This window comes from Ptychodera flava, chromosome 3, assembly GCF_041260155.1.
Source record: "Ptychodera flava strain L36383 chromosome 3, AS_Pfla_20210202, whole genome shotgun sequence".
Lineage (NCBI taxonomy): Eukaryota > Metazoa > Hemichordata > Enteropneusta > Ptychoderidae > Ptychodera > Ptychodera flava.
In genome coordinates this window covers 3649227-3893019 of record NC_091930.1, presented here as the reverse complement: position 1 = coordinate 3893019, position 243793 = coordinate 3649227, and the positions used below count along the sequence as shown (strand labels likewise).

Genomic DNA, 243793 nt, shown 5'->3' with positions numbered 1-243793 from the left:
ACTGGGCAAACTGTAGATCCCAGTAATAAAATTGAACACTTTCGATAGCATAATATTAGGGTACTAAAAGTACTAACAAATAACTAAAACAAGAAGTGTATCTTAATGTAACTTGCTCATTTTACTAATTATATCTCAGGCTGTTAATATAATAAGTAAATTTAAAAAAATAATGTCATTTTTTATAATCGTCATATCGGGTTTATGCACATGAGGAGTCGTTCAATATAATTGTAAAATATATTTAGCAATATCGGTTAAAAAATTCCAATCTTAATTCAATATATTTTGTAACATTTCAAGCTTCAAGTATTATCACATGAACTGGCCCGATTCGCCGCCTTTGTGACATAGCCGCGGGACGGATAAAAAATCGGAATTACCCTGGTACTACGTCATCAAACAGAACATTTTTACTGCACTTAGCCATGACACTTTCGTGCATAGACCGATCTGTCGCGCGCATATCACGATCGATGGCGTGCTCTCATGACATTTTTACAAAAACGTAATGCGATAACTTCAGACATGGAAACATGGAAAGCATGTGGAAAACGAATTTTGAGTCGCGACTAACTTTGGGACTATCTATAGCGCTCCAGCTCCTGTCCAGTTGTCCGCCGGACGGCTCAATGTTGAACCTGGCGATAAACCCGAAAGCTACACCCAACTGAATAAATAAGTACCGTATGATATTCGGAAAGCGACATAGGAGGCAAAAAACCCCCATCAAATAATTCGACGAACAACGATAATATCCTTACATCACATAACTATTCCGTAAATTCTCGATCGGAATCGAACCTGCAGCGTAGCGCTGCAGGGAAGACATAAGCTGTGTGAGCTATAGCTTTGGTCTGAACTCTGCAGTTATCGATAGTGACTCGGACAACAGAACAGAGTTTCCGTCAAGCGACAAAATTTGGAGGTTTCTACGGGCGAGATATGTGTCACTGCAAACATCAAAGTTCGTAAGACATAAACATTGACGACCGGGATCGGGATTGACGAGTTGACACCGGCGGAGACCGGTGGTGACTGCCTATTTGGCCACACGTACTCAGTCTGGGTCACAGTGGGTAAGCTTACCATCGAACTGAAGTTTTCGGGCTTGCAAAGATTTTACGCTTGTGATATTTTGAAAGCTACGACACCTTCTAGAATACGAACTACTATTTCGATCTTGTTGTTGCCTCTCCCCCCCCCCTTCATAGATATATTCGAAAATTTTCTAAATAACTCTGGTTTTAGCACCTGCGGCTTGCAGGCGCCAGCAAACTTTGGCGTCTGGATAACGCGAGACAATGATTGACAAGTTCACGTGACCAATCCGTGTGTCTGATTCGTTAAGGTGGCATTCGGTGTATCAAATTGTTAACTTGATCGGATTTATAAATGAAAGTATCCAGGAAATATTTTGCACATCTCGAGAACGATGTGAGGTTTTACTCATGAAATTAAAGTTATTCCGGGAAAGAAATCCCAGATCGAGACAATATGTTTGCAATCCTCGACTATAATTTAGATCCGTCCACATCAAACGAACAGTAAGTGGACTGTTCATGTGATAAATATATAATACTATGGAATTTTTCTTGGTTGCGAGCCGAAGGTGAGAAGTACGTGCGGCTCTGCGAAAAAATACGAGCTATAAAACCTTTTACAATTAGCCCTGTTGCATAATGTAGATTACATTAAACTTTGAGTAGATCTTTTCTTGGACCTTTAGAATATTCAGGGTGAAGAAATAATTCATGTTCCAATTATCCTTAGGTTAAATTTATAACTATTTTTTAGTCCCGACGAAAACATGGAAGTGACATGGTGGACATATTGGACTCGTGCAAATGAGAAATATTTTTATTGCTGTAAGATATATGTGAATATATTGCCTTAATTAAAAAAGCTAAAATGATCATAAATAGTCATTACAATGTCAGCTTATCTCTTAAATTACTTAAGTTTGCATTTGGGTAAATTAGGTGTCTTGTGCACAACATCATTAAACTTTTAGTATGTCATTTCCTTGACCCTCCTAAAATGTACGATGAAGAAATAGTTACAATGCCTTTGGTTGTTCGAACAATATATATATAGTAATTTATTGGCCAAATGAAGGGAAAAGTGAAGTGGTCTGTGCAAATAAGGAATATTTCTAAGGCGATAAAATATTTAAAAATATTGCCTGGACAAAAAATAAGACACATATAGTACTTGAACCAACGTCACGTTATACTCAATTAATTATGCACAATTCTTTTATCAGTGAACGTTTTGCACCTATTACTTGTTTATATCGATACAAATTATGCACAGTTTCACCTCTTCGATTGTATTAGATGTTTAGTTTGTCATTCTAGGGCCTCTGTACAATACACTGTGAAAACATTCTCAATTGCTCTCAGTAAAGGATAAAAATAGTTATTCCGAAGGGAAATACAAAGAAAATCGAAGTGTTGTGGCGGCCATGTTGGATTTATGGAAATAAGGAATGTTTCTATGACGAAAAATATTTTCATCAACATTGCCTAAACCTAAAGCTATACAAATAAGCCAAAACCAGCATAACATATCATATTTAGCCAAATATTTGATGAAGAAATAACTATCAGTGACAATTTGGTACCCATAACCCCTTTTACATTTATGCCAATTAGGCAGTGTTTCATTTTCTAGATTTTACTATACTCTAAGTATGTCATTCTAGGACCTCCCTAAAATACACAGTGAAAAAATTGTCCCATTGCTCTCACTAGTAGCTTAAAAACAGTCATTAATTAAGAAAATACAAAGAAAAGTAAATGACGACAAAATAGTTTCATCAACATTGCCTGCAGCAAAAACAAAGGAAAAAACCAAAAACCTGCATAAAATATCATGTTTAATCGCATATTTTAAGTGAAAACCTTCTATCGGAGACAATTTTGTATCCATAAGCCCCCTTTACATTTATGCAAATTGGGCACTGTTGCACCCCTTAGATTTTATTACACTTTAAGTATATTTTATTTCTAGGACCTTTCCAAAATGCATGGCGAAGAAATAATTTCGGTTGCAATTAGTCCCAGGATGACTCGCTGTTTGGCTTAGATTGATAGCTTGTGAGCAAACAGTTTCATACACACATTTTTTTTCCAAAATATCTGTCAAATTATGCAAGTATAATGGTAAAACCAGGGTTTATCTATACCTTTACTGGACATGGAGTCGACACACTTTTAGCTCATGTATTCGCATATGTGAGTTCATGTTGAAGTGATGCTCGTATGTCTGTGTCTGGTGGTCCGATATCTTAAGAATGGCTCATCGGCTCAGAATCATATCTGTTAAAGAGATTGTTTGAGAATGGCAAGAATTGATAAGTTTTGGATGGATGTAGCTTGCAAATGTCATACCAATTTACAGAATTAATGATTTTAGAAAACAGACATTCATTGGAAACGGCTTCACAGAACTGAATGAGATTTGATGCAAATGTTGATCACATAATTATTTATGTGCCATGAAAGACATAAAAGGGTGACATGAAAATAGCCAATTTGCATATTCGATTAGCTTTCCTAACTGGGAATATGTCTGCATTGGACTTGCTCAAAATTAACGAAATTTGGTATGTTTATTGAAGATATTATGTTTCACATTACTGAAAGTCATTAAGCATTTTTACTTCAGCCAATTTCTAATTTGCATATTTTATGAATTTTCTAATTAAGGATATATACATCTGAATTGACTTGACCAAAGTTTGATGAAATTTGCTATATACATTGAAGATACTATGATATTCCTATAGCAATCTGAATCTTGAGCTCAAAAATTATGGAAATGATCATACTTAATTGTGTAAACAGTATTTGTATACAGAAGTGATTATAACATTTGGTGATTTTTCTCACTATTTTTGTTTTTAATGTCAGATAAGTTTCTTGTTCTACTAAGTTCAGATAAACGATGTTGAGGTTATCAACCTTATCAGCCTGTACATGTGTTGACTGCAGTGTTTATTTGTTGTTGTTGTGTTCATTCTTGTCTGGACAAGAACTTAAATGTTAACAATGACAGTACATTACCATACATAGACGCTGAGCTGATAAGTGAAAAAGTTGGTGTTTTCATATATTTGGGAGAGCAGGACAAGAACATGTAATTTATAAACAAAGCGAAAAAAATGAAAACAGATCACTGTCAATGGCATCATCCCAACTTGGTTAATGATTTAGAAACTGTTGAGGGAAGTAATGGTCTTATTGGAATGTATCATAAACAAATTAATGTGCATATGTATGACATAGGGAGTAATCCTTGTACCAAGTTTGAAAGAAACTGCTCTCTGAGAAATTTGTGTAAACAGACGCACACATGGACACGACAAAATCTAGAAGTCCCCTGGACTTTGTCAGTGGGTACTTAAAATCATGCAAAATTAAAGTTATTTGCACCTTAATTGTTCATGCTATACGAGTCTGCCTATCACTACCATCATTGTGAAAAATAATGCGAAAGAGCCACTGATGGGTGATGCATAAATCTACTACTTTTATTTATTGGAAATATACATATAAAAAATATGTAAAGTATGTAAATATACAAATCGAAATTGATTACAGCCATAGTCTTGAATATATAAGAGTACAGTACTTTTGTATTGCTGAAACTGAGCTATCAACCCATAACAAAGAAATTGTGCTATTATGTACTTCTGATCACAGTGATATGTTGAAATCTGTGAAGCGTTTGATACAATACCACGTTCTCCCACAGTCATATACAGACTGTTGTCATGGGTTATACATTATTTGAAAATCAGAAAAAAAAACCAGCCTTAGGTAAATTTTACAAGAATCATAAAAATAAAGGAATTCACAATTATCCAAATTATGTACAAAGAAGTGCTATCTTGGAATGTAATGTAGAACTTTGAAGTTGTGTAAGTTGTTAATATGCACACTTCACAACCATATACACAGTGGACGGAAATTAACCCGTTTTTTTTTTTTAAATGGAAGCAAGAGAAATAATCATTCCAGGAGAAATTTATACATATCATTTTAGAAGATATAAAACTCTGAAAAATATAATTACATTAAGTGAAAAAATAAAACTAAAAAAAAAGAGTTACAAATGGATTGTACAAATTTTATGTGGCAATAAGTAGCAATTGAAATAGACAGAGTGTTGAATGGATGGACTGTTTCATTGTATCTAGTGCAAATGTCACTTTCTAAAAATAGATTGTTACCATGGTAAAAAGTATTGCTGGACTTAAAGCACTGGAACTGTGAACATTGAGACATAATGTACTTGCTACGTCAATTAAACACCCATTGGGCATTACATCCTGTACAGTCCAGTGTATTTGCATATTATTATTCTGTATCATCTTGGTTGTTTTTTCACCACCATACATAATGTTCCATTGGAGAGAGGACGGAAAAATACAAATGCTGTGGCCAATACAGAACCAAACCATGAGAACATATGTACAGTAAAACCTGTCTAAAGTAAACTGTTCAGGGACTGAGAAAATTGTTCGGTTTGGAGAGGTGTTCGGTTTATAGAGGTCCTTTTAATATTGAGTTCTATTGGAATGGGACTTGGAAAAGGGTTCAGTTTAGACAGGTTTCAAGTTTAGACAGGGTTCAGCTTGGACAGGTTTCACTGTATATGCAACGCCCTGTAGATCATGAATAATGAATAATATAGTGCATATTTACAAGTCTGCTATATACAGGAATTTATGATGAGAATTTGACTTCTATCATTACAGTCTGAAGTCCTCATCCAAAGTGATGAACAATCTGATGAATATGGATTTGTGAAAGTGGACGTATGCTTGTTTGGTTTGACTCTGCAGATAACCAGCAGAGCTTAAGTTTGGTAATAAACCACTTGCAGTACCTTGAATTCATACAAACTTGTACTGAACGTGAAAAAATCGATTATGATTGAGTGCACTTGCAAAATTTAGCTTTAATTTCCAAATCCATCAAAAAATATAATACAGAGATCAATAAACTATATTCATAACAATCCAACCTCTTTAATTGAATTTTCTCTTGCAAATAGCGGAAAAACGTATTTATAAACCATTTCAAGTTATTCTCAAAAAACATGGACAGAAAATGTGAACATGACTGTACACTGAAAGGTGAACCAAATTAAACCTGTGCTCTGCTTGAATTCTGTAAATGTTGAGATGATTGGCGTGTCGCATCTCTTGGACGACGACAGGCATTGCTCTGCACACAAAAAATAACAATCTAGGAAATATTGCCAGTCAGGTATTTTTCACAGTATTCCACAGTGATAAGGTCAAGCCATAGAAGGTAAACAATATTGCTGCTTGTACTTATTTCAAAATGTGACATTATATTTTCAGATTACTTTTTGGGTCACTTAGCCATTCTCATGGTTTAATAGTCCTTAGCTATTCCATAACGCTTAACACTGGATTTATTTGACTAACAGAATGTATAGATCTGCTTGCGGTATCGTACTTTCAAAATCCCACAATCTATTTTTGAATCTACTTTTATATCATACAAAAAAATGAGAATATTTATTTCATACTTTGAAAAGAACTAAGATTTTACTATATACCTATTCACAAATCATGCACTATTGTTTTGTTCAAAATAAAATCCTAGTTAATGAATTTTTTAGTGTTGTATGACATATTGCTACTTCTTTAATAACTACCCTGTCTGATGAACTGTCATATCTATGTCAGCTCCCTACCGTTACTGAAATATTATTTTGCAGTCTGTCGTTCCTGTTCTTTCTTGATGATTTCTCCCTGCAGCTGAGAGATTGTCTTCATCAAATTGTCCTTCTTCATGGTCAAGTTTGTCAGCTGTGCGTTCAGCGAGTCGGTCTGCACCTCGGGCGTGGTCTCCGCTCGGGAGATGCCCTCGCTCACTGATTGGATGTCGGACAGCACTTTGGCCACCTGGGTGTTTAGGTTGTCCAGTTGAGACTCCATCTGGTTGATCTGCATGGTGAGTAGTTCCTTGGGGCTCTTCAGCCCTGAGGATCTTTTCTTGACAGGTGGTCTGTAACAAAGCCACAGAATGAATGAATCACGGGTCATTTATCGCCGTAAGAAAATACACCATGCATACATTAAGCAAATATAATGGATATTATTAGACCAGTTTATTAAGTCAAAGCTGTTTATGGTTGCAGGTTTGTTACTATATATGCAAAGTTTGTTACTAAACATAGCAAATTTCGTCAGTGTTCCATGTGTCGCTGTTGCTGAAGCTTGTGGCCTGAGCTGTTGATACTTCTTTTCTGGTGTTCATCGATACACTTGATGTCAGCTGTGAATTTATTCTTGTTATTATTGCATGTGTAATTTCAAAAACATCTTTCAAATTTTCTGACAAATATTTCTTTTTGCTTACTGATGAGAGAACAATGCAGTCATTTGCTAACAGCCCTAATTGCTCACCTCTTTGTTGGCCCTTCCTTTGGTTGTTCGCCTTTCAATTCACCGATTCGCCCTGCGACATAGTCACCTGACATCTTAGCGCCACCATGATTGGCCAGGAACTCCCTCAGCCTGGCATTGGTTGTCTGCTGCTGGAAGTCTGCAGTACGTTCACTGATGTTCTGTGATGGAAATTGAACAAATAAACATGCAATGAGAACTTGATGAACAGGAATATTATCAACTATGATCCCATAACAGCAAACTTGCATCTGTCCCTTTATTGCATGTAGCAAGTACAGGTAAAGGCAAGCATGCATGGTCAACTGTCCTTGTGAAGTATACGGAGTACATTAGCCATGGCATGGTGCCGTATTTGAAAGGGCCAGAGGCTGTAAGTTTAGATCATTTTTTTCACTATTTTTGTTTTGTATGTCAATTGCAAGTTCTTGTTCCAACTCCCAAGGCATGTTAAAACACAAACTATTTAGCTTTTGAACACAGACTGCAAGTACTTTTGTCGTTTGAATTCTTCTCCAAATCAGAATTCACTTGTCAATGATAGCAATGCAATCTACACATGTACAAGCTGAATTGACAAGCTGAATACTGTTAATCTCAAATGCTTTTGAGATAGGAACACGAAATTGTACTTGACATTAAAAACATGAATGTTGAAAAAATGTCATTGAAAGATACTGTAATGGCTCTTTAAAAGAAAGCTTGGGCCATTATATCAAAGAATAGGTTTAAAGGACTTAATGGTAACCCTTGGACAGGAATGGATACATTTGGAACTTTTTGCTGAAAAAAATGTATGATTTCGTAAACATCTCCACATCACCTAGCAGAGGAAAGGACATATCATTTCAAGAGCACCATCACTAAGATTACTTACTGAGGAGCCAAATTCTCCCTGTGAAGGTACCTGGACCTTGACATTGACCAACTCTCCAACCACGTTGGCCTTGTCGTCGGACGACTTGGTGTGCCCGAATGCTGTCTCCAGGGCAGTCTTGCTCGAGGTCAAAGGTAAACCAGTCAGGTGACTGGCGGCAGGAGTTGTGCGTGACCTTGAGAAGAACATATCCTGGCACACGATGTTCATCAACTGTAGCAAGAAAACAAAATCGACAATTGTTGAAACGAACATTCATGTTTACATCACTACATAGTTGTAATGTTAGTGACGCCAAATTTTGTTTACAATACAGAGAAGAAACATCTTTTTCAAAGAAATAAGAAATTTTTTGCTCAAAGTGATGGAGAAATGCTAATGTAGCCCAAGCTACATCATAGGAACAAATTTGAAAATGTTCTAAAGGCTCAAAGTATTGATGGAAAGTTGATCGGCACAGATCATTGACAAGTCAGAATGATTTGATGGATGAATGATGGTGTCAATAACTTTAGAAGGAAGTGTTGTTTGAAAGTGACACTGTGAAACAACAGCATCATTTTTGGATGAGCAGAGTGAAATTGTGCACCACATGCCTAAATGTTGTGTCTCTATATTCTTCTCCCAATAGGGTTAACACAGGGTTGGCCGCCATTTTGAATTTCAAATATCGGTAAATGTTAGTTAATTGGTTTAACTAGTAGCCAAACTTTGTATGCTGATACCTGATTTTTCTTCTTGAAAATTTCATTAATCAAAGTTAAAGCAAAAATTGAAGGCTTTCAACTTTTGAGGTGCATACCACCATAATCCCCTATCAAATTGAAATTGAGGGGGGAGGGGGTCAAATTGTCCTAAACATACCTTGAAGAATTCTCTGAGGAAAAGTGGGTTTCTATCATCTGTCAGATCACCGACTTTAATGTGCGCGATGCAGTGGAGGACTACCATGATAAACTCGCCGACAGACTCCAGCCTCTCTTGCCTGACGAACAGGATGTTCTGGGCGTGCTGATAGAAGAAAGAGTTCCTGAACATGTTCCTGTCGTAGTTGTTTGGAGGGAGATTGGATGCCAACAAAAGCGTGACTTCAGGGGTCCTCACGAGGTGTCGCAGCATGCGTAGAAGGAAGACGCCGAAGCGGTAGATGACGAACTGGCTTGGCGTGATGCCGTTGATGTCAAGTGGTGTCAACTCTCCGTGGCACATCCATTGCGCATCCTTGATGTCAAGGAATGGGTCATTTATGGAACCTGGGCAATGAAACAACATAAACAAACATATTTTGTTCACTGTTCATTACACACGCGTCATTGTGTTACATCCTTTATTTAACTAGGTATGATCTGAAAATCGTTGCGTGTTTCAGTAAATGCTGAAGCAATTTGTCAATTGGCAGATTTCTCATACACTATTGCCGAGAGTTTGTAACTTCATTATACTATTATGATCAATATAACGAGCAACATTCATCATGTAAATCTTCAATGGAAAATGTCAATACATATACAAATTAGTAATTAGCTGAAATGAAAACGTTAAACTGCCTTCCACTGCTGTCATATCATTGTATCACCACTTCATGTACAACACGCTGATAATGCAATCCTCAGTAGGGTTAACTAATTAAGTTGAACTTTGAGCTTTGCAGTCTGTGAATATGTGTTGATTGAAGTACTGGATTTTACAAAACGATACAATGTATATTTTTAGATAGACTAATGATCCTGTTGATGTTATCATGAGGATGAAAATGTGACCAAAAGGTGTAGTCTTGTACAAAGTAGCACAGTGTTGTCATTCCCTTTAGGCATTTAGGACTACACTGAAAACATCACACTGGCCATTGGAAATCCAACATGTTATAAACCAGTACCTTTTTTGTTAGCAACCATTGAATGAAAAGAAATGAAAAGGCTTGACCAATTGGTCAGTAGTTGAACATTTTGTCTACAGTGGTCCTCAAAGTGAAAATCTTCCATCATTTGATTCACAGACACTATTAAACAGGAACTTCCCCTATAAAAGCCGGATTATCGCAAATCTATGCAAAAATTAAAAAAAAGCCACGCTACTGATTGGACGTGCCGTGTTTGGTCCCAGGATCCATAATTTGCCATGTTTCAAGGCGTTCATTGTCATTGAATCTTGCGTATGATGTCTGTGAATGTATAGCGACTAAATTTGAGTCAAAAATGAAAAGAAAAAATGTTCCGCTTTTTGTCGGAGACCGCATGTATGTTTCGAAAGGTGTTCCTTGTATGACCATTTGACCCCTCTTGCATATGTCCCAAAAGTGCCCATCATGATTATTTAAATTTATCGTAAGCTCAAAGCGATGCTATGAGAATTCAAAAACTCCCGCCCAGTGTATGCAAATGGCTGCGTCATCAGTAATCCCCCTACTGTACACCCATGGTCATGTAATTTACCGTTTAACAACTGATCTGTCCCCAGAGACTATTATCAGATTCAAGTCCATACAATTCAATATTTATCTCATGACTAGATGAGTAAATTGGCAGTCAAAAGAAAACTCATTGGTCAAATTAATTAGCCTGGTTGTCTGTTTTCATTCAATGAAACTAGCATGCATGACTTGATGTCATCTGGTGGGACTCTCATTTGGGCACAAAACAGATGGAATCAGACAACGATCAAGTGTTTTCACTCATTTATCTAGCACACCACACCAACTGAGGTAGATGAACATTCATTCTCAAATGACAATGTTTGAGTTGCTATTGTTTGATTGGCAGGACTGAAGAATGGTGGGACCGAACTGAACAATTTAACAAATCAATGCATTTCTAGGGTGTCTTATTCAGAAGACTTAACGATGTTTGTACATAAACATTAGTTCAGTTTTTCAGATTCACATTTGGATTTGCATATGTTAATAGTATTCACTCATCTACTTTGCATGCCGATTTGTCGTGCTTTACAAATAAGCATTAGAACATCTCCTTCAAAAACCTTACAGTGACATACGATCCTATGACTCCACATCCAGAACGTTTCAGACATGCTGTTAAATTTGCATACACTAACAATGTTCATTCCCACATTTGCATAAATGAATACTAATTTCTTGCATTTCAAGCATTTCCAACACTGCTTTATGAGACCTACCATAGACGCCTGATCCTATGGCTCCATCTCCAGCGTTCCTCTTTAGCATTTCTTCCATCTCCACCAGCTGCTGATAGAGGGGCGAGTTCATCAGCCTTGTCATCCAGTCATCGCTGACGCCCCGTGGAACACCGCCCTCAAGACCATCTTTGCTCTCATCCTTCTTGTTCCAGAGTGCTGGATCATCGGGACGCAGGGAGTCATTGTTTGATCTGTTCAGGTCAGCAGCACCTGAAAGATGGCGGGGATACAGGCAATTTATCAATAAAGCTGTGACTTTAATACACACAATTAAAGCTCCATAAGCTGTATCTTTTGGCTATTCTTTCAGATCTTTTGTTTTGTGGTTTCCCTGCACTTTCTGCATTGAATCCTAAACTGTAATTCAATGCCAAGTATTTAGCATATCAACACCTATATGAGTATAATCTACGTTGTTATTGTTGAATATTGTATTGATGTCCGAAATAGAATTCATTTGTAAACAATAAACAATGATCACTACACACATACAAGCTGTGTTGACAAAAAGAATACTCAAAATTTCAGCACGACAAACGGATTAGGGTCAGACACGGTAGTTGATATACAGAAGCAGAATACTGAAAAACTTGCCACAAGTTACAGCTTATGTCCCTTTAAACTTGTCTTGGTTGTCAACCTTTTCAACCCATTTCTTCACCATGGTTTAGTCCAGACCCATTGTTATCAATGGAGAATGTTGACTAGTTTAGAGGGAACTGGTGTCTCCAGGTAATAGTTGTGATTTTCAAGCAATCTACTGACATGTTACATGATCGCGATAGTCTACAGTGCCAAACATTTCTGTCTTTGTGTGACTAGTATATCTGGATTTAACAGAAGATGAATCTTACAGGCTATGCAATAAATAACTTTATATTTACTTAGTTTGTGGCAATTTGTGGCAGTACGATTTTCCATTTCAATATAATTTACTGCCATTACAAAGTGCCACACCAGAATGTGGCAACATACAACCGCATTTAACCCTTTCACCCCCAGTTCCCTGTATACAGGTCCAACTTTACCATAGAAAACAATGGATTTGGGACAAACCATGGTGGTGAAAGGGTTAAGTTTACTCTTTTTCATTCTTGATTCCAAAAAAGAATGGTTCATAAAATTTCCTTCCAAAAGGTTAGAGCAAAGAATGGCCTTTTAGTTTTTGAGGCTAGTACTACCTCAATGCTGAATAGTGGTCGATGAGGATGTGGATGGTGGCCTTAAGCCAGCAAAACAAAACTGGCTACAAGCAAGGTCTTAGAAGAAAGGCAGCCATAATGTCAAATACTGAACTGTATGATGTTTATACGTACAAAAAATAATCTAAATCCCTGGTCAGTCACTCTGTGGAATAGCTGTTTTATTACTTCATGGCAGACAAGAGGTTATATATATATAATAACTAATAATTGCATCCGATATTAGTCATGAAAAAATGGAGGTGTCTACAATGGAGAGTGATTTCTGTCCCCCTGGGTTGGAATCACCAATAACACTATATTGCCCCAGTACAGGCAGAAAGCAGGATGTAAATTGGACGTGGGATGTAGGTACAAACAATTATGGAAAATGACTCTTCTACATTCAGGATATTATAAGACTAGTTTCTGTTCCATGGTTACTCATGGTTAAATTGTAAGCAGCAACAGACATCCTACCACACACGAACTGTTCAAACATGTACTTATAGGAGAAATATTAAGGTAGTACACACGCTAATTTTGTTGAATATTGAAATTTCCCTTTTTCCTTAGAGTTAACACAGAGATGGCGGCCATTTTGAATTTCACACATTGGTAAATTTAAGGTAACTTGTTTCTCTGGGACCAAAATTTTCAAAGATGATGTCTGATTTTTATTCTTGATTTTGAAAGAGAATGATTTAGATGTTCCTGAAGGATAAGGTCAGCAAAAATAAAGTCTTTCCCTTCCCAGATGCATACTTCTTTAGAGACTGTGCTTACTTTTAGCTTGAATGATGTTCAACTGATCAAGTTCTTGTCTGGAGGAGACCTCGTCAGCATTGCTGTGCGCCTGTTCTATCTTGGCAAGTTCTGCCCGCTGCTTCTTGTTGCGTCTGGCTCTGAGTTTCCTCATCGTTTCTGCATTCTGTTTGGCTTGCTCCTTCCTCTGGGCCTCGTCCCAAGCCTTCATGGCAGCCTCGTGGTCAGCCAGTATTTTCTGTGAGTGGGGATGTTATAGAAGTTTATAAATGGAAATATTGATGACATCACAACCCTTTATCTTGCAATTCTTGCAAAGAGAGAAACTGGCATATTTTCAGCTATCGATTCCAGTTGATAAACTAAGTTTTATGTTTCATCCTTGACAACAATTTCCATACACTCATTGCAACTTAAAATATACTGGCTTTCAAACACTTTTCCTGAAATTTTCAAGTTCAAAATACTATTTTCAAACTATCGTTATTGCACTGTATCATTTTTATACATCAGTTTTAGATATCAAGAATGACCAACTCATAATTTTCTAAAAGTCATGAGCCTCAAAAATTTCATTGTCATTTTGGAACTAAGTTTCATTTTCTGGCACATTTCAAAGACTTAATGCTTTAGAAATTCTAGGACTCAGTGTCAATACTTAAAATGTCACTTTTGTAGAGACAACTTCCTGTGACACAGTGCTATAAGCAGCATGTGAACAGCTTACGGTGTAAAAATCAGCATTATTATTACAGTAGTTACGACTTTTGACCAGTAAACCAAGGCTGAAATTACAACCCAGTGCAGATATTGTCTCGTCAGTGCAAGAACGTCGTAAGTGATATTTTGTCAAAAATCACTCTGACTTCTTCTGAAACTGATCCAAAATACTTTGTGACACTGACTTAAACGGGAAGTTACAGGACTGTGGGTGCACAATTGAGGGATTACTGATGGTGCAGCCATTTGCATACACTGGGCGGGAGTTTTTAAATTCTCACAGCATCGCTTTGACCTATATGATAAATTCGAATAATCATGATGGGCACTTTTGGGACATATGCAAAGAGGGGTCAAATGGTCGTACGGGGAACACATTTTGAAACATAATGCGTTCTCCGACAAAAAGCAGAACATTTTTCCAGTTTATTTCAACTCAAGTTTCGTCGCTATATATTCATAGATATCATATGCAAGATTCATTGACAATGAACACCTGAAATATGGCAAAATTATGTGACTCTGGGACCAAAATTCGTACATCCGATCATTAGCGTGGCTTTTTTACATGTGCACAGATTTACGATAATTCGGCTTTTATAGGGGAAGTTCCTGTTTAAATTCAAATGAAGTAAATTCATTGTGTAGAACAATTATTCAGTATTTATTAGAACACATTTAGCATTCAGATTTTGGTTTCCAGCATTAACAAATTAAATTTTTTTGGCGTACCTGCTAAATTCTTAGATTTACAGTTACGACCAATGACAGATATATTCCTGAATAGAAACTTAGAAAAGTGAAATTATACAATATTATGTTTGATGTACAGGGGGCAATAATTTACGACTTTGGTTTGTTAAGATCAAAATGAGGGGTAAAGGGCGGACAGTATGTGGGAAAAAATTATCATGACAGGTGCTACTTTCCTTAAACAGTACTTTTCAAAGTTACCTGTCCAGATTTCTACTTTCATTTCAAATTTCACAGCGTGAGAGCACCATGTATCATTTATGTAGCAGTGGTTTAGGGCTATAGCTGCTTGTAATGAGAGATGTCTATCCTTGGATTTCTTTTATTGGTGTATCTATAGTGGCTGTCTACAACTCTGTAGGCAAGCATGCTGATCGCTAACATGCAGGAAACACACTTTCAATACCCTAAGGAGTGCTTTTTTATACCAAAGGCAAAAACAAGTCAATTAGAGAACCTTCAAGTAGATCCTACACATGAATATGTCCCTGTTATATAAGTCATGTCATTAAAAAGACTGATAATGGTAGCAATTTAGGCCTTCTTAAAATTTGTTTTTCAGTTTCTGCGCATTCGTCATTTGTGTCTTATGGTGACATATTTCTTTATGCGATACACCCACTATTCTATGCATCTACATTCACACTAATTGCAAACCATTATTTCCATTGAATTGCAAGGTTCCACAACAAGCATTGGACCCCTATAAATATTGAATTTTTTGTTCACAGGTGAGCTTCCAGTAGTTATATATTTTCTGAAAGCTCAGATATTGGCAAATGCTCTAATTTGTATTTTATAATCATTGTTGCATAAGGATCATGTGATAGTCAAATTTAATAAATAAACTCAAAAAATCAGTTTTTTCTTCTCCCTGTGCAATTGCTGCAGTGTTTCTGGTCAAACCTAGTGCAATTTTCAAGAACTTTGTGTAAGTGCACATCAATTGGTACTGCTGCCAAGACAAGGACCCTATTCATACTTTGAAAACTGAGAAATGCAATTTCGAGTGTTAGGCACTGGCTGATAAGATAAAATTAGAACACCCATAAGGATTGTTAATTAAATAAAAACACGAGCCAGCAAGGGAAAGATCACAATCTGTTGCCCACCAAAGGGACTGTACTCATGACGGTAATATTGATGATGCCCGAGCTGAAGTTTTTCAACGCCTGCCATATAAGAATGAAAATATACCATGCAGAAAAAAATTGCTGCTTTTTAATACACTTACTTCTTTTTCAAATTAGATACTAAATTTTGTAAAGCACTATCAAGTTTTTAATCTATGTTAATTTCTATCATTAATATCAAAATTGAGGTTGTACACCCATATATGTATGTACCCTCTCCATCAGTCATCATCCATACTGAACAGCAGATTCTCTGCTTCTTTAAAGTATGTAATATGAGGAAGTTTTCACATTGTCTTTGAAAAGAAATATTGCACTCAAAAGTGTGTTGGTTTTGTGTTACACTACCTTTAATCCTCTAGTATTTATTTCTATGGTTTGTCTACACAGCCTGGTAGAAAGAGGATTAATATATTGCCTTAAGGGCAACACTGTATATGTTAGATACAAGGTAAATTATGAAGAAACCTCCAAATTATTTGAGAACGTCAACAAGAAAGCCTTTCAACAAAAATTATTTTTTAAGGAATAGAGCCATGCTCACTTTCAAAAGCACTTTCTCATCTCAACCTCGGGGCCTACCTATTTCTCACATGTCATGGTGAAATAACAGTAATTCATTGAGCAAGGGTGACAATCATTCTTCTAATAAATGTGAATCAGTCAATTTTTAAAGTAACACTTAGCTCATGAATAAAACAGTCCATTTTGAGGAATAATTGAAAAGCTGTAGACCAAATCTTTGCTCAACTATGCTCGGCATTCAAGCATTTCGCTTTATTAACCTTTTCTCCTAATTCTCCACATATCTTTTCATTAGGACAAGCACCTTACAATGTTGGACAGAAACTGTAGGTTAGCCTTCACGATGATACTGACTTCAATGCTTTAGTCTGCAATGCATGATTACAAGTCAATATCATCATCAATGTAGGAGTATTAGTCAAATTAAAAACATATTTGAGTGGGGCTGATGAATAGAAACAAAAGAACTTGCCAAAAAAACCGTGTTAGATGCCATTCATAACATCAAGTATATCTTTTGATACACTTTGTGTCTTTACCTTTTTCTTTGCCTCGTCGCTTTCCCCGGCAAGTTCTGCCTTGAGACGCTTCTCCCTCTCTTCCTTCTGTTGCTGACGCAGTTGTTCACGCTCGGCCTCACGCTCTTTCAATCGCTGTTCGTCCTTCTGTGCCTGTCTCTGAATATCGTCCTCCAGAGCCCTAAGCATGATTAACGATTTAACATAATTGAACTTACATAAACATGGCACGCTGAATTTAATTAGAACAAATTTTTATCATTTTTTTTGCATTACCCAGCAATACACCACACTAAGACAGTACACGACAAGATTTTGACCAATTCATTACATATATGTACTAGTGATAGCGAGTGAAGAATGGTGATCTATTGCATTGGCGAACATTTCAAGACTAAACGGGGACTTGCTTGTTAAATCTAATGTTTCAGAGTTTTCGAACTCGTTTTTGTTTTTCACCCCACCATCAAACAACCCAGAAGACAACTTGAGGTACCCTATCACAGATTACCAAATTGAGCATAAAAAAGTAAGTTTAAGAGTCTTGCTAGAGGCCACAACACCAATCATTGTGTCTCAAATTCACCATCCTCTGATAGTGAGTCTGCTCCAGGTTTCCAACTCACTACATCCTTTGATTGTAAGTCTGGTACTCTACCTAAGCATGTTATACCACAATACTCAAAAGCTACTGACTTGCAACTTAGAGACTACAATATGAGTGACAGATTTAAGTGACAGATTTAACTGAAAAAGTCTTCAAATCAAAAGTTCTTCAGCAGAAACTGTTCCTGATCCTAATTTATAAATGCCCACTCACAAACTCCAGCCATCTGCTTGTCAACTTTTAAGGTAGAACGCGTAAAGGGAGACTCAAAAGTTTCGCTAAAACTTTCCTCAATGAAACTTTCCACCATTCTCTTACCAAATCAAGAAAAAAAATCGGGGTCACCGTGAAAAATTTGGTACTAGAGAGACAAATTACCTGAGATTTCCCTATATTTGAGATTCAAAACGGTCACCAACCCTGTGTTAACTTTATGGGGAAAAATAAAATTTTTGATTTTTGAAAAACTAAGATGGTGAAAACTTTCTTAGACAGAGAGTTTTAAAATGCGCCCCACAAGCGGTATATCAGAACAGAATTGATTAAATTTTAAAGTCAGAATATCTGTCCCCGTGGCGCATTCTACCTTAACAAAATTTCAACAGAGTTGGTTGGCTGTCATCGATCTCAATATGAAAGAAAAAACTGATTTTCATCTTACTGAGTTCCTCTTGCATCTTTCTTCTCCTGTCTTCATCTTGTTTTCGTTTCTCTGCTTTGATTCTTTCCATCTGATCCTTCAGTTCTCTCATCTTGGTTTCTCGGAACCTTTGGCGTCTGCCGCAGCCTTGTTAGCCTCATCAGTGTACTTTTTGACCAGTTTCTGGATAAGTTAGCAAGTAAATAAATACATAAATACATAAATAAATAGATAAATAAACAACCATATGAATTCCATTTACACTCAAAATCATTCAAGCTGCAAAACTTAATTGGCCAAGGTGTTGTTTTAATCGAGGTGTATCAGCAATTTTACAACATCAACACAGCAGGGCTTGACATAGTCTTGTTTACATTTAATCAGCTACATGCTCTCAGTTACATAACACACCAGGGCCACTCCTAATTAAACCACCGAAAAAAATGTAGCTTTTTATGGGGGTTCTATTTTTCCTCCATACACTCTTCAGAGAAGTCTTATTTTTGATAACTTTTACCCCTCCTATTGAAAGTTGTTAAATATATCAAGGTGAAAATAACCAGATGAAGACAACAAAACATTTGGTGATACAAGGAAACATTGTTTTTTTAAAGTCAAATCTCTCATTTAAGCATTTTACCAGCGAGCAAATTAAAACATAAAACTCCAGCAGCATATGGACGTGAACACATCTGGCTTCAAGTGAGATAATTAAGCCTAAAGGTATTAAAATGATGGCACAGGAAATTGCCATGAAAAAAGCTGTGTTTCCTTTAGATCAAACACACGTAAGTACCTCTTCTGCAGGCGACATATCTCTCATGGCATCTGCCAGCTCTCTCAGCTGTTTCTCTTTCAAAGCCAGCCTCTCATGAGCGTGTTTCACATCCAGGCCGGGCAGAATGTCCTTCTCAGCCTGTTCAATCTTCTGTGCGGTTATCTTATCGAAGTCCGACAGTTGTTTCTGTATTTTGTAAAAATGAGGGTAGAGAGAAGGAAAAGGAATGATTATTTCGTGTTTTGGCGTCTAGTGAGGACAGTGTAGATGATTTTCTGATCCATATCCTTAAGGTGTGCTGAGTGGAACCTACAGAGTATGAGACTAAACCCTGCCAAAATCAAACGTGACTCGGCTTTGCATGGTCTGGGTGGCTACTCTGAAATAGTTACAAAGCTGTTCAAGAATCAAAGAGAAATCTGGTAATCTTACATAAGTTATGTGAGCTACATTCTTATGTATTTCAAATTTAAGCAATTAACACATTCTGTTCCAGAAGGAGCCAATCAGACGAGAGATTTACTAACTTTTGTAGCACCATAAAACCTACCAATGTTACCACATAAATATAAATTTGTACTAATTTATTTATTTTTTTCTATAAAAATAAATAGTAAATAAAATATCAACTATACATACATAAACCAGAACATGTGAAATTTACGGCATATTTTATTTTACATAGTCTTTCAGTTCCTTATACCGGGTATCTGTTGTTGACATGACGAAAGGTCACCTGCCACAGTGTCACAGTCATTACTTTAGTATAGGAACAGAAGTGTCAATTCAAATGATTTTTTTCATGACCTTGTGAAAGTCCAAATGTAATTTCCTGATGACTTGTAACCTCAAAGTTGTTTTGTTAGTTTTTATGGCTAATGAATTACGAGAAATACTTATTTAGGCACTTCCCATGATGTGCCAGATGGTTCATACTTTGAAAACACAATATAGACAATATAATGCAATGTACATACAATGTAGACACAATATAAACATAGTGTAGATACAATGTAGACATACCCCATTGTATTTATATTGTGTGTACATTGCATCTACCTTATACTTATTAAGTACCGGTACGATGTAGATACAATGAGGACACAATATAAATACAATGTGGATACAATGTAGACATGACATAAGCACAATGTACATACAATGTAGACACAATGTAAAAATATGATAAGGACACAATGCAGACATAATGTAAATATAACAGAATTCTTGACAGGGGTGGGGGAGAGGTTTGGGTTTGAGAGGCAGGCTGCCCCTCTGCATTTTGTCATTTCACTGGTGCATTTGCCAGCTGAAAGCACAGTTGTGGTAATTGTTGTACCACACTTAGATTGTATTAATCATCTACTAGTAACTTTCACTGTGAAACGAATCATTAACACTTCATAATTGTAACATTGTGTGAGTTTGTATGCAAATTCACTACCTTCCCATTTCTTTGAGCCAGGGCAAACCCTGTATAATGTGGACACAATCGAGACACCATCTAAATAAATGCTGTGCTTGTTATCAATACAGACTACAAAATCTGTCATTACATCAGCTGCATTTCACAATCACATTTTTGTTTTGTTTTTTCTGAGTTTGTCGATTTACCTTGTGTTGGCGAAGGAGGTCCTCTTTTCTGTCAGCTAACTCCTCTTCCGTCATATCACCTGGGTTGGTCACCAGGTCCATTATTTCCTGCTGTTGGGCGGCCAGGAGTTTCTCACGCTCCGTTTGTCTCTGGTCGGCCATCTTGGACCTGGCCTCCGCTATGGCCGCTGCTCTGTCACGTTTCATTTGCTCCTCCTGAAGTTGAAAAAAGTTTTCATCAAAAGTGCCCTGCACAACCCTGAGAATGATCGTTCAAACTATTGGGAAATGGTGGAAGTACAGTAGGGTGTTTTGAACTTAAATGTAAGGAGCCCTGCATAAATATGGGTAAAAATGTAATCTTATATTTTCATAACAACACAATTGTGAAAACTTCAGTCACTCATCAGGCTTCAAAATGAACCCAAACAAACAAACAGCAGACCAGGAAAGTTTTGTAAACTTTTAGAGTCAGAGAAACTGTCCCCAAGGTGCATTAACCCTTTCACCACCGTGGTTTGAACCAACCCCATTGTTTTCTATGTTAAAGTTGGTCCTCTAGAAAGTGAAATGGGGGTGGAAGGGTTAAACTGATGGGGATATGTTTCTATTCCATTATGGTCAAAGGGACATTAACCCATCCATAACCGTGGATCCACTACTCTACAGATACCTCAATAATTACATTTTAACTTGCCATTGTCTGTATTTTTAGGCTTTTCAAACAAAGAGGTAAGTGCCAGCCAGTGACTGTGATATAGTCAACAACAATTATGACTTTGTTTTCAACTTGCTGTTGTTTTCAACTGACTGGTGTACCCTAATGCGTGTTGAGTAGTCATTTTGGCCTCCTTAAGGAATAGTTTTGGGTGTTATTTCACACTTTTACTCCATTAATCAATACCGGGAAAGTTTATTCACAGTGCATATATATGGAAAATCATCCTTGAGTATACTTAATTTAGGAAGTTAAAATGAACACTCGGACCAATCATTAGGATAAGAGTTAATGTTGTTTGAAAAGTGGTCTCTTTTTTGACGAGGAATAGACAATTTAACCTTGTGAGGGAGGCCTGTGAAAATTTGAGAAAAACATGCATGCCTGGAAAATTGTTGAATGTACTAGAAATCAGCTGCTTTTGCAGAAAACGGCACAATTGCTGCAGAAAGTGGTGAAAGAAAATCGAGATCATAACTTGTTGTTTACGTAAAGAACCTTTCACCCAGTTATTTAGGGTACTGTACATGATGAATTAGATAATAGTCACATGGACCTAAATTCCCTCTTCTAATGCCAACTGGTCAATCTCTATCATGTGTTGTGTTTTCAAAATGTACCGGTATCAAGCTGCAAAAGTGGAAAAAAAATAGAAGCGATATCACATAAACTCTCTTATCACCTGAACAAGCTCTAAGTCAGTGCATGACATTGAATTTCAAAAAAAGAAATCTGTGAATTTTATAACAGATAAGATTTCTCTCCCTAGTCTTTATTTGCCATGATTGACAGCTTTACCTGATTGACAGTTTCTTTGAGATGTCTCTGTCTCAAGACTCTGTAGACCATCTGCTCTACGCTGCCTCCTCCTTCTTTAGCCTCCTCTTGGATTGCTCCTCGTTCTTTGCCCCTCATCTGCACAGACAAGGAGGAGGAAGAGGAAGAAAAAGGGCATTATTGACAGCTGGGAGAAAATTTTGCCATTTCGGTTTTTTTTTTGCAGTAAATTCACAAGTAGGCATTTTCACAAATATTGCCACCTGAAGATTGACACATTTTATAATGACCACTCATGGGAAAAATTGCTTGCGGGAACCAAATATGGGATGGTTACCCTGGCAACTATTCATGCATTCTGACCTTTTGTCACGATTAGAAAATACGATGAATAAAACCTTCATATGTGTCATGCCTGTCCCATCTTATTCTTAAGGCAGTTTCCATGCATTAAAACTTGCATGGGTTTACTAGTGCGAACCTACCTATGTATGTATTGTATGCATGCCGGCGTGCATGCATATATGTATGTATGTATGTATGTGTGTGAGCACGTATGGATGTATATATGGATGGATGGATGGATGATGTATGTGGGTATGTGTGTTTGTATAAGCATGTAATATATAAGCATATATATTCACAAAAAATATTTATAATGTGTATTTATACATTGTTCATTAGCATAAAAGAATGTTCATGTGATATTGCATGCAGATGTACATAGATTATTAAGTGTAAGAAACTTTTATAATTGTGCAAATGAACCCGGTTTACACAAGAATTGGCATTCAGTAAATGGTTCTTGTTAATGATCAATGTCTGCCAGTATTTTGTTTTATTTTAACCAATGGTTCAAGTCTACAAATACAGCTGTGACGATGCACACACCTGTTTTTCCAGAACCTGTTCTCTCTCCATCTGTTGCTTGGCCAATTCCCTGCCCATTTCAGCTTCCTGTTTGTCCTTGAGGCTGGCTATCTGCCTCTTCCTCCTCTCGGCTAGTCTGTCTTCCAATACTTTCTTCTGTCTCATCTTTTCCTGTTCCATATTGTCCGCAAGGCGTGCCATCTGATGAGTTTGAATTCACGGGGTGAATGGACGATAGAAACAGGAAATTAAAATTCTGAAAGCAATACTCATGTTTGTGTACTGACATAAGCAATTGTACAGTTTCTTTAATTTTCAATATTGCTGATTCAAAATGAAATATCACTTCTGTCATTAAGGTAGAATGCGCCTCGGGGAGAGATATTCAGGATCTCAAATTTCTACAATTCTTCTCTGATCTACCACTTGTGGGGGCTCACTTTAAAGCTCTTGGAGAAAGAAAAACTTTCAGCATTTTAGTTTTTTTGAAAATCCAGAAATTTTATTTGCTCCCACAGATTAACACAGGGGTGACGGCCATTTTGCATTTCAACTGTTGCAAAATATTGGGTATTTAAGTCTTTCACTTTCGAGACCCATACTACCTTAATATGCTAAAATCACTGGTTATACACAAGGTAAAAAGGAGGTTAGTTGTAACTCTTGATGATTGTTTCACTATTTTTCTTTTGTATGTCAACTGCATGCTCTCGTTCTACTCCCACACGCATGTTCTTGTAAACTACAATCTTTCAGTATTCTTGTTTTGGAGGTCAACTGCAAGTTCTTGTTCAAATCTCCAAAGCATGTTGAAATACCTATTATTTGGCAGGTCAACACATCGTCTGTGTGTGGAAAATCAAATTCACTGTTTAGATTTGAATTTTAGTCAGGTCCACAATTCACATGTTGACAACTGCAACGCAGTTTACACATGTACAGGCGGAGTTGACAAGCTGAATACTGTGTATCTCAACATGCTTTGGGGAGTAGAACAAGAAACTGTTGTCGACATTAAAACCAAAACAAGTAAGAAAAACAATTATCAAAAGTTAGCATCAATGACACTTTAATTCAACTTATCATGCAGATCATACCATCAAAATGACAAAGTAAATATTTTCCTAGCAGCGCCAATAGAATTGGTCCATATTATGTGTATCCCTATTTTCTTTATCAGCTCCTGCTCTTTTAAAATTATGACAGTCAAGTCAATAATGAAAGCAACAGATTTACTACTACTTCGTTATATGCTGAACCATCCACATGCCTTCAGATGGAGCTGAGAGAAACACAGCTTTTGCAGTTGAAACTTGCCACAGAAAAAAAACAATGTGCCAGACTAAAGTGTGGGATTGAAGGGTGTGATTGTTTATCACAACAGCTGCTCACCTCCAGTCTGTGCTGTTCCATCAACCTCTCATACTCCTCCTCACCCATCTGTTTTCTCTTCAACATCATCTCCTTCTGAAACTCTGCATCCCTCTGGGCTATCAGCCGCTTCTTCTCATCATCCATTTCCGAGTCGATCTCCTTGTTGGCTTTTTCCCCATCTGCTTCAATGTCTCTCTTGATTTTCTCTTCATCTTCAAGATGTTTTACCTCCAGCTCAGCTTGTCGATCAATTTGGTTCTCCTGCAAGGGGAACAATAATGATACTATTAAATGGGGGGTTGCCACTGGCTGTGGGTCAGAAAAATACTGTAAAGCTGTGAAACAGAGATTTTTATGGCACCAGTCACTCTAGGCCAAACTGGTAGCTTGTCACTGTTGATTGTTTCAATTTCAATGTAACTTTGCAGGGTCAGCAGGTTTCGTGTACCAATTGCAAATTTTTGTTCTCCTTCCCAAAGCACCTTAAAACACTCATTAGTTAGCCTGTCAACACGGCGTCTGTAATTTTAAATGCACTTTTATTTTTACATTTGAATTTTAATGCAAACCAGAATTCACTTGTCACTGATAAAATAAAGCTTTTTACACATGTACAGACTGAGTTGACAAGCTGAATACTGCGTATCTCAACATGCTTTGGGGAGAAGAACAACAAACTGTTGACATCAAGTATAAAACCAGTGAAAAAATCCTCGGAGTTCATGTTAGTAGCCTTTGTAAAACATGATATCCCAGCTGTCCCAACAGCTGGGATGTGAAAATCCCTATTATAAGTTAAGCAATGATCACTTTGCTTCTGTGGTCTGCAGCCTGATAAGCCAGACTGTTACACTTGACAATGACCGCTGAAGAGTCCATTGATCACGATCCGGCCATGATATGCAAAAATGAAATGTGTCCTTTCAAATACCTGCAGTATCTTGAGTTTATTCTTAATCTCTTCCGACTCTAGAGAGGCGTTGATGTCATCAATGGCCTTACCACCTTCCTCTCCGCCTGCCAAAGCCTAAATGATGACAAAAAAAACCCATAATTAACATATTGAGAATCCTACGTTAAATCAATATATATTTTGTTTTCGATGTCTGTTTTTATAGCGCAACCCCTTGAATGCCATCGGTAAAATTATGAAATCCACCAAAGACAATACAAAAACAAATTCTACATCCCCAAAATTTTCTGATCTTGAACGATTTCACTTCTCGGTACCTTAATACCATTTTGCCTAAGTACAAGTATCAGACAGTCAACCGTATTTTCAATGCGGTAGATTTCTACAGATGAAACATACAAGATTACAGATATGTAGGGAAAATTTTAGTTTATCGAGGAATTTCTGAACAGAAATGCCTAAAAAGATGAAGAGATGAATGAGTTTAGCTAGTTTCACAAACAAACAGAACTTGTTGCCATGACAGCAATTACATTGGTCTTAAAAGTATTTGTGACTCATAAACACGTTGGTGTGAGAGTTTGCAATGAGTGAGAAGTTGACTCTTTACCCACAATGCATTTTAATATCATGTAGTTTGGCCCCCTAGCACAAGACAAAAGCAATTTAAGGTAGCAAAAATGCAACATGGTGCTGCAAAGTCAAGTCTTGCAGGTAGTCAAGGGTTAAGTTGTTAATTTGGGTGCTGTATCATACTAAAATTTTAGTGGGACATTTTACATATATTTATAAATTTTTCTGTAATTTGTTTTAGAATTTTAGACTGAATGCACATCACATATCATTAGCTACAGCTTGATATCAAAATTTTGGCAAAAATCTGAAAAATCTTGACTGGCGTATATTTTCTCTAGGCGACAGAAAACTGGCTTTGGCACTCAAAAGAGTTAATCAGCTGATGGTTCAAATTGCACTTTATTTTAACATTAATATATCTGGAGTTGCCAAATACTCAAACAAGCTTACACAAACCTGGACTGTGACCTACAATGTGGTCTAGGATCGCTTATGCAAGCTGACCTTACCCACAACTTACACAACGTGAAAAAGTGCCAAAATCATGACACGATAGAATTCAGAGAGCATGGAAGTGACGAAGACTGTCACATATTTTTCATAGAATAGTGGGCAGAAGATAATACCTGCCACACAGAGTAGCGTATAAGGCGGGATACCAAAACATTGCACACAAATGCACTGATATAATAAATAGTTCAATAAGTGGTATCCTGATTGTATTCAAGTGACAGAGTTCGAATTTTTCATACAATCTGAATTGTATACATGAACAGAAATAAGATAAAAGTCTTCTTAATTTTGTGAAGTGATAGAACAAAGCTTAGGTATTTTTCAACTTTGACACGCATGAAGTCAAGAAAGAGCATTCTTTTTATTTTTCTTTTATGGGATTCAGTTCATTGAAGCGATGGCTTTTTCTGCAATGGAAGCGCTGTGGCATGGAAGGTTTCTCGTCTTGCCTCCACTTCAAGACTCCTTGAATTTGAGACCAAATCTCTCGTGGATATTGTCTGGTTTCTTTTAAGGTCAGTGCTGACACTACAACTGGTGAATCTCTTTCGTAAGTATTCAATGTTTTACTGCATTGAAGAGGGGGTGGGGATGGGAATGAGTGTACAGTTACAGACTGTCTCTTTAAGGTAGATTGCACCTCAGGGACGCATATTCAGACTCTCAAATTTTCAATTATTTTCTGATCCACCACTTCTGTGGGCTAATCTATTTCGAGGTCTCTGATTTAGTGAAGTTTTTCACCGTCTCATTATTGTGATTTTCAAAAAATTATTTTCCCCCATAGAGTTAGCACAGGCATGGCGGCCATTTTGAATTTTAAACATTGGTAAATCTTAGGTAATTTGTTTCCAAAATTTGCATAGAGACCCCTCATCTACATTCTCAATTTTGGAACAGAATAGTTGACAGTTTCCTTGAGGTGCATACTATCTTAAAATAGTGACAAAACACGCCTAGTGACGAAGACACTCACAAAAATTTTGCACACAGTGTGATAAGAGCTGACAGTTTCAAACCATGCATTACACAAAACGAAAAAATCACTAACACTACCAAGTTACTTCAAAAACTACAATCATGACCTACTGTAATCAGGCATATGAAGTGATCTCATTGTTTCAATGGATGGATAATTCCATTCACTTAGAAAAATAGGTGTGATTTGGTTTAAAGTATATCTCTAATAAATGGGCATGCAAGAAAAATAGGGGAAAGAACCATATGTATTTGAAAGCTTCCATTTAGTAAGAGAAAACATTGCTCAAATAACATTTTCCTTCAACTTGATAAAATAATTTCAATCTTTCTGCATTTCTTGATCAATTTTGAGATGTTTTGGGACTGACAGGCAGAATGTCCAAAGTAAAAGAAACATGATTTCAGGAGACAAAGCATCTTTTAAGAACATTCACTTTCAGATTTTTAGAACGATTTTCTGATCTACCCCTTGTGTGGGCTCATTTTGACCTTGCTGTGTAACAAAATTTTCTCTGACTCTTTTTTTGTAAAGATTGAAAATTTTACGTTTTTCTCGACGAGGGATGGTGGCCATTTTGTATTTCAAATGAGTGTTAGGCAGTTCATTTCTCACTTGGTGAACTTTGACCTCTACAGCACTGTCGAACATTCACTCCTGACATGAGCATAATCACTACTGCAGTTTATCTGCAGAAGAAATGCAGATCAAATTTTCTATGGATCTCAGAGTAGAAGTGGTGCAACTTTGTAGCACCATATTCCGTCAAAAACACGACAGCTTTCAAATAAATATAGGTTTTAATGCTAGACTACAGTGATGTCCACTGAATGTCACATGCAGAGGAGGGACACTAACTACAATACACGCATGCATTAAATATGAACAATAAGACACAACGATTTTTTTAAATGGACAAAAACACACAGATGAACATGAAAACACGACACATATTTGTATACATTGTGGGGATATGTTACCTTTGTTGTGACCTGCGGCAGGAAGCAAAGTAAATGCAAGACAATATTAAGCATATGTTTAAGCATATGAGTGACAAAAATCATAAATAAAAACGCAGCAATTTGAGAATGTTGCAACAGAAAAGCTGCCTAACAGTCTAAAATGTTTACTTCAAGATTCTCTGACAAGGGGGGATTTTCTCCGTTTTAAATAATTTTTTGGGGCTTTCGGTTCTGATTGAGGGTGACCATAATAAATTACACAAATTTGTTATGCAAATTAAGGTTTTTTACAGCATTAGCAAATTAAGATTACTGCTTGACCAAATGTCAAACAAAAAACAATCTCAAGTTTCTCTCTCTTTTCAATCTGTTCAATGTTTGATATATAAAAAGCCTACACAAATCATTCACACTTCATGATTCAAATGCAGTTTTGCAATGTGGAGGAAAACTCTGGCTTAAGCTCTAGTACAACTTTCCATTGACTGGAAGCTAGCTTTGTCTTTTTACTCTGGCTAGGCAGATAGTAAATCAATTATATGATGTAACATTATGGATAGAAATCATGGTGTTTGTCCAGATGAAGAAGAGGGCTACTGTAAAATCCTTTTCCAGGTATTGCTGTTCACAACACTGAGGGCGCTCTTGTGTTTCTGCTGTAAACCCAAGTGCAGTTGGCTTTGCCATGAAGTTTGGATAGTGGCATTTGGTTTTCAAAGCATGTCGGCAAAAACTATCAAGACGGGCAAGGCTACTTTAACTCTTTGCACCCTGACCCCCTGGTACTCTATGATGTCATCGGACATTTTTGTCCGAGCCGGGTTCAAAGGGTTAACACCTTTTACAGGTATTGCTGTCTTAGAGAACATGATTGCTTTTATGTTCGGCAAATTATCCTGTGTGTAGCCAGCTCTGCCATGAATTTCTGATAGCCAAGTTTCAATTAATAAGGAACCATGCCAAACACACACACAGCATACAGGTACAGTGTACTGTTGAACACACTTTTGGTCTGATAATTCACATAATGCAAATAGTTCAAAAGCTATATTGAAATCTCCATACTATGACGTAAAATTTTACAAATTTTGATGACAACAACCTACAAATTGAAAATTTTTCATTTTTGTGATGTTGAAAGATTTCCTAAGTTTTCTGACTTGACCATTGCCTTACCTGTTGTTTGCTGACGTGGTTCAATTCCTTGTGAACCGCATCTTCAACTTTGACCTCTTGGCGGAGGCGTTTCTTTGCGGCCAGTTTTGCCATCAGAGCGTTCTTCTGTTGGTCTTTCTGTGAGTCCAGCTTCAATTTCAGTTTCTCCTGGTTTGCCTCGTGCTCTGCCATGATTCTGTCTCTCTCTTCTCGACTCACATTTCCATCTTGCATCAGAGACTACAAAAATAAATAGTTTAATAATATAAGAGTAGAATTTGCCTTGGGGACAGATATTCCGACTCAAATTTTTACAATTAGTTTCTGATGTACCAGTTGTAGGGAGAGGCCTCATTACAGCTCTTGTAGTAAGAAAAACTTTTACTATCTTACTTTTTCAAAAACCAAAAAGTTATCTTTTCCCCCATGAAATTAAGATTGGAATGGCGGCGATTTTGAATTTGAAATGGCAGTCAATGTCAGGTACTTTATTTCTCATACAAAACTTTGCACGATGACCCTTGATTTTCATTCAGGTAAGGGTTCATTGAAGAAGATTTTAGCAAAACTTTAAGTCATTCACTTTCGAGGCACGTACTACCTTAAAATATTCGCAATAATTTACATACGTGGATTACGGCATCATTTTCAACTTACATTGAGGGCATCGATGTGAGACTTTCGCTGCTCTTCATTTGCGATGTCATCGAGCACGCTCAGTAGGGCCTGCTCTTCGCGTTTCCTGTCAGCATCCTCCTGAGCATCGGCAGCTGTTGTGCAATTTGAAAAAAAGTACAACAATAAGACATAGGGACTTCTGAAATGTTTTCAGCAAAGTAAACAGACATTGTGACGTCATCTTATAATCATCTACTCTTAGTAGCTTTTTGCATGATTTTCACACTTCTTTGGTGGGCCACGATGGTGAATACACCCCAATAGGCAAGACAAATTTTGAAACGGCTACTCTGGTTAATTTGAAACACTGTCGTACATTACTCTGCAGCAACAAAATACTTTGTTAAGCAATAAAGCACACCCAGTGTTGGTATACCACGAGATTTTGACCAGTTCACGACATATATACATTAGCAATAGCGAATGCATATATGAAGTGAACTGGTCAAAATTTAGTGGTATACCGTCGCTGGGTGTGCTTTATTGCTTAAATAACAGCCATTAGACTTTTATTTTGTCTCAAATGAACGGAAACAATCAAAACAAGATGAAAGTCAAACTCTCCTCCCCGACACTCACTAAAATCATACTTATTGGACTATTCTTATATACGTGCAAATGGACTATACCACTTAGATTGAAGGGATGGAAAGCAGGACAGGGATGGAAGATATTTGTGTCTGACCTTCTAAGTATTCCTTTTCTTCATCAGAGCCTGGTTTGACACCATCAGGTAATTTCTTATCTTTCTTCTTGGCTCTGCGTGCCTTCATTCTCTCCTTCATGTTATTTTTCAAGTCCTTGCTGCGTTTGCTTTGCTGTGAGTCAGAACATATCATGTTGTTGAATATCTCCGTTGACACAATATCTTTCCTCACTCTTTGTCTATTATACAAACTACAACTTTTTCACCAATTTCCCTCATTTATTTTTCCGTTTTGCACATCCTTGATAACAATCCTGTTTATTTTTATAATCTCTAGTTGACAGTGAGGCAACATGTCATCTGTCCTGTGAAAATAGACAGGGGATGTGTCTACAGGCATCTTGTGGTGGACTGACAGACAGACATAGATACATGGATACATAGATAGATACAGACATACAGACAGACAGACAGAATGATAGCTTGACACAAAGACAGACAGATAGACAAACCAGACACACTGATATACAAGCTGACTGACAAACTTAGTATTCCTCAGCTGTGATATATGCAAATAACTTAAAAAGTGATGCTATCATCAATTTCGCAAAGGAAACAATCTCAGAATATTTCAGTCAGTGAGAGAAGCAAACTACTAGTCTACATCACAGAATATCCATGACTTGTTTACCTGAGACACTGCCTCTATAGCCTCCGCAACCTTGGCCTTGTTTGCTGCATTCAGAGCTCTCATCCTGGCCTCCATGTCCGCATCCAGAACATCCCGCCTCTCCTCCGCATCAGCAGCCTGATAAACAGTAATGCAAAACAGAAATGTAATGTCACACAATTTTACTGTTCATGATAAAATGATGGTGCGATGTGTATCTATGTGAGTGTCCGCTCGTAAAGTTGCATATTTCTTGCTCTCCGTGAATACACTCCATGCGTAGTATGTTTCCTTTACAAGTTTCAATGCAGGTATCATTTCATGAATTCTCTCTAGCTCAAGACTTGGAATCATTTGTTTTGTACATTTTCGAAGGTCAATTACGGAACGGCTCATGACTACAACAGTATTCAAATTACTGTGTGATATCTGAAATTTAAATCATGTGTTGCGGTGTATATTTTGAAAAACATCAACTTCCTAGTCATTCCCTGTTAACCAGGAAGTTTGTCTGCCTAACATACATTTCTATGTTCTGCGTTCATACACAAAGTATATATCATCCTACATGACGGGTCACAATCAGATTGACCCTGCGACCTCTCACCTTTTGCATGTCTTCAGCATACTGGGACTGCAGCTCGGCGAGCAGCTTCTCCTGTGACTCGGCCAGTCTCCTGAGGTCACTGTCAAGTTCATCATCAGTTGGCTTTGTCATCTCAGGGACGTTGTCTTCAGTCAGCCCCTCTCTCTTGGCTTCAGCGACTTGTTGTCTGCGAAACAAAGTTGCAGATAAAATACATATAAATAGAGAATTATTTGTATAGATATACGGCAGTGTGCCCTCTAACAAAAGAAATTTCAGGAAACTTCTGAGTCAATTGAAAAATTTGTGAAATTTTCTTGAGTCACAATGTATAATTTCCTATTCAACTGAAAATGTTCTTGCGTCACACAGAATATTCATGAGTCATGGCGCGCCAAATAGGCTTAGAGGGCACACTGCTATACGGTATATACCCACACATATCTATTGAAATGTTGCGATAAAAGTCTAGACTAATATATAACTATTCACTAATCACTATTCACTAATCACGATAGTTACTGAAAGTAAATGAGATGCCACAGTGACCTTAACAACACTCCTCAAAAGTAGATGAAATGGGATAATCTAACTCATATTCCATGGTGACGTGGATCAGACCAATCATTGAATGGGTGTTTCAGAGTGCACGCAGCATTCACTGTTCTCACCTATGCAGATCCTCTTTACGTCTCTTGCGTCTGTCTCTCATCTGCTGCCGGAGTCTCGTCAGCTGTTCCTGTTTCTCCTTCTCCAGCTTCTCAGAGAGCCTTTGAACCTGGAACACGACATATACTTTTGATCAAACAGTCAGGAATTGAAAGATGCGGATCGATATGTTGTCTCACCGAGTGAAAAAACATATCATTCATTCATTCATTTGAGAAATAAAACATGAATTTCAGACTTTTCAGCTGTGATTAACCAACTGTAAACAGAAATCACATTTCTTTTTTGACAAATTCAACGGTGCTTACAGTGATTAAAGGGACAGTGGCTGTGACTAGATGGTTTTTTTCACTTGTTTTTAAACGTCAACTGACAATAGTTTATTGTTCTACTCCCCAGAGCATGTTGAGATACACAGTATTCAGCTTGTCAACTCAGCCTATGTATGTGTAGACTGCAGTGTTTTTGTGGATGAAAGAATTCTGGTCCAGACTGGAATTAAAATGCAAACAATAACAGTGTAGTCTACACATATACACACTGTGTTGTTGAGCTGAAAAGTAGATGTCTACATATGCTTTCGGAAGTAGATCAAGAATGTGCAATCGACAAATAGAAAAAAGGTGAATAAAATCATCCAAAGTTACAGTTGCTGGCCCTTTAAATGACGTCAGCGGCAATGATTATAATCGAGAATGCGCTACGCATTCTAGTTTCCTTGCAAAACCAATCTCTGCACAGATGTTGATTACTTGTTACATGCAATTTCAAGCTTGATAACAGATATTTACAGTGAACTAAAATACTATATAACCACTCAAAATGTCCCAGCAGTACCCTGTTTTGTTTTCCTTGTGACCAAAATTTTTGCTTGGATCTACTGCTCTTAATGAACTCTCTGAACTATCAATGAACTCTACAGCAACTCTGTGCGGAAGCCATTTCCAGTGCATGTCAAAATGTTATCTGAACACATCAGTTTAGCTAAACAAACGGAAATCACTGACTCAACACTGAGGGCAGCACACACCTGATCTGCATACTCGGCAATGATTCTGGCTCGTTCATCATCCGATTTGGCTCTGCTTAGTTTCTCTCTCAGTTCCTTCTGCATCTGTTTCAGTCCTTGCTCCTTTTTCTTCTCAGAATCCTGCAAAACATTCCAAAATTTGAATAGTTCAGAGGCTAAAACCATGGGTGAACATGGCCACTATCAGGGTGTGAGCTACAAATTTCACAACTCTTGAGATGCAATAGCTTGTACAGCAAATGGTATGCAGACTTTCAAGTGAGATGCAGTTTAGTAGAATTACTCTACCAAACATGCAGTAAACCATAACAGATTTCCCCAAAATTTTTCTGCATTAGTCTGCATTAATCATCAGTGAACTAGGGAGTCATCAGGGGGTCAATAGTCAGACAGTGCAAGCCGGAAGCCCCCCCAGGGCACCCATTTTGGTTCGTATCCAAGTTACTGTGTCTACATATCCTCTCACCTGAATGATGGCATTGATGTCTTTGATTTCATCATTTGATGTCTCATTTTCCAAGTTGACAATTTCAATGGTGTGTTTCTCAGCCAGGGTCTTGGCCAGTCTGGTTCTCTCGGCGTCTGTCATCATGGACCCTGGACCTTGCTGCACCTGAAGCTTACTCTTACCATCTGAGGGAAAAAGAATAGCCACACTTGATAAAGACAGGGTTTGGGGGTAGTGTGTGGACTTTCCTTGATTGAGATAGAATGAACACCAGGAAAGATATCCAAACTCTCCAATGTGTGGACATTGTACACCTGATTAAAAAGTACATTGACCAAAATAACTGGAATGAATTTTTTGATCATAAAAACAGGTGAAAAAAATCATGTGAATATGATCCATAGATAAAAAGTCATTATCATAAAATTCGCATACCTAAACAGTGCTTATGAATATACTTTGCATAAATGAATACTATTATATCAAATGTTCACAAATGTGTATGTTGGTTGACTCTCTTCATCTAAACGCCACTGCTTAATGAAATTGAACAAGTTCAAAATCTGAACCAAATTTTGAATTACACAGATAAGTTCACGTTGTCCGCACAAGTCGTTTTCAAATCATTTCTCTAATCTTTACATATACTCATAAGAAGACATAAAATCCTCTCTCCTATTAGAATCAAAGAGAATATTTCATGCATGGAATTTGAAGCCCTCTTTTGAAAGACAGTAATGATCGCTGACTCTGTACCTCTGAGTTTTCTGTCATCAGAGTCTGCTGAGCTCTGCAGCAGCGGTGACGTGACCTTGTCTCCGGATTTGGAGACATTCAGCAAGTTGATATCGCCACGCACGATATTGCGTCCCAGATCAGGAAAAGTCGCACCCTGGATATATAAAACAGAAGACAACAGAGATATAAGTCAGACATATTTGTATAGCAAAATTATAAGTTTTGAACAAAATATTATCATCTATTAGAATGGAGTAGACAGATGGGGGTTTTCAATGGTAGCAGATACACACAAATATGAACAGTGTCAAATACTTTGAACATCAAAGTCATATGCTACAAGGTCATGTGGTTGTGGTAATCTTCAAACACTAAATCATACATGCAAGATTTGCAATTACCCATCACTATAGTGTATGTGTGACAGTCAAACACAGACACTGCTTCCTGCATTTTCATCTCAAATCACTATCACGATTCAGATCTCTGCAAGATTTGATGAAAAAGCTCAAGTTGGGACACTGGCTTATTACATATTAATAACACAAATCTATCCATTTGCTTCTTAAAATCGTTCAGAGAACATTTCCTGTAGAAGAGAGTAGTTCAAAATGTTTGACATACCCCTCGGTTGATATTGATGTTGGTGTCTCCCTGACCCTCCCCACCCAACATGAGGGTGAAGTGAGCGCCCCTCTCCAGCATTGCCAGTAGCTGCTTCAGCAGGGGTATGATCTCCTTGTTGGAGGAGGCTGAGGGAATGTTGTCCTCTCCGTACACGCCCGGAATGGTGGCGTCGTAGTCGCCGGCAAGCATGGCTGCATTGGTCAGGACAACCTATGAGGCAAGGAAAAGGCATGATTGTAAATCTTGGATATGTTCAAATAGATTATACAGTGTGAGGTAATAATGCAATAATTATACTATAAAACATGTCTACTTAGCTAGCGTCCTTTTCTAGCAGATTCAGCTATGTCTGTCATTTCGCTTATTTAAGATGCCACAAACTTAAAACTTTTACTTTTATTTATAATGGTTAGAATGTATTTTAGATTAATTAAAGACCTCCTGATTACAATACAATTTTGGAAACGCTAAAAATGCATGCAGCTATTTCAAAACACTTTACAGTATGTTATAATTGCCAAGGTAAAATGTCATTATACCATTCAAGCTTTCCTCATTTTCAGATTTGAGAGAATTGAACATTTTACGAATGATTATATTCTGATTATTCATATGTAAACCAATGCAAACTGGAGTGAAAATGACCAGAAATAGCTGCACATTTGATACAAATTTCAAAACATTCCACATACTTTGCTGATAAATTATATACAATTTGTCATCAGTCTGCATGTTAATATTTTCTTGCAGAGCATTGTTCTTTCTTCCCTCACCTTCACCACACGCAATCATTTATCATCAATTTTCAGCCTCAGATGCACATTTCTCTAATCATGGTAAAATTACATCTTTTTATCAGCAATGTAAAGTACACAGATTCCTATCTATGTAAATGACTGAGATGTCTTTACCTTGGCTTCCAGTCCCAGCAGTTCACTTCTCTCTCTGGCGTATTCCAGAGCAGAGTGATCTTCATCGAGTTGTTCGGTCCTGGTCAAGAGTTGGTCTTGCAGCTCGGCCTGCAACCTGGCCTTGGTCTGTTTATATCTCTGAAGTACTGTGGCTTCCGCATCAGGGTTCATAGCATCCTGAAAATTATGGATTCATAGATGAGTGAGTGAGTCCGATAAAGAAGAACGGAGAATGTATATGTCAGGGCTAGAATCACGTAACTTGTTCTGATTCAGAAACACAATCGCACAACTTTTTCTTTTACAAAACACAAGACCAATTCTTGAAATAATGTGTGAACTAAGATAAAACACTGTTTAACTTTAAGAAAGGATTAAATTTTTGTGTATGCAACACTTAGACTCGGAATGTTTACCTGAAGTTCAGCCATTCTGTCCTTGAACTTGGTCTCCTCGGCCTGGAACTTGGTGAAGAATTTCTTGATGACATCCACAAACTTGGTGTGTGCCGTGTTGTGGTGGTTCTCACCGTCTCTTTCTGCCTGGTCACCTACGATGGGAATTTAAAATGCAGAGTGTTTCATGATATGACACCCCTTTACGAAATAATGGAATGATCTGAGTAAAGTTAGAACATTGCCTCTTGCAATTTGTAAAATTCAAATCTATTTATCATGGGGGAGTCAAATGATTTACTAAAAGGGTATTCCATTTTGTTCTATATCTGTGTCAAAGCTAGATGATACACCTTTAATATCACTTTTTACAAAATTTCCCAGAAGGGAATAATTTACAAGATTGACAATAGCTATCACATTTGATAATATTACCATTCACACCATTTAACTCACAGGGAAGGCAGCATACATACCTTGGGTGAGTATGGCCACCACATCAGGCGGCAGTATGGAAGCCAGCTCCTCCTCTGCATCAGATCTCCTCTTCACCTCCCTCTTGGCAGATTCAGAGATTCCTCTGCTCTCTTCAGAGATGGAATCCAGGGCTTCCTCCACCTGTCAATCAAAGTAGTGGACGTGAAACCTTTGACTGACATAACCAATGTTACCCCAGATAACAAAGATAATGGGAGCACACATAAAACCTTGGTTCAATTTATAGCAATCAACTTACATAGTAAGTTGGTGCCGGAACTTCTCTGACAGTGATTCAATATAGTGCTGGAATTTCTGACAGTTGGGGTTATCAAGGAATTAATGTCCAGTTTCATTTGCACCTTTTAAAAAATACTTTTTTAAGTATTACATCTGGCTACAACAATCAGTTACCTTTCGTCCAGTCATGGCTATTTCTCCTTGATACATTCAGTACAAGACCATATTATGCAAATACAACAACTCATTTTTTTGGTTTTGTTTTTTCAGCAATTTTATTGAGACGGTCAATGTTTTTGTTTTGTATCTCTTATGCCATGAGGAAAACTACCAAAAAGTTGAAATTTTGGTGCTAGAAATATCACATCTTTTATTCATGAGAGGTGTTGATATGGTGATGAATGCTACTTTGTATAAATGAGTAAAATAGGTTACGGCCTCTCCAATGGGTTCAAATAATGAAAATTTCACCTTATCACTGGTGACGTCTTGGATTTCATGCATGAGTTGGTACACAAGCAGCGATTCTCTGATCGTAAGATCTTGTTCACGTTGACGCTGACGTCTCCAGAAACTGCGACGTGCCACCAACTCATCTTCAAGCAAGGCAACCTGCAAGTGTGAATGAAAGTACAGATTTACCGAAATTTCAACAGATATCTTAGATCACACAGGCAAGAAGAGTTACGAAACATTTTTACCTTTTCATCCCCAATTCCCTTTCACCAGGTCCATGATCACCATTGAGAACAATTGGTTTGGGTCAAACCATCTCGGTGAAGAGGGTTAAATTTTTGGATACAAGCAGGCAAAGGTTTTGTGCTCATCCTTGACTGATCCCTTCATACCTACATCAGATTACTGTCATGGCAAAATCATTCTGTGCAACTTTTCCCCTGCATTCAGATCTTGCCTTCTGTTTCAGTTCAGTTACATTTTGTTGTAATCTGCTTTATGTCATTTCATGGATGTTACCAGTGAAGAATTTTCATTTTGCCACAGAAATTCATGAATTTGCATCACAATAAGGTGGTATGGGGGCTTTTATTCGCTTATAGAAATGCTGTGCTCAGCTATCACTTTCACTACATCCCAATATAATGTCCGCATGTCACGTGGCCTGTTCTATTACAATTAAGGGGAAGTCAGTCTGATTTTGAGGGAACCTTTCTGTACGCAATGTGCATTTAACAGCATCAATAAACAAAGCAGCTCGTTTTGTCCAATGCTATGATTAAATGGAATAAGCCAATATATGCATTCGAGAGTGTTCTGTTGTATAGTAGGCAGGTAGTTCAGCTATCCATAAAGCAAATACTTTTTGTCCCCTGCTATGATTCAATGGAATGAGCAAAGCTACTGTGTTTGAGAGCATTCTATTAAAATGTAGGTAGGTAAACTCACAGCTCCGAGGGGTGGCTTTCTCTTCTTGTGTCCACCTGATGCCAGTGTTACAGGCACCACTGTGTTGGTTTCAGGGTTGGTTCTGACACCACTGATTGGACTGAGATCACCGGTCACTGGGTCTACGGCCTGCTTGCCAATCATGATGGGGATCAGACCTGGTGGGGTAGTGGTGGGAGAGAATGTGGAGGGTGGAATAATTGAAGTAACATGAATTACTTATACTATGTAAGGTAATATTACAACTTGGGAATTGGAATAGCCAATTACAGTAAAACAGAAGAAAACAGAGTTGTTGGCATTTTCTGTGGGAACTTCTTCGCAAGCATTACGCCTCATAATTATCATCCTATGCCACATGTTTCTCATATACCAGTGTGCTACATAATTAGGATCTTCACACTGCAACAAATGTCCTAATCCTAGCATGTCGCCTTGTGAAATCACTGGGTTGTGTTCAGTGTTGACAAACACAAAGAAAACACGCTCTATAAGTCTAAAAGGTTTGTGTATCGTCTTGGTTGGGAAACGACCATTTCATAGTAAAAGTTCACCTTAATGCTCAAAATGTTGAAAATGAATATGCTTTAATCTTGTATTCTGTAACTGTCACTCAATTTCCAAGACTTACCATCTCCTTCCGGGTCTTCCATTGTTCCACCGAGAGGTTTGATCTCTCCAGTCTCCGTGTCTCTTTCTGCTCCAAGGATCGGCACCTGCTGGCCAGAGCCGCCGGGATCTGCCATGGTGGTACCGACCAGAATTGGCAACAGCTGACCAGTGGCAGAGAATTCATACATTCCTAAAATACGAAGAAATGTGAATAGTATTTAGTCTAGTTCAGTGCTACTTGATATAAATCTTAATGGCATTTTTTTTAATTCAAAGTATACAAAAGTTGATGATAAGTCAATGCACAAAACAGTGGTTATGTTTTTGTTCCCATCTTATATCCTCAACTTCTCCACAGAGACATCAAAATAGAGTTTTCTTTTTTGTGTAAGCATGTTGTATTGTACACAAAGTCATTCACAGAAAACTGAGTTCAGTTTTGAGGTCACAAACACCAAAACTTCAGACAGGTTCTAGACAAGGATCCATGAATACTGGTGGCGCTATTATGAAAGACTTTGAGCATAACTGATCCATTCATGGACACTGATGGCGCTATTGTGAGTACTACGGTTGAAAGACTTTGAGCATAACTGATCCATTCATGGACACTGATGGCGCTATTGTGAGTACTACGGTTGAAAGACTTTGAGCAGCACCAAGCCATTCATGAACACTGATGGCGCTATACTGGTTATATTCCACCTTACCGGCACATCCACCGGAGGCGGCCAAGATGGCTGATCTGTCTTCCCGTCTGGTCAGATCATGACTGTCTCTGATCAGTGATGCTTTGCATTTGTTCCTGGCTTTGATCAGTTCTTTCATTGCCGTCTCTAGCTGGCTCTGTTCATGTCTTGTTTTACTGCCCTCAGGTCCTGCAGAATGGAAAAACAGTTCAAACAATTATATTATGATTTACAAAAGTCCACACAGTCAAAGTCACGTAAAATTCAAGGACTTTCAATGATATTTCGAGATTCAAAATATAATTTTCCAATTATCATTTGACGAGAAATCAGTCTTACATATTCCAACCAATGCAATAAATGCAATGGTTTCGGAGTATATGCAGTGGATGGACAGCCAGACATACAGACATACATACTGATAGATGATAACCTGTCAGATAACCTGTGATTACCACATATAACCAAACGGGAGCTAATAAAAGTGTATTATTGTTGATTGGAAGTGTGGCTAGTATTTTCATCGGGTGTCTTTGTTCTTGTTCTTCATCGTAAAGTATAAATGTTATGAGATTTGAAGTACAAAAAAAAAGGAGAATTAATTGCACAAATGAGAGAAAAATTCCCCAAAGTAATTAATTTTTGTCACATACCCATGGTTGCTTCAAGGTAGTCCCTCATAGCATCAGCAACTCTGACTTCAACAGCCAGCACGCTGGCATCTAGCAGGGCTTGGTATCCACCGTGAGATGGCACAGCGTCGTCGTCCTCTATGCGACCACAGTGCGTGCGCACTTGCTTGCCGCTGAGCGGTTCGATGAAAGTGTCGCCGGGAATGATGGGGATGGGGGCTCCGTGGCCATGGCTACTCTCCGTCATCCCTCCCACAGGTACAATGTCACCTGTGAGCAATTTAAAGATTTGTAGAAAGATGACAAAATGAGTGATATCCAATTTCAATAGCCATCAACCATGCTTACTTTCAAATCATGATATTCTCAAATCAAGGAAAATTGGTGTTGCTCTTGACTAAAGTCAAAATTTCTTTGACAGCATTGGTAATGAATTGTGTTTAATAAAAAAATAAGAACTTACTCGTCCCTTCACCCCTGTTACAAAATGTAAAAGCCACAAGCATACATTGAAAGAAACTGGACTATACCATAGCATGATGGTGACAAGGGTAGGTTTTGAAAATTGCCAAAGCTAGGTGATTCCACAAAGATTTGATAACTGTCTTACCTGTTTCTGAGTCAAATGCAACTGCCAGTATCGGCACAGGTTGCTCAGTGTTAGGGTCTATCATAATTGAGCCGATCTCAATAGGCAGGGGTAGACCTGTCACAGGGTCTGTGTGGGTGCCTGCCACAGGGAATGTCATTCCTGTCTGTGGATGGATGGTGACAGCTGTGATGGGCACGTGGAGACCGCTCTGGGGGTCCGGTATCGGGGCGCCGAGTTTGAGATCGCTGCGGCGCTCCATCGGTGTGAGGCCAATGTCTACAGGTTGTTCTGTTTCCGGATCCAACGGATATGGAATATACGGAATGAGTGGTTCGTCTGACTTGATTGCTTCTCCTGTTGGTTGAAGATAATAATGGTCAGTAACCTCCTAACAAATGTTTGGATTCAACCAAGTTTGCCTTACCAGCAACGATTAATAGGCTATTCCATTTCAAACAGGTGTGGTTATTGCTGCAGTTCACTGTACACCATGCTCTCGATGTAAACCGTGATAAAATTGCAAACTTTTAGAAGACAGACACTTACTGATATAAAAAGCACAGCCTTTTTTGGAGAAGAAGTGAAATATTTGCTGTCACCTTTTTCAGAGAAGAAGTATTCTTGAACAGCACATGGATGTTGTATGGACTTTTGTGGCAAATGCCAATCAAAGTTGAATCTAGAATTTCTTATTTTTAAAGATTAATAGGTGAACAAATACATTTGTAAAGAAAAAAGAAATTACAAAATTCTTCAATTGGTGAAACTACTGATGTCTTTTATATGAGTGCTAATAATTTGAGTCTAACTAACCTGTGGCAGAGTCAGCCGTGAAGACCAGTCTAGAGGTCGTGGGGTCATATGCAACATTGCCCTCTATAGGTAGAACATGGCCAGTCTGTGGGTGCACAAAGTAGTTGGATGGCACTGGTTTGGATGAGCCGTCTGGGAGTAACATGCGAGCATCCTCAGTGGGTTGAATCAGACCAGTGATGTTATTCTGTCTGATCAAGTCAGTGTTGATTATGCTTCCATCAGGACCTGTTAGGGAAGAGGAGAAACAAAAATTCACATATTTAGTTGTGAAAATGAAATAGAAAGAATCACCAACAAATTTGTAACTTTCATTTCAGGAAGTCTCTGGCAAACAATGAGGCATACCATCAACCATATCTTCTTCTACGCTAATATTACCTAGGAAAACCTATTTCCATTAAAGATACCTTAAGGTTATACAATTCATTGTATCATGGATGAAGCTATTGAATCTGTTCACACCTAATTCCATGTAAACAGGTCCACACTCACCATCTACAACAATGGGATTGGGCCAAACCATTGTTGTGAATGGGTTCTAGATGCTGAGCCCTATTGGTTTCTGGAAATTTCTATTACTTGTGTGCACATAAATTTCAATGTTTTTAACTGATCCCTTTCACCACCATGGTTTGGCCCAAAGCCACTGATTTCATCTGTGAAAGTGGACCTGTCTACAGGAAATCAGGGGTGATCAGGTTTAATATAAGATGTTCAGAAGACAATAAACATCTTAAAGAACTAAGGTTTCACATTCTTTGAGTAATTTTATTATTTTCTGTATCTAAAAATTGTACCTCTGCAGTGATAAATTTGTCCACTATAGACTCTCATTGGAAAAGGATAACAGAAATAGACATAATTGGACAACCAGACCCTATCATCATTTGACCTGTTCACACCTTATTTCCTGTAAACAGGTCCTCACTCACCATTGATAACAATAGATTTGGGCCAAACCATTGAGATGAAAGGGTAAAACTCACCAAACAGTCTGTCAACAGTGACAGGTTCATCACTAGATCCAGACTTGGTCAACAAAGCCCCTGTGGCATGTCCCAGCACACCCCAGGCTCCAAGCCTCTGCGCCTCCGTCGTGACCTCCGCCGACATCCTCTGGATGTGAGCGCCGACTCGTCGCACGATGTGTCGCTGAACGCTGTCGTCGAATTCGTCTTCCTGTTTCAGTTCACCCTTGAGCAGCTTCTGGGTGTACTCGTCAAGAAGTCTCCTGGCTTCTCGCAAGGAAGACATGTACGCCACCTGTGATACAGTACAGTGAGTTTGTCAAGAATTTCTCACAAACAATGGATACATGTGCATGTCTGCTCATCCAAAGACTATCTGCATGTGACATCTATGATCATCACTGTACCTTACAACATGGTATCTATTAAAGCCCCATTCTTCCATCCCTTGTATTAGATCTCATTGACAATAACTATTCACACAGTATCAGCTGTCTGTTGTTTTCTTTTGAAAGTTTGATCAAGTTTATCAGTTTGCTTTGAGAAAAAGCTGATAAAGAACCCGTGCCTTTATGAACGCACTTCAGATCAACCTGAAAATTCATTGATGCTGCAATCTGAAGAGCAAATTATAATCTCCACAAGCTTACAAGCCCATCCACTTCTATCTTCCTCTCACACACTGCAAACAATAAGCTGCATATAATTTCCCTTCACACCAGCGAAATGAAATTCTGGCAGTCTTTATAAGTGTTTGTTTTCCACCCACCTGATGGTCTTCCCTGTATCTCTCATCCTCCAACATCAGTTGTCTCTGTCTTTTCAACACTGCCTCAAACCTGGTGCCAAGCTCCTTGCGTCTCTCCAGCTCTATATCCAGGGCTTCCCTCTTCCTCTCGTAGGCTGCCAGGTCTTCCGGCGTTGCCAGGCTGGATCTGCCCTTCAAATTCATCTTGGCGATCCACAGTCCCTTCAGGGACTCTGTCTGGTTGTTGATCTTCTGGTACAGAGCTTTGGCCTGGTGTCATAAAGATATATTTGTTTAAAGGCCAAATAGCTGTATCTTTTTGCATTATTTTTGTGATTTTACTTCCAAACTAAAACAAGTTCATGGGAATGTACTCATTGAGGGGTGTTTATACAGGTAGAATAAACTGTCCACTGGGACAACATGTGCAATTTTGAGCAAGATAAATAATAAACGTTTGCCCAAACATAAAATGGCGCCCTCATGCAAATAAAGCAAAAACACAGTACGCAGTGCATATATGCATTGGAATCTTCACAGAAACAACAGAGTAGTCCAATATAATGCATAGTGCTGAATGTTTTCCACTGGGACATCATATGCTATGTTTTCTTTGTAATATTACCAATTTTAAAAATGGCGGGAAATCAAAATAACGGTTAAAATTTAAATTTACTTGTCCAATTTTTCAGTGGTAAAAGACTATATCCTTTAAATTTGTAGAATTTAAAGAAAACCAGAGAAAAAAGAAAGCTTTTTTCAGGTCCACAAATTTCAAGAGTTACAGCTACAGTGGCTTTAAGTTGGTTGAGAGTATCAGGATAACAAATCCAAATTTTGTCACTGTCACATTCATCAACTTAACCCTTTCACCATTATGGTTTAACCCAAACTCATTGTTTTCAGAGGCAATTGTGGACCTGTTTACAGGGAATTAGGGGTGATCAGCTTATCATAATTACATCTAAGCATTTATTTGTACACTCTGATCCTGTCTACATTTTTCAGATATTTCCCGATATACTAATGGAAACCAGTTAATGGACTAGTCCGATATATGCATGGCTGTCAGAACACTTTTTTTGTAACGTTGCCTTCATTCCTTTATTTAATGTTTGACGAGAAACAAACTCACAAAAAGACATTTTTATTACTGTACCAGTACAACAGTTTTTCTTATTTCCTGTTGAGCAGTTTTTTTTTTCTGTCACTTTTCAGTGGTTTATTTCACATTTGATTTCAGATCATTTACAACACTGTGCACTATTAGATCATGCTGTGTTTTTCAGTTAAAAAAAATTGGTTATGGCGATCAACCTAAACATGTAATGTGACATGAGAGTAAGTAAGGCTTAGATTGAGACGACTGACAGAAGAATATTTCTGCACAGGAGCCAATAATGGCAGTTGTTGGCACTTCCTAACCCTACAGAGTCAATGGTCAATTTTTTTTTCCGTACCTCTTCCTTTTGTCTTCCAAGTTCACCGGTGACCTGTCTGGCTTGCCTGGCGAGGTGATCATAGAGTTCATGGCTACTGAAGGCCTCCAGGTCAAGCTGTCTGTCGTAATCCCAGAATTCATCATTCTTGACTTCATCAGCAGGCTCTGTGAACACAAAAATTAGAATGAATCTGTTTTGCCAGGGCATGCGTATGATTGATTGACTAAACTAATTGGAATAAATTTTCTCGAGAAGTGATATATATTCACATGATTACACAAAATGCACTTCGTTGACAACCTTGTTCTACTGCAAGAGATTTTCAGATGGTACAACCTCGCCACATGCTATATCAAAGATGGTGGCAGCAAAAAGTGCCAAAATTTAAAATGAAACTTTGAGTGAAAAATGATATACAGTGTGACATGTTCCACTCACCTATGCCAGCAGTTGGCACAACAGCGCCCCCAACGCCACCTGGTCCGCCACCACTTTCAATGGCTGCCATGTGTTCAGTGTTTCTGTGGTATTTCTTGATGTGGTGGACGGTGGATCCCTTGGAGGAGTAGTCGTCCAGGTTCTGTTTCTTGGAAACCACGCGATACTTGGGTCGGATGTACATGGCCTTGTCCCATCCGTATTTACGGAATAGTAGCTATAGCAGAAGTAGATACAAGGTATTTATGTAACAAACGCTACACTAGAGTTATCATTTTTCGCAAAGTAGAAAAGAAAACAATACATATCTGTGTATTTTCGTTCTGAAATGTTTTTCACAAAAAATATAAACTTCTATTTCAGGTAATTTAATTTATCAAGCACAACTTTCTGATATGACTGAAATTGAAGACAAGAAAAATAAATTCTTTGCTTACCAGGGCAATGACAAGTAGTATCATGATGAAGAGTGCCCCAGCCAGCATACTGGCTATCAGTACCCAGTCTGGTGTCAGTAGGATGTCTTGCTCTATGGAGATACCGTTCTGGATGATGTAGCGTGGCGTGGTCGGGAAGAAAGGTCCGTCTTCCGAACACTGGGCGCTCTCCGCCATCACACGCACGTACTGTAGAGCAAAAGTTTTCAAGATTGAAAAACTTGTCGTGGTTGGCTAGGGGTGGCATGGTATGCACTCAGTCTAATTATCACAAAATTTTCACACTTTACGGAAGATTGTATTGATACTTTGGCCGAATGTAGACGAACATTTTAAAACTGTGTAATTTAACATTGTTGAACAAAAGCATACATCTTTTAAATTAGCAGAATGTACGAGCGTGACTGTTTATTATCACAGAAATGAGAGTTTCTACTCAGTTTTTTATTTTTCATCAGAGAAATTTCACCAATTCCTACATGCTTTCATTATGACATGATCTGAACATTTTGGTTGTAAAAATATGATCGACTATGACCATCAAAACAAAACTAATATTTGGTATAGCCATTTTGTCTGTTTCAAAGTGCTAATATATATGAGCAGATAAGGGTGAAAGGTTTATACCACTGCAAGTGCAGGGTAGGTAAGCTGAATCATAACACAATCCGGCAGCGCTATTCAGACTTACCATCTTCCTGTCTTTGTTAGTACTCATATAGAAAGCATACACGCCTGGGTCTCGGAATTTATAGGAGAATAGTGTGGTCTCGGTGCCGATCAGGGCCTGTGCCTCTTGCAATTCACGGAAGCCACCATAGTCAAACTGATCATTGGTGTTGTAGAGGTTATCCCTAGATGTGGGCAAGAAAACACACCGACGTCACACCATGAATATTTGATGCAACTGTCATGACAAAGAATTACCCCACTGGTTAAGTGCTTAAGTTTTCAAGCCTGGCATATTTCTGTATTTTTTTGGTATATTTTCAGCAACATTCTGATGCGACTGGACAACTGATATGGACCTTGTCTAACAGCAGTACAACTTTCTACAGTAAACTTTATTTTAATGCTCTACTCGTGGCTTTGGACTATCTTTTTCTGGCCCAGCATACTGGACAAAAATACATAATAATACAACAAGTCTGACTGGTCCCCTATCTTGTGACCCAAGGAATGGAATTGTTTGCAGTAGGTAATTTATACCAATGCAAGGTCTGGAATAAGAATCAAAATTAGAAAATTTGAATTGTTAAAATCATAAACACAACATTTTGTTAAACATGTTCTGTCTTGAAGAGGATATAAACATACTGTGCCAACAATTTGAGTCCATTTATAATTTCTTTGACAAAAGGTAGATTCTTTTAAATTCAAAATTAAGATAGTCTGCCATTTTTTCTTTATTTGATTCCAATATATGGATATACTGTACACAAACGATGTTTACCAAAACAAGTGATCAAAACACAAGTACAACAATCATAATTTAACCTGTTCACCCTAATTCCTTGTGAACAGGTCCAAATTTACCATACATGACAAATGGTTTGGGAAAAACCATTGTGGTGAAAGGGTTGGAGAATAATGCCTCTTACCTGTCGTACACTGGGTAGTAATCGTTGCTGACACTGAAGAACATCAACTCTCCATACTTCAGACACACAGTAGGATTGTCAATACCCAAGTAGTTGGACCCTGGCAGGACCGAGTTGCCCATCAGACGTCTGGAGCGATGAGTCACATTCTGATACCGACCCACGGAGACGGACAGCAGCCTCCTGCTTGATGACGAGCTGGTGGAAACGCGAGAGATGTTGAGGGTTCCCTTCATGTTGTCCGTCAAGAGTGACAGTGTCTGGTCCATGTCGGGTTCATACACACCCAAGAATCCATTGGCTGTGAACACAATTTATTGTTTAAAATCTCTACATGCAGTGCACATGTGTGTCATAAAAAAGAAAAGAATGCTATGTTTCATGAAAGAGGGCAGCCTTCAGAGAAGGAAGCCATATTGGAATACAGTTATCTGGTTTTCTAAAAGCTTGAATCCAGTTTCTCCTTTGGTGCACTTTTATTCATTAAATTGTTTTGAAGAGAATAAATTAGCCTTTTCGAGGTGGAATAACAACATCACATCAGTCAATGAATGTTATGGCTCATTTTCTATACTTCACATAGTTGCCTGAAATACTTCATTTGAGTAACACTCAGACATCAATACATGTTTAAAGGTATTCAATTTTCAACTGTAACCTTCCACAAAACATTTCTTTATTTGAATTGCAGACTATGAAATTCAAACAAGTCTTGTCTTTAAAAACTTTCTCATTAAGTGTGATTTCACCTAATTTGCCAACCATAATGTGTTTCTTCAACAAATCCTCACAACAAAATTCAAATTATTCTTCGTTCTGGCAGAACGCACCTTGAGGACAGATATTAAGACTCTCAATTTTTTACAATATTCATCTGACCTACCATTTGTGGAGGGCTCATTTTGAAGCTTGTAGAGTAAATACATTTTTCACTTTGTGCAGTTTTGTGAAAATTGGGAATTTTAACTTTTCCCAATAGAAATAACACAGGGATGGGGGCCATTTTGAATTTGAAATATCATCAATTATTCGGTGATTTGCTTCTCTGGTACCAAAATTTGCATGGCGATCCCAAATTTCATTCTTGATTTTGAAAGAGAATAGTTGAAAGTTTGCTTGAGGTTAGTTTGCACAGAAATTTTAGTGGACTTTCATTTTCAAGGCACGAACTACCTTATACAACACCGAGCATAACCTCCTTTAGTCTTGATGTTGAGACTAGATTCTGTTCGTATGTAGCAATGTATGTACTGTATATAGAGTGGTTATAGTTGATATAACACATGAAGACTACAAAACACTTTGCAGTTACTTACAGCTCATTTCAACCATGTGTATTGGCTCAGAGCTACCGTCCAACGCCGAGCACGAATCACTCATAATTGAGTTCCTGGCATTGATAACTCTGGTCAGAGAACTGACTGGTATGTCAACTTGGTAGTTGTCAGAGTACCAGTTCAGCCGGACGACAGGTGGATCGGAGCAGATGAACTCGACGCTGTAGCGCTGGGCCAGCCGGCACTCCAAGTCACAGATCTCTTCCAGATCGTCCACTTTGCATTTGCACATTCCAAGCAACATGTCATAGCCAAGGTAGTCTTCTTGTGTCAAACAGCCCTGAATAAAGATGATAAGTTGAACATTAGTATGCCCGGCAAAATGTAAATTCTGTCAGTATCCTACAGTCAAAGTGCACAAATCTGATTGTAAATGCATTTTCAAAATCAATAAGTAGCCAATAGGCATAAGAATGGGTACGCTTTGTCTTTGGATAGAAGCATTGAAATATAATGAAAATGTTTGGTGTTCAATTTTGACCATATAGTAAAATCATTTCTTGTGTGTATGCAAGTCAAAGTGTGTTGACCCGGTTCCAGGTTTGTAAAAGCAATGTGTCTAGGAATGTCTGGGTAATGATTGTCAACATGGAAAAAAAAACAGAACAAAATGGCCATTTGGCTGCTGAATTGGATTGTACAAAAAATAGTATGACATGCATGTGTCTGTCATAGTGTGTTGTCCTTACTCCAAGCTTGAATCACATCGGTCAAGGTATGTAAAGGGAAACAAGATGGCTGTCTGTTGGCCATATTGGATTGTATCACAAAACCAATCAATATGCATATATACCACAGCATATTATCCTTGTACCATGTTAAAAAGAAATCTGCCAGGGTAAATTTGAGATATCTGCCTAGAAACACGGAACCAAATAAATTGGTCACCCGGACTTTGTCTGCTAGGACTAAAACAACCAATACCCTTGTCATTGTTGTGACAAGCAAAATGTTCGTGAAATCAAAAATTATGGTAGTTACTATAGTAATGATCTGAAGTCAATCTTTTTTGTGAATCATGAATATGCACTTGTCCTTCCAGCAAAATATGGTAGATATATGAAATAGCATAGATTGATACTTACATAGTGAGTACAGAAATTTTCCCACTCTGTCTGAGTGTAACACTGTCCATCCTGTGTTCTAGTAGTGCCTTCAAAGCAGATGTCGTATACATGCTTCACACAGTCCTGTTCTCGCCCTACCATGACTTCAAAGCCATGCGCACAGGGACACTGACGATCACTGGCCTAGAAATGAGCGTGGCAAAAAAATAGTTCACAATGCTTGTGATAAAGTTTTTACCTTGGACTGTAAAATAAGTTTGTATTGGTGGCAGCGGTGGGACTACGGTGCCCAGAGGTTACATCTTTGGTAAGGTTGGGTAGATGATGTCATTCTAGCACATGAAGGACAACAGCTGTTCTCAATCGTTTCAATCAAATTGTCAATTGATAAGAATGTACAGACGTGTTCTGCAGTTACAAAACTTAGCAATGAATCTGTTGAGAGCCAATACCCTCTATATGTGGGACTGACATGCAGACGAAGTATTGAATGACTGTCTATCTTTACACACATTCTGAAGAAACCAAGCCTGAGTGAAGGTATATGCATGTGAGTGAACATTTTAGTATGTCTGTGCACAATTCCAGTGAAGTTGGTTCACATAATGTAACATGTTCACCATAATTTCCCTGTGAATAGGTTTGCCAGCCCTGTTCAAAAAACACTGCAGTCCTATCAAAGTCTGTTGATAAAAAGGTTCTGCTCAAATCTACATTTCTCTTTTTTTGTTACCTGGAAATCTCGGCCAGATCCTATGCAGACACATGTTTCCTGTCCAGTGAATGGCTGGTTGGCTTCAGCTCCGCAGTGGAAGCACGCCTCCTGACCAATCAGATGATTGAAGTGGTCAACGCTGCAGGGCAGACAGTCTGTCAGGATGCCCTTTCTTTCTATGCTGTTGTATGAACCCTCTGGGCAAGCAGTTGGTTCATAGCTACCTTCTGGGCAGTAGTAGCCTGAAATGGGATGAGAATAGAAGAAAATCATTTGCAAATTTAGAAAAATCAAATCATTTACAAACCGGCGAAAAATGAGATAATATTTTGCGCATCGACAGGTTTACATCAACATAGATAGCAACTAATGAAGCGCTCACATGGTGACACTTTCCTAGGTCAGAACAAGGGAGAAAAGTTTCACATAACCACAGCAAGAACATGTTAGAAGACAGAAGAATTGGATACATGGAAAGAGATAGAATGAGACAAGACTGGTTGAAAAAGATAGAGTGAAAGATAAGGAAAGACATATACACATACAGGTAGACGGTGTGACAAATAAGAGACAAACACAATCTGATAGTGTAATATAAGGAGAATTTGAAATGGTGTTGATAATGGGTGTAGTTGAAGAACTCGGGGCCTAATTTTCCATATAAAAACAATTGATGTAACAGAGCTCTCCCATAGCTATGTGAAGCAACTGCCCCCACCTCTGTAACTTGTGCATTGTGGACCCAGTGTTGTGCAGTCACACCTGATACCATGCACAACACGCAAGGGGTGATAATTACTGGCTAACTAACCTCTTGGGCATGGATAGGAGTTTGTAAAGTTGACACCCCACAGTGTATCGTTCGTCATCGGTTCATCGGTAGTGGCCCCTTCCAGACAGACCACGCCCGGCTGGCAGATGGTGCAGCTTTGACGTTCTGGGTGGTCACCATAGTAACCAGGTGGACAGATCTTGCAGGTGTCTTCAAAGGTGTTTCTCAGAGAGCCATCTTTTTCTCTGTAACCTAGGGGGCACTTGATGGGCCTCATAGCACCTGTAATAAAAAATAATTGTTTGACATGGTGCATTCTGAAAAACTGACATCCTTCATTTGCAAAACTGAATCGATGCCTAACCTTCAAACAGGTATCATCAAGAGTTCCTAATATTCAAGCAAGTGACAATATCTGTAGATTACACAATGTGTGATGGCTGCTCACTTTTGTACACATTTAGCTTATGGTATTAAAATCCATACAATGTGTATTTCCAAAATCTGGTCATCACATTTGCTACAACAGATTGTCACAAATATCACTATATTAAATCTCTACGATAACAAGGAATTATAAGTATTTTGGTGTACTGATCTATTTGCTGTTAAATCAATCTGCAGAGAATAAAGACAAATCAGACAAAATCAGAAAAATTTTGAGAAAAAAATAGCTTACCAACGTTGGTTCCATTGCACCATTCTCCGGTACAGTAATGGCCGGCAGGACACGGTTGTGGGTAGCTTGAGTTCACCGGGCAGTAGAATCCACCGGGACACGACTCTTGCGTCATTGAACGGTTGCAGAAGTAACCTATGCAGGCACAAAGCAAGTATGTATTCAGAGCATTATTCAGTAACACTGACTTCTATGTGATAAATTTGCTCTATTGTGTAGAAATGTTTGCAAAGATGTTGGTCCAATGATGAGATTAACTGTTTGTTTTAATTGTGGTAGTGGTGGCAATCTTCAGCTGAATCTGTTCATATTAAGAAAACATAATGTATTTAATTTGTCCCCTGAAATTTCTTTTTTGACAAACCAATAGCACTCTTGAGAGGCTGTCTATTATTGGTTCGTCATTTTAACGTGTCCCCAGGCTCATTGTTAACAAGCCCACACTAACTGTTGATAACATTGGTTTGGCAAAAACCATTTCAGTAACGGGATGTACTTTCTTTGTTGAACCAATCTGCCAATTTATCTAACCGGTGAGCATATCTTGTAACTAATCACAATATATCTTCTGACATGCTGTGAACACCCTCATATTATTGTCATCTTGTTTACAACCCGATGCCATGACGGTAGTTTACCCCTTACCTGGTTGACAGTCTCTCTGCTCCCATGATCCCTCTGGACAGAATTGTCCTTCCAGGCATTCCCTTCCCACTACATTGGAGGTATCGTTTGGACAGTAGAAGCCAGCAGGGCACGGCCAGCACTCAGCAACATCTAAGACATTATGAAAACACATTACCTGAATCAAACTGACTAAACATTTCTGCAAAGTGCAATTGAGTTGAACTTGTTGGTTGCTATGTCAACAGATCATAAAGGCAATGAATTTTAACTCTGATTTTTTTTGCCTTAATCTATCCACCCATAAATAAATGAATTGAAAAAAGCATTGAATAGATGACATAAGCACTCAAAGATTTAAAAGAAACAGTGTTGTGATGGACTTTCTTTTGATGGTAAACTTATTGCATAAGATGCTGAAGAGAAATTCTAGCACTACATGACACTACTTTGGAAGATCTCTAATATAACTTACATTCGAAATTGACACAATGCAAGTACGCATTGACAAAATATGGGGGAAAGGGTCAAAGGTCAGAGTTAGAAACTTACCTCCTGCCTCCTGGGTGTCCCTGTAGGTACCAGCTGGACATGGCAATGGCTCTGGGGTAGCCTCTGGACAGTAGTGGGCAACTGGACATGGCCGTATAGTGTAATCTGACATACCTGTTGCAATTTTTTTTTCAGAATATATAACAAACATGAATATGAGATGAGATGTCTCTGTGACGATTTGTCCCAGGAAGAGATTTTGAGATTAGATAGATAAAAATACCTGCCAAGGAATGGTTACTTCAGGAAAAATAAACTACTATAATATTCATGTAAACCAAGTTATGGGACATGGATGAAATCAGTGATCCGTTGTATGAATTCTATATGAATTTCGCAGGAAGTTCGGAAAGAGTTCGGTTTAAAGTACACTTCACAGTATTTCTGGCTGATGTTTGAACAGTGTATAACATTCACCATAGACACAAGTTGTATTCCAGCGCATATATATGACATGCAAATAGTAAATTTTGCTCTTGAGGTCATGTGACTTTACCTGTCATGTTACAGACAAAGCCCCCAGGGCAGGGCTCACATGTCGACAGGTTGGTGGCACCCACTGAGTCGGACCATGTGTACAGGGGACAGGGCTGCATCGCTTCTCCAACCTGGCAGTAAAAACCTGTTGAGATATCAATCAAATAAAGTTCAGCGACACAGCTAATTGCTTTCAGTAACTTTGCTAATTGATCACAGTACGCACATATAATTAGAAAAGCATTCATACTTCTGAGTAGGTAGCACCGCTAAGTCTGTATGTGTGTGCGTGTTGTGCGTATGAAACGTGTATACGTATAATATGCTTTATCTCTCAGTATTTTTTGTTATGTATCTTGTATCTGGTATCTTACCAGTGAGTAAGTATAAATACTTGATATCTGTGGTACAGTCCACAAACCAGAGATACGAAATTGTTCAAGTGAACCAAGATACCACTACTGTAACATGGTCTATCCGTACACCTTCTTCTTCACACCTTTCTGTCTGTACAATTTGTGACAATCAGATTCACTGATTGCCTCAGTGGCCCTTAATGCAGACATCCCGTTTTACATACCTGGATCGCAAAGCTGTGGTACGACGATTCCAGGTGGGCAGTTGTAGCCGGCTGGACAGCCGTCACAGTCACTTTGACTTGTAGCGCCCCGCTTGTCTATCACCTCTCCCACTGGACACACAGACACATTAGTTGCACCTGAAAAAGGCCAGAAATTTGACATTTCAAAAAACTAAGAATGTCAAGATGTTCAGTAAAATATATCTAATCAAAAATCAACAAAACGTGTTGAATCCTTACAAACATTACTTACTCCTCTTTTGATTTTACAAAATTGCCAAAAACACTTGCTCTGCAGACATTTTGAGATTTGGTTTGGCAAAGTTAGAGGCACATAGCCCAGCAGAGTACTGGACAATGTGTACATCAGACGTACTATCTCAAAAGAAAGCCATAACAATGGTTTAGTTCATGAAAAATCTTCAAAGATTTTTCAGATTCAAAAGGCTCAAAACATTGAAATATTATATTTTTGGTTGTGATGTTCAAACAAAATCTTATATGTTATTTCATGTCTACCTGTTTTTGATTTTGACCTCTCATTTTGTGATGCATGTGATTTTCTTACTGTTTATGATACATTCAGCAATGTTAAAACCCACTATTGTTCCCAGAGACCTGATCCAATCATGAGGGGTGACTCCTAAACACCACACACACAATGACGAGTCACACCATGTCTCAGCGCAGTGAGCAGATCTTGGAGCGTTCCTAGATCTATTAACCTCGGTCTTCCGACTATTGTCACTCAAGTACAACTTAATATCTTTAAATTTTTTATCTACAAAAGTTTACACATTGCTGTTTTCACTGCAACAGCAATTCCAAATAAGATTGTCATGTGACTGAAATCACTGGGATCAAAGAACCAATTATTTGAAAGACAGAAACGTCAAGCAAACACTCTTTTTTTATGTTCTCACCTTCTAGACAGTAATATCCAAACGGACACAGCTCTCCCTTCAATGGTTCTGAGCCATCTGGTGTGGGTGTGTCGCTACCACTGTAACACAGGTATCCAGCATTGCAGGGACCATCCACACGGCCACTCAGACAGTATTTACCTGTATACAAATACAGTTACCAAATGAAAACACTGTGAGGATAAAAATATCAATTTCCTTTGAGTTTGAAACACTTGAAGCCTCTGAGTGCTGTAAACTTTCCCATCAAAATTTGTGTGCATTAGTTGTCAAATTTTTATCAATTTTCTTTAATTTTCCCATAATTTTGGGCAAAATGGCCATAACTTTTAATACACCTATATTTAATCAGAATTTTTGAGATAATCTTAAAAAATTGTCAGGAACTGAAAAAAAATTGTCTGCGTTATATTTTATGAAGGCAACGAAAATTGACTTTGGCACTCAAAGAGTTAAAATTATCTTGAGGGTAGGATGTGCCTCAAAGTGATTTGGACACTCAAACTTTCCAAATACTAAATTTGTGGTCTGTTGCTTGCTAACATCATTTTCAAGCCTGCTAAGTAAATGAATTTTTCATCGCTTACTGTCTTGTTTTTGTAATAGTTGGAAATTTAAATCATTTCAATTGAGATTTCAGAGGGTACAGCAGTCATATTTCAAATATCAGTAAATTTTAAATCATTTTTTTCAGATCAAAGCCATTCCAATAGTGGACCTGACCTTTCATGTAAATTATATGACAATTTAATGTGCTGCAATGTCTGGTAAGTAAATTCGGAGACACAACTGATTGTGGTATCAATTGTTTACTTTGCTATTGCACAGACAATATTTATCTGCTGTGCCAAGTTGCATCATGTTAGCATTCCATAGACCACTGAGGCGCAGGTTTCTATAGAAATAAAAAATCTTGGTTTACTCTACCTGCAGGACAGGGGCTGCACTGAGATGCCAGCTGCAGGTCGGTCACTGAATCTTCGGTGTACGTGCCGTTGGGACAGGGTGTGGGTTCGATAGATCCCTCGGGGCAGAAGGAGAAGGGTGGGCAAGGGTACGGCACGCTGGTGTTGTACATGCAGTATTTGCCGGCTGGACAATCGTCACAGTCTATCTCACCTTCGTTGGCTTGGTATGTACCTGAGAGAGTTGGCGATACAGTGAAAAAATCGATGGTCATCACAGCTGTCTGTATGTAATTAAATGAGCAACTGGACATGGCTAAACACATTGGACGAATATACATCTTTCGTCTTTGATGTTTGAGTTGAATACCATGGTAAACTAGGCATTTCATGCTTTGCAGAGAGCATCACAAGGATATAATTTTAAGTACCTGGATCACAGCCATAGGGTAAGCCCGTTTCCTCTGGGCAGAAGAACCCAACGGGACATGGGTAATCAGTCGGGTTGGGCACATCAATGGCGGCATCATCTGGGCAGTAGAACCTCTCGAAACATGGACCAGTGGGTTCATCCAAGCCCGTGCTGCCACAGTAGAAACCAGGCTCGCAGGGTCTGCAGTCGTTGACGGCAGCACCGTGGGTGTTACGGTTCAGAGTACCTCTGGGGCAAGCAGTTGCATTTGATGTACCTGCAATAAATCATGTTCAGTCGATATTTCATCTGTCATGCTATGTAGAGGTATATGTATGAATACATGCCAGAGCGATACCACTGCATCACAGGCAATACTATTTCAATGCAACAACAAGGGGAATACTTATCATAGTAAGACATTTGAAAAAGCTTTCTATTGGACGGTTAGAAAACATATTCAAAAGTTGGAGATCAGCGTGGTCAACATAAACTTTATGCTATGCTGTTGTGTCACTGACTTTGATAGACATCCAGATACTTTACAGCTGTCTAGGTAGTCACTTGTCTGCTTGACAAACAGATTTGCAAAATGACTGACATGGTAACTTTGATGTATCTTGGGCTTGGATTTTCTCTTTCCTGATATGAGCATATTGACCTCACTGTAACTTGAATGGGGTATGTTTATTGGTCAATTGTTATCAACAAAATCCGTAGCACCCAATTGTATGATCTCTTTCACAAATACGCATAAGAAACATCCATACTGTAAAAATTAGAAAATTTGCCTACCTTAGGACGTCAAATTATAAGTCTTTGAGGGAACGTAGTAGTAACTTACAGTAGCTATTCCTCTCACTTCTACCGCTTGAGGGCGTCCTTCCATAGTACTATAAAAAGCCTGAACAGGCTACCAGGTGTCATTACCTTTCAGAGCTGCTTGTGTAGGTTCCACATCACCAAAGCTGGTGCCCAGGTCATAAGCAATAAAGCTGACCCAATTAAGCAATTAAGCTAAATATTGCACAATAAAGTGCGGAATTTATGCAACAAAGTGCAAAAAATTGTGGTATGAAAACCAAAATCTCTAACAGCACAAAGGCAGGGACCAGTGGAACCTAGGAGAAACAACAGCATGTAAAAACAAGCCACAAAATCAGAATAAAAAAGTCAACTCACCACCAGATGGCATCGGGCTGGGTGGGAGGGAAGAACGTAGTAAGTTACTACTACGTTCCCTCAAAGACTTTAATTTGACGTCCTAAGGTAGGCAAATTTTCTAAGTCTTTCTCACTCACTCCGTAGTAACTTACAGTAGCTGATTGAGTAGCTGGATGCCTAGCGGTGAGTAGAACTGTCAGGATTTTGTGCAGCCCTGAGGATGAGGCGTCCAATTTCCGAGTTCTCAGTGTAACGCCGATAGAATCTTGTAAAAGTAGATTCTGAGGACCAGTCACCAAGCTGAAGTATCTGGGCAGTAGATGCTCCCTGTCGTAATGCTGCTGACGTTGCTGCTCCCCTGGTACTATGAGCAGTAAACTTACTTGTGTCAATGCCTGCACTGGCCAATGTAGTCTTAATCCATCTAGCAATAGTCTGGGAAGTAACTTCCCTATATGGCTGAACAAATGAAATGAACAACTTGGAAGGCCGGGTACTCCCCGTAGAAACAGCATAATCTCTGAACTTAGTAGTTCTCTTTATATACATCATAACATAATGTCTGACATCCAAAGACTTGTCACCAAAACTTGGGCATTTCACCACTCGTGAAGGCCTGGTAACAGACGATGTCTTAGTCAAATTAGGAATAATAAAAATACATTCTCTATCTGAAATATCACAGAATCTGAGGTCCAAATAACTCAGAGTTTGTCCTCTATCTGAAGAAGTTAAAGCGACCAACATACAAGTCTTCAATGTAAGTTGCTTCAAGCTGAGACCTTGTGCTGGGTGAAGAGTCTTCAAATAGTTCAAAACTGTAGATACACTCCAAATTGCTGGATATCGAGGCAAAGGAGGCCGCATGCGAAAAAATCCTCTGAATAAAGTTGTAACAAGAGGATGAGATCCAATGGGCTCATTATCAACATGTTCATGGACGGAAGAAATGGCAGACCTGTAACCATTTAGAGTACTATATGCGAGATTATGAGAATCAAATAAGTACGTAAGGAATTCCACTACCTGTGTTACAGAGCATGAAATGGGATTGGTATTCCGTTGATTACACCAGCTTGCAAAACGCTGCCATCTGCTGTCATACAACCTTGATGTTCTGATGCAAATTGCCTTAATGAGGATTTCAGTAGCTTGTTGCGAAAGTCCCTTACCTCTGTAATGTGCGCGGAGAGCTTCCAAACGGCTAGTGGAATCATATTGAACATGGGTGGATTCCCTGTGTGAGGATCCAGAAGCAAATCTCTGTGTTCTGGTAGAAGTACTGGGTAACTGCAGGTTAACTGTAGCAGTACTGGATACCAGGGTTTGGTTTTCCACACTGGTGCAACAAACAGAGTCCTTGCTTTGTCTTGTTGAATCTTCCTGAGACAACGCAATATCAGAACATGTGGAGGGAACATGTACAAATCTCTCTCTGTCCATGAGATAGTGAATGCGTCTATTGCAAAAGCCTTGGGATCTGGTTTCCATGCCACATAAAGGGGTAACTGAGCGGTATTTCGACTTGCAAATAAATCTATCTCTGGAGTATGGAAAACGCTGCAAATTTGCTGGAATATGTGATGGTCTATATGAAAGTCGTGCTGATCGCTGAAATTTCTGGATTGATGATCCGCCAAGGAATTTTGCGACCCCCGGAAGATGCTCTACTGTGAGGGTTATGTTGTGAGATTCGCAAAACTGCCATACCTGAAGAGCTACTGCACACAGATCTGGTGACTTCACCCCGCCCTGATGATTTAGATAAGCCACGGCTGCTGTGTTGTCTAGCTGCAATGTTATGGAGAGGTCTGATCTGTCCTGTACAAATGACTGAATGGCAAGGAAAGCTGCCTTTGTCTCTAGTACGTTGATGTGGAATGACTTCTCCTGAACAGTCCATCGACCCTGTGTTGACTGGTGTCCGCACACTGCCCCCCAACCACTGAGTGAGGCATCTGCCTGGATTTTCAAGTCTGGAGGTAGTGGATGGAGAGGCCGACTGTTGTGGAGGGGTGCCTGGTGAATCCACCAAAGTAGATCTGACCTTGATTCTGCTGACAGGATTATCTGAAATTCCCATGAATTTGAAGCTAGACTGTGAATTAACTGGTGTTGCAAATGTCTGTAATGGCATGCAGCGATGACCATAGAACCCCTTGCATTCTCTATTAGTCCCAACATTCTTGCTAATTGACGAAGAGACACTAACCTGTTGTCTAGGAGATGACCTGCATAGTCCCTGATTTTTTGCAGCTTGTCCTGAGGTAGGGAAACAGTCATTTCCACTGTGTTGTAAGTGCGGCCTAGATGTAACAGATTCTGAGTTGGGCTGAGATGAGACTTGCGGATGTTGGGTATGAAGCCAAGACGCTGAAGGAGATCTAGCAGGAAGTCTGTGCCTGTCTGACAATTGTCTCTGTGCTGAGCTGTGTTGAAGATATCGTCGATGAAACTGCTGCAGAGAATGCCCTGTGAGCGTGCATGTGCAATTGGAATTTTCATTACCTTGGTGAATATTCTTGGAGCGGATGTTAGACCGAACGGGAGACACACATACTGGTATCGCTGGTCTATCCACTGGAAACAAAGGTACTTGTGATGATCTGGATGGATAGGAATCATGAAGTATGCATCTGTTAAATCGATTGAAGTCATGAAATAATCCTGACCTAGGAGGTGCTCGATGACTGGATGGCTTTCCATTTTGAAAGATAACTTCTTGATGAACTTGTTCAGGTCCTTTAAGTCTATAATTACTCTGTAATCCCCTGACGGTTTGGGCACTGTGAATATTCTTGACACAAACTGATCCTGCTGTGGACTTACTGGCACAATGGCTCCCTTCTGCAAAAGTGAGTCTATCTCTTTCTGGATGATTAAATGCTGGGTATTGGAGGTAGGTGTGGTGATAGGCTGGTAAGTCTGAAATGGAGTTGACATTAACTGTAGCTGTAACCCTGAATGACGTTTCTGATCCAAGTGTTCTGAGTGTAATTGTCCCAAGCCTGAGTGAAATACTGTAGTCTGCCTGCAACTGGGATTGATGAACTTGCCAAGTCACTGCTTATCCTGTTTGGTAGAGGAGTTACCACCTCTGCCCTTTGCTGACTTAAATCCACCTTTTTGAAACCTCTTACCTCCTCTGGAACTGGAAGCCTGGGTATCGGATCGCTGGCTACCTGTAAAACTCTGCCTCCCCGAGTAGTAACGACCAGATCTGCTGGTATTTGAAAATGGCTGTCTGTCGGACTTATAACTGCTCTTGGAGACGACACGAAAAGCATTAACTGACTTCTTGGAATTATTTATGGCCTTAACCAAATTCCCACCAAAGAATCCCTGTGCGGAGGGCTTAGCATCCTGCAGCAACTCCTTATACTCGTCTCTAAAGAGTGGTTTCAACCTAGCTTGGCGAACTTCTGCCAGCAAATAACTAGCTGTGGTCATTAAATGTATGGCATCACCAAGAGCTTCACGGACTAAGGGTACGTGTTGACTGGGGTTGAAATCTGGAGAAATGGTGGTTTCTAAGGCCTGGAGAACAGGACGCACAGCCAAATTGAAAGCCTGGTGAACCTTGTAATATGGACGGTCGTGATTACGGTAAGTAGACTTACTTGACTTTATCAGGTTGCGGACCGATGACGGTAGCTCCTGTGCCCTGAAAAATGGCTCAAACTGGTCAGAAACAGAATACTTCTGCTGCAACTGCTGGATAACGGCTTGAGGTAATGGACGGTCTGCCCTTTTCATAAACCACTCAGCTGTTTCCGTTGTCATATTCCAACCTGGAACGCCCGTATGATAGTCAGGCACGTCAGCATACACAGACGGGGATTCGTCCTGGTCAGGCTCGTTCATAGTAGTAATAGTTATAGGTAGCGAAGACGGCACGTCAGAAATTTCGGAGGCATCTGAATCAAAATTATCGGAACTATCAGCCTCTATTTCAATAATACGCCTACGTTTGTGAGGAACTGGAGCATCCACTGTAGGAAACTTGCGGCTGGAGCCAGGTCTGACCGTAGGATGAGCCTGACACGTAGACGCACAAGATGGCGGCCCACTGACAGCAACGTGCGTTGAACCGGCTGCAACGCTATCACCTGGCTGATAGAATGGCAAAGGTGTGGCGAACATACCTTGCTGACCAAATATCTGCGCCACTTGGGTTGCAATCTGGCGAATTGAGTCTTGGCTCAAGCTAGACGACGGAGCACTTTCTCTATCGCATAACTGCGAGGTAGCACTAGCTTCAGTCGGTGTAGCAATACCGCCACTGCTATGCGTGCTATCCTCGTTGGCTAATGGCAAAGAGTCCCGTTTTTCTTCCGGCTGAGTAACAGGAGCGGGAGATTTACCGGGCTTCTTGCCTCTCTTCGACGACGATTTAGAGTCGGACATCGTGAAGGAACGACCGGTAACACTTGTGGAGATGTTACCGTTCAAGCGTGATGAAAGGTAATGACACCTGGTAGCCTGTTCAGGCTTTTTATAGTACTATGGAAGGACGCCCTCAAGCGGTAGAAGTGAGAGGAATAGCTACTGTAAGTTACTACGGAGTGAGTGAGAAAGACTTAGCAACATTTTAGCAATAGTGACCAGTTGGGCAGGGTCCATTCAAGCCATCATCTCCTGGTTCGTCTACTGCGGCACCACCTCCGCAGACATAACCAGCTTTACAGAGCCCAGTGGGCCAGGTGAGCCCTGGCATTTCACAATACATGCCAGCCAGACAAGGCTGGCAGGCAGAGGCTGTTGCAAGACCAGTCAGGTTGTTGAAAGACCCTGTTGGGTGTAAGAGTGTTACGACCATTGTCAGCAAATTGTATTGTGTCTTGTGATTGAACTATTCCTGGATAAAAACTTTAAAGATGTCCAGCACTGAACACTAACAATGAATATCCTTCGTTGAAAAAAAAAAACACTTCTGGTTTGCTGTACGTACACTTTCAGATTCAGTAGATACAATGAGGTATATTTGCACATTTCTAGGTAAACAATACATGTTTGAAACATGAAAATATCAACAATGATAAAAAAACTGAAGTGGCAACATCTGCAAACACATATTACTTGTAGCAAATGCAGGTATTTCTGTGTAGGAATACTTGTATAACAAAGTCATTTTAAAAAATTTGAAACAAGATGATCATATTTGAACACTTAATGAACAAGACATACGATGTTGCAGCACCCCAGTCACATCCGACTTAAGACACCTCACCTGGAAGACACGGTTCACCATTATCCGTAGTGTTTGCCATACAGTAGAATCCAGAGGGGCAGGGCACGGTAACGTTCATTCCCTTATTTGGACAAGTTGTTCCCGCTGGGCATTCGTCACACTCGCCCATACCGATTCTGGGTGCGTAGCTTCCCTTGTCGCACTGAATTTCAATGGATGTGCCGTTGGGGCAGTAGTTACCCTCCGGGCAGATGTAGCCCATGATGTTGTCGGTGGGATTGGGTACACTGGACCCACCAGTGCACACGTAGCCGGCATAGCAGGGTAGGGTGTTACCTGTGACGGGAGGAATAAGATAAGATGTGGTAGGTGTTACTTGACTGTGTTCTATTATCATGGACAATATCAAATTACAAAAGGATGTCGAAAAAAACAATGTAAATATCTCTATTTCTATGCATCCGGAAGGCTACTGACACCACACGTAAGAAATCAATAAAACACAGGTAAGAAATTTAAATTCAATCTGGTGTGTAAAAGTTGATAGCCTTTGAAGAAGAAAACCGGCTTTCTAGGAAAGAGGGAAAAAAATTACCAAATTACATCATGAGTAGAAATAATTATGTTAGTTGGTATTTGTTCTTTGTGCTGATACCAATAAATGGAACATCTTTTGAATTGCAAGATAGTGAAACACACAGTGTTTTATATATCACCCCAAACTTCTACTCCCACCATCCCCTACACTATAAATGATATTCTAACATGCACAAGAGTTGGGTCAACATGCTCAATGAATTAGCACTCTCATACCTGTCTGGGAGCTGTCTGGAGTGCAGTATCTACCCGGTGGGCAAGGCTTGCAGTCAGTGATGTTCTTGTTTCCCTCACCACTGGATATGGTACCTTCTGGACAGGGTATGGGTATGTAGCTGCCTTCAGGGCAGTAGTTACCAACAGGACATATTGTAGATGCCGGTGTGGGCGTGTCAACTCCACCTTCACAATAGTAGCTATCACAAGACAAAATTTGAATTAATTTCATTGAGCATCCACCTCAGGACAGATAATTACTTTCCCATAGGCCACCACAAGAGTTTTGTGCAAATTAGTCCCCACGGACACCGTCCGGGGGGACTTATAGGTTTGGTCATGTCCGTGCGTGCGTCCGTGCGTGCGTCCGTGCGTGCGTCCGTCCGTCCGTTCACGCAGATATCTCAGAGATGCCTGGAGCGATTTCATTCAAACTTGGTACAAGGATTACTCCTTATGTCATACAGATGCACGTCGATTTGTTTTGTGATACGATCCAATATGGCCGCCAGGCGGCCATTTTATTACGATTTTTTCATGTACAGAGCCATAACTCAGGCATGTTTCAACTTATTTTATTCAAAGTTGGTACAAGGACATTGACCAATGTCATAGATATGCACGTCAATTTTTTTTGTGATACGATCCAATATGGCCGCCATGCGGCCATTTTGTTACGATTTTTTCATGTACAGAGCCATAACTCAAGCATGTTTCAACAGATTTTATTCAAAGTTGGTACAAGGACATTGACCTATGTCATAGCTATGCACAACAATTTGTTTTGTGATACAATCCAAAATGGCCATTTTGTTACGATTTTTTCATGTACAGAACCATAACTCAGGCGTAACTCAACCGATTTTATTCAAACTTGGTACAAGGACATTGACCTATGTCATGCACATGCACATTGATTTGTTTTGTGATATGATCCAATATGACCGCCGTGTGACCATTTTATTACGAACCATAACTCAGACATGTATCAAGCGAATTTATTCAAAGTTGGTACAAGGAGATTGACCAATGTTATACATATGCACATTAATTTGTTTTGTGATACGATCCAATATGGCTGCTGTGCGGCCATTTTGTTATGATTTTTTCATGTACAAGCCATAACTCAGGCATATCTCAACGAATTTTAATCAAATTTGCTACAAGGACATTAACCTATGTCATACATATGCACATTTATTTGTTTTGTGATACGATCCAATATGGCCACCGTGTGGCCATTTTAGGGACGATTCAGAATTTACTTCCAGGGGGAGGGTGGAGGATTTTCTATTTTCTGGGTGATTTTTTTCCATGGCCCCCCCTAGTAAATTATAGAAAAAATCTATGGCCCCCCCCCCTCATCTTTCGTGTTTTTTTTCCATGGCCCCCCCTAATATATACACATGCATATACATTATAGACATATCCAGTCTAACAAGTTGCAGGAACTGTAGTGGACATTTAATCGATTATATAACAAATCATTTCAGGGTTATGTGACTATAAAAAAGAATGATTTGCAGGGACTGCAAGTGGCACACTTTTGGAAAGGGTAGCAATAAACATATCTGGTTGTAAATTTCTGAAGAAAAGTAAATTACTAAATATGAATACGTTTTTCGTTATGTCTCACTGATAAATATGATGCACACAAAGACAAGCAAAGATGTCAGTTAGAAATGGTGAACAGGAAATCAGAGGAGCAGATAATTGGCAAAGTGATATATATCTAGAAGTTTAATTGTACATCATTTGCAGATATCCAGATATTTCTGGAAAGTAAGATGTACATGTACATGCACAAGTTCAGCATACATTTTCATTTGATGATGCTGAATGCAGACTCACGGTGAAAGTTTTAAACATTAGGAATTAAAATTGGTGAAAGCCAACTTGTTTTTAATTTTCTCTTTTTTTCTAATTTGGTTGTCATAAAACCAAGTAGCTGCCATGGAAAGCAACAACGCTGAGGAATATTTTAGATCATTTCTTGAACAAAACACCTTATCAAAAACATGAATTCACATGTTATTCTGCTCATTCCATTAACAATCCAATGTTCATATTAAAATGCAGATAACCCTGTGTAAGTCAAAGTTCACATTTTGTCAGCAGTATTTTTCAAAATTGACAGAGCATTCATATTTCAAATTTTTTTAACAAACTTTAATCTTAAAATAGTCATGATGCGCATGTTTTCAGATGACATGAAACAATACATGTTAATTTGTTTTTTGCCTTTTCTGCCAGCCGCCACTGAGAAATCTTTGATTATACATATCAGAATGAATGGGACACAAAAGTATTAGCATCAATACACAATGTGTAAGCCTATCCATATTTCTCCTAGCCTCATACACACTGAGATCACTTCTTGGACTACAGCAAATTTCTTGTGTACACAATATTTCAACAATCCGACACCATAGCATTGATGCAGAGCCACATGATCTTCTGGATGCACATACAGGATTACTGGAAAATTAACCCTTTTGTAAATTTTTCACCATATATTTTTGACAGTAATACATAATATTTTTATTTTCAACATTAAAAACTATTCGCTGAAAAGCAACTTGAAGATGAGACGGCCATAAATTTATTTTCAAAAAAGTTTATAGTAGATGTAAGCACTGTAAAAAGTTATGTAGAACATTTAAAAAATTTAGAAAGGGTAAAATTGATGAGAATGAAACATAGAAAAAGGAGCAGAAAAGAAGAGAGGATAAAAAATACGAAGACTATGACTGGTTAAAGTTGCTCTTGAGTGGGAACCTTCAAATTTAAACGTAAAAGAATTAGATAAATACCTTGATAAACATAAATTACCAAAACAAAAAAAATTGAAAGCTGAAAAGTTCAAATTATAACCGCACATATACATGCACAACCTTCATTCAATTTAAGAAAACTGTCAGGGAAAGATGTAACAACTTATGTCACAGATGAGTCAGAGTCAGATAGCAGTGACTCTGAATTGGAAATCTCTGTCAATGGTTCTTCGGAAATTTTGATATTGGGAGGCAAAAGAAGCCAAGAAATCGAGTGATTTGCATACATTTGCACAAATTAACACTTCTTTATCATGCAACTTTACACTGCTTTACAAGCTACAAGGTAAACCCAACCTGATGACGCTGAATATTTGCTGTAATTTTAGCATTTGTTCAATGTTCATCTCTGTGTATCAGCATTTATTTGTTATTCTATCACTACATAGAACACCCAATGCTGTATTTAGCAACATACCAGTGTGAACATAAATGAGTTATGACCATTGTTATTGTTGATAAATGTATTCTAGCCTGGACTTGATTCGAGATCTCTTTTCAACAAAAACAACGCCGACTCGGACTGTTTACTGTATGGTTTGTGTTGACATGCTAAATACTGGACATTTCATGACGCTTCAGGGAGGAGAACAAGATACTGCAGTAGATGCATAAAACAAACCACTGTGAATATTACCGAATTTGGCAGCTAAAGGAGTTTAACTAAACACGTTGAGTTTATCTGTCACCCAGGTAGCATCTATGGTTCTCTTTTGTAGAGATCAGAAATTCTGGGCAAATATTGAATTGATGATTTTTTTCCTTGGCCCCCCCTAAAAGATTGTGGTATTTTTGTCTGGCCCCCCTAAATTTTCTTGGGAAAAATGGGTGGCCCCCCCCTGAAAATCCTCCACCCCCCCCTGGAAGTAAATTCTGAATCGTCCCTTATTATGATTTTTTTCATGTCCTGAACTACAACTCAGACATGTATCAAGCGAATTCATTCAAAAGTATTTTTATCACAGACCTAATGAAGAGGACTCTATCCTCTCTGAGGACCTGTAATCAAAGTACCCATTAACAAGTGGGGACTGTGTCATCAACGATGACTTGTTTTTACTATTTCAAATCATTCAGCGGCATAAATACCGTTGAAAAGAGTTAGATCAATGTGGGTTTGAGTACTGATAAAATTTGCATGTGGGCTAGTCCACTGAAATTTTGAGTTAGTGATGACATTGGCCACCACAATGCCACTTATTGCTAGGATTTTCATGGACCATATATTTTCATAGGCCTTATAACTCCCTATATTACCACAGAATAATACAGCCATCTTTCACTAGTCTGCATTGTGATTCAAGCAGAGAATAATATTTGCAGAAATTTCAAATCCAAGCTCAAACCAAACAAGCATTTACCGTATGCAGGTATCAAAGCTCAAAGGTCAGCAAATATTTTTCACCTGAAATATCTTGATGGGTACCAAACCCACAAGGGAATTACTTATCCTGTACGATCACTCAGCTGACAAGGATAACCCTATACTTACCCTGGATAGCATTCACCTTCCGGTTCAGCCAAACCTGGAGTCATGCAGTAGAACTTAGGTGGACAGTCCAAACACTCAGTATCGTCTTCCGCATTGGTTGTATTCAGGAACGTACCACTGGGACAGGGGTGTTCATTGGCCCTGGTTGTGCCAGCTGGACAGTAGTGACCTTCTGGGCAGGATGCGTTGAACAGCCCGGTGACCGGAGCCAGGGTGTTGTCACAGAAATATCCTGTGTTGTGAGATATATTGGTTAGGAAGACTGTCACAATCACTGCACAAAGAGCTTTGCTGAGTTGAATTACAGTGTTCAGTAAAGCTACACTGAAGTTCACTACAAGTTGATTGTCATGAAACATGCTCCTGCAAATCAAACTTGTTAACCATGTATATGTATTTCAGATGGCTTAAGTAGACACTTTTTGACCTGTACACACACTTGAATAGGAAATAACAGTTGATGGAAATAAATGCATGGGTATTACAGGAGTACACAATGGCCTTTTGCAACAGAAGGAGAGGGTTGTTTTTGATAAACTTTGAAAAACCATGTTACAGACACAAGGTTGTTTTAACATGGTGTAGGTAAAACTAGCCCATATTCAGAGTGGTTGTACAGAAATTCAGAAAATATTTGGACCAACAACTTTTCCTCCTTATTTAATTGCTTTGTTTGGTCTTAGGTAAACATATGTCACATGCTATCCCCTTTTATACATCAGAATCCTCATTAACAACAACTTAAACCTGCCACGCGTACCTGCAAGACACTGATCGCAGGATGACTGTCCCATCTCATCTTGGTAGAATCCACTGTCGCAGCGGGTCGGTGTGACTGACCCAGCGGTACACTTGTGACCTTTAGGACAGAGGTAATCCCCAGGTGTTGGGGTCACCTGACCTGGCGGGCAGTAGTAACCTGTGAACAGAACGGCAGAAAAGTTCAAAGTAAGTGCTAGGCTTAGGTATGCTCGACTCCTAAAATGTGAAACTTTTCTTGATACAGTGGTAATGCGAAAATGGTGATGACAATACACACTTGAGGTAAGGTTTTGATTCAAACATGTTTAACTTTAAATTGAACCAGACAAGAGTAAAGAGCATTCAGTGAACAAATAGTAAGCTAGTGAACTTCTAAACAAGTCAATGATCATCTAACTTTTCATGTCATCCTTCAAACAGTATGACCACTGTTGGAGCAATTACATTCTGTCCACTATATATAGTTTTCTTGTTGTCATTTATCCATAGTTTTATCAGGTGTAATGTACCGGGGTATGTTAACATAAGAACACAAACAATTATTGTTTTCATCTTGTATACTTAACTCACCCTTGAACATTCACATAAAATCACAAGTCAATTCATGATCAAACTACAAAACGTACATCACTCGTCACCTTTACCCATCTTGCGGAGACATTGCAGCCAAAACCAGAAATACTTCCAACGATTAAAAGAGAAATTACAAAAATTAAAGGCCACAATACGTTAGTTACCTTCAGAGCACTGTCCAGTGATTGCATCAGCTCCCACTTCATTACAGAAGCTTCCTCCATCACACGGCAGACAGTCATCAAACGCATCCTTCTTAGTGGTTGGGTTGTAAGTACCATTGCTACACGGTGTGGGTAGGTCACTTCCCAGTGGGCAGTAATGACCAACTGGGCAGTCCTCTTCATCTGCATCATCAGAACCTGTGGAGAGAAATGTACAAAACATTCTCTAATGATTCTAAGCATTCTTTTTCCATTAGGAAACTATTAAATCAGGTACCAGGTGCCTAAATTTTAGCTTTAAACCTTGGTGAAATCCTAACCATCCCTTTTCAAAAAGAAAGATCAAATCATGGTTCACTACCAAATATTTTGGCAAGGGAAAAATTTTCTTAACATGCAATAATATGTAATTCAAAATGGCCCCCAAAAGACATTGTATCTCTATGGGCAAAAATTAATTATTTTGTATGTAGCAAAACCATGAAAGTGAAAAGTAAGTAATTTTACCAAGTTTGAGAATGAGTAAGCACAAAAGTAAACTATCAAAGAACCATAATAGATAACAATCATACAAATATCCTTATAACTAGTACAATTTTCATTCACTTAACCTACCTGTCAATAACTACCACATGCAACATATTAGAACTTAATTAGTTTTCTCCATCAAGTGTTTAAAGCAAAAAGATCACCTACCTTCAATACAGTAGAAACCTGGGTCACAGGGTCCTGTGACGTTAGCCAAGCCATCGGAGCCGCAGTAATAGCCAGCAGTGCATGGTACCTGGGCTGGAGAAGCCTCAGGACAGAAGTTACTGGCTTGGCACTCTCCACCGTTTGCTGAAGGCTTTAAAAGGCGAAAAAAATGGTCAATTAACTGTGTTCATCTGTATGAGAACTGAACAAGGTGCTATGTGTCTTGGGGACAGATATTCAGACGCTCCAATTTCTATAAGTCTAATTTGATCTGTAGCTTGAGGGGGTCATTTTGGGTCATTTTAAAGCTCTTGCAGTAAGAAAAAAAAATTTAGTGTTATTTATGTCTAAAATTGAAAACTTAGTTTCTCTCATACAGTTAACCAATGGATGATGGCCATTTTGAATTTCAAAAATACTGGTAAATGTTAGGCAACTTGTTTCAGTCTAGTACTAAACTTTGCACGTTGACCCCCTGATTTTTATTCTTGATTTGCTAAGAGATCGGTTGAAACTTCCATTGAGGTAAGTTTTAGCAAAAGTTTGAAGTCTTTTCTTTTTGGAGGCACACACTACCGTAATGCACAACACTGCTACTCCTGAAAGGGAAGAGACATACTATTGGAACTAAACAGACTGACATTTACTTGGCTAACCCTCAATAGGTTGACACCAAATATTTTATCACCAACATATAGAGACTTACCGGGTTATCATAGGCACCGCCTGAGCAGTAGTAACCTTCATCACAGGGTCCAGTGGGTGCAGAATTGTTGAACCCTTCACAGTAGTAGCCCGGTGTGCAGGGAACACAGGCTGAGTCATTCTTTTGGGCGCTGTAACTGTTGAAGGTGCCCGGAGGGCAGGCATACGCGAATGGATCGGGCGTGTTTTGCATGCAGTAGAAACCTGGCGGGCACTCGTTGGGTTGGTAGTCAGTGGTGTTGGAGTAGCAGTAGTAGCCCTCCGGACAGTCCTTGCAGCTGGGTTGATTCTCAAGGTCATTGTAGTATCCCGGGTTGCAACCCAGTGGGTAGGCTGTTTCCCCTGGGCAATAGTGACCCCGTGGGCAGATATGCCCGAGTATTGGGTGCACCGTGTCCTCAGGGCACTGATCCTCATTGAGCATTGTTGGGTTGGGTTTGTCAGCTCCAGAGATGCAATACCAGCCAGCATCGCAGCTCCCTGAGGGCTCGGTCAGGTTCACCCCTTGGCAGAACTTGCCACCGTCGCACGGAGTGCAGTCTTCGGCCTTGGTGAGTTTGGTAGCTGCCCCATAGGTGCCTGCAGGACAGGACTGCCAGTCTAGACCAGTGCCATTTGGACAGAAGAAACCCTGTGGACAGGGTGTGTAGCTGGTAGATGCATCGCCCTCAACCACCAACTCTGGTATGCAGTAGTAGCCTATAAAACAATAATTGTGCTTGTTAACTATGCAGCCTCTTAACATGACATTTTCCCCCCACATTTGAACAGTTTTGTCAGCTTTAGTGAACAATGACGCGCAAACAAAGTCATTCTTTTAAAAGTAGTGTATTGTTGCTGCAGCGATGACTAACTTGTGTCTTTTTGCTGGTTTTACTAGGGCACACAAATCAAGGGCTTTCTTTAAAGAGACTATGGGAAGGTGTTGAAGCTATACTGGTTGGTATAATCCTATAGACTATCTTGGTACCTGTAATAATTCAAAGGGGAACGGGTGAATATAAAGTTTCCTTTTCAAAACTTGTTTTTGTTTATAGAATATCTTTTCTTTTACCAAGATGATGGCTTTTAACAGAATAGTAAAATGCCACCACTCTGGGAAACTTATTAATCTTAAATATTCATGTAATGTTCATGTAGTCCAGAAAGATAGCAGTTAACATGATTATTAACAAGAGGGTTATTAACTGCAGAAGGTGCAGCATTTTCATTGATATACACTACTTACCTTCAGGACAGGGCGTGCACTCTGCAGCGCCCTCATAGTTGGAGTATGTCCCAGGAAGACAGTCCTGTGGTGCAGCGCTGCCTTGAGGGCAGTGTTTACCTGCTGGGCATATGATGAACTTGGCTACATTAGCACTGCTGGGGCAATAGTAACCTGTTACAACAGGAATGAGAGAAGCAAGATCAGTCATGTACAATTCTGCAAAGGTATGGCACTTTGACAGAGGAAAAACTTTTTGTCTGTAATAAAAATGTTAAAATACTTCAATTGTGAAAGCTGTTTTAAAGTAGCTTTCAATAGTATAGCTGCACGTATTCCTGCTGTCCTTCTGTCGTGTTTGTCTCTGCTTTATTTATAATGCAAAAACAACAAAAACCACTGATAATTTCATATTAGCTTTAAAGCATATTAGCTTTAAAGCTAATATGCTTTAAAGCGTATTAGCTTTAAAGCTAATATGCTTTAAAGCATATTAGCTTTTAAAGCTACTGGTATATCATCCTTTTCTGACAACACAAGAAGGGATTGTGGTTATTTTGACAAGTTTTACATCAGTAAAATGGTTTAAAAGGTGTGGTAGATTTCAACAATTTTTCGTAAATTTCCATTGTTGTACATACATACCACAAACCAAATTATGCCAAAACTGTACATTTTCTGACATACAAGGGCAATACCTTGAACAGTAAACACATCCACATTTCATCAACCTCTTTCTCAATACTTCATACCTGGATCACATTCAGCTGTTGGCACAACATTGCCAAGCCCCTCACAGTAGTAGCCGGGGTTGCAGGGCAGGCACTGATCAACCGTCTCCAGGCCAGTGTCGTTGGAGAAGGTCCCGTTAGGGCATGGGCTGGGGTCAAAGGTGGCCCATTCACAGTAGTGGCCCTCGGGACAGATTGCATTGTCTGGGCGGGTAGAGCCTTCCACGCAATAGTAACCAGGTATGCATGGCCCACTCACAGCAGTCAATGCTACAGGTAGAAGATAGAAGACAATATCACATCATATGGATTATCAGTACATTGTGATTTTCTACATCCTCCCTTGTAAAATTCAATCACACATGACACTGCACATCTGTACTCAATCAGTAACCAAAATCAAAAGGATTTTCAAAACAGTGAATCTACTCTCTTTTGTCATCTCATGACTATCAACGTTTTCTATTTCAAACCGTGCATCTGATCAGTGCTATTTTGATTGTGTGAAAGCAGAAACATTTCTTTAGTTCCAATAAGGCTACAGTGATTCTGTTTCTACCGAACTTCCATTAGGCTATTTTGTCAGCTTAAATTTGAAAGACAAAGAACGATTCACTAGCAAAATGTGTCTCCTCCTCATTCCTAAATTGTAGTCTTTTCTACAAAAAGTGTATGTGTCTCCAGAGAGCTAACTATGCATGAGTGAAGACACAAAACAATACCATGTATATATACAAGAAACAGAGGCAAGAATACAGCTTAGATGTAACACAAACATTTCAAACCGATCCAAACACAACACATATGACAGAGTTTGGGCAAAAGGAACTGATGACAAACCTGTCTTATTGCAGAAGTAGCCGGCTGTACAATTGAGACACTCCTCTACCATCATGAGTCCATCGTCCGGACTGAACGTGCCTTCAGGGCATGCTATGGGCTTGTCTGTGCCTTCTAGACAGTAATAGCCAGCTGGGCATATATCAGCATCAGCACCTAGGTAATTACAGATGAGAAAGTTACATTGTGTATTTGTATCTTACCAAGAAACGAAAATAATTTCTACCCTGGCTGGATAGTGCAGCTGGTGGATAGAATTGATCCAAGGGTTAATCTGATACCTTGTTTAGCAATGGATTTCAATGCAACCATTGCTTTCTATGAGTTTGTGTGCATTGTATATATTAGTATGTATGTGTGTACGTATGTAGGAGCGTATGCTTTGTTGGACTCCAGATGTGTGGAGAGTTGGCAGTCAAAATTGCAATCTTGTCTCAGTTATTGAACCAGGGGATAAAATATAGGATGAGATGTAGCCATGTGCTATTGATTGCTGACTTCTTTGTTCGGTGAGTAGGAACGGTAAATTGTAAATATGAATCTAACCAAAAAACTACAAAATCTGCAACACGGTGTGTGCAAGTGATATCAGAGAGAGTGAAATTTGGCTTTAACCCTTTCACCACCATGGTTGTCCTAAATCCATTGTTTTCTATGGTAAAGTTGGACCTGTATACAGGGAACTGGGGATGAAAGGGTTAAATACACTAAATTACAATGAACATATATGACAGGCACTTGTCTGTGCAATTTACATCTCATGAATGTAAATTGTTACATGTTGACAGGTATTGGCTGTACCTTGGCTTGGTGTGGTGGTAGTTGCTCCAACTCTACAGAAGTAGCCAGCCGAGCAGGGTCCTGGTGGGGTGACCAACCCCTGGGAGTCGCAGGCCATGCCACCGGTACAAGGGGTGCAGTCGTCCTCATGGTCTATACCAGTCAGGTTGTTAAATGTACCAGTAGGGCACGGGTACGCCTCGGCGTATTCCGTGCCGTTGGGGCAGTAGAAACCCATCGGGCAGATGTAGGTGCCATACAAAACCACTGGACCATAAGTGGCATTGCAGTAGAAACCAGCGGGGCATTCCTTGCAGGTCCATTCTCCGGGCGTGTTCTGATACGTTCCGGACGGACAAGGCTCCGGAGTGCCTCTCCCTGTGATGCAGAAATGTCCCTCGGGGCAGGTGAAATTCCCCGGTGTAGCTGTGACTTGACCCTCAGGGCAGTAGAAGCCTTGTTGACAATCACCAACAGGGTCAGCCAGGCCCTCCTGAGGGCAGTATTTACCTAAGAAGTGAAATAAACGATAATATGTTTTTACTTTTTGTCCATACTTATTTCATTGTCTGATTGTTCATACTTGGTAATAGCTAGGTAGCAGAAAAGATCATCATACATAAACACATACGAGAAAAAGACAAACTGCACAAGCTGGAAACACCCTTACTATAGGAACGCTTCTTTGCAAAATCTATCCACTGCAAGATTTGTTGGATTCCAAATGCACAAGACAGGGGTGTCCACGAGGCAGCCTTACCTTCAGTACAGATCTTACAGTTGGAAGGCTGGCTGTTGCCCTCAGTGTCCAGGTAGTAACCCATCTGACAAGCCTGTGGGATTGAGGAACCCTGTGGGCAGTAGTGCCCTGTGGGGCAGATGTTACCGGTTATGTTGTCTGTCGGGCTGTCAACCGATGCGCCAAGTGTGCAGTAATAACCTGTAATGACCAAATGTGAGTGATAGAAGTTGAAAGGGAATATTTGTAAAGTGTGTTTGGAATTTCATTTGGCTGTAATATTTGCATTATATGGTTTTGGTATACATATCAGACTTTATATGGATTGGACGTATCCATCATTGATGTCAGACGCCGGTGAAATTGGAGATACATCATGTATGTACACCAAATTTGCTTCAGAACGAGAGTTCTCATCGATTAGATTGGACGACAACTGCTATGAAACAGTCATTATTGAATTTGAAATACTAGGTGACTGAAACAAAAACTTGTTTGTTTGTTCGTTCAAGACACTACTCCCAAGCAGGTCTTTTTTTAATCTTTGCAAAGGCTTATCGCCATGAGAAATACAAACATTTCAAAAATACAGAAATTCCTACAGTATATTATAATTCACTGCCACCATCCATCCAATAATACAATCCCCTTGTGTTCATCTAATGAGAATATACAATGCTAACCACAGTTAACCCTTTCACTACAATAGTTTGGCCCAAATCCAGTATTATCAATGGTGATTATGGACCTTTCCATAGGTGATTGGGGTGATCAGGCTAAACAGTTCTACTCTGGAATTGAAAGGACACGCTCTGTTCCACAGACCCATTATGTCCAAGAGATCACGTGATGGGGGCACAAACAAACCAACATCTCAAACGTGTACAGAAATACACATACTTCTGTGCGCGTTAGTGCACATGGTTTTGTTTGTACTGTGGGTCCATTTGAATTCCAGGTCTGACCCATTGCAATGTGTTCAACATTTCAGGTCACTAGCTATGGGTAGTTTTACTCTTATATGTTCCATATATAGACTGCAATGCATATCCCTTGATACTCACCCTGGTTGCACTGTGCAGTTGGAGCAGCCAGTCTGGCTGTGGGACAGTAATAGCCGGGGTCGCACGGTGTCGGATACACTGACATACCGGGGCAGTACTCCCCAGCTACACAGTTACCACCGATGGACGGGTCAGTCGGTCTGGGGCTGGATGCACCTTCTATGCAGTACCATCCCTCACTGGTGGTGAGAAACATAATTACATTGAGTTTTACATGAATGATCCAAATATTTATGCAACCATACCGTAGTTTTCAAATTATCAGCTTGTCGAAAAGTAAATACCACTGGCAAATCACTCTTGACAATTTTCTATAAATTTCCCTCCTTCCTATAACAAAGACACGATTTACCTTTATCTTCCGATGAAAACTGAAATTTGATAGTGAAGCAATGGAGTAAATGCGCATAAAAGAACAATCTTGCAGGTGTTTTGTGTAGAGGCTTCAGAGATTTTAAATTTGGTGTGACAATTAGATTCCCTTCCATGGGATTGATATTTTCACTTTCAACCCTTTCACCACCATGGTTTGGCCCAAACCAATTGTTACCATTGATGCTTGTGGACCTGTTCACAGGGCTTTAGGGGTGAACAGGTTAAACACAGCAAGTGATGTGTCAAGAATTTACGAGTATCATAGCTTTCAAAAGAAAAAAAACAGTGCAACAACTCATTCACAATTTGACAAGATTTGTTCATAGTTATAAAAAGCTGCAATTCCTAATGTAAGTGTTGACTATTTCCCTACCTGCAGTTTGCTGTCGGTAGTTCATTGCCGTCGCCTTGACAGTACATACCGCCTGTACACAGCACGCATGAACTGTCATTGGTCTGGCTCTCCAGGTGGTTGAAAGTACCCGCCGGACATGGGAATTCATCGGAGCGTCCGGTTCCCTCGGGACAGTAGTGGCCAACTGGACAAGGAGTGTCCAGATAGGTTGTTGCATTTGCCTCGCAGTAATGACCTGCAAGTGGATGATAGTTCAACAGTAAAATCCCTCAGAAATACAGACGTATATTAAATAAGTTTCAACAGACGTATATTAAATAAGTTACACCTTTCAGCAAAATTTGACCTTCCTCCATGTGTGATCTTTGAACTTTGACCTTTGGAAGACAACACACATGTGACCTTAGGAAGGGCATTCACTTGTCATAAAAGTTTTACTGTTACTTTTTACGATGAACAGATACTGACCTCACGACCATTGACATATAATCAACTTGTTTAACCCTTTGAGTGCTGTAATTGTTCCAACCAAAATTTTAGTGTAACCTTTTTTTCTAATTTTATCATTTATTCTGTAATTTTTGATAATTTTGGACCAAATGGACATCACATTTCACTGGCTAAAGTTTGTTATCAAAATTTTGACAAAAAATCTGAAAAATATCAACTGGAGTGTAAATTGACTTTTGCACTCATAAGGCTTAAAAGAGCTTGATCTTTCTCCTGTCTCAACTACTACAATTATTTGCATTGCTTTTTAAGTTTTTCAGGTAAAATTATGAATTACTCTGACAGAACACAGGTATTTTCTTCAGACAATGGTTGTGCTAAAATAAAACAAAAAGACTGGATGAGTCCATTACTGCTAGGGGTGACACTGACCTTTAGGACACACACTACAGTCACTGGAACCCTCTTGATCTTGGTACGTTCCAGGTGAGCAACCCAGAGGTAAGGTGGTACCCAGTGGGCACTTATACCCTCTTGGGCAGACACCACCAACACCTGTGAAAAGAATATTGATATTGTAGAATTTTTACAAATTCCCTCTGCCTTTGGCAGTATCGGCCAGTGACTATACTCATGTACTAGAGAGCTGAAAACATATAAGGATTATTTTGGTGTAATCTGTTGGTGTGGAGTCATATCACCATGCTTGATGTAAGGATCGAGAAAATGTTACTGACAAAATTCACGATGACAATCGGTTTTTGATCTAAATTACATGCAAACCAGAGACTCTGAAAAGCAAAATAAGCAGATTATTGATTTCATTGTAAGTTGGTATATGTCTTTGATTAGAGGTAACGGCAAGGTTCATCACTGTACCAAAATTGTTGTAGTTTTCTACTATTGTCAACATTTCATTTATATATCGCCTCCTTTTCAATTATATGCTGTGTCTTTTCCACTCACCAGTGTGTCCGCCAAGCAATGGACATGTGGCATTATAGGTTGAATTTGTGCCATCAGTGTTGGGGTTTGGTCTGTCTACGCCAGAGTCACACCAGTAACCTGGCGAGCACATCGCTGTCACATTGGTCTGTGCTTCCTGTGAGCAGTAGTAACCACCACTGCAATCTGTACACTGCGTGATCTGTGAAGACAGTATACACTGTGATTAATATACTGAGAAATATGCTATGCAAAGCAAAGGTTTTGATTATCGTACATGTGGAGATGTATGTCAGGGGTGAGAGTATCCCCATGTCAAGGCTCATGGGTTTATATGGGTAGTTTTTACCTCCACGCTGGTAGTATACTGCTGCTACTAGCCAAACAGACTGGTCATTTATTCAGCTGGTCACTGAAATGATGACTGTTGGGCTATGGAGGCTGGACTGGTGATCTTATTTGCCCAGTAACCCACAGACTATCAGATCTGAAAATGCTTTGCTTGCTCCCAGCATATCCTCTTCTATTCTTACTTTCATTTTTTTAACCTTCAAAAATCATTGAATTATAAGTTGTGTCATCCCATTTTCTGTCGTTTTGCTAAACTCTGAATTTGAAACAGAATGATAGAACCGCTGTATTCAGTGCAGAAAGTACAATCTACTGAAATTTGGTGATCAAAAGCTACATATTGAGTGCAACTATTACACACTGTCAGGCACGGTACACTCAAACTATTTTTGGTTATGAAGGTTTACAATTTATTTTCACAAAGTGACTTTATTTTGAGTAAAATATAATTATGGAACATAACCTGAGAGATAAGACAACCAGAGGTATTAACAAATCATTGCAAAATAATGTAATTGAATCAATTTGCAGTAACTTACCTTGAATAGAGTCTTTTGATCACTGAAGGTACCTGCCGGACATGGCTGCCAGTCCAGACCAGTACCCTGTGGACAGTAGTAGCCCTCGGGGCAGTCATCATAGCCAGCTTTGAGGTCTGGGTTACTCAGGGTTTCATTCTCTGGTAGACAGTAGTATCTGGTGAATGTATAGTAATTATAACCATTGGTGAAAACTTTCCAAATGATGAACTGTTCAAAGACAGCAAATCGACACGTTTATAATACGAAATGATAATGGAAATATGAAATCTGCATTTTATGAAAAAGAAAATGATCAACTTATTTTTTAAAACTTTTGTGACACCAGATTTAGAAATCACCATGAAATTTGTACCATACTTTCTTTTATTCATTTTTTTTTTATCTTTTGGATTGATTTCGTCAATAATATTTACCATAAGTAATCAATACATATCATGTGTATTTCACTAGCAACAATAATTGGTCAATATTTCCTCATTTGCATAATGCCGACTAGAAAGACACAAGCAGATTGCTTACCCAGGTGGGCAGATTTCGCACACGGATCGCCTGGTCCTGTTGGTGAAGCGACCACTGGCGCAGGCAAATGGTGCCGGGGAGCCCTCGGGACAGTGGAGACCAATTGGGCAGTCATACGGTGTTGGGTTGTTTGAACCTGTTGTTGGAGTTATCAAAAGGTAGGCATCAAAACTGGGTAACTAAACTTGATGATGTTATAGTAACAGAAAATAAAAATTATGATGAAACTTGCTCAACAGGACATCTCAATATCAATGCTTGATGGTTTTCTGCAAGCTAGTGTACAAGTTGTTTGATATGAGCTGTTATAGACAAGAGTTTCTCACTCTAGCTTAACCCTTTGACTGCTGTAATTTTTCCAACCAAAATTTTAATGCAACATTTTACCAATTTTTGTGAACTTTTCTGCAAGTTTACTCATAATTTTGGACCAAAGGGATATCAAATTTCATCTGCTACAGTTTTTTACCAAAATTTTGGCAAAAATCAGAAAAAAATTGACTGTGGTATATTTTGTAAATGTGACAAAAATAGACTTTGGTGCTAAAGGGGTTAATACCTCAAACATCATTATATGATTATTAAGCAATAAAAAAGCTGACTCTGCATGACTTAAATTGCATTATCCCCTAAATCAATAACAAAGCCCCCGAAAATTTTCAAGCAGATGAGAACTTTCCCTTCTTGTGAGAGAAACCTGGAGACAATACTTTCACATATCAGGGGGTGTCACCACTAATTTACTTCACCTGTTGGGCAGTAATATCCAGGGGTACACAGCCCCTCAGGCTCTGTGAGTCCCTCAGTCTGACAGTACCACCCCTCGTTGCAGAGTGTGCAGTCCCCGGCCGCCTCCAGTCTGGTGTTGTTGGAGAAGGTACCATTGGGGCAGTTGTAGGGCACCGAGGTCTGTAGAGGGCAGTATTTACCCGGAGGGCAGATGATCTGTTCTGAGCTGGTGGATGCCGCTGGGCAGTAGAAGCCTGCTGAACAGGGAGCTGTTGGCTCAATCAGGCCATCAGCATCACAGTAGAAACCTGAAAATAAAATAAAAATATTTTGATGATGTGTTCTTCCTCAGCCATGAACTTCAAAATGTTAGAGTAATATAAGTAATGACAGCAAAAGAGTTGTGCACTTTGGTTACATAATATTTGTAATACTGACTCTTAATAGGCAAATAGTGTTCACAATTTTGGAAGTTTAGAAACAAAACAGATACAAAATCATGTGACATGTCCTCCACCATGGTAAATTCACCAGCTTTATATTGTAACATTTATTTGTATGGTAGCTCCTTATTGATGTAGCGAAAAAAAAATTACAATTGTCGGTTATTAAATTTGCTAGGTCTGAAGTGCACATGAAGTATGCACTACGAATAATTGGCCATAGTTGGATTCACATACTGTAACATGATGGATTTGATGGTAGGATAGGGCATATTGGAAAATGAAGAAAGATGTACTCAACCCATAAATTATTTGATTAGAAATTTGAGTGACAGTGTGACATGAAAAATTTTGAAAAGAACAAATTTTTTTTTACCTGGAGTGCACGGTTCACACTCTGTTACATTGTGGAGACCTGTGTCGTTGCTGAATGTACCGGCTGGACACGTGATTGGCTCTGTGGTACCCTCCGGACAGTAATGACCGACGGGACATATGTTGGCATCGCCAAGCTGATCTGGAGCGGCGCCCTCAGCGCTGCGTCGGCAGTAGTAGCCAGGACTGCATGGGGTGATGGGATAGACCAGTCCTGGCTGACCACAATAGTACCCACCTGTGAATAAACAAGAACAATTCTTAGCTATTCTTGACCTATCAGATGGCAGTATTTGTGTCATAAATATAATAATGAGCATTACAAATATGACAAAACTCATAGCTTACCTAGACAAGGTGAGCATTCTTCCTCTGCAGTAAGCCCGGTGATGTTATTGAAGGTACCAATGGGACATGCATGCTCATTGTCAAATCTTGTTCCATTGGGACAGTAGTGTCCTGAAAGGGAAAACCGTATTAAAATCATTTACACCTAGAGCCAGAAGCTGAAGAACTGAAATAATGATTAAGGCTGAACGCGCCTAGGGGACAGATATTCGGACTCTCAAACGTTTTCAATACTTTTCTGATCTACCAATTGTAGGGGTTCGTTTTAAAGCTCTTGGCGTAAGAAAATTTTTCACCGGCTTAGTTTTTTGAAAATCAAAAAGTTTATTTTTTCCCTACAGAGTTAACACAGGGATGGCGACCATTTTGAATTTAAATATCGGTAAATCCTGGGTTACTTGTTTCTCTAGTACCAAAATTTGCACGGTGACCCCAGATTTTTCTTCTTGATTTTGAAGGAGAATGGTTGAAATATTCTATGAGGAAAGTTTCAGCAAAATTTAAGTCTTTCACTTTCGAGATGCATACTACCTTAGATCAGCTGCCAAAACAGACCAAACCAAATGAGTGAAACTATGTATGGTTTATGACTCAATACCATTTTGAACTGACCGGGCAGATGAGTAAGTGATACTATCTGGCAGAAAAAAGGTTAAAACTGGGAGACACTGAAGTAGTGGGAAAAGCAACACACAGATGTTCCGGTATCACATACCTGAAGGACAGACAAACGCTGTGTAGTTGACAACCGGAGTGGCAGAATTGTCACAGTAGAATCCGGCAGGACACTCCTTGCATTCCCACTGACCAATCTCATCCTGATACGTGCCAGAATTACACGGCTGCTTGTCCATGGATCCCTCAACACAGAAGTGTCCCACTGGACAGATGTAATCATTTGGTGTCGGCACAGTCTGGGCGGGTGGACAGTAGAAACCTACAACATACAAAAAATAGCATGTTGGGTCAAGTGATATCAAACATATACTTTTTCAAGAAAGAGAAACCCATTTGCCTAGCTGGGCAGCTGATATCATTGGGAATAAAGTGCCAGTGTGATCTGTTTGCCACTGTCATGGAATCAATCTGCGAACTGAAGATTATTGCATGATTTTCGAAAATCATCGAGGTCTATCCAGAACACATCTCAGGGAAGATAACTTCCAGTGTTTCAAAATCTGAGGACAGGGGCTGCTGACATTGCACTGCCATGAAGCCAGCAAAAATAAACCAATCGGAAAGAAACAGAACATACAATTTTAAAATAACATGCCGGGTGAGCAGCATACTTGGAAATCAAACTCACCTGGTGAGCAGAGTCCCTCAGGCTGGGCTAGTCCACTAGAGTTGCAGTATCTACCAGACAGACAGTCCAGGCAGTAGGTGACGTTCTTGGCCTTCTGGCTGGGTTGGTATGTACCCGGTGGGCAGGGTTCTTCATAGCTGCTACCCTCCACACAATAATGGCCTGGACTACATTTGTTACCTGCATGTGAAAAAAGGATGACTACCTGAGCAACTATGGCTAACAAGGATAATACTGACATGTTTCTCTTTCAAAAAAAAAGAAAAGTGTCCATAGTTTTGCATTTCATGTGGAAAGCGTGTAAATTACACACAAAATGTACATAGTTGAAAATGTCATTCTGATATTTTGTCTTTTTTAAAGAAGTCTGTCAGTAGAGATGTCTCACCTCCCATTCCAGTAGGTGTAGCTGTGGTGGAGCCATTGATACAGTAGTAGCCGGCTGAACAGTCTCCTCTAGGACTTGCCATACGATCCACATCACAGTACTGACCAGGGTCACACAGCAGTGGTGCAGAGGAACCTCGGGGACAGTATTCACCTGTAGAGTGAGTGAGAGAATGTGTTTAGTACCTAGCAGCAGGTGGCAGTTTGATTAAAGTGTTTATGCAATGCATTGAAGGCAAGATGGCAAGGCGTTGCAGTCTCTCTCTCTCTCTCTCTCTTTCTCTTTCTCTCTCTCTCTCTCTCTCTCTCTCTCTCTCTCTCTCTCTCTCTCTCTCTCATAGAGCTATGCAAGCACTCATTTTGTACTCGTAATCACCAACAATGATAGCATAAAAAAACAATTTGCATGGATAAACTTATGTGAAGAAATATTAAATCTCACACAGAGATCTCTTCAGTTTAATGGCAAGTTACTAGCTTTACTGAACTATGAAATTAAACATGGAATATACATTAAATTTTAAAATATCGACCATGTAAAGAATTGCTTACCAGCGATGCAATAGCCTCCATATGGTGCACTTGGATGCGTTTCATTGGCGCCACCGCTACAGAACCAGCCTTCATCACAGTAGTCTGTTGGATAGCTGTTACCCTGTCCTTCACAGTACATACCAGGTGTGCAATCCACGCACCAAGTATTATCATGTGCACCTGGTGAGCAAAAAATGGCATAATTCTAGATATTGCCTATGTTGTAAAATATTAGCTACATTACTGATCACACCATTTCATCTCAATACCAATCCACAAAGGACAGACTTTTCAGAGGAATGTAAAAAGCTTGCACCAAATTTCGTGGTGAAAAGGTTTTACCCTTTCACCACCATGGTTCAGCCCAAACCCATTATTGTCAATGGTGATTTTGGACCTGTTCAAAGGGAATAGGGGTAAACAGGTTAAACCTCCATTCAAAACTCTTAGTGTGGGTTTCATTGTACCACACATGACAATTTGATCATTCACAAATGACGATTTATTCCTTTCTATTCCAGAAATTTTCTACTATGATCATTCACAAATGACGATTTATTCCTTTCTATTCCAGAAATTTTCTACTATACAACAGCAACAACATGCATATGTTCATGTCTACATAAATGGCACTCTCCGACATCAGACATTTCCACTATCACTTTCAACCTCATACAAACAAATTCTTCTCAGTGTTGTCAATTGTCGGACACTTGAATAGCTTATCTTCTTGCATTTTATAGAATTTCTACAGGACTACTATGTAATGCAAACAATGCTGTCCTGTAAATCTTATATTTCACGACAGTTTCTATCAAGGAGACAATATAAGACAATAGTTCACCTGTGAGGTTGTTAAATGAGCCTTCTGGGCATGGGTACTGAATGTCATACTCCGTCTCCAGAGGGCAGTAGGAGCCTGATGGGCAGATGGTGTCAGCGTAGGTGGTGAAGTTACTCCCACAGTAGTACCCTTCTGGGCAGGACTTGCAGGTGTCCTGTCCCTCCTGGTCCTGGTAGGTGCCTGGTATACACCCATTGGGCCACTCTGAGCCACCTGGGCAGGAGTAGCCCGGCGGGCATATGCCACCTATTCCTGTGTGCTCACCTGTTGAAGAAGCAGATATAATCACATCAAATATATGTATCTGTGGAGATACCTTTCTTGTCTGTGATCAACATTTATCATATGGCCATGATATAACATGATATCTGGAATTTTATTCGCATTTTAGTCCTATTTAGAAATTGCATCAGAAATATTTACAACCTGTACTATGAATTGCACAGATGTTTGAACCATAATGATCAGCTTACCTTCTAGATCACACACACTTGCATTGGTGGGCGTCGGGTTGGGTTTGTTGACCTTTGACACGCAATAATACCCCGGGTCACACTCTGCAGTGGGTGCTGTCAGGTTGACGCCCTCACAGTAGAACCCTCCAGGGCAGTCGGTGCAGTCGCTCTCCATTTCGAGGCCACGCCGGGCACCAAAGGTACCCGCTGGGCACGCAGTCCAGTTGCGCCCGGTGCCCGCCGGGCAGTAGTGGCCCTGTGGGCACAGACGATGACCAGCCGACGAGTTGCCTGGACAAAAGGAATTGAAGGATATATTGAAGGATATTTCGTCAGTGACAGAAGGAAAACAAGGATGTCCAAACAGTAAAAACTCAGTAAATGTTTGATCGGATCAGAAATCAGAACATACGACATGCAATCACCTTGTGACGAAATCACAGTCAAAACAGCTCAGCCAAATCCAACAAATGTTTCACTTAGTCTCTTACAAAGGTATGTTTACTGAATTAAACTGAAAGACAAAGGACTGGGCCAGTATATATCACATTACCTTGGGACAACACAATTAACCCTTTGAGTGCTGTAATTTTTCCAACCTAAATTTTAGTGCAACATTTTTTTACAAATTTTTATGAGTTTTTCTGTCATTGTTTTGATAATTTTGGATCAAAGGGACATGACTTTTCATTGGCTACTGTTTTTTTATCAAAATTTCAGGAAATTGAAAACAAACTGTCCGGACCTGAAAAGAAATTATCTGCATGACATTTTATAACAGTGACAAAAATAGACTTTGGCACTCAAAAGGTTATGAGTACTACAGACAGTGGAATATAATCAGCAATAATTAATCTTGAACTTGAGGAGGTATATCGAATGTCTATAATTTGAAAATTCTGGTGAATATCGCTGCTGTTTACACCCCCCTCACCTTCAACAACTTCTTCAGGGACACAGTAGAACCCAGCAGGGCACTCCAGACATTCCGACATCTGTGTCAGGTTTGTGAATGTGCCTGGCTCACAGGGTTTCGGTAGAGGGCTCCCTTCTGGGCAGTGTAGACCTATGCTGCATGGGTACTCCTGCGGGTTGGCCACCTCTTGTCCCGGCGGGCAGTAGAATCCGGGATCGCAGAGTCCGGATGGTGCTGACAAACCTGTGTGGAAACGATGGAGCAAGAACGGAATGAGCACGTACAGTTATGGGATGACCTTGCGTAATGCTGCTGAATAAAAACCAAAGCACTAACAGGAAACAATCTGGAACAAGAGTTTAGTCTGGAAAAAGAATAGCAAAATGTACACGATTTCGACATGACATGTTCGTACACCTAGCCATTCTAATAATATGATGGTGAAACTATATTGTAGTGTTTACACATAGAAGACAGAGCAAGAGATACTGTTGCATTCGAACTTTGAACTTTGCAAGTTATAACTATGATGGCAGCACTTTTAATATTTGATACCTGTGCACTAGAAATGCACAAGAACTGCAATGTTATAGAATTTGACTGAAGATCATTTTTACGCTGTGGTTTGGAAAATCAGTAGTAGTACAGAATAAACATGGTCATTTTTCCACACCTGTCTCATTGCAGTAGGTCCCTTCATCACAGGGGTCGCACTGTGACACGTTGTATCTGTGCATTGTGCTGACGTAGGTGCCCCTGGGGCAGGGGGTGGGCCAGCCTGAACCCTCCGGACAGTAGTGACCGGTTGGACAGGACTCGTTGCGTGGATCCCAGGAACCGGCAACACAGTAATAGCTGCAGGGAACAAATAAAAAACAAAATAATGAAGAATGACAAAAATGCGCTGAATACTGTGTATCTAAATATGCTACATATTTCATTCTCATTTAAATTATCAGTTTGTTTCAGAGTCTGAGACCAAAAAAAAAAAAGCTCACTTGACAGAATCGTGTCACGTATGTTCAAAATAATTGCAACACCTCAGAGAAGTCTGTCATCATTTTGTAAACAGCAAGTACTTCAAAAAGCCTGATCAATTATTTTATGTAGTAATCACTCAACAAAGTTTAACATACTTCACTCTGATTGGCATTTTAGATACCCAGCTTGCAGATCAAACCGGCACAGGTTGGCTTTCAATCCCACCACTGTGCAGTTTTAAATGATTCCTAAACTGTGTTTGGGTGTTTGTATATTTTTAATATTTTGATGCATTGTAATTAAGCCATATTTTTAATTGCCCATATTTGGGGTTAATACAATTCTATTGAATTTCTGAATTGATTTCTGGGAAAAGAGCAAAAAGCTATTGCTGACATTGACAACAAGCAGTGTTCGCGGTGACTTTTTTCTCCTCGCGTACGGCATACGCATTAGTCTGCTAAAATTGCGTAATGGCTGGATTTGAGTGCGTAATTTCACTTCCGCACTCGATTGACGAAAAAAACTGACTGCAAAATACAATATGCCGTTGAACAAACCTACACTACATATTCGGATTGTACGATGTAACATTATTTTAATGAAAACAGTTTAACGAACAACTTGAACAGTGTTGAAACGTAACAGCGAAGGGTATACATGCGACCGTCAAAACACATCGGGCAACCCAAAAGTTAGAGTTATGGCAGCTTATCCAGACGGTTTGCAGACGTTTCGGCACCAAGTTGTTTCGGCCCAAGACGTTTCGGCTTCCAATGTCAGGCCCCAAGTCGTTTCGGCACCGCAACCCAAGACGTTTCGGCACCGCTGAAGGCTACCTGTGGGAACTAGTGCTGGAGCGTAATGTTACAAATCAAAGTACTAAAAAGTATAGTGTCAACTAACATTCATGTACATGCTTTAATCTTTGTGAGAACATGGGAAGAGACCGTAAGAAAAAACTTCATATCATTTTCAAATCTGTGACACAAGTTTATCGATATCAATAGCCGCCGAGACGGCAAAAGTTTGAAAGCGATGACGAAACAGCACGGCAAAATTCACACAAAATGCACATGAAGTATTGGTCAGAACGCAAAGGTCACGCTTACGAATATGACGGATCAGTCAATTACTAAATAGTTTGAAAAAAAATCGAAATACAGATGCCGAAACGTCTTGGGTTGCGGTGCCGAAGTGACTTGGGGCCGGAAATTGAGAGGCCGAAACGGCTTGGGCCGAAACGACTTGGTGCCTGAACGACCAGTTACCATCCAGACACTTCTGCAGTGTTCAAAATTTATCGGGATTCCGACGAGTTGTACCGATGAATCCTTTTTTTTCCGGGACTCGTAGAGCAAAGTTGAAAGAAAACAGATTTGTCTGCTTCGACGCCATGCTGCATGTGTGCTTGATCAAAATTTGGGAACAGCGAGACGCGATGATCGTGCACGGTTGGCATTTATTGTCGCAACATTTCTGTCAATCACTATCTTTCAGAAACTATCGCTCGCCTTAAAATTAGCAACGTACTTCATAGGCACAGCTGACATGATAACGTGCCTAACGTGTTAACGTGTGGACTGCGATGCCGATTTTTCAGACAACGCCCAGAGAATCCGAAACTTTCCACACAAAATGAGTGATTGACAGAAATGTGTTGCAACAAATTTCGTCTGGTTGTCGCCTAAGCTCAGTCGTGGGGAGTGCTTTCGGTGTTATCCTTTGCATATAGAAAACGCATAACGATGAAAAAAATGCGTAGAGAGTCAATTTCAATGCGTAAATACGCACGATTTTTGCGTAAACGCGAACTCTGAACAGTATTGTGAAGATAATCATCAAAAGCTATTAGCCCTTTATTTGTTGAAATCAGAGGTTAAAGTTTAGGTTTTGAATTTCCCCCTTTTCCACAACGTAACAATGACTTTGACATTACCCTTCAGTGCAGAGACCACTGGTGCCAATCATATGGATGTCAGCACAGTACTCCCCAGCTGGACAGGGTACACAGTCTGACTCCTTCTCCAGCCCAGTGATGTTACCATAGGTACCCTTAGGGCAGGGTTCTGGGTTGTCGGTACCCTCAAAGCAGTAGTAGCCCTCAGGGCATATGTTCGCATCCACACCTAGGGAAAGACAGAAAACCATGGGTCACATTGTCTGAAGTGCAGACACTTTCAACTGCTAAAGATGCCATTTTATGATTTGCCAGGAACAGTTGGTAATGATCTATTTAGATCAAATTTGTGACTGGAAAACTGAAAATATCATTGAAATTTTCATACTGTATGCCATACTACAATATTTTGAGATGTACACAGTGTGACAACAAAAGTGCTAAAATTCAAAATTTAGGTAATGTGCACCAGGAAAGTAAAAAACTTAAACTTTTACTCAAACTTTCCTCAGTGAAACTTTCAACCGTTCTCTTACCAAATTGAGAATAAAAATCAGGGGTCACTGTGCAAAGTCTGGTACTAGAGAAACAAAACACCTAACATTTACCAATACTTGAAATTCAAATGGCCGTCATCCCAGTGTTAACTCTCTGAGGAAAAATAAAACTTTTGAATTTCAAAAAAACTCAGCCAGTAAAATGTTTTCTTTCCCAAAAGCTTTAACATGAGCCCTCACAGGTGATAGATCAGAAAAGAATTGTGAAAGTTTGAGAGTCTGAATATTGAGGCACATTCTACCTTAAAAACAATCATTTGGACGATATTTACCTTGATTGGGTGTTGAGATGTTGGCGTACTGTCGACAGTAGTAACCAGGGCTACACAGATCAGTTGGTGTTACCATGCCAGGCAGAGGGCAGTAGTAACCACCAACACATGGTGTGCAGTCAGACTCTTCTCTTAGACCTGTAGACAACAAAAATAATGTTACCTTTGTGTTTGAAAGAAAAAACTTAGTAGAATAGTTCTGGAATTAACATGCTTGACTTAACTTTGGTTTCTGTTAATTGCTATTTACAATTAGAAAATGTCTGCATGTTTTGAGTTAGAATTCTGGAAATATCAGGTATAGTCTGCAATTTTTTTGTCAAACACAATTTATTTTGGGCCTTGTCTGCAGAGTGTCATACACGCACTAATCAGCATATTCAAAGTGTACAGTCTTGAAAGTAACTGTTTTGATCCGTTGCAGTCTCATTTGTTTGCTATAAAACTGCAGTTTAGTGTGTCAATTAGCTTCAGCAGCACGCTCGCTTTTCATAGAGAATATCCAACTACTACAAATAACAGTTACTACTGAAATGTTTTTTACTGAAATGAGGGCTCTTTTACATTATTAGAATTTCAGTTACTCTGTAAAATATAGAACTGCAAAAATCTACTAAAGCAATGCATGTACACTAATGTCCATATTATGGGATTACAAATATATGCATTGAATTTTCTTCATCTTGGCTATCACCCCAAAAAAACTTGTTAATGAGTAAAATAAAATGACTTACCAGTTAGATTATTGAATGTTCCGATTGGACAGGGGAACTCATTTGCATATCTTGTGCCATCTGGGCAGTAGCTTCCCATTGGGCACACTGTGGTGTCATTGTTCAAGATTACAATATCCATGGTGTTGTCACAGAAGTAACCAGAGGGACAGATCTTGCATTCACTCTGAGCTTCCTCGTCTTGGTAGGTGCCGTTCTCACAGCGGATTGGATCGTCAGAGCCGAGTGGACAGTAGTGGCCGATTGGACACCTGAAAGTAGATGTTTTAATAAATGTAAGATTCTGTTGTTGGCTGTCTATTGTCAGAGGTGAGCAAGATAATTTTGAGATCCACCAGCCCATGGAATAGTAGCCAAAATGATCACAATCCCATCCTCAGTTTTCACATGCCAGTCCAGTTAATATTTTCTTCACTGTCTGAATAATTCACTGGTTTAATGGTCTAGTTCAATCAAAACATTTCCAGCTCGATCGTAACAAAAACAACTACGAACCCTTGAAGGGCTCCTCAGCCCTGCTACAATGCAAGTGTAAAGAAGGACAACTTTGTACCAACAATGACTGTGAACTTGAGGCATAGCTGCATGCATTCACTTGTTGTGACTCGCCAGCCATGCATAGCTCAAGTTCTGCCTATTTTGGTCCGACTACACCATGATAAGGTAACAGATTTAAAACAAGACAGAGTGGTAACAGAGCTGTAAAAAGTTTCAAATCTAGTGGAATATTATTGTGTTTTTGTGCTTTCACGAGAGTTACAAACCTTCTTGTAGAAGTTTTGCCAACTTTGAAAATAACATGGCTTGTATGTTTCACAAGTGGTTATGATTTCTGAAGATTGACACTCATAATAACATCAAGATCTGCACACAAGTACAAGGGTCAAGAACAAAGTGACCAATCAAATGAAAGAGCTTACCTATAATCCACTGGTGCTGATTGGTTCTGGCCAGGTGGACAGTAGTAACCTGGGTCACAGGGGCCAATGGGAAGCTCTCTACCAACTCCCGGGCAGTATTGCCCTTCAGTGCAGGCAATACAATCTGACTCCTCATCATTCTGTATACTGTCCAAGTACAGTCCAGTATCGCATGGGATTTTGTCCGGACTGCCCACGGGACAGTAGTGACCCACTGGACACACCGCTCCAGTGACGTTGTCGTTTGGCGTGGAATCTGATGCTCCCAGTATACAATAGTATCCTAGCAATAGAATACAGAAATGAACATAATAGTTTCTACAATTCCAAAAACTCACAATAAAACACCTCGTTATTTCACAACTCCTTTATGTAGACCATAGTCTGACAATATCAAATACTTGACAGAACTCTGACTATCAAGTACATCTTTTATACAAGGCTTCTTTCAATGATGGGGAGTTTCCATTGTACAAATCTATTTCTATCAAGGTACAAGAACCAGTAAACTTGAACCTACAAGTAAATATGGTTGACATACGTGTATACCTTATAGTTTGTCTTTGCACCAAAGGAGATTTCAAAATTGTAACTATTGAGCAGTAACTTTCCAAAGGAACTGTACTTCTTTGTATATGTACTCCTTTGACAATCATAAGTTTTTATATTCTCCACACACAAACAAGACGTTTACAAAAACATCACAAAATTCATAAAAATCCTGACTAGCTGACAGGTCAACAAAGGTTTTCATTTCATAATTTGTTACTGTACCTGCAGAGCAGTTTCCAGTCGGTAAAGCTAGCCCAGCTGTCTGACAGTACTTGCCAGGGTCACATGGTACAGGGCTGCATGACCCTTGAGGGCAGTATTCACCCGGTTGACACTCGCCGCCAAATGAGACACTCTGTGCTGTGCTGGCATTACCACTGCAGAACCAACCTGGAGCAATGGAAAAATCAAATTGAAGTAAGTTTAACTGTAGAATTGCCACTACTAAAAGAATACATATCAAAAATTCCAGAGAATGCCCTGCAGCGACCCCAAAAAACACTGGTGAAACGTTTAAGAGAGCGCCCTCTTGGGCTCTTAAAGAAAGTGATCAAAAGTTCTAGTGAGTGCCCTCTAAGGCTTTCTGTGTATCTAACTTCTGAAAAGGCTGATGTGGCCTCTTGGCAAGGTGTGTGAATAATTTCAGAGAGAAGTTGGAATGTAGCAGAGAGGTTTCAGGTGAGCAGATAACCTGACTTGGAAGTTGAATCTCACAGAAAAATTCCCGTGTTTCCAATAAATAGGCAGAAAAAGTAGTAAATAACATTAACAACGGCAGTTGAAGTTTTGATGATAATGAAGTTAAAATCATATACTTATATATAGTTCAGTCTTTTCTGTCAATCTGTCACAGAATTATGAGCACACCCCTCAAGGAACAAGATATCCGTGTCCCTCTAGGAATTTTTATCATAAACAAGGACTCAACCATTCACTGATTAGGGAAGATACAGCTAAACACTAACCTGGGTCACACTCTCCAGTAGGCCAGTCCAAACCATCAATCTCACAGTACGTTCCACAGGGACATGACAGGCAGTCGTCTACCTCCCTTGCCATGGTCACGTTGTAGTAAGTACCAGCAGGGCATGGGTTTTCAAATTCAGCGCCAGTGCCTTCAGGACAATAGTGACCGGGAGGGCACGGCTTGTCTTCAAATACTACAGAACCTGTCATTTTATTCAACAGAAGAAAAAAAAATCACTATACACTTTTTCTCTGAGTGGGTGCTGGAGTTCTTTTCGGCTTCCTGCCTCTGAATGTAAATTATCTGCATAAACTTGACAGCTAGTCAGTAGAGCCAGTCTCAAAATCCGCAACAAAATGGAACTACCTAATGGCTACAGTGATAGGCAATTTGCAATAATCTGCATAATTTTTTAACCTCAAAAGACTTTTTAATTTGTGTGTTGAAGAACTGATTCACTTGAAGGGTTTGAATGAAACTAAGTAATGTATTTCTTACCCTCTGGACAAAAATACGCTGCTGGGCAGGCATAACACTGGCTGAGGCCGGTAGCATTGGCGTAGGTGCCAGCCCCACACAGCTGTGGTTGTACTGTCCCCTCCGGACAATAGTGCCCCTGCGGACAGATGCCACCTTTACCCGTCTGACCGAATGGTAGCACACAGGTGCCGTTGACCAGGGTGATGTTACTATCTGCATTGGGGGTGGCTCTGTCTACGCCAAATTCACAGTAGAAACCTATTGAGAGAAAGCACTGATTTTAAGTCTTGAAGCAAACAACAGCATTTTTGCCCTATTTCCTCTTTAAACCTGCTCATCCCCACTTCCCTGTACACAGGTCCACAATCACCACTGATAACAGTATGTTTGAGCCAAACCATTGTGGTGAAGGGGTTAAATAACCATACAGTACTAGCTACCAAAATAAGGTTGTGAACGAAAATTGCACAGGTGAATAAAGCTAATAAACACTTAACAGATGACTGGTTTATTGATCCAGTGTAATATTGTGCACTGACCAAAATTGATAATTGAATAAATCTGCCACAAGCTGATTTTATTTTTTGAATATACAATATATTTCAAATCATCAGCTCCACACACACAGACACCTATCAATGAATCAAGGTTTTTTTTTGTCAAGAAATGATGAACTCAAGAATTATTTCCAGGCATGGGACGTAATAACTTAGGAAGTATTGTTTAGCGTAGTATAGCAAATGATAAACTGACATCAGAAATGTAAGTATTAATCATTAAATCTCTTGGTGGCCTGGTAAGATAATAGTTCAATGAATTAGCTTGGAAATACCTATACTTTATGATCAAAATAAAAAAGCTCAAAATCATGAAAACAACCAACCAATCATCAATCTATTTCTTTACCTGGATCGCATTTGTCAGTAACAGCGACAGCGTTGAGTTCATCACAGTAATAGCCACCATCACAAGCCTTGCACTGGGATTCCATATAGAGCCCAGTCTCATTGCTGTAAGTACCACGGGGACAGGACTGCCAGTCCATACCGGTGCCGGCTGGGCAGTAGTGACCTTCTGGACATGGTCTGACCAGGTCACCGTCAACGCAGTACCTGTGGACGAGACCGTGGAAATTAGTTTGTTCCAGGCAGAGGTTGATTAGTATTCTCTGTTACTTTTACTCAGCAATACATCGCTGTAATACTTATATAACATTCACCATGGTTTTGATTTGAACTTCACGTAACACAAAACTTTTCTTTTGATGGACTGACTATATTTAACAAACTGGTTTTGAAAAATTCAAACATTAAGACATCACAGTGAAAATTAACAAAGAAAAAACAAAACCGCAGCAAATTTTAGATTATGGAAGGAAAAGCATATTGGAATCAAGGCGGTGAACGAAATCACAGTGTGCGAGGAAAATATTACTGAATCACAGTTCGCATACCGTTTCCTGCACAAAAATTGATAACCAGAATAAAGAATAGCTGTCTGTTTGATGTCTCTGGGCACATGTCTCTAAAATAATAGCATGGGCAAAAACGGCTAAATGACTCACCATCCCTCTATGCATGTGTAACACTCTGATGCATGGGTGTGGTTCATGAATGTCCCGTACGCACACGGCGTCGGTTCGGATGAATTCAGTGGACAGTAGTTGCCGATAGTGCACGGGTAGTCGTAGGGTCTGGAGGAGTTCTGGCCGGGTGGGCAGTAGTAGCCTGGCTCACAGGGCCCGGATGGTGCATCTAAACCTGAAAGATTCAGAGACAGAAAAAAGCTGACGTCAAAACTTCATCTTGTATAAACAGCAATATCGCATCATCAGTTTGTGGAACATATTGTTATCAGTCTGTGGTGTTTTCACAGGAATGAACGAGACAGTCAAATGCAAAATAGTTCCTGAATAATTCAGATATATCATTATTCTTTCTCAGGTAACAACGTTACCTTCATATCTGACTGCTACATTTAAGTTATTAAATACCCTCTTTATAAGAGGAAGTCAATTCAGCCCTTGAACTCTGACCCTGCAGTGACATATAACATCTTGCATAGATTACCCTTTCAATAGGGTTCATTAAGTAAACAAGTAGGCCACAGGGCATTGTATTTTCTTTTATAATACCGAAAACTTTTTGCGAACTTTGGCAAAGTTTTTCAGTATGTTTGATTAAAATGTTATTTTACGATAATTTTCAAATTTTCTTTTCTTACACATATTCACAACATACAAACCAAATTGAGTGGATAAGCTAAATTGATCATGTCTTCCCCTGGCTTGGTTGTGGCATGCATAAGTTTAGCTTGCCGGGGGAGTGGCAGGATCTATCCCTTACCTCTTTCCTCACAGTACATTCCTTCAGTGCATGGAGTACACTGGTCTGAGGAGTTCAGTCCCAGGTAGGGATTGAAGGTTCCTTCCGGACATGGTGTCGGCAGGTCTGACTGCAATGGGCAGTAGTCACCAGTAGTACAGATGACTTTGGTACGTGAGTCAGAGCCTTCAAGGCAATAGTAACCTGGACTGCAGGGACCTGTCATGGTACAATGGTAATGGTAAGAAATGGGGTAATATACATACGACCCTTTCCCCACCATAGTTCAGCTCAACCCCAACTGCAATTAGAGATGGTGGACCTGTTGACATGGAATTGGGGTGAACAGCTTAGACTAAGTATATTAGATTGTTTCACAAAGACTGGCCAATAACTATGCCCGCACAATCTTCATTTGTTACAAACAGGCTACAGAAAGATCCCCTGAGCAAAATGGTTTTCATCATGGACAATGGGCTTTTGTATTCCACATTGTGTGTCACTGTTTTTATGAGATCTGACCCATGGCAATAAAAACAATCAATGTCTAATATCCGTAAATTTCACAGTGGTTTGTTGCCATAGCACTAAACTTTGCAAGGTGACCCAAAATATTTATTCTTGATGTTGGAAGAGAATGGTTGAAAGTTCTACTAGGAAAGCTTGAGCTAGTTTTAAGTCTCTCAATTCACAAGCATGTACTACAACCGGTAGGTTTTACATCAACAACATGAACACTAACATTTTACGAATGATTTGCCATTAGCTTATACACAAGCTTCACAACACAATACTCACCTTCTACGGCCAGCAATCCATGACTCTCACAGTAGTAGCCAGCCAGACATGGCGTACAGCTGCTTGAGTTGTGAAGACCCTCTGTTGCACCGAAAGTACCCGGTGGACAGTCATAAGGCTCAGCTGTACCCTCAGGGCAGTAGGAACCTGTCACATGAACAGAGAAATGCTGTGAGAAATCATCATTGGTATATACTTTCTTTCATACAGAAACAGTGGGGTTTTTCATAAAGGTAGAACAAGCCATGTACAGGGACAGATATTTGAACTCTCCAAATTCCGACAATTCTTTTCTGATCTACCACTTGTGGGGGCTCATTTTAAAGCTCTTGAAGAATGAAAAAATTTCATCTTGATTTTTAAAAATTATAAATTCAATTTTTGTCCATAGAGATAACACAAGGATGGCAGCCATTTTGAATTTCACATATTGCAAAATGTTGGATAATTTGTTTCGCTAGTTCCATACTTTGCTTGATTGTTGATTTGGTAAGAGAAAGTCTTATTTGAAAAATTTTGAGCAAAAGTTTCAGTCATTTACTTTCATGGCACATACTACCTTAAGGTAGAATGTGTCTCAGGCACAGATATTCAGATTCTTAAGTATTTCAAATATTTTCCTAGTCTACTGCATATGCCTTGTGTGGACTAGCATATTTTTTTGGTGAAAACCCAAAAAATTACTTTTTTCTCCAAATACTTAACACAGGAATAGCAGTCAATATGAATTGTGAATGTCAGTAAATTTTTTGGCAATTTTTTTCTTTAATACCAAAATTTGTAAGGTGACCCAAGATTTCTATTCTGAATTTAAAAACGAGGATGTTTATAAGCTTCCTTGTGGAAAATTTGAGCAAAAGTTAATAAGTCTTTCAGGTTGAGGCATGTACAACCTAAATTTACACAAACACTTCTTTATGTGCAAAGGATGCGATGTATTCTATAGAACATTAGAGCACCATTTGTGTTTCATTTTTTGCCACTGTATTTCCGGCTTTGCAATTCACTCACCTTGTGGGCAGATATCGGCATCGTAGCCCAGATTTGGTGTCGATACATTGGCGTACTGCCGGCAGTAGAAACCAGCTGCACACAGCCCTGTAGGGTAGGTCAGGCCAACCTCCTCACAGTATTGACCACCTAAGAAAGGCAAAAAGAAGACATTTCATACATACTGAACTGTGAATAGAATTGCAAATGTGAAAACAACAGTACATTTTTTTCAAAAACATAGGGGGCTAAGTGACAAAATTTGACTGGCCAGCAACATCAAGATAAAGTTATCTGTGTTGAAGATCTTTAACGTTGAGAAACTGTCCTGATATCGACAGAGCAGAAAATAATATTTTTCAGTATGTTAGGGGGTTAGTGTACAGTTGATGTATTCTGATTGGTGCACATGGTGTTGCAATAACCTTATCTGCAAAGAGGTCCTCTAAGATATTGAATAATAGTACAGGAGGTCCTTTAGGACATTGAAAAATACTACAAAGTCAATTTCCTACCTGAACAGGGAGTGCAGTCAACAACTTGATCATAGCCTGTGTCATTACCATAGGTGCCCCTAGGACAGGGATACTGATCAGCTCTCTCAGTGCCTGGCAAACAGTAGTGACCAGCTGGACAGGTGATAGTGTCATTGATAACCACCACCCCTTGAGAGTTGTCGCAGTAGTATCCAGCCAGACATGTCTTGCAGGTCCACTGCCCAGCTTGGTCCTGGTAAGTGCCGCTCGGACAGAGGATGGGCTCTAATGCGTGTTCCGGACAATAGTGACCCACTGGACATTCATAGGGGTCATCTACGTTTTGACCTCTTGGACAGTAAAAACCTTGGCTGCAGTTACCTGCAAATATAATTTACAAAATACATGCAGTCAAACGGTCGTAGCCGTCACCCTTACAGAATTGTCAACTTTTATAGTTGTCAACTTGTGGCAGTGTTGTAGCATTTTCCATATTAAAGACCCTCTTCAGAACAGTTACCTCTCTTATGGGGTCAGAGGTCATGTGTCATTGCTCCACTTTGGTACAAAAACTTCTCCGTGAACAAGGGTTGACATATCTGATTCTGAATGACCTCTGTCAAAAATTGCTGGACAGCAAGCACAAGTCTTTTTTTTGACCGATTTTATATCTACATCACAAACTATTGTTCAAGAAATTAAATGCAGTTATTATGAATTTTCAAGAGATTTATGATATTGAAATTTTATTACTCCTGTTTTCTTTTCCTTTTGAGTCACCTTTCATTACACCATTTACACCAAACATAATGCCACACTGACTCTCTATAGAAAAGCCACTTTTCGCACGGAGATACTTTTTCCTGGTCCCTTGTGTAACCATTATAATACAAGTTTGACATTACTGCAATCCCAAAGTAAGATTTGTCTTTGTTTCTTTTAGCAAACTTATGTCTGTTTTTTTTTAACAAAAGAAAAACAAATATTTTTGGTGACATCAGACATTTTTGCAACATACCTGATGTTTGAGTCATATTGTAGTCACCACAATACTCTCCCAGACTGCACTGAATGCAGTCCGTAACGTTGGTATTCTTCTTACTGGCGCTGTATGTTCCAGGCTCACAGGGCGTAGGGTACGGTGAGCCCCGTTGGCAGAAGAACCCGGCCGGGCACTCATCGCCCATTACCCCATCACTGGGTGTCGGGGTGTCTGACATGAGGGTGCAGTAGAAGCCAGCTGCGCAGTCGTCAGTGGGCTCGGCCAGGCCTTCTGTCTGGCAGTATTGGCCTCCTGTACAGGGGATTGGTGCTCCTGAACCTGTGTGTGTAGCAGAACAAGATTATCAACGATGGAATTCCTTTACTGTGAAAATAAGTTTGTTCATTGGTAACTTACAAAAGTAGCAAGGACGTATCTACATTCCCCATATTCTTTGCATGTTGTAGATAGACGCAGTTTTTGTGATGATATGGATTACAGAATAAAGTAACATGAAAGGATTACCTCAAGTTCAATGGTACGGTGCACTAGCCTGTAAGTGTAAGTAATGAACCCTCGGAATCATAACCCCATTCTGACCTATCCCTAGGCCTGCAGAGGGGTTCACTTCAAAGGGTCCAAAGTGACTTGTCTAAAATGAATATGGACATTCAAGTTGCATATTTTCTTGACCTGGATTAATCCCACTACTACTTACAATGTTGTTAGCTTACTTAACCTGTACATCACCATGGTTTGACCCAAACCCTTATTATCAGGAGTTAGAGTGGACCTGTTTACAGGCAGTTAGGGGTGATCAGGTGAAATGTGTGTTATTTAATCTGGAAGGTTAAGTCACAGCACAACTGCATTGTTGACCTGTATACTGCTTCAGCTTTGTTGAAATCTGTTGCTTTTCAGTTGCACAGGTTGAACCCATATGCAGTCAAAATAGGGGTGGTGTGTGTGTGTGGGGGGGGGGGGGTTAGTGGGAGGGGTCAGAAATCAAGATCATGAGTTGACTACACAGACTGCTATGCTCACCTTCTGGGCAGTAGAACCCAGGTTGACATATTCCACCGTGCGTGGTGGTGTTGGAGCTGTCGGAGCCACCGGAGCAATACCAGCCAGCCATGCAGTCATCCGTGTAGTTGCTGTTTCCGTAACCCTGGCAGTATTTTCCCAGCGGACAGTCCTGGCAGTCGTCAAGTGTTCTGCCATTGAAGAGACCATTGAATGTTCCCGGTGGACACGGATACTCTGTGGAGTATCTTGTACCATTGGGGCAGTAGTATCCTGTGTAATTAAGATTTGAAAAATAGAACATTTCAGATTTTCAGAAGATGTCAATTAAAGCAATGAAGCACAATTGCAGATATCCCAAAGGATGGCGTTCTGAAGATCTACTGAAATGGGGTCTATTTTTACAAATGTACATGCACTTGTTTCACCAGCAAATTTGGTTAAATATTTTTACACACATTAGCCTGTAATACTCCATATTTTCAAAACTTGCAATCTATTTTTCTTGAGTCGATTTTACTTTGTAACTTTTTTCAAAGAGCTGTCTCTATTAGCCTCATCTGCCAATCAGCTGAATGTTTTTGTAGGCTAGTGTTGGTTGCAGGGTTTTCTCTCGACTGCGCGATTGCGTAAATTGCGCATTTTGAGCCTTTTTCTGCCCTTTAAAAGTTACTGACTGCGCGAAAATCGCGCACAAAACACAGCACGCTAATACGTCCGTATGATGGTGCTCCAAGCGCACAGTGTAGTGACCTGTAAATTTGCCGTTATTTCTATTCAGAGTGTTCCCCCGGAAAAGACAAAATATCGCTTGTTATTCAATTTGGTGGCGTGCATAAAGTGGAGTGTACGCATCGAAAAGAAAACACAGTAAAGGACATACAGTTGTAGTTGTGCTTCAGTCTTCATCGATACTAGTGCCATTTTATGTTCATGTTTTGATTGGATATGTTGTTTAGGCCTAATGTCATTAGTAAGCATTAAAAAAACTGCCCCCTCAAATGTTAAGCTTGCCCCCTAATTTTGATGAATGGGGTAGAAATTGCCCGCTTCGGTGAACATGCAGAGAAAACACTGGGGTTGAGGTCATTCATTGTAAGACTACAGGATAGCATATTGTAGACAACTCCATTACTGTCAACACAAATATGAACTTGGTGTTTCAATTGAATATTAAACCTCTTTCTACCAGGCTCCGTAGACAAACCATAGAAATAAATACACCTTAGGAGAAAGAGGATGTTATTCACAAATCTTCCACAGATATGGTGTGAGCATTTACCTGGTTGACATGGGTAGCTTGCAAACTCCGTAGCATTGGCCATGCAGTAGTAGCCAGCAGGGCAGGTCTCACACAGTGATCTTCCCACCACATCACTGTACGTACCGTCCTCACACGGTACAGGGTTAGCTGATCCTACAGGACAGTAGTGACCCAATGGACATATACCACCAACACCTGTCAACGAAAAATTATATTTGTCAAAAAATGTTGGTTGATGTAAACTGTCTGTGTTCATTTTCCTTTTGTGACGGTAAAAGACTTTTGCTACAACTTAATGTGTTTCAAACTTGTCTTTCTCATGTTTTCTTCTTCCCACTTGATTCTGTTGATACTGATATGGTAGCTTTGAACCATGACTGAGTCTATGATATTATGGTGTGTGACTCTTGAGTTTACATCAAGGTCTTAAACTTGCTTATTGGTTACCATTAAGTTACTTTTTTGCTGCAGCAACGTGAAAATAACAATTGTCCTCACTGAATGGAAAATACCCACCTCTTCATATTGTTGTCTTTACATATTTATATTTTACAAACATCAACGTCTCATAAGATTTTATCTAAAAATCAGGTAAGCCATCTTATATAACTTGGCTTCTGTCTCATTTGAGTACCACAATATATTATGTGTTTTGCTCACCCCTAAAGAAACTCTGTTCTGGACAAGCACATGATGCATCTACAACCGTTGCATTGTTTGCACTGGGATTGGGTCTGTCAACTCCAGATGTACAGTAAAATCCTGCAATGGGAAAAAAAGAATAGTGTTTACTTTCCTCACAACTTACTACTAAAGGAATGATGGGAAGTCATCTCGTTGAAATATTAATCACAGTGTTTTGTAAAGAAAAGAGTTAGGATGCTCGGGTTGAGGAAGAAGCAAAAAGATGAACTAAAACTTCTCTGAGACTTTTTGTAATCTTTCCATATCCTTTCATCCCTACAGGGTTAATCAGTGGCCATTTCTGTCATTTGAATCACAGACTGACCAATCAGGCCTCATTTCTGTCATTTGAATCACAGACTGACCAATCAGCCATCATTTCTTTCATTTAAATCAAAGACCATCAAATCATGTGTCATCTCAGTCATTAGAATCACAGAGACTGACCAATCAGCAATCATTTGAGTCAAAGACTGACCAATCACGGGTCATCTCTGTCCCACAAACTTACCTGCAGAACAGTTGCCAGTAGGTTCAGTGAGATGTACACTGTCACAGTACATGCCGCCATCACAGGCCTGACACTGGTTCTGTTCACTGAGACCTTCAACATTGCTGAAAGTACCTGCAGGGCAGGACTGCCAGTCCAAACCAGTGCCTGGAATTCAAAACAAAGTAGTTGTTTTACTGTTCTAAATGACATTACCTCTCTTAGACTTCAAACATAAGTGAGAGTTTTCTGTGACATAAACAGAGTTGATCATTCATAAGACTCACATCAGATTATGCTGATTAGCTGAATGTTTTAATTCTTTTTATGTTATTATTAAAACACACTACAGATTACAAAATGTATAGATGACTTTCTTCACTTACTTGACTTTACCTCCATTCTCATCACTTCTTTTTTCATGATTAAATTTCACCTATTTATTTCCTACCCCCCCTCTCTCTCTCTCTCTCTCTCTCTCTCTCTCTCTCTCTCTCTCTCTCTCTCTCTCTCTCTCTCACAGACACACACAAACAAGGATACACTCTCAAAAAGAAAAAAATACATACATTCCTATGCAACAGACAAGAACCAACAGACACACACCAGGATGACAAGAATCACTTTGACTGTATTATGTATTACCTGTCGGACAGTAGTATCCCGGTGGACAAGGCTGATAGGCCAGTGATGCGTTGTGAACCTCCACTGGAAGACAGTAATAACCCTCTGTACAGATCTCACACTCTGATGCCCCGGTGTAATTGGTAAGCGACCCGGCTCACAGGACTGAGAAACAATATGACACAATTATTTTACAGATTTTATGATCAAAGATGATGTGATCAGATGGGGAAAGAGCAAATTCACTGTGTCTTGCAGGTTATGATGAAGATGTGATCAGATGGGAGAAAGAGAGAATCACTGTGTCTTGCAGGTTATGATGATGATGAATGAAGACCTGACTGAAAGTCAAAATATTCAACAACTTAGCTTGGTTGCTGAGCTAATCTTTTTGAGATCAGCAAGCATGAGAATGGTAGTCAGAACACTAGCCCCTTACTGGCTGGGTTGGCATAGTGGGTTGTCAGCATTTTAATCTATCACTGACGTTTTACATTTTGTATGCCTGCTAATTTGTGTCAAAAAGTTTACTCTGAATTTTATAAAACTGGCACAGACAACCACTGCACAAAAGCATATTGTAGCTGTCTTGGGGAGTTGCTAAAATGGACAGAAACATAAAAATAAGCTTTTTGAAAAGTACATATTATTATATATTCCCTGAACCCCCAAAACCTTACACTTTATAATGAAGTTCTTGAACATACCACAAACTGAAAACATTTTCATTTGCTGTCTCCCCGGACCCATATGCATATTCACATTGTTTCTTTTTTACTCACCTTGTAGATTTCAGATCCATTTGGACAGACCATACCAATGGGGCAGATAAACTCCACAGGGTTTGGTACGCTGACATTTCCAGGGCAATAATATCCACCCCAGCACTGCTCAATAACTGCTGTCATGCCAGTAGTAGGGCAATAATATCCACCTGAGAGACATGAATAATTTATAAGTCAGTATACTGGTGTCATAACAGACTGTCCACTTCTCCTACAATTAACAGTTTCTCTCTGTGTCTGTCTATCTTGTCTTTCTGTCTCCATCTCTCTGTGTCTCTACTTTTCTCAAAAGGCATACACAGTCTGTCTCCATTTCTCTCTCTCTCTCTCTCTCTCTCTCTCTCTCTCTCTCTCTCTCTCTCTCTCTCTCTCAATTCCCTCCCTACCCTCACTTCCCATCTCACCTGGGCATCCTGTGCATTCAGACTCGGCAGTCAGTCCAGGCGTATTGGACCAGTAGCCAGCAGGGCAGTCTATTGGTAGATCAGTGCCCACTGGGCAATAATGACCTGGTGTGCACTGTTTAAACTGTGCTATGTCTGCCCCTGTGTCACAGTAATATCCTGCACATTCAAAAGAGAAAATATCAAAATCAGTCTTAAATTTTCCCAACATACTCCCTGAGTATCACAACAATGGTGATCACCAAAGGGCCACACAATACTTCCGGTATAGTAAATATGGGATACCATGTGCTATGCTCACATCATTGATGTTCCACGACAGGCTTGTGCCTGATTATTTCGGTTCAATTTTCACGACATGGTACACACTGTTGTGCCCTATAGATCCACTGAACACCTACACATAAAGCACTTATAAATACCAACATAAATAGTTATGAATTTCCAGTTTATGTCTGGCTTAGTGTCACGGCTAAACCGAGGCATAAAGAAAATCCCTGATGTTAAAGTAAACACAAGATAAATACCGGTATGTAGAAATGTTATTCAATAAAATTTATGTGGTGGATCTCAGTCCATTTTGGTAATTTCTGTTATATGTAATGACGCATTTATTGCTTTTGATTGGCCTATATTTTATCATGAGATCAGTTTCATGAATATTCATGACAATTACTTCATTGCCAAACAATGACTTCATCTCACCTGCATCGCACTGTGTGTCAGTGTAGTTCATTCCGTAGTGACCACAGTAGTACCCTGGGGTACAGTTCCTGCACTCATTCTCAGCGGTCAGTCTCATATCAGGGTTGAAGGTGCCCGGCGGGCACGGCTGAGGTGTGGCGGTACCCTCAGCACAGTAGTGACCGACTGGACATTCGTTGTTGTCCGAGCCAAAGTCCGGTGTGGAGGAATTGGAGCCAATGGTGCAGTAATATCCTGTTTATAGAGATAATACCATCATTACAAAATTTAGTTTTATTATTGACTTCCCTCATTTATCAGATCTTTCTGGTCAGAAAGGGGCAACTACAGCCAAGAGCAGCAAAGTTAAAGTATTCCAAAAATATCATTTTATATTACTATTCCTTCCCTTAATTAACTAATTCTAGTGGTGCCATTTATGCCATGTTATGGCTGTTCAGCGACTTTCTGTAAAGTGCTTGGACACTAGAAAGGCTGTGACTAACTGTATCTCAAACACAATGCGAAGATCGAAGACCACTAAGGAAACTTGAGGTAGAATGCACCTCGGGAACTGATATTGTGATGCTCAAATTTTTTTACGATCCTTTTCTGATCTACCACTTGTGGGGGCTCATTTTAAAGCTCTTCGAGTAAGAAAAGTTTTCACCATCATAGATTTTTGAACATTGAAATTTTAATTTTTTTCCCCGTAGACTAAATACAGGGATGGCGGCCATTTTGAATTTCAAATGTGTAAGGTAATTTGTTTCTCCAGCTCCAAACTTTGCACAATGACCCCTGATTTTTTGTTCAGGATTTGGTAAGAGTATAGTTGCAAGTTTTATTGAGGAAAATTTGAGCAAAAGCTTACAAGTCATTCACTGTCAAGGTCCATTCTACCTTAACATGAATGTCGATTGTTGTTTTGACTCCACGTTTTGAAACTGAAAACTAGCAACGTTTTCTGACGCAGATTTTGATTTGCAAGATTTGACACTAACCAGGCTGGCATGGTCCGGTGGGTTCGGACAGTCCTTCAGTCTCACAGTACATGCCTCCACTACACGGCTGACAGTCATCTGACTCTGTGCGGTGGGTCAGATTATTAAACGTTCCACGTTCACATGGGAATTCTACAGCATATTTTGTCTTCGATGGACAATAGAATCCTGCAAGGTAAAAAAATTGCAGATCGTTGAGCATTTTCTACTTCAAATTCATTAATTGGTTGTCATAGAAAAACCATGAGCAATGCCATTCTTCTCAGACCAGCTTTATCTGTGTAAACGTCAGATCAGCTAAGTTAAGAAAACTTAATGTAAGGATTTCCATGTCCTTCAAGTAATATTTTAACAGACAAGCTTGTTATGATCCTTGCAAAAATAAATGTTGCTAGCCAGGCAAAATTGTTTACTCCAGAGTATTGGTGAATATGGATATATGGATATATGTGTGAACTCATTTTGATGTCTCTGGAGTAAATGAAATTTCACAGTCTTTGTTTCTCCGAAAATCAAAAATTTAGTTGTTTCGCATAGATTTGACATAGGTATGGCAGCTGATTTATACATGCCATATGGGGCAAACTGTACATAACTTGTTTCTTAAGTACCAACTTTGCAGAGTGACCTATGATTTTTTATTTTCAAGAGAACCGTATCAATTTTCCTGAGCAAAATTTGAGCAGAAGTTAATATCTTTCATTTCTGAGGTAGGTACTTCTGCAACAGTGAAGGGACATATACCTTGGTAAAATACATTAGGTATTCTTGTTTGTACAAAGCAATCAAAAAAACATTTAGGAATTGCGCTCTTTGACTTTAAAATCAGCAGTTTTTTGTTTGACTCCGCTTCTAGAATTCAGGTACCATATTGTCAATCTGCCAGCAGAAAGCAAAGATATAGCTCGGTGACATCTTTACCTGTGGGACACCATGAGTTGTTGTAGAGCACAACGGGTTCCATGGTGTTGTCACAGAAGTAGCCCTCAGGACAGTCTTTACACTCCCACTGACCGATCTCATCCTGGTACTCGCCGGACGGACATCTCACTGGCTCCGGACTGCCTTCAGGACAGTAATGACCTGAAATGGTCGTTCAATTGAAAGGGAGTAAGAAATCAGAATTAGGTCAGAACCCACCACCATAGCTGTAGATAAGTTGGTATGTGTGTGTGCCTGCCACAGCATTAGACTGTAAGTACAGGTTGGACTGACATTTTGGAACAAAATTCAACGACAACAACAGTTATTTGAATCAATATAAATAATTGACATCATTGTTGTCTCCTTCTCACCGTCTGATAAAGAAACTACATTTTTCCAGTATGTTACATCACATACAGAGATCACATTTTACATTTTTTTTATCATAAATAAGAAGTCGATAAAGAAAATTTGCACATGCCTCATGCAGACTTCATTTTGTTTCTGTTATGAAAGCGCCCTCTAGTAGGATTAGAGAGCACAGTTCTGCTCTTACCCAGTGTGCAGTTGTACTCTGGTGGGGTAGCCACTGCCTGGCCACCAGGGCAGTAGTAACCAGCATCACAGTACGCAGTGGGCACAGCATTACCACCGCCAGCGCAGTACCATCCACCGATGCACGAGATGCAGTCGCCGACCTCATCGTTGCCAGTGCTGTTCAGGAACGTGCCAGCTGGGCACAGTGTGGGTGAGTCGCTCACGGCCGGGCAGTAGCTGCCCTCAGGACAAATGTCACCAGTGGCGTTGCCGTCGTTGGGGTTCGGGACCACTGCCTTTGAGAAGCAGTAGTAACCTAGAGGAAGTAAAGTCAAAAGGTCAAAGGTGAACAATGAAATCAATTCCTATGAAGGGCGAACACCTAGCCTTATTCTACTTTTGGAATATGACTATTAATATTTCATCTGTGCACATTTATAATAACACAGTGATTTGTGCTAGATACGCCACAATGCACCACCCAATCCATACATCAACTTCCTCCTTTCAAGGGCAGCCTCTAATGTCATAAAGAATTCACCACTTGAACTTGGCAAGTCATTTCATTTGAGCGATTCCACAAAGAATATGAGGTGTCATCTTTTTTGATAGAGCTTTAAGGCGTGATTGTTTTTCCTAATTTCTTTCCTAGGCCCTCTGAACTGTGCATTGAGTTTTACAAAGGCTTCTCTTAGAGTTATTGATCAAAGCGCCATTAGCTGTAACTTTTGATGTCAGTTTCTGTTATTTCTGTTTGTAAAGTACAATTTCTTGTTCTATAGACACAAATAATGTCACAGTGTATTGTGTTCAAATTGTCAACACAACGTTATGTGTATATTCAGTGCATATCGCTCACTACTGGAACTGGTTGTCACTTATCCAACCAGAGATACACTATATTATTGCAACAGTGCGTATAACATAGCTGTAGTAATAAAGTTTGACGAAATAGAGCCGCCGTCTCTGTCTCCATCACTTGACCTCGCAAGTACCTGCTCCACAAACACTTTTCATGCATTTTCTTGTCCAACATCATTGTTGACAATTGAACTCTAGTCCATACTAGAATTCATTTATCCACAGAAGAAAAAAAAAATGGATATTGCAGAACACTATGCATTGCATTTTCAAGACAAATACTTATGTCTTTCAACACATTTCAGGAAAGCAAAGAATAAAATGTACTTTTTTTTCTTCCACTGAGATAGTAAATTCCACAGATTCTTGATGGGATTCGAACTCACACCGTACAGAACCCAGTCACATAGCGAAGCCATCATAGTCAAAACCGCTCTGCTAAATATTATGTAACAGGTTGCTTTTAATTTCCGTGCAGTGCAAAATATTCAATTACTTGGCTTTTCACAGGCATTTGAACTTTACATACCGGGATCGCATTCACCGGAGACGTTACTCAGTCTGTCCACTGCACAGTAGTATCCACCAGTACAAGCAATGGGTAATGGCGACCCTTCAGGGCAGAAGTGGCCAGCTTTGCATTCGTCACCGCCGGTGCCAGACGGCATGCTTGTCGTAGAGCTGTCATCGCAGTAGTAGCCGCCCTCACAGGGCCCTGTTGGAGAGCTGAGACCACTACTGGCGCAGTACTGCCCTCCTGTATTGAACGGAATGGAAAAAAACAAAAGAAGTTTTTATTCCCGCCACTAGGGATTTCATTGAGACTGTACCGGTACAGTTCAAATTGGCCATGCCCTTGCCATTTCCCGCCATGGTGTGATTACAATAAAATAAATGTATCTAGGGTTTATTTACAGAATCAAGACCACAATTAAGGTAGGAATGTGCCAAATGGACAGATATTCAGTCTTTCAAACTTTTACAATTATTGTTTTGGTCTCTGATTTGCGTGGGCTCATTTTGAAGCTCTTGGAGTTTTAGTTGATGGAAAAGACAGACGTAATAAAACCACTACTCACCGAGGCAGGCAACGCAGTCACTGATGTTGCTCTTGCCGGTCACGTTGTTGAAAGTACCGGCGGGACAAGGGTACTGGTCTTCAAATTCTGTCCCCTCCGGACAGTAGTGACCGGACGGACAGGGTTTATCGCTGTAGGTGATGGTTCCATTGGGGCAATAGTAACCTGGGTACAGAAAGATAAAACCCTGATTTTAGAACAGGAATTGAAGAGTATTACCCAGAATTCCTCACTCAGTTTGACAAGAACAGCCACATTTTAAAATGAAACTCAAACCCTTATCCTGTCAAGTTCATATTTTACCATCAGGTCAAGTTGGTTTATTTCCTTGGCAGTATTCTCCCTAGTCATTAAAGCAAGAGGACAACAAAAGAATCTCATTAGCATAACAATCTTATCATCAGGAAAATTTCAAGGGCTTATGAGCAGCTTCTCAGAAGCTTTTCAGCTGACTCACAGTGTGTTTGCAAGGTTATATCTGATTGGTCAATTGTAACTATTCACAGCAAGTTAGGGAGTTTATTTGTACTATTCAACCAATTGAATAACAGCTTCCAAATCACTGCAAGTCAGCCCAAGCTTTTAGCTGATAGGTTGGCTGAATAAATTTATTTCCAAACAGCCAATCAGGACAACAGCTCAAGTCTTAGACTCCTTAGGTTGCTGCAAATAATGAGAGTCTACCAATCAGGTATGACCTTCAAAGCCACTGGCACTTTGCCAGGAGACAGCTGTATGTTGGTTAGTCCTGTACACCTTCAAATGAAATCAAAATCACTGGGAGATTCTTACCTGCTTCACATGGCAAGCATGATCCCATTCTGTCGTGCTGGGCGTAGGTTCCAGCCTGGCAGGGTGTTGGGAAGACGCTACCCTGTGGACAATAGTGTCCCTCGGGACACATACCACCATATCCCGTCTGCTGGTCATCAAAGTAGGGACAGGACTCATTGGTCTGAAGCGCTGATGAATTGTCTCCGTCAGGGTTTGCTCGGTCCATTCCATAAACACAGTAATATCCCGCATCACATTGAGCTGTAGGAAATAAGACAAATTCTATGTTACATCATGTGTAAACAGAGACTGAACAATGGGTGGATAGATTAGCGCAAGAAACAACTACCCCTATTAATACCTGTGCCTTTGACAATTAGTATCTGTCCCTTTGACAATAACTCTAGTAGGTACAGCCAAAAAATGACATGAACTAAACATAAAGACGCTGCAGAACTGAAAGTTCCTGAGAATAATTTGAAAATTATAGTGTGTTGATTAATTACAAAAGAACTTATTGGACATGATTTCATAATTTGATATTACATTTACTGAAAGTAAATCTACTTATAATGAATTGATTGTATCTATTGCTCTAATTCAATTTAATTAATTTAATGTTACATAAAATTCATTTGATTTGAATAACGTTCAAGTTAACAATGACTATGTTGATATTTTTACTAGTTCAAAAAACATTGGTTTCATTTGTAAGACTGGAAACTGATCACAAATAAAATAATTTTTTCTCCCTCAATTCTATGAAGTAACACACCTTTAGGGTTTGCCAGATGTTCTTCATCGCAATAATAGCCAGCTTCACAGGGTACACACTGACTGAGCATGTAGTTACCCTCTGCACTGCTATAGGTACCCCTGGGGCACGACTGGAGATCAATGCCCGTGCCCTGTGGGCAGTAGTACCCCCTAGGACAGATCTGCTTGATCCCCGCCTGAGGGCAGTAGTAACCGGCCGGGCACTCGTAGCACATGACAGCGTGGGTGTGGTTCACCTACAGGGAGAATGACAATGCCAACAGTTAGGTTTACAGGTACTACCCTATTATGTATTTGGTACTAACACGACAAAGTGTCTGAAGTCAGTTGCCATGTGAAAGAAAGTTTTAGAAGTTCTGTTGCTTTACTTGGCGATACCACATTTGCCATCATCCTGTAGTAGACGCTATGGGTGAGGAGTCTTGTAAAGTTACAAGTAATAAATTTTGAAGAATTTGTAGATAGGATGTCATATGGACTTTCAGTAAAAACCTACAGAGTTCCTTCATATCAGGTTCATAAATATTCATCACTGACAATGAATCATTAGCATAAACTACCGTATTCATACCGAAACAATAAATAAAATTTTCATAGATGAATGCTAAATACACCTCACATCTTGCAGTTAGAGAGTTCCATTATTTACAGACACGGGTTCAAGAAAACAAACATGAAATATAAATGTTTTATTGTAAACTTACTTCACTGTTGTTTCTGCATGGTATTGGATAGGCTACACCTTCTGGGCAGTAGTGGCCGATGGGGCAGTACGTGGTGCTGGGTTCTCTGTCTACTGTACCCGGTGGGCAGTAGTACCCTTCACCACAGTACCCAGTGGGTTCAACCAAGCCTTCAGTCTCGCAGTACATCCCGCCGGTGCACTGGTAGCAGCCGTTCTCGCCGCTGGGCCCGATCTTGTTCGTCTCGTTGCTGAAGGTTCCGGCCGGGCACGGTGTGGGGTCAAAGGTACCGTTGGTGCAGTAGTGACCCATTGGGCAGTCGATCTGGTCTGGTCGCTCCGACCCCTCGGGACAGTAGTATCCCTCGTAGCACTGACCGCTGGGATCAGTGAGGTTGAAGTCGCCGCAGTAGTAGCCTTTGGTACAGTTGAGGCAATCGCTCTCTTTTTCCAGCATGGTGTTGTATGAGAAGGTACCCATTGGGCACCGATTGGGTTCATCAGTACCTTCCCCGCAGTAGAACCCGGCCGGGCAGATATTGGCGTTATCGTCCTGATCGGGAGTCGCTTCCACAGCGTATCTCCTGCAGAAGTAGCCCGGAGAGCAAAGGTCAGAGTAGCTGGTCATGGCCTCCTCGGGACAGAAGTAGCCACCAGGGCAGGGGTTGCAGTCGTCAGATTCATTCAGTCCTGGGCGATCGCTGAATGTGCCCCTGGGGCACTTGAACTCGTAGGCGTAACGGGTGCCCTCTGGGCAGTAGTGCCCATTGGGGCAGGTGGAGTTCTGCCACAGCACCACAGGCTCCATGGTGTTGTCACAGAAGTAACCCTGGGGGCATGTCTTGCATGTGGCTTGGGTTATCTCATCCTGATATGTTCCGGAGTCGCAGCGTACTGGCTCTGTGCTGCCTTTGGGACAGTAATGACCTGATAAAAACAGATGTAAGAATAATTAACATTTGAATGTGTGGAAAATGAAAAGTAACTTCTACTGTGATAAAATGTAGAACAGGTGTTCTATACTAATGATATTAAATGTCATTTTCTTTTCATCTGCTGCACCTTGAGTGATATCACAGAATATAAATAATCCCCCGACTTTTAGAAACTTTCAACTACTGCTTGCTTTTGAAGGAATCTCACTACCAATGTGATCATACATGAATATGGCTCACCCATGCTGTTAGCACTGAATCAGAAATTTTTGAACTGGGGTTGGCATAGGGGGCTCTATGACATCACTTCCAAGAATTATGGCTCCCCAATCCTACTCAAGATTTTAATTATGTAGATTCAGTAATTGCCATATTAAATATTTGCTAGTAGATCACAGTTGGTAGAGATTATGTTGCAGAAAATGTTTTTGCAGAAATTACAGCCAATTGTTATGTAGATGAAACTGAACTGTTTGTAAAGAGAGTTGCTGTGCATATCTCAGAATGAAAGATGTGCTGTAATGCATTTTGCATTGACATTCAAGAATACAGAGCTTTTTTGCAGAAATATGAAGTTTGCACAAAATTTGTTGTTTCCTCCCTACGGCAAGCACCCCATGGATGACTTGAACATGAAAATCACCTAAAACTTTTGATATATTATATATAAGTCCTGCTAGAAGACTGCAAATAGCAAGAATACTATGATGTGTAAGTTGTCTTACCTTGTGGACACATGTAATCATTTGGATTAGACACAGCCTGTCCCTCTGGGCAGTAATAGCCTTCATCGCATTCATCAGTCACAAAGTTGTTACCGTAGCCTCACAGTAAAACCCTGCCGTACAGTTGAAGCAGTCGTTGATGTCCTATTACCTGTGGTGTTGCTGTATGTACCTGGTGGGCAGGCAACCCCGGCGGGGCTGCCGGATGGACAGTAGTGGCCAGATGGACAGATGTCACCTGTGAGGGGGTAGGAATACATCAACAGATATGGTATTTGATGTCAAGATTTTGATAGACGATGTGCTTGTGAAAAATCTGCAGAATGGCTTTTAAGAATTTTCAAATATCAGCGAAATATTCCTACCTTGCCAATTTCAAAACTGGTTATAAAATTGCTTAATTTTACATGGCAAATTCTCAAAGAACAAAACTTGAGAACTATCAAGATCATTTTGTGCCTTGCTTTCAATGACGCAAATTTGACAGTTTCTGAGTATATTTCAGTGGAATGACCATGAGAATACTTCCTCTGATAATCTTTCCTTTTTCAAGATGCATCACAAAAAGGTATTAGCGTTTATCAACTAGGGAGCCACTAACATATGCTTGATACTATTGACCAATGATAATGTGCCACCTGTCAAAGGACCCCTTAACTTTCTGGAGAAAGATCCCATGCATACCTGTAACGCCATCAGTTGGGTTGGCAACCACAGCTGTACTGATACAGTAGTATCCAGCGCTGCAGTTATCTGTCGGTTCCGACAACTGATTGCTTCCACAGTACATCCCTGGTGTGCAGTCCAAGGGCAGGGAACTTCCGGCGGGGCAATATTCCCCTGCCATGCACTGGCCGCCTTGTTCCGGATCGACAGGTTGAGCAAATTCGGATCCATTCTTACAGAACCAGCCGGGGTCACAGACATCTGTGGGCCAATCAAGACCCTGATTGCCACAATAGTACCTAAAGATGACACATTAGAAACAAAAATTCAGATACTGTTGTATAAGGTACCATACACCTCGGGCACAGAAACTCAGACTAAACTTTACAACTCTTTTCTGTTCTACGTTGGGGCTCATTTTTAAGCTCTTGGAGTAAGAATAATCTTTATCACCTTCGCTTTATGAAAATAAAAATTTATATTTTCAACACAGAGTTAACACAGGGATATGCCCATTTTGGATTTAAAATATCCGTAAACTTAAGGCACTTTGTTTCTCTAATACCAAAATTTGCAAGGCAACCCCCGACTTTTCTTCTTGATTTTGAAAGCGGTGGTTGAAAATTTCCTTGAGGAAAGTTTGAGCAAAAGTGTAAGTCTTTGAGCACAAATTCAGTAAGTCTCTCTTTCATTTTTGAGACTCATACTACTTTACAACACCAAAGTGCGTAATTTGCACCTGATTACTTGGCTTGCCGTACCAACCACTATCTCATACTCTCACAATCACTCTTTCCTTACCCTGATGCACATGCCAGACAGTCAGAGACTGAACTCCTCTCTGTCAGGTTGTTGAAGGTTCCCCTGGGGCAGGGGTCCTGATGTGGGGTCTGGGTCTGTTCACCACAGTAGTGGCCAGCAGGACAGGGCTCCGGGATGGTGGTGTTCTCAAAGCAATAGAAGCCGGCTGGACAGTTCATGCAAGTCACCTGACCTGTGAGGTTGGTGTACGTGCCTGGTAGACAGGGGTCGGTATTCAGAACCAGCAGGGCACTTGTATCCTGTTGAGAGTAATGTAAGTTAGATTGTGTTAACCCTTTGAGAGCTGTAATTTTCATGCCAAACTTTTACTCTAATATTTTAACAATTTCTATGAATTTTTTTGTATTTCTTTTGATATTTTTGGACCAAATAGGCATCACATTTCATTAGCCACAACTTTTTATCAAAATTTTGGCAAAAACTGAAAAAAGCTGGCTTGGGTATATTTTCTAAAGGCGACAAAATTACATTTAGCAAATCAAAGGCTTAAAACATATAGTACATTAGGAACAATTGCTTGCATCACTGACACAATACATCTACCCAGATAACACCCAATTGTTCCCCATTAACCTTGAAAATCACCCCTTGGGCTCAGATACTGAGCCCAGTATATCCATCCATACCAAAATCATTACATTTTTGCCAGACACTTACCCATTGGGCACTCTCCACCATAGCTTGGATCAGTGGGCTGGAAATCGGGCGATCCCCTGAGACAGAAATAGCCCGGAGCACACTCAGCTGTCACAGCAGTCAGGTTATAATCCATGCAGTAATACCCCGCTGTACACAGAGTGCAGTCAAGCTCTGCTTCCAGGTGAGTTGATGTACTGAAAGGACAAGCACACAAAATCAATCAATATCATCAAAATTCACATTTATAACTTATACAGAACAAGCAAATTAAGTTACCGTAAAACCCCTATCAATGAGACCACTCTTTTAATTCAACGACCTTTTTTTTCTTCTTTGAAACGTAATTTTATCCTTATCAATTCAACCACAAATGGAAATTGGGACTTCCTCAATCTCTATTAATTCAAGCAACCTATCATGACAAACTATTTTGAACTACACATATTTGATAACAATACAATGTACACCACAGAATGTCTTAGTTGGGACTTCAGGAAAGTCCCCTTTTTATATTTTAATCATCCTAGATGGTAAGCATATCACTTTTATACTTTTGTTGAATTCCTAATAATTCGATTATTTAAAAAAAAAACTTTTTTTCTTCTGGGCGAATTGATAGGGTTTTTACAGTACACTGATTTGGGAATATTCTTCATCATATCCTAGACAACAAACTGCGTGATTATTTTCAGATGGTTACACTTGACTCTATGCATGTAGTTTACAACAGCTCTGCACTGTTCTCAGTTAATACATTTCAAAGTTAGATATTTTGATAACCCTTTTTATCAACAAGCTGATTCCAGTAAACAATGGTTGTTCCTTGGTGAAAGTTACAGCTACAAATAATAGGAACCTTGTCAGAGATTTGACTGTAAGAACAATTTTTGGACACTATTTAATAAGTTAGCCACAACATATTATCAACACGTAGACTTTGGGCAGACTCACCTGAATGTCCCCGGTGGACAGGGTGTGGGGTCACCACTGCCCTCAGGGCAGTAGAAACCAGGTGGACATATACCCCAGTCATCACTCACATCTCCGAAAGGACCTGCCTGCTGTGCCCCTCGTTTTGACCAATAGCCAGCCTTTATCAGTCCTGTCCCGTTTAACAAGCCCTCTGTCTCGCAATACTCTCCCGGCAGACAGTCGCTGCATTCCTCTATATCCGTTAGCCCCTCGCGAGAGCCGTAAGTTCCGACGGGACACGCCTTTGGAACAGTCTCCCTCTCTCCATTTTTGCTTCCGATGCAATAGAAGCCCTGCGGACAGTGTATAGGGTCATTGTCCGGCTGACAGTAGAAACCCTCAGGACAATTCAGACACGCAGACATCCCTGTGGCGTTTGCGAAGGTTCCGACAGCACACACTCTTTCGTCGTACGATCCCTCCGGGCAGTATCTGCGGACTGAGCAGGGGGCTCCTGTGGTGTTGTCATGGGGGTTCGGTTGAGCAGCGCCTCCGAGACAGTAAAATCCAGGCCAGCACTGACCGATGGGCGCGTCTATACCCGTCTCGTTACAGAAGTACCCCGGATCACAATCAATGCATTCAGACTCATTCTTGCCTCCCAGGTAGTTGAGGTAAGTCCCCGTCGGGCACGGCACCATGTAGGTGGCACCCACGGGACAGTAGTGACCAAGTCCACAGATGTCTCCCCAGGTCAGGATGATCTGTCCGCCGGACGGGTCATCGTTGTACACTGGATTACTAAACTCAGCGTTCAAGTAGCAGATATGACCAGCATCACATTGACCGGTGGGTGCGGTTATGGCATTGTCGTTGCAGTAATATCCCGGCGGACAATCAGTGCAGTTATCACTGGAGATCATGTATTCAAACGGCTGGAAGGTACCCACTGGGCACGCCTGCGGCGTGAACGACCCTCCTCCACAGTACCACCCAGCAGGGCAGGCAGTCATGTTAGTCAACCCTTTCTCCGGGCAATAAAACCCGGGTTCACAAGTCAAACACTCACCGGCTCGATCATACGGCATGTAAGTGCCCAATTCACACGCAAAAGGCATGGCTGATCCAGAGGGCGAATAGTATCCAGGCTGAGTCAACGTCTGGTTGGGAGTCCTGGCGCCACCTGTGCAATAGTATCCCGGATTACAGGGACCCGTCGGCTCCGGAGTCCGCGCGTTACTGCAGTAGAAGCCCGGATCGCAGGCATAGCAGTCGTAATGGTTCACTGCTCCGGATGTGTTGCTGTACGTTCCCGGTGGGCACGGCTGACTCTCGTATGACCCCAGAGTGCAATAGCCACCGGCAGGGCAGATTTCACCAGTGACGCCGTCTGTCGGAGTCGATGTGTACGCGCCGCTGTAACAGATGTATCCCGGGTCACATGGGGCACGTGGTTTGAACAAACCCTGTGAGTCGCAGTAGTAGCCAGGATCACAGAGGGGGCAGTCTTCTATACTGGCAGCACCTGAACACAAAAAACACAAAGTAAAATGATCTGAGTTGCTTTTATGGGCGCATTAAGTGAACATCAGCTCTTGTACAGTGAGTGACAGACTGAAATGAACCCTACAGCCATTGCGTCAAAATAGTTTCTCTGGAAATATGTCTTTCCCTGAAAAGCAGTGTGGGACGTTAATCAGAGCTTTATATTGTAATACTGTGCCCGACACTTTGTGTATGCATCAATTATCTACAATCTGCCTCCTGCTCCATACTTCAGGCAGTAGAGAAATTGCAGCATGATAGAATGTGGAAGTTCCTGACTGTTTACTTGGAAGATACATTGGGCATATTTGTGGTGTTTGGTTCCAGCAGGATTGATTTCCAACTCTCCCAACTTAGCAAAGCTTAATTCTCCTGAACTGGAGAAAAGACGTAACTGCTCACCTGTTTGATTTCCGTAACGTCCAATCGGACAAGGCATGGGAGCAGATGATCCTTCCGGGCAGTAGAATGCACGAGGGCAGATGACAGGATCGGAAGTTCCCACTTCGCAGTAGTGGCCTGGGGTACATATCAGACAGTCTTCTAATACACCTGCACCTTGTGAGTCTCTGTACGTTGCTTCAGGACATGGAATCTGTGTGCAGAATAGATTAGTGTGAGAAATATAAGTAGATGAGTAAAATGTGTTGAATTGCTTTTCGTCAGTGATGATTGATATCTTAAAGATATACAGTCACCTTTAATCTAAATATGCCCATATATGGTCAAAGGGCCATTCCTTGGTATTCAAAATGCCTATGTGAGGGCGCTATTTAGAAAAAGCAGCCACCTGCTGAAAATCTGTGATTGGTTAGATTTTAACTGTGGAGGAAAATTATTTATAAAGTAAGGAATGTCAATCACACACTATCAGCAACAATGTGGCGACACAAGTTGTCTTAGTTTTTAAAAAATTTAAAATTTCATTTCCCCCCATAGACTTAACGCAGGGATGGATGCCATTTGGAATTTAACATATCAGTAATGTAAGGTTATTTGTTTTTCTAGTATATCAGTAATGTAAGGTTATTTGTTTTTCTAGTATATCAGTAATGTAAGGTTATTTTTTTCTAGTATATCAGTAATGTAAGGTTATTTGTTTTTCTAGTTCAAATTTTGCACGATGACCCCTGATTTTATTCTTGATCTGGTGAAAGAGTAGTTGAAAGTTTTAATGAGTAAAATTTGAGCAGAAGTAAAAGTCTTTCCCTACGTGATATAAAAAATACTGAAACAAGGCACATAGAGCAAGGACAAGTTCAACTACGCATATTTCATTACCTGTTCTGGACCATAGGATCCAATGAGTGGTGGATTTGAACCGTATGGATTGGTGATATTTGTTGGACAATAATAGCCAGCACTGCAATATCCATTCACTGTCTCCCGTTCTTCCAGACAGTATGCGCCAGCATCACACGGAAGACACTCCGTCACGGCACCTAGGCCAAGGCTTGGGTTATAGGTACCCACTGGACAGTTTAGTTCCTCCACAGTAGCTTTGGTGCAAGGAAAATATAATCAAGTTTAGACACATTTCACAACTGTGAAATATGTATTAATGCACTCGATATCAAAGTCTGGGGGTAAGTTCTCAAACTGCAGTATAAAAGTACATTTTGGATCTACGGGGGCTTAATTTGGCACTGCTTCTGACTTTTTTTGAAAACACATACTAATACCGGTAGGTATCTGTTCTTTTCCATCAGGAGTTATCTACAAACATGTATATTGGAAAGTATATTTTATACCACATTTACAAAACCTTTATTGCACAATGGTTATACATCACACAACTACATGTACAATAAAGCCAAGATGGTACAAACAACTTAATATACAGGGGGCAGTCGAATTAAAGGGAACACATCAGATGTATCAGGTATCATGTCTGAAAAATTATGTATGTTGCATGGAAATTGACTACATTTCCATTTATTCTATAAAATGCAGACAAAAATTTCATCGGTCTAGACCTAACTGTTGTGTATCAAACATTCAAGATAAGCCAATGACACAAAAATCCGGCAGAAATTAGTCTCAGACTTTTCTTCTTTCTCTTCATTGACATTACTCCAGCTTTTGAGTGAGCAGTTTTTTTCAAATGTGAATGACATACCTTCAGGGCAATAGTGCGCTTTTGTGCAGTCTGTTGCATCATTGACAGAGTGAAGTCCCGCCAGGCAGTACTTTCCGGCAGGGCACCTCTTGTTGGTCAGCATGTCCGTTTCAGATGTTGTGGTGTTGTCACAATAATGGCTGGCAAATATAAAATAATTGAAAAGTGTCAAGCAGCACTTGGAAAGCTTGAGAAAAGTATTACATGTGAATGAAAAAGTAGATTACTTACTGGAACTTAAAAAAAAAAGATTACAATAGGAACATTCAATTATTAGAAAGCTAAATAGGATTGCATCGATGCATAAGGAAATTTTCTTATAGCATGACAAGCAAACTTGAAAGAATGAAGTTTTCATCCAAGGAACAAAACTATCATCATGGGGATAATAGACATTATAAATTTTGGATTGAATTTTTTTTTTTGAAATGTTGGGTTTTATGCATTTATACTTCAGATATGGGACCAGAATATACGCAAGAGATCTACCTGTAAATTATTTTTATTTAAAATCTGTAGCTTTTTCTCCAGCTCAGAAAACTCACAAAGTGCAATGAACGAAGTACAGGTGACAGGAAGAAAAACTGAGGTACAGATTTTATCATTTTGTTCCCAATACTACAATATTACATACCCAATCTGGCAAGTCACACAATCATACTGGCCATCCTTGGAATAGCGGCCAGTTCCACATTCCACAGGGTCATAGGTCGCGTTGCCACAGTAGGAGCCACCGGGGCAAGGTAGGCAGTCAAACTGGTACCCGGCGGGTTCACCGATGACAACGCCGTTTGAATCTTCACCGTAGGGCATGTAGGTACCCGTTGGGCAATCAATGGGTGAGACAGACGCATACTCACAGAAATGACCTGTGTGGAATATATAAATAGTATGGATGAAAATTTATATTTCCTGAGCATTGAAAATGGAGAATGCACCGCTGGAAGTTTTCGGACAATCACAATAACCGGTCTATGATTGTGTTGGCTCATTTTGAAGAATTTGGAGTAATCAAAATCATTATCTTTATTTTCATGAAAATAGAAAATCTGTCCCCATTGAGATAACAAAAGTATAGCAACCATCTTCCATTTGAATGTTCAGTAAATATCAGGTAAACATTGGCTCTAGATTTCTTATTGGAAACTTGAAATGGTGACCTTTGAATAGAGCTGTTTGAGGTTACAAGTTGGTTAATTAAATATAGCTGCAGGTATCCAACATCAGACATTGCTGTTTGCAATTCAGACAAATTTCAAGCAGCAGTGTCCATGTCACGCATGAACAGTTATATTAAATAACAAATCAGCAACCAGGAACAGTACTATTCTACAGAGAAAATGACATAATTTTGCAAATCATTGTCATTTCCTAAATCTTGCTCATATTACTCAGCAACCGATACAGTTACTTGAAACAGGTCATTAGCCATGAACGAAGCAACGTTACAAACAAGACCAAAAAAAAGATGCGACTCCGTCACACAAGCCCTTACCAAGTGTGCAGTTTTTACACTGACTGGCGGCGCTGAGGCCCGTATGCGGGTTGTAGGTGCCATTGGGGCAGCCGTAACTGTTCGGCCACTTCGGTGCCAGCAGGGCAGTAATACGCCGGTGGGCAGATACCACTCACACTGGGCTGACCGCCTGGTTGAATAGACACAGTGAAAGTATTAGCAACACTGTAAACATTTGGAATGATAGAATCTCCTGAAATCAAAACACCATCGTTTTAAGATCAGTGAATTCAGATTCCACACACTGAAAAGTCAAGGACATCAAGGAATTTTTTCGACAAATTTTCAAGGACTTTTTCAGCTCTAAACTACCATTTTTCAAGATACCATTTTTACAATGTATCATTTTTACATATAATTTTACATTTTATTTCTATGATATCCCCATTGATCATCTGTCACTTTTGAAAAATTGTGGGTGGATAATCAATTTTCTGGGATTTTCCGGGGGGGCTTTAAAAATTCAAGGACTCTCCAGGAACTTATGGACCCTGTTTATATACATGTAGATATATATTCATTGGTCTTGATACACTAGCGAGTTATCACACGTAAATAAAGTTTATTGTACTTGGGCCTGTTATTTTTACTATTATCATAAAGGACATTTACATACCTAAACAGTAATAGCCTTCTGTACATGTTGTGCAATTTCCAACTTCGCTGTTGTCGGCATTCGGTGAAAACGTCCCCGGTGGACACGGATAGCGATCAGGGCTGGGAGTCATCGGCGGACAATAGTATCCAGGCTTGCATGGTCTTGGAGGGTTGGTTGTGTTACCTGGCATGAAAAACCAATAAGTCTCATTGGCAATGCTTCTCGGAATGGTCGTGTTTATAGTAATATATATCAATTCACAAGAGACTGATAATATTCACAATATGCTCAATAAATGCTGCTAAATCTCAACCACTTGCCTGAAAATGTCTGAGATGACACCATATAGAAAGCTGTGCCTATGACAAATCACAGGCGACTCACCTGTTGCCCATGTGCAGTAGTATCCCAGTGGACATGCAGAGCACTCATCAGCTGAGGTCAGGTCTGTTTCTCCAGTGTAGGTACCAGGTGGACACGGGTACTGATCATTGGTGATGGTGCCGTTAGGGCAGTAATAGCCTGTAATTGACAAAAATGAAGTGCTTTTCAATGCAGACATCTCTGTGGATTAGACTAGATAGGTTTTTGCTCTATTTATGTAATTTCATCATCACGATGTCTGTCAAGATGTAACATATATGGTAGAATGCAAATCAGGGACAGATATCTGGACTGTCAAGTTTTTTCAAATGCTTTTCTGTTGTCCTTTTTCTCATTTTACTACATGAGTATTATGTCATACATAAAATTAAAAAAATTCCCAGTTTCTATGTACTAGATACTGTAATAATATTCTCTATATCATGTAAAATTCAAGGACATTCAAAGACTTTCTTTTAGCAATTTTCAAGGTCTTTTAAGGTCATAAACACCATTTTCAAGATACCACTTTTACAAGATATCATTAAATTTTTTACAAGTCATTTTAAATATCATTTGTATGATATCACATCTGACCATCTAGTCGCCTTTGAAAATTGTAGCTGGATTATCAATTTTCCAGGACTATCCAAGACTCAATTTCATTTTAATGGACTTTTCCATGACTTTTCAGGAGGCTTTAAAAGTTATGGACTTTCACATACTTTCCAGGAGCATTCAGACCCTATAGATAGGTAATTCCATCACACAGGATCACACGCTTGTTTAACCAAACAACAATGTTGAGATTACAAACACTTACCTTCTGCACAGGGATGGGTGCTGTTGGACTGTCCAGACCAGGGACACGACCTTCCCGAATCACACAGCCGGCAGTTGTAGCTGTGACCGGTTCTGGGATCAGGGTTGTAAGTTCCTGGGTTGCAGGGCAGCGGTGAAAGCCTTGGTTCCACGGCACTGCCGTACGGACAGTAATGGCCCACGGGGCAGTCTGTGCATTGCTCTGGCACTACAAGAATGAAAACACACACACACATATGTTAGCAGCTAGAAATAAAACCCTTTGAGCGCCAAGGTCAATTTTTGTCGCTATCACAAAATGCATCCCCAGTCAATTTTTTTCAGATTTTTGCTAAAATTTTGATGAAAAACTGTAGCCCATGAAATGTGATGTCTGTCTGGTCCAAAATCATCCAAAAAAATTGCAGAAAAATTCATAAAAATTGGTAAAATGTTGCACTAGAATTTTGGTTGGAAAAATAACACTACTCAAAGAGTTAACACCATTGGAAAATGCTTTAAATCATTACTAGCAGAATCTCAGAACAAAATGAATTCAAGTAAAAAGTAAGATGGTTGATAACCTTTTGGAGGATCACAACAAAATTATAAATTTGTGGGGAACTTACAGTATATTAGCATTAGAACTAAATGCGGCATGTGTTTCTCTAGAAGCTAATAGTTCAGATTGTTTGAGAAGGTATACAGTTCATATGCAGATGTGATATTGGATATCAAACACCCATCAATTAATCAATGAGTGACTGCATTCCTGCATTCTGACAATAATAATGCAGTGTCTTCACTGAGTTACAATGTAATTTTCTAAACTTTGAAGCATCTTTGAAGATGTTGTATGGCAGCACGATTTTGTTTACCCACTCGATAAACTTATCATTGTCTTCACTGCCTAATTTGATGAATCTGGTAAAATGTTTTTACGAACTAATTTCCTAAACTTGCTAAGACAAGTTTTGACATCAATAGCTTGAAAATGCCACCATCATCATCATTATCAACTCTCACGTTTTCAGTACTTACTTGTCAGGTTACGTTCATTGCTGTATGTACCGACCGGGCAGGCATTCTGGAAACCAGTCTCTTGTCCCGCCGTGCAGTAGAAGCCGGCCGGACACAGCTCACCCTCGTAGTCGCTGCCCGATGGACAGTAGTGACCGGCTGGACACACTATACATGCCGACTGGGATGTGGAGTTCATGTTTGGATTGTAAGTACCACCTAGTCAAAAAAAATTGTATTGAAAAAAAAATTTGATGATCAGATCAGAGAAAGAGATGTGAGTATGGGTTGACCATGCTTCCTGCAGAGATTCTGAAATGTAGGTATACCTGTGACCATCACACTGGAATTTGACGAAGCAGACAGATCTAACTCTCTTTTCATGCTAATTTCAACTTCTTCTGATGACATTACACTGACAGACAGACACTGTGCCAACACTGATATCTGTAGACTTACCTGGGCATGGAAATCTTGTGGCATATGAAGTGCCTTTAGGGCAGTAGTGACCGGCAGGGCAGGGCTTGTCCTCGTACTGATACTCACCGGGTCCAAGACAGTAGAAACCTTTGTACAGGTAAAGAAAAAGAAACCAAAAAAATTGCAATAATTTCATCACTGTGAACTGACTCACTCACAAATGTGTGGTTAAGATATTGACTGTCTATGTTTGAATCTCTCTTCAATATCTAGAAGGGCTTCAGAAAAATTAACCCTTTCACCACCATGGTTTGGCCCACACCCATTGTCTTCAATGGCGAGTGTGGACCTGTTTACAAGGAATGGAGGATGCACAGGTCAACCACAGCTACAAAGTTTCAAGTCTGTTTAGTTTTCTCAAATTCCGTGCTAGAATACTAGTTAATTGTATGACAGAACACAATAAAATGATTTCGTGTAATCCTATATTAAGTTTTCTAGATTTGAGTCCATCACAAGACCCATGTTTCACTCAATGCATGAGTTATCTGTTACATTCTGTGAATGTGTGAACAGTCTGTGAGAGGGCGTACTCACTACAAGGTCACCGTACATAGGATGTACAGGCAAACTAAACACTGACTTACCGGCTGGACATTCCGTACAAGCTTCAGCCTGGTTCCGAGATCCATTCTTTGGGTTGTAGGTACCCGGTGGACATGGGTAGTAAGCCACTCCATCGCACCAACCACCCCACTCGCACAGACCCTCAGCGGGGCTGGGCGAGGTTGACGCCTCAGGACAGATGTACCCCGGATTACAGGGATCACACTTGACAGATCCCGGTGCGGACCATTTGCCTGGTGCACACTCCACCGGAACTGACGGATAAAATGAGAGTCAGTCAGCAGTTTGGAAAAATGTGCCAAGTATTCATCAGTGTGTGATGAGGTAAAAGGTCACATGATAAACCAGCACGTTTCATCATTCAGAGAAATGCAGGGTAATGGATCGTCACACCTGGTACATTTCAATGATTTCATTACAAGTACAGTGTACGTGCTGATGTTTAAGCATGTCAGAGGTCGTTGTATTGGTAAGTTACACACATTCAAATCCTCACACAAGAAGACATATGCTAACTTTAAATAATCACACCTACAACTTCATAAAGAAAGATCTTGGCACAGACATCATGGATTTACTGATGTGTTATTTTGAAAGTACATTATTGTCTGCATTGCTTGCAATAATTACGCTTAAACGTTCACAATACATAACAAAAGACACAGGTCCTCAAATTTTTCATTGAGTTGTGAATGTGTGAGATTGCATGACTAGACACAATCTTGTTTCTCACCTTCCTTGTCAGAGCATTCATATCCCGCTTCACACAGTGTACAGTTTGGTGAGGCTGGTCCGCTGTAGTATCCGGTCTCGCATGGTTTGGGACCCTGTGTGGTGGATGGACAGTAGTATCCAGGCAGGCAGTCCGTGCACTCTGTCTGTCTCCCGAAGGAGTAACTACCAGGTGAACACTCAATTCTGCAATGTAATGGAAGGTTGTCTTTTTAGCTGATATAAATACTAAGATGCTGCATACTGTCTTCAGAAAATTACAATGATTATCATCCATTATCTGCCTTAGACAATGATGAACGATGATCTTCATGATCATGATTATCATAATGATGATAATAACAATTAATATGATGATGATGATGATGATGATGATAATGGAAGATGTTTTTGTTGATGATGATGATGATGATTATAATTGTGATGATGATGACGATGATGATGATGATGACAACAACAAAGACTATAAGACGATGACGAGGAAAGCAAATTATAGAAGCGACAGTATGATAATGATGACGATGATGATGATGGTAATGACGATGATGAGGATAGTGATGACGATTAAAAAGATGACAATGGCACTGATTGTAATGATTGAGCAGATAAGCACTTAAACTGTAAGTTGTTACAAAACTCAATTTGACACCACAGTAGTGATCTCTACCGTCTGTGCTGAAATTGATAAACTTGAAGCAGGACCTGAAACCACCGTGACTAGACTCCAGAATGGGGACTGAAAAAGACCACCTGTACCAACAATTCTGTTTGGTTTAAAGATTCATTTACGGTAGTACTTACGCTTCGTCTGAGTCCTTGCGTGGGCATTCATAGCCTGCTGAACAGGCCAGGCATCTGGATTGGTTACCAGTAGAGTAATAGCCGTCCACACATTCTATCTGGTCATCGCGATTCGTATACGGACACATACTGCAAATATTTAAAGAGCATAAAGGGGTCAGATTCACAGTGTAGTAGCATATAGGGTTCTTCATGATATTATTTTGAAATGAACATCATGAGCACTGGAACACAGATAAGCATTATACTGAACATTCTGTGGCCCTTTTTAGCAACAAATATATCTACTTCTGGTCCACTACACCCTTGTTAAATCAAATTTAGCGATGTTTCTGATTGATCACAGAGTCAACATCCTGCAGTGAAGTGGACTGAAAGAACTTTTGAAATATGGTGTTGAATTCGAAATGAGATATTTCAGACATTATTCTAGCATTGGTCAACACATAATTAAAAGGACAAATAGCTATATTTTTTAATTATTTTTTTCACTATTTTGTTTTGTAAGTCAACTGTAATTTCTTGCTCTACTTCCCATAGAATGTTTGAAACCTACTATTTAGCTTGTCAACAAGTTTATACACATAGAATGCATGGTTTTTGTTTAAATTTGAATTCTAGTCCAGAACTAAATTCACTCATCAACAGACTGAGTTGACAAGATGAATACTGTGTATTTGCAACATGATTTGGGAGTTGTAGAAGACAAACTGTGGAAGAAATCATCCAAAGTTACAGCTAGTGGTCAGTTAATGCAAATTTATGCAACTTCCGTGATTCCAAGACGGTGAAACATCATCTAAGTTGGGAGAATGTGGGAAGACTTACTATCCTGGAGGGCATCCGGAACAACTGGTTTGCTGTCCGACGGAAAACGTCCCCGGTTGGCATTGGTCCTGGTAATTGCTGTCGGTGTAGGGACACGCATAACCTGCAGGGCAGCTTGTACATTCCGTACTCCTGGATGTGCTGTACTCGCCCGCTTCACAATCCCGGATGTCCAGGCCGTCTGCGTTCGGGCAGGCCTTCCCAGCAGGGCACGGCGTACAGGATGTTGCATTGACGTCGGAATATGTGCCTGGTTCACAGGCTATAACAGTGTCCGTGCTGTAAAAGCAACAATAGTGTCCTCTTAAGGTAGTAGGCACCTCGAAAGTGAAAGACTTGAACTTTTGCTCAAACTTTCCTTGAGAAATCTTTCAACCATTCAACCATAATAATTGGGGGTCACAGTGCAAATTTTGGTACTATGAAAACAAACGACTTAAGATTTACCAGTATTTAAAATTCAAAATGGCTGCCATCCCTGTATTAACTCCATGGAGAAAAATAAAATTTTCGAATTTCAAAATTTCTCACACCAAGAGATTGAACATGACCCCCATGAGTGGTACATCAAAAAAGAATCAGTAAAGTTTGAGAGTCCAAATTTGTGTCCCCAGGCGCATTCTACCTGAAAATGTTATGGTTGATGAAAAATTCGTATGAATTTTCAGATAGATATTCTACAAAAACCTAGCACGGTACTTGATCAACACACCAAATGACAGTGTGGTGTAAAAGGTTACACTGGTAAATTTTACTGGGGTTCCCCTTTTGAATCATACCGAAAAGTCAATCACTGTTGCTTCTCCTAAGCATTTAAAACAAGCTGACGAGTTCCCTTAGGAAAATCAATGCAAATAATAGGAGAACAGCCATGGTACCAGGGCTCTCATAGTATTTGCTTAGCTTCCCAAACCTCTGCAAAAACACTGATACAAACATACTTTAATTTGACATTGGACAAATATTGAATTTTTTATGAAATGGGGGCTACAGTTACAATGCTACTAAATATACACAGATAATGGTGAAAAGTAATCTTGTGAAAATACTTGGAACGATGACCACAGTAACAATGGCATTGAAAAATTACACATTGAAGCCCTATTAGCTGTATCTTTTACGCAATTTTCTAAATTGGATAGTTTGAAATTAATTACAATAACTTGTAAAAATGTTTACCAAAGAGTGACCGCAGAATGTTTTTCAAACACTGGTGACAAACATACGACCTAGAATTTAATACTTTCATATTTTTCATTTGCAAATCAAATATGGCTCTCATGAGGGAGCACATAAAAAAACTGTGAACAATCAAGTGGATTCTTGGCCCAGCATGGAAATAGAGACATACTAAAAACAATATGGCATATTTATGGGAACGCAAAACATCTCTCCAAAGATTGCATGGTATATTTTTGGAAAGTAAAATTCATAAAGATACAGCTAACTGCCTTTAATGTACTGATTCTCTGAGTGTATCACATTGTCTCTTTGCTTTGCATTTGTAAAAGTGAACCACATCAATTAAGAAATACCAAGCATTTCGGCTCCAGATGAAGAAGACACTTACGTGGTACTTGGACAGTAGTATCCAGGATCACAGTAGGTGCAGGTCAGATCACCCCCGGTGGCATACGTCCCCGGTCCGCAGGCTACCATGGTGGACCCGGTGCTACCAACGGGGCATGCAAACCCAGCGGGGCAGTCAGTGCATGATGTGGAACCAGCATCGCTGTACTGACCTGAAAAAGTATAGCACAACAATGCAGATTATACTGCTTTGTACTTGTAAGGATATTTCCAACTTTTCATTCATTTTTGAGGTCTTCCTGCATTAGGGTGAATATTGAACCTTAAAAAAAACATGACATGTTTGCCTGTAGTGTTTTGTGATTCAGTTAAACCAAATACCCAGTATTCAACCAGCGCTTGATTTGTTACAAAATGCAAAGCTTGTTACAAAGTTCACCAATGAATAGGATGATTTGAAACTCTCTGAGCTGATCAAACAGACTACCCCTACATCCTTGTAAACTTACCTGCAGTACATTCTGTTGGAGAGACTGTTGGGTCTGGGCACGCACTGCCAGCCTCGCACTGCTGACAGTTTTGATTCAATGGATCATCGTTGTAGTAACCAGTGTTACATTTGACTGGCAATGTGGTGGTAGAAGTACACTGATAACCTGCAATCAGGATAAAAGAACAAATGTTGAAAAATCTACATTAGACTGCAGAAGACTGCACCCAGACTCAGCAAATTAACAGATAAATACAATAATAGGGGGCCAATGGCTCTCTATGGACCCCCTCTGGAATCTTCATCGTTTTCACACATTAGACATTGGACCCTATGTTCTCTAGTTACGCTGAAGAATCACACTGATGTAGCTGTGTTAACCTTTCGAACCCTGACCTTTGACATTATGTGGATACTTAATCCAAGCAAGGTGAAAGACTGAGAAAGGTGTCCATTCATGAAGATCAACCTGTGAAACATGTCACCCCCCTTAGAATTAGTATCAATGTTGTCAAAACAATTTTCCTGGTTACACTAGATATGGCTCCAGTGTCATCAGAAGGACAATCATTTCACTTACAGACTGTATTTAACCAAAGTTTGGCAACTGTTTCCTTGCAGTGCAGTAAACTATGAAATCTGCCACTTGAGGGCGCTGTCCACATTTGCCTATGTTAAGACTCTTTTCAGACAAGTCTCCCAATTTTTTTCTTCGATATGTAAGAGGATGGCTGAAGGTATCATTGAGGAAACTTTTAGCAAAAGCTTACATTTTTCACTTTCGAGGCGCATAAGTACAAATTGATTTCAGAGAGATGCACAAAATATTTTGTTGAAAAAAATTGAAAAGATACCTGCAGGGCAGGGAGTACAGCTTGTAGCCAGGCTACGTGAGTAGTATCCACTGGTGCAAGCTGCAGATGTTGATGTAGTACATTCATATCCCGGGGCGCAGGGAGAACAGGACGTCGCTGTGGCTGTGTCGGCATAGTACCCTGACGGACACGCAGTCGGACCCGATGAGAAGGACGGACAGTAGTTGCCCACACCACAGTCAGCACATGTTGTATCTATTGAGAAAGACAAGGGGTATGAGCTCAAACATGCACAGACCAGAAACAAATTTCCAGCTAAATTTTGGAAGATTTTGGATTCAATTGATAGTGACACCAGCCTCTAAGTCTGACTTTTAAAAGGACTAGATGTTCAAGCAATGGTGTGCAGTGGAACACGTTCAAATCAGAGTATTACACAAGGCTTTCATGTATAATACGGGTACATGTATAGACACTGCTGGACAGCTACAATATTATCCAATAACGGTTGTGTCAAGTATTTTTAGTTTTAAACCCTTTTCCTGCCAGACAGTATCACTTTCCATCAGCCAAGTCTGTAAAAAAGCGGTATTGAGCCAAAACATGATGTATTTTCACCACTTGACTTGGTCTGTTATAGCATCTTTAGTCCAAAAACATCAAGTTTACAGTATTTATTTTTCAACAGCTTTCAAATGTACAGTATGTATTATGTTAAAATACACCATATGGAATATGCTGTGTTTCATTAATTTTAACCATCTTGACCTGGTGGTGAAATACTGACTTGCAGGAAAAGGGTTAATGTGTGAGAAGAAAAATACATCTTACTCTCTCTCTCTCTCTCTCTCTCTCTCTTCTCTCTCTCTCTCTCTCTCTTTCACTGACTTCAATGATAGGAAGTACGACAATTTTGATATCGGCAACAAGGTTGTATATGGAGTAGTTAGACAGTTGGAAGGGGTTGAACGGTTCTGTTACCCTTAAAAGTCCCACTTTTCACAATGGGTTCAGGCCAAACCATTATGGCAGCAGGGTCACACCCACTTCCCTCCTACCTCCAAATTTTGGAACAACCCTATTGCCTACCATGCAAACTTGGATCTCTAAACAGGGTTGGATGGGGAGATCAAGCGCAGAGATGTGAATTTTTCACAGACAAACGAGATTACCTCCATCAGCACTGTACTGTCCTGTAGCACACTGTGTTAGACTGGTTGTAGTGCATTCGTATCCAGCAGGGCATGAAGTGCAGTCTGTGGCGCCTCCAACCGAGTATGTACCTATCAATGAACAAACAAGATATAACGTCAGTTGTAGTTAACTTGCTAATCAACAACTAAACAAAAGTGTAATGCAATAAACAATACATTTTTCACAGTCTTTGCTACAATATCTGTGATGTTTGTTACCATATGTGGAGACTCTCTCTCTCTCTCTCTCTCTCTCTCCTCTCTCTCTCTCTCCTCTCTCTCTCTCTCTCTCTCTCTCTCTCTCTCTCTCTCTCCCCCCCCCCCCCCCCGGAAAGGGTTCAATAATATCCAATGGTGAACAGCAAATCTTTGCCAATCACTTTGCCAAAACTAGTGATTTTGAAACTATTATCATTATAACATGTCCTGGAATATTTATGTAATCATGAAAAGCAGCATATACAGCAAGGACTAGCCACCAAACTAAATAGTGCTTTGCTGGGGGCACTTGCTATATACCCTATCCCTTCACATAACCATATTAACACCCTAGGTAACAGATTATTAATGCTGCCTGTGACCTTCATGGCCTCTCTTCCTGAGGAATTTAAAAGAGACGATATTCCAAAGTAGACCCTCCATGAAACTGTTAGAGTGACAATCCTGAATCCCTAATTCTCCCATTAGTGGTTGTTGAAATTGACTGTTTATAAGATTTTTATGTTTTGTTCCCTTTGAAAGTAATGCACAGCCAGTAAATTTGCTCAGAGATATACTATGCAGCTGATAAAAAGCCTGCCCCTTTAACTCACCAGGACACTGGAACAATCCTCTATGGATGATGTGGTTGGGCATTTGTATCCAGCTGGGCAAGTAGTGCATGTGCCGTTCCCTAACAGTGCATATTCACCGCTGGCACAGTCCACCGGATCTTGTGTCGGATCGGAGCAGGCTTTCCCGGCGGGGCATGGAAGACATGTTGTGCGTGCTGGTTCCTCACTTATCTCAGCTGTTATTCAAAAGGGGTAAACATATTTTTATTGAGAGATAGAAATACTGAAAATGGCCTTATCAAACTCTTGCCTCCAATATACACACCTATAACCAGGCATTTACCAGAAACACAGGCCGGTATCAGCCCCTGGCACGGGTGTTTTGTTTGATTCAAAGTCCACACACTACCGTATGATACCTCAAGTGGCACTAGCGTGAAATTCTTTTGTTTTATTTTCCAGACTAGTTCTCAGTTCCAACATAGCTGTAGTGAGAATTATTTATCATAATGCTGGCTGTCACTTATTACATGCACTGTTTCTAGCTTTGCAATTCCTGTTTCTCTTTTAAAACATTTTTATTCAATTTTCACATAATCACATTCATCCTCTGAACTGGCTAGGAGAGTTTGTCCTTTTCAAATATGGAATCACTGTGAACAACAATCCTTGTGTGCTGTAGGTATCTTTACACCTTTAATTTGCCTCAGTGATACAAACAAGATCGTGAATTTCAACGATATTGTAGTTAGCTCTAAGGAAATGATACGTCATTAACCCTCTGAGTGCTGTAATTCTTCCCATTAAAATTTTAGTCCAACATTTTACCAATTTCTATGAATTTTTCTGTAATTTTTTCGATAATTTTGGACCATATGCACATAACTTTTCAATGACTACAATTTTTGACCAAAATTTTGGGGGAAAATCTGAAAAAATTCTCTAACTCTAAAAAGTTGCTGACTATGTTATATTCTGACAAGGCAACAAAAGTTGACTTTAGCACTCAAAGGGTTAATGATCTTGAATAAAGTCCATAACAGCAAACTAATTTGTTTCCTAAGGAAAAGCTTATTTCTGATATCTTCCTTTCAGTTTTATTCACTGCATACTAATTAACTGAGTCAACTGCTGGAAACTTGTCAATTAAATACTCATTGATTATGGCTTGTGTTCATTGAAACGAATTGCTTACTATTGGCACATCTTGTGCAGTTGGTGGAACCAGCCGGGGAGACGTATCCCTTGGTGCACTGGACGGGTGATGAGCTGGGGTCAGGACAGGCGTATCCCTGGCCACAGATACTGCACTGCTCAGCACCTGATGAACTGTGATATGGGAGACAAGCACAGACAACACGTATGAAAGACACATCATGATAGTGAAGATCTTTACATAATTACAGCTAAACAGTGTGGCAGAGAAACACACAAAAAATAATTTCATGAGTTGGATCCTGCTTTGTTGAAAACTTTCTCATCAGGGAAACCTCTAAACAAAGGATAGAATTCAAGTTCAAAGTTGAAAGTTCAAAGGTGAGTAGAATCTCACTTGTCAATTATGGAAAACCCTCTTCATTTTGGGAACTCTCAACATTCGATAAAATATTGCGCACTTCATACACAAACATCATGATGATTAAAAATTACCAAAATCAACGTTTCACAAATTTTTCTCCTAAATACAATCATTTTTATCTGCTAGACAATATTTTACACACTAAATGAAACTTTTGAAACTTTCAATAGAAAATAAAAGCTAGCAGCTACTCTCATCTCCTTAAAGAAATTCAATGTTAGGGATGGAAAAAACATAGTTTCCGTGACATTTCAGGCTTTTCTCATTGGCTAGGACACTTATTTCACTGTAAGGACACTGGTAGCAGGATAAAAATCACTCTTTCACCTGATTTTTCAATCAATAAGTTACTTTATTTACTCGAAACATGGAATAAACGTAAAATGAAATTACCTATAAGTACCAGCAGCACATCTACTACAGCCCATAACGCCAGCAGCGCTGTAGTATCCTGCAGGACAGGTCGTTTCACTGGCGCCGTTGGGACACTCGCTGCCAGCCGGGCACTCCGTACATGATATTTGAGCTGCAAAATAGACGGGGAAATAAAGTTTTAACTTATTGTATTTCAACACCTTTGAAAGTCAATTTCAATATTGACTTGCAAAATAAAATTTGTGGAAAAATAAAAAATTACGGCTGCTGGCTGTGTAACTTTTTCTTACTGGTCAGTTTTTCTTTCTTTTTTTTCAACATCATGGTAAATTATCAAATTTTTACTGAGTTGTTAGGCTGCCATGTTGCTGGGAAAGTGTACAACATGATTACAAAGACAAAACTCACCCTCTGCATTCGTATAGTAACCATCCTCACAAACTACCGGCTCCAACATGCCGTTGTACGGGCACTTGTAGCCAGCCGGGCATGCAGTGCAGGCCGCACTGCCATTGTTGGCAAAATATCCCTGACCGCACTCTGTGGGTGAGGAGAGGCCAGCTATGGGACACATAAAGCCGCCTGGACAAAGAGTACACGATTCTGACCCTGCTGAGCTGTAACTCCCTACTGAACAGTCCTGTGTGAAAATGAAAATTCAGAAATTTGTTGATGTACCAAGATAAATGCTGAAAGCTTTGCGAATATTTTAAATTCTTTAAACAAACAGCATGCAGTCTCCATAGAAGCCATAGGAACATTTTCTCAAAATTAAACATACATTCCTGGGTTTACATATTCAGGTATCTTCTTGACAGTTATGAGGCCATGTTATAACAACTGGTAATGATAAATTTACATTAATTCTTTCAAGATTGGGTGTTTTTTACTTGTCACACTAACAGATATTATTTTTACATCGTAATAATTGGATTCAAAAAAAATAGCCTGCCTTGTACCATGTAGATTCATCATCTTGTTCAGTATTTTGCATATCATTTGCATAAATTTATCACTTGGCCAATCACAGCATTCCTACCTGACAGTCATCCTCTTCTCCTGTGATGGTTGGTCATTGTACGTCCCTCCAGGACACGGGGCCATGGCTGTGTTTCCCCCGACACAACTGAAACACAAAAATTAAAATAGAAACATTTTTTAACTCTTACCGGTGAAACAACGGGACGCACTCAAACAGAACGTAAAATGCTTTGCTTTGCTGTCCCTCCAAACATGGGCACCCTAATTAAAGTTTGACAAGTTTTTTAGTTTCTGTTTCTCTTTTAAAGTATATCAGTGTTTTTTATGATCTTTAGACACTGATCACCCTTATAACAGCTCCTGACATCTTGGTATATGGACCCAGTCACTGGATTACACCTGTCATAAACTGGCAATAACTATGTTAGCCACTGCACTTTATTATGACTACACCTGCTAATGTTTACATAGTTTCAGTGCATATTTTGTCAAGGACTCGATGGTCAGATCATAGCATCTTTGAAATGCAGTGCCATGTTTATCAATATGAACTCCTTGTCACGATCCATTGTAAATATCACAAGCCAAAGCAATAAATTTTCAGTTTTTACAGCACCATACTTCATACCAGTGTACTGTACCGTTGATGTACACTACAAATTAACTGACATCTCTATGTACGTTGCCACATACCGGTACACATGTACTGTGTATGTTTATTCACTATTACCTAGATACACATGTACGGTGGCGTACAGGTACGTGTTTACAGGAACACAACCGTATAAGTGTACCAAGTAAACAAATAAACGTAAACAATGTATATAAGTGTGTATGATCAATCAAAGCTTGTGTATTTGTATTTATATACTGTACAGTGTCACATGCTGCATGTGTACAGTTTTTGAACACAGAGTTGGAGATCAACACGCACATACATATACATATACATGTATGTATACAAAAATCATACAAATACCACATACACATACACATACATGTACACCAGAATACTGTATAGTACAGGAAGTTACATGTAGGTTTGAAATTTTTTTATAATTCTTCTACATGCAGTTTAATGTTTCAGTTATTTTCCCACCTTCTGACACTATACATCATCAGAAGAGCCCTTGACAGTTTCAGACAATATGAACTTTGTCACCAAACAGACTTGCTATCAACTATAGTTATATCACACCTCTAGGTGAGTTAGAACCACAAACTGTCCAAGTGTACACATTCTCGGTGCAAAATGTCAAGGAACCGATGTTCTGACCCCTGTAGCATTTTAAAATGTTGCGTGATGTTTACTGACGAAACCTCCTTGAATACCAGACATGTGCCTTGCATGTAGTATTATATAAAATATCACATTCTACTACTTGAAATCACGTGATTCAGCAGTAAGTTGTGAAATTTTTAAAGTTCTGCATTTATATCAGTGTACCAACATTCATGTGTACTACTGTACTGGGTACATACAGTGGTTGTTTACATTAATATACATGTACACTGGCATGTACACTGTACAATTTATATTCACTACAAATCCGACACTCATGTACATTGTATGGTCGAGACAGGTGCGTGTTTATGAGTACAAAATGGTACCAAGTAAACAACTATATACAAACAATGTTTTTAAAATGCATGTATGGTAAATCCATGCCTGTGTACACTATATGTACTTGTTGTAGACACAGTACATGTACTAGCTTTGTATGTATGTATATTGGTCATGCATGCATAAACGATCATATTAACCCTTTGAATGCTCTAATCTTTCCCACCAAAATTTCAGTGCAGCCAATTTTTATGAATGTTTCTGTATTTGTTGTGATAATTTTGAACCAATGCACATCATACTTCATTGACTACTGTTTCTTATCAAAATTTGGGCAAAATCTGAAAAAAACTTTTGATTTGGTATATTTTGTAAAGGCGACAAAAATTGACTTTGGTGCTTAAAGGGTTAATACTGTACTGTGGATGTCCCAGCATACATAAACACGTGACCCTGACACCCCTACTTCCCAGTGTAGATGTCTTAATCTGCTATAAGGAAACAACAGGATGGGACAAACCTCTGTGGAGAGAGGGAGGGCAGGCACAGAGAAACATGAGTGTCAGGTATTGGCAACCCACACACTGATAGTAGTGAAACAGCTGCTTGCATTACCGTGTACTGTGCAGTATGCCCTCTCAGGGCTCGAAATTAGCGGTAGTCCCGCATCCACAGACTACCAACTTTTCCCTGGGGCTACCAAAATCCATGAAATGGTAGCCCACGCGGACTACCAAAGCCTGGGGCATGAAATTCAGTCCGTCACTTAGGGAAGAAGTGAATCCAGTTAGTTAGACGGACACAAAAAAGCAACTATGACTTTGTTATGCAAATTGCAAAGAGGACAGTACAGTGGAATTTTGCAACAAAGTTTTTTTTAACCTGAACTGATGTACTTGGTTGACAGGCACAAGAAATGATGGCCAATGGAAATGCATTTTCACTATATTTACATCATTATTTTTTCCTCCCCTGCACAGAAAGTCCATGCTCGATTTTTAGCCCTGCTGTTTTACAGTGTAATTGTCTTATAAACTGGGCTGAGCGAAAGTCGTTGTCATGTCGACTATCAAAATTTGTGTACAACTCTGAGTATGAAAGGGGTTGTCAATAGCTAACCAAACTTTTGAGTGTCACTGCTGTCCAATTCATACGGTATTACTGGTTTCCTTTGGGTATTAAAGGTGGGCAAGTATTCAAATCAAATGAACAGAAAATTCACTTCATTGGCAGAGTCTTGAAAAATCGGTCTTTTCTTGCCTGGTTATTAGGGAAATGCATGGGCTACCAGTCAATGTCACTGGGCTACCAACTTCAGAAAATGGTAGCCCAAGTGGACTACCGGGGAAAATAGTTAATTTCGAGCCCTGCCTCTTAGCCTATTTGGCGCGCCATGACTCATGAATATTCTCTGTGATGCAAGAAAATTCTCAGTTGAATAGGACATTATACATTGTGACTCCAGAAAACTTCACAAATTTTTCAATTGACTCAAAAGTTTCCTGAAAACAGTGAAATCTCTTTGGTTGTTGGGCACACTGGTACTGTGTATACCGGTATTTGTGTAGAAACACTGCAGCGAAATGAAACTTGAAACACCAAGCCTCTACTCTACTTAACAACAATGTAAAACTGTCTCAGCTTTGTCGAAATCGCAAACACAGCAAGGAAACTTAAATTTGCTATACTACGCATTAAGGGTATGATCAATTAGCAAGGATGTCAGACGAACAGTAAATACAGGTGTACAGCGATATGTATCAAAACCTGGCAGCTTGCAATCCATCATATCTTTTGTGAAGTGGAAAAAGATTAATAACAACCTTGACGCCAGCATATCAGGTCATGTCAAAGGTCATAGTTCAGCAGTAGTTTTCAGATGATAAAATCTGAGGAGGTTCAACTTTTGAATAGTCTGTGTTGTAAGAAAATGATGTAATTCATTGGCTTAGAGTTTTATGGCATTTCAGACTCCAGGAAATCCGGGTATAAATCATGAGACAATACATTTGCACAGCGATTTACTAGGTAGGCAACCAAGAATATGTTGTAGAAACCATGAGTTCATGGACCTGACTGATTTATCTCACAGCAGTGCTTATAAAAACTTGGTATGCATGAATATGCACATGTACCATGTACTGTTACTAGTACAACAACTTGAAAAATACCAAACATGTACACATGTACATTGAGTAACATTCTTGTAAAATGTTATTCCACCACAATTTGCAAAGTCTCTGGCTTCCTCCAGCAAGGTTCACCTCCACTATACCCCCTCCACCCCTGCTTCCTAGTCTTGTGGTCCAACAACACAGCATTGAAAACAACAGGGTGGGGTTGTACCACTGCGTGGCAAAGGGACTTGTGGTTGTCAGCCGCAACACAAACTCATGGGAATTTTTTTTAATTTTTAATATTTTTAATTTTTTAAAAATCATATGCCAGACAGTTGAAATGATACTCAAAAAACTCTTCCTCATTAATATTAATTAGACTCAGTGTCTACATACCCATATTCCGGTATTTTGTCATTTGAAGTTTACAGATAGCAATCTGAAATACGGTGACTGTATACATTTTATTTCTTTAGTGTACTACATGTACATTCACAATTTTTGCTAACTCTATCTCTGGTGTATTGTGGTGGACTGTGAGAAAACAAACACTTTCAAACATCTCCAGAGGGTTTTACTGGCACACACCTGGTCACACAGGAATGCGAGCACACTGAGGCATCTAAATTTGCCAGTTCAATGACACTCACCAAGTCCATAAGAGCAAATAAATAACATTCAACAAGCTTGGCAGAGCCCCTGAATTTAAACCCACCACATAGTTTCCTTTCCATCCCGCGGAGACCTTGGCAACGTGGAAAGAGACACTCAAATCGCAACAATAAACGGACTTCAAAAAGACGTTTTAGAGAATGTCAAACGCTTACCTCTCATCCATGACGCAGACAATAATCTAAATGTGGTTTTTTTCTCCAAACTGCTTTGGCGTTTATTGACAAAGGGTAATTTGAAATGTTTTGCGTTGTTGGACAGATCTCCCTTAGCTGCACAGATACAACCTGTTCAAGCGGCACCATTTCCATAAATGTGGCATTGACACACCCACCATCCCCCCAGCCCCCCCCCCCCAAAAATTTATAAATAAGCACTGTCCAATATTATGTTTATTCTGTAGCAGATAATAAGAGTTTGTGGTACGTGTTAGCCAGCTAACCTAAACAATTTCAAATAAGTGTCCGTTGATTTGATGATATTTTTTAAAATCAAATCTACTGTTAAAATTTCTCTCTGCAGCTTGCACATTATGCTACATTCGACAAAAATCGCTATCGACACTGCACTGACTGCCCCCAGTTCTGCAGCGATTCTCAGGAGAATTATTTGTATGATTCAGTCTACTGCCGACATTAGTTCATTCTCTGGTCAACCTATCAAGTACATGTATGTCCATCATACCGTCAATTCTCATTGAGGTAGTATGCACCTTGAAAGTGAAAGAAATAAAATTTCATTCAATCAGGTGAACTTTCTCTTTCAAAATCAAGAATTTTAAAATCAACAGTCACTGTGCAACTTCTGGCAATAGAAAAACAAAATTCACCTTGAATTTACTGATATTTGAAATTCAAAATGGCTTCTCAAGTTCTCTCCCTGTGGTACATGTAACTCCATGCCAGAGAATTAAAATTCTGATTTTCACACAATTTATATACTCTGTAAGCTTCAAAATGAATCCATAGAAAAAGTAGATCAGAAAACTATCTGAAAAACTTGACATTACAAATATCTGTCTCCCAGGCACATTCTACCTAAATCTACCCAGGTTCCTTCAAAAGAAAGACAGCTATGAGGATGAAATCAAGCATTTTAATAAATTTTGCAGCATTTATTAACAAACAACCCATTTTTAACACAAATAACAAAGTTCACAGTCAGTTTAAAACAGGAAAAAGAGGGATATGATAGCCAATTTCAAAGTCATTTCACTAAATTTCACCAATTGGCTGTTCCTGAAGATTCTTTGCAATTTGTGTATACAGTATCGGCACTGTGAGATACAATGAATCCTATCACATAGAATTCCCAAACATACCGGTACATGTACGACTTAACAAAACCTGAATGCACCTGTGGGTTTTTTTTCTGCTTGACAGAAAATAAACTCTCCATATTCTTGTAATAACAGCTGTAACACTGACAGATTTTCTTATCTATGAGGCGTTTTACTTAGACACTAAAAAAAATAATGCGAACACAATTCCCTACTTTCGTTTTGGAGAGCCACCTGTGAATAGAGGAACACAAAGAAAGTAAAGTAATTTCAGACAGCTTTTGTGTAGAATTGTTGACACGACGGTGTTGTGAGGATTGTCGCTGGTCCAAATCACAAAAGCCTTACACCAACGGAGTTTCTTTCCTAAACATTATTTTCACACATTTATTTGATGGCCTACAAAACAAATCTTATCACAATTCTTTAGATGTCTTAGCTACAGCAGGTGACTGGGTGCTGTAAGTTGTGATTTTATCTGGCAGAGAATTTCACAGAATTATCAAAGTTAACTTGTCGCGATCACAGCTTTCGTGTAGACTTGTTATACTGTACATGTTCACTTTTAACAGAACCACCCTTTCACTACTATGGTTTTGCCAAATCCTATTGAGCAATCAATGAAGGGTGTGGACCTGTCTACACAGAATTAGGGGTGAGCAGGTTGAAACCTTAAAGCAAGCAGCACATAGTTCAACGTGTATTAAACTGGCGAGCTTTTCCGGTGAACTGACATCATGGTTGCAAAAAAATTGATGGCTTTTTTCAGGACTTTTTTTTGAACTACTGGCTCAAGGAAGAAGAACACATCTTTATGATGCTGGGTGGAACTGCTGCAATGAAAATTCAAAAAACGCAAAAGCAGCATTCTCACCGATGAACTGAGAAAAAACGCAAATAACAAAAATCAACACACCCTGTATTCTTTTCCGCCGACTAATTTTCTAAAGAAGACCACAAGAAAGAAAAGATCCATTCTTGTTGACAGTAGGAACAGTTCTTTATATACACATGTGTGTGTGTTCCATTAACGAGGTAAACCTTTTGTGGCCAGTCAGTGATTTGGAACTTGAAAACAGCCGGCATTGTGCTATTGCTACTGGTTACCTACACAAACAACAACAGCGTAATAGCCCGTGATAACATTCAATGGGTTGGCCACAGTGCAATAAAGAGTAGTGCCCCTTTTGGTTTTGTAGTGTACTCTCTCACAGACACAGCTAATATTTCTAACAATAGGAGATGCTTTGTCATTAACTCTGTTCCTTAAATTTCTCCTTTTAAAATGTGTAATCCTTTTTCAGAAAGTCACAAACTTTTCACCTCAAAGCTGCAAATGTATGTCTTATTTTTTGTCTCTTTTTTAATTACATGTATTTTAACTTTTCTATTTATTCATTTTTACTTATTTATTTATTTATCTGTCAGTATTATTATTAATTTTGTTAATATTACTATTTATTTATTCATTCATAAATTTAACCCTTTTGAGTGCCTCAATTTCCCCCACCAAAATTATCGTTGCAACATTTCACCTTATTTCATATTTGTGAATTTTTCTGTAATTTTTTGACAATTTTGGACCAAATGAGCATCACATTTATTGGCTTCAGATTTTTATCAAAATGTTAGCAAAAATTCAAAAAAATTGACTAGTGTATATTTTGATACAGGTGAAAAAAATTTACTTTGGCGCTCAAAGGGTTAAACTTTTTCAATGATGTGTTGCTAATTCTATTGCCATGGGGTGGGGGGTGTTATTCCATGGTAAGAGCACCATCAATGACTTGTAATTCCAATAAAAATTTCTACATGACTAATTCTCCAAACTGAATTACACCAATAACTGACATCACCATTAATTTACATCCGAGTTTCTCATACTAAAATTCAGTAACGCCCAAGATAGCTTTGTAAATTGCAGATCCTAACAAATTTACATGTATATACAAGTAAGTAATACTTATTTATTTTATTTATTTATTTGTATTTTTTTTTTCATTTACCTATCAATCAACTTAACAAAGGAAAACGTTCAAGCAAAGTGTTAAGTGTTTCAATTTTGAAGGGCATACTACCTTAAATACAGAAATCGTTGTGGCAAACAATTTCTAACTTGACGCAAGGCAGTACGGTGGTGTTGCGCCTCAAAAGTGAAAGACTTAAACTTTTGCTCAAACCTTCCTCAGGAAATCTTTCAACCATTCTCTTTAAAAATCAAGAATTAAAATCAGAGGTCACTCAGCAAATTTGGGTACTAGAGAAACAAATAACTAAACATTTACCGACATTTCAAAATTCAAAATGGCCGCCATGCCTGTGACAACTCTTTGGAGAAAAATAAAATGTTCAATTTTCAAAAAAACTAGCATTAGTGAAAATTTTTCTTTCACCAAGAGCTTTAAAGTGAACCCTAAAGAGTGGTGGATCAGAAAGAATTGTAAAAGTTTTAGAGTGGGAATCCGAGACTTAATTATCATACACCTCAATTCTAATTTTAATTTCCTGTAGGAATAAAGCTTTCATGTCAGTGTAGCGAGTCTTAAGTTTATGAATGTCTTGATTTTCTCCCCGACACTACTTTCCTTCAGTGTAGACAAACATCAGGAATCTTGATGTGTCAGCCCCCGGCATTGAGAAAGTGGGTATTTGCACAATCACTTCGGGCTTTCCATGCTAAATTCACGGCAAACACATCGATCAAACAGGGCTAACTCAAATCTAATTACATTCGACCCCATTCGCCGTTCTGTTCTTTTCAAGTCTTGCCGTGATCGCTTCCTTGTTCCAATATTTGCCCCCGTTCTCCAATCTCTATCGATCTGCCAGAAGCGGCGTTTGACTGTTGGCGGACGCTGAGAGCACGTTCTGCTGACGAAGCCCATTTTGCTCTCTTAGAACTACAGTGTATCATGTTTGCCAACGAAATTTGAGCCGGCGAAATTACGCCTTTTCCTTGTACAAAGAGTTCTTTTTTCAAAAAAGGCAATTGAATGAATTTTGCATGAGCTTCCACAGTCTAATGAGTCAATCAATCTCCATTTGCGATCAGCTTGCATCATTCGACTGTAAAAAATCATTTGTGCTTTCACCTGTTGTACCAACTATTGACCAGATTATGAGAAAAGACCTTCTGAGTACATACGCCAGGCCTCTCCACGATTTTGGGGAGTAGGTCAAAACCCTGTTTTTTTAACCTATTCAAATGTTAGTAACTAGACAAAATGATACATTTTTCACAACAAAGTTATGCACATTATCCTTTGAGTCCCCCTTCCACCCCCATTTTCAAATGAATAGATCCACAACACCCCAATTTACAAATTAATAGATCCATCAGCCCAAAAAAGAAAATGAAAGCACTACACAAAATCCTGATATTTAAAAGTCAAAGGTGAAGACATTCCACAAAAATTTCAATATTACACTACCTGCATCAAAAGGGAGCTAAAATTTCTGCTCTACTGCACCACTGTACAGTGTACATGTACAGACATTACGGCTTAATGAATGCGACATTCATCAAGCTATAAATCACGATCGATGATTTTATTCAGGGCACTGAGATTTCATTAAAAATTCTGGATAATTGAATGGCAAGAAGGATTTCGAAATAACCTGATTATTTTAATTACTGGACACAAAAATGAATCTGACTGGATGAAACAAATGTCAAGTTTAAAATAAATTTTCTTTTGACAAGAAAATATGTTTCAATTTACTGCAAATAAAGTTTTTGATAAAACTCCAATATTTCGATATTTACAACATAATGAAAACATTCTGCATTATTATGTACCCTTTAAAATAGGGAAAAATGTCAAAAAAAATAGATTTTTTTTACTTTTAGTTGCAGGGCAAACTGCAAAATTTGTCTCCTCAGTATTTCATATCATTCCACACTCACAACAGCAAGCAATAAAATAAAGTATTCAATTTAACAGGCTACAACCACTTTTCATTGCAGTAATGAATTGTAGGAAGTGCACTGTAGCTAGCATTTGGCTATTTGATGAAGAAACTGAGTATAAACATAGCAAAGTCTGCCCTGCGGTTCAGTTAATCCTCAAGTAACATGACTTTCCAATGGCACTAAATGCACATTAAAGCTACTCTTTGCTGGTTTAAAGTAGGGCTATTTACACCACGAAAGGTCGCCTAAAATGCTCCAAAAGGTCAGGCCACACAAAAGCCTGCAGCAGCACTGTTTACCAGGATATGACTTGTTGCCGTGGCAACAGGGGAAGCCATGAGTCGCCAGAGAGTTCATTTCCTGAAAGTCATAAAAAGCTTTTAATTCCTTTCCAGAGAAAATAATTTCCAAGTAAAAGTTGAGATTTGGCATTTGCAACGACGGGACAGAATCCAGACATAATCCTGGTACTGTGAAATACTGATGATAATTGATAATTATTATTGAAAGCGGAAAAATGTGTCATAAACATATGAAACTTGCCTTCATACATTGTAACTATGTGTGCAGTAACGGTTGCTTTAAAATCATTTCAGTATTAATTGAGTTTGACAGATCAGAAAAAATTTGAAGGTTTCAGCTCTCTTTAACCTTTACGTCTTCAAAGTCGGTACTTTACATGTACATGTACCTTGCTACAAATATATCGTTCTTGAACCTTTCTGATTAAATAATATTATTATTCCCACACTGAAAACTACCATCAGCATTGTGTGTTCTCAGAAAAAACTCACATCTGGAAATTTAGCGCTAAACATCTGACTTCACGATGACATCAGAACATACTCCTGACATTTCCACTTGTACATGCTCAAGCTTACATGATTACGGTTGCTTCTACAAAGTTTAGAAATTCTGTCAGAAATATTATTAGATTACCAAGATCAAGATAGAGGTCAAAGGTCAAACACAATACCACCTAAATAATCTGTCTCAACAGCTTTGGCACCTGTTGGATGTTAACAAACTGGAATCTGTCGTTGATCAAACATGGTACAGAGATACGGATGAGACCCTTGTGGGAAGCCATTGTTATCAAAGAGAAACCAAAAGCCCTTTGTACAGATATGATGATCAAATAGAGTGATCATAGGAATTTGGAATTTGGAATTTTTGAAGTGCCTGTACAGACTTACAAGTGTTAAACACATAAAATACTAAAAAACCGAGTGGTCTTGGTTGGTTTAAACTTCAATGCATGGACCTCACCCTTCACCACAATGGTTTTGCCCCAAACCCATTGTGGTTGATGGTGGTCATGACAATTTTCTGGGAATTAGGGGTGAACAGGGTTGATTAATGAAACCACAGACGGTAGAAGAGTTTCACTTCTACTGTAAGGCACATGACGAAATTCGGTTTTGAATTTTACTTTTTCAATGTTCATGTTGTTTGAGGTACATGCATTGTGTTGTGATAAATTATTAACAACATCATATTTACGATATCAAAACAATGACGAAAAAAAAGTCAGTACAGACACAATGGCCACTTATTAGGATTTGAAATTCCATGTTTTAAAAAACGGCAGACTGGTTGGAACTTTAACTGGCTTTGATTTAAAAATACAGAAAGATTTCATAAAATTTTGGCTTTGTATTTGAAATTGTGAAAAAAGACTTGGAGATGAACGAGTATAAAGTATAAAACAGGGCAGGTTTGGGCACCTCAACTACCATAGAGTTTAATTCTCATACCTTATACAGTTTGAAATCTGATAATAGCAATAAAATTGACTCAAAAGGTACAACATGTTGTAATCGTGGGATCAGCAGATCTATTATCATGCAGCCTAGATTTTTCAATTGCCAAGAGACGACCAGTGTGGTATGATAGTTTGATCCCAGTAACCAAATAAGATTACTGGTTCCTGCAATATATCTTCCACAAAGCAAACACTTCTTTAGTAAGCTATGCTAAACACTGCTTACTGTGTGAAATACAGTGGGCTCTGAGAGTGAAGTGAGCAGAGAAAGGGCCAACCACACACACATGTACAGGCAAATCTGTTTGCAGGCTTTATTGTCTGAAGTGCTCAGCCTTAGAGAATACAATGTGAGAGCCCCTCTCACAGCCACCTTGTCAAACAGAAACCATAGCAAAAGTTCAAATATTATTTTGGGGAGAAAAATTGACAGAGTCCTGACCTCCTATGATGTATTTTTTGATATTACTGGCACAGAGCATGATGCACAAATATGCACTCTATAGGGCTGTTTGCAAATATCGTCATTACTTCATTAAAATGCAAAAACAAATATTTGTCCACAAAATTTACATCATATTTTTGGAAATAATGCATTCAAGAAAGATGAAAATGCAACTTACAAGGCGACCTGTAGGTGATGTTGCCATGAACACTAAACGACAACATATTAACGACCACTCAGAATATGCAACACTGACAAGATTTTGTTTGCATTTCAAAGCAGCAGTGTGCGATGTCATGTACGTGCAGCTATATTTAGTAACATAGCTGCGATCGCAGATGACCTTATCGCTAAAAAAGCCATAATTCATTGCATCATTTCGTTTCTTTCAATTCAAACTTTAATTTGTTCAACAGAATGTTCACCGTGGTTTTCCCTAGCAAAATAAAGCCTAAAGTATAACCTGTGTGCAGGGATCACTTTGGGGGCGCATAACGCGATATTTACGCTCAAAAATCAGAAAAATCGCATTCAGAAAAACCAATTGGGCAAAAAAGTCGCGCTGATAATTCAAATGGCGCGTACGTGATACCTTTACGCGATCTAAATTCATCGGTAATATTTGGCAGGTTTTCAGTACAGAACCACTCATTGTGTCGCCGTAGAGAGCGCTATAATTACGCTAGAAAAAGGCTGTTGCAGAGTTACCCGTTTCAACAGCGTCTGTGATTGGTTGCCAACAGGAAGTTTTGCGTTCATTGACAAATCATTGGAGTCGATACAGCAAGTGTTCATTGCTGATGTACAGTGTGTTGTCGTCGCTCAAAATGGCGCTTTCGAAGGAACATTCGTGTCCAGTACAGTGTGTCCAGTGCGAAGAAGAGAAGAAAAAAAACGAAAATGCACTATTCTGGACTACTGTACTTCCGTTACTCCCGCACTAGAAAGTATGGATTCGATCGCCTCCGATTACAACTACACTCAGTGTGACAGTTTTCGGACAGGGTAGTGAATTTCGCCCAAAGCCGTTTCATAAATGACGAGCACAACGAAATCTTATTATCATACCTTTCGAAACTTTATTGTGTTTATCCTCAAAATGTTAACACCGACAGAAGTGGCATTTAGGGGGTCAAAGTTGCCAAATTTTTGCCCCCATGTTGAGTGCATGTAATCGGACTGCTATCGCAGTAATCGGACGTCGTATTTTGAATGTGATAAGGGGCTAAATATTGATATTTTGAAACTTCGAACCCCGATTTTCAATTTCGATGAGTTTAGAAAACTATATGGAAATATTTCGTGATAATTAGTTACGTTTAATCCATGGACGACGCAACTATATTTCAACGTGTATAGCGCTTAGATATTGGACACGGGCTGTCCCTGTGTGTTCCGTTCGACACCTCGTATCGTACGGTGTGGCTAACTTCACCAAGTTTGTAGCGCCCGAAATAGCTTCTACAAAAAAAAAACCAAAACGGGACGGCAGCGTCACCTGACTTAATATGCTGTAGCATGACTTGTAAAACGCTATCAAAACTGAGCGAAGTGAGTATAACGAACAGAATGTCATGTTAATGTCTGAAAACTGAGGTCATCCAAAAACTCTCACTGAGTGTATTGTTATGCAAATTAACCAATATGCAGAAAATCAGGGAAAGTTAGGTCCGGTTCCCACAGACTTTGAAATTCTCCCACTGTTTTTTTTATGTGCGATTTTATCTCATGCCGTTCTTGAGCCAGGGTAATCCCTGTGTGTGAATTACAATACAGTACTGTAATTGGTTCAAATAACATCAATTAATAAACTCAGTAATTAGTACAAGTAATCAATTAGAGAAATAAACTAAATGCCTGGATCTGCCATCCTTCCATATCTTTTAAACACTTAAGGTAGTATGCGCCTAGAAAGTGAAAGAATTAAACTTTTGCTCAAACTTTCCTGAATGAAACTTTCAACCATTTTCTTACCAAATCAACAATAAAAATCGATGGGTCACAGTGCAAAGTTTGGAACTAGAGAAACAAATTACTCAACATTTTGCCAAATTTGAAATTCAAAATGGCCGCCATACATGTACCTGTGTTAACTCTATAGGGGAAATATTAAATTTTGGATTTTCGAAAACTAAGGTGTTAAAATGTGCTCCCACAAATGGTAGATCAGAAAAGAATTGTAGAAATTTGAGTGTCCGACTATCTGTCCCCAAGACATGTTCTAAATTAAGTGTCAATAAATAAATAAAGAAGTGAAGTTGATTTTTTGTCTGTGAAATGAGCAATAATTGTAGTACTGTATGTCACACGGAAGTTATCTGGATAAAAAGAGAAAATACAGGAAAACGTGCAGGACTACATGTACATGTAGAGAAATACTTTTTTTTACTTGGTCTAACCACAACAATTGAAAATATCTTATACTTACAACAAAACATTTACTTAATTACTTGGTATAAGGAAACTGTGCCTAGAAATGAATTATTTTGTGCTTGTACAAACATTCTCATAAAAATGTCATAAGGGATATATGCACAGGACATGAGGCAATCTTTTCAGGAACTGAGTATTGAAAGAACACTTCAGATTTGACGTGAAAGTCTGAACCGTCTACACAGTGACAATATGCAGAGCTACCTTAAAGTTATGTGTAAACACTTGACAGCACAAAAAATCAAACTTTTAAACCGTGTAAATATGGAGCCAAGTCTAGACTGTCTTTACATTTCACACCAGTGTTCTTATTCACACAAACAGGGATGTCATAGGCTTTCAAGACTTTCAACTTGGTTTTAATCAATATCTTGATCTCAAAAATACTTGTGAAACAGTTCTACAATACTTCCCCTTATCAACGCTATACCCAGCAAGCAAGATGGGACAGCTGCCAAGTTCAGAAATCTAAAGATACATATAGGACGTAGGACAGGTGCTCAGCGCAGTACAGTAAAACCTGTTTAAACCGAACCTTAAAGGGACTGAGAAAATTGTTCGGTTTGGAGAGGTGTTTGGTTTATAGAGGTCCTTTTACCATAGAGATCTATTGGAATGGCACTGGGAAAAGGGTTCAAAGTTCAGACAGGTTTCCAGTTTAGACAGGGTTCGGTTTAGACAGGTTTCACTGTATAATCATGAATGTTTGACACACTTCGCAAAGTGATAATGTACTGTGCATTAATACCGTTTAGCATCACAAAATACTTTGACAGAGTGTACATTATACATTAATGTACATTTTCAAAACACCTGTTTAGTTGAAAACCAGGGTTGTTTTGTGTGAAGCTGATTTTGGCTGTGTGGAAATAATTTGATGTGAACCATGAGTTTCAGCCCATAATTGGCTAAAAGGTTCTGAGACACTGCACATACACACCAACCTATTTCAGCAATTAACGGTGTTCTCGGGAATTTTCAAATCCTAACTTTGTGGTGGCGACAGTTAGAAAGAAAATATACTATTCTTTTGCCAATATACCCTTCCGAGTGGATCCTACTGATGATAGAGGGACCAAACTAAATTATAGCGATGGGAGATGTAAAAAAGATAGACAAAATGATGTACTCACTAATATCCAGCAGGACAGCCCACACAGGAGTCTGAACCAGAGTCATAATATTGTCCTGCAGTGCAACTTGACGAGCAATCCCCTGTAAACAAGACAGAAAATACAGAAATACTTTAAAAACAGAATAATTTGTGAATTTAAACCTTTCACCACCATGGTTTGTCCCAAATCCATTGTTTTCTATGGTAAAATTGGACCTGTACACAGGGAACTGGGGGTGAAAGGGTTAATTGACAGCACCAGCAGTTCAAGGAAAAAAATTTTAGTGTGATATTTATTGCCACTGGTACACATAAAACACTACTCAATTGCTTTGGTATCTAAATTATCAGCTGAATTCAAACTACACAAACATTTGCGTACATTAAGAATTTTAATTTCATTATTAAAATCAGAAGAAAATTCAGAAAATTTGGAATAAAAATTAACAGAAAATTTAACAAATCAACAAAATTTTTTTAAAAATATACATGTATAAAAATATGTTAAATTTTGTGATGTTTATTATCTGAACTGCAGTTGCTAAAAATAGAAAGTAAATTGCAATAAATTTTTTCCCAGAAATCAATGGTTGAAGCTTTTACTGTCTCTGATTACTGTATTTATTTAAATAATTAAAGAGCCTTTTTACTAATATCTACGTCACATAAATTATTTAATTGCAGGGAATAACATTATAATTTGGACTGTTTAAAGTTGTAAGGTTCTAACTTTAGTGGTATATTCATTTGATGTCATATGTCTTCTTTATTAATTGCAATATTCCTGTTGAACTCTGAAAATTACGATTAGATTTCTCTTGCTGAGCTTGCCGCTGCAGCCTGTAAGGGTGAAATGTCTAGTTTTGTTTTTAAGATACATGTTCACTGTACATGTACAGTAGTTCACACCTATTGAAAGACTTCAGTTTTATTGCAGTCTTCTATAGGGAAACTTTAACTAGTTTCCTTTCAAAATCAAGAATAAATATCAGGTTCACATTTTATAGCAAAATATTGTACTAGAGAAACATATGACCTAATACTAAGAGCCAATCGAAATTCAAAATGGCTGCTACCTTCCTGCATGTCAAGTCTGTGGGGAAAAATTATTGTTCACATAATTAAGCCGGTGATCACATGTGGAAGGCCAACAGATATTGTGAAAGTTAGAGAGAGTGAATATCTGTCCCTAAGGCACAATTCTACGTTCAAGGTAGAACGCGCCTCGGGATCAAATATTTCGACTTGTAAATTTTAATAATTCTTTTCTGATCTACCACTTGTGGGGATTCATTTTAAAAGCTCCTGGTTTTAAAAAACTTTTCACCATCTTAGTTTTTCCAAAGCTGACAATTATATTTTTCTCCATAGGGTTAACACAGGGATGGCAGCCATTTTGAATTTCAAATATCGATAAATCTTGGGTAATTTGTTGCTGTAGTACCAAAATTTGCATGGGGATTCCCGATATTTATTCTTGATTTTGAAAGAGAATGGTTGAAAAGAAAGTTTGAGCAAAAGTTTAAGTCTTTCACTTTTGAGGCGCATACAGAATTTCAGTTCTGACAAGTATTCATTTGTCAACAATAACATTGCACATTTTATATTCATACAATGCACAGTGTTAGCAAGGCTAAAATATTATGTTTCAACATTTGCTGACGAGTAGGAGCAAACCGTTTTCTTTTTTGAAATGAAAATTATCAAAAGTTACAAATTATTGTTGTTGTAGATCAGATAAATCCACTGTACTTGAATTGAAAGTAGACACGCATGCACTGAGAACAGTCTTTGTACATGTGTATGTATAATCAAAGTGTAGTGCATGACACATCCATACATGTAAAGGCAGAATAGGACGTGTTTCTGATCATTTGATTACAAAAGACAGCAAATTTAACTTCACAATTTCTTTTCCCTTGCAGTAATTTGAACATGAACAGTGTCAATACAGTACTGTGAAAACACACTGCTGAAAGTAAATACACAGTATTGCTTGGTTATCTAACATCATCAGATGATCAGATTTACATAGATGTACACGCACTTGATTTATTAAGTCATTGCTGTGACAGATTTCAAACAATATCATATTTTGTGACTACATTTAGTAAAATACCGTCAATGACGCTGTACCTTCTCTAATGTGTGGCCAGGTCAGGTAATGGTTGTTGGCATGGAGTTTTGGTAAATAGTTGATGATGTAGGGGTATGAGGTGAGATATGGACCCAAAGAACCCAAAAGATGATTAAATACATCAATCAAAAAAACTCTAAGCTACAGTATAAACTGCCTAAAGATAGTTCAGTGTTGAAAAAAGGTTAAATAATTCAGAAATAAGAATTAACAGTCCAAAATAGTAATGACGCACTTCCCTACTGACCTGAGTGCATGTGAAATACACAACCTGGCATCTGTAAATTAAATGTATACCAAGTGATCATTTTAAGTCACTTTTAACTGTTTTTAAGGGATATTCCAAAGAGTCCTGTGGAAATGATGAAAAACGCTTATCTGGTCTTGTGTTTGTAAAACCTCATGGCTGATAATTGTCATAGTATTCAAAAGAAATTGAAAGTGAAGAAATACTGTTTTTAATAGGCATATTTTCCTTGAAATACATGACCGTGTAAAGAATATATGCTAAAAGTGTTAAGAGTAAATTTCTTTTCAAAAAATAATTTAATCTGTGACCAAAGGATTTTATTGTTTGAGTTTACAAATTCAAACATTGCAATTTGTTGAATCATCTTGTGCAGTGCAAAATTTATAAAATGACTGAAAATCAAAAAAAATAGTGTCAATGACACTGTCCTCCCATTTTGCAGTGATACTAACTACTAGTACACACATGACATTCCATTCTTACAGGTTGACTGAGAAAATTCCATTGCAAGTCCAAATTAATCTTATACCCCAGCAATATGAAATGCTCCATCTCATAATGACTTTTACACGTTCTGACAGAAAACAACCCTAGGATCAAGACTATCATGTTTTACAGCAATCCAACAATACTTTGGGAGAAAATGATTTTTGACAAAAAATGGGAAAAAATTGCCCCTAAATACAAATATGAAAATTTCACCACAATTTGAACAAATCTGACAAAGGTCAACCCTAGGATCATACATACAAGTTTTCAAGGCAATGGGATGAGTGCTTTCAGAAAAGATTTTTTGACAAAAAATGGGAAAATCGCCAAAAAATGCAACTTTCAAAATTTCACCACATTTGAAGAAATGTAACTTAAGTCACCATAAAGAGCCTGCATACCAAGTTTCAACCAAATCTGGCCAGTGGTTACAAAGTTTTAGCAATTTGTAGGATTTTTCCTTTTTTCCCTTCATTTGCATATTTTTGACTTTGACATGTTTATTTCAACAAATTCACATCTCCACCCCTCGATGCACCTGTCCATCAAATACTAAGATGGTAGGTGCTGCGATTTAGGAGTTTTTAATGTTGACAGACATACATCCGCACATAATAACTAACATACATACATACATACATACAGGCAGACCATAGACCCTCCAAAAAACACGGGTCTATGGACAGACAGACAGACAGACAAACAGATAGACATGCATTCATGCATACATTTATTTTTACAGCTTTTAACTTCCAACAGCCGACCAACTTGTCAATATTAGCTTGATCAACTTGATACTACTGCTTATAATAATATAAATGAGAGTTAATTACATTCTAATTAAAGTAAACAAGACTATAAAAAAACAGCATATCTGTCAGGTTATAAAGAGTCTTCAGCTGGTTATCTTTATCAGTATTTCATCCTATTAACCAAGCACATTTTAACTTTCAAATTAACATTGCAAGTAAGTTCTGTTGAATAAGTTGAGCCTGTAGGTACTCAGAGAAAGCACACAGAAGAGACAAATGTTTGCAACCTAAGAAGTTCCAGGTCATCAAAAGCATTATAAGGAATCATGTAACACTTTCATTGCACTGTTTACACAGATTGCATAATTGCTATAAATAGCACATGAGGAATCTTACAGCCTAGCTTTACCATAAAAACCCTATCACTTTGACCACTCTTTTAATTGACCACTCTATTTTTTTCCTCAAAAAGTAATTTTATTTTATCCTTACCAAGTCAACCATAAATGGAAATTGGAACTTTGCTTTATCTCTATTTATTTGACCAACCTATCATGACAAACTATTATGAGCAATTTCTTTTAGATAACATACAGAGCACAATATATGACGGTTCAGAATATGTCAAAGTTGGGATTCAGGAAAGTTGCCTTTACATGTTTTAATCCTCCAAGATGGTAAGCATTTCACCATGAACTGTCAAAAAAGTTGAACATTCTAATAATTCTACACTAAAATTATTTTGGCTTTGTTGATATCCTTATTAATTCAATTATTTAAAATCATATTAATTATTTTTTTCTGGGTGAATTGATAGGGTTTATACAGTACAAGAGTTACATACAATGTAAGTCAAATTCAGTTAAAACATCAATTACCGTCTAACATTGCATCATTCCTATAAATAGCACCTCAGCCTGGAACAGCACAATCATAATCTGCTCATTCACACAGGCAGTACTTGACTTTGAATGAATGACCTACTACATTTCACCTATGTACCAAATTTGAAAGCATGACAAAAAGTACCACAAAATTTGCACATTTCAGCTTGAGTTCACAGAGTCATCTTCAGGTCACTCCTAGGAACCTGCACACCCAATTAGAAAGTAATGGCATACACAGTTTCAAAGAAGATTTTTAAACCAAAAATGGCAAAAATTGCCCAAAAATACAAATATGCTAATTGTGGCATAATTTTGATGAATTCTATTGAGTTTTCACAAGGTACCTGCACACCAAATTTTAAAGCGATCCAACCATTGGTTTAAGAGGAAAAGATTTTTACTAAACTGGCAAAAAAAGAAAGAAAAATTCATTAAAAATAGAAAGCATCAAATATTGACATCAAATCTATATGTTTAAATGAGTTGGGCCCAAGGTACCTAAAACCCAAATATGACAATGATCAGATGAGTAGTTCCTGAGTTATTGATTTTTGACCATTTTCGCTTTTTTTTCTACCTCATTAGCATATCTATGGGACTAAAAAGTTCATTTTAACAACGGCACATCTACATCATATATGGCATCACTACACCAAAAATCAGCTCAATACGTGCAGCGGTTTTTGAGTTTTTGCGTTGGACGGACAGACATCCATACATACATACATACATACATACATACATACATACATACATACATACATACAGACAGACATCTCACATACAGACTTTTTTCAACCATATAACCTCCCCATTGCCATATATGTATGGCAAATGGGAGCTAAAAATTGGCAGAATTACAGTCTTTGTGATGTAAAATCATGGGTTGACATCACGATAATTGTTAATCTGTTCGAAGTACTTTCTATAATTTAAAAAAGAAAAGTTCATGCAGAAACGGTAACATATATTGTCAGCAATGTAGTGTTAATTTTGACTTTACATCAAAATATGCCTTTGCTGGATACCAAATATGTAGGGCGAAATATTAAAATCAGCCATGTTCAGCAAAATCCACACAACAGCATTGATCCTTTTCTAATTTGATTTGATTTGCTTATGTTATCCTTGTATGACAGTCAGTACAATATGGAACTTGAACACAACACAGTGAATGAGTATGCTGTAAATGAAATGGTGTGGCTGCATCCACATACAGCAATAGGAGTGCCTTTGTCTCTCCCCCCTCATTTCCAACCTGTCCCATCCCTGAAAAAATAGTTTGGTCTTATATTTATAATGTTAATAATTTCTGTATTTGTTAAAATGTGCGCATCTCAAAACTTTTGATCATAAACATTTTCATTGTTTTTATAGCTGACCAGTCAGTTAACCTGTTTATTTTGAATATTTGCGCATTTTTTCTCAGTATTTGACATTTTCAGAATAGCTTCTTATTCAATTTGTCATTTTCTAAAAGTTAAAATGCTCCTTTGTGTGGTCAAGCTTTCCACAAGCATCAAATGTTGTACTTCATATAGGAAGGTCTGCCTCTAGAGGGCGGGCATCATGAATAGTGTTTGTTAGCTATTTCCTCCACATAAACTTCTGATTGTACTGTAAACACTGAACATGGCCGACGTCCGATTTTCCTGTCTAAAACGTTCACTCATTTTCGTTCATATGACTCTGAAACTCAAGGAAACGATTGGGAAGAAAGAGTTATCTTGAAATATTGAGGTACTCGCCGATATTTTGCAAAATTAAATGAGAAAAAATGCAAGGAAAATGCCGACAGGCTTACAGGCATATGATCATCTGCAGATTATGCAACAGGCCCATATCACGTGAGGCCATGAGGGGATATCCACGCAACTCAGTACCAAACACTAGCGCACACAGGGTGAGCAAACACAAAGTGAGTACCCCTAACGTCAGCTCAGTAGTCTGTAATAGATCGTAGTCAACTAAGAACCTTGGAGAAAGGCTTACATGTAACACTGTGGCTATGCCACCAAGTCCCTTATGATTTCGTCACAGCTCAAAATCGTTCTCCTACACCTCAACCTGAACCATGAACACCCCCACCAGTTTATGATATGACCCATCACAATGGCATAACGTCAACGGATCTTGACAGACGGAAGTATTGACAGACGGAAGTAGTTGACACCAGCATACTGATTTTCAACTCTAATACCTTCTCTGTCTATAAATAGACACGAGAAGGTAATTATATATTATCATCATTATTTATTATATTACAGTATATGGTGACTGTGCCACGGTTGGCAAATTGATTGATTGATTGATAACATTCAAGATATTTCATCAGGGGGCAATTACTTCCAAGTCTAGAATCTCTCTGACTTATTTGAAGTGTGCAGAACACTACTAACATAAACTGAGGCAGACAGATACTAGACATCTTTTAGGCTCAATGTTGGGGAGTGACCATATTTAGATGATATTTCTATAATTACAAGCTCTTGACACCAGTTCCTTATCGTTCCTACCCTCTGAATTTTCTAGAATATCTCTATGAACTTTATGAACTTATACAATTCACTGGTACACTGTTCAATGCGTTAACCCTTGAAAACCAAAATGTATAACTTTTACGTTACCATCATTGTGCCACAGGAAACAAAGATTATTCACATGGCAAATTTACATATTTATTATGTCTGTAATTATAATGTAATATCGTCCTATGAATGTTTGTTTGTTTGTTTCATTACTCTAATGCCTACATTTACAAAATGTATAATTTCCTTGTAAAATAAAGCAAATGTCATGACATTTAATTCTAGTTTTTGAATGCACTGAACCATTTATTATTAAAGCTATCAACCAAACTTTGATATCGTTGACCATCTTGATCAACCATACACCCTGGAGCGAGACCAGTCTATGATTGCTGTCCTGCTAAGACCATTTCAAGTCCACACAAAAAGGCTACCAGTACTCTAACAACATGCACTGGTGTCTATGGACCCTTTTTATTACAGGTCACGACACAGATTCAACAGAAGCTGGTCCAGCTGTACTTTACACTGAATAACATCCGTGTACGTGCCATAGCATGCCTTGATTTAAGTATGCAATGGGCATGTTCTGTTGCCATGGTGACTGACAACAACAACTGCATGACTGCGTGGTAGCCGAGCTGATTTGCAGCCTTAGTGTCTCTAGTCAAGGCAGTCTGTTATGTCAGACAACATGTTCAAACCAGCATCAACAATGACAGATATCACAGCAACATGTGAGTGGACCAAAGCACATGGTAAACAAACAAAATACACTCCACCGGTTAAAATACGATTTTCTATTCAGTGGTTCACGTAATTAAATTCTGTAACAGTCAGTTCACACGCCCTAGCTCTACTGCAGTGGCTAAGCATGGCCTACCCCGAAGGCAAGGTCTGGTTGTCACATAATGTGTTACGCCAGAAACTTCTCCCGTGGGAACCTTGTTGCAGAAATAACATGCCACGTCACAAAGCAGCGTAGCCTACACATCTTAGCCTAAGTTTTCTTTCCACAAATGACGGACAAAGAAAATTTACCATTTACTAACTGCAGACTTGAGTTCACAATACAGGCACGTATCGTGACTGGGCCCTGCACCCACACCATGCGCAAAATATCCATTCACTGAATCACACATGAGTAACACACACAATAAAGTGTACTTGGGGATGCTGAACTTTACGAAGTCACGCTACTTTGCTCTTGTTCACTGAAAAATACAAATTGTCTAAATATACCGGTACAAAAGATCCTGTACAGCCCTACTGGTACATACATGTATACATATACGGTATGTGAGATCCCTGTGCACAAAATCCTCTGCTAATCAAAGAAACACTGTTAAAATGTGTGTGCGTACCATGATTTTTCCAACAAAGAAAAGTTGATTTTTTTCCATTTTCTCTGTTAGAACATATATAGAAACATAAAGGAGATCTTGTGATATCACCATTGACATGACGTGAACGACTCAGATGTACCGGTCCATGATCTTCACTCCTCTCACATTCAATGTCAAATGAAGATCAAACTAATGTAAATATTTTTTTTTCAGTTCCCCCTCTTTTGTCATCATTCTTGCTTTGTTTTTTGTATTTTGTTTAGTTTTTCCTTTAGTCACCTTTGTTTTCTTTCTGTCTATTACTTTCGTTTTGTTTTGTTTTGTTTATGCACGTCAATTCAACGAAAAATACTAAAACTTGTGTTAAAATTATATCGTTCAATTACACAAAAATAGATTGTTGCTAACTCAGTGCCTGTAGGACACCAGTAATCTATTTTTTTAAATATCAAACAAATTTTTGTTACAACCAAGGGGATTAAAGGTCACATGTCTTTATTACAATATCGATCGCACTGGCTACACAAAATAAACACTTTATTATCAAATATGTAAAACAAATATTACACCTTGGAACTACCTTTATTTGCAAAAATGTCACATGTAAGATTATTTGTTTGCTAAAGCCTACATGTAGCTGTGATTTTTTTGACAACATCGTTTGAAATCAATCAGAGGCAACTCATGTAAACATGCTTACCAAAGTTCAAGTAGATCACTGGTAACTTAATTTTTTAAGGAATAATTTGACTCCAAGTGAAAATCACTGCCGCGAGTGGGTACTGAAAAATTGTGACTGAATTCATCACCAAGGATTTAAGTTTGTAACCCTTTCAGTTTCAAAGACAATAATGGGATGAGGGGAATCAAGACATCTCTGTACAGATTTAATTTTATATTTTATATTTTGCAGGGAGCAGGTTACGAAAAATACAGCTAGCACAGGGCTTTAACATTGAATAAGATTTTGGTGAAGCTCAAAGGGTCAAAGGTCGTGGGACGTTTCATACAACATTGATTAGGTAGACTATTACACAAATACAGAATATTCATCAAGTATGTTTGACAAACATTCCATTGTTATTAATACTGCCTATTTGCACACTCATGATATACACTGTTTTCAATATCAAATGTTTTTACTCTTAAGAAATAAGGTTTCAAACTGTTTGAGAAGAAACTTTTCTGCATAACATATATGTGTACAGTGTCTGTACATATAAACAATGAGACATTCGACTAAAGTAGGGTTGTTTTATATCCTTCAAATCCGGACTGAGAATGGTGAAATACAACATAATTTCAAATCAAAATTTATTGTGGTTTGTTCATATGGACAGACATGTAACATGGCAGCCATAGTATGTACGTGTAAAATGTCTCACATCAGTACGGGATTCTTGGTTCCCTCTTCTCCAATTAGGATTCCCCCCTCACATTCAAACTTTTCATCCCTATTTTAGAGTACAAAGGTCCAGCCTCACTTTCAAATACAATAGGTTTGGGCCAAACCATTGGCAGTAAAAGGGTTAAAATATAAAATTATGTCTGCATCAAAGCAAATAGTGCATCAATACTGTAATTCTGGCAGAAGAGAAAATTACATTTCAAGGCATTTTTTTTCTTTCTCAGTTCACTTTATTTCACATTTCAATTTTCTGAACCGGTAAAATTGTAATCAAAATATCGTTTGTACGCATATTACACCTTTTGTATCGGCTTATTCGTATGACGAGATCAAATCAGACATTTTGTGAGGGAGTTTGAATGCACACCTAAATAGCTCATAAATAGGACTTTTATCTGAGTCAATACTATTATTTTCACGTCTTTTCACTTAAGAGTCTTTCATATCCAACCGGCAAGAAAATGTGCAATTATCACCCTTGTGCATAGTTTATTCCTATTACATTTTCAAAAAGATGCATATTTTTAATACCTTCCCCATCAAAGCATCTATTTAATCTATTTTCCTCAATGAATACTGACAACAAGAATATATGCTTGTCAGGCAATATGTTTCAAATAAAAAGTACAGTTAGGGCAATTTGGATTAAAAATTTTTGGTGGGAAAATATTTGTGATCGTACGACAGCACTTTACCTTTGTGCAACCTGTTAATTTGCACTCTTACATGATACATGTTATTAATATTTCATTAACGTGTGCTACACCACAAATTTCATGACTTTTGCCATTAAATGTAATTGACAATTACCATTTTAATAACCATCAATTCCCTCTTTTATGATTGCTGTAAACATTAAGACATTCTTTCCCCTGTGTTAATGACTGCATACCCTGTTATCAATGAGATGTTGCATTGAGGCACTCAGACCTCAAAAACGAAAGTGGAAAACTTTTGCTCAAAAAGCATTAGATATAGCTTCTGGAAAGTATAAACTTATTCTCTTTCATAATCAACAATAAATATAAATGCAGTGACGACAAAAACTATTTATTATAATTGAAACCATACCCCATCAAGTTTTATAATCGCACATCAAAATCAGTAGTCCAGCCTTCAAATTTTTGTATCACAGAAACATTCCCAAGACCTGCATTTGAAATTCAAAATGGCCACCATTACCTTTGACAAATCAACCACGAAAACTTAAAATTTCTGGATTTTCACTGATAAAAGACAGCAAAACTTTGTTTACTCCACTGGCTTTTAAATAAGTACACGCACAACCTGCAGACTACTGACTACTGTTCCTGAGGAAAATTCTACCATATAACAGAGAAAATTTGAATAAAAGATCAACGTCTTCTCTTAACACAGCTGCATGCAACACACTATACAGTTATTCTGAGCACAGACTCAATTTCCTCTCTTCAATCAGGTCATCTTTCCAACTCCAATCGATTTCAAATCAGTGCTGTCTATAAAATAGAATAACAGCTACCAGTTAAAAGTGTTGATGCTCAGCTAAGTGAAACCCTACACGCAATTTCTCGTCTTCCTACGAACATGATACGCAGTCTCATCAAATTTGAGGAATGAATATTAAATTTTACAACTCTCCGATTAATAAAGATATCAGCTCATTTTGGGCGTTCACTTCACGATTGATTTTCTTCGGCTTGCTCTAAACAAACATAACTGTCACATTATTTAATGTTACAACCAGGATGCAACATAACATAACATTTTCCAATCCGGCTATTTAATTATTCATACTTCCTTGTAAGTGACCTTTAACCTTTTGTTCCTGAGGAAATTGGTGTGAGAATGATATTGCTTCTATTAATTAATGTATTGTCTGCATCTCTTACAAATTGATGGATGCTCTTGATCATCTTTTGATAGAATTAATTAAAATCTAATTAAAATTATTAATACCAAAGTCGTCAATGCCATAGAGAGGAAGGCAGCCAGACGTTTATCAATACTTTTATTTTCGTGTCCACATGATTCTCAAAATCAATGGAACACGTGTATATAATTTGAGAAATTTCCTTATCCAAAACTTTCCCTAGCTAAAACTCCACACAAACTCGAGACATTTATCAATGTATCAGGTCCCCATCCGTCTTTTACTCTAATATCCTTTATAAGATGGCCTTGTAAACACTTACAGTTACATAACAACTCCTATTACCTGGTGTGAATGTGATTGAAAACCATACACACATACAGTCATTGGAAATGGAAAAGGAATGGAAATGGAAAAGAAAAAACTGCAAGTCTAGAGTTAATCCTCATTACACCTAGCATAAACGAGCTGAGACGAGGCATTGTCAGGATTTTCCCAAAATCCTGACATTCCTTATATTTTTTTTGTAAAAGTTGCATGTATTTCACCAACTACATGTATTTCACATCTGCAAATTTTCCATATCAGAAATTATATACAAGTGTCAATGCAGGATAACATCCTCAATGAATTCTTAAAATTCACTGCCTTGAAAGAATTGAGAAACAAAGTAAATTGGAAAAGAGTACTTGCTATGTACAAGATATTTCATTGCATGGCGTATGGGAGCTAAAAAACAACACGTAAATGAAAAAAACCACTCAATATAAATGTTACTGCAATGGCCAGGATCCATTTTCTTCAAGCAGACAAATTCAACCAAAGACAATCTGAATTATAAGTTAACCATTTGATGAGTGCAATAAACCTCGGGTCAATTCTGTCAGTACAAAATCAAAATTTAAGACTACGATGTGGTCAACTCCATTACTACAAGTACAATGACGATGCAAAGAGCCCTTGTTTTATTCCCCAAAGAATGTTGAGACCTAGGTTGTGAATGTAGCTTATATATCATTTAGCGTTATTGTAGCGGATAGCACATAAATTTTGATACGAAAACAACAAATTAATGAAATTTAGAACGGCCACCACGTAGCGTGAACCATACCCTGTGTTCACGCGACAGTCAAAAATTAAATTACCAAATTTCACTGAAATGAGGCTTTAAAGCTCTATTTGCCAGCACTGGCTTTGAAATGAGGAGAAGCTAACAGCAGTTTTTTGAAATGAAAGAGAGTAACATAGTCTAGGACCTCTCGTTGGTTAGGGTGTATGAAACCTTTCAGTATAAGAGTTGTACATGTACCGTAACTGAAGAGGGATCGTAGTTTCCAAGGCACCATGTACATATACCTCATAGGGCAAAGAATTTCTGATGTAGCATGTATTACTGTACAAAGCAATCAGTTGCCATTTCAAAAGTACGCTGCGTCCTGTGATCATGGATCAACTCAATATTTGCAAGTAATTGGCCTGGCATGGCTACTCAATTTTCAATGTAAAAATGTGTCTATTTAATTTGTAAGGTATAATGCACCTCTAAGACAGATATTTGGACTCTCAAAGTTTTACTTTTCTTTGGGATCTACTACTCATGAAGGCTCTTGTAAACTTCTGCTGTGAGAACAATTCTCACTATCTTAGTTCTACAAATATCTTAAAACTATAGTTTTTCTATAGAGTTTACACAGGAGTTGTTACCAATGCTTTGAATTTCAAGTATTGGTAAATCTTGGGTATTGTGTTTCTCTGTGACAAAATTTGCACAAGGAGATCCATAATTTTTTTCCCTCTTTTAAAAAGAGAATGGCTGAAAGATTCCTGAAGGAAAGTTTGAGCAAAAGTTTCCATCTTTCACTTTCGAGGCGCATACTACCTCAATGCATTACAGCACCACCCCCAACCCCCCCCCAAACCGACAACTTTTCAAGGTTCAATATTTTGATGCATCAATTGGTTTCTCCAAGTGTTGCAATACACAGTATTGTAAACATAGTTTAGATCATAAACTACATTATCACATACATTTTTTAAATGATGGTTATTTTTTTGTTGACAAAATAAATTTTCCCCTACGGCCAATTCTCACACTATCAGCCCCTCTGTTGTAATCCGGGTTTAAAAAATTGTTTCCAGCATATAACTGGCCAAAAGTCTCTTGTCTTCTCAAGGCACCTATAACTGGCTGTGAGGACCATCATATTCATCCCTTGATCGACCAACAATCAGCTGAAGTTTGCTTCGTCAATATTCTCTGTTTTGATATATGTATATACGCCAACAGACTTAGAGCAAGTCTATTCAAAAATGTAAACTGGTGAAAACTCATTATTGTAAATATTATGTAAATCTTTTAATGAGTTAAATAGTGAAATATCGTGGTTTACCACAATTATATAAAAGTAAATAATATCACCTGTATTAAAAGAAAATAGCGTCAATGACACTGTAGCTCCCATCCTGGACTATTTAGTGTTTGTTCTCTGGTCAGATATTTGAACATGTGTGAAAGGGAGAAAGTGCATGAAGTGAAAATACTTAATGAAATGTACTGGAGACAGTGAAATATGTTTAATGTAATTATTCAGAATATAAAATGGAAAAAATACAGTATGAGATATATCGAATGCTGTGATACAACCATTAACTCAACAAGTCATTTACAATGACATAGTCCCCACTTGTAATAGGAGTATTAGTCTTGATGGGGCAGGAAAATATGGTCATTAAGAAGTATCACTGGAGTGTATATGTTGAGATCTATGGGCACATAGGTCTATGTCGTTGTTCCCAATTTGAAACACATGTGGCATGTCTAAGTTATGGTTCTAAATCGGGAAAAAAGATCAGACCTCTAGCAGTATTGGCCAGCCAAGAAATACATATGCGCATTATAAATGAGGTACAAGATGTGACATCTTAAGGTCTAATATCCTATCAAAATTGGAGGGTATAGAACTTGTGGTTACTGAAATATGCATATATATGTATATCAAGGTCAAAGGTCATCGAGTCACATGACATTTTGAAAAAAAAATTATATTGCTAATTAATCCCTATATGCCAAAAAATCAGATCTCTAGCTCTATTCGCTTGCCCAGAATTAGATTTGTACATAATTAATGAGGTAAAGCGTGTGTTGTCATAAGGTCTCCCATCCTACTAAATACAAAGGACATAACACTTATTTATTGACATAAACATATATTTTAGGTAAAAGGTCATCGAGGTCACATGACATTTGGTCAAATAATTTCTCTCCTATAGTTATCCCTATATACCAAAAATCAGACATCCAGCTCTATTGGCTCGCTCAGAATGAGATATGCGCATAATTATTAAGGTACAGTATGTGGCGTCATAAGGTTTCAAATCATACCAAACATGAAGGTGTAGCACTTGTGGTTACCGAGTTATGGAAAATATGTATATTTGAGGTCAAAGGTCACCGAGGTCACGTGACATTTTGTCAAAAAATTGTTTTGCTAAGTTATCCCTACATACCAAAAATCAGACATCCAGCTCTATTGGCTCGCTCAAAATTAGATATGCACATAATTAATTAGGTACAATATGTTGCGTCATAAGGTGTCCCATCATACCATACATGAAGGCTGTAGCACTTGTGGTTACTGAGTTATGGACAAATATGTATATTGAGATCAAAGGTCAACAAGGTCACATGACATTTTGTCAAAATATCCGAGATATATGCGTGAACGGATGGACTTACGGATGGACGAACAGACGGACATGACCCAATCTATAAGCTCACTGGACTTCATCTGTGGGGACTAAAAATTGTGTCACTGCATCCTTTTTGCAATATGAATACGATGAGAACTAAATTTTTATTTTTCATGGCCTTATACATGGGAGTCTATGGAGATCTGCCTTATACATGGGAGTCTATGGACGTGTAAACTAAAAATATGCAAATTTCACCACGATTTGCCCAAATTTGGGAAAGGTCACTCCTATGCACTTCCATACCAAGTTTCAAATCAATCGGACTTGTGGTTTCAGAGCAGGAGATTTTTTGACCAAAAATGGGAGAAAATAACAAAAAAATTCATGAAAAATAGCAAGTCCAAGATACTGACCCAAGATGTGCACAATCATTTCATGTCAGCCCAAAGTACTTACATGCTAATTTTTCATGTAATCTGCTCAGTGGTTATTGAGTTTTTTCAATTTTGACTGTTTTTACATTTTTTCACTTAATTTGCATATTTTTGGCAATGACAACTTCATTTGAACAAAATCTCATCTACAGCCCATCATCCATGTACACACCAAATATCAAGATGAAATGTACAGTGGTTTTGGAGTTTTTGATGTTGACGGACAGACATACAGACATACAGACATACAGACATACAGACGTACAGACATACAGACATACAGACATTTCCCTAGCCTATAAGAATAGCTTCCATTGCCATATACTAGTATACATATGGCTATGGGAGCTAAAACTGTTCATCCAAATGACCAGTACAGTATACGTATGTTAAAATTAACATGAGAGTTGAAAAAATCTTTGCGTCATAGTTATTGTTATATAGTCTTAAGCCTGTTCACTTTGGAATTTCACTTTATTTTACGACAGAGCAATTACATGTATGTAATTTCGATTGGATTCTGAAGAATTTTTATTCATGGGTGCATTTTACAAATGTATTTCCTTTGGTTACACAAAATTGTGAGTTAAACACACTCTAAAGAGTCACCATTCTGGAACAATTGCTGGGTTTTAAAGCTTTACATTTAATATCCTAGGATTTATCGGTTGATAAAAGCTGCTGTTTTACACACGCTATTACTACAGGTCTATTTTTCAAAACTAAGATTCCGCTTGCACTGTTTCAGCTGCACCATTGTGAATGCTCATAAATCAAACATAACTTGGAGATTTAGCAATCTATAACTCTTTTTTTTTGTTTCATATTTCATTTCATAGCATTTATTGCTTTTGTGAAAATTGATATTTGATCAATGACTAGAGAATAACACATTAATCAAATGTACCAGTGTATGCATATGAAATAAATAATTCCTAAAACATTCAATAGGGCACTTTTCCAATTGAAAATAATTTATTACCAATTAATTCTACAATTATTAAGTTTTTTTAATTAAGGTAGAACGCACCTTGGAGACAGATATTCGGACACTCAATCTTTACAATTCTCTTCTGATATACCACACGTGGGGATTCATTTTAAAGCTCATGGTGAAAGAAAATTTTTTACCGGCTTAGTTTTTCGAAATTTGAAAATTTTATTTTTCTCCATAGAGTTAACACAGGGATGGCGGCCATTTTGAATTTCTAATATCGTTATCTTATTTGTACCGAAATTTGCACGGTGACCCCCTATTTTTATTCTTGATTTTGAAAGAGAATGATTGAAAGATTCCTTGAGGAAAGTTAGGGCAAAAGTTAAGTCTTTCACTTTCGAGATACATACTACCGTAAAGTGGCACTCCCATCTGGTAACATTTTAAAAAATAATGCCAACGGTCGATATTTGACATGGCGATTACGCGCAGATTGCGAAATATCGATACCCAACATGGCATTTCTCTAGCGTTTTTTTTACTTCTCGAAGTTTTACGATCGTTTCTAATTGTGACCCGAAATCCCATAGCTTAGTTGACAATGGCCCCAGTGCCGAACGTTCGATATTCGGAAGCTGAATTTAGGTGGGCCACCGGAATTCAAACATTTACTTTTTTTGAGGACATGCTTTTATTGATATCTTGCGATCAACGCACAATCACCACATCAAATATCGACCGTTGGCATTAAAAACTGTGTTTTCAAAATGTTACCAAGTTGGAGTGCCACGTTAAATTCAAATTATTATACTCATATTTTGACATACATTAGCATATAACAGTCATTTATCTTTAAACATGAAATTTTCTTTTGCTCTCAATATTGGAACATGTGTGGATGTATGACCATCTCTATTATATATCCATGGTATCACATAAAATATTAGGTAAGTAACAAATAATTTTAGAATTGAGGCGAGTTCAGAAGTTTACATAGCTACCCTGTCATGTCACAAAACGTCCAATTTACTCTGTAAGTGTGAAGAGCAATGCATTTGTTTATAATTCAAATCCCCTTGTACATTTTTCTCGTCTGTTCAAAAAGTCTTAGACTTAGAGATTTTAGAATTCTAGGACCAGGGAGTAAACCACATAGATATGCTATACTGTACTTTGATAAAATAAGTGCCCCTTGCATGTGGAAACAGATTCGTTTCTAGCTCCATCCAAGTACTAACACACTAAGATGACCTCGCAGTTGAGCCATTCTGTATGGCAAGTAGTGAATACTGACTATTTTCCAAAAGTTGATGACAATCTCTTTATTAAAAACTTTCGTGTTGCACAATTGTTTACGCAACTTCAATTATTATCCAACTGCAAGTAGGGACCCTAAGTCAAGCCAGCCCTAGCTTTTGTTTTGTTTTAGTTTAAATAATAGTGACTTACAATATCAACGATCCCTTGTTTATCTCATATTTTTTTCCGTCGTATCTTTTCAAGATTGCGTATAACTAGCAGCGTTGTGTTAAAGTTACACGTGAGACGAAATTTCGCAAAAGTTCCCTTGGAAGTGTGTTGTTGTCCACTGACAATGAGAATTGCCCAGGTTCAATAACATGCACACCTCCATTTGTCTTCACACAGCGCGCAGCTCAATCAAGGTCGTGCATGTTTTGAAGGTATGGTGGACGAACGAAGAAACATCGCTTCCTAGACATACTGTGATGAACCTGGGTCGTTTCAGGGATCAGAAACGCTACCGAGTCTCGTAAACTTTGAATTCATTTCGGTAAAGAACTTAAGTGAGATCATGGTCACGAACTTCTGAGAAGCTACAGGTACTGTACAGATTGTGCAACACACGTCGGCCATTTTGAGTATTGACAGCCAGCTTGGCGAGATTACCACTGAGAAAGTGGTAAATCTTGACCAGTCACACTTAATACCTCAATATTATTTGGCAAAAATTACCTTGGACTAGACACACTGTCTATGTCGTGTAAATGAGTAGAAAATAAATATATTTGTAAATGGCGCATCTTTCTTGGATGAAGTTCTTCAAAACTTTCACAAGCGACGTATGAACGTTCACAAAGTTTCCCCCGCTTTACGTTGACTTCGGGGATTATATATCCTGATTGAACGGTCGTAGTTTCGCAAAATTGTAACAATTCCAATCAGAGCATGGTGGCTGAGTGTTCATCGACCAGCGATGACAGCTATGGACGGAAGAATCATTGAAAAACAGCGGCGAATCCCACAAGTTCTCGGACGTAGTCTTATCGATGGACGTTCACAAGTTTCACGCCAGCCAAAATCAACCTACTTAATTATTCATGAAGTGGCGCAGGTTGACTGAGTAAATTTACATAACAGAAGCGTGATAGCGTTGCCATGGCATTCCATTCAACAAACTCTGATTTTCATTCAAATTGAACATCCAGCGGTGTGTTCAACTAAACGACGACTGTTCTACACGACAGACTCGAGGCAGCTGATTAAGCAACTTCGTGTAACCGTTGTCAAACATGGCTTGCCTAGACAATTTACAACCGTGACTTATGTACGTGGGCAATTACATACTGTAATAGTGAAAGATTATTACATAGATCTACCCTTTCTCACAGTGGCTAAAACGACTCCCCAACTCAGTCATTCGATTTTCTATATTTAAAGAAAGCTCTTTAGAACTTCCACCCACACTTTCATTTGGAACACGATAATTTACAGTATTTGTATTGTATTTACAAAGAGTCACGCACAGAAATTCTTCGTTTTTCTACCGGGTACGGCCTGACAACTTCTGAGTGCTGACGTCAGTTGTATATTAGCATGACAAACAGGCCTATTGTTATCTTCCAACAAGGATGCGATAAGGAACAGTAATGACGTCATTTTGTTACATGTAGAGAAACAATAGGGTACCTGACGTATATACAACAGTTTGGCTGATATTCTTGTACCTGTGTTTTTTGCAACAGCATACACTGTCTTGTTGTGTAAGCTCCAACAAGCCGTAGCCGGATCCGGACATTTCAAGCTGCTGTGTGTGTGAGACAATCGCTTCAACGTCCACGGTGTGACAGACCGTAATTGAAAGCCTGTCAAAGCAAGGCTTTTCCAGGCTCTAACACGACCCAGCTGCAGAATCATAAAATCTTTTGCAATACCTGTATTACCCATTGATTACAAAGAGAAAAAACCCAAACAGGCTATGAAATTTATGGATGAGTTTAGGCAATCCCATTGGTCTATGCAGCATCGCATGCTTGTAGCCTAAATTTGCATTATCTCACCACACCAATCCCTGATTTCAAAAATTAGGGGTTATTCCTGATTAATTTGCTTCTATATTTCTCATATTAAGGGTGTCTTTTTTGTTGAAAAATCCTAGATATTAAAAGAGGTGTTTTGATATTTCGCGGAACAAGTTTTGGTACACCCTTTCCTGTGTGTTCCACCACAGGGAAAGATGCTTCACAAGACAACACCAATTTGAAGTCTAAATTTAAATAAATGTGCCGCATATTGCAATTACAATGTCATTATTGTTACCGTATCACGTCAGAGAGAGAGAGAGAGAGAGAGAGGAGAGAGGAGAGAGAGAGAGAGAGAGAGACTAACGTAAAGCGATTAATTTTTGCGACATTTTCCTTCTACCAGTCATAGACTATGTACCAGTAAACTTTTATTTACGTCATTGTACATGTTTGTAATTTGTCGTTTCTCATTTTTTGGGTTTTTGGGGGTTTTGTGTGTGTTTGTGTTATGCTATTCTTTTCGAATGTTTGCTTGTCCTGATGTTTTCATATACCGATATAAATGCCTGACTTTCAATTTAAAGATATCTGCATCCAATACAAACATACAATTAATGCAGCAGATGGGCCTTGCCTTGCTAAGAGGTAAGAAAGATTCAAAATTTTCTAATTTAAAAATTTTGTAGTCTTAATTTGAAGAAATTTGCCGCATTACCGTTTCTTACGTTTTTTTTCTCAGAGTTTGTTCCTCGGTACTTTAAATTTCAGTGTTACGTCACTGATCGGAGGATACGGTTTCTCCGACTGATTTCCCGCACAGTTCTATCGATCGTTTCATGACTTGCTGTGCAATGATGACGTCACTCATATTTGTGCCATCGTCAGAAATCATATAATTCCCGCTGCCAACGTCATCGTCAGAGATGAAATCGGAATGTAGTCGTATTGATTTCTATTTTGTTTCTGTCAATTCAACTCAAAATCCCTCTACTGCATGAACTACTTTGGGGATTATTTTCAACCGACGAGTATGGTTATAACCAGTCCGGGTCAGCTCCAAAATTGGAGACTCATTATGATAATGTATTCCGGCATTCAGCCAATCATCGACCAGATTACATCATAATAAAGTACAGGTCACGCTGGGTCACAAATTACCCACCAAGTGTGATCGGCAGTTTTGGGCCGCTTATTAAGCCCCTGTCTTGTGAATTGCGACGAATTTCGACAGTCAACATAATCCACGTGTTCTGCAGAAGGTGATGTCTAACAAGGAGTCCGATTAGTGAACAAATATTCGAAATATTGACGATTCATTTCTACTCCCAGTTTATCGATTTCGCTCAAGTACCGAGAATCATTTTGTGGATGTTCGTCATCTCTATTAGAAATACTGTTATAAAGGTTATTTGTGTAGGTACGCGTATAAAATTTTGCAAGAAAGAAGAGCAATGTCAGAGCTTTAAAACGATACCTGTTTTGTAGTTGTCAAACGCAGACTAAAAATGGTACGCGATTTTGAAAATGTGTTGACAGAGTGGCCACACGTACTGTTCCCCACACGGAGAATTTGTATCGCTGCCATCTCCGATACAAATGGGGTATTCTGAACGATCTGTGTAGGTACACGATTTATATTTCGCAGGACTTCAAGCCAGAGTCTAGGAATCACAGCGATATATGGGGTTTGGTTGTCTTAGCCAGAATAAAACTGGTACGCGATTTTGAAATTGTGTTTTGACAGAGTGGCCACACAACTGTTCGACATTATGACAGAATACGGCGCGGGAGTTCGAAACAGTATGGCGTACGTAACGAAGGACGCATGTGGAGGTTGCCAGGAAATACAATTTTTACTGATGGCGCGCTGGCCGCTGATTGGCTAATGAGAGGGGGAAAATATTATGGTATAGCGTCTCCAATTTTGGAGCTGACCCGGACTGACAACTGAATGGGGTAATTGGTGTCAGATAAGTTTTAATTTGTCAGATACTCGTCAGCAAAGCTAGTTTCTCGTTCGCCGAGGTAAACTTTTCTTCCTCAATAGGGGGCGCTGCCACGTTCACGAAGTGTTATATCTGCGCTGCAGCTGCCAAAATGACGGGCTTGTAAACAATAGAAATAATTACAAAAATTAGAGAAGCCGGTACAAATAGACAAGTGGAATTACAGACAGAAACGACATTAAGCCAAGAGTCAAATTTGTCCAAAATTTGACGGAGGACATTAATCTCATAGACAATTTAAAAAAACTTCTTTATTCAGTCATTGTAATTCAACAAGTTAAGAATACTCCCGGAATGATTTTAGTCAGAAGATATGACCTAATCACAGGCCTAATCACAGAATGTTTGGCCAAAACTTCTTAGGTGATGGGAAATGTCAAATTTGTAGACAAGATGAAAGCCTTGAACACATCTTATTTCATCGTCACTATGTCGGAGAAATTTGACAAAATGAAATGCTCATTTTATTAGAAAACAATTGAAATAAAAATGTGCAAAAATGTGTGAAACCAATCGTGTGCAATTATCTATGGCTTTACTTTCGCTGACGGAACAAAGTCATTTCTTTGAATGAGGGGACAGTAGCTGTAATAACTTGTCCTGGTTTTCATCTGGATGAGGAAAAACTGAAGGAACGAACTCATTTGTTTGATGGGACAGCAGCCGTGCGTTTTGATGATAGTAGCTTGCCGCTGGATGATAAACTGAAATAGTCAAAAAAGAAGTGCTTTCATTAGCTTCTAGTTATCGGTATAGGAGAAAAATGCATATCGTTCTTGGAATATTCATCTCAAGAACTTCGGACGAGAAAAAAGCAAAATAGAAAAAAATGGAACTCATCAAACATTGTTGTGAGATCCCAATCAGAAACACTGGGATCTCACAAGTTGTTGAAACCTTTACTTGGCATTTGAAAGTAGAGGGCGCTCTTCTGTGCGGTGCGTTTTCCAGACTGTATACTGCAAAGCATATTGCACTGAACCCGGCGGATCATGAAAATCTATCTACCCTTTGTGAGTTTTTCCTACACTGGAAGGTTCGAGCAAAATCCTCCTCCACCAACGGGGACAGCGGTTCGAATATTGAGCCAATGTCAAATTTAACTATTAGAATGTGCCTCGGGGAGATATATCCTGACCCTCAGACTATCACATTTCTTTTCTGGTCTACTACTCATGTTGGCACATTTTGAAGCTTTTGGGGTGTAAAAAGTGTCCACCGTCTTAGCTTATCAACCTGTCACAGTTCAGGAACAGGCCCGTACGGGATGTATAAGCAATCACAATGCTACTATACCGACAAACATACATGCAAACAAACACAGAAACAAACAAAAAACACATGGAATCCGCCATTGTTGAGATAAACATTCTGAAATTTTTACTACTTATGTGTGTCACCAATGGAATCACATTGTTAACCTATTGTAAAACTTGTTCAAATTTTAAAGTTGATAGCAAAGTAGTTGTTGGTTTTGAAATTTTAGCACCGAAATAATCATAAGCTATATATATATATATATATATATATATATATATATTATATATATATATATATATATATATATATATATATATATATATATATATATATATAATATATATATATATATATATATATATAGACGCGCGAGCGCACGCGCACGCACACACACACACACACACTCATACATACATACATACATACATACATACATACATATATACATACATACATAGATACATACGTAGATACATACATACATACATACATACATACATACATACATACATACATACATACATACATACATAACATACATACATACATGGAGATATCAGACTTTCTCTTGTAACACGCTTTGCATGTTGTACGTATACAGTCTGCATGAAATCTAATACGAAACCTACTTGGTGGCTGTATGTGCATTTTTACTTTCAACAGCTAAAACAAGAAGCATAGAGTAGGATTTGCAACATAAATTTAAACTGAGAAACTTTACATTTTGTCTCAAATAATCTTAAAACTTCCACAATGGATAGTAAATAATTGTTTCGTAACAATTATTTAACACTTTGTACTTTAACTTTTGAATGGAAAACAAGAGTGTTATTTCTGTGCACATTTTACACACATACCTATTTTAATTTGCATAATTATACTGTCCCGACTGTCTGGCACTGTCTGGGTCAGAGGTTAGTATATGTAGGTCACCGTCGTGGTCAAGTGGTCCATAAAACAGGAACATTCATCGGGGCCAGGGAGTCACCTAAAGTTGAAATAATTACCCGGTACCAGAAATCAAAAGAGACGACATAGGTAGAATCCACGGGCACTTGTGACCATTGGGACTGTAAGATCTACACTCTCTCTTTGTTTTTGAAAACAAACAAACATTTACACTTTCTTTTTTTTCAAATTGTACAACGCTGATTTTAAACTTATTCAGGAAAAAGTTCGAAACATGAAGTTACACGCGAAAGATATTTGGGCACGATACAAATTTTGTTTCTCTCTCTCTCTCTCTCTCTCTCTCTCTCTCTCTCTCTCTCTCTCTCTCTAAAAAGTACACGTCATTAGAAAAAAAAGTGTTTGGAATCAAAGAAACACTGCCCTGCAGTCTTTTCAACAAGTTTATTCCTGTGTTAAAGAGGATTATGGAAGTGTCATAGCCTTTTGCTTTACATGGAAATTGTAATCCGGTGAAGTTTACCCCCCAGAAAAAATATTCTTTTTTTTTTTTTTTTTTTTTGAAAAAGATAAATTTATTTCAACATAGTCACAAATAAAACAAATCTACATAACTGTGAATACATTAAAATTACAATGCGTCTTGTCTGAAGACAAAAAAACCCCAAATAATTAGCTGTTTAATTGCAAAGATCATCATATGAATGCATTCAGGATGCATTCTTCTCCTTCAAGTCTTACAAGGCTTGAAAACTTTGTGATAAAATACTCAGTTTTGTTCATCATCTTATAAGTGGAATATAATGTATTCATCCATGAGGAGAGATAACATTTCAATTGCATGACATAGGATTGAAGGGAAACTTTAATCCCATCAAGAGTAACTGAATTTCGAATATTCCAAACTGTATATTTTACAAAGGAAGTAATACAGTAAATAATGTCAGATGTTGCATTATTATCATTTTCGATTCCTGCAATTGCTAATCTTTTGATATTGATATTATTATCAAAGTTGTGTTTTCTGACAAAGAAACAAATACATTTCTGCCAGATTTCTTTAACATATTTACACTCAAATAAGATGTGTTCCAGTGTTTCTTCTTGGCCACAAATATGACATTTCCCATCACTTAAATTGAAAGTTTTGGCCAAGCTTCCTGTGACTAGGCCTCGATGGAAATCTTCCAATTTAAATCATTTACTGAATTGATGACAATTCCTGTTGAATTAAGACGGTTGAATAAAGTAGCTTTGTAGCTGTCAGTGAGACTTAGATTCTCAGCCCAAAAAATATTCTCTGTCAGCATTATTGGTCATAGCGCCCTCTTGCGATACGATGTCGAACTCGAATTCAGTTGAACTGGCCATTCAGTTGAAACATGGCGACCTGTGTTGAGGGTCGCTGTCCGCGCTCCCCATGAAATCCATGAAAACTGCGGATATTATACTCGCTTTGAAGAAATCAAGGCGTCGCTACATACAAGAAAGTCATTGGAATGCCCAGGTATGTTTTCGCACACACATCTCTGTGAAAACTTGTCAACTTTTCGGATAAGTTTTTGTCAACACGATGCAACGGGCTGTCTGTGTAGCAAACGATGTGAAATCTGCTGCCGGATTCATCTCAAAAAACATTAAAATGTACAAATTTTAAAATTTTTGTGGTAAACACCAACTATTTTAGCCACATTAGGAATTAATTGCAATGTTTGGTCCAAAATTGGCTGAAAATACCAAAATCTTTAAATTTTGCATCAAAAATTCAATATTTTCAGCCCATCCGTAGCATCGTGTTGTGTAAAACTAGTCTGGAAAGTTGTAGATTTTCACCAGAAATATACCTGCAGACTTGAAATGTTATATTGTCATGTCTGCTTCTATGTATGTTTCTGTACACTCATGCACACATCTGTGAAAGTCAACAAATTATTTTGACAAATATTTCACAAAATATTGCAACAGGCTGCTGTCAGAAAAATTTGAAAATATACAAAAAATATATTTTTCAAAACATTTTGATGAAATAGTGCGTTAAAGTGAAACGTTGATGTTTGATCCAAAATTACCAATAAATCATAGATCCAGGTTGGTCTGTGCGTAAATATGCAAATTACTGAAATGACAGCAAAACATTACACATTTACAGCCTGCTAGTTGCAATGAGTTGTGTAAAATTTGTCAGAAAATTTGTAGATTTTCACTAGAGATATCCCTGCAGAGTTGACATGATGTGGTGTCATGTCTGCTTATATGTACAGTAGTTTAACACAGCCATCCTGTGTTACAACTAATCTGTATGGATTATCCTTACACAGTGCAATGTAAATGGGATTCTCTAACTGACCTTGACCTTTATAGCTGAGAAATTCACCATCACAATTGAAGTGAACCACTCTATGCCCACTCCGATCACAAACATATATGCCATCTTGTTGGTGATCAAAACACAAACCATAAGGCCACTCTAAGTGTCCCTTGCCAATGTCTCTTATACTTTGCATCTGGTGATTCAAAACATGAACACATTTCCTGACATAATCTGATACAAAAATACATTTCTTATTCACAATCAGATCAAAGGGAACGACGTTGTCCTTCTTCAGTTCTTGCAATGTGTTTACCAGATTTATTATATTTTCTCACATATCCATTGTAGTCACCAATGAATATAAAACCATCAGGACTCAAGCAGATACCGTTTGGATCAATTCCTTCTTTGTGTCCAAAACAGTTTAAAATCTTGCTTTGTCCAGAACTCACCACAACTTGACCATTCCCTTGGTCACTCATAAAGTATTGGTCATTGTCTTCATCCACTGTGACAGTGTATGGTTTAAATGACTGGAATGCATGGAATTGTAAGATGAGATCACAGCAGAGTTTGATTGGATCAATAACCTGAACTCTATGATTCTACCAATCACATATAACCCATTGACCGTTCTTCTTGATGTATATTCCTCTGGCCTGATTAAATTGTCCTGGCATTGATCCAGACCCAAACACTTCAAGGACACTCCCCTTGACCGGATGGCCTAGGGAAAACAAAAACATAAACAAAGGTCAAAGGTCAAAATGCAAACTACAATTTCTATGAAGTCAAACATTTTCTGATCTCACAAATTTTGACTGAATGCAAACTTTCTTTGTTTACACAAACACATGGAACATTTAAAGGAACAACCTCCTTACATGTTAATATAACCAACATGTTTCCATGGCAACGTATTTCCATTTTATTTATGGAAATGTGATTTTCAGTCCATAAAGTAAGTTATTGTATCGCTGATTAGCTCATGTTTTACTGATAGAGTTGCCAGGTTGTAAATTGTTTGGTATTTTTGACCTCAATTACAGATACTTGTTGATGTAACTGACGTGTTTCCATGGCAACATATTTGCATTTTATGGATGGAAATGTGATTTTCAGTCCATAAGGTAAGTCATTGCATTTCTAATTAATTAGCTCATGTTTGATGGATAGAATTGCCAGGTTGTAAATATTTTGGTTGTATTTTGATGTCAATCAGAGATACATGTTGATGTAATTCACACGTTTCTATGGCAACATATTAACATTTTATCGGTGGAAATGTGATTTTCAGTCCATACGGTAAGTCATTGTATTGCTGACTAGCTCATGTTTTACTGACAAGACGGAAGGTTGTTAATTGTTTTGTGTTTTTACCTTGATGACAATTATAGATGCGTGTTGATGTAACTCACACGTTTCCATGGCAACGTATTTGCAGTTTATCAGTGGAAATGTGATTTTCAGTCCACAATGCAAGTAATTCTTATTGTATTGCTGAGTAGCTCATGTTTTACGGATAGAGTTGTCAGGTTGTCAATATTTTTGTGTTTTGACCTAAAACACAGATACATGCTAAAGTAACTCGCACATTTCCATGGCAACATATTCACATTTTACCAGTGGAAATGTGATTTTTAGTTCAAATGTAAGTTATGTATTGCAGTGATTAGCTCAGAGATAGAGTTGTCAGGTTGTACATTGAGTTGTGTTTTGATGTTGGTCAGAGATACATGTTGATGTAATTAACACATTTCCATGGCAACATATATGCATTTTATTGATGGAAATGTGATGTTCAGTTCAGAAGTTACAGATAGAATTGCCAAGTTACAAATTGTTTTGTTGTGTTTTGACCTCAATCACAGATATGTAGTGTCCTCTGTATCATTTTTTCCGTCCATGTTTTAATATCCCTACTTTTTTGTAATTATTTGCACATCTCTGGTATAATAGTTTGTGCACAGTATCCATTTCTCTTTTGCTGAGTGTCTTGAAGGTAAAAATACTTTGGGAATTCCTGCTGCGGTTTTGAATGTTTTCCAGTAAACATTTGTGTACATGCACTTGTTGATGGTGAAGACTACTGGAAAAAAAATAAGATTTTGTTGAACAATGTCAGTTTCCATGTCCAAGTTATCTAAAAATTTTGATTCAGTTTAATTTTGTAGTTTTTCTTTAAATTTGGACAATGATAAATTCTGTAATATTTATTTGTTTATTGTACCTTTAGGCCATAGCCAAATGATGTTTTGTTTCAACATGTACAAGCCCCTTGCCTTGAAGTGTGCAAAATATCTCATTCAAATGGTTTTTGTCCATGAATTTTGAAACATTACTGGACCAGTGTTTATATCTTTATTGTCTTGCAGTGGCCATGCAAAAGTTCATTTGCTCAGCATATTTGGTGTTTGTTGGTTCAAATATTGTCATGCTTGTAATTTTTATTGTCATTGATTACTCTGATACATTTTTTGATTCTTTCTTTTTTATGTTGGCCATACTAAATTATCTTGTTCTTTACCATTTTTTTGACTGAGACACACACTTATTAGTAAAAGCCTGTTGTTGTTGTTGTTGTTGTTGTTGTTGTTGTTGTTTTATTTTTGTTCAGTTCATTGTGTGTGCACTATTTCTTTGCCGATATTGGTTTTTAGCTCCCATATATGCATATGTATATATGCAAATGGGAGATATTCTTATAAGGTGGCAAATGGCGTCTGTGTGTATTGTATGTATGTATGTCTGTTAGTCCGTCTAGATCAAAAACTCCTAACCGCAACGGCTGCAGTCTTAGTAGTTGGGGTACAGGTGCACTTAGGGATGGAGATGTTGTTACGTGCAGAGAAAACGAACAAAAGGGTGAACTCAGCAGTTAACGTTTAAACAAAATTTATTACGAAAAAAACTAATTGCTAAGTCAGGGATAGAGTACAAGCTTTAAAAGTGTACAGACTACTTATCTCAGCTGGGACGGCAAAGCTCCAGTCTCAGAGTTGTAACAGTCAGTTGAATGAATGAACAGTCCTTGCAGGCTTGCAGCTGCACAAAGTCCACAGTATAAATCCAGCGTTGACAGTGAAGGTCTTGAAAAGTCTTGAGAATGACTACTGCTGGAGTTTATAGTAACACACAAGAGACACGATCCCAAAGTCTGACTGGAAGCTGAGCGCGTCCCTTTTATAAAGGCATATAAGAACAATCTAGAACTTTTATTGACATGCTAATTACAGTTCTAAAATTATCTCCCTTACACAACTAATCAACTTTCCAGAACATTCCAAACATGACTAATTGAATTCAAGGTTGTGAGGTCATCAAGGGCAGTGACCTTGAGAATGTTCTAGACTAATTGAACTCAGGTCATGATGAGTGTGGGGGAAATGACCTACATAACACACCCCCTCTTCAAAAAAGAAAATTTTTCAAAGAAAAATCTTTCTTTTACAAATGTAATCTTGAAAAGGATTTAAGTACTCAAATTTTGTTTTACTCTAAAGTAAAATTTCTTGAAAGTGAACAACAATAAACTCTAAATACGAGAGAGACAGTCTGCAATTAAATTGTCTCTGCCTTTGATATGTCTAATATTAAGATTAAACTCCTGTAACATTAAACTCCTCTTAGCAATCTCTGATTTTTGCTTTTAAATTTCTGCAGAAAAACAAGAGGGTTGTGATCAATATAAACCACTATTGGCTGATTTGAAGAAGTAACATAAACTTCAAAATGCTGTAAAGCTAATATCAAAGATAAACACTCTTTTTCAATTGTAGAGTAGTTTCTCTGAGATTTGCTAAATTTGCAAAATTTGTTAAAAATAGCAAACAAGATGATCTGTCCCATGACTATCCTCTTGCAATTTGGTATTGGAAAACTCGAAATGGCACTGAACTTGGCATAAAGTATGCATGGCAAAGTCCGGTTATTTTTATTGAGTTCGATAAAGTCATTGTTTGGCAAATACTTGGCTTCCTCCTGGAGATATTCCGCTTTCATAGGATTCAGTCTTTCTGGATGTTGTTCCACTGGATTACTGTCGCAGACATCTTCATTGTGATAGGTGATGTTTGTCCTCGTTGAAATATCTTGGAACAGGTGTTTATATTCATGAAGCAGTTCTTTCACCTGTTGTTGTTGTTCTCGCTGGAGGTGTGCCAACTTTGTAGACTCCAGCTTCTCCAGGATTTCTGAGTTCTGAAGCTTGACCGAGCCCAGCCTTGAGTTTAGAGTATTTTCACTCAAGTCAGTTTCAGTATCACTATCTTCATAATGGCTTGAACTGACTGCACTGACAGGCTGAGTTATAGTAGGATTATCCCTATCCAAATATGGCTTAAGCATATTTATGTGACATAGCTGTTTTTGTTTTCGCCTGTCAGGTGTTATTATGATGTAATTTAAATCACTCAATTTCTTATCGATTAGATATGGCCCAAAGTAACGAGCATGGAGTGGTTTGCCAGGAATTGGAAGTAGAACAAGAACTTTTTGACCTGGTTCAAACTTCCGTTTTGAGGTGTTTTATCGTATTTGGTTTTCATTGACTGCTGAGATGACTCAAGATTTTCTCTGGCTAATTCACATGCTTTAGAGAGTTTTGTACGAAAATCTGACACATATTGCAAAATATTCAGACAATCATCATCGTCTGATAGGATTTCTCTTTAACGAGCTTAAGTGGGCCACGGACTGTATGTCCAAATACAAGCTCAAATGGGCTAAAACGAAGAGACTCTTGAATTGACTCTCTAACAGCAAAGAGCAGAAAATGAATTCCTTCATCCCACTGCTTCTCTGTGTCAAAACAGTAGGTCCTAATCATGTTTTTCAAAGTTTGATGAAATCGCTCAAGAGCACCCTGACTTTCTGGATGATAGGCGGATGACCTATACTGTTTAATGCCTAGCTGATCCATTACTTGTTGAAAAATACCAGACATAAAGTTGGAGCCTTGATCGGATTGGACACATTTAGGGAGGCCAAATAAAGTGAAAAATTTGACTAAAGCTCTCACTATAGTCTTTGTCTTTATATTTCTCAGTGGTATGGCTTCTGGGAACCGAGTTGATGTACACATAATTGTCAGCATGTACTCATTTCCTGATCTTGTTTTTGGTAGGGGCCCAACACAGTCTATTAGTATCCTACTAAATGGTTCTTGAAATGCAGGAATTGGCTGTAAAGGGGCCTTTGGAATGGTCTGATTTGGCTTTCCTACCATTTGACATGTGTGACAGGTTTTACAGAAATGTGCTACATCCTGCCTGAGATTAGGCCAATAAAAGTGACTGAGAATTTTGTGATAAGTTTTCCTTACTCCCAAATGACCAGCCCAGGGGGTTTCATGGGCTAGGCGCAATATTTCAGCACGATAGGGCTTTGGAACAACAATTTGATGTTTTATAGCCCAATCGTCATCAACCAAAGACATCTGGAGGTCTCCATTTACGCATGAGAATACCAGATTTTGTATAATAGGAAACAGAGCTATCTGAAGTTTTACCTTCATCATCTACCCTGTCAAACAAAGACAAAATATCTGGGTCTTTGTGTTGTTCTGCAATGAGATTTGATCTAGAAAATGCTGACTTTGGTCAGCAGAAGTTTTACTGGAAGTTTCAAATCCACGAGGGATAACGGAATGATCCGTGTCAAACACCTGACTGAGAAAGGTGTCATTTAAGTCAACATCTGTGACATTATTTTGAGAGTATTTTGATTCTCGGAAGTTTTCTTTGACATGGCTCGAGTAATGGCACATGAAGGAAACAAATCGGGTATCTCTTGTTCAATTGGCTCTGGATCCTGATCTAAACTAGGATTATCAGTCACAAGTGGATTAGTAATGACCTTGTCCCCAGCAAGGTCGTTTCCAAGAAGAAGGTGAATCCCTTCAAAAGGCAAAAAAGGCCTAATACCTAAAGCCACAGGTCCAGAAACAAAGTCCGAAGACAAATAGACATTATGGAGAGGAACAGGAATGAAGTCATTGCAATCTACCCCCTTAATAAGAACTTTAGAACCTGAAAATGACTTTTCAGAAAATGGCAGGGTATCTGCCAACAAAAGAGACTGGGAAGCCCCGGTATCTCTTAAAATTTTGACAGGGGTAGCGGAAGAAAAATCACTAGAAAGTGATATAAAACCATCATGAATAAATGGTTCGAAAATACCCATAATGCTATCTTGAGAAGAATTGACCTTGACCTCATTAATTGGGGATAAGAGGGGTTTAACCTCAGAAAATGTGTTGCACACATTATTAGACTCTAATTGAGTTGATGAAGAAATAAAGCCGGTTGGCTTAGATCCACTTTGACCACTTTGACCTTCACGTTTTCTTTTCAATTTGAAACACTCTGACATTAAATGGCCGTCTTTCTTACAATAATTACAAGAAAGTGTACCAAACTGTTTGTCAGAAGGAGATTGAGACTTGGGATCTGATGATGTGGGAGTGTTACTTGAACTCTGTGAACTGTTGTCATTTGATTTTCTACTCTCCTTTGAAAAATTCTTGGATGAAAAGGAGGAGTTAAATTTACCTGCATTGTTTCTGTATGAAAAGGACTGGGATGGTTTGCTGAGAAATGAAGATTTGTGGGTCAATGAATAATCATCGGCCAAACGTGCAGCAACCTCCAATGTATCTGCCTTTTGTTCATTGATAAACGTCTTGATGTCACTCCGAATGCACCTCTTAAATTCTTCAATCAAACAAGCTGTCGTAATTTGTCATAATTCTGACTGACCTTTTCAGAAGAACACCAGCGATCAAACAGTTGTTTTTTGTTCGAGCAAATTCAACATAAGTTTGATCCTTCACCTTCTCACAATCCCTAAATTTCTGACGGTAAGCTTCAGGCACCAACTCATAGCCCTTGAGAATTAATTCCTTCACAGAATCATAATCTGAAGCCTGCTCTACTGACAACTGAATGTAAATTTCTCTGGCTTTACCCACCAAAGCACTCTGCAAAAGCATAGACCAGGACTCCTTAGGCCAATTCAGACTCTGAGCAATTTTCTCAAAATGAAGGAAATATTTATCAACATCCTTTCTTGGAAAGGGGGAACTAACCTGAAATGCTTAGTGATGTCAAACTTGTCTGAAGGGAAGAATTTTCCTGATTGTCCAAGCTCTAAACGTCTCATTTCTAACTGTAGTCGATGTTCTTCCAATTCTCTCTCCTTTTCTCTCTGTCTTTCTTCCATTTGTAATTCTTTGTCTTTCATTTGTAATTCTTTGTCTTTCATTTGTAATTTTTCCTGCCTTTCCCTTTCTTCCATTTGCAATTTTTCCTTTTCTAATTCCAATTTCTTAAGCTCCAAATCTGCCTGTATTTCTAATTCTAATTTTTTGAGTTCGAAGGAAGACTCAGGCTCATAATCTTTTAAGGCAGACTCCTCAAAATGGCCAGAATTAACTAAATGTTTTGCAATCTTGAACTGAATTTCTCGCTTGCGCATAGATCTTTTGACATCTACTTTAAGGAAATTTGCCAGTGCTATGAGGTTGTCTTTTCTGAGGGAATTAAATGTGTCCTGATCAAGGTCATCCATAAATTCGTCTGGCTTGAATTCCGCCATGATTGAATTTCGCTGAGTTCACAGTATACAGTAGTTTTGAAAAGGCTGTCAAAATGTTGTCAAACGGCTCAAAATATTCGTATCCCGGACAAGCCCCCAATTTGTTACGTGCAGAGAAAACGAACAAAAGGGTGAACTCAGCAGTTAACGTTTAAACAAAATTTATTACGAAAAAAAACTAATTGCTAAGTCAGGGATAGAGTACAAGCTTTAAAAGTGTACAGACTACTTATCTCAGCTGGGACGGCAAAGCTCCAGTCTCAGAGTTGTAACAGTCAGTTGAATGAATGAACAGTCCTTGCAGGCTTGCAGCTGCACAAAGTCCACAGTATAAATCCAGCGTTGACAGTGAAGGTCTTGAAAAGTCTTGAGAATGACTACTGCTGGAGTTTATAGTAACACACAAGAGACACGATCCCAAAGTCTGACTGGAAGCTGAGCGCGTCCCTTTTATAAAGGCATATAAGAACAATCTAGAACTTTTATTGACATGCTAATTACAGTTCTAAAATTATCTCCCTTACACAACTAATCAACTTTCCAGAACATTCCAAACATGACTAATTGAATTCAAGGTTGTGAGGTCATCAAGGGCAGTGACCTTGAGAATGTTCTAGACTAATTGAACTCAGGTCATGATGAGTGTGGGGGAAATGACCTACATAACAATGTGAATTTGTTCAAATGAACATGTCAGTGCCAAAAATATGCAAATGAGGGGGGAAAAAGAAAAATCATGCAAATGGCTAAAACTCAGTAAGCATTGGTCAGATTGGGTTGAAACTTAGTATGCAGATTGGTTTAGGTATCCTAAATTATGTGTGCACAAATTAGGGTAAAATTTGCATGTTTATGTTTTTAGGGTATTTTTTTCCATTTTAAGTCAAAAAATCAAAAATCATCTGATCGCTCTGAAAGTTAATATTCATGTTCCTCAGGATGACCTTAGTCAAGTTTGTACAAATTGTGTTGATATTATCATATTTGTAATTTTAGGGCAATTTTCCCAATTTTTGGTCAAAAATTTTTTTATCCAAAAAGCTCTGATCTGATAGCTTTGATATTTGGTTTACAGGTATCTTAGATTTATCACGATATAATGTATTGAAGTTAGGTTAAAACTGGCATTAGGGGACGTTTCCATCTAAAAAATAGTGCATATTCAATGCACATTCACCCCTTGAAATAGGGGTTTGAAGGGGTATGGAGCTCCTAATTAAAATTATTTGCCATCTCGTAAGCTGTTTGCAATATGTGATCAGAGATAGAGATTAAGTGGGTGTACAGGGAAGACATCTCTGCCTTACACACTTCACTCATACAATAATCGTTCGCCTTGAACTTCTTTGAACATTGTACCTAATTTTCACAGAATAGGACCTATAGTATAAATATACTACAAGCCATATGTTAGTTCAAATTAATAAAAGTAGGAACAAATTCCGATGTCCTGAAATGATAATACTGTTGTCAAGGTTTACACGAGACTGAGTTTGTGCCGCTTCGCTGTACAATACCATGCAATGGCATAAAGTATTACCGGCCAAGCTATTGGTATCTGAAGTTGTTGACTAAGCGTTATGTAATGTCTGATTATATCTGATATATCTACTTTAGATTGCATATTATCAGTGCAGAAAGAGCCCAAAAAAGTGCACAGTTTTTTAGATGCAAGCATCCCGTCATGGCATTTTTATCACAACTGGAAGTTGTGATATAGAGGTGGTTTCAACCGGTGTTTGATGTCGTCCATTTCCGTAAACGACAAAAAGTCAAAAACTGCTGAACAGACTGCGTTGATATTTGATACCGATACATAGACTGGTTCCAAGGTTCCAATTCGGAAAAATGGAGCCAAACGGAGCGCCGGTTAGATAGTTTTGGGAAATTTCTAACCCCCTTTTTATCTAATTGATTTTAGGGGTCTTTCATATATGTAGTTTTGGAATGTACACCAATCCTGCATTGTGGACTGTTTTATGAGTTGTTGAACAGAAATGAGGTTTTGATGAATGTTAGAAATATGCAGGATGGCTGATTCGAAGTATAAGAGATTTCTATGGTCTTTTGGGCATCAAAAGCATTAAAAAAACATATTTCATAGTTTAGATTCTCACTTTTGAGATGACCCTAGGCATTTGTTAAGTAAACATCCTTGAGTCAATATACAGACTTTGACATTCCAGAGATTAAGTATCCACAACCTCACATGTTACAGTCTTTCACTACAATGGTATGGCCCAAACCCATTGTTATCAATGGAGAGTGTGGACCTGTCTACAGGAAATTGGGGTGAACAGGTTAGACAATGACGTTACAAATTGTAGGTTAGTTATCAAGGTAGCACCAGCATAGAGTCCTGAGCATCTGTCCAGGTGTTCTCACAGTAAATTACAGGGAAAAAGTTATTTGAGAAGTTTCTCTCCTTTAAATAGAAGTATATTACAATTTAAACCATGGATAGATTGCTCTCAAATGATCTGAAACACAGTTATTGCCCATTAGCAACAAATCTATAGCAAGATTTATGTAAAGTTCATGAACTTACACAAGGTATTAGACAAAAGATGACCATGACTTTGCTACTTTTCAACATTTATTTCAATCAGATTTCCCCAGCTTAGTGTATAATTTTGTAATCTTAATTACTGTCAACTTAGCTTTACTAACTTATTCATACCTCATTTTCTTACACTACTGTTATACCTTATAACCACAAAATTTCAAGAGATGCATATATGATTGTCACTTAACAAACAATTTACAAATATGTCTTCTGCTTTTTCTCCATATACATATACATGTCTCTTTTCTCATAAAAATGAGCTTAAAATCGCAATGTGAAAAATAGTCTTTTAGCTATATGTTGCTTATTGACTTCGTGGTCTGTCTAATTCACAGTGAGTGTGGTTGTTGATAAATGCCGATATTACTAGGCGGTCATTATGTCCAAGCGCCATTGGCGGTATTTTTTAACATAATGACCATAGGTCATTATCACATCTGGAAGTTGTGATATAGGGTTAGCTTCAACCGGTGGTGGACAGTGTCCATTTTCCGTAAACGACAAAAAGTAAAAAAAACCGCTGAACAGACTGCATTGATATTTGGTAGAGATATTCAGACTAATTTCAAGGTTCCGATTCGGAAAATGGAGCCAAACAGAGCAGCGGTTAGATAGTTTTGGGAAATTTCTAACCCCCCTTTAACTAATTGATTTTAGGGGTCTTTCATATATGTAGTTATGGAATGTACACCAATCCTGCATTGTGGACTATTTAATGAGTTGTGGAACAGAAATGAGGTTTTGATGAATGTTACAAATATGCAGGATGGCTGATTCAAAGTATCAGAGATTTTCATGCGCTTTTGGTAATAAATTGATAAAAACAACATATTTAATGTTTTAGATTTCTCACTTTGTTATGACCCTTAACATTACAGACTTGATGACATAACTAGCTGCTGACCTGTTTACTGGCGCATTGATTTAAAGGCAAAGATCGTTTTATTTTGTAATAAGGACGTGTGATTTCGTAAAACATAGTCTATTAGCCTGGAAATGTGATTTTTGGGAATACTGCTTACCCCACTGACAAACAGTGTGGTTTGAAAATGGCTGGAATTTGCTACTTCGGGACTTTGTTTTCTGTGTGCATTTACTGACAAACTCCAAACCCGCAGCACCTACCCATTCAGTATTTCATGTACAGGTGTACCCAGAGATAGAGTAGTTTCACAATGTGCCAGTTGTGATCAAGTGCCATTGGCGCTATTTTTTTAGGGGCAATTATTGCCTTTTTTGGTCAAAAAATTTTTCTCCTAAAACTACTGATCTGGTAGTTTTGATATTTAGTGTACAGGTTCCTAGGGTTTATGTTAATAAGATATATTGAAATCAGCATGGAATCTGCTATTTTGTATTTTGGGGCAATTTTTGTCATTTTTGGTCAAAAAATTTGTTTCTCAAAATTTACCAGTCTGATTGCTTTGATAAAGTAAACGAGTTCCCAGGGTTTGAAATTAGGTTGAAATCTTGAATTTTGAATTTTTTGGGGCAACTTTACAAAACTGTCAATCTTACAGGGATACTCTCATTTTGTATTTTTAAGATTGTTTTCGGTAATTTTATACCTACTGGAACTGAGAGTATATAATGTGGTGATTTAGTAGCATTTGATATGGGAAACTGTATTTGGTGTTGAAATGAGGTAAAAAAATCATCAGAAAACATAGCTGAGGTGACTTTAGCAGGTTTGGTTTCAATATATTTCAAAATTTGTTCAATGTTTAAGAGTATCAAGGTTGTAAATATTTTGACACATTTCCTGTCATCTGCATGGTCATTGTATATCTCATGCAAAGATGGTCGATACAAAGGGGTGGACCATTTGATATCCTGGGGGGTTCCTGCCAGATTTGGAAAAAAAATCCAAACAATGTCAATAAAAAAATCAGCAAAGAGAAGATTTGACAAAAAGAAAAGGTGGGAGAGTGGGGAAAAAGAATAATGGATGGATAAAAAGATAATGTACCTCATCAATCTTCAGACACCCCCTCCCTTTATCAAATGGTCCACCCCGATGTATTTTTGCCGGCAATTAACCATGCAGTGTATATTAGTCAAGTTAGGTAAGGTGTGGAGCGGTCTCAGTCAGAAAAATGTAACAACTTAGCCGGCTATTGAACCACTCTTTTTTGGGAGTGGAGATTTAGCCGAGTGGTTCTCTTTGTGGCCTCTCCGCTAGGTGACTGATGCCGTATGTTGTGGGTTCGAACCCGATTGAAAACTTGCCGTATTTGAAAGGAATAGTCAAGTTCACCACAGTTAAATTTCTTAACTTTATCTCTTGTGTTATCATCCTTGTGTAATTGGTTAAGTTTATAAGTTGTTCCAGATGTGGATGCACCAGATGTTCTTGAAGAAAACAATGTTTACTTTTCCCTGTAGGATTTCTGAGTTAATGATTGTATGTTGAAATCTCCCCATGTATGTGATGTATGGGCAAAATGTAAACATTGGTATTTCAGTCTATGTCAAATACTGTAAATGAAAAATCAAGAACAGTTTGCTCTGTGCTTCTAAAAGATAACATATTTATCGATACATATACTGCCTTACAGATTGATTGTCTTAAAAATTATCACAGAAGTAGAAAAGGAAAAGAGACTAATCAAATTGCTATGACATATTTACCCTATTTCTATACTTAACTATTTTATCATTACACTCAGCTGTTTGTTATATCTTTATCACTTTCCATGGGCCAAGGCACACTTGATGGTCAATGTCATCACTCTGTGCCTGTCTGTGTATGTCAGTCTGTCTGTATGTATATCCATGTTTCATACAATTGTTGGCTTCTTTTGATAACTATGTGGGAGCGAACAGTGATATTGTCACTATTTTTCTTCTTCTCTCAAACAAACTCCACCGAGTCATTTTCTTATCTTGCTCTTTTGGCAGTTTTATCTTTTGAAATATATATGTTGAGCCAAAGTATTTTGTTTAAAATAACAATGGTACATTCAAGTACATTCAGAAACTTCAGCTTTTAAATTTAAGGTCAGCGCATTTTTACTCAAAAGGGATCCATAAATAGATGTTATCTTAAAATTGTAAAACTGACCATCAACTGGCTAAGATCAAAACATCTCTGAACATTGTATTGCAATCTATCTTATGCTACTCAGAGGTTTCTTTGACCTTATGTAGCACTCCTTATGAAAATATCCAAACACAGTCTTTAACCCTTTGCACCCTGACCCCCTTGTGACCTATGTCATATGAACTTTTTCTTCCAAGCTGGGTTCAAAGGGTTAACTTGGATCATTATCCTTACATGTCAGTCAACTAGCTGTATTGTCATCATGTTGGTACTAATAACTGTAATGTATGTCTCTTTCTGTCACCCATTGTGCTAGCTGTTGATGTGTTTACTGTACCTAGTTGTCTAGAGCTGCCTTTACAAACAACTTTGCCTTCTATATTCTAGCTCTTCTAGCTCTTCTTGCCCTTCACATATATTCTTAGATGCAGAATATTCAGCTGTATATATTGTGTAGTTATTGCACGTAACTTACAAATTTACACATAAGATGGATGGATCATGTTTTCACCTGGTTTGAGGATAAGTACTTGGTATTGCCTTTGGTTCTGTTCCATTTTGAACAGTAAAGGTATTTTGCAGGAAATTATTGACAGCTGCCAAATATGAATCATAGACATTACAACCTAAACTATAAAATCATCTTTTTTCTATCAATTTAACAATGTGGTCTATCACTTTTGTAGTACTGGATTGTTGGATTTTTCAAATTATTAAATTGTAAATTTACCATTAGTGTCTTGTGTTATTCAGAATTCTGCCAAAAGGTCTTATCCATAGTAAGAACTGTGGAGTAAGATAGTTTGAAAGAAATGCAATTGAAATCTCAGTTGAAATATTCATAAAGCCATATGTATAACTCTCTACATAAACGTTAATCCAAATTCTTTGCTTTCTGTTACATTGTACAATGTAGGTGAAGACGGCATTTGCAACCTGATTTTCTATGGACATAACAGTCAAATCATGGTGACTGACAGAGTAGGAGATGATGTAATGGACAAAGATCAGTGAAGTACCTTTGTCAGAATTACTGAAGATGAGAACACAGATGAAGACTGCAACTAAAGGTTATCAGAATTCCATTCTACAAAGGACCTCCTTCCTGGTAACAGCAGCCATGCTGAAGATGATGTCTAAATGGTTTCAACTAAGATTGGAATTCAACACCGTGTACATATTGTACACACAAACCAAACGGCCCTTTTCAGGGCCATCACATCCTCCAAAAAGAGAACTACCGTATACCATATATTTCTGTTATCATTGTGTTTCTGATTTAAACATTCATTTCTGTTTATCCATGGTATTGCTTCATACTTGTTTCTTGGATAAAACATGCCAGTCAGCTAACCTATACAGGTGAGCAGGTAGGTAGAAAGCTGTAAAACAAGTTGAAGACTGCTACAGAGGATCTTGGGACAGACAAACACAACTACTCAGTTGCTTTGAGTAAAATAAAATAAATTGTAATTGTGCTTTACAAAATACTTAAAACCTCTTTCATAGCTCCACCTTTACTCGGCAATGACACACTCTCTTGTTTTGATTTTGTAATGTAGCCCAGATCAGTCAACTGCCATGCGTAGTCAGTGAGGGACTGTTATCTGTTTGTTTGCAATTTGTTTTCCGATTTTACTGATTCTGAGCTATGCCACTGTGAAGCCATTGGTTCACACATCCAAACCCTAATGAATGGATTTGAAATAAATACGCCTGTCAGTCAAGATACTCTACACTTTTCTCTATACCGGTAGGTAACATTTTACACGGTGCAATCAATTGTACTCATGCATACATGATGGACACATTTTAGACCAAAGCAAGCAAAAGGATGTTATTACGTGTATTATATCATACCAGTATATTGATGGCTGCAAATGCAGCGATCTGATTGGTCGAGACGCGAAAAGAACCGTGGTATATTGGCGATATACCACAGCTGGCATACGCGCGAGCTCTCAGCTTGAGCAAAAATCCGTTTTTGACATTCCATGCCAGAATTTCAATATACTGTTATGATATAATAGCAATAAATCACAACCAGCAACAGTATACCACTCGATTTTGACCAGTTCACTTCATGTATGCACTCGCTGTAATGTCGTGAACTGGTCAAAATCTCGTGGTATACCGTCGCTGGGTGTGCTTTATTGCTTAAATATATATGAGGCTACATCAAGAATGCTTGATATCTATTACTAGAGTTTTCACACATTCATGCTATCGTCAGACATTATATATATATATATATATATATATATATATATATATAAACCCATGTATTCAGGCAATTATATATATATATATATATATATATATATATAATTGCCTGAATACATGGGTTTATGTGCCCGAGAGCAGCTAGGTGACAATTTGCCCGACGCAAGAAGGGCAAATTGTCTCCCGCTGCAAGGGCACATAAACCCATGTATTCAAGCAATAATATTTTTATTTCATGCCTCTTCACAGTCAATGCTATATGACATTTAGTTACATGCATGGCATTTTCAAACAATTTTACCATTATCAACCAGCATCAAGCAGATTTTAAGGAAAATCAAAATAGAAGTTCACGCATGGATATTTTACATCTAGCGTTAAGCGTCTACTTTGACGTTGAAAACGTCGAAGGGCTTCACTGGATTGGGTAACCATGGAAACCGGTCAGTACATCGTTCACCGGCCTTCTAACTCCCCGGATGTTCCTATTCAAATCACTGATTTGCTCTCACATCGAGGCATATATATATATATATATATATATATATATATATATATATATATATATATATATATATATATATATATATATATATATATATATATATATATATATATATATATATATATATATATATATATATATATATATATATATATATATATATATATATATACACACTTTTACTTTACATTCAGATACATAGATGATGTCAATTCTCTGAATATTTCCAGACTCAGTGACTATCTCCCTGTGATTTATTCATCTGTTCAAACAGATAGAACACAGCACATCCATCGCACTTGGCATCACTGACTTCTATCCCTCTATTACCAAGAAATTGCCAGCAGATGTGATCCAGCATGCACAAAAATTTACCAGCATCATAGACTAAGAGGTGAACATCATTATGCATTCAAGAAAGTCCATCCTGCAAGACAAAGAATCTGCAAGAAAGCTCCACTGGTGACATGTTTGATGTGACAATGGGGTTATTGATGGAGCAGAAATATGCGAACTGGTCAGATCATACAATCTCATCACTCATCCAAATACTTGCTGGGAATAATAGAATCTCACACCCCAAAGGACCTGGGATCAGATTTCTCATATGACCTGGGATATTTTGTCTCACACGAGCCGCAGGCGAGTGTGAGACAAAATATCCTCAACGAGTGTGAGAAATCTGATCCCAGGTCCTTGGTGTGTGAGATTCTTTTTTCTCACATGACCACAAAATGCGTTAAATTCATGTTGGACACGTAAAATATTATCAAAAATCGTGACAACTCTGTCGTCTGCCACTGTACTTTGACCTGCTTACTTTGTAGTTCTAGTCCATGTGATACTCGTCATGCCATTGGATAACATTTTAGGCGTGGAACAAAACAGACTGTTCATCATCCAATCAGAGCTCGTGTAATATTTACTGCAGAGTGTGGGACGGTTTCTGAGAGTGTGGGATCGAGTTTTCCAACACTGTCGATCCCGCACTCCCAGCGGCCAGGAATGTGAAAAAACCTATGTCAGCCTTTTCCAAGGTGACGGCCTCGCAGTTACAAACAGCAGATCACCAAGGCAGTGCGATAAAATGAAGAAAGAAATCATTTCCATTTTCCATTCATTTGACCTATGCATCACCATACAAGCAAACATGAAGGCCACAGATTTCCTTAAGGTAGTGATGTGCCTCGATGACAGATGGTTAGACTCAAATTTCTACAATTCTTTTCTGATTAACCACTTTTTGGGCTCATTTTAAAGCTTTTGAAGAAAGAAAAACTGCCACCGTCTTAGTTTTTCGAAAATCCAATATTTAATTTTTCCGCATAGAGTTAATACAGGAAGGTTGGCCATTTTGAATTTGAAATATCGCGAAATGTTGGGTGATTTGCTTCACTAGTTCCAACTTTGCACGGTGACAGAATGGTTGAAAGTTTCATTGAGGAAAATTTGAGCAAAAATTTAAAGCTTTCACTTTTCGAGGTGCGTACTACCTTAATGTAACACTCACCAACATTTTAACCTTACAAGTTACAGCAAAGCAAACACCAGCTGTCTAATCTACATAGATAAATGATCCAACCATCCACCACCCATCTTGAAACAAATACAAATCTCAGTCAACAAAAGGATATCCAGCATCTCGGACTGCAAAGGCCAACATTGTAAAAGGCCTTCCCTGAATACGATACAGCACTCAGGACGAGCGGACACCATAGCCAACCACTGACTGGCAACACCTTTAAAAGATCACAAGGCTGGCAGATAATTGGTGTAACCCATTAGTCCAGTCAATCTGCGAGATTTGTCATAAATAGACAACTGATCCCTGCATGAGAAGTGCCTTGTAACATCAATACCTTTAGAAAGCTCCATAATCACCAAAGATGCCACAATTGAATAAAGCAGTAAAAAAAAAACATTGGCAGAAGACTCCTAAACCTCATTAAATTCAACTTCCCCAAAGGACATCCATTACACAAGATCTTCAATAAAAACAATGTGAAAGTCAGCTACAGCTGTACAAGAAATATGGGCAGCATCATCAGAGCCCATAACAACCACCTCCTACACAACGACAACAACCAGCCATTAAGTCATGCAACCGACGCAAAAAAAGAAAATTGCCCATTATCCTGAAACTGCCTCACATCCTCAGTAGTGTATAAAGCCACCGTTACTACAAGCGATGATGCAAATCACTACATCGGACTTATGGACTCATCTTTTAAAACAAGATATACATACCACAAATACACTTTCAAAACATCAAAACACAGGAACAGCACGGAACTCTCAAAATACATATGGACCCTGAAGGACAACACCACAAAATACAACATCACATAGTCTATAATTGACAGAGCCCAGCCCTATACTCAACCAAAACAATACGCTGTAACGTCTGCATCACAAAGAAATTGCATATTATCTACTCAGAAAAGTCAAAACTCCTGAACAATTTTTACACTCAGAAATTATTTCTAAAATGTAGACACAGGAGCAAATTCCTTCTCATTGACGCTTGATTGTGCATGACAACAGCCCTATTTGCATACACACCTGACCCTATACGTAGCTACAGGCCTGATGTCTATATCACTCCTGATGATTGCACAGACTGTACAGTAACAACTTCAAGTTCCATTGCTAGCAATACTTCGTTACCCTCAGTGTGGAAACGCATTGAGCACTGTTCATTTTTTGACACCAAGCCACTGTTCATATATATATATATATATATATATATATATATATATATATATATATATATATATATATATATATATATATATATATATATATTAAACACCTATTGCCTGGTCATGAGGGCTATAGCACCCGTCTATTACCCCGAGGGGCCGTGTGTTACCAGAAACACATCGCTATTCCCCGAGGCCGTAGGCCGAGGGGTATAGCGATGTGTTTCTGGTAACACACGGCCACGAGGGGTAATAGACGAGCGCTATAGCCCGAATAAAGACCAGGCTATAGGTGTTTTATAACACACCACATGCTCATGTTGTGTTATCTAGTTTTTAATGTGTTTTGATATTTTGCACCGCAACAATCCATTGTGACAAGTTTACTGGGCGACGTACAGCGGTTTCAGTTGTACGTGGTACCACTTTCTTTCAAAAAATATTCTAAGCATACCTAGCGACATCCTTAGTTGCACTTTAATCTTTTCCATCGATGAGCTGTTCAAGTTCCTACGCTGTTGGAATGTTGGAAAATGTTGGAAAATCTGTTTTAGAGAATGTGTCGTCACCTATCCCGGACGCACATCACGTTCCAGTCACCCGCCATTGTTTCAAAGCTGCAGACGACACTACGGTCACGTGACCGGGCACTTTTCCAAATTTGGTCAGAACTATTTCCCTAGGGAAATAGCTTTTCAAAAAATACCCTCTGACGTCACTTTTGTCGATCTGGTGGGGACTAGACGTATCTATATTCACGTCACGTGACGTATTCTAGCGAATCGCGACATGATATGAGCATGTGGTGTGTTATAAATATATATATATATATATATATATATATATATATATATATATATATATATATATATATATATATATATATATATTATAGCCCAAACATGGGACTATGTGCCCGAGGGTAGGTGACCATTTGCCCGACGTAAGGAGGGCAAATGGTCTCCTGCCCCGAGGGTACATAGTCCCTTGTTTGGGCTATAATGTTTTTATTACATGCCTCTCTTACTCAGTTTGCACCAAAAATATTTACGTTTATTGGCAAATTATAGTCAAATGCTTTATTTTCATTTTAGACGAAAAACTGTTAAAAATAGAACGATTTTCATCATCGAATGGCGCATTGATATGTTTAACCTACTGTTATGCGGTTTATCAATATTTTTATGCGAAATTTTCCAAAAACCGGATTTTCTGTGCAAAACAGAAATTTCAATACTTTTTACATCCAAAAGTTTTCAAGTTGAAAATAGTTCTGGTTCACTTTCAGTCCGGTGATGACTATGCGGCTCGCGACGTCATCGACGAGTTACCATTGAATCCTATGGAGCGAGCGACGTTCGACATACGAGGCATATATATATATATATATATATATATATATATATATATATATATATATATATATATATATATATATATATATATATATATATATATATATATATATATATATATATATATATTATGTATGCTAATTCATGTGTTCGTGTGTTCGTGTTTAGGTGTGTGTATGTGTGTGTGTGTGTGTGGGTATGTGTGTGTTCTTATGATATGTGTATGCAATTGTGTGTGAGTATGGCAAGAGATACAAAAAGTGAGATTCATCAAGGGGAGGGCATTGCAAATTTGCAGTATGTGCAGATGAGGAACGCTACTAAAATCTTGGAATGCACGAGGCAATCTTCTCAACCCTTCCCTGGCCATTAAAAATGACAACTGCCTTTAACATGAAAGTTTGACATTTACACTTTTTGCTGAAGGAAGCTGTTTACTCATTTTTATACCTGGAACTCTTGGAAAGACCACTTTGTTGTCGTGTGATGATGAACATGGCCATAGAGGTACAGGCCATGATGACAAACTGAACACCAGACTTTCATAGGGCTGAGGGATATCAAAATTCGATATTTCAAATTCACATAAAACATCGCATGTACAATGAATAGACCCTATAAAACTTTCATTTCCAGGGGTTCTGTTCAGCCTGAGAGCTGAGTTGTGTAACTTTTCGCAGAACCTGGAAATACCTGCAGCAACATTGTATGCAAAACATTACAGCTCAGTAATAACAGAGCCCTGACAAGAAGCTGGCAAAATTGAATTGATAGCAAGTCAATTCAGTCTAGAACTAGCTGAAATGTACATGCTCAGATCTTGTGTAAATATCATTTATTCACTTTTTGTATTTTGGTACAACAAATCTCTTAGTCGCCAATGGCCGTTATAAGTCACGGTATTTTTTCAAGTCTCCAGTATCAGTTTAAGTGTATTTTGTAGCCTCTATCATTTTGCTTCAAAGTCTTTCAAATATGTACACATGCATGCATGTATGTATACATGCATACATATACATACATATACATACATACATACATACATACATACATACATACAGGAATAAAAACATGCATGCATTCATACAAACCTCCACACGTACATAGATGCATGCATGCATATGTACATACATATGTATGTACGTACATGCATGCATGCATGCGTGCGTGGGTGCATCATGCATGCATACATACATACATACATACATACATACATACATACATACATATACTCATACACACATATGCATGTATATGTATGGACATACGTATGTATGTACATGCATGCATGCGTGGGTCTATCATGCATGCATACATACACACACACACATACATACATACATACATACATACATACATACATACATACATACATACATACATACATACATACATACATACACACACATGTACATTGTTGCACATACATACCGGTACATACATACATACATACATACATACATACATACATACATACACACACACACACACACACACACACACACACACACACAATACATACATACATACATACATACATACATACATACATACATACATACATACATACATACATACATACATACATACATACATACATACATGCACTCATACACACATATGCATGCATATGTATGAACATACATATGACGTACATGCATGCATGCATGGTGTATCATGCATGCATACACACACACACACACACACCATACATGCATACACATACATACATACATACATACATACATACATACATACATACATACATACATACATACATACATACATACTGGTTTTCAGAGACTGGATATACCTGTAGCGACATTGTACACAAAACATGACAGCTGAGTGGCAAAATTGAATAGATAGCAAGTTAATTCAGTCTGGAACTGGCTGAAATGAACATGCTCAGATCTTGTGTAAATATCATTTATTAACTTTTTGTATTTTGGTACAACAAATGTGTTGGTTAGTCGCCTTTGGCCTGTTACTGTGAGTCTCACAAAAAAGCCCTTCCATTATATATTTTTTCAAGTCTCCCTTTCAGCTTCTCTGTTTTTTCAAGACCCCCATCTTTTAGCTTCAGAGTTTTGCGAAGAGGTATTCGTGAACACACGCCTAAAAATAATGTACTTGGTACCTATTGCATTCAAAAGTCTTGGATAAATGACAATATTTCAGTAGGCTCCCATGCACTTAAGTGGTATTTGAATCCGTATTTTACCATGCTCCTAGAGACCCACTAACTTCGTTTGCGATCACTTCATCAATCTCCGCACACCACTACGGTCAGCGATTTCTTAGAATTCAACCCTCATTTACATGAATCCGGAGCGCTCCCATAAAAGCTTTTCAGAAAACTATCTCCTACTTATCGACTGAAACTTGGTATTGGCTCATATTTTTATTAAAGTTATTTATATTTGTGACGTTGTCGTTAGATTTTTTGGTTAAACTGGAATCAAGGAGTCGTAGCCGGAAAATGAACATGTATTATAACGTACGTGACTACAAAAAAAACGCTGAAAAATAATGCGTGGTACGCACAAGTTTTGATGAATGATTGTGTAACAATTATTTGTGATTTAGTCTTATATATACAAGGTTCAGTTTTAACAGTTCCAGTGCGAGGGAATTTAGCAGGATTACATTCCCTGGACATGGTTCTGCTATCAAAGACCGTGAATATGAAGCAATAAAAATAAATGTAATTGATAAAAATGAAAATGGTCTTGAAAGGAATGATACACAAGACTGTTTACAAAACTTATGCATTTTTAGACACGTATCAGTTATAAAATTTATACATTTGTGGTATTTTGACAAGGCTTTTCTAATTAAGGGGTGGACCATTCTGTATTGGGCGAAGGATTGACTCAGGAACATTATTTTTTACTCCCTGCTTCACACAAAGAACTGTATTTCTTACTGTATAAATCCAGGCCTCTTTCATTCTTATTTCCCGTCGGAGAGAAATATCTTCGCGCGAATACGTATGCTGAATGCCAGAATTCTTTACTACAGCAAAATTACTGATGGAGGCAAATAAGAAGTCATCGACGTTTCAATCTATAAGAAAACCATTACCACTATGATTAAGTTTGTTCTAGGCAGTAGGCTAATTAAAACATGCGGCACAAGGATTTGAAAGACTGCAAATGCAAAGAGGTAGTTGAACACTGAAATGACACAATTAATCCAATTAGTGGATTTTTTGGTGTTTCCTTTCTGATGCAGAAATTTTGAATTTTACATGGTAAAATGGAGTTATCTTGTTGCCATTTTGAGTGTTTTAAACATAGTTTTCACGGAGACTCAAAATACATGACAGAAAATGATTTCCGAATCTGATGGAAAATTTACTTAATTCCAATCATTGCCATGTCAGCAGAGACAAGTGAATATCCAAATAGGTAAAATATATTTTTTCACAAAGAATGCAAAGAAATGCAATTTAATGCAAAAACAATCAAAGTGTAGCTCAGTATATGTAGCTCCCCTAAATGCTACAGAAGTGCTCGGTGTTTCTGTTTCAAAAGTTTATATGATACATTGGTTCAAATTCAGGGTATCGCTATTCATTTTCGAATGCAGCATCTATTTGAATATTAACAGGTGTTTCGGATAACATGCTGTGAAAGACAAAAATCATAAGTTATTATTTTAGGACATAAGTCTATTTGATCTATTTCTGTCAAATTCTAGTACCCTTGTCTAACCCTCGCTACATTGCATTGCAAATGTTTGGCGTAAAGTCGTTAGAAATTAGAAAAAAAGTAGTTCTAGGAATATTAAATATTGAGGTGACTGCGGAAACCCCTTTAATATGTACCACAAATACTTTGGTTCACAAGTTATGATAAGCCTAGCACATCATTGTAGTGAACAACAATGGACACAGGATATCCAATGCAGGCTATGTGAACAAGCTGAATTGAGTATTCAAGATATTTTAAAGAGTAGGGATTAGAAACTGCAGCAGATGCACAAAAATGAATGATGCTACTTAATGTTTCAGATTGAAACACTGGGTACACGTAAAACAACAGCAAAGGTGTCAGTTAAAATACTGGTCAACAAGGGCACTAATGAAATGTAGTCAATTCATATGTTATGACATTGTCATGAACAAAGGGTGCGCCGAAAATAGGGCACATCGACATTCGATGGATTTATAAAAAGTAACCTCTCGGATTCCCCCTCCCCATTCCAAGTCCCCCGCTCGGATATCAAATGGTCCACCCCTAACGAGTGTTGTTTCTCCTCATAAAAGCTATGCTTACCTTCAGTGACGCGTCCTAGCTCACCCTTCAACTTGTACAACGTCAACACTTCGTTGTCTTCACGCAATTCCACCTTCTTCTGACGGCTGTAGCTAGTGGTCCCTATCTTTAGCTGGATGAAGTCAGATTCCGTAGCATTCTCCATCTGCCAAATATGTGTTGTTTGAGCAGTGAAATCCCTGACAAGCGCATCCTTTTTGCTCTGGTATGCCCCGAGCCTTGCTTCTTGGACATAGACGTCTGTTGTTACTTTGCCATGTGTTTTGGTGAACGTTGTTTTGTAGTGATGCAATTCTTCGACACGGATGTCATCTCGACTGAACAATGTGGAGTGAGGGTGGCTGTCTTGTATTTGCATCCGTGACAGAACCAGATTTAGAGTGTCCACTGTATCGTTTTGTGCTGTACGGTGACGTGGAACAGCTCTCGGTTCAGTTGTTGCACCTATACTGTGACGACGACATGGCATTGTCACAGAACCTGCAGAAATTGAAAGATATTGTCAGTAAACGCGGGTATACCGGATAGTGTAATCTCAGTTTTAATACATAATAATCACATCTTTATTTCTTAAATTCAATTCCATTAAAGTAGCATGGTAAGGCTGCATTCACAAATAATGGTGAGGCGTTGGGGAGGAGCTGGAGTAATCGCGATTGAAATCTTAATTCAGACCCTCCTCAATATTCTTACCCATCTCTTTTCTTTAATATTGTACAATGTTCATATGTCAGATTTTAAAAATTCCTGATACTTTCCAGTTTCCTGGTCTTCCATATCATGTTTTACTCTCTTGATTTATCTTGTGTACAAGTATATTTCACTGTCATTGAGCGTCAATAACTGACCGACACTTCTGTTCAACTACATCAGAGTCAGAGCGATCTCTGTTACTGTCGGTATGCATTGACATTGGCACTGCAGGGGAGCTAGAGGAATTGTCTGATTAATTATTAATACTTCCAATCTTAATTATGAACTACCAAAGATGTGTACCGTCCGTTTGTATCATTTACAATTAAGATAAAACGCGCCTCGGGGACACAAATTTGGACTCTCAAACTTTTACAATTCTTTTCTGATATACCACTTGTTTGGGGTTCAATTTAAATCTCTTGGCGTAAGAAAACTTTTCACTGGCTTAGTTTTTCGAAATTCGAAAATTTTATTTTTCTCCATAGAGTTAACACAGTAATGGCGGCCATTTTGAATGTTAAATATCAGTAAATCTTGAGTTATTTGTTTTACCTAGTACCAAAACTTAGCAGGGTGAGCCCCTATTTTTACTCTTGATTTTGCAAGAGAATTGTTGAAATATTCTTTATGGAAAGTTTGAGCAAAGATTAAGTCTTTGACTTTCGAGGCGCGAAATACTTTAAATGACTTTCAGTCTTGCCTCTAGTGAGCACCCAATATATATTTAGCCTATATACAGGCTTAGTCGACAAACTGAATATTGTGTTTTTCAGTATGCTATAGGGAGACAGCGAGAAACTGTATTTGATATATTGCATAGAAATATTTAAAAACATATCAACAGTTGCAGCTGTTGCCCCGTTACTAGACCCATATGTTCGGTTTTTTACGAAAAATCATATACGTTAAGATTTTTTCGAGATAAAGGTAATGAAAAGTGATAAAATTGTTCTCGCTTTGTTTTTAGTCCCCACGGACACCGTCCGGGGGGGGGGACTTAAAGGTTTGGTCATGTCCGTGCGTCCGTCCGTGCGTCCGTGCGTCAGTTCACGCAGATATCTCAGTGATGCCTGGAGCGATTTCATTCAAACTTGGTACAAGGATTACTTCATATGTCATACATATGCACGTCGATTTGTTTTGTGATACGATCCAATATGGCCGCCGTGCGGCCATTTTATTACGATTTTTTCATGTACAGAGCCATAACTCAGACATGTTTCAACCGATTTTATTGAAAGTTGGTACAAGGACATTGACCTATGTCATACATATGCACGTCAATTTGTTTCACGACATGATCCAATATGGCTGCATGGCGGCCATTTTGTTACAATTTTTTCATGTACTGAGCCATAACTCAGGCATGTCTCAACCGATTTTATTCAAAGTTGGTACAAGGACATTGACCTATGTCATACATATGGACGTCAATTTGTTTCATGATATGATCTAATATGGCCGCATGGCAGCCATTTTGTTACAATTTTTTCATGTCCTTAGCCATAACTCAGGCCAGTCTCAACCGATTTTATTCAAACTTGGTACAAGGACATTGACCTATGTCATGCATATGCACATTGATTTATTTTACGATAAGATTGAATATGGCTGCATGGTTGCCATTTTGTTATATTTTTTTTTTCATATTGGGAGCCATAACTCTGGCAAGTCTCAACCGATTGTTTTCGAAGTTGGTACATGGACTTTGACTTATGTCATACATATGCATTTTGATTTTTTAGACAGTAAGATCAAATATGGCTGTGTGGCTGCCATTTTGTTACGATTTTTTCATGTACAGACCCATCGCTCAGACATATTTCAACCTTTATCATTCAAAGTTGGTACAAGGACATTGACCTATTTCATACATATGCACATCAATTTGTTTCACGGCATGTAGCAGTATCATGTCAATTACTTAAGTTTCGTAATTAGGCTGATGTGTCAAGAAATACTACACCAACTTTCATTTTATTAGTGTCATGTTAATTAATTTGTAATTACTTATGTAATGAACTTTTCTAATTAGAGTGATATATCTACAAATACTGAGTCAAATTTGATGACATTTGGTACAGATGTTGATCTTATAGTGTTGTAAATACTGCATCAAACTTATGAAATATGGTACCAGTGATAATCTGTTAAGTGTAAGGATTGTATGCAAAATTGTTTGGCAACATCCTGTCAATTAATTACTAATAGACTCATTTAATGACCTTTTGTAATTAGGATGGCGGGCTACATTTGTTTTATGTTTTCACGACCGTGGAACTCATTCTTGGCCATTGAGCCCCAAATTTTCTAATCTCCCCTGAATTCCTCCGGTGCCTCCCTCGCTGTTTTGTGAACGCAGCCAGGAGGTCGTAGTCTGCTGGGAGGGAGCCTGTCCCCTGGAATTTTCCAGCTGTCAAATTTTAAATACCAAAATCCTAGCTAAGCTAGTTGGTTCTGCATCCCCGAGCAACTTGGTAAGGTTAAAGCCCTAACAGTCATCCAAGTCGAAACCATGTTAATTTTATAACGTAATGTATGATTATACAGCAGCCGGATTTTCAAAACATTAAACTTGCCTCTTTATTAATGCCCAATGCCAGTGTATTAGCGTGATTGTTGGTTTATAATAATTATGGTGACAGCTTGCGTGTACCATATATCTTTGTCAGCAGAAATAAACTTCACAGTACTGTTACAAGTAGGACCGTCATAAACACAAAAAGACACGATTAAACTCTTTTGACAGTCAAAAAGAAGATATGGAAGAATTTGATCCATCGCGATAAATTTTCACCCGAATTTATTTACGAGGAACAGAAAAATGCTATGTAGGTTAACCACCTGAGATCAGTGGCAGTTCCCTCTTACAGAGTAAATACTCCTGTACTGGAATGTAGATATCAAGGGTTAGGTAGTGAGCTTGAATCTTGCTGAGTAGTGTTGGTGTGATGATTGTAGAATGGATGGTTTTGTCTAGTCGTCCACTGGTATATTCACTCCACAGGGCTTCAAGTGCTTCTAATGATCCACATTTCGTCACATACCGAAGACAACCCTTTTCTACTTTTTGGACATCGAGGTCATCGTGAATACCATTCATCAGTTGACATATAAGTTCTTGTCGATGCTCTTGGTTAAACGCGCCTTCCACGTGAGACATATCATTTGTAGAGTTTCCATAGGAAGGGTCGATCCGCAAACTGACTGTAGCTGAACGAAAAACAGGCAATGCGATAGAAAATGGTGTCTCATTCTGTATAAAAATATCACAGACTGAATGCATACAAGAAGGAAGAAAACACGTAGGCGTACTTTCACTGTAGAAGTTCCCATAGTCTAAATAAATTATAAACTCGTGGGATACGGCTTCCATTTATATATTCACGCCAGCGACGTTTATACAAACTCAACTTGTACAATTTGATGATAAGGCAATGCTGTTACCAGTCATAGCTGTTAAAGATACTTACCGGAATCGCGTTGTTCATTGTCCGTGTGGGTGTCCCGTGACGTTTGAGAAGCTGATGAACCAATATCGATAAAAAGGATTATAGCATTTTGTTACAAAACGTTTAACTTTACGGAAGCAGGAATTTAAGACTTACAAATGTAACTAGCTTGCATTTAGGTACAGGGAAGTAATTTGAAAATAAAATGTTAGATTTTATTCACTTGATAATGATGAAGGAAAAGTTACCATTGTCATGGCATTGCCAGTGGATAAATGAGGTATGCATCTGGCGCAAAAATGATTAAATTGTTGATTGAGTTAAATGCACTAACGTGTCTTCTAATACATGTAAAAGGATTTTACAACCTTACCATAAGCCTGAGTAGAATCCCTATAGGAAGGCACAGTTGCCACTTGCTGTGTTCTTGAGAGTTGCACATGCACAGTGACTTCATCTACTAACATAGTGTTCATTTTATCGATTTCCTTCACGAGGTCTTCTTGCAGGATACACCTGACCTTCTTTGCTTGCTTCATGTACACAGGGTAGTTTTGGAGGATATTTACAATCCTTTCGCATAATTTTTGCGGACCACATCGCATATCTACGACCATATTATCTCGGTACAAGGGTAAGTATTTCCGAATGAACATGTCACATTCTGACATCGCAGGAACGATTACTGGTTTTCCGCTAGCCATGGCGGCGATTGTTAAACTGAACATATCGACTGACCGATGTGGCATTATAAAAATGTGTGAATAACGCAGTTCATGAATGTAGTCAGTTGACTTCAGTCGTTTAACGTATACATACAGGTTGGAGTGTGGATCTAAACGTGATCTGATTATTCTATCACTTGTTTTTTCTGTGCAGAGAATTGTCCATTTTGGAGGATCTTCAAATTTGTCTTCATACGATTTCGCCATTAGATTCATTGCTTGCTGCAGAACATTATTTGGAGAAAGTTCATCAATTACAGTCTTTTCAAACAATGACAGAATTGTAAAGTGTAGAATTGTGTCTCGCGATTGATCAACTTCTAGTAACGGTAGATCAAAATATCTTTCAAAAGGTTTTGGAATTAGCTGATAATGTTTTGATTGTAGATCACTATATCTGATTTTAAAGTGGTCAAATACTAAAGGTCCCATCGAAAGAATTATGTCGGCAGTGCGATTTTCAAGGTCAAGAAGTTCACAACGATTCTGAAATTTTCGTTCACTATAATCTAAAGTTTCTTTTGTGATGAAATCCGGACACCACACATTGACTACGCAGAATTAGAAACGGGAAATACCACGTTCCTTATATCACATGCAATTGAAGATGTTACCAATCCAAAACCGAAGATGAACTTTATATTTTGCAGCTTTTCTAAATGGGGATAGTAAGTTCTGTGTGCCTCAAGCCATGTTGGCGTTGGTTTTGTAGAACTGTAGTGTGGTTTTAGTTCTGGTAACAGAAGGCGTATGCCGAGACGTTTTGCTTCTCTTGTAGTGTATTTATCGGCTTCCAGGATGGTGCAATATATCCTGAATCCTGTCGATTTCAGCAGATAAATGAGCAAATACAAGGCAGCTGGAATACCTCCAAGAATCGGAAAACCCCATCTTTCGAGTACAATGAGAGTCGCGGGCGGCAATACTTGTTTTTCCTCCATTTTCTGTAAAGTTACAGTGATAAGGGATTAGCTCGTCAAGATCAATAATAGTACATACATGTTCAGCATTTGCTCTTGAATACATTACCCAGATATGATATGACAAATTCAAATCAAAGTACTATTATTTTCATTTTAATGAAGACCAAATATAAGCGTCATTGGGGTTTTTCTTTCACATACTAAACTTGCTTGGATGCTAAGGCATCCAATTACTATTCATTTCTATTCTCAGTGTGCCTCTGTCACAACGGTTAGAAAATAACATGCGATGAATCAACATCGTAACTTACCTGTGACTTTTGACAAGTTTCATCATCACTGTCACTGCTGTCACTGCTGCGCCGCCGTTTCCTCTTAGCATTTTGGTCAGCGAGATTTTGTTCACTTCGACGCGGAATATTTTCTGCCATTACGAGGATGCTGGTCTCTGGTTTATACGTATGGACCTTACTGTAATGTACAAGAATATATTCCTATTATCAGATTCTGGGTGTGCTACTTTGCATCCGATTATTATTGTAAATGTTTTGACCCGTAGGCGCTCTGAGCATCGAACTTCTCGTACGTAATCATAGGCTGGTCGAACTTTACATGGGGGTATGAGCAGAGAATGTTTAACATGATAACTACATGATAATTCAGAAACCAACATGATACAAAATCAGCCATTGGTACCTCTCTAAAACCTTGACAAGTGCCAGTGTTTTTTTTTTCAATAATTGGGTAACTTTGGACACCACATTTTCAGAGGTATCTTTTATTTTGACACTTCAAACCAATGCGGTGAGTGAAACCCAAATGATCATGAATGAGACCATGCATCGATCACGTTATGCTTATTCTTAGCTTAAGAGGACCGCAACCGAAATATGATGAGACAGAGTAAAGTTGGAAACATGACCACTGTAAACTATATATGATACTATAGACAATACTAGTAGTTTCTCTGCTGTCTATGATGAGACAAATGGTTCATTTACTACCACTAAGGTTCGGCCAGCCTTCCACTGAACCACTTTGCCCCACATTGCCAGAGCCCGTTTGGATAATAAAATCAGGAAATTTGCTCAAAATGAATGCATGAGCCAATTATAATTATGTCACCATAAAATCTCTTGATAAGATCTACAACCGTACAAAAGTAGCCCAATTTGGACTAATGATTGCACGTAAATTGTTGGATTAAATGGAGAATACGAATCCAAAAATCTGCATCAGAAAATGTTGTTATAAATTATTTACAATTGTGAAGAGTCTTTGTTACGAACTCATGGGCCGATTAAGATATTTCAGGTAAATGGTTTTAAAGAAAATAATGTTTTGTCCGGAGATGAGAAGTTTACCGTTAAATCTTTGTCGTCATTACAAAATGTGTGATGATGACCGATCCTAGAAACCTACGATCTAACTTTAAAAGCTATAGCATAAAAGTGATCCGAAGAATGAAGTTTTCACTACAAAGTAAAAATGTCTCAATGATTCATATGTGAGGAATGTCGTGTTGTTGCTAATCTGGGTCAGATCATGTCTACAAACCAACACAATAGACTTGCAAGCTTTCTACTTATTAGTGGACATAGTTTTCTTAAAATGCTAAAATTAGTGTCAAAATTTACATATTGTTATGTAGGTCATTCTCCCCTACCCATGACCCGAGTTTAATTAGCCAGGAATATTGATCTTGATTGTCAAATGGGAAGATATGTACCGACAGTAAGGTGTACTTCTAGAGTAATTACTCAGAAATTTGAAGTTTTCAAACCAGTCACGACTGATGAAGTAAGGAAGTACATATTAAGATCACCATCAAATCATTGTAAGAGTGATCCTATTCCAACCTGGTTGCTCAAAGAGTGTGTTGAAGAATTACTTCCTATTATCACCTGTATGATAAATTGTTCTCTTCAAAATGGCATCTTTCCTGATAGCTGGAAATAAGCTATTGTAATACCATTGTTGAAAAAGCCAGGTGCTGGTACAATTCTCTCCAATTACAGACCAGTCAGTAACTTAAGCTTTGTTTCAAAGCTTGTTGAACGGGTCGTTGTTGACCAATTAACAGCTCACATGCAAGCAAATGCCCCATTACCTGTGTGTCAATCTGCATACAGGCAATATCATAGCACTGAGACTGTACTCAGCAGGGTAACTTCTGACATATTTCAGTGTATGGGGAAACAACAGGTGGCACTAATGGTGTTGCTGGATCTCAGCGCTGCCTTTGACACAGTAGATCATCAAATCTTGCTCCACACTATGAAGGCTGAATTTGGATTAGATAACACAGTTTTGCATTGGCTTTCATCTTATCTAAGTGATAGAACACAAAGAGTACTGATATCCGACAGTTTGTCTGAAAAGTGTAGTATCAGATTTGGTGTTCCACAGGGATCTTGCCTTGGACCGGTTCTGTTTACAGCTTATTCAAGTACATTGTTCCACGTCATTAACAAACATTTATTATACAGTCATGGTTATGCAGACGATACACAGCTCCTGAAAGTGTTTGCACCGAGAGCTGATGATGAGACCACAGCACTTGAATGTGTACAAAACTGTGTTTGTGATATTCAAAATTGGATGTTGGAACATAGGTTGAAACTTAATGATAACAAAACAGAAGTTGTGATTTTTGGTACCAAACAACAGCTCGCAAAATTAACTTGTGACAATGTTCAAATTGGTAATGACAGAATCAAATTGTTAACAAGGTCCGTAATTTAGGAGGATATCTTGATTCGACCTTGTCGATTGAGCACCATGTCAACCAGATTTGTAAAAAAGCCAGTCACACCTTATACACCCTCCGACGTATTCGTCATTATTTGAATCAAGACACTACTGAAATTCTTGTTCACGCTCTCATTAGCTCCCACCTCGACTACACCAATTCAATCTTATACGGCATGCCAATCAGCATTTTAATAAATTACAGCGTGTCCAAAATGATGCAGCAAGAGTGGTAATGCATCTGAGAAAGTATGATGGGTGACTGACTCACTGATCCAACTACACTGGCTTCCATCAAAGGCCAGGGTTAATTTCAAAATTATCTTGCAGGTCTTTAAGGCTCTAAATGGTATGGCACCACAGTATATTTGTGACTTGGTAGAAAAAGTCAGCGTTAATAGGTATAATCTGCGGATAAATTTCGGTATGAATCTTGTAGTACCAAGATCTTTCAACAAGTATAATGATCGTGCATTTGCAGTCTGTGGTCCAAGGTTATGGAACTCACTCCCACTTGAATTAAAGTGCATAACAGAAATTCAACCTTTTAAATCAAAGTTAAAAACTTTTCTTTTTAAACAATTTTATCAACTGCACTGATTAATTTTTAATATTATTGGACATTTTATGAGATTTTTGTTTAAATCTTGTTTTGTATTTTTATGAATGCAATACTTTTTATTGTTTTACTTGATGTAAAGCGCTTTTGAATATTTTATTGTAGAAAAAGCGCTATAGAAATATATTAAACATTAAACATTAAACATTAATTCTGAAAGTCAAGTGTTTACGGTCATTCTCCTCCATGAACTTGAGTTTAAGTAGGTCAGTTTAGAACTTTCTGGAGTTTATGTTTTTTACAAGTGAAGATATTTTTAAAATAGTAATTAGCGTATCTCATAGCATATAGATTGTTCTGATATCTTATATATTAATCATTTTAATGTCAATACTATATATTATTGCCTGAATACATGGGTTTATATGCCCGAGAGCAGGTGACAATTTGCCCGACGCCAGGAGGGCAAATTGTCTCCTGCTGCGAGGGCACATAAACCCATGTATTCAGGCAATAATATTTTTATTACATGCCTCTTCACAGTTAATGCTATATGATATTTAGTTACATGCAGGGCATTCTCAAACAATTTTACCATTATCGACCAGCATCAAACAGATTTTAACGAAAGTCAAAATAGCGGTGCGCGCATGGATATTTTACATCTAGCGTCAAGGCGATACCGAAGGATTCAAATTGCCAAGCAACGGTTGCTAAGGGTAATTTCCAAATCAATCAAAATGCAAAGTTTTCATGGTTTTCTTTGCATAATAAAGATTTAAATCATGAATGTACATAACAAGTTTTGTAAGCAATATTTCATGGTCAATGAGTCGAAGGCTTTACATAAATCTAAATACATGACACCAAGGAAATTGATTCTGTTATAGAGTCTGTCTATCTTGAGAACAAAGAAATTATTGTATTAGGGGACTTCAATCTAGATCTTTTTGCCTCCGCTTCAACAAAACACATTGTTTATAAAGCAATGGAGTCCCTAAATTTTGAGCAACTTGTTAATGTTCCTACTCGCCCTGTATTGGGTTCTCTTATTGATCATATATATGTGAACTGTGCAATGAATATTTCAGTGTTTTTGTACCCAAAGTAGGCATTTCCGATCACTATCCTGTTTGTGTAGTGAGATGTCTCCATGGCGAAAACGTTTCCATTGGATCACATATTTCCGTTTAATGCAGGCAGTTTTGTAATTTTTCCGTTGATGATTTTATTCATACTTTACAGGCTACCAAATGGCCTCGTGCTTCTGTTATAGATGATGTCAATGTTCTCTTTGAACAGTGGATCAATTGTTTCAATCATGTCTGTAATGCGTATGCTCCTTTTATTGAAAAGCGAGTGAAAAGACTCCGACAACCACCGTGGTTTTCTGCTGACATTCTTGATCTTATTCATGTAAGAGATTATCATCTTGTTAAAGCAGCCCGCTCAAAGTCCCCCAATGATTGGTCACTTTACAGATCTTTGAGAAACAGAGTAGTTCATTCGATTTCCTATGCAAAGCGAGAGTATTATCGTGACATTTTTTGGAACAATTCCAGAAACCATCAGTACAGTTATTTGAAGTTTGGTGTCACTTTTGTTGCAGAATCTGTTACCGATATATTTAATACGTCTATCAACAGTGGTGTATTTCCTGATTGTTTTAAATGTACCAAGGTTATCCCAATAAATAAGGGAGGAACTATGCACGATGTTAACAACTATAGACCTATCTCCCTTTTACCAGTTCTTTCTGAAATTCTGGAAAAGCATGTATATATCAGTCTTTATAATTTCTTGCAGTCATACAAACTTATTGTCGATTCACAGACAGTGTTCAGAAACATCACTCTTGTCAAAACTGCTTTACTCAAGTTTACTGATCAGCTGTAACAGAATATGGATGAGGGTTCATATATTTAGATTTATGTAAAGCCTTCGATCTCGTTGACCATGAAGTATTGCTTACAAAACTTTCTATGTACAGGCTTTCCGAAATGTCACTGAAGTGGTTCCGTTCCTACCATTCAGAACGTAGACAATTTGTCACGTACATGGGAGCACACTCTGATGTTATGCCGATGGCAAGTGGAGTTCCTCAAGGTTCTATTTTAGGCCCACTCTTATTCCTAATGTTTATCAATGATCTTCCGCTTTGTCTCAATTCGGGAAGTTTGAATATGTTTGCTGATGACCAGACCATGTGTGTTTCAGGCATTGATATCAATCACATTGAAAATCGTATGAACGGTGATCTTCTTCCAGTTTTAAATTGGGTCAGTAACAATAACATGGCTATCAATACTACAAATACAAAGTGTATGGCTGTTGCATCTTCCCCCAAAATCAATAAAGGTGTTTTTGACTCTGACATTGTGTTGTATATTTATATTTTATACTAGCCACAAACTACTTGATGTACAAATAGACAACACTTTAAGTTGGGATGACTACATTAATGATCTTTGTAAAAATCTTTCGACCAGAATAGGTGTTCTTAGACGACTTCGCGCTACTTGCCAAAGAAATGTACTTTTATTGGTTTACAATGCTTTGTTTCTTTCTTTGATTGATTACTGCTGTATTATATGGGGTAATACGTCTAAGACAAATCTGCAACATTTGTATAAACATCAGAAAAGAGCTGGCAGGGTCATGCTTGGTGTGGACACGACATTTTCCTCTCGAACTCTGCTTATCAGTTTGCATTGGTTACCAGTTGATTTTCGCATTGTGTACTTTACGGCTATTATGTCTTTCAAAGCTAGCACCAGCTATATTAGAGATCTTTTCCGGTCTCTTTCTGAAATGAATCGTTTAAATACTAGAAGTGTTAGCGCTGGTGACCTTTACCCACCAAGGTTCAGGACTACCATGGGTCAAAGGTCGTTTGCTTTTCGAGCTACGAAAATTTGGAATTCTATTCCTGTGTCTATTCATAATTGTGAAAGTTTGTTGTCATTTAAATCTGCTTTGCACAATTATCTCTTCATGAAATTTTGTAACGAAGATTCTGATCTGGATTAGATTACTTAAATTTGTATTTACTGTTTACACGAACTGTACTTTTCTCACATCTCATCGAGCTTTTGTACAGTTCTGGAGGGCTCTGATGTAAATTACAATATTTATCGATTGTAATCAGATTACCCTCTTGAAATAAAGTCTAATAATAATTATTATTATTATTATTATTATATCTTTATTTCGGACTTGAGCGTCCATATAATAGTCAAATAAGACAATAGTATGAAAATTCAGTTACAAAATTAAATTATGGTTGAAAAGATAGAAAAATTGATTATATCTACATACATAATCCAATGGGTTTCTTTTTAAACAGACATTTAAACATAGAGTAACTTATTCCAGTGTTTTTACCATCTCTGAGTTGAAATACAATGATTTACATACATTCCGTACAATTGCATTGCTACTTTTCAAAAGTCTTTGTCTCAGGCTGTTTATCTGATTTCTCAGAAGAGCATCAAAGTTGCTTATTCTATTAGATACAAACATTAGACTTGCGCTGCTCCGTTTCTCATAACCCAATAACAGTCGTGCAGCATTATTGTAAGCAACTTTCAATTTTCTCAAGACATTTGCATAATAGCTATTCCATATTGGTCCCCATACAACTGATAACAATACGCTTTAAATAGAATGCATTTAACATGAAAAGTACACATGTGGAATTTTCTCATTAGCATATTCGCTACTACGTAAAAATATCTCGTCTGCCGCTCAATGTCATCATCATCTCTGAAATGGTCAGTTAACACGAACCCTAGATGTTTTTTCTTAACAACAAAGGTTAATTTAACCCCGTTCAGATACACACATGGAATGCGCCGAATCTTACTGTGATTCGCAAACACGCACATACAGTTAGTCTTTTTACTGTTGAAAATGATGTCGTGAATATCACTATAATGAGTACAGAGATCTATTAACTTTTGTGTACCTTTGACAGAAGGACTAATCAAGCAGATATCATCCGCGTACATTAAGTGATTAACAAAAATGCCACCAATATTACAGCCAGTATTCAAGTTTGATAAGAGAACACTCAAATTATCAATATAGATATTAAAGAGCTTTGGTGATAAAATACCTCCTTGCTTTACACCGTTTGTGACAGTAAAACCCTCAGATAAACATGTACCCCAACGAATAATAATAATTTGAGTTCGATACCATTTGACAAGAAATCTGACAAGGTAAATGGGAATTTTACGTTGAATTAATTTCTTGAAAAGCGTCCAATGGTTCACTCTGTCAAAAGCCTTAGAGGCGTCCATAAATGTAATAAATACATTACTACCATGTTGTCTATAATAATTGATAATTTCCTTCAAAATAAAGACGCACATATCAGTGGAATGTCCTGACTTAAAACCAAATTGGTTATCAGTCGTTCCAAGATAAGAATCAATGTGACGCAATAAAACAAGTTCAATTATTTTAGAAGCAATGGTGGAAAGTGCAACAGGACGATAATTGTTTTTATCTGTAATATCACTATTTTTGTCTTTGATAATTGGAACAAGGATAGTGTTAGAAAGTCGTCTAGGGCAAACTACATGGACAAGCATAGCTGTTAAGCACATACTTAGCAAAACAGAAACTTTCTGACTGGCAAATATAAAGTGCTCAGCGGCAAGATAATCTGAACCAGACGTTTTTCCAGTCTGTAGCTTACTAATTGCATCACTTATGTCACCTGGTAATACAGTGAAATTGTCTTGCAGTGAACAACTGTTCATAGCATCTAAAACAAATTCCTGATCCCTATTATTGTTTACAGAATTATAAATATCATGATAATGGTTACGCCACATTTCAACAATATTTGCATCACCTGTACATCCATTAACATTATTTGGCCTACTCAAATTTTTAGTATTGTTAACAGACTTCCAAAATTTGTCATAATTGCTAGAAGACAGATTTTTCGCCATAGCATCGGCTTTCATCTGTTCCTCATTACGGCGACACAGACGCAGAGCATACTTAAACTGCGCATGCGTGGCGGCGTTTAAGGTCATACAATGGACCTGTCCTGGGTTTACCAGAATCACGCCAGAGCTTAAACGAATCACGTGCAATAGAATGAATCTGTCTCACATTGTCATTCCACCCTGGAATATTAGAATTCGTACTTTTGGTGGGTGGTGTAATTTTAGTGCCAGCAACATATAAACTATCAATAATATTGTCATAAAACTTCAAGATACAATCAACATGATTGGAATTATTACAATGAATATCTTTACAACATAATGCTTCCGTTGGAATATCAACTTCAGAAAGAAGCCTATCTGAATTCACATAATACTCATTGCGTTGATTAGTACTAACCTTGGACCAGTTTAAGCGTACCTCTGTATCATTCTTAACCGAGTCATTACTTTCACATGAAGGTATGGTACCAATGTCACACTTAATACTAAGTGGGAAATGGTCAGAAAACGATTACATCATACAAAATTTCTACAGACTCAATACATTGATGAGCTGTGTATGAAGAAATACAATGATCTAGTCAGGATGTTGTGCCATGCACGTCACTAACATATGTGAAAGAATTTTCTGGTAGTAAGACATTATCTGACACAAAATAGTTGTATTCGTTACAAAAGCTCAGCAATGATTTACCAAAGATGTAATGTAAGCCAAATTTCATGACCTCAAGGACTTACAATATAATGTAAAAATCCTTTTGGTAGGTGCAATTTATTTCTCCTAAATCCTGTAATCGTTAGGTTAGGTAATAGTTCATGTCGCGATAGTGAGTTTCTCTGCACATCAACAGATTTTATTAATGATAAATAAAGGGTATATTACATTGACCATAAAAAGCCATACGTGGATAGAATAATACATGCTTCTACCATGGGCAACTTTTTTGCCTTTTGTTAACTATTATTTTTGTAATAGAAAAAAGCACCAGCTTAGAGAAAACCTGTGCTACACAGGAAAATAACTGCATAAATGAGAACAAAAATTATCTTGTCATTTGTCTCTTTCTAAGTATGTCACTGTATCAAGCATATTGCGAAATAGTAGTGCATGTTGCTTTCTTATACTGAATTCTTATAGAGAAAATGGAAAAGTAAAATAATTTGTCATGCTTTTCATATGAAATGCAGATTTCATGATGACAAGTACACTTGGCATATTTTTGACATAACGCGTTGGAACACTGAAAATGAATCGGCCACTAAATCGATAGTCATCATGCCCCATAAATGGGCAAAAGACTATCATATTTTTAAATTTTTATCACTTCTTAATATAACAAAGTTTAATACAAAGTAAAATCCAGCAGTATATATACCACCGCATATACATTAGTAACAATCGTTTTGATTTTGTGACAAGGGTCGAAATCTGCAACAGATCCGAATCGGCAGCTGCCAATCTAATCCCGACGACGAATGTGCGGGATAAGATCGGCAGGGGATAAAAACTGCACTGTGCACGTTCATATTTTCGTGGACCCTCTAGAACATCACACAGGAATAACCCGAGAAATCCAATAACGTCATGTGACGTATCACAATAGCGTGGACGGCATTAGACTGTCGACAGTCCCTTCGCCTTTTTATCTCTTATTGGTGTCATCTCTCGCAAATACGAGGATGGGGAATCGCAAGCGAAGCGCCGAAGGCACAAGCCCGCGAGTGCCGTGATTCGCGTCAATGTCGGAATGCCCAGCTAGCGCCTTCGGCGCTACGCTTGCGATTCCTACACTGCCGTATGTTCGTCGTTTGTTCGAGAGTCTATCTATCACCGTTCACGCTATTTTGAAAAAAGTCATCGCCGCCCTTTAGTCGTCGCCCCCCTCTCTTAGCAATGATACTGGTTACTGCTCTACAGACTACGTGTATTTCAATTGACTTCGTCCACAAAATATCTTCATGTAGTCCACACAGTAATTGACAAACTAATTTTTTACGACACAAGTATTGTTCATGATGAGGTCATGAAATTGCACAAGTTCTGAAAAAGTTCAAGTAATTAGTTGCCGACTACCGAAACATGGAACAGACGTTGCCGTCGGGATTTCATAAATCGCTCCTACAACTCAAACGTCGATAAGAGGGTTTTGAGAACGCTTCATGTTTTGATTTGCTGCCATGAGCTTGACCCTATTTATAATGCTAATGTATGGAAAGCCATGACTGACTTAAGTGGTCTTATATCATGTTGTGCTGGGCATTCAATATATTGTGCTGGGCATTCAATATATTGTGCTAGGCATTCAATATATTGTGCTGGGCATTCAATATATTGTGCTGGGCATTCAATATATTGTGCTGGGCATTCAATATGTTGTGCTGGGCATTCAATATATTGTGCTGGGCATTCAATATATTGTGCTGGGCATTCAATATGTTGTGCTGGGTATTTGATATGTTGTGCTGGGCATTCAATATGTTGTGCTGGGCATTCGATATGTTGTGCTGGGCATTCAATATATTGTGCTGGGCATTCAATATGTTGTGCTGGGCATTCAATATGTTGTGCTGGGCATTCAATATGTTATGCTGGGCATTCAATATGTTGTGCTGGGCATTCAATATGTTGTGCTGGGCATTCAATATGTTGTGCTGGGCATTTGGGCATATGGAGTGCTGGAGGCCGTATAACACCGGGAACACTCAGACCTGTACGCAAGGCTACAGCTTAGCATGCTAATCGTGCATCGTGAACTTTGGCTAGCGGCACGCGTATCGTGGCTCGCGGCACGTGAATTAGGCTTACCCCATATGAAATGCCCAGCACAACATATTGAATGCCCAGCACAACATATCGAATGTCCAGCACAATATGTCGAATGTCCACCAAAATATATCGAATGCCCACCACAGCATATTGAATGCCCAGCACAATATATTGAATGCCCAGCACAACATATTGAATGCCCAGCACAACATATTGAATGTCCAGCACAATATATTGAATGCCCAGCACAACATATTGAATGCCCAGCACAACATATTGAATGCCCAGCACAATATATTGAATGTCCAGCACAACATATTGAATGCCCAGCACAACATATCGAATGCCCAGCACAATATATTGAATGCCCAGCACAACATATCGAATGCCCAGCACAATATATTAAATGCCCAGCACAACATATTGAATGCCAGCACAACATATCAAATGCCAAGCACAACATATTGAATGCCCAGCACAACATATTGAATGCCCAGCGCAACATATCAAATGCCCAGCACAATATATTGAATGCCCAGCACAATATATTGAATGCCCAGCACAATATATTGAATGCCCAGCACAACATGATATTAGATCACATAAGGCATTCATGGCTTTCCATACCTGTAATTTTGAAGATGTAGCTATTGCTGTTTATCTGCAAGTCCAACGAAAGATGTGCCATACAGATTAACACCATTGATTATCGGCTGTCTGCATGACTGCAGAGTGTTCAACAAAAAATTTGTTCGCCTGGTCACTGAATACTTGAAATTGGAGCATTGCAGTGACGATGTCAGTCGCTCAGTATTATTGGTTAGGTTTAATCAGGCCTGATCTCGGTGTCGTCATTTTAATTAGCTACATACCTACAACTTAAAGTCATGGGCAACACTAAATTATTTATATCACTGCGCGCTTATTAGGCTTTTGGTACAACTGGAAATCTCATCTGGCAACGTCAAAGTTTTCATCATCAGGGGCAAAGGATTTGCAGTCAGGGCGACATATCATGAAGGGTTATGCAAGGATTTTTAAAGCTAGGCAGTAGGTTTTCCATTGACTTGGGAAGAACATTTGACTAACACGAGAGACGGTCATTGGCAAAATAATAATATCCACGTCATTAACACCCATATTTTGCTTGTATGTGACTGACAGGCGGTATCTCTAATCGTCATATCTAGGATATTGAATAGAGAGAAGCGACCTCAAGACTGCTGAAAGGCTCTATGCAAGTTACAATAAGCCTCAGAAGGTTGTCTTGGTGAGTAAGGAATTAAGGGAATAATGCTGTACCGGCGAAGTCATTATGTTGACTTAATGACACAGGTCATACGAGGTTACCTGATAAGCTCCCGTTTGTGTTGTCATGAACTTGATTAATATCTTTACTATGAAAACCTCTGCTCGCTCTGAATGGATGTGGTTGTTTTTGTCACCAATTTGACTGTTCCACTACAACAATAACCACTACTCGCTCGGCGTCGATAGCCTCCAGAGAAACATAAATATCTGAACAGTTGTCATGCATTTTACAGGCAACGAAGCGGGTCTTTCAAGGCTGCTCCTTAGCAGGTTCTAGGCTGGAAATCGAAGTTTTGCAAGTGGTATTGTGACAGTGTGTAGAATTTATGTTGCTTGGGTCCAAATTTAGTAGAGGGCAGAGTATTAGGGGATGAAACTATTATTATTTAACAGTAAAGTAAAATAAACGTACTTTTTACTGTTAAAGCGCAAGACATCCTCCTTTGATTGCTAGCCGTTAAACAGAAAACGGTATAGTGTTTTAAAACCCAACCAGCTTCAGATTGTTTAAATAACAACAGCTACAAATTTATACGACGTCTTTCAGCACGTTTGGTCTGTGTGGTTTTTTTTAACTATTTCCCTCCACCTGCTTCAAAAAGACATTTAGCCGCTAAAACAGGTGCATTGTACCTTAAACACGATTGGAAATAATTTTGGATAATTTGATCTTCATATTTTTCAAATTTCTCAAAAGTGTTAGTTGCCCTATAGCTAAATGTTGCTATATTGCAAGTAGCTCATAAAAACAAGTGTGCAACTTAAAAAGAAAAGTAGATGAGCTTACATTTGCAGGTTAAAATGACTTTACTTAACCATCTGATTTCCTAAATTAGTTCCAACTGTGTTGGCTAAAAATGAAATTACATTGCAATCAATTTCTGTACATGCAATGTAATTCGTTATTGTTTATAAATGAACTCAAGTCATTAACAGTATTGAGGAAATATGTAGAAGTGGGTTGTTAACTGAATTCTGGTCAATAGTAAACTTCCTTGATCTCTAAAGTGCATCTCTAAAATTGAAGGCAACTGACTTCAATTTGATTCAAATTGTGTTAACACGCCTCGACAGAAATATTGACTCTTGCAGCTACATTGTCACTTGATTAACTGTGTTTTTATTTCGTGGCAAAGTGAATGCATGGATGTGGTAAGAGCAATGTTTGTTTCTCTCCGGTGATACATTTTTACTCAGCAATTTACCTGGCTTATTCAAAAAACAAAATTCACTCGCAAACCCTGTTGCTTTGTCTGATAAATCCGAAGATCCAGCTACATTTTTTAGAAACCCAAATGCGGTATCTCAACTGTATCACAGTATTGTTGTTTTACCATATGTTCGTTTAGCCTGTGGATTCTCTATTCAACGAAGACATGATTATTATCCAACTGTTTTTGACGTTTTAATCTGTTCATCAGACAAACACAGATATTTTACTGTAACACGAATTTATTTGCCGATAACGTCAGCATTGATTTACGATTCTCACAGTAGCGTGACCTAGCAATGAATCTGAGGTAAAAGGTCACATTCTGATTTCAAACAAGAAGTAATTCATTGTGTCTAGGCCTGTCGAATTTCATACTAATAGCATATTTTCACAGACACAACATGGTACGATCTACTCAGGGCGACAACTGATGTTCCGCACGCTAGTAAGATTTACCAATCTTGATGTCGGATGATATTTTGCTGTTACAGTTCCAACATAATTTAGACGAAGTATTTAACATAGGATTATTATTAACAAAAAGCTTGAAGCCATTTTGTTGACGCATTTTTGCTAGACAGTGCTTTTTGCTAGGCTGTGTGTCACTATGACAGATCACGTTAGAGTACTCTTACCAGGAACGATTATGGTCGGGGAGGGGCATTCTCAAGATATTGTCTGATGAACCTATACAGAACAGTGCATTTCGTTCCGACGGAAAGGTTTTCGCCCCAACGTTTCCCAGATCTAATTCACACCGTAATCTTATACTTGTAATGTTAACGAAAGGTCAACCACATAGATTGTGATGAATTAATGAACAACAATACAAACTCGTCATTACTGAGAAAGTCCGATGATTTAAAAATTAAGACAACCCCGTGTCTCAGTGCATCCCTCACATTTTTAAACTACGTTATCTACATGGGGTCGGATTTACTTCATGTATTCATGAAATGGTCGAGTTTGTTTTCGGATATGACACACAACGTCTATGAAGTACAGAACGTTAACAATTCAGTCCTACCTTTTAGGTGACAAACTGCAGGCTGGGGATTTTGTTGCGCTCTGATCGTTTCTGTATACTGTGTTTTCAGTCTGGTTGAATGAAGAGTGGCATGGAGGAATAATTTGGTACCAAAATCGGACCAATTGAGGATTGGCGTTGATGATGTATAGAGTCGGGACAACAATTATTTAATATTGTTTAACCAGCGGAATGCCAGCATACGACGCGACATGCAGAGAAGAACGGTCGAGTTGGTTTCAAGGACACCTCGTTCAGATGTATTGCTACATATTTACGAAATTCAGTGATTGTATCATCTGTCGACCTCAAATCTAAGTACAATGTCTATGCAGGGGCCTGGAGAGAATTAACGGGGGAGGGGGGGGGGGGGCTGATGTGATTAAAAAAATAGATTCATTCAGAAAATTGGCCCCTCAAACTTTTGCATTGGGAAAATTACCTTTCTCAAAATTCACGTAAGAAAATACGTGAGGTTCGTTCCCCATCTTCATTTTAATGCCATTACTTGTGAAATAGTGATAATTACGACTTGATAAAAATTATCAATAATTAGATATTATTATCTGGAAACAAAGTGTACAGTACTGTAAAACAGCAATAAGCTTAAACCAGAATGAAATTACCATCTACTTTCCTGTGAAAGCCAAAACATGGATTACTTGTGACACAAAGTGGTGGAATGCAAACAGTATTAATCCTTAAAACAATGGTCTATTCAAAGTGAAGTCCCTTCTGGTGATAGTACGGACAGCAGGATCTAAATGTGACATACTACAGTACCTACTATTATGTTATTATAGGGTTGACAGGCAAATTCTTCCTGCCCATCAGTAAAAATAAGTGAAACCCCCTACCCATTGCACCAAAAACTTGGTGACCCCCCTCTCTTAAGATGACAAAAAGTTCATGACCCCCCCCCCCTCACACACACATTGCTTGAGTAAAGCTGCACACACATACACCTGGGGGGGGGCGATAGAATTCCCTTAAAAGTTTATCAGATTTTTGCAAATGACCCTCGTTACAAACTCACAAGGTTTTAATGTTCAAATTTCTCCTTCTGACTTGCTATAATTTTGAAATTACCCCTCAAAGGGATTGGACAGAAATTATAGGTGGATCGCAATATTTTTGCGCAAGCATGTGTGTACAAAATTTTGATATTTGATCTCGTTGATAATCAACTGTTGATAATGTTGATTCACTACAAATGGTAGTCTACGAGAAAACTATGTAATACTTTTTCAATACATAACTATATCTATGCATTTATAGATATTTGATAATTGACATAAAAATACTTAATTGGAATAGGGTTGTTACAACTGGTATGTGGACAAAAAATTTTACTTTAGAATTTCACCAAAATGTTCATCAACTTTACATGGGAGTCTATGTGGAAACTTTGAAATTATTTCAAATACAAAAACAGGTAAAGCTGTATATTATGTACTCTTGATTATTAATATTACAGTACTTGTAGTCTATAGGTAACTGGTACTAGTAGTCTACAGGTGACTGTTAAATAATTTCCCTGACAAAACTTGCTATATCTCTAATATGTAAGTAATAGGAATTGTTTATTGCCTTCAGTGAGCTCGATTTACAATAAGACAAGCCTCGACGTTGCCTAGTCAAGCTGTTCATGTGACAGATAATTATACTTTTGTCCATATTTACAGTTAAATGATTTCAGAGAATGAAATCATGCAGCGAATCATTTTTATCTCCCAGAATATTTCTGAACACTGAAACTGCTTTTTGACGGGATGGATACTTATGAAAATTAAGTGAACCCCTCTAAGCTGTTTGAAAAATACATGACACCCCCCTTTGCAGTTTTCAAATTTAAGATGACCCCTCCCGAATTCCGCCGGCCCACCCCCGGCCGTGATATCTGAACGCTCCCTTAGGCGATAGGTGTCAGTTGAGGTGATAGGTCACATCTTGCTATGAAACAAGAAGTAATTTGTTGCATCCGGAACATGACCTCAACATGTTTTCAACGGCAGGATTTTACTCAGTACGACTGTTGATGTCCCACATACTAGTAAGATTTACAGCATTTTTAAGTCTGATTTTGCTGCCCTGTCCCAACATAATGTAGAAAACCCCTTAATCAAAGGATTATTATTAACTTAACGCTTGCAGGCATTTTTGATGCAATTTTGCTAATCTGTGAGTCACAAAAAAAGTCACTTTACCGTAGAATTGTTTGAGTGTGCATATGATTATTTTTCAAGAAAATATTGAACAGAACAGCGTATTTGGTTCCGACGGAGAGGTTTTCGCTTTCCCCTTGTCTAATTCACTGTGGGGGCTTATATTTCTACCGTTGATTGAAAGATCGACAAAAGGAATGTGATGAATCAATGTACAATGATACAAAACTTGACATGACTAAGCAAGTCCGAGAATATAAGGTCAAAATAAAGGGACCTAGGCAGAAATAAAGAAAGCATTGTCTTCGCAGTTTGTCCCTGACATTTTGAATTTACGTTATCTGCTGCATGACCAGAGATGGGGTAGGTTTTACTTCCCCATTCATAAAATGGTCGTTCAGTTGTTCGCAGATATAACACACAAACCATATGAAGTACTCTTAGCTCAGTGAACATGAACAATTCCGTCTTACCTGCTTGGTGACGGCTGCAGGCTGATGATTTTATTTCCGGACACTGTGAGTCGTAACAATCCTTACAAGGTGTGTAACAAGACTTTACAATCGGGCTGATTGAAGAGTGCCGTTGGAGTATCGCGTTGGTACCGAAATTACTTGATGTCCTTTTACTGGCGTAATGCCAGCATATGACGTAGTGGGTGGAACGATCGAGCGGGTTAATTAATGACTTTTAATGCCTCCTCGTTCTGAAGTACTGCTAAATATGTTGGAAGTTCAAACATTGAATCATCCATCAACCTCGAGTACAAGTTTCAAACAAACAACAAGATTTTACGCCTTAATATCAAAAAATGAAAATACTTGCCGTTTGAAATTTTGTTATTTTGTTTTGGGGCTGGACAAAATAACAGATCATAAACCGAGTGCATGGAGAATGAAGGCCCTCCCCAAAGTTTTTTTTTTGAGAAATAGTGACCTTACTCCAAATTCATGCACAACATCATCATCCTCCTCGCCTCTAATGCGTCAGGACACATATTAAAATGTAAGTAATATTTTTGAGCACGTTTAACACTTTTTGAACTATCTTGTGGTTTGACTCTCTTTAACCGTTGACAGTTACTTTATCATAAAAGACGGACCGTCGATACTATCACAGGTTACGTATATCTCAATGCACTGATAAATGTACAGATATTTCTCCATGCAGTCTGCGCAGTAATTGACAATATTACCATTAGTTTACAATGTATCTTGTACCGTGACGACTATTTACAAGGGCAGCTCTTATCTTTGTTATACAGACAGGTAACGACATGATCATCAATAGAGCTTCACGGCGCATGCGTTACCAAGCTTATACTGTGAGTTATTACACCAGACGAACTTGCACACTTGCTCCTGTGTAACTTATACACAACTTTTTATCTTTTCAGTCGAAATTTTCAATTCGTTCAAATTACTCTAAATGAACTTTATGCGTCAAAGTGGTCATAAATATTAGTTTTCTACATAAATGGCAAGAGGGCTTTCACTTGTCGCCGTAATTTACGGTTTTGTTTGAGGAATTCTGTGAAAGCTTCAAGTAATTCTGTGGACGGCAATTCGTAGCACTCAGTACCTACTTATAATCGAGTACAAAAACACGGACCAGACATTGCCATGAGATTGGAGTCAATCGCACACAGACCTCATAAACGTCAAAAGATGATTTTAGGAACACTTCATGTTTTAAAACTTGTTACGTACTGCTGCTATCACCTCGGTCTTATATACAGCGTTAGTATACCTGTCATTGAAAGGCTGTAATGATTTTTATATATTTATTTGTAATCCAACGGAAGATGTGCGACGCAGATGACCGCCAGTGAATATAAATTATCGAACTACTGTGTATCGAACAAGAAACATGGTTCGGATCAAACGCTTATGCTGCGAAGCCTAGCACCAGCTATTAAATATATTGCCATCGTCCACTCAGTGAATCCCTTCATGCAAGTTGACCGTTGATTTGTTTTCAAAATAGCAATTACCTTTGAACTTCACGAGACGGTCATTGGCAAAATAATCAGGTCCACTGGCACGTCACTATCAATTATATTTCGCATGTGTGTAATAGACAGACTGTATCACTTGAATGGTCAAAATTTACGAGATCGGATAGGCAGGAGCAAAGGCTAACAAGCTGCTATATGCAAATTAACGATCCCAAGAAGGTTGTTTTTTGCTGAGTCAGGAATTTAGGACTTTAATCCTGTATCGGCGCCGTCATTATATTGACTGAACCATACAGGTCATACGAGGTCACCTGATAAGCTCTCGTTAGTGTTGTCAGCAACGTTATTGATAACTTTAAAATGATAACCTTTGCTCGCTTCTCATCGATGGGCTCAACAGAAACGCAAATATCCGAACAGTTGTTTTATGTTTGGCCTGTTGCAGGCAACTTATATCTTTACACGGCTCTTCACAGCCTGTCCCTCTGTAGGTGGACATTGTTATCATGTAGATAGGTGGGAAATATAAGTTTTGTAAGGCTTAGCACTTTAGTGGACGTGGATAGAACGCTGTTGCCTGGTACAAACTCATTCGAGGAGGGGTTTGGTTAGGGGATGAAGTTATTACGAATAATTATCTAGGTTACCGTGGTCATGCAGAGTTCGAATTCCCAGTAAAGTAAAACGTATCGTAAACGAATATGAATACCTTTATCTATTGTCAACAGTGCAAGGAGGAAAATCGCATGATCGGCTCTTAGGGACCTCTCAATCATTTTAGGGGGCTGGCTTCAAGATGGATATTTTACAAACCTACTCTTTGGGGCAACCTCAAACCTTCTGCAGAGATGATATTTTTAGAACAATGACTTTCCACGCATGTACGTAGAGTTGTGTGTTTGTTCCAGTCATGAACGCTAGTCCCATTAAAGCGCCCCCATATCTCGGAACCGTGAATGATCAAATCAAGCACGTCCATGAAAACGAAACTCATCGCAGTTTGAGTGGAGTTGCTTAAGCTCTACTGCGACTGTTGTGCGCAAAGTCGTTGTAACTGTGGGAAACTGCATGGGTGCTTGATACTCAGTTACTTACCTTGTCGTCTTGAAGTGGTAGCTTTAGTCACAGAGACTTAGTTTTTTTAAATCGCAATGGCAGGTCCGTGGCCAAATACTTTGACTGTGCCTACGTGAGCATTTGGTCAGTACCTCAATGACATGGGCAGCGCTTATTGTTCTTGTACAGACAGGTAATAACATGATATCATCAATAGAGCTTCACAACGCATGGATTTCTGATTTCAAATGGTCAACCTTTCAAATTCAGCTAAGCCGTGACCGACTCAATTCACAGGTTTGGAGCGTTGAGCGCTTCGTAAGGAAAATAGTCTAGTACAAATATTTGGATAGTGAGGGTTAGTACAAGTTAACTGACAAACTGTGAGTTTCAAGTTTTGAAGGTTCGAGCAAAATCCTCCCACGCACGAGGACTGCGGCTCGAATATTGAACTAATGTCAATTTTAACTATTAGAATGTGCCTCGGGGAGATATATCCTGACCATTTCCTCAGATTTTCACATTTCTTTCTGGTCTACCACTCATGTTGGCACATTTTGAAGCTTTTAGGGTGTGAAAAATGTCCACCGTCTTAGCTTATCAACTTTTCACAGTTCAGGAACTGGCCCGTACGGGACTGTATAAGCAATCACAATGCTACTGGTTCATACCAACAAACATGAATACAAAAATAAGAAACAAACAAAAAAAACACATGGAATCCGGAATTTTTGAGATAAATGTTCTGAAAATTGAATTACGTATGTGTGTCACCAATGGAATCACATTGCTAACCTGTTGTAAAACTTGTTCAAATTTTAAAATTGATATCAAAGTAGTTGGTTTTGAAATTTTAGCACCGAAATAATCATAAGCATATGCATACATGTGTACATGTGTGTACATACATACATACATATTCATACATACATACATACATACATACATACATACATACATACATACATACATACATACATACATACATACATACATACAGCTATCAGGCATTCTCTTGTAATGCGCTTCGCACGTTGTACGTGTACAATCTACATGAAATCTAGTACAAAACCTACTTGGTGACTGAATGTGGTGTTTTATTACTTTCAACAGTCAAAACAAAAAGCAACATAAATTTTAAGTGAAAAACTTTACATTTTGTTTCAAATAAATTTAACACTTCCACATTGGATAATGAATAATTGTTTCATGACAGTGTTTTTATCACTTTGTTCTTAACGTTTGGGTGGAAAACAAGAGTTATTTCTGTACAATGTTTTATATATTTTAATTAAATATTTTCATCAAATTATAATCTGCATGATTATTGTCCCGAATGTAGATCGCTCTGGATCAGCTGACCGACAAGGGTCAGAGGCAAGTATATGAAGACCACTGTCCTGGCAAAGTGGTCCATAGAACAGGAACGAACATCGGGTAGAGGGAGTCACCAAAGTTAATATTCTCTATTACCAGAAATTAACAAAGACGACAACTGCAGAATCCATCGACATTGGTGACCATTCTTACTGTAAGATCTATACCCTGCCAAAATATTCTTCGTTTTTGAAAACAAACAAACAACAAACACTTACACGTTCTTTTTTCAATTACACACAGTTCGGGGCATTAAGTTGCACGCGAATAATATTTTGGCACGATTGCAGAATTGTTTAATTCTGTTCAGAAAACATAGAGCAATAATAAGTTACAAATACCATAAACTTACGAGCTGTAGCAACATTTAAGATATATCGATCTTTTACAATATATGCTCAAAATTTGATAAAGAAATCTTTGAAACTTATTATTGTTCTCTTCAAATGGTCTGAAAATGCACAAGCGAAAATTGTGAAAACTTAAATGCAAATTATTGTTGTTGTTGTTGTTGTTATTATTATTATTATTATTATATTATTATTATTATTAGTATTGTTGTTGTTGTTGTTGTTGTTGTTGTTGTTGTTGCTCTAGTTTATTTCAGGCATATATAGGCCCATATAAAAAAAGTAAAAGACAATGATAAAAGAATATGTGCACAAAAGGATTTAAAAATTATCTGTACATTGCATTTTTAAAATTACTCCAAAAGAATGAAAAGAGCAACGAGTCAGAATCCATACAACTGCGAATTAAAATGCTCTCACTTTCAATCAGACGAACCTTGAATTTAAAAAGAGCTTGGTGTTAAAGAGAAGTAAAATTCAGAATGCTCCTCTGCACACAATTATTGCTTATACTACAGGCAAATTTAAGTTGAAAGATGATTCTCATAGAATTATTGTACGCAACTCGCATAGTATTCATCTGTTTTATACTATAGTCACTCCAGAGATACAGTCAGTATATACTGTACATGAAAGCTCTGAAAAGAAAATTTTTAACCTCATAAGAACAATGACTTACGTTACGGACAGTATAGTTTGCCCGGCATACATGCACTTCAGCTGTATCTGGATGTCAATATGGTCATCTCCAGTAAACGACACCATGTAGCCTAAATACCTTTTTATTTTTACAAAAGTGAGCAACTCTCCATAGAAATACACTTTCGAGTTACTCTCTAATTTCAAAGGCTTTGGCAGAAAGTACATACATTCAAATTTACTAGAGTGGAAGAGAATAACATGATCTTTTCCACACAGTTCGCATATCTGAATCAATTTTCTGAGTGATTTAATGAAGGGCAAATCAATACAATTATATCATCTGCATACAGCAAATGATTGATTATAAGCTTATTACCTACTGTCAGGCTGCCCACATCAGACCGTTGCAAAAGTGAGATCGTCTACATAGACTGCAAACAGCTTTGGGGAAAGAATGCTTCCCTGACGAACTCCATTTCTGGCACAAAACGGTGTAGAGGTGGCAGAAGTCTATCTACCATATAATGACTGATTACGATACCACCACATAAGAATACCAACAATAAAAACGGTAATTCTCTAACAATTCATTTTTTAAATATAGACCAATGGTTTACTCTATCAAAAGCCTCTCTGGCATCCAGAAAGCAAGAGAAATCTGGCAAAGTCTGTCTCTTATACAGGTCAATAATCTCCTCTTAAATAAAAATACACATATCAGTGGAGTGATTCCTCTTAAAGCCGAACTAAAAGTCATAAGTATTTATCTGTCACTACGGGACAAGATGCAAAGTTCAAACAACTTGAACACAACTGTAACAAGAGCGATTGGTCTATAGCTTTAAACTGATGTTACATCGTTCGTTTTGTTCTTGACTATTGGAACAATTAATGCCTGCATAAATATGTCTGGTAAGTATCCGTGAACAAAACTGCTGTGAAACACAAATTTAACAAAACAAATCAACGATAATTTGCATAAATAGGATGCTCAGAATAGATGCCATCTTTATCAGCAGATTTACCCTTATCTAATTTACTTACTGAAGTGCATAACGTCAGCAGGTGTAACAATCATTTCTTCCAAAAAATGATCACCTGTATAATGGCTGTCATAATATGATTCTTATTTTGCCAGCTATACACCGAGTTCAGGAGAGACTCATAGTGGCCATTGCACCAGCTACAATAGTGGGTAAAACATTCTCTTTGTTTGAGTATGTCCGGGCACTTACACAGTTCAACAGTTTGCGAAAATCTCTCTGTGAGAGGTGACGAGCCATTTCGTTTTCCCTCGCCATTTGCTCGTTTCTCCTACAAGCTCTCAGAGCCAACTTAAATTTTGCACGAGTTTTGCGCATCAAATCAAACAAAGGATCTTCACGGGGCTTCCAATTGATGACCCAAAGTTAAAGGCTTCGCGTGCAATATTATGGTAGTCACAGACTTGGTCATTCAGCCTGGTATTTCGTGAGGAGCTGGAAAATGGTATGGTATTCTCAGCAGCCGACTTTAGATGACTAACTTTGCAAAGGGAACACAATTCCTACCGATGAATAACATCTTTACACTTTGGGAAAGTTGTTAATTTTCACCAGAAATATACCTGCAGACTTGCAGACGTGCATGTTATAATGTTATGTCTGCTTCCATGTACGTTTGTGTACACTCGTGCAAACATCTGTAAAATTTAAAAAAATATTCTAACAAATATTTCACAGAATATTGCAACAATGTGTTTTCAGAAATACACAAGAAATATATAATTGCCTGAATTGACAGCAAAAATACACGTTTACAGCCTGCCGTTGCAATGAGGTGTGCAAAATTTGTCAGGAAATTTGTAGATTTTCACCAGAGGTATCCCTGCAGAGTTGACTTGATGTGGTGTCATGTCTGCTTATATGTACAGTAGTTTAGCATCGTGATTCTGTGTTACAACTAATCCAAATGGATTATCCTTACACAGTGCAATGTGATAAGATTCCTCTAACTGACCTTGACCTTTATAGCTGAGAAATTCACCATCACAATTGAAGTGAACCACTCTATGCCCATTGTAATCACAAACATATATGCCATCTTGTTGGTGATCAAAACATAAGCCACAGGGTCCCTCTAAATGTCCCTTGCCAATGGCTCTCATTCTTTGCATCTGGTGATTCAAAACATGAACACATTTCCTGCCAATATCTGATACAAAAATACATTTCTTATTCGCTATCAGATCCCAAGGCCGAAAGACTTGCCCTTTTTCAGTTCTTGCAATGTGCTCACCAGATTTATTATATTTTCTCACATATCCTTTGTTGTCACCAATGAATACTAAACCATCAGGACTCAAGCAGATACCAGTTGGATAAATTCCTTCTTTACGTCCAAAACAGTTTAAAATCTTGCTTTGTCCAGAACTCACCACAACTTGGTCATTCCCTCCATCACTCATAAAGTATGTGTCATTGCCTTCATCCACTGTGACATTCCATGGAATAAATGACTTTGGAAAGGCATGGAATTGTAGGATGAGATCACAGCAGAGTTTGATTGGGTCAATAACCTGAACTCTATGATTGTGTATATCACATATAACCCATTGACCGTTGTTCTTGATGTATATCCCTCTAGCCCCTCTAAGTTGTTCCGGCATAGATCCATACCCAAACACTTTTAGGACACTCTCCTTGACCGGATAGCCTTGGGAAAAAACATAAACAAGCTCAAAGGTCAGTTTGCACACTATAATTTCTTTGAAGTCAAACATTTTCTACTTCTAATGTTTACACAAACACATTGAACCATTAAAGATACAACTTCCTTACATCTTAATGTAGCTAACGCGTATCCATGGCAAGGTATTCACATTTTATTGGTGGAAATGCGATTTTCAGTACATAAGGTTAGTCACTGTATTGCTGATTAGCTCATGTTTTACAGTAGAGTTGCCTGGTTGTAAATTATTTTGTAGAGTTTTCATGTCAATCAGGCATACATGTCGATGTAACTCACATGTTTCCATGGCAACATATCTACGTTTTATTGGCGAAAATGAGGTTTTCAGTCCTTAAGTTATGTCATTGTGTTGCTTATTAGCTCATGTTTTACAGGTAGGTTGCAAGGTTGTAAATTCAATCGTTTGTTGTGATTTTACCTCAATTAGAGATACATGTTGATGTAACTAGCATGTTTCCGTGTCAATATATTTGCATTTTATTGGTGAAAATGTGATTTTCAGTCCATAAGATATTAGTCATTGTATTGCTGATTAGCTCAGGTTTAACATAAAGAGTTGCCAGTTGTTAATTATTTTGTTGTGTTTTGATGTCGATCAGAGCTACAGTATCATGTTGATGTAATTAACTCACATGTTTCCATGGCAACATATTTCAATTTTATCGGTGGAAATGTGATTTTCAGTTCATAAGATATGTCATTTTGCTGCTGATTAGCTCAGGTTGTAATTTTTTTGTGATCTCAATCACAGTACTTTGTTTATGTTGTTTATTTGTATGTTGTTTATTATTATTAATCGTATCAAGATTTTTTGATTTTTTTTCCAAAATATTATTCCTGGTTTTGGATTTTGCCAGTTTTCCCAAATTTTCCGCCCCAAATTTCACTGTCGAGGCTGCCAATGCATGTTTCTCAAAGTCTGTTCCTGTTTTGAAACACAAACCATTGTTCATTTGTCTGTCGCAGTGTCCATACCATATTTTTAGTTTGTTTGTTCTTTCCTGAATTTTGTAAACATTGATCATACGTTGCGTTATTAATTTCAGCAATAATGTATGTGTAATTGTCTGTAATCATGTTACGTTTGTTTTTAGATTTCAGGGCATTATCATTTTCTTTTTTTATCGTTCCAATTATCTGAAAATCTAAATTTATAATCTATGCTAAATATCTTCTTAATCTTCTAGTCTTTTTTTATTGCATTGATCATACTGAAATATATTTTTGTTTACAGTTTTTGAGTCTCTCATTCCTTTTCAGCTCCATTTGTATATGCAAATATACCAAAGAGAGGTGAATCAGTTTATTTGCATCCTATTGCATGTTTGTATGTACATATGTATGTATGTCTGTTAGTCCGTCCAGATCAAAAACTCCTAAACCGTAATGCCTGCTGTCTTAGTATTTGGTGTACAGGGGCACCTTGGGTAGGGGATTAATCTGATTAAATCAGATGTAGAGTACGGCGACGCCTGTATTTGCACGGTATTCTCTTGCTGTCGCCTCTCACTACATCTGACCAACTCCCATAGAAAGTCGCTATCAAATCTCGCGCTTTGGCCAGAACAGCCGACCTATCAGAAGGCACCTTACAGAGAACAATAGGTATGACTCGCGGGCAAGCATATGCGCGAAGAAGACGCATGAAAATCAAAATGGCATTAAAGTGTGTAACCGAGCCATCAACCAAGTTGTAAACACAGGTGCACGGCGAATTTTAAAACCACTTGTCTGTAATTTTAATGTTGAAACATGCCTTTTATTAATAACTGTACAAACGGAAATCATGCAGACAGACTTTGAGACCAGTCCTGCGTACGGTGCTCTATGGCGTAACGGCCTCCAACTACAGCCCTTCTGACTCTCATAGCAATACACGGCGACATAAGTCCTGATTTTGACCGCGCACGAAAAGCTACCTTTTCTAACTACTTTCGGCCAAATAACTCATTAGATAACGCCATTAGATACGTTCTTGCAAAATATGGCCGGTCCCCGGACACCTGATGGACCGTGAATCTCTGGTAAACTATTAACGGTTTTGGACGAGAGCAATTTTTGAATACAAAGTGGTCGGCCAGTTGAGAGCTCGGATAGTTGAGAGCTCGGCCAGCGAGAGAACTCTGCCAGTTGCGAGCTCGGCCAGCGGTAAAAGACAGCCAGTAGGCGATCTCGGCTAACTCGGTAGGAGTATGGTTATATGATGAGACTACAGTGTTCTTCTATTTTCTAGGTCTCGCCAAAGTTATAATGTGAAAGCGATGTCAATGTCATTCGTGAGCGCGATGTTTGCAAACTTCCTTCCGCCATGGAGGTTACCTCGCTTCAACGCTAACTACACGATGACATCGGCCGCATAGTGTGGTACATCGTGTTTTGCTTTCCATTAAAAAAACCTTTAAACCTATGATTTACTACCGTCAAACCATAACATAAAACGTTATTCATCCAACGATCAACGATTAAGTCATTGTTACTGCCAATTTGTACCTCTCGATCGTACGCCCTACTCGCGATCTGCAGAAACGCTGAGGCCGACCAATGTGTTTTTCAGAGTGGAACGTCTTCTCGTTGTTTTCTGAATGTTCAACAAAATAACATCAAAAAACTAAAATTGGCATGCGTATAAAAGCATCTGTTGACTGTGAAGAGAAAATGTACGCATAATATGTAAGTGGCCAACCTGTCCCACTGCGCACTGGCCGAGTTGATGATCGGCGCGGGCACTGACCGACATCTCTGGTTAGGGAGTTTTTAGTAATTATAAGGGGTGGGTGGGCCGGGGAATCGGGGGAGGGTCACCTTTTAGAAAACAGTTCAGGGGGGGGGGGTCACTTTTTAAAAACCTAACTTGGGGGGAGGGTCACTTTTGACAGAAGCTGACTTTACGGCCAAACTTTGATTGTCCGTGTGATATTTCCTGAATAGGAAATCACCAACAAAATACGTACACATTATTCACAAGTTTCACAAGCAAAGACGATGCAGTGGTATCCTACTTTAAAAACCTTAAACAATTAAAACTGATAAAAGACAAGAGACAAAACAGATGCAAAAGGTAATGTAATAATCAAGCATACATAAATGCAAGATATTGTCAGTTTTATATGGAAAAAATTGTGCATAATTCTCATGGACTACCATGTACAGTAAATCAACTTTGCAGTGAAATTCCAAAATCAAATTTCTTGCACTGTCATGGACTATTAATCACTCTATTCTAATCAAGAACAATAATGTAAATAATAAAGCATACATAAATGCACAGATTTATCTAATTATGTACAGGAAAAATATTATTCATAGTTTCATCATAGACCGCCATGCATAGCGAATCAACATTTCGGTGAACTTCCAAAATCAAATTTCTTAAACAACCTTAGACTTGTAACCACTCTAGTCTAATCATAAACATTAATATAAATAATCAAGCGCACATCCATGCACAGATTTTCCTAGTTATGTATTGGAAAACAATATTCATAGTTTCATCACAGACCGCCATGCATAGTGATTCAACATTTCGTTGAAATTCCAAAATCAAATTTATCAACCATGGACTTGTAACCACTCTAGTCTTATCAGAACAATAATGTAAATAATAATGCACAGATTTATCTAATTTTGTTCTGAAAAAAATATTTATAGTTTCATCATAGACCGCCTTGCATAGTGAGTCATCATTCCGATGAAATTCCAAAATCAAATTTCTTACACAACCATAGACTTGTAACCACTCTAGTCTTATCAAGAACAACAATGTAAATAATCAAGCATACATAAATGCACAGGGTTATCTAATTTTGTTCTGAAAAAATTATTCATAGTTTCATCATAGACCGCCATGTATAGTGAATCGATATTTCGGTGAAATTCCAAAATCTAGTCAAATCAAGAACATTAATATCAATAATCAAGAGTACATAAATGCGAAGATTTACCTATTTTTGTATTGGAAACAACTATATATAGTGTCATCATCGACACTATGCATAGTGAAACAACTTTTTAGATGAAATTCAGAAATCAATTTCTTGTACACAAATGCTCGTTTTACTTCCCAATTCAAGCAAAGTACATTTAAATATATTATCAAACATAATATGATATACAGATATTTAGCATGTTGTGGGGGGGGGGAAATTATCAATAATTTGCCTGATAGACTCCATGTATTATGATTTGATATTTTTGGATGAAGCACTAAATCAGCCACATCTTGCCTTCTTAAAGTTGCACAAAATATGGTGACCCTCCCTCAAATGTATGAAATACCATATCTCTTCAAACATTCTTGCGTGAACACCAGCATTCCTCTCTGTAATTTGTCCCTAACGTAACAATTGAACCAATTGTAATGTAAATTAGCTGGTACTGTTTCAGTTATTCGTGGGGAGAATACCGTAGTGGGGGGAGGGGTCAAGTTTTAGAATGTCGGACAAGTGAGCCGGTCAAAATTTAGACAGGAGGATAGGGGGAGGGTCAATTTTACTTTACAGGTGTGCGCGAAATTCCCCTGACCCACACCCTGTAATTACTGAAGGCTCCCTTACCAAATTGATTTGCAGATTGAGTGACTCGGGTAGGCATACATCGGAATCGAGCTGATTTCGGCCGAAAGTAGTCAGAAAAGATAATTTTTCGTGCGCGATCCAAATCGCGACCGCGGTCGCCGTGTATTCAGCCTATCAGCAGGGCTGTGCAGGCCGTAGATACGCCGGGAACACACAGCATCGCAGGGCTACTTTTAAGACATACAGTGAGCAGCGCCAAGTGAACGACGTTTGCTGCTCAGCTCTACTGTTACTTTAAATATGCGCTCCAGTATGTGTACAAGACAGCCAAGCCGAAACAAATTTCTAAAATTTTGAAAGTGCGTCGTGTTGTGTACTTGTTGCTGCAGATTTGAACGACGATCGGATGTTTACATGGGTAAAAACTAGGGAACTCGACACCACATCAACGAACTCGACCTCGTGATTGCATAACGTGCAATCTGATTGGCTGCTTCAGAGCCTGAGATTTGAACGCGACCTTCTCTGGGAGTTGGTCAGATGTAGTGACAGGCGACAGCAAAAGAATACTGCATATGCGTAAGTAGACGTCACCATACTCTACATCTGATTTTAATCAGCTTGGGTAGGAGATGTGAATTTGTTCAAATGAACATGTCAGTGCAAAAAATATGCAAATGGGAGAAAAAAAAGGAAAAATCTTGCAAATGGCTAAAACTCTGTAGGCATTGATCAGATGGGGTTGAAACTTAGCATGCAGATTCATTTAGATATTCTAAAGTATATGTGCACAAATTGGGGTGAAATTTGCATGTTTTTTAAGGGTATTTTTTCCGTTTTTAATCGAAAAAATCTTGATCTCTGAAACCGCTCGTCCGATAGTACCGAAAGTTTGTATTTATGTTCCTCGGGATGACTTCAGTCAAGTTTGTACAAATTGTATTGATATTATCATATGTGTAATTTGGGGCAAATTTTCCAAAATTTTGTTCGAAAATAGTTTTATCAAAAAACTATTGATCTCATAGCTTTGATATTTGGTATACAGGTATGTAAGATTTTCAATAAAATATATATTGAAGTTAAGCTAAAATTGGCATTTTTTTATTTGAGAGTAATTTTTGCCTTTTATGGTCAATTTTTTTCTCTTAAAGTTGCAATATGGATCAGAATTGACCTTCATATTTCGAAGATTTAACTTTATAGAAAAATCCACAACAATTTCATTTGCAGATTCGACCATTAACAGGAACACAGGGATGACTGTAATTTGAGTAAATTGATTTAATTACCGAATAAATTGCTGTTTTGGTACGTACTGTTTGCGAGAGTAAAGCACAGAATTTGAAACGTCATTTTTACTATTTGAATATGTACGCATGCGTATTTGATGCATGGTAACGGTTTATGAAATTGCAACATCGTGTCAACATGCCTAGCTAGCCTTCTCACGGGCAAGCAGTCGGGTCTCTGCCCGCGCCCTGGGTCTCTGCTGACTGATTCGGCCTTGCAAAACTGGAAGAAATTGGCAAAAAATGTCGGCAAAATAAACATTGTTTGGTCAGATCGAAAGATGGAACCAGAAAATGAGTGACACGCGACTACTGCACCACGACGAGGAGGCAGACTCTGTCTACAGTTTCTTTCGAAAACACCAACGTCGTCACTGTGTGATGATCAACTTCGCTAGCCAGCGGTGTTTCCTCGGGCAACACCGACACACCGTGGCTGTGCGAACCCCACGATTTGTAATGTGAACCGGGCCATAGTCCCCCCGCAAGGAAATAACTTAGATCTGTTAGCATTCATTGATAATCTATATCCTTCAGGTCAAATATGCGTTTTTCGGAAACAACGAAAAACGGCAGTCTCCATCATTAATGGCATGGCATGGTCTCATTTACGACCCGTCAATCGACGCGCTGACATGGCCATGCAAGACCAGACTGAGGGTCAAGACAGTTGCCGAACTTCTGCAGTGGTGGATGATACTGAAATGGGCAAAGCTTTCAAATAAATATAGCGAGCAGATACCTCGCCTTTTAAACATGAAAAATGTAACAACATGCAACGGGGAGAGGATTGCGGAAACGCTGTCAGGCACGCGGTGAACACAATCAGATCAGTGTACGTGGTCTGGACGCTCGATCGATCGAACGTACACAGTAGGTGCCACACGGCGCGGCACTGACATACATGTATATGGGTGAGAAAAATCAATCACACGATCTTTTGTAGAGCTGTACTTTATCATATCGATATACTTATATGTCTGAAACATTGTGATGCTACCAAAGTTAGGCAAACGCAAAGTTTACAATGAATTATCATTATATATGTCCATGGAGTTCTGTCAGCGTAACAACATCGCCCCTCCAACGTGCACTCCAGTGCGACGTCATCACTCTTGGTTGTACTTGTCACGTGCACAGCAGAAAACGCCAATGTTTTTGTTTTGAAAGTTTGTTTACAAAACAGCTTTTCTAGGCGGCCGCAACGTATCAAAATGAACGTATTTGTGTGTCGGGATTGGTAAGAGGCTTAGCTAAGAAGAGTACTTCAACGTACTATGGTCTATTTGTTTTAGTTTTACGAAAAAAAATCGACAATTCTGATCCATATTGCAACTTTAAAACTACTGATCTGGTAGCTTTGATATTTGGTATACAGGTATCTAAGTTTATCTCAACACAGTATATTGAAGTAAGGTTGAAATCGACAACATTGTATTTTGGGGGGCAATTTTTCTCATTTTGGCCACAAAATTTGTTTTTTTAAATTTACCAGTCTGATTACTTTGATATTTAAAGAACAGGTTCCTAGGGTTATGTTAATATGATACATTGAAATGAGGTTGATATCTGGAATTTTGATGTTTTGGGGAAATTTTTGCCATTTTCGGTCAAAAAATTTGTTTCTCAAAAACTATTTGTCTGATAGCTTTGATGTTTAGTAGACATATTCTTACAGATGATTTTGATTAAATATGTTCAAAAAATGATAACATCTTTAATCCACCGTAGGTATTTTTGCAGCTATTTTTGCCATTTTTGTCAGGCCGACCTTAAGTTGGCTTGTAAAGATTTCTCCTTCATCAACGCATGCGTCACAAAAAGTTATTCTCTACATAAGATAACCAAGCTCTGTCAACTGCTAGGTCGTTAATTTTCAATTTTTAGGGAAATATCAAAAATGTTGTGTTTTGGTAAAGTGTTTTCCTCATTATTGACAGAAAAAAATTCAGTATTAGTCTGCCGTATTGATTTGAAATTCGGTCTGAATTCCCTAGAAATGTTCTCATACATATCTTGCTATGTCATAATGAGATGAAGAATCGCAATATTTTTTGTTTTTCTTGTTGATAAAAAACATCTTTGCAACAACCACTTCCGATGTTGGTTTGAAATTTAGCGTGAAGGTTCCATTGAGTGATAGTACCACAACATATTCAAATTGAGTTGATATGAACAACATTAATAAATATTGTGGGATATTTTCTTATTTATGGCAATTTTATACCTACAGGAACTTAGAGTACACAAAGTGGCGATTTAGTAAGAATTTGATAAGGTTAACTATATTTCGAGCTGAAATGCAGGAATAAATCATTAGACAGCAAAGCTGAAGGTGATTTTAGCGGGTTTGGTCTCCGTCAAATACACTCCATAATTTTTCCGATGTTGAAGAGTATCAAGATTGTAAATAGTAGTATACACTTCCTGCCATCTTGCCATTGTATAAGCATGGTCAGTACCAAAGGGTTGACCACTTGCTATCGTTGGGAAGTTTTTCGGGGAAAAAGATTCTCTACAAATATCAATTAAAAACAGCTAGAAAAGTCTTGACAGAAAGAATGTATCTCAGTTGAAGATGTCAAGTTAGGTCAGGATTTGAAAGGAATAGTCAAGTTCACCACAGTTAAAATTCTTAAGTTGATCTGAATGTCATCATCCTTGAGTAAGTAAGTTTTTTAAGTTGTTCCAAAAGTGGATGCACCAGTTGTACTGGAAGAAAACAATGTTTACTTTTCCCTGTAGGGTTTCTGAGTTAATGATTGTATGTTGAAATCTCTCCATGTATCTGGTGTATGGGCAAAATGTAAACATTGGTTGCATGTTATGTATTTCAGTCTATGTCATCTATTGCTCATGAAAGATCAAGAAAAATTTGCTATGTGCCAGTAAAAGATAACATATTTGTCAACGCATATAAACTGTCTTGCGTGTTGATTGTCTCAAACACCATCACATAAGTAGAAAGAAGACAAGAAACTAATCATATTGATGTAATATATTTACCCTGTGTGTCTTATATTGAACTATTTTATCATTTATCAAGCTATTTGTTATATATTTATCACTCTCCATGGGCCAAATCACACTAGGACACCAAGACCAAGTTTGCGCAGCTCATACCTTAATAATTTCCGCATTAAATGTGGACAGCTTCAAAATTTGAAATGCTTAGATGGACATCTATAACAGAATGGAATCTTGTAGATGTTGATAAAGGAATAAGAAAAAAACGTTTTTCATAATCTGCAGTATTTCTGTTTGTTAAGGGAGTTATTACTTTGTTCTTTGTTAAATAATATAGGGATGGACAATTTATTCGATATTTTTCATAAAAAGCATAAAATTGGTAGTAGAATGTATCATGTTTTAGGTTTTTCAATTTTATGGTCTAAAGTCTGGTGTTCAATAATTACATATCAGATAGCAGGTATCAACTTTGGATTTTAAGTTCAAAAACTGATGAAGTTGGGATAAGTTAATATGAGCGAAGTGGAAGACAGAAGATTGCCATAATATTAACCAGTGCAGCTGAAATACTGTTTAACAAAAAAATTATCATGGAAATATCGATGTGTTGTATTTAAAAGAAGTGTTTTGCCTCAGATTGCCACAGATCTAGTAAAGTTTTGCCTGTGTTATTAAAACAAATGCCAAATATGATAATCATGAACAACTTGCCAAATATGATAATCTTGAACTTGAAGTCCCTGATCCAATTGAAAAAAAAAAAGAATTGCTGCACATTTTACATGTGCATTTGGGGTAGATGCTCAACTGTAAATGAGTATTTGTTCTTATGAAGTCAACATTACCAAATAAATGCTAATAAGCAACAAAAGTGTAAACTTAGTAAAAATCTCAGTAAACATTGGTCAGATTTATTTGGCAAGGCAGCCAACATACTATATTGTACAAAAAGTGTTGCACTGAAGTCACCATGAGTGAATCTAAAAGAGGTTATGGTGTACAGATCTAAGAACAACCATCCTTTCATTTACAAGATTCAGGATAATGTAAGCATATTCACAAAAAGTGTCATCTTTATAGACAGTAAACTTAGCTGCTTAATCCAACAAGGTCAGGTTACTAATCACAAACTAGGACATCTGCAGTTGTAAATATAACAATTTTGTATGAAAAATATGCTTGGAATTTGGTTTCAAAGATTGTTGTTTCCTTCAATTGCCATTTTGTATATTTATGGAATTGTTTTTCTGCGTAAGTCAAGTAATCGCTTTATAAAAACCCCTTTTTTGATGTTTCTATATTTGGTTAGAAGGGCTTTAAAACTGATGTACATATTATGTGATGTAATAGGCTCCTTGGTATATATAGGTTGTTTAACTTGGTGGCAGGTTTGGATATACCATTATCATGAAGGTGTGGCAGCGTCGTTACCAGTGGAAACTCCAAAGAATGCCCATTATGACGTGTTGCCTTTAATAGTCTCTATGTGTGCAACCATAGACCTTAGAGAGACCAAATATTGTCTACATGAATTCTATGCGATACAATATTATAAGAGGACACCTTTACTTTGGAATGGCAGATTGTATCACTAACTATGATATTTTGGATTGCATGGTATTGCGTAAGTGTGTATCAATGGTTGCAACAGTTACCAACAATTTCATACTTCTATGGACAGCGCATCAACATTTTTTTCAAATGCACTTGACTATGAATATCACAAGCTAAAGGTCTATAAAAGCTATTAAGTATTGTGTATACACTCACTCTGGCTTGCCACTTAAAATCGAATGTGAGCACAGTGTCATTGATGCTATTTTTATAGTTTATGAGTGTCACAGTGTCAGCTACTAGCATTACTTTACCATATTTTGTATCATTTTTCTCGTGTTTTTTCAAACTCATGACAAAAAGCTTTAAAATCCGTAACTTGTTTTTAATTATTTGCACATCTCTCGTATAATGGTTTGTGCACCGTTTCCACTTCTCTTGCTGTAAAAATATTTTTGGTGTTCCGGCTGATGTTTTAAATGTTTTGTAGTTTACATTTTTGCACTTGTTGATGGTGCAGACTATTGGTAAAACAAAATTAGACTTTGTTGAACTAAATCCAGTTTTCATATCCAAGTAATCTAAAACTTTTTTAATCAGTTTAATTTTGTTGTTTGTCTTATAATGTGTTTACTGTACCTTTAGGCCATAGTAAAATGATGTTTTGTTTTAACATGTACAAGTTCCTTGTTTTGAAATGTGCAAAATATTTCCTTCAAATGGTT

At 38.3% G+C, this 243793-nt stretch overlaps 7 protein-coding genes across 7 annotated transcripts; all 7 read right to left on the bottom strand.

Annotated features, from left to right (window-relative positions):
- Window positions 1-4516: 4516 nt before the first annotated feature.
- On the bottom strand, window positions 4517-17267 carry LOC139130296 (uncharacterized). Its single transcript, XM_070696049.1, has 7 exons — window positions 17100-17267; window positions 13451-13667; window positions 11463-11693; window positions 9195-9583; window positions 8331-8543; window positions 7454-7614; window positions 4517-7052 (listed from the first exon to the last, which is right to left on the bottom strand). Exons 1-7 carry the CDS (start codon window positions 17265-17267, stop codon window positions 6752-6754), a joined length of 1680 nt encoding a protein of 559 aa, XP_070552150.1. The 3' UTR covers window positions 4517-6751.
- Window positions 17268-18352: 1085 nt separating this feature from the next.
- On the bottom strand, window positions 18353-57725 carry LOC139130295 (uncharacterized). Its single transcript, XM_070696048.1, has 48 exons — window positions 57617-57725; window positions 57090-57347; window positions 56681-56893; window positions 55754-55894; window positions 54831-54968; window positions 54270-54395; window positions 53774-53887; window positions 53243-53374; window positions 52598-52732; window positions 51958-52200; window positions 51165-51388; window positions 50450-50614; window positions 49344-49644; window positions 48028-48328; window positions 47118-47280; window positions 46427-46615; window positions 45990-46206; window positions 45570-45715; window positions 44131-44379; window positions 43380-43656; window positions 42391-42618; window positions 41596-41931; window positions 41007-41255; window positions 40375-40542; window positions 39684-39854; window positions 39053-39210; window positions 38120-38260; window positions 37408-37549; window positions 36953-37086; window positions 36537-36713; window positions 35623-35835; window positions 35017-35152; window positions 34279-34445; window positions 33813-33932; window positions 32785-32891; window positions 32135-32300; window positions 31549-31665; window positions 30897-31029; window positions 30191-30303; window positions 29555-29773; window positions 28397-28408; window positions 25367-25462; window positions 24454-24696; window positions 23083-23262; window positions 22213-22329; window positions 20718-20912; window positions 19122-19289; window positions 18353-18508 (listed from the first exon to the last, which is right to left on the bottom strand). Exons 1-48 carry the CDS (start codon window positions 57723-57725, stop codon window positions 18434-18436), a joined length of 8322 nt encoding a protein of 2773 aa, XP_070552149.1. The 3' UTR covers window positions 18353-18433.
- Window positions 57726-58334: 609 nt separating this feature from the next.
- Window positions 58335-62745, bottom strand: LOC139129444 (uncharacterized). The gene is made up of 2 exons (XM_070695074.1): window positions 61855-62745; window positions 58335-60840 (listed from the first exon to the last, which is right to left on the bottom strand). Exons 1-2 carry the CDS (start codon window positions 62639-62641, stop codon window positions 58412-58414), a joined length of 3216 nt encoding a protein of 1071 aa, XP_070551175.1. The 5' UTR covers window positions 62642-62745; the 3' UTR covers window positions 58335-58411.
- An 80-nt stretch (window positions 62746-62825) lies between these two features.
- LOC139130294 (uncharacterized) lies at window positions 62826-121404 on the bottom strand. The gene is made up of 69 exons (XM_070696047.1): window positions 121226-121404; window positions 120592-120731; window positions 119754-119971; window positions 118875-119067; window positions 116967-118452; window positions 116023-116209; window positions 115356-115615; window positions 114573-114853; window positions 114040-114126; window positions 112251-113155; window positions 111545-111782; window positions 110788-111030; window positions 109996-110160; window positions 109446-109673; window positions 108075-108371; window positions 107516-107677; window positions 106595-106762; window positions 105612-105845; window positions 104907-105065; window positions 104535-104651; window positions 103739-103873; window positions 103115-103261; window positions 102580-102681; window positions 101938-102114; window positions 100677-100928; window positions 99669-99971; window positions 98690-99031; window positions 98196-98324; window positions 97185-97331; window positions 96408-96605; window positions 95627-95822; window positions 94969-95174; window positions 94081-94320; window positions 93581-93784; window positions 92838-93005; window positions 92064-92346; window positions 91144-91394; window positions 90410-90547; window positions 89620-89809; window positions 87373-87554; window positions 86718-86942; window positions 85802-86074; window positions 85329-85592; window positions 84503-84664; window positions 83952-84104; window positions 83564-83743; window positions 82973-83194; window positions 82258-82368; window positions 81911-82147; window positions 81112-81399; window positions 80363-80498; window positions 79841-79997; window positions 78972-79152; window positions 78438-78560; window positions 77574-77790; window positions 76826-77004; window positions 75783-75962; window positions 75044-75532; window positions 74243-74398; window positions 73424-73672; window positions 72693-72845; window positions 71466-72163; window positions 70760-70910; window positions 70064-70261; window positions 69325-69483; window positions 68565-68796; window positions 64239-64438; window positions 63465-63761; window positions 62826-63025 (listed from the first exon to the last, which is right to left on the bottom strand). The coding sequence occupies exons 1-69, from the start codon at window positions 121402-121404 to the stop codon at window positions 62826-62828; spliced, it is 16407 nt and encodes a 5468-aa protein (XP_070552148.1).
- On the bottom strand, window positions 121323-151438 carry LOC139130293 (multiple epidermal growth factor-like domains protein 6). The gene is made up of 21 exons (XM_070696046.1): window positions 151355-151438; window positions 136092-136178; window positions 135461-135692; window positions 135071-135203; window positions 134294-134427; window positions 133146-133334; window positions 132305-132415; window positions 131172-131387; window positions 130337-130483; window positions 129868-130039; window positions 128298-128576; window positions 127470-127598; window positions 126670-126854; window positions 125957-126190; window positions 125349-125456; window positions 124911-125108; window positions 123892-124098; window positions 123090-123227; window positions 122724-122888; window positions 122087-122237; window positions 121323-121460 (listed from the first exon to the last, which is right to left on the bottom strand). Exons 3-20 carry the CDS (start codon window positions 135624-135626, stop codon window positions 122101-122103), a joined length of 3048 nt encoding a protein of 1015 aa, XP_070552147.1. The 5' UTR covers window positions 135627-135692; window positions 136092-136178; window positions 151355-151438; the 3' UTR covers window positions 121323-121460; window positions 122087-122100.
- Window positions 151439-175887: 24449 nt separating this feature from the next.
- On the bottom strand, window positions 175888-207885 carry LOC139129443 (uncharacterized). Its single transcript, XM_070695073.1, has 7 exons — window positions 207812-207885; window positions 206592-207165; window positions 206240-206290; window positions 205611-205979; window positions 202071-202550; window positions 176795-178524; window positions 175888-176708 (listed from the first exon to the last, which is right to left on the bottom strand). The coding sequence occupies exons 2-6, from the start codon at window positions 207157-207159 to the stop codon at window positions 178403-178405; spliced, it is 1590 nt and encodes a 529-aa protein (XP_070551174.1). The 5' UTR covers window positions 207160-207165; window positions 207812-207885; the 3' UTR covers window positions 175888-176708; window positions 176795-178402.
- Window positions 207886-231908: 24023 nt separating this feature from the next.
- Window positions 231909-232769, bottom strand: LOC139130292 (B-box type zinc finger protein ncl-1-like). Its single transcript, XM_070696045.1, has one exon. The coding sequence runs from the start codon at window positions 232767-232769 to the stop codon at window positions 231909-231911; it is 861 nt and encodes a 286-aa protein (XP_070552146.1).
- Between the last annotated feature and the right edge of the window lie 11024 nt (window positions 232770-243793).

Bases quoted from the DNA above. Each gene is read 5' to 3' on its own strand.
- LOC139130294 (XM_070696047.1), bottom strand. From the start codon at position 121,404: ATGCCCTACGGTGAAGATTCAAACGGCGTTGTCATCGGTGAACCCGCC. The intron at 93,785-94,080 runs GTAAGAAATACA...ATAAAATGACAG, and splicing joins AGCGTATTTTTGTCCAGAGG to GTTCTGTAGTATTTGAAGAC. The intron at 89,810-90,409 runs GTAAATATCGTC...GTCTTTCCCTAG, and splicing joins CATCTCAACACCCAATCAAG to GTGTGGATGCGAACATATGC.
- LOC139130292 (XM_070696045.1), bottom strand. From the start codon at position 232,769: ATGTTTGACTTCAAAGAAATTATAGTGTGCAAACTGACCTTTGAGCTT.
- LOC139129443 (XM_070695073.1), bottom strand. From the start codon at position 207,159: ATGAATCTAATGGCGAAATCGTATGAAGACAAATTTGAAGATCCTCCA. The intron at 206,291-206,591 runs GTAAGGTTGTAA...TTGGTTCATCAG, and splicing joins GGATTCTACTCAGGCTTATG to CTTCTCAAACGTCACGGGAC. The intron at 202,551-205,610 runs GTGGTTAACCTA...CAATTTCTGCAG, and splicing joins GGAACTGCCACTGATCTCAG to GTTCTGTGACAATGCCATGT.
- LOC139130296 (XM_070696049.1), bottom strand. From the start codon at position 17,267: ATGCTTAGGGCTCTGGAGGACGATATTCAGAGACAGGCACAGAAGGAC. The intron at 13,668-17,099 runs GTAAAGACACAA...CCCCACTCACAG, and splicing joins GCGACGAGGCAAAGAAAAAG to AAAATACTGGCTGACCACGA. The intron at 8,544-9,194 runs GTATGTTTAGGA...TTCTTGCTACAG, and splicing joins TCCTCAGAGAATTCTTCAAG to TTGATGAACATCGTGTGCCA.
- LOC139129444 (XM_070695074.1), bottom strand. From the start codon at position 62,641: ATGTCCGACTCTAAATCGTCGTCGAAGAGAGGCAAGAAGCCCGGTAAA. The intron at 60,841-61,854 runs GTAAGTCTACTT...CTATCCATCCAG, and splicing joins CCGCAACCTGATAAAGTCAA to ATCATCACAAGTACCTTTGT.
- LOC139130295 (XM_070696048.1), bottom strand. From the start codon at position 57,725: ATGCTCATATCAGGAAAGAGAAAATCCAAGCCCAAGATACATCAAAGT. The intron at 35,153-35,622 runs GTATGTCAAACA...TTATATATCCAG, and splicing joins ACATCAATATCAACCGAGGG to GGTGCGACTTTTCCTGATCT. The intron at 19,290-20,717 runs GTAAATCGACAA...TACAAAATACAG, and splicing joins ACCTCCTTCGCCAACACAAG to AAACAACTGTCGGACTTCGA.
- LOC139130293 (XM_070696046.1), bottom strand. From the start codon at position 135,626: ATGTGTCCCATAGCTGGCCTCTCCTCACCCACAGAGTGCGGTCAGGGA. The intron at 134,428-135,070 runs GTAATTTCATTT...CCCATATCACAG, and splicing joins TGTGCTGCTGGTACTTATAG to TTCATCAGGTGCTGAGCAGT. The intron at 124,099-124,910 runs GTAAGTACTGAA...TCATTCTTGTAG, and splicing joins CAATGAACGTAACCTGACAA to TGCCAGAGCAATGCACAGAC.